This window comes from Bombina bombina, chromosome 6 (assembly GCF_027579735.1).
Source record: "Bombina bombina isolate aBomBom1 chromosome 6, aBomBom1.pri, whole genome shotgun sequence".
Classification (NCBI taxonomy): Eukaryota; Metazoa; Chordata; class Amphibia; order Anura; family Bombinatoridae; genus Bombina; species Bombina bombina.
Window position 1 is genome coordinate 40,635,295 of NC_069504.1, and position 288,358 is coordinate 40,923,652.

The window sequence follows — 288,358 nt, forward strand, 5'->3', positions numbered from 1 at the left end:
GTGCTTTTTACATTTTTTATATATAGTCTTTTATTACTGATGCTTTTTAACATGGTTCATTAAATAATCTTCTTTTATCTCTATGAAAATATCTCCAGTGGCCTATAAAATAAGGATCCCCAAAAATGAAAGTTCCATAGATAAATGGGTCCATATCAATCAATTGCGGGCATGTCATCCCAGATCCCAACTACAAGTCATAGAGGGAGAATGAAGTATCATATCCCCAAATGAACTAAAGACATACTGTAGTTTAAAGATGCCTAACTGATAAACATGAAGGCTCAAAATAACAAACTTCCTACATAAGAGACTGTCTATGAGATATACGGTTGATCCTCATCAAATACCATTGACTTTAGACCAATTTAAATACATGTGTCCTACATCTATTTAAAATTGGAAGGGGGTTATGTCATGGTATATGTGAGGTTAATAAATATATATATATTTTAATCATATATCTCAAGATTAATAAATCTGTATTTTTGATCAGATATTTCACTGATCAGAAAAAAAGTGATTCATTCCTCTCAGACAAACTGACTTCACTCATGTTCAGCTCTTCCCCCATTTAGTATGCAGACAGGATGTCTCCAAATGCTTGAGCATAACCTTTGAAGCCCCCTCCTGCTGTGTAAAAGGCAGCACTTTGATACATGGAACAGGACACAGGCATATATATATATATATGAATTTCCTCCAAGAGAAATGCCGATCCGTCTGAAGAAATGTGAGAAATGAAAACATTTTTCAAGGGGAACTGGTAATTAGCACAGATTTATTTGAGCAGTTCATGTGGTGATTAAGATAATAAAGGCCTTGGGAAACAAAAGACAGATGCTAAGGTGTTACTCTGAACATACAGCACACAGTAAAGACACATGGCTTACATTATGATTTGAAAACAACTGTAGTTACATTTCAGCATTATAAGGAAATATATATATTTTTAATGGATATGTGACAGTCTTTTATATGATAATAAATATAAACACATTGTATTAAATAGATAATTGCTGCAGGGGATATTTATATAGGAAATAAATTCAGATATACATAGAAATGATATATATGTTTTGAAAACACAAAAGATCTTACTTAGCCTCTGTGTTTTTAAGAATATAAATAAATACTTATGGACCATAGACATATGAATGCTTGGATCATCTCTAATAATTATTTCTATTTTTATTGCAGACAACCATTGATCATGAGCATCAATCTATGCACTTAGAAAGAGATGGAATGCCTGAATGAAATGAAATGTCATATCATATAAATGTGAAACAAATGTTTATAAAGTGTTAAATACATCTTTTAAAATATAGTGAGATGAAGATATGGAAGTTACTTTGATGTGATATGACTATGAGATATAAATTTTCTGTTAGGCTAAATGAAATATAAATTATTTTAATATAATGCTAGATGTATTTGATGTTTCATATCAAAACGATCAGGAAATTAATCTGACGCTGCTCCATCTATGATTGATGTTGAGAGAGATTAATACAAGAAATTATGGCAGCTATTACATAGTTTAAATAAATATTTCACTGTCTAAAAATGTTTTAGAAATGTTAAGGATGAATTTGTTTTATGCTATCTGCTACCACCGAAGGGCCGATACCGGTATAGCAGTTGAGATTTAACTGCTTAAAGGATGCGTTTCCATGGTGACCAAGGGCCAATCCAAATAGACATCCCACCTAACCAATGGGATGGTCAGATCTCGTAGGGCCACTCCCATGGTTTCATCAATGAATGAAAAAGTTATTTAAGTGAATGCATGAAGAAGAAATGGGACAGATTTTGCTGACTTGAATGATACACTGCTGGGCGTCCAAAATACATTCATTCTAAACAAGCTAATCTACCTTTTTCTCAGTGATTGCAAAAATTTACTTATATATTTTCTGAGATGAAACAAGGAATCCTTGGTAACTGAACTATCTATTTTGGTAACGTATATATATACCCACCCTTAAGTTACTTTAATATTTAAATACTCTAACATGTATTGAGGACAAAAAGCCCGTATTCACTTAATTTGAATTAGTGACAGTAGAATACAGTTACCGCTATAATAAGCTGTTAATAAGTATGACCTCAAGTAAAATTTGGCATACATTTAGCATATAATGCGATCAGCTTAGAAGCAAGCAGTTGGTAACTTAAATATTCAATCAGCTGAAACGTTACTACTTTTTTTCTTTTTCTTTTCAGTTGTCAACTAATGAGACCTTATGTCCATTGGTGAATAGGGCACTAACATGATTACTAACATAAGAATTGAGTAATAAAAATATAAAAAACATGCTTCAGGGAATTATACTCTGACAGCAGTAAAGATATAAACATATACATGATTTAATACAATAAATAAACAATCACCTAGAGTATCATATTCTTATATCACAAGGTATTCAGCCACATACAGGTAGTTTTCCTTAATAGGTATACACCCACAAGTAACACAGGTGGGTTAGGCCATCCAATAGCAAGATAGCATAGTCTATATTATTTTGAATAGGGCATTAGGGCAGTATTCTGTCTATGATTAAGGCTCTAAAGGAGCTGAAACGCGTCAGACGCCCACCCCAGCCCCTTTCTTGCTGTTTATTATAGCCATTGTCTGATACACATATCTTAGAAGCTTTTATATAGTGCTAATAAATTTTCAATTTTGCTTTGAGCTCCCTGTCCGGACTTTTTCTTTGCCTTACCATAGTTCCATAGTGATGGAGATCGCTACTACGGACATAGCTTGGCAGTGAACCAAAAAGTTTTCCTTTGGCATTTACTTCTTTGGAAGGAGAGCGTTGCTCGGAACACACACGCTGCTGAAACCAAGGAGTGACGTCATCAGCAGCGGACGGAGGACACGCGGTGCAAGCACACGCTGTGGACACACGCTGCAAGGCACACGCTGAGGGCTCACAGAGCCGAGAGCGGTACAGCGCACCAGCAGACAGATCTGGGAGAAGGGAGAGAAGTGGAGTACACAACGGATTAACAGGTACCGCATAATACGGACTGTCATTTAATACCTTTTATGTTTCACAAAGCTGACTATCGATAAAAGGCTACTGATTTTGAATTCCGTATTTTTACCGGGTACTACATCCATACAAGTACTTTTGCCACTAAAAATCTCTCTACAACCTCATCAACTTTTGCTTAACCTCATATACCACTAAGATCACGCTCACCCAAATAGCAACAAAATAACCTCTACCCGTATGAGACTGAACTCACAATTCCTCATTCTTATTATAAGTAATCACTTACAGCAGTCTCCGGGTAGATCTCGCTAATCTAATTTAAAGCCTTAGAAATTCATAGGAAAATCTTTAAACACTGTCACATGGACTTTTATTGTTGTTTATCTGTGACAGTGAAAAGCACATATAACCATATAAAAGCTTCCATAATAGATCAACAGACATGGCTCAACAATATTATTCAATGCAGACGATTGCTAACTTTGAGGGCAATAGACCTTCCCTAGAGGAGACTTTTGAGAACAAATTGGATATGATTGATATCAGTGATGCCTTCATGTCTATGGAGAGGGCCCTGTTAAGTGAATACAAATTATGGTGGGATAAACGCTCACTAGAGAAATATATGTCCCTAACCATGGTTCCTAGGGGCTTACGACTGAGAAAATACCCCACCTTTTTGATTCCTGACGACAAGTTCATCCAAGAATGGAATACAATTTTATCAGAATGCTCTCTCCGACTGATGGCACTCATTGTACAACATAAAGAGAAAAAACTAGCCGAAGCAAGAGAATATATAGAAGAAGTACAGAGGGACCTCAATACATTCATGAACCATCCTGACTACCCGAAACTTGACGGAATCTTACAATCCACGGTGGATAAAGCTAAGAAGGAAATGGATAACATTAAATTTAAGAAATACTCCAGAGATTTGGAGGACTACAAAGGTCACAAAGTATACAACTGGAAAACAAGAAAATTCCCAAAGAGAAAATCGGGAAACAAAAAGATGCTCCAGGGAAAGGGAGAAAACAAGCCCCAGAAACGGGTTTCATTCTCTGACACTGATCCTGAATCAAATGAGGATGACGATCTGCAGGACTTTGTCAATTTTATGACTAGTGAACAGTCCTCAGAAGATGATGGCAGAGTACCAGACCAGATGCCAATGGCCACAACCAATATAGTCCCCCCTGCTCCCCAATTGACCCATGTCAATATACCACCCCCTGACACTATACCTTCCACACAAATATATGAGCCAATGGGTGCACTGGTTGTTAATAATAGTCAGTTAGAACCCCCTAAGCCACCTAGGGGTAACAAATACAAAAAAAGCACAGGTTACCCCTAAAACAGATTCTAAGGCTAATCAGCAGGTTTTTCAGGTGGCAATAGGCCAAGAGGAAGGAGGAGGAAGAGGAATTCTCAGACAGGCCCAAAAGAGGGAGCAATACCCACTAAGGAGAGCCAGGCAGGGCAACAGATACAGAGATCAAATGTGATTAATTTATCTAGTGTCCCATTAACTAAACCAGAGGAAGAAGCACTTAGTTTAGGCCTTAATTTTGTACCATCCACTAAATTCAATGTCTTCAACACACTGTTAGATTTAAACAGGTTTATCCGCAGTCTCACACTCAACAAGTTCTATAAACTCAACCCCACTGAGGATATAGACACCAGAGCTCCAGACACCACACCGCAACATGATTACTTTAACATAACAGAAGCTACTGATTTTTTAAACCTCTACACATTAGAGAGGGAGGGTTTGACTGAGGAGGCAACTATTGACTCCCATAAGGGCTATAAGCCCAAGTCTATTTTTTACCCTACCCAATGCAGGGGCACCGCCCTAGAGTCGTTCCAACGACGCATGGAGGAAGATCTGGTAGCACTAGATCGGGAGCAAAAAGCCACGATAAGTAACCTGACAAGAAGTCAAAGATTGGCTCTGCACAAACTGCGGAAGAGAGAAGACATTATAGTGAAACAGTCGGATAAAGGGGGGTCTGTTGTTGTGTTGGATCGAAACTATTACATTTCCGAGGCACACAGACAACACCAGGACCAAGAGGTCTATGAAAAGTTACCAGGGGACCCCACACGACTTTTCGGAGCCTTATTATTAGATCTATTAGATGATGGTAGGCACCAAGGCCTACTCGATGATGACACCTTTGACTTCCTGAACACCAAACATCCAGTGGTGCCGATATTCCATCACCTCCCCAAGGTACACAAGTCCTTGGAGGAGGTGAAAGGACGGCCCATAGTTTCAGGAATAGGGTCACTCCTTGAGAATTTGGGCAATTGGCTCGAATCATTACTACAACCACTGGTTTACAAATTACCGTCTTTTCTAAGAGACACCAAACACCTACTAAACATATTGAGCACCTGCCAATGGGATGACCATATGTCATGGTTGGCTGTTGATGTGGTAGGGCTGTACTCGGCCATCCCACATGAACAAGGTCTAATAGCTACGTGCTATATGCTCGACAGTTTTAGTGACTACTCTGTTAACTTGAAGAATTACATCCTCCAGGTATTGAAATTCTCATTGACACACAACTACTTTGAGTTCTTGGGAGATCACTACCTACAGAAGAGAGGCACGGCCATGGGGGCCAAATTTGCCCCCGCCTATGCCAACATCTTCATGGGCTATTGGGAGCACCGTTACATCTACAGTGACCAAAACCCATTCCTCAAATCCATCATTGGATATAAAAGGTATATTGATGACCTCCTAATCGTGTGGTCTGGCACACAGTCAGACAGTAAATTGTTCGTTGATTATTTAAACAACAATGAAATGGGATTACACTTTACCTATACTTTTGAGAAAAATGAACTTCCCTTTTTGGATTTAGTTCTAACTGGAGTCCCAGGGGAAAACAGAGTAGTCACTTCACTGTACGTTAAACCGATTTCATCCAATACTTACTTACATGCCAAAAGCAATCATCCGCCGCATACCAGCTATGGAATAGCCAAAGGACAATTCTTGCGAATCCGGCGTAACTGCTCAGAGGATGATGGCTTTTTGGCAGAAAGTGAAAAACTAATTCAGAGATTGTCAGAGCGAGGTTACGACATCAAAGTGGTGCACAAAGCACTCGAGGATGTCAAACATCTCGACAGGAATTCCTTACTTGAGACCAAAAAACTAACAAAGGAAGCTAGAAAAAAGCCTACCTTTGTGACTACCTATAGTCCGCAGTATTATTCAATTTGCAAAATACTGCGTAAAAATTTGCCAATTCTGTTGGGAGATGATTTCCTTAAGGATGACATCAAAGACGGCTGCTTTTGTGTAGCAAGACGAAATATAACTATTGGCAATCAAATTTCGCCATCAATGCTCAAAAAACCGAAACCACAAAGTACCTGGCTTTCACAGAAGGGACACTATAAATGTGGCAACAGTACCTGCAAGGCCTGCGGCTTTGTCATCACGGGGAAAAATTTTCAATCCTTGGCCACACAAAAAGTGTACTCACTATCACAATGCACTAACTGTAGATCGACCTTTGTGATCTATATGATTACATGCAGTGCTTGCAAGAAGCAATATATAGGATGCACCTCCCGGGAAGCCAGGGAGAGGATCCGTGCCCACCTCAATGATATTGAAAGGGGGATAACACCCACTGGAGCCTCTAAACACTTTGTGGATGAGCACAATAAGGATATAAGCACATTCACCTGGACTGTGATCGACCAGATAAAAAGGAAGCCAAGAGGTGGAGATAGATTGAAGGACCTCCTTGCTAAAGAAGTGTTCTGGATCTTCACCCTAGGTAGTCGGCAACCAACTGGCCTAAATATTGAGACGGACCTAATCAATCATTGGTAATTGATTGCCCCTCATCCACTTCCAAATAAATTAAAGTGCAGTATCGAAATAAGTTTATGAGATAAAAAGTTTCGTTCTGTACATAAGTATTACAACATACTAATGTAAATACTTATTTTTCTTGCAAGTAAACAAATATTGTTTCTCTCTTCTTCAATTTGTTCTTATATTTGCTATACTAAGCAAACAAAGTCGATCAACACGAGGGCATTGTCCAATTGCTATACAACAACATTTGGTTTTGTAAAGATACACAGTTAATATAGATATAAGGATTAATCCAATATTAAGAGTGTTGTTGTCAATGGTTACATGCCCTCTTGCTGACCAACATAACTCCATTTTTGAGGCCACCATAAACCCACCCTTAAGTTACTTTAATATTTAAATACTCTAACATGTATTGAGGACAAAAAGCCCGTATTCACTTAATTTGAATTAGTGACAGTAGAATACAGTTACCGCTATAATAAGCTGTTAATAAGTATGACCTCAAGTAAAATTTGGCATACATTTAGCATATAATGCGATCAGCTTAGAAGCAAGCAGTTGGTAACTTAAATATTCAATCAGCTGAAACGTTACTACTTTTTTTCTTTTTCTTTTCAGTTGTCAACTAATGAGACCTTATGTCCATTGGTGAATAGGGCACTAACATGATTACTAACATAAGAATTGAGTAATAAAAATATAAAAAACATGCTTCAGGGAATTATACTCTGACAGCAGTAAAGATATAAACATATACATGATTTAATACAATAAATAAACAATCACCTAGAGTATCATATTCTTATATCACAAGGTATTCAGCCACATACAGGTAGTTTTCCTTAATAGGTATACACCCACAAGTAACACAGGTGGGTTAGGCCATCCAATAGCAAGATAGCATAGTCTATATTATTTTGAATAGGGCATTAGGGCAGTATTCTGTCTATGATTAAGGCTCTAAAGGAGCTGAAACGCGTCAGACGCCCACCCCAGCCCCTTTCTTGCTGTTTATTATAGCCATTGTCTGATACACATATCTTAGAAGCTTTTATATAGTGCTAATAAATTTTCAATTTTGCTTTGAGCTCCCTGTCCGGACTTTTTCTTTGCCTTACATATATATATATATATATATATATATATATATATATATATATATATATATATATATATATATAAAAGAAAGAGGGTTGCAATTAATATTTTAACACAGATATATGCATAATAGCTGTAGTTTATATTCAGTCTGTATATTGTTAAATACATATCCTTGATGCTAAATTGTTTTATCTATACAACTGTAGAGTTATAACTCAGAATTGGGTCTTTACATAATAATGCATACAATTTCTGATGTTTTTAATAGAAGTGTATATTGTACTATTGCTTAAATTAACACTGTAAATCATATTGCTGAATGTTTTGTAACTGCTATTTTAGATCTCATTGTAATATTTTAAATGCAGCTCTGAATGAAAGATTGGTTTTAAAGTAAATTGGCATGAGCTTTGCATAGCATATTTTAAATAGTTTTTGTTTTAACGCATATAATATTGACTCATATTCTAATCATTACAAATATTTACGTATCAACATGTTCATAGTTATTTACTAATAATAAAGAATTCAGATATTTAGATTAATTTTATTGGCTTAGCAAATGTATGTTTGATTGCAGGTTTAGTTTAAAGGAAGATTGTTAAATATATTCCCTGCCATATACTTACACATTGTTTAGAGAATACTGCTAAGATTTTCATAAATATACTGACACAAGCTACATCACATCAGCAGAAGAAGCTGTCTAATGACATATAGAAGGGAGCAGGGAGCGTGTGACAAGCTACATCACATCAGCAGAAGAAGCTGTCTAATGACATATAGAAGGGAGCAGGGGGCGTGTGACAAGCTACATTACATCAGCAGAAGAAGCTGTCTAATGAAATATAGAAGGGAGCAGGGAGCGTGTGACAAGCTGCATTACATAAGCAGAAGAAGCTGTCTAATGACATATAGAAGGGAGCAGGGAGCGTGTGACAAGCTACATTACATAAGCAGAAGAAGCTGTGTAATGAAATATAGAAGGGAGCAGGGAGCGTGTGACAAGCTGCATTACATAAGCAGAAGAAGCTGTCTAATGAAATATAGAAGGGAGCAGGGAGCATGTGACAAGCTGCATTACATAAGCAGAAGAAGCTGTCTAATGAAATATAGAAGGGAGCAGGGAGCGTGTGACAAGCTACATTACATAAGCAGAAGAAGCTGTCTAATGAAATATAGAAGGGAGCAGGGAGGGTGTGACAAGCTGCATTACATCAGCAGAAGAAGCTGTCTAATGACATATAGAAGGGAGCAGGGAGCGTGTGACAAGCTGCATTACAAAAACAGAAGAAGCTGTCTAATGACATATAGAAGGGAGCAGGGAGCGTATGACAAGCTACATCACATCAGCAGAAGAAGCTGTCTAATGACATATAGAAGGGAGCAGGGAGCGTGTGACAAGCTGCATTACATAAACAGAAGAAGCTGTCTAATGACATATAGAAGGGAGCAGGGAGCGTATGACAAGCTACATCACATCAGCAGAAGAAGCTGTCTAATGACATATAGAAGGGAGCAGGGAGCGTGTGACAAGCTACATTACATCAGCAGAAGAAGCTGTCTAATGAAATATAGAAGGGAGCAGGGAGCGTATGACAAGCTACATCACATCAGCAGAAGAAGCTGTCTAATGACATATAGAAGGGAGCAGGGAGCGTGTGACAAGCTGCATTACATCAGCAGAAGAAGCTGTCTAATGACATATAGAAGGGAGCAGGGAGCGTGTGACAAGCTGCATTACATAAGCAGAAGAAGCTGTCTAATGACATATAGAAGGGAGCAGGGAGCGTGTGACAAGCTGCATTACATAAACAGAAGAAGCTGTCCAATGAAATATAGAAGGGAGCAGGGAGCGTATGACAAGCTACATCACATCAGCAGAAGAAGCTGTCTAATGACATATAGAAGGGAGCAGGGAGCGTGTGACAAGCTACATTACATCAGCAGAAGAAGCTGTCTAATGAAATATAGATAGGAGCAGGGAGTGTGTGACAAGCTACATCACATCAGCAGAAGAAGCTGTCTAATGACATATAGAAGGGAGCAGGGAGCGTGTGACAAGCTACATCACATCAGCAGAAGAAGCTGTCTAATGACATATAGAAGGGAGCAGGGAGCGTGTGACAAGCTACATCACATCAGCAGAAGAAGCTGTCTAATGAAATATAGAAGGGAGCAGGGAGCGTGTGACAAGCTACATTACATCAGCAGAAGAAGCTGTCTAATGACATATAGAAGGGAGCAGGGAGCGTGTGACAAGCTACATTACATCAGCAGAAGAAGCTGTCTAATGACATATAGAAGGGAGCAGGGAGCGTGTGACAAGCTGCATTACATAGGCAGAAGAAGCTGTCTAATGAAATATAGAAGGGAGCAGGGAGCGTGTGACAAGCTGCATTACATAAACAGAAGAAGCTGTCTAATGAAATATAGAAGGGAGCAGGGAGCGTGTGACAAGCTGCATTACATAAACAGAAGAAGCTGTCTAATGAAATATAGAAGGGAGCAGGGAGCGTATGACAAGCTACATCACATCAGCAGAAGAAGCTGTCTAATGACATATAGAAGGGAGCAGGGAGCGTGTGACAAGCTGCATTACATCAGCAGAAGAAGCTGTCTAATGACATATAGAAGGGAGCAGGGAGAGTGTGACAAGCTGCATTACATAAGCAGAAGAAGCTGTCTAATGACATATAGAAGGGAGCAGGGAGCGTGTGACAAGCTGCATTACATAAACAGAAGAAGCTGTCCAATGAAATATAGAAGGGAGCAGGGAGCGTATGACAAGCTACATCACATCAGCAGAAGAAGCTGTCTAATGACATATAGAAGGGAGCAGGGAGCGTGTGACAAGCTACATTACATCAGCAGAAGAAGCTGTCTAATGAAATATAGATAGGAGCAGGGAGCGTGTGACAAGCTACATCACATCAGCAGAAGAAGCTGTCTAATGACATATAGAAGGGAGCAGGGAGCGTGTGACAAGCTACATCACATCAGCAGAAGAAGCTGTCTAATGAAATATAGAAGGGAGCAGGGAGCGTGTGACAAGCTACATTACATCAGCAGAAGAAGCTGTCTAATGACATATAGAAGGGAGCAGGGAGCGTGTGACAAGCTACATTACATCAGCAGAAGAAGCTGTCTAATGACATATAGAAGGGAGCAGGGAGCGTGTGACAAGCTGCATTACATAGGCAGAAGAAGCTGTCTAATGAAATATAGAAGGGAGCAGGGAGCGTGTGACAAGCTGCATTACATAAACAGAAGAAGCTGTCTAATGAAATATAGAAGGGAGCAGGGAGCGTGTGACAAGCTACATCACATAAGCAGAAGAAGCTGTCTAATGACATATAGAAGGGAGCAGGGAGCGTGTGACAAGCTGCATTACATAAACAGAAGAAGCTGTCTAATGAAATATAGAAAGACAGCCCCAGGACACGAAGGAACGTAGGGGGAGGGGGCCCATGACCCCTGGGAGGAGTTAGTCCCATATTTGGTGGAGTAGGATGGGTCTCAGGGGAAGGCTACATAAGGCAAGTGTGTGGGCGGCCATTTTCAGAAAATTAATTCTTAGGCAGTAAAATGTTTTTTGTTCGTCTGTGTCTGTCATTCCTGAGATGCTGAACCTGCCCTGCATCTGGGCTCCTAAGGTAATTGCTTATTCCTTCTAAGTTAGAAGGTCCAAGCTTTAGGGGTTAACCCCCCCCCCCCCTCCTTTGGAGCTCTTAGCATAAGTATATTTACTCTGGGATTTAGTGTGTGCAGTGGATGTGGGGCATGGTCGTGTTTATGCAGGGGAATTGTGTAATTCTTCTACATAGGTGTGAGTGGTATAACGGGCTGTTTTTCCCCTCGCTGGCATGAGAGGGTTAATATACTTTCTGTGTTTATCACCTTCCTGTTAATGGGATATTTTATACTGTTTTTCTTCTTTTCCCTGCAACTCTGTATTGGTGTGAGAGGTACGTTCTCTCTAGCATGTTTTTCTGCAGCCGTTATACTATTATCCCAGATTGTGATGCCTTTATTCACGGTATCCCTCAGACACAAGGGGTTTATTGTTAGCCCTCCCCCTTATATATATTGTACCCTGGTTTGCTACTGTTTCCTATACTTACGTATGTGGATGCGCATAGTATGTGGATTTTCGTTACACTGCACCTTATTAAAGTTCAAAGTTATGTTTATTATAATTGATTCTAAGGGGGAACTTTATGTTAGATCCTGCGTTGGCGGGGTTAACTTTCCCGCCGCTGGTATTTTTGGCGCAATCTAGCTCTTTGCCCGATCAGTGGCGAGTCTAGGGCCTAATATTTGCAGAGTCTTATCTGATAGTGGCATACAATTATTATATCTTTGCTGAATAAGGGAATATAGAGGATACTTCTTGATCGCTAAGCTATGTGGAAATTTTCTATTTTCAGAGGGGGGTTGGTGTTTTCTCCGCGTGTCACAGTTTGGTCACATAGGGGATGTTTATATTATGTATGTTAATTTTCGCATTTCTAAGTACTAATTATCTGGTGTTACGGTTTACTCTCTCTGCTCTGACTGAGGAGCTTAGAGCACTGCAGGTTTTTTGCTCTTATTTCCTGGGATCCCTTTGTTTTGTCTGCCATCTAGTGGCAGTTAACTGTATTTTGCATCTAATTTTCTTTAGAGGGACAATATAATCAAAATTAAACTCTCATGATTCAGATAGGACCTGCAATTTTGGACCACTTAACAATTGACTTTTATCATTTAATTTGCTTTGTTCCCTTGGGGGTAGTTTTGAAAAGCCAAACCTAGGTAGGATCAAACTGAATTTTAAACCGTTAAAAACCGCCTCTTGGCTCAGTGCATTTTGAGAGTTTTCACAGACAGTGCTGGTTCATGGGTGTAATGTGGATAGCCTTGTCCCTTTCAGGGACAGTCTAGTCAATAAAAAAAATTCATGATTCGTGGGGTATGAAGTTTTGGACAACTTTCTGCTTGACTTTGGTCGTTAGATTTGCTTTGTTCCCTTGGTGGTAATGAAGAAATGGGGGTACAATAATTAAGTGTCTATAATTTTTAAATAAAAATAAAATAAAAATCAGTGGTAGTATGTCCCTTTAAGTCTGTTTCTTGTTTTGTTTCCTATGGAGGATATATATTTTGTGCGTATGTGATGTCATACAAATGTTTCTATAATTTATAGTACAGGTGGCCCTCGTTTTACAATGGTTCAATTTACACCGTTTCAGAATAACAACCTTTTTTTTTTTTTTTCCAGTCATGTGATTGCTATTGAAAAGCATTGAGAAGCAGTGCATTTATTAAAATAGACAGTAGGTGGAGCTGTCCACTTGTGTTGCAGCAAAGCCAAGCAAGCTGAAATTAATCAGTTTAACCAGACCTGAGCTATAGAGCAGATTTTAAAGGAACAAGATCTTCCTGTCTAAAAATCAGTCCAGATTGGAATACATAGAAGGAACTGTTTGCAGAAAAATGCAAGTAAAGTGTGTGTTGTGTGATTATTTTATTAGGTTTATAATGCTGTGTAGCAAATGTTTTTGTTCATTTAACTTAGTTTAATTAGATATTCTGTGTTGTGTGATTATTTTATTAGGTTTATAATGCTGTTTAGCATTTAAAGTCTTCATTTCAAAGCTTTAAAAATAATGTATTAGGTGTTAATTATGACAATTTTGAGAGGGGCCTGGAACCTATCTCCCTCACTTCCCATTGACTTACATTGTAAACTGGGTTTCAATTTACAACGGTTTCGATTTACAACCATTCCTTCTGGAACCTAACCCTGGCGTAAACTGAGGGCTACCTGTATTTAATATAGGCATTTCTGTCTATAAACAAAATTCATGGATATGATTGCTAGTATTAAATGGGTCACCTTTTAGTGGGATTATTTAAGCTTAACTGGAGCTTTTGGTATATATTTTAGATTTGTATAGGTTGAACTCGATGGACTTCGGTCTTTTTCAACCTCATCTACTATGTATGTGTGGTCCATACATTTCTTTGTTGGAAAATTATCCTTCTCTAAGGTTTTCCACTTTTATTCCTCTGAAGGATATATATCATAATATGGAGGATATTCTTTAGTCTATATTGTAGTATGGGAGGGCGACTATTACAGTCTGTCATAACAATGGGTCACAGCTCCGTCGGCGGCGCCATCCCTTCTGTTATGTAGTTTCTGGTGACACTAATAGGGTACGGTTCTATCCTATGAGCCTAGCGGTTTGGAGATCGCCTTTCTAAGAGCCGACTGCAGCAGTAAAACTTTGGATGGGCCCTCTACCCGGTTGATCTCTATAAATGTTACCTTGTGTACCGCTTAGAATAATAATAATAATGTGGTATTCTGTATATGTATGATGGCTGTTGCAGCTTCAATGATTTTACTGTGGTAGGATAACTTATGATTTTTGTCTGTAAGGTCAATATTGTATTCTCTCTGATGGGGAGAAGTTCGGGCCTGTGTCAGATCATATTGGTAGTATTTTCAATACTTTACATCTTGATGGGACAGTTAATTTAAAGGGTTTTCCCACCCTTAATTTGACCACAATGATCCATTTAGCTTGCTGGCGTTTAATACATGGTTTGCAGGTATTTTCATTACCCGGATGCTGGCGTATGTAATATTGTATTTCGCCTGTGGTGTTCCCACCCATCCTTCGCCTCAAGGTCAAGATATGTTAACACAGCTGGGAGACAACAATTACACTCCCAGTGGGGTATTGAAGGGATAGGGAATACATTTTATTTTCCATGTTCTCTCCAAGTATTGGTGATTGGTTTAAGGACAAAAATAAGATAATGTAGCAGGTATATGTACACAATGTGATACAGTAATGTGATCTGGTTCTGCCTACATGCTCCACTCATTTTAAGGGCCATTGCGGCCTAGTGGTTGGCAAGCCTGGCTTGAAAACTCATGGTTTTAGAGTTCAAACCCAGTCATGGGCGCTTGTGTCTGTTCAATACCTTAACCAAGATGCATATCTTTAAATGGTGGATTTAAATCAAAATATCAGATTATGCATACACAAATGAGTCCTTAAAGAGCAAATCTCATAATTGTTACACTGTATGGCTGTCTGTTTAGCCTGACAGTGCCCTTGCCTGTTTACACTTCAGGGATAATTTTATAGGATGGTATAGGAATTGTGGTACATATTGCACTTCATAAGTCAGAAGGCCCATCGTCAGTTTTCATTTTGTTGGCATTCCCAGTGGGGATGGGATGCCTTGGTCCGGAGTGTTATCACTCTTTATGGGATCTTTCTTTGCGCTGAGAAAGTGGTCTGCCTATGCAAAAGTTGGAAGGGTTGTGGAAGATGGGGTGCCTGCGGGTTGTCCCTGTCCTTGGCGGACAAATAGTTGTTGTTGAATGTCACTGTTTAGACAAGTTATTTTGTGTACGTTGGCCATAAGTGAATGGGTTAGCCTCCCCACGGGTGGGAGAGCAGGTTAAGTAGCTTCTTGGACAGGGGGTTCCTTGGAGCTTGGGGTTTTAAAGAAATAACGGACTTATTTAAGTCCAGGTGAATTTATATACGGCCTGGTCAACAAGTAAATGGAGATTAGTGAATTAAGTTTGGGAGCTAGCATCTTCATAGTTAACTGAGTTTACATGGTTAAAGAGTTATGTATTTGGTGTTCTTAAACTTGTTATTTAATAAACAGGCTGTGGCCAGTATTTTTACCAAACATCAGGTGTCTGTGTATTCTTTAAGTGTTGAATGCTTTAGGGTAATTAAAGTTCAGGGGAACGTTAATCGACGACTCATGGGGTCAGGGAGCAGGGAGCGTGTGACAATCTGCATTACATAAGCAGAAGAAGCTGTCTAATGAAATATAGAAGGGAGCAGGGAGCGTGTGACAAGCTGCATTACATCAGCAGAAGAAGCTAATGAAATATAGAAGGGAGCAGGGAGCGTGTGACAAGCTGCATTACATCAGCAGAAGAAGCTAATGAAATATAGAAGGGAGCAGGGAGCGTGTGACAAGCTGCATTACATCAGCAGAAGAAGCTAATGAAATATAGAAGGGAGCAGGGAGCGTGTGACAAGCTGCATTACATAAGCAGAAGAAGCTGTCTAATGACATATAGAAGGGAGCAGGGAGCGTGTGACAAGCTACATTACATCAGCAGAAGAAGCTGTCTAATGACATATAGAAGGGAGCAGGGAGCGTGTGACAAGCTACATTACATCAGCAGAAGAAGCTGTCTAATGAAATATAGAAGGGAGCAGGGAGCGTGTGACAAGCTACATTACATCAGCAGAAGAAGCTGTCTAATGAAATATAGAAGGGAGCAGGGAGCGTGTGACAAGCTACATTACATCAGCAGAAGAAGCTGTCTAATGAAATATAGAAGGGAGCAGGGAGCGTGTGACAAGCTACATCACATCAGCAGAAGAAGCTGTCTAATGGCATATAGAAGGGAGCAGGGAGCGTGTGACAAGCTACATTACATCAGCAGAAGAAGCTGTCTAATGACATATAGAAGGGAGCAGGGAGCGTATGACAAGCTACATCACATCAGCAGAAGAAGCTGTCTAATGAAATATAGAAGGGAGCAGGGAGCGTGTGACAAGCTGCATTACATCAGCAGAAGAAGCTGTCTAATGACATATAGAAGGGAGCGTATGACAAGCTACATCACATCAGCAGAAGAAGCTGTCTAATGAAATATAGAAGGGAGCAGGGAGCGTGTGACAAGCTACATCACATCAGCAGAAGAAGCTGTCTAATGACATATAGAAGGGAGCAGGGAGCGTGTGACAAGCTGCATTACATAAGCAGAAGAAGCTGTCTAATGAAATATAGAAGGGAGCAGGGAGCGTGTGACAAGCTGCATTATATAAGCAGAAGAAGCTGTCTAATGAAATATAGAAGGGAGCAGGGAGCGTGTGACAAGCTGCATTACATCAGCAGAAGAAGCTGTCTAATGACATATAGAAGGGAGCAGGGAGCGTGTGACAAGCTACATAACATCAGCAGAAGAAGCTGTCTAATGACATATAGAAGGGAGCAGGGAGCGTGTGACAAGCTATATTATATAAACAGAAGAAGCTGTCTAATGAAATATAGAAGGGAGCAGGGAGCGTGTGACAAGCTACATTACATCAGCAGAAGAAGCTGTCTAATGACATATAGAAGGGAGCAGGGAGCGTGTGACAAGCTGCATTACATAAGCAGAAGAAGCTGTCTAATGAAATATAGAAGGGAGCAGGGAGCGTGTGACAAGCTGCATTATATAAACAGAAGAAGCTGTCTAATGAAATATAGAAGGGAGCAGGGAGCGTGTGACAAGCTACATTACATCAGCAGAAGAAGCTGTCTAATGACATATAGAAGGGAGCAGGGAGCGTGTGACAAGCTGCATTACATAAGCAGAAGAAGCTGTCTAATGAAATATAGAAGGGAGCAGGGAGCGTGTGACAAGCTACATTACATCAGCAGAAGAAGCTGTCTAATGACATATAGAAGGGAGCAGGGAGCGTGTGACAAGCTGCATTACATAAGCAGAAGAAGCTGTCTAATGAAATATAGAAGGGAGCAGGGAGCGTGTGACAAGCTGCATTATATAAACAGAAGAAGCTGTCTAATGAAATATAGAAGGGAGCAGGGAGCGTGTGACAAGCTACATTACATCAGCAGAAGAAGCTGTCTAATGACATATAGAAGGGAGCAGGGAGCGTGTGACAAGCTGCATTACATAAGCAGAAGAAGCTGTCTAATGAAATATAGAAGGGAGCAGGGAGCGTGTGACAAGCTGCATTACATCAGCAGAAGAAGCTGTCTAATAAAATATAGAAGGGAGCAGGGAGCGTGTGACAAGCTACATTACATCAGCAGAAGAAGCTGTCTAATGAAATATAGAAGGGAGCGTGTGACAAGCTGCAATTACATAAGCAGAAGAAGCTGTGGCGATAGCAGAGTGGCGGGGGAGGGGATGTTTCTCATGCACGAGCATGGAGACTGAGCTTTCAAGACGGGGTATGGAAATGTAGGAGGTGGGAGGAGAATGGGAGTGGCTGCGGTGGGGGGCGGAGTTCCGATTTTTGCCGAGGAGCCGAAGTCCCGGATTTCTAGTGGGGATTGGGGAACCATTTATGATACAAGACCGGTGCTGAGGACGCGCTCACAGCTGTCAGGAGAATATTTTCATGCACGCGCGTTTGTGAAGCTGTGTGATATGGGCACGTGACGGCAGGTAATCGTGGGCAGCTGGGCTCAGGGAGTCATGGGGAGATAAGATAGGGTAACATACATAGCACAATGGGCTGAGAGTGCACAACATGGGTACGGGACCGCTGTGTGTGTGTGCTCAGGAGTTGTAGTGAGTGCACGGGGTGAAGATTGTAACCGGGCACATCATGGGTAGGGTACAGGAACTGTCTGTAGTGCACCAGTGAGGAGTCTGATGAGTGCCAGGGCGTTGTACTTACTGCACAATACTACATATAATACAGGTACTGGGAACTGGTTGGCACAGTTAGGGTTACACCTTTATTGGACCTATGTCCCTTGGGCAGTCCTGCCAATGTCATGATTTAGGCTGTGTATGCAATGCCGGAAAAGAGACTTATATGCACAACATCATTCACATAGTGAGGTTTGGTGTCACTGACCAGTATCTGTACCTGTATGCTAAGGCACAGTGACCCTGATATGTCTATAAGAGGATAAAGTGAGGTATGGTGCTACTGACCAGTATCTGTACCTGTATGCTAAGGCACAGTGACCCTGATATGTCTATAAGAGGGTAAAGTGAGGTATGGTGCTACTGACCAGTATCTGTACCTGTATGCTAAGGCACAGTGACCCTGATATGTCTATAAGAGGATAAAGTGAGGTTTGGTGTCACTGACCAGTATCTGTACCTGTATGCTAAGGCACAGTGACCCTGATATGTCTATAAGAGGATAAAGTGAGGTTTGGTGTCACTGACCAGTATCTGTACCTGTATGCTAAGGCACAGTGACCCTGATATGTCTATAAGAGGATAAAGTGAGGTATGGTGCTACTGACCAGTATCTGTACCTGTATGCTAAGGCACAGTGACCCTGGATATGTCTATAAGAGGATAAAGTGAGGTATGGTGCTACTGACCAGTATCTGTACCTGTATGCTAAGGCACAGTGACCCTGATATGTCTATAAGAGGATAAAGTGAGGTTTGGTGTCACTGACCAGTATCTGTACCTGTATGCTAAGGCACAGTGACCCTGATATGTCTATAAGAGGATAAAGTGAGGTTTGGTGTCACTGACCAGTATCTGTACCTGTATGCTAAGGCACAGTGACCCTGATATGTCTATAAGAGGATAAAGTGAGGTATGGTGCTACTGACCAGTATCTGTACCTGTATGCTAAGGCACAGTGACCCTGATATGTCTATAAGAGGGTAAAGTGAGGTATGGTGCTACTGACCAGTATCTGTACCTGTATGCTAAGGCACAGTGACCCTGGATATGTCTATAAGAGGATAGAGTGATGTATGGTGCTACTGACCAGTATCTGTACCTGTATGCTAAGGCACAGTGACCCTGATATGTCTATAAGAGGATAGAGTGAGGTATGGTGCTACTGACCAGTACCTGTACCTGTATGCTATAGCACAGTGACCCTGATATGTCTATAAGAGGATAAAGTGAGGTATGGTGCTACTGACCAGTATCTGTACCTGTATGCTAAGGCACAGTGACCCTGATATGTCTATAAGAGGATAAAGTGAGGTATAGTGCTACTGACCAGTATCTGTACCTGTATGCTAAGGCACAGTGACCCTGATATGTCTATAAGAGGATAAAGTGAGGTATGGTGCTACTGACCAGTATCTGTACCTGTATGCTAAGGCACAGTGACCCTGATATGTCTATAAGAGGATAAAGTGAGGTATGATGCTACTGACCAGTATCTGTACCTGTATGCTAAGGCACAGTGACCCTGATATGTCTATAAGAGGGTAAAGTGAGGTATGGTGCTACTGACCAGTATCTGTACCTGTATGCTAAGGCACAGTGACCCTGATATGTCTATAAGAGGATAAAGTGAGGTATGGTGCTACTGACCAGTATCTGTACCTGTATGCTAAGTCACAGTGACCCTGATATGTCTATAAGAGGATAAAGTGAGGTATGGTGCTACTGACCAGTATCTGTACCTGTATGCTAAGTCACAGTGACCCTGATATGTCTATAAGAGGATAAAGTGAGGTATGGTGCTACTGACCAGTATCTGTACCTGTATGCTAAGGCACAGTGACCCTGATATGTCTATAAGAGGATATAGTGAGGTATGGTGCTACTGACCAGTATCTGTACCTGTATGCTATAGCACAGTGACCTGGATATGTCTATAAGAGGATAAAGTGAGGTATGGTGCTACTGACCAGTATCTGTACCTGTATGCTAAGGCACAGTGACCCTGATATGTCTATAAGAGGATAAAGTGAGGTATGGTGCTACTGACCAGAATCTGTACCTGTATGCTAAGGCACAGTGACCCTGGATATGTCTATAAGAGGATAAAGTGAGGTATGGTGCTACTGACCAGTATCTGTACCTGTATGCTAAGGCACAGTGACCCTGATATGTCTATAAGAGGATAAAGTGAGGTATGGTGCTACTGACCAGTATCTGTACCTGTATGCTAAGGCACAGTGACCCTGATATGTCTATAAGAGGATAAAGTGAGGTATGGTGCTACTGACCAGTATCTGTACCTGTATGCTAAGGCACAGTGACCCTGGATATGTCTATAAGAGGATAGAGTGAGGTATGGTGCTACTGACCAGTGCTACTGACCAGTATCTGTACCTGTATGCTAAGGCACAGTGACCCTGATATGTCTATAAGAGGATAAAGTGAGGTATGGTGCTACTGACCAGTATCTGTACCTGTATGCTAAGGCACAGTGACCTGGATATGTCTATAAGAGGATAAAGTGAGATATGGTGCTACTGACCAGTATCTGTACCTGTATGCTAAGTCACAGTGACCCTGATATGTCTATAAGAGGGTAAAGTGAGGTATGGTGCTACTGACCAGTATCTGTACCTGTATGTTAAGTCACAGTGACCCTGATATGTCTATAAGAGGGTAAAGTGAGGTATGGTGCTACTGACCAGTATCTGTACCTGTATGCTAAGGCACAGTGACCCTGGATATGTCTATAAGAGGATAGAGTGATGTATGGTGCTACTGACCAGTATCTGTACCTGTATGCTATAGCACAGTTACCCTGATATGTCTTTAAGAGGATAAAGTGAGGTATGATGCTACTGACCAGTATCTGTACCTGTATGCTATAGCACAGTGACCCTGATATGTCTATAAGAGGATAAAGTGAGGTATGGTGCTACTGACCAGAATCTGTACCTGTATGCTAAGGCACAGTGACCCTGATATGTCTATAAGAGGATAAAGTGAGGTATGATGCTACTGACCAGTATCTGTACCTGTATGCCATAGCACAGTGACCCTAATATGTCTATAAGAGGATAAAGTGAGGTATGGTGCTACTGACCAGAATCTGTACCTGTATGCTAAGGCACAGTGACCCTGATATGTCTATAAGAGGATAAAGTGAGGTATGGTGCTACTGACCAGTATCTGTACCTGTATGCTAAGGCACAGTGACCCTGATATGTCTATAAGAGGATAAAGTGAGGTATGATGCTACTGACCAGTATCTGTACCTGTATGCTATAGCACAGTGACCCTAATATGTCTATAAGAGGATAAAGTGAGGTATGGTGCTACTGACCAGAATCTGTACCTGTATGCTAAGGCACAGTGACCCTGATATGTCTATAAGAGGATAAAGTGAGGTATGATGCTACTGACCAGTATCTGTACCTGTATGCTAAGGCACAGTGACCCTGATATGTCTATAAGAGGATAAAGTGAGGTTTGGTGCTACTGACCAGTATCTGTACCTGTATGCTAAGGCACAGTGACCCTGATATGTCTATAAGAGGATAAAGTGAGGTATGGTGCTACTGACCAGTATCTGTACCTGTATGCTAAGTCACAGTGACCCTGATATGTCTATAAGAGGGTAAAGTGAGGTATGGTGCTACTGACCAGTATCTGTACCTGTATGCTAAGGCACAGTGACCCTGGATATGTCTATAAGAGGATAGAGTGATGCATGGTGCTACTGACCAGTATCTGTACCTGTATGCTATAGCACAGTTACCCTGATATGTCTATAAGAGGATAAAGTGAGGTATGATGCTACTGACCAGTATCTGTACCTGTATGCTAAGGTACAGTGACCCTGATATGTCTATAAGAGGATAAAGTGAGGTATGGTGCTACTGACCAGTATCTGTACCTGTATGCTAAGGCACAGTGACCCTGATATGTCTATAAGAGGATAAAGTGAGGTATGGTGCTACTGACCAGTATCTGTACCTGTATGCTAAGGCACAGTGACCCTGATATGTCTATAAGAGGATAAAGTGAGGTATGGTGCTACTGACCAGTATCTGTACCTGTATGCTAAGTCACAGTGACCCTGATATGTCTATAAGAGGATAAAGTGAGGTATGGTGCTACTGACCAGTATCTGTACCTGTATGCTAAGTCACAGTGACCCTGATATGTCTATAAGAGGATAAAGTGAGGTATGGTGCTACTGACCAGTATCTGTACCTGTATGCTAAGGCACAGTGACCCTGATATGTCTATAAGAGGATATAGTGAGGTATGGTGCTACTGACCAGTATCTGTACCTGTATGCTATAGCACAGTGACCTGGATATGTCTATAAGAGGATAAAGTGAGGTATGGTGCTACTGACCAGTATCTGTACCTGTATGCTAAGGCACAGTGACCCTGATATGTCTATAAGAGGATAAAGTGAGGTATGGTGCTACTGACCAGAATCTGTACCTGTATGCTAAGGCACAGTGACCCTGGATATGTCTATAAGAGGATAAAGTGAGGTATGGTGCTACTGACCAGTATCTGTACCTGTATGCTAAGGCACAGTGACCCTGATATGTCTATAAGAGGATAAAGTGAGGTATGGTGCTACTGACCAGTATCTGTACCTGTATGCTAAGGCACAGTGACCCTGATATGTCTATAAGAGGATAAAGTGAGGTATGGTGCTACTGACCAGTATCTGTACCTGTATGCTAAGGCACAGTGACCCTGGATATGTCTATAAGAGGATAGAGTGAGGTATGGTGCTACTGACCAGTGCTACTGACCAGTATCTGTACCTGTATGCTAAGGCACAGTGACCCTGATATGTCTATAAGAGGATAAAGTGAGGTATGGTGCTACTGACCAGTATCTGTACCTGTATGCTAAGGCACAGTGACCTGGATATGTCTATAAGAGGATAAAGTGAGATATGGTGCTACTGACCAGTATCTGTACCTGTATGCTAAGTCACAGTGACCCTGATATGTCTATAAGAGGGTAAAGTGAGGTATGGTGCTACTGACCAGTATCTGTACCTGTATGTTAAGTCACAGTGACCCTGATATGTCTATAAGAGGGTAAAGTGAGGTATGGTGCTACTGACCAGTATCTGTACCTGTATGCTAAGGCACAGTGACCCTGGATATGTCTATAAGAGGATAGAGTGATGTATGGTGCTACTGACCAGTATCTGTACCTGTATGCTATAGCACAGTTACCCTGATATGTCTTTAAGAGGATAAAGTGAGGTATGATGCTACTGACCAGTATCTGTACCTGTATGCTATAGCACAGTGACCCTAATATGTCTATAAGAGGATAAAGTGAGGTATGGTGCTACTGACCAGAATCTGTACCTGTATGCTAAGGCACAGTGACCCTGATATGTCTATAAGAGGATAAAGTGAGGTATGATGCTACTGACCAGTATCTGTACCTGTATGCCATAGCACAGTGACCCTAATATGTCTATAAGAGGATAAAGTGAGGTATGGTGCTACTGACCAGAATCTGTACCTGTATGCTAAGGCACAGTGACCCTGATATGTCTATAAGAGGATAAAGTGAGGTATGGTGCTACTGACCAGTATCTGTACCTGTATGCTAAGGCACAGTGACCCTGATATGTCTATAAGAGGATAAAGTGAGGTATGATGCTACTGACCAGTATCTGTACCTGTATGCTATAGCACAGTGACCCTAATATGTCTATAAGAGGATAAAGTGAGGTATGGTGCTACTGACCAGTATCTGTACCTGTATGCTAAGGCACAGTGACCCTGATATGTCTATAAGAGGATAAAGTGAGGTATGATGCTACTGACCAGTATCTGTACCTGTATGCTAAGGCACAGTGACCCTGATATGTCTATAAGAGGATAAAGTGAGGTATGGTGCTACTGACCAGTATCTGTACCTGTATGCTAAGGCACAGTGACCCTGATATGTCTATAAGAGGATAAAGTGAGGTATGGTGCTACTGACCAGTATCTGTACCTGTATGCTAAGTCACAGTGACCCTGATATGTCTATAAGAGGGTAAAGTGAGGTATGGTGCTACTGACCAGTATCTGTACCTGTATGCTAAGGCACAGTGACCCTGGATATGTCTATAAGAGGATAGAGTGATGCATGGTGCTACTGACCAGTATCTGTACCTGTATGCTATAGCACAGTTACCCTGATATGTCTATAAGAGGATAAAGTGAGGTATGATGCTACTGACCAGTATCTGTACCTGTATGCTAAGGTACAGTGACCCTGATATGTCTATAAGAGGATAAAGTGAGGTATGGTGCTACTGACCAGTATCTGTACCTGTATGCTAAGGCACAGTGACCCTGATATGTCTATAAGAGGATAAAGTGAGGTATGGTGCTACTGACCAGTATCTGTACCTGTATGCTAAGGCACAGTGACCCTGATATGTCTATAAGAGGATAAAGTGAGGTATGGTGCTACTGACCAGTATCTGTACCTGTATGCTAAGGCACAGTGACCCTGGATATGTCTATAAGAGGATAAAGTGAGGTATGATGCTACTGACCAGTATCTGTACCTGTATGCCATAGCACAGTGACCCTAATATGTCTATAAGAGGATAAAGTGAGGTATAGTGCTACTGACCAGTATCTGTACCTGTATGCTAAGGCACAGTGACCCTGATATGTCTATAAGAGGATAAAGTGAGGTATGATGCTACTGACCAGTATCTGTACCTGTATGCTATAGCACAGTGACCCTGATATGTCTATAAGAGGATAGAGTGAGGTATGGTGCTACTGACCAGTACCTGTACCTGTATGCTATAGCACAGTGACCCTGATATGTCTATAAGAGGATAAAGTGAGGTATGGTGCTACTGACCAGTATCTGTACCTGTATGCTAAGGCACAGTGACCCTGATATGTCTATAAGAGGATAAAGTGAGGTATAGTGCTACTGACCAGTATCTGTACCTGTATGCTAAGGCACAGTGACCCTGATATGTCTATAAGAGGATAAAGTGAGGTATGGTGCTACTGACCAGTATCTGTACCTGTATGCTAAGGCACAGTGACCCTGATATGTCTATAAGAGGATAAAGTGAGGTATGATGCTACTGACCAGTATCTGTACCTGTATGCTAAGGCACAGTGACCCTGATATGTCTATAAGAGGATAAAGTGAGGTATGGTGCTACTGACCAGTATCTGTACCTGTATGCTAAGGCACAGTGACCCTGATATGTCTATAAGAGGATAAAGTGAGGTATGGTGCTACTGACCAGTATCTGTACCTGTATGCTAAGTCACAGTGACCCTGATATGTCTATAAGAGGATAAAGTGAGGTATGGTGCTACTGACCAGTATCTGTACCTGTATGCTAAGTCACAGTGACCCTGATATGTCTATAAGAGGATAAAGTGAGGTATGGTGCTACTGACCAGTATCTGTACCTGTATGCTAAGGCACAGTGACCCTGATATGTCTATAAGAGGATATAGTGAGGTATGGTGCTACTGACCAGTATCTGTACCTGTATGCTATAGCACAGTGACCTGGATATGTCTATAAGAGGATAAAGTGAGGTATGGTGCTACTGACCAGTATCTGTACCTGTATGCTAAGGCACAGTGACCCTGATATGTCTATAAGAGGATAAAGTGAGGTATGGTGCTACTGACCAGAATCTGTACCTGTATGCTAAGGCACAGTGACCCTGGATATGTCTATAAGAGGATAAAGTGAGGTATGGTGCTACTGACCAGTATCTGTACCTGTATGCTAAGGCACAGTGACCCTGATATGTCTATAAGAGGATAAAGTGAGGTATGGTGCTACTGACCAGTATCTGTACCTGTATGCTAAGGCACAGTGACCCTGATATGTCTATAAGAGGATAAAGTGAGGTATGGTGCTACTGACCAGTATCTGTACCTGTATGCTAAGGCACAGTGACCCTGGATATGTCTATAAGAGGATAAAGTGAGGTATGGTGCTACTGACCAGTGCTACTGACCAGTATCTGTACCTGTATGCTAAGGCACAGTGACCCTGATATGTCTATAAGAGGATAAAGTGAGGTATGGTGCTACTGACCAGTATCTGTACCTGTATGCTAAGGCACAGTGACCTGGATATGTCTATAAGAGGATAAAGTGAGATATGGTGCTACTGACCAGTATCTGTACCTGTATGCTAAGTCACAGTGACCCTGATATGTCTATAAGAGGGTAAAGTGAGGTATGGTGCTACTGACCAGTATCTGTACCTGTATGCTAAGTCACAGTGACCCTGATATGTCTATAAGAGGATAAAGTGAGGTATGGTGCTACTGACCAGTATCTGTACCTGTATGCTAAGTCACAGTGACCCTGATATGTCTATAAGAGGGTAAAGTGAGGTATGGTGCTACTGACCAGTATCTGTACCTGTATGCTAAGGCACAGTGACCCTGGATATGTCTATAAGAGGATAGAGTGATGTATGGTGCTACTGACCAGTATCTGTACCTGTATGCTATAGCACAGTTACCCTGATATGTCTTTAAGAGGATAAAGTGAGGTATGATGCTACTGACCAGTATCTGTACCTGTATGCTATAGCACAGTGACCCTAATATGTCTATAAGAGGATAAAGTGAGGTATGGTGCTACTGACCAGAATCTGTACCTGTATGCTAAGGCACAGTGACCCTGATATGTCTATAAGAGGATAAAGTGAGGTATGATGCTACTGACCAGTATCTGTACCTGTATGCCATAGCACAGTGACCCTAATATGTCTATAAGAGGATAAAGTGAGGTATGGTGCTACTGACCAGAATCTGTACCTGTATGCTAAGGCACAGTGACCCTGATATGTCTATAAGAGGATAAAGTGAGGTATGGTGCTACTGACCAGTATCTGTACCTGTATGCTAAGGCACAGTGACCCTGATATGTCTATAAGAGGATAAAGTGAGGTATGATGCTACTGACCAGTATCTGTACCTGTATGCTATAGCACAGTGACCCTAATATGTCTATAAGAGGATAAAGTGAGGTATGGTGCTACTGACCAGAATCTGTACCTGTATGCTAAGGCACAGTGACCCTGATATGTCTATAAGAGGATAAAGTGAGGTATGGTGCTACTGACCAGTATCTGTACCTGTATGCTAAGGCACAGTGACCCTGATATGTCTATAAGAGGATAAAGTGAGGTTTGGTGCTACTGACCAGTATCTGTACCTGTATGCTAAGGCACAGTGACCCTGATATGTCTATAAGAGGATAAAGTGAGGTATGGTGCTACTGACCAGTATCTGTACCTGTATGCTAAGTCACAGTGACCCTGATATGTCTATAAGAGGGTAAAGTGAGGTATGGTGCTACTGACCAGTATCTGTACCTGTATGCTAAGGCACAGTGACCCTGGATATGTCTATAAGAGGATAGAGTGATGTATGGTGCTACTGACCAGTATCTGTACCTGTATGCTATAGCACAGTTACCCTGATATGTCTATAAGAGGATAAAGTGAGGTATGATGCTACTGACCAGTATCTGTACCTGTATGCTAAGGTACAGTGACCCTGATATGTCTATAAGAGGATAAAGTGAGGTATGGTGCTACTGACCAGTATCTGTACCTGTATGCTAAGGCACAGTGACCCTGATATGTCTATAAGAGGATAAAGTGAGGTATGGTGCTACTGACCAGTATCTGTACCTGTATGCTAAGGCACAGTGACCCTGATATGTCTATAAGAGGATAAAGTGAGGTATGGTGCTACTGACCAGTATCTGTACCTGTATGCTAAGGCACAGTGACCCTGGATATGTCTATAAGAGGATAAAGTGAGGTATGATGCTACTGACCAGTATCTGTACCTGTATGCCATAGCACAGTGACCCTAATATGTCTATAAGAGGATAAAGTGAGGTATGGTGCTACTGACCAGAATCTGTACCTGTATGCTAAGGCACAGTGACCCTGATATGTCTATAAGAGGATAAAGTGAGGTATAGTGCTACTGACCAGTATCTGTACCTGTATGCTAAGGCACAGTGACCCTGATATGTCTATAAGAGGATAAAGTGAGGTATGATGCTACTGACCAGTATCTGTACCTGTATGCTATAGCACAGTGACCCTGATATGTCTATAAGAGGATAAAGTGAGGTATGGTGCTACTGACCAGTATCTGTACCTGTATGCTAAGGTACAGTGACCTGGATATGTCTATAAGAGGATAAAGTGAGATATGGTGCTACTGACCAGTATCTGTACCTGTATGCTAAGTCACAGTGACCCTGATATGTCTATAAGAGGGTAAAGTGAGGTATGGTGCTACTGACCAGTATCTGTACCTGTATGCTAAGGCACAGTGACCCTGGATATGTCTATAAGAGGATAGAGTGATGCATGGTGCTACTGACCAGTATCTGTACCTGTATGCTATAGCACAGTTACCCTGATATGTCTATAAGAGGATAAAGTGAGGTATGATGCTACTGACCAGTATCTGTACCTGTATGCTAAGGTACAGTGACCCTGATATGTCTATAAGAGGATAAAGTGAGGTATGGTGCTACTGACCAGTATCTGTACCTGTATGCTAAGGCACAGTGACCCTGATATGTCTATAAGAGGATAAAGTGAGGTATGGTGCTACTGACCAGTATCTGTACCTGTATGCTAAGGCACAGTGACCCTGATATGTCTATAAGAGGATAAAGTGAGGTATGGTGCTACTGACCAGTATCTGTACCTGTATGCTAAGGCACAGTGACCCTGGATATGACTATAAGAGGATAGAGTGATGCATAGTGCTACTGACCAGTATCTGTACCTGTATGCTATAGCACAGTTACCCTGATATGTCTATAAGAGGATAAAGTGAGGTATGATGCTACTGACCAGTATCTGTACCTGTATGCTAAGGTACAGTGACCCTGATATGTCTATAAGAGGATAAAGTGAGGTATGGTGCTACTGACCAGTATCTGTACCTGTATGCCATAGCACAGTGACCCTAATATGTCTATAAGAGGATAAAGTGAGGTATGGTGCTACTGACCAGTATCTGTACCTGTATGCTAAGGCACAGTGACCCTGATATGTCTATAAGAGGGTAAAGTGAGGTATGGTGCTACTGACCAGTATCTGTACCTGTATGCTAAGGCACAGTGACCCTGATATGTCTATAAGAGGATAAAGTGAGGTATGGTGCTACTGACCAGTATCTGTACCTGTATGCTAAGGCACAGTGACCCTGGATATGACTATAAGAGGATAAAGTGAGGTATGGTGCTACTGACCAGTATCTGTACCTGTATGCTAAGTCACAGTGACCCTGATATGTCTATAAGAGGATAGAGTGAGGTATGGTGTCACTGACCAGTATCTGTACCTGTATGCTATAGCACAGTGACCCTGATATGTCTATAAGAGGATAAAGTGAGGTATGGTGCTACTGACCAGTATCTGTACCTGTATGCTAAGGCACAGTGACCCTGGATATGACTATAAGAGGATAGAGTGATGCATAGTGCTACTGACCAGTATCTGTACCTGTATGCTATAGCACAGTTACCCTGATATGTCTATAAGAGGATAAAGTGAGGTATGATGCTACTGACCAGTATCTGTACCTGTATGCTAAGGTACAGTGACCCTGATATGTCTATAAGAGGATAAAGTGAGGTATGGTGCTACTGACCAGTATCTGTACCTGTATGCTAAGGCACAGTGACCCTGATATGTCTATAAGAGGGTAAAGTGAGGTATGGTGCTACTGACCAGTATCTGTACCTGTATGCTAAGGCACAGTGACCCTGATATGTCTATAAGAGGATAAAGTGAGGTATGGTGCTACTGACCAGTATCTGTACCTGTATGCTAAGGCACAGTGACCCTGGATATGACTATAAGAGGATAAAGTGAGGTATGGTGCTACTGACCAGTATCTGTACCTGTATGCTAAGTCACAGTGACCCTGATATGTCTATAAGAGGATAGAGTGAGGTATGGTGTCACTGACCAGTATCTGTACCTGTATGCTATAGCACAGTGACCCTGATATGTCTATAAGAGGATAAAGTGAGGTATGGTGCTACTGACCAGTATCTGTACCTGTATGCTAAGGCACAGTGACCCTGATATGTCTTTAAGAGGATAAAGTGAGGTATGGTGCTACTGACCAGTATCTGTACCTGTATGCTAAGGCACAGTGACCCTGATGTGTCTATAAGAGGATAGAGTGAGGTATGGTGCTACTGACCAGTATCTGTACCTGTATGCTAAGGCACAGTGACCCTGATATGTCTATAAGAGGGTAAAGTGAGGTATGATGCTACTGACCAGTATCTGTACCTGTATGCTATAGCACAGTGACCCTGATATGTCTATAAGAGGATAAAGTGAGGTTTGGTGCTACTGACCAGTATCTGTACCTGTATGCTAAGTCACAGTGACCCTGATATGGCTATAAGAGGATAAAGTGAGGTATAGTGCTACTGACCAGTATCTGTACCTGTATGCTATAGCACAGTGACCCTAATATGTCTATAAGAGGATAAAGTGAGGTATGGTGCTACTGACCAGTATCTGTACCTCTATGCTATAGCAAAGTGACCCTGATATGTCTATAAGAGGATAGAGTGAGGTATGGTGCTACTGACCAGTATCTGTACCTGTATGCTATAGCACAGTGACCCTGATATGTCTATAAGAGGATAAAGTGAGGTATGGTGTCACTGACCAGTATCTGTACCTGTATGCTATAGCACAGTGACCCTGATATGTCTATAAGAGGATAAAGTGAGGTATGGTGCTACTGACCAGTATCTGTACCTGTATGCTATAGCACAGTGACCCTGATATGTCTATAAGAGGGTAAAGTGAGGTATGGTGCTACTGACCAGTATCTGTACCTGTATGCTAAGGCACAGTGACCCTGATATGTCTATAAGAGGATAGAGTGAGGTATGGTGTCACTGACCAGTATCTGTACCTGTATGCTATAGCACAGTGACCCTGATATGTCTATAAGAGGATAAAGTGAGGTATGGTGCTACTGACCAGTATCTGTACCTGTATGCTAAGGCACAGTGACCCTGATATGTCTTTAAGAGGATAAAGTGAGGTATGGTGCTACTGACCAGTATCTGTACCTGTATGCTAAGGCACAGTGACCCTGATGTGTCTATAAGAGGATAGAGTGAGGTATGGTGCTACTGACCAGTATCTGTACCTGTATGCTAAGGCACAGTGACCCTGATATGTCTATAAGAGGGTAAAGTGAGGTATGATGCTACTGACCAGTATCTGTACCTGTATGCTATAGCACAGTGACCCTGATATGTCTATAAGAGGATAAAGTGAGGTTTGGTGCTACTGACCAGTATCTGTACCTGTATGCTAAGTCACAGTGACCCTGATATGGCTATAAGAGGATAAAGTGAGGTATAGTGCTACTGACCAGTATCTGTACCTCTATGCTATAGCACAGTGACCCTGATATGTCTATAAGAGGATAGAGTGAGGTATGGTGCTACTGACCAGTATCTGTACCTGTATGCTATAGCACAGTGACCCTGATATGTCTATAAGAGGATAAAGTGAGGTATGGTGTCACTGACCAGTATCTGTACCTGTATGCTATAGCACAGTGACCCTGATATGTCTATAAGAGGATAAAGTGAGGTATGGTGCTACTGACCAGTATCTGTACCTGTATGCTATAGCACAGTGACCCTGATATGTCTATAAGAGGATAAAGTGAGGTATGGTGCTACTGACCAGTATCTGTACCTGTATGCTAAGTCACAGTGACCCTGATATGTCTATAAGAGGATATAGTGAGGTATGGTGCTACTGACCAGTATCTGTACCTGTATGCTATAGCACAGTGACCTGGATATGTCTATAAGAGGATAAAGTGAGGTATGGTGCTACTGACCAGTATCTGTACCTGTATGCTAAGGCACAGTGACCCTGATATGTCTATAAGAGGATAAAGTGAGGTATGGTGCTACTGACCAGTATCTGTACCTGTATGCTAAGGCACAGTGACCCTGATATGTCTATAAGAGGATAAAGTGAGGTATGGTGCTACTGACCAGTATCTGTACCTGTATGCTAAGGCACAGTGACCCTGATATGTCTATAAGAGGATAAAGTGAGGTATGGTGCTACTGACCAGTATCTGTACCTGTATGCTAAGGCACAGTGACCCTGGATATGTCTATAAGAGGATAGAGTGAGGTATGGTGCTACTGACCAGTGCTACTGACCAGTATCTGTACCTGTATGCTAAGGCACAGTGACCCTGATATGTCTATAAGAGGATAAAGTGAGGTATGGTGCTACTGACCAGTATCTGTACCTGTATGCTAAGGCACAGTGACCTGGATATGTCTATAAGAGGATAAAGTGAGATATGGTGCTACTGACCAGTATCTGTACCTGTATGCTAAGTCACAGTGACCCTGATATGTCTATAAGAGGGTAAAGTGAGGTATGGTGCTACTGACCAGTATCTGTACCTGTATGCTAAGTCACAGTGACCCTGATATGTCTATAAGAGGATAAAGTGAGGTATGGTGCTACTGACCAGTATCTGTACCTGTATGCTAAGTCACAGTGACCCTGATATGTCTATAAGAGGGTAAAGTGATGTATGGTGCTACTGACCAGTATCTGTACCTGTATGCTATAGCACAGTTACCCTGATATGTCTTTAAGAGGATAAAGTGAGGTATGATGCTACTGACCAGTATCTGTACCTGTATGCTATAGCACAGTGACCCTAATATGTCTATAAGAGGATAAAGTGAGGTATGGTGCTACTGACCAGAATCTGTACCTGTATGCTAAGGCACAGTGACCCTGATATGTCTATAAGAGGATAAAGTGAGGTATGATGCTACTGACCAGTATCTGTACCTGTATGCCATAGCACAGTGACCCTAATATGTCTATAAGAGGATAAAGTGAGGTATGGTGCTACTGACCAGAATCTGTACCTGTATGCTAAGGCACAGTGACCCTGATATGTCTATAAGAGGATAAAGTGAGGTATAGTGCTACTGACCAGTATCTGTACCTGTATGCTAAGGCACAGTGACCCTGATATGTCTATAAGAGGATAAAGTGAGGTATGATGCTACTGACCAGTATCTGTACCTGTATGCTATAGCACAGTGACCCTAATATGTCTATAAGAGGATAAAGTGAGGTATGGTGCTACTGACCAGAATCTGTACCTGTATGCTAAGGCACAGTGACCCTGATATGTCTATAAGAGGATAAAGTGAGGTATGATGCTACTGACCAGTATCTGTACCTGTATGCTAAGGCACAGTGACCCTGATATGTCTATAAGAGGATAAAGTGAGGTTTGGTGCTACTGACCAGTATCTGTACCTGTATGCTAAGGCACAGTGACCCTGATATGTCTATAAGAGGATAAAGTGAGGTATGGTGCTACTGACCAGTATCTGTACCTGTATGCTAAGGCACAGTGACCCTGATATGTCTATAAGAGGATAAAGTGAGGTATAGTGCTACTGACCAGTATCTGTACCTGTATGCTAAGGTACAGTGACCTGGATATGTCTATAAGAGGATAAAGTGAGATATGGTGCTACTGACCAGTATATGTACCTGTATGCTAAGTCACAGTGACCCTGATATGTCTATAAGAGGGTAAAGTGAGGTATGGTGCTACTGACCAGTATCTGTACCTGTATGCTAAGGCACAGTGACCCTGGATATGTCTATAAGAGGATAGAGTGATGCATGGTGCTACTGACCAGTATCTGTACCTGTATGCTATAGCACAGTTACCCTGATATGTCTATAAGAGGATAAAGTGAGGTATGATGCTACTGACCAGTATCTGTACCTGTATGCTAAGGTACAGTGACCCTGATATGTCTATAAGAGGATAAAGTGAGGTATGGTGCTACTGACCAGTATCTGTACCTGTATGCTAAGGCACAGTGACCCTGATATGTCTATAAGAGGATAAAGTGAGGTATGGTGCTACTGACCAGTATCTGTACCTGTATGCTAAGGCACAGTGACCCTGGATATGTCTATAAGAGGATAAAGTGAGGTATGATGCTACTGACCAGTATCTGTACCTGTATGCCATAGCACAGTGACCCTAATATGTCTATAAGAGGATAAAGTGAGGTATGGTGCTACTGACCAGTATCTGTACCTGTATGCTAAGGCACAGTGACCCTGATATGTCTATAAGAGGATAAAGTGAGGTATGGTGCTACTGACCAGTATCTGTACCTGTATGCTAAGGCACAGTGACCCTGATATGTCTATAAGAGGATAAAGTGAGGTATGATGCTACTGACCAGTATCTGTACCTGTATGCTATAGCACAGTGACCCTAATATGTCTATAAGAGAATAAAGTGAGGTATGGTGCTACTGACCAGAATCTGTACCTGTATGCTAAGGCACAGTGACCCTGATATGTCTATAAGAGGATAAAGTGAGGTTTGGTGCTACTGACCAGTATCTGTACCTGTATGCTAAGGCACAGTGACCCTGATATGTCTATAAGAGGATAAAGTGAGGTATGGTGCTACTGACCAGTATCTGTACCTGTATGCTAAGGCACAGTGACCCTGATATGTCTATAAGAGGATAAAGTGAGGTATGGTGCTACTGACCAGTATCTGTACCTGTATGCTAAGGTACAGTGACCTGGATATGTCTATAAGAGGATAAAGTGAGATATGGTGCTACTGACCAGTATCTGTACCTGTATGCTAAGTCACAGTGACCCTGATATGTCTATAAGAGGGTAAAGTGAGGTATGGTGCTACTGACCAGTATCTGTACCTGTATGCTAAGGCACAGTGACCCTGGATATGTCTATAAGAGGATAGAGTGATGCATGGTGCTACTGACCAGTATCTGTACCTGTATGCTATAGCACAGTTACCCTGATATGTCTATAAGAGGATAAAGTGAGGTATGATGCTACTGACCAGTATCTGTACCTGTATGCTAAGGTACAGTGACCCTGATATGTCTATAAGAGGATAAAGTGAGGTATGGTGCTACTGACCAGTATCTGTACCTGTATGCTAAGGCACAGTGACCCTGATATGTCTATAAGAGGATAAAGTGAGGTATGGTGCTACTGACCAGTATCTGTACCTGTATGCTAAGGCACAGTGACCCTGATATGTCTATAAGAGGATAAAGTGAGGTATGGTGCTACTGACCAGTATCTGTACCTGTATGCTAAGGCACAGTGACCCTGGATATGACTATAAGAGGATAGAGTGATGCATAGTGCTACTGACCAGTATCTGTACCTGTATGCTATAGCACAGTTACCCTGATATGTCTATAAGAGGATAAAGTGAGGTATGATGCTACTGACCAGTATCTGTACCTGTATGCTAAGGTACAGTGACCCTGATATGTCTATAAGAGGATAAAGTGAGGTATGGTGCTACTGACCAGTATCTGTACCTGTATGCTAAGGCACAGTGACCCTGATATGTCTATAAGAGGATAAAGTGAGGTATGGTGCTACTGACCAGTATCTGTACCTGTATGCTAAGGCACAGTGGCCCTGGATATGACTATAAGAGGATAAAGTGAGGTATGGTGCTACTGACCAGTATCTGTACCTGTATGCTAAGTCACAGTGACCCTGATATGTCTATAAGAGGATAGAGTGAGGTATGGTGTCACTGACCAGTATCTGTACCTGTATGCTATAGCACAGTGACCCTGATATGTCTATAAGAGGATAAAGTGAGGTATGGTGCTACTGACCAGTATCTGTACCTGTATGCTAAGGCACAGTGACCCTGATGTGTCTATAAGAGGATAGAGTGAGGTATGGTGCTACTGACCAGTATCTGTACCTGTATGCTAAGGCACAGTGACCCTGATATGTCTATAAGAGGGTAAAGTGAGGTATGATGCTACTGACCAGTATCTGTACCTGTATGCTATAGCACAGTGACCCTGATATGTCTATAAGAGGATAAAGTGAGGTTTGGTGCTACTGACCAGTATCTGTACCTGTATGCTAAGTCACAGTGACCCTGATATGGCTATAAGAGGATAAAGTGAGGTATAGTGCTACTGACCAGTATCTGTACCTGTATGCTATAGCACAGTGACCCTAATATGTCTATAAGAGGATAAAGTGAGGTATGGTGCTACTGACCAGTATCTGTACCTCTATGCTATAGCACAGTGACCCTGATATGTCTATAAGAGGATAGAGTGAGGTATGGTGCTACTGACCAGTATCTGTACCTGTATGCTATAGCACAGTGACCCTGATATGTCTATAAGAGGATAAAGTGAGGTATGGTGTCACTGACCAGTATCTGTACCTGTATGCTATAGCACAGTGATCCTGATATGTCTATAAGAGGATAAAGTGAGGTATGGTGCTACTGACCAGTATCTGTACCTGTATGCTATAGCACAGTGACCCTGATATGTCTATAAGAGGGTAAAGTGAGGTATGGTGCTACTGACCAGTATCTGTACCTGTATGCTAAGGCACAGTGACCCTGATATGTCTATAAGAGGATAAAGTGAGGTATGGTGCTACTGACCAGTATCTGTACCTGTATGCTAAGTCACAGTGACCCTGATATGTCTATAAGAGGATAAAGTGAGGTATGGTGCTACTGACCTGTATCTGTACCTGTATGCTAAGGCACAGTGACCCTGATATGTCTATAAGAGGATAGAGTGATGTATAGTGCTACTGACCAGTATCTGTACCTGTATGCTAAGGCACAGTGACCCTGGATATGTCTATAAGAGGATAGAGTGAGGTATGGTGCTACTGACCAGTATCTGTACCTGTATGCTAAGGCACAGTGACCCTGATATGTCTATAAGAGGATAGAGTGAGGTATGGTGCTACTGACCAGTATCTGTACCTGTATGCTAAGGCACATTAACCCTGGATATAGTAATGTGCTCCATCTTGTTTATCACTGAAGTGAGCACCCCACTTCGTTAAAAAATCCTAGAGGCTTAATTTTGTTTATATGCCTTCTCGGTAGCCAGGAGTTGGAATGTCCTGATCCTGGAAGTTTCAATGGCACAATTATTGCCAAGGGAGGTCTGAATGACTTAAGATTCGGCCACAACTCTTTTATAAATAGAAGTCAGACACGGAGCTGAGTGATGAAGTGGCCATCTTGGTGAGCCGCCCACCGGAAGTCGCCAATAATTTTTTTAAATTGTTATACATTTATAATTATTTCGCTCTATGTTTTGGGAGGGTGTAAATCTGTGGAGGATTTTCCCTTGTGCATCTGGGGCTTAAAGGGACATAAAATATATAATTACATGGTGTATGTTTATTGTTACAATAAATTCATATGCAGGCCTAATGTGAGAGATTTCTGGATACGTTACCACCGTGTTTGCTTTTGATGCAGTTTTTTTCCTGCACCACAATATTTGTAGTCAATCCAGGTTTCCTAATGGAGTAGATGAAGCTTTGTCACTGTCAGTTTGGTAGCAAAAAGTTACATTGTTTTGCAGTATTCTGTCTAATTCCCCCTGTTGAGGCTAAATAGGGATAGATATGTAGCAGGGTTAGACTTTTTTGTGTATGTGTGTTGTTGTTTTTTAGATAATCAATTGTGTCATAAAATCTTATATTTTTTCTTGATATGTCCACAACTTAGTAAATTGGAACAGTAGGTTAACCCCTTGTGTCACGTAGTATATAAGTCCAATAGGCACATTACTTTGCTCAGCTTACTGAGTTGATGTAGAACCTACGTCACTGCTGTGAGCTTTGACAGGGGGAACACGCAGCCGGGGGCAGAAGGCAAGGGGGCATTATCATGCTGTCTTACCATATGAAGCCAGATTGCCATATTGACATAGACAGTCTCTCACTGTGTGTATCAGTGTTGCAGTAAAGCCGGTGGGAGGGAAGGAAGGAGGCATGTGGGTGGCCCATTGTGGGAGGGAGAGGCGGGTCCCTACACTACAGAAAATTCATAACTACAGAAAAAGTAAATAAGTAAATATTTTTTCAAAAATTTCCGAAACTTGTTACTGGTAGAATGTCTGCCAGTAACAAAGAGCTATTTGTGAGGGATCAGGGAAGTGGGAGGGTGAAGAGGGATCTCTACACTACAGAAAAACAAAAACAAAACATACATAAATAATTAAAGCTCCATAAACAGCATACTTACAAACTGGCTGCCAGTACCTAAGATACCTGTGGCCAGTGGGGTGGGGGAGGGTCATTCTCTACACTACAGCAAATACTGATTAGCCCTATTGCTGTCTGGAATTTCAGAAGTGTGGTGCGCAGCCACAGTTAGCGTCCTTCTTATTACCAAAAACCAATGGCAAAGCCATATGCCTGCCTTTTCTGAATAAAGGGGATTTTAGAGAAGCTTTTACAACAATTTGTCTTATGACTGCAGTAGTTGTGTGTAAATAAAATAATTTCAGTGAGAAACCCAAACTTTGTGAACAAGTATTTTTTTATATATATATATATATATATAAAATCACATTTGGTGGCAAATGGTAGCATGCAATATACTAAAATGGGCCTAGATTAATACCTTGGGTTGTCCACTTTTAAAATATAATATATATAGTTTTGGGGGTCAATTTGAGACTTTGGACAGTTCTGCTATACTCGGTGAGTTACCACATTGCATCATTTTAGAACACAATGTACATAGCTGCAGATAAATACCTTAAAATGATAAAAAATAATACAAAATACAAACATGTTTGGTCTTAGCTGAATCAGAGGATGTTCTACAGTTAGAAAGCTACAGATGTGGAATGTGATAATCCTTTTTATATATATATTTTGTTTTACTTTGTAATTTTACTTTTTCTTAACTCTGTGATTAAATAGCTGAAACTGTCATCCACTGAAAGCCCTTTTTATGCCAAAAAATATTCCCCCAGCTAGCTTTGTTCTCTTGGCATCTGTTGTTGAAAAGCATACATAGGTATGCTCAGGAGCAGCAATGCACTACTGAGAGATAGCCGCTGATTGCTGGCTGCACATATATGCCTCATATCATTGGCTCACCAGATGTGTTTTGCTGCTCTTTCAACAAACGATACCAAGAGAATAAAGCATATTTAATAATTTGATCCATCTAGATAGTAAGTTCCCATGGGAATGGGGCCCTCAATTTCCCCTGTATTTGTCTTATATTGTATTGTTTCACCGTTGTACTTATATATTCGTACCCATGGAAAACGCTGCGGAATCTGTTAGCGCTTTATAAATAATAATAATAATAATATTAGAAGTAAATTGGTAAGTTGTTTAAATTGTTCTGTCTGAGTCATGAAAGGAGGGAAAAAAAGGTTTCATGTCCCATTAAGATTTTGGTTAAACCATTAGTCATTCTCCTGCTAATGTATTTGTATATTTGCACAAACTATATGAAAGTTTCATACAGAGTTGAACTTTACTTTAATAAACTGATAAACAGGTGCATACACAGGTATGTTATCTATGCAGTTACAGTGTTGAACCCTGACTAGTTTTATAGGGTGGGTAAGTGTGCTGTAATGCAAAGGGCAGAACACCAATAAATTCCTCTGTTATCTGAGTGAACTCTAGCGCAGCAGACGTAAATAACTTATTACAGAGATTGTGTTGCAGTTACTGCGAGCTATAAAGTCTCACAAGCAGGAGGGACCTCATTGCTTTATAGTTGCTGTATATAGATATGGCCTAGAGGGTGCTCAGCTTTCTAACATAAAAAGGACACATTACTGTTGGTTACAGAGAGATTTTGCTAGTAGATATTGGAGGTTTATCCAACCTAAGGTCAGGGGACACAGTCTATATCTGGCCCTCTGCTTCTCCAAAATAAATACTGTGCAACCACGTGGGAATTTCTGCATTGCAGCCCCTGAGCAGGACGTGACTGGTCAGCCAATCAGAGGTGTGATGTCCCAGTGTTAGGAGATTAAATGTGCTACTCAAGAGCTCTATTTGTAGGTGTTACTTTAACATTCTACTCTGGTATGTGGAAACTGGGGGCACGATTCTCTAAAGTCTTGTGATATTCTATAAATTTCCACTCAGGGATTGCTTGTTTGTTTTAAAGGCAATTTTTACCCAGGGAACTGTTTATCTCATTAAAGAAATTTAGTAATTATGCTTGATAAAAGTATAAAGTAGACAATCAAACTCACATGTTAGAAATCACTGATATAATGCTAACAGGGCATACCCAATCCTCAGAGCCGTCCGGTGGGATCACCTTCTGTCACAAGCTGGAGCACGATATCAACCGACTGAAGGCGGACCTGAATGCTTCATATCACCAGCCAGCGGCTGCATCCAGGAACAGACTGTGTGTTTCTGGATCCAGCTGTTCGCTGGTGATTTGAAGAATCCAGGTCTGTCTGCAGTCGGTTGATACTGTGCTCCAGCTTCTGTCCTGTGACGGCAGGTGAGCCCACTGGACGTCTCTAAGGGTCCTGTATGTTGTTCCTTATTTCTCTCTATGCCGGCAAGTTTCTGAGAAACGGGCCTGAGGTGAGTCTCCCAGGTCAGGTGTGTTAGAGACTAGGTTTTGCCTCTCAGGTGCCTTGGAAACTAGATGTGCCTCCTAGATATGTTGTAGACTAGATGTGTTGGAGACTAGGTGTGCCTCCCAGGTGCTTTGGAGACTAGGTGTGCCTCCCAGGTGCCTTGGAAATCTAGGTGTGCCTCCCAGGTGCCTTGGAAATCTAGGTGTGCCTCCCAGGTGCCTTGGAAATCTAGGTGTGCCTCCCAGGTGCTTTGGAAATCTAGGTGTGCCTCCCAGGTGCCTTGGAAATCTAGGTGTGCCTCCCAGGTGCTTTGGAATCTAGGTGTGCCTCCCAGATGCCATGGAAATCTAGGTGTGCCTTTTGGAATCTAGGTGTGCGTCCCAGGTGCCATGGAAATCTAGGTGTGCCTTTTGGAATCTAGGTGTGCGTCCCAGGTGCCATGGAAATCTAGGTGTGCCTCTGTGGTACATTTAGGCTAGACAAGGAGATTAGATGTGGCCTACTAATGTTTTATGCTAACTTGTGGAGAGTGGACATGGCGAAATAGAATGTGCATGGAGAATAGAATGCTAGACATAAAAGTACACTTAGACTGTGTGTTGAACAGGTGTTTGCAGAATTTGCCTCAGTGAAAATACTGCAACTCACGCCCCTAAAACAACTTACTGACATAATATAACTATTTACAAGAAGCCTAAACGGCCATCTAAAAAGATGTGCAGCTCAGTCCTCATTCGTCTGGATCTTATGTTTGATACATATTTGTCAAGTGCTGCTGTATTTGCCTTGCTCACTCTTTGTGTCACGTTGCTCTGTAGGATGAAGGAATGGTGGTTTCAGGTAGGGCTGCTGACTGTGCCTCTCCTTGCTGTGTACTTGCATATCCCTCCTCCGGACCTCTCCTCAGCTCTTTACACATGGAAGTCAACAGGGGAGTTCTTCACCTTCCGAGGACAACGCATCTTTTACAAGGGTGAGACTACACTATCATCAGATTTGTTTCAGGATTTGCTAAACTTGCTACTCCCTTGTCCTCAGACAACTTTATAAGATTGATTACAAATATTGTTAGCAATAAACATGACTAAAGTGTTGTTCTTTCTGTACACTAGATTCTTGGGGGGCAGTCGGCAGCTCAGATGTGGTCGTACTGTTGCACGGCTTTCCTACCTCAAGTTATGACTGGTACAAGGTGAGGATGCAGTTTCTTCTCTATAAATAAAGTTCGTACTGTTAATCTGCTAAATTTGCTTATGTTAAAGTCTCTATTAAAGGGACAGTCTACACCAAAATGTTTGTTTAAAAAGATAGTTATTCCCGTTATTATCCATTCCCCAGTTTTGCATAACCAATATAGTTATATTAATATACTTATTACCTCTGTGATTACCTTATATCTAAGCCTCTGCAGACTGCCCCCTTATCTCAGTTCTTTTGACAGACATGCATTTTAGCCAATTAGTGGTGACTCATGAATAACTCCACGGGAGTCGGCACAATATTATCTATATGGCACACACAAACTAGTACTGTCTAGCTGTGAAAACTGTCAAAATGCAGTGAAATATGCGGCCTTCGAGTGCTTAGAAATTAGCTTTCAACAAAGAATACCAAGAGAACAAAGCACATTTGCTGATAAAAATAAATTTGAAATCATGAAAGTTTAATTTTGACTTGACTGTCCCTTTAATGCCAAACTCTCTCTATATTACAGATCTGGGAAGGGCTGACTCAGAGATTTCATCGTGTTATCGCTCTGGATTTCATTGGCTTTGGGTTCAGCGACAAACCAGTAAGTGGATGATGTAAGCTTGTGCTATAAAATAAGCTAAAATAATAAGGGAAAAAAACTTTATACTGAGCCTTATTTGAAAGTGTCTCCCATGTTGAAGAGTTTGTCCGTTTTTGCTTTTATTTTCCCAAGAATTTTTCAGGTAAGTCGAGAGATGTCCGTTTCTTATGAGTAATAAATCAAATAGGAACAGTGAAATAAAATGTAATCACTTTGAATAAATCAGATTAGTCAGTTCATAGTACTGACAGTGCAGGAAAAAATGTTATTGCCCTTGATAATGTGCAGATATTTGGGAACAATAAACTACGCACATTCTATAATTTTATTTCACTTTTTTACAAATGTTCAAATCTATTCTTGTTGGTTCTTTGGTTAAATTCAGCTGAAAAACAGTAGTGTGCAGCTATGGTCAGAATATGACTGCTACAATGATACAGCGGACATTGCTCTCTCTGGCATCCAAGGGTCTCACACTAAACCAAACCCATGACCCCATTTCCAAATCATAACCTTATATGTCAGTGAGGGCGAACCTTGGCACTCCAGATGTTTAAAAACTACATTTCCCATGATGCTTGACTGGACTGTAGAGGAAATGTAGAGGAAAACATCAGGGTGCCAAGGTTGTACTTTTCTGGACTCTATATTGAGACAATTTTTGTTTGCGAGTGCTCCATAAAATAGACATGACTAATTATGCAAGAGAATGACATTTTATTTATTTTTTTAAATTGTTTTCCCTTTGCCAACAGTAACAGCTATAATATACCCTCCACCTCCACTAAAACATGTAAACCGTGTTTATCTCCGAGTAAGATACTGTCCTATGTGTATGAAAAACATGCACCTTCAGCAAGCGTACACCTTTTAGGATTTAAATTTATTTTATTACTTACAGGGCTTTTAGAAATTCTGTTACTCAATACAAAGATGCATTAGCTGTTTATATTTAAAGTTAACCTTTTAAAGCCGTTATGCCGTTCTATTCCGTCATAATTAGACTGGGCTTTAAAGCCGTTATGACGGAATAGAACGTCATAACTAACGGCTGTCCTGAACCCTTCTGTGCAGTCAGGACTTAATCGCGGTCTTGGGGGCGTTCCTAGGGTTGTAGGGACGCCCCCCCCAGACGCGATCCAATAATTGAAATCTCGCGATCGTGTGTACGATCGCCTGGTTTCAATTTGTCTACATCGGAACAGTTGTTCCGATGTAGGCACTTTAGCCCAGACTCGAAAGGGTTAAACGGACATGAACTGTTTGTGTACAACTGATACCCAGGTATTTATTACCCAGGTTCTTTATTCAGCACAGGATCATCCATTAAAAAGCAATGCATTCTAAAATATTCTCTTTTAGATGAAACGGAAACATTTGAATACTATTCCCCTTTAATTTAGAAAATACGAGAATTATGTGGGTTGCAGATTTGGATTGGTAGAGATGAGGTTACCAAATAAAACGCATCTGAGGCCATACTGTGGCCCCTGGGCTGTTAGTTTAGTTCAAGCTTGTTGTAAAAAAAACCATTACAGCGATGTTTAATCCCGTTCCTGTGTGCAGACAGACACTGTTACTAATTGCCACACTACATTCCGTTCATTTTATGTACAGTGGGGCAAAAAAGTATTTAGTCAGCCACCAATTGTGCAAGTTCTCCCACTTAAGAAGATGAGAGAGGCCTGTAATTTTCATCATAGGTATACCTCAACTATTAGAGACAAAATGTGGAAACAAATCCAGACAATCACATTGTCTGATTTGGAAAGAATTTATTTGCATATTATGGTGGAAAATAAGTATTTGGTCACTGACAAACAAGCAAGATTTCTGGCTCTCACAGACCTGTATCTTCTTCTTTAAGAGGCTCCTCTGTCCTCCACTCATTACCTGTATTAATGGCACCTGTTTGAACTTATCAGTATAAAAGACACCTGTCCACAACCTCAAACGGTCACACTCCAAACTCCACTATGGTGAAGACCAAAGAGCTGTCGAAGGACACCAGAAACAAAATTGTAGACCTGCACCAGGCTGGGAAGACTGAATCTGCAATAGGCAAGCAGCTTGGTGTGAAGAAATCAACTGTGGGAGCAATAATTAGAAAATGGAAGACATACAAGACCACTGATAATCTCCCTCGATCTGGGGCTCCACGCAAGATCTCACCCCGTGGGGTCAAAATGATGACAAGAACAGTGAGCAAACATCTCATAACCCCACAGGGGGACCTAGTGAATGACCTGCATAGAGCTGGGACCAACATAACAAAGGCTACCATCAGTAACACACTACGCCGCCAGGGACTCAGATCCTGCAGTGCCAGACGTTTCCAACTGCTTAAGCCAGTACATGTCCAGGCCCATCTGAAGTATGCTAGAGAGCATTTGGATGATCCAGAAGACGATTGGGAGAATGTCATATGGTCAGATGAAACCAAAGTAGAACTGTTTGGTAGAAACACAACTCGTCGTGTTTGGAGGAGAGAGAATGCTGAGTTGCAACCAAAGAACACCATACCTACTGTGAAGCATGGGGGTGGCAACATCATGCTTTGGGGCTGTTTCTCTGCAAAGGGAACAGGACGACTGATCCGTGTACATGAAAGAATGAATGGGGCCATGTTTCGTGAGATTTTGAGTGCAAACCTCCTTCCATCAGCAAGGGCATTGAAGATGAAACGTGGCTGGGTCTTTCAGCCTGACAATGATCCCAAACACACCGCCCGGGCAACGAAGGAGTGGCTTCGTAAGAAGCATTTCAAGGTCCTGGAGTGGCCTAGTCAGTCTCCAGATCTCAACCCCATAGAAAACCTTTGGAGGGAGTTGAAAGTCTGTTTTGCCCAGGGACAGCCCCAAAACATCACTGCTCTAGAGGAGACCTGCATGCAGGAATTGGCCAACATACCAGCAACAGTGTATGACAACCTTGTGAAGATTTACAGAAAACGTTTGACCTCTGTCATTGCCAACAAAGGATATATAAAAAAGTATTGAGATGAACTTTTGATATTGACCAAATACTTATTTGCCCCCATAATTTGCAAATAAATTATTTCCAAATCAGACAATGTGATTGTCTGGATTTGTTTCCACATTTTGTCTCTCATAGTTGAGGTATACCTATGATGAAAATTACAGACCTCTCTCATCTTCTTAAGTGGGAGAACTTGCACAATTGGTGGCTGACTAAATACTTTTTTGCCCCACTGTATATCAGCAATTAGATACACATAATGTCTGTTTCCTATTTATATTATACCTCTGTACATCACTGTGCTTTATGAATAATGATAATTATAAGGCATTTCAAAAGGTCTGCATACAAATGGCTGCTGTTCTGTTAGCACATGGTTCAGGGTTGTGCAAATAAAGGGCAGTTCAGGATACACGGTTTGAAAACCCTCTTGAACATGTTTATGTCCCTGCCGTAGCCAATTAGTGACAGATATAAATAAGCTCCTGCACAGATCCACCAATCACTGTGTAGAATGTTGCCTGGTTAGTGTGCTGGATGGCACAAGATGCACTGCAGCACTATACATTCTGTGGGCAGTGGTATAATCACCGTTTTCAGGAGAATCTGGCAAATAATGAAAGTGGGGTGCTAACTTTTTGCTGCACATATTTAAATCTTTTGTGATTCAGACAGAGCATACCATTTTTAAAAAATGTTTTAAATTTACTTCTATTATCAAATGGAATTCTTTGTTGAGGGGACTTCTAGATAGTTAGCGTGTACATTTCTGGAGTGGTACTGCTGCCACCTACTGTTCTTGCAAAGAATAACGTCATTATAAAACTGCTGCCATAGATTGCTCTAGTCACGTGCACACTCTTACACATTCCTACCTGCTTTTTAAAAACATACAAAGAGAACAAAGCAAATTTGATAGAACTAAATTGGAATATTTTTATTTATTTTAATTTTTTTATTTTACACTCGGTCTGAATCATGAAATACATTTTTGGGGTTTTATTTCCCTTTAAATATTTTGAGCCAGATTACGAGAGGAGCGGTATTTAACGCTCCCGCGCTAACTCCTCTAGATGTAAGCTTTTTGCGTGCGCCAGGTAGCGCTTCTATTACAAATTGAAAGTTAAACGCTTCTGTGTAAAAAGCCGGTTACAATAGCAGGGACGCCATCTTGGATGACGTCCCTTAAAGGAACCTTCATTCGTCGGGAGTTCGTCGTGGAGGAAGGAGGTTCCGCGTCGGCGGGATGAAGATGGAGCCGGAAGAAAGAAGATTGAAGATGCCGCTTGATAGAAGACTTCAGCCGGATGGAAGACCTCTTCAGCCCCCGCTTGGATGAAGAATTCGGCTCGGCTGAGTGAAGACGACTCAAGGTAGGAAGATCTTCAGGGGGGTAGTGTTAGGTTTTTTTAAGGGGGGTTTATGTGGGTGATGGGTTTTAATGTTGGGGGGGTTGTATTTTTATTTTACAGGCAAAAGAGCAGAATTCTTTGGGGCATGCCCCGCAAAAGGCCCTTTTAAGGGCTGGTAAGGTAATAGAGCTGGTGTCTTTTAAATGTAGAATAGGGTAGGGAATTTTTTTATTTTGGGGGGCTTTGTTATTTTATTAGGGGGCTTAGAGTAGATGTAATTAGCTTAAAATTGTTGTAATCTTTTTATAATGTTTGTAAATTATTTTTTTATTTTTTGTTACTTAGTTCTTTTTTTATTTTTTGTACTTTAGTTAGTTTATTTAATTGTATTTAATTGTATGTATTTGTATTTAATTTATTTGATTAATTTATTGATAGTGTAGTGTTAGGTTTAATTGTAACTTAGGTTAGGATTTATTTTACAGGTAATTTTGTAATTATTTTAACTAGGTAGCTATTAAATAGTTATTAACTATTTAATAGCTATTGTACCTGGTTAAAATAAATACAAAGTTGCTTGTAAAATAAATATTAATCCTAAAATAGCTACAATATAATTATTATTTATATTGTAGCTATATTAGGATTTATTTTACAGGTAAGTATTTAGCTTTAAATAGGAATAATTTATTTAATAAGATTTAATTTATTTAGTTAGAATAAAATTATATTTAACTTAGGGGGGTGTTAGTGTTAGGGTTAGACTTAGCTTTAGGGGTTAATACATTTATTATAGTAGCGGTGAGGTCCGGTCGGCAGATTAGGGGTTAATAAGTGTAGTTAGGTAGCGGCGACGTTGGGGCGGCAGATTAGGGGTTAATAAATATAATATAGGGGTCGGCGATGTTAGGGGCAGCAGATTAGGGGTACATAGCTATAATGTAGGTTGCGGCGGTGTATGGAGCGGCAGATTATGTGTTAAAAATAATATGCAGGGGTCAGCGATAGCGGGGGCGGCAGATTAGGGGTTAATAAGTGTAAGGTTAGGGGTGTTTAGACTCGGGGTACATGTTGGGGTGTTAGGTGCAGACTAAGGAAGTGTTTCCCCATAGGAAACAATGGGGCTGCGTTACGAGCTGAACGCTGCTTTTTTGCAGGTGTTAGGTTTTTTTTCAGCTCAAACTGCCCCATTGTTTCCTATGGGGGAATCGTGCACGAGCACGTTTTTGAAGCTGGCCGCGTCCGTAAGCACCGCTGGTATTTAGAGTTGCAGTGGCGGTAAATTATGCTCTACGCTCCCTTTTTGGAGCTTAACGCTGTCCTTCTGGGAACTCTAAATACCAGCGGTATTTAAAAGGTGCGGGGGAAAAAATACACGCGTAGCTAACGCACCCCTTTGGCCGCAGAACTCTAAATCTAGCCGTATGTGAATAGTTCTAGTCACAATAGAGATATTGATCTATTGATAATCACACAGACCATCAAAAAGTCTATAAAATAAAGATAAATCCGTGTAGATGTTGAATATATCCACAAAAAAACAACAATGTTCAAAGTGAGAGAACACACAAAATACCGGTGGGTGTGCACTTACTAGAAATTACCCCAATCATATGAGGTAAGTTGCCGCATCTATCAGTGCTAATCATCCGGTGATGTCTTGCATCTGTGTCAGAATAATGTATAACTTCTCGTCTCCTTGGAGTATGGTGTGCGGAGAGAAGGCTGGATTCTGTAGTGACTCCTCCGTGAGTTTAGGAGCATTAACCCAAGTGTAAAACAAAAAGAGGGTACATTGGAAGAACCCTGGTTCCTATACCAGGACAACCAAAGACTATCACATATACATTGCAGTGCCCCCAGCCTTACCCTGTAAATCAGTACATAATGCAGAACTCCACCCAAACCCCCATTAAACTGAATTTCCCCCCCTTCCCCTCTTCTCCAAAATGCAACCCCTCCCCCCCCCCCCCCCTCTTGAGGTTGCTTGCCCCGCCTGGAGACGGCCTCTGAACTCTGAGCTTCTACCAATAGAGGTTTACCCATTCACTGTTAATAACTACATTGTTGTTTTTGTGTGGATATATTCAACATCTACACGGATTTATCTTTATTTTGTTGAGTTTTTGATGGTCTGTGTGATTATCAATAGATCAATATCTCTATTGTGACTGGAACTATTCACATAGGGAATGTATTATTTCATTCAGGCATATGACAAGTGTTTATAATTTTACATATATTTGTCTGGGTTTTTATTTTTGAATAGGCGCTTTCTCAACCTTTCTCTCCATTTATTTATTTTTTCATAGGCCTCTATACTTCTTAAGTATTTTAAGCTTGTGATATAATATCTGAGACTATAGCAGCATATTCAAAACCCATCATCTCAAGTGAGCCTTGGTAGCGCAGACACTAGGGCAGCTTATCCCCCCCCCCTGGTAACAGAGTGGGTGTGATATTCTAAAACTTTGTATGTGTGTGTATGTGTATATATAAACTGTAACCCAAATTTGATCAAAATATATTTAACAAGTAAAACAACTTACAAGTTCTTCTCCGGCTGTTTTGAAATGGCCGCCTCACCCTTCCTTCCCTGATGTCACCGACCGGTTCCACTGACTTCAGCTAGTCGATCCTCCGCATTCCCTGCTTTCACGCATGCGCAATGCATCGGTTTTGTTATTAAAAAACAGTAACGGGCAATCCGAGGCACTAGTTGGCCCTGACTCTCAGCACTTTCCTTTCCCTACACTGAAGACAGCATCTGTCACGCTTCAATCCGTGCACCAATAGCGTATCAGCGTATAGCAACACTGAGAGGTGGCGATAAATATTGCAGACAAGTCACTCACGGATCACTTGTTTCAGTTAGTCTGTCCCTAGACTTTTAATTACAATCTCAACGTGTTTTAAATCCTATGAGACTTTTTGTTGTGAACAAAAAAAGATGCTGTCTTCATACTAACCGGCTATCCCAGGCGCTAGCTGGCCGTGACTCTCAGAACTTTCCTTTCCCTACACTGAAGACAGCATCTATATACACAGCTAACCTACTCAGAGATAATAATGTAAAATTCTCCCCCCGTCTGTGGCTGCCGCTGCTTGATGATAGCTCCAGAAATCTCAAACTGATGTTTTAGTGCGTTGGAATAAAGCTCATGTCTTTAAGAAGTCCTTGGAGTATGGCCCTTTTTATGTGTGTGTTAAATGTACAACTGATCACTGATTGATGGGGTTAATTCTCACGGGTATGCTGGTGGAGAAGGCGCACATGACTCCAGAACAATTACAACAAAAAGTCTCATAGGATTTAAAACACGTTGAGATTGTAATAAAAAGTCTAGGGACAGACTAACAAACAAGTGATCCGTGAGTGACTTGTCTGCAATATTTATCGCCACCTCTCAGTGTTGCTATACGCTAATACGCTATTGGTGCACGGATTGAAGCGTGACAGATGCTGTCTTCAGTGTAGGGAAAGGAAAGTGCTGAGAGTCAGGGCCAGCTAGCGCCTGGGATAGCCTGTTACTGTGATAGCCTGTTACTGTTTTTTAATGACAAAACTTGCGCATGTGCGAAAGCAGGGAATGCGGAGGATCGACTAGCTGAAGTCAGTGGAAGCGGTCAGTGACGTCGGGGAAGGAGGGATGAGATGGCCATTTCAAAGCCGGAGAAGAACTTGTAAGTTGTTTTACTTGTTAAATATTTTTCAATCAAATTTGGGCTACGGTTTGCTGTTAACAACATTAAATACATTATGTGAATAACTAATAATATTTTTTAGGTTGACTGTCCCTTTAACTACTCAAACTAATTACAAGATGGTGTGAGAAGATCAGGTGCTCTCATGACCTTGTCTTTTTGCAGCGGTTCCATCGGTACTCGATCCTTGAGCAGGCCAGCATTGTTGAGGCGCTACTCACTCACCTGGGTCTGGGAGATCACAAAGTCAACCTCCTTTCTCACAATTATGGAGACACAGTCGCTCAGGAGCTGCTGCACAGGTCAGTGTTTATCCAGAGCTTCATTCATGATAGGGGTTGTCGGTGTGAATTCTCAACTCCCTGACAGACCAGATATTCTGAATGCCAGCCGGAATGGGTCAGTTAGTAGGACAAACAATATTACACACATTTTATACATTGTAGATGTACTTGTTAGTAATTCTTTTTTGCAATTAGATAAGGACTTATATAGATATTCTGTATTTCTATATCACTAACTCTGCCAGTAACAGCTCCCTTACTCCAACTGTCTTAGTATAGGTGGAGCCAGGATTGTGTAGATCGCATAAAGTAGAAATACTATAACATTTTAGACAGTTGTGAAAATATGCAGTAAAGTAAGAATGCTTTCAAAAATAGAAATTTTTTTTTTTTTTTTTTTTTTTTTTTTATCAATTAAAGGGACATTTAAAAACGTTGAGATGGTAATATAAAATTATAAATGGTATATATAAAAACAACTCTATAATATACTTTATTTATTTTGTCCCCGTTTCCTGCAATTTCATTCTGAAATTGTGAGATTTTCAGTTAGAAATGGAAGTGCAGAACACTGTTATATTCCACACAGCCATTGACTGCACACTCTATTTATAACTGTTCTTAATTGGCCACAGCAGAGAAGGTAACCTAGGTTACAACATGGCAGCTCCCATTGTTTTATAGACATTAAAACTTTACACTTATTTTGTTACTATTTAAACAGCTAATGAAACTTTAAAATATCTATATACATGTTATTCTCATAATAATATTTTGTTTTTACTGCATTATTCTATCTAGCATTTATTTAGTATTTAATGTCCCTTTAACAAAATGTTAAGTGAGTGAACAGAAGAAAAATCTAAATCAAATCGGTATTTGGAGTGATCACCTTTTGCCTTCAAAACAGCACCAGTTCTTCTGGGTACACTTGCGGAACTTCTTCTGTGAATTCACCCTTCGGTGAACAAACTGCCTTCTGCTACAGCCAAATATTTAAAAATTTGACTCAGTCCAGAACACTTGTTGAGATTTTTCTTCACCCAAGTTCCTGTTTTTTTGTGTGTGCATAATTGAGTCACTTGGCCTTGTTTCCTTGTCAGAAGTATGGATTTTTGTCTACAAGTATTCCATGAAGACCACTTCTGATCTGACTCCTCCGGACAGTAGAGGGGTGTACCAGGGTCCCAAATGGTTTCTGCCAATTCTGAACTGATGACACTGCTGGTCATCTTCTGATTGAGAAGGGAAGTAAACATGATGTTTTATCTATGGCACTGTTTCCTTGGCCGACCACTGCGTTTACGGAGTTCAACGTTGCCCATTTCTTTGTGCCTCTTCAGAAGAGCTTGGACAGCACATCTAAAAAACCAACTGTCTGCCTGTGAAAGACCTTGCTGATGCAGTATAACTACCTTGTGTCTTGTTGCTGTGCTCAGTCTTGCCATGGTGTATGACTTGACATGACACTGTTTGGAACAGCCAATAGGATTTTTTTCTACCTTAAAATTCTGATTGGCTGATAGAATTCTATCAGCCAATCGGAATTGAAGGGACGCCATCTTGGATGACGTCATTTAAAGGACCCGTCATTGTTCTAGTCGCCGTCGAACGAAGAGGATGCTCCGCGTCGGATGTCTTGAAGATGGACCCGCTCCGGATGGAGGAAGATAGAAGATGCCGCCTGTATGAAGACTTCTGGCCGTCTGGAGGACCTCTTCTGCCCGGATAGGATGAAGACTTCGGACCGTCTGGAGGACCACTTCTGCCCGGTTGGGTGAAGACGTCTCAAGGTAGGGTGATCTTTAAGGGGGTAGTGTTAGGTTTTATTAAGGGGGGATTGGGTGGGTTTTAGAGTAGGGTTGGGTGTGTGGGTGGTGTGTTGTAATGTTGGGGGGGGTATTGTATTTTTTTTACAGGTAAAAGAGCTGATTACTTTGGGGCAATGCCCCGCAAAAAGCCCTTTTAAGGGATATTTGTAATTTACTGTAGGGTAGGGCTTTTTTTTATTTTGGGGGGCTTTTTTATTTTATTAGGGGGATTAGATTAGGTATAATTAGTTTAAAAAAATTGTAATTATTTTATTATTTTCTGTAATTTAGTGTGTTTTTTTCCCCGTAATTTAGTTTATTTAATTTAATTGTAGTTAACTTAGGTAATTTTTTTAATTATAGTGTAGGTGTAATTGTAACTTAGGTTAGGTTTTATTTTACAGGTATATTTAGGTTAATAACTATTTAATAACTATTGTACCTAGTTAAAATAAATACAAACTTGCCTTTTAAATAAAAATAAACCCTAAGCTAGCTACAATGTAACTATTAGTTATATTGTAGCTAGCTTAGGGTTTATTTTATAGGTAAGTATTTATTTTTAAACAGGAATAATTTATTTAATGATAGGAATATTTATTTAGATGTATTTAAATTATATTTAAGTTAGGGGGGTGTTAGGGTTAGACTTAGATTTAGGGGTTTATAACTTTATTATAGTGGTGGCGACGTTGGGGGCGGCAGATTAGGAGTTAATAATTGTAGGTAGGTTGCGACGACATTGGGGGCGGCAGAATAGGGGTTCATAACTGTAATGTAGGTGTCGGGGATGTTGGGGGCGACAGATTAGGGGTACAGAAGTATAATGTAGGTGGCGGTGGTGTCCGGAGCAGCAGATTAGGGGTTAATAATATTATGCAGGTGGCGACGATGTCAGGGACGGCAGATTAGGGGTTAATAAGTGTAAGATTAGGGGTGTTTAGACTCAGGGTTCATGTAAGGGTGTTAGGTGTAGACATAAAATGTGTTTCCCCATAGGAATCAATGGGGCTGCGTTAAGAGCTGAACGCTGCTTTTTTGCGGGTGTTTTTTTTTCCAGCCGAATCTGTCCCATTGATTCCTATGGGGAAATCGTGCACAAGCACGTTTTGCCAGCTCACCGCTACCGTAAGCAGCGCTGGTATTGAGGTGAGATGTGGAGCTAAATTTTGCTCTCCACTCACTTTTTTGCGGCTAACGCCGGGTTTAGGAATACCTGTAATACCAGCGTTGTCTTAAGTGAGCGGTGAAAAAAAAATGCTCGTTAACACCGCACACCATTACCGACAAAAACTCGTGATCTAGCCGAATGTGTGGGAAAATACAGGGAGTGCAGAATTATTAGGCAAATGAGTATTTTGACCACATCATCCTCTTTATGCATGTTGTCTTACTCCAAGCTGTATAGGCTCGAAAGCCTACTACCAATTAAGCATATTAGGTGATGTGCATCTCTGTAATGAGAAGGGGTGTGGTCTAATGACATCAACACCCTATATCAGGTGTGCATAATTATTAGGCAACTTCCTTTCCTTTGGCAAAATGGGTCAAAAGAAGGACTTGACAGGCTCAGAAAAGTCAAAAATAGTGAAATATCTTGCAGAGGGATGCAGCACTCTTAAAATTGCAAAGCTTCTGAAGCGTGACCATCGAACAATCAAGCGTTTCATTCAAAATAGTCAACAGGGTCGCAAGAAGCGTGTGGAAAAACCAAGGCGCAAAATAACTGCCCATGAACTGAGAAAAGTCAAGCGTGCAGCTGCCAAGATGCCACTTGCCACCAGTTTGGCCATATTTCAGAGCTGCAACATCACTGGAGTGCCCAAAAGCACAAGGTGTGCAATACTCAGAGACATGGCCAAGGTAAGAAAGGCTGAAAGACGACCACCACTGAACAAGACACACAAGCTGAAACGTCAAGACTGGGCCAAGAAATATCTCAAGACTGATTTTTCTAAGGTTTTATGGACTGATGAAATGAGAGTGAGTCTTGATGGGCCAGATGGATGGGCCCGTGGCTGGATTGGTAAAGGGCAGAGAGCTCCAGTCCGACTCAGACGCCAGCAAGGTGGAGGTGGAGTACTGGTTTGGGCTGGTATCATCAGAGATGAGCTTGTGGGGCCTTTTCGGGTTGAGGATGGAGTGAAGCTCAACTCCCAGTCCTACTGCCAGTTTCTGGAAGACACCTTCTTCAAGCAGTGGTACAGGAAGAAGTCTGCATCCTTCAAGAAAAACATGATTTTCATGCAGGACAATGCTCCATCACACGCGTCCAAGTACTCCACAGCGTGGCTGGCAAGAAAGGGTATAAAAGAAGAAAATCTAATGACATGGCCTCCTTGTTCACCTGATCTGAACCCCATTGAGAACCTGTGGTCCATCATCAAATGTGAGATTTACAAGGAGGGAAAACAGTACACCTCTCTGAACAGTGTCTGGGAGGCTGTGGTTGCTGCTGCACGCAATGTTGATGGTGAACAGATCAAAACACTGACAGAATCCATGGATGGCAGGCTTTTGAGTGTCCTTGCAAAGAAAGGTGGCTATATTGTCACTGATTTGTTTTTGTTTTGTTTTTGAATGTCAGAAATGTATATTTGTGAATGTTGAGATGTTATATTGGTTTCACTGGTAAAAATAAATAATTGAAATGGGTATATATTTGTTTTTTGTTAAGTTGCCTAATAATTATGCACAGTAATAGTCACCTGCACACACAGATAGCCCCCTAAAATAGCTATAACTAAAAACAAACTAAAAACTACTTCCAAAACTATTCAGCTTTGATATTAATGAGTTTTTTGGGTTCATTGAGAACATGGTTGTTGTTCAATAATAAAATTAATCCTCAAAAATACAACTTGCCTAATAATTCTGCACTCCCTGTATAACACAACAAAATGACTACCAAAAAGTTTGACAAAGACTGGTGGTTGAATAAGTGCATGGAAAGTGTTAATATACAAGCATTTCAAATAGCCTAGGGTGTCTACTTTTCAAAAATATTATGGTTTGATGGAGGTAAATTACATTGGCCGGCTTCAGAAATGTCCCAAATAGGACATGGGTGCATGATGACCAGATATGAAAATTCCATGTTGGAAAACTGGAATGCGTCCCCTAAAAATAAGGCCTTTTAGCCCCCTGAAAATCTGACACACCTATACATGGGTAGTATCACTGTACTAAGGAGATGTTGCTGAACACATATTGGGGTGTTCTTTGGCAGTAACACATAACAGGAACTATGAATCCATGCCTAAAGTATGTGTGTGAAAAATAACCAAAAAATGACTACTAAAAAGTTTGACAAAGATTTGTGGTTGAATTAATGCATGAAAAGTGTTAAAATACCAGCATTTCAAATAGTCTAGGATGTCTACTTTTAAAAAAAAAGTAGACATCCTAGAAACTATTTAGCATGGGTGTTTTCTTTGGTGGTTGTAGATGTGTAACAGATTTTGTAACAAATTAGAAAAATAATTTTTTCATCATATTTTATATATTTTTTTTTATAGTAATTGATATGATTATAATAAAATATTGGTATCTTTAGAAAGTCCATTTAATGGCGAGAAAAAAAAATTACAACTAAACACAAACACCGCAGAAATGTAAAAACAGCAATGGTCCTTAACGGTAAGAAAATTGAAAAATGGTCTGGTCACTAAAGGGTTAAACAACGTTTTCCAATTTACTTTCATCATTAAATTTAGCTTTCTTGTCTTGGTATTCTTTGTTGAAAGCTAAACCTAGTTAGACTCATGCTAATTTCTAAACTCTTGAAGGCTGCATCTTATCTCAAAGCATTTTGACAGGTTTTTACAGCTAGACAGTGCTAGTTCATGTGTGTCATGATATAGATACCATTGTGATTACTCCCATGGAGTTATTTATGAGTCAGCACTGATTGGCTAAAATGCAAGTCTGTCAAAATAACTGAAATAAGGGGGCAGTCTGCAGAGGCTTAGATACAAGGTAATCACTGAGGTAAAAAGTATACAGTATTAATATAACTGTTGGTTGTGCAAAACTGGGAATGGGTAATAAAGGGATTATCTATATTTTTTAACAATAATAAATTTGGAGTACACTGTCCCTTTAATATGGATGAAAACAAGTATGTCTGATTTTGGGGAATATGTTGATAGAATATGGACTTGAAACATTAAATGACTTGAGGTCAGACTTCAGTGCTTAGTTTGTAGTTCACATCACGTTTGCACTCTCTTTATGTATACAGGATACAGATGGGAACAAGACCATAATCCTATTTGGGGGTGCTGGTTGCATTGCTGACGTGAGTTTTCTGGTCTGTTTTCTGTAGGTTCGGGCACAGAAGAACAGGACATATAAATATAAACAGCTTGTGTCTTTCTAATGGAGGTAAGTCATGTGATTTGTTGTGATTAGGGATCTAGTAGAAATAAAAATCTCTATAAAGAGATAAAGATATTGCAATAGGCTGACTGCTGGGAGAACAGATGATAGAAGCGTGCGTGCATGTGTGTGGTGATGCGTTTTTGAGAGAAGATGGGATTGGGAAAGAGAGAGAGAATTAATAGGGAGAGGGTGACAGAAAAAGAGACAGAAGGAAAGAAAATGAGAAAGATAAGGAGATCGGTAGAAAAACAGGAGATGTGAGAGTTGTGAGACAAAGGGAGAGAAGAGAGAGGGTCACAGAGAGAGACATAGAAGAGTTAACAGGAGATAGAATGCAGATCAGACAATAGAGAGGACAACATATGTATAGCTCTGTTATGTCAGCTGCAGACATTGCACATCACACCAGGCACATGGTACTGTGTCTTTATTAGAGATATGAACACAAATACCGTAACAAACCGTGCCTCTGTAGGTTATATGCACAACCCAGATCAGATTAGAGCCTTGCAACCAATGTACACAAATCTCACCTCAGTGTCTCCGGAATGGGCATTGATGCCAGCAACAAACCTGCACAACATTAATTTAACCCAGAAAAACACAAGAATCGCACTACTTGATATTATTTTTAAATGTATAGCTGTTGTAAACCATATCTTCAACCTCCTCCAAATTTTACTGTCTGTTTACTTAAAGGGACACTGTACCCAAATTTTTTCTTTCGTGATTCAGATAGAACATAACATTTTAAGAAACTTTCTAATTTACTTCTATTATCAAATGTTCTTTATTCTCTTGGTATCTTTATTTGAAATGCAAAAATGTAAGTTTAGATGCCGGCCCATTTTTGGTGAACAACTTGAGTTGTCTTTGCTGATTGGTGGATAAATTCATCCACCAATTAAAAAGTGCTGTCCAGAGTTCTGAACCAAGAAAAAAAACTTAGATGCCTTCTTTTTCAAATAAAGATAGCAAGAGAACGAAGAAAAATTGATAATAGGAGTACATTAGAAAGTTGCTTAAAACTGCATGCTCTATCTGAATCACAAAAGAAAATATTTGGGTTCAGTGTCCCTTTAACTTATGTCACCTTGACCTGACCAGAATCTAACTTTCCAATTGGCCATTTAAATTGTCTTTGACTTAGCAGTCACCTAATTTTGTAGACCCAGCTGACTGCCCTGCCTAAGGGGTTGATTTATCAAAGGCTAGGCGAACTCCGTATGTGCTTCGCTTGTAACTGCGCCCCAGCTCGCCTCCGGAGAAGCGCATATGTGAAGTTATAAAAAAAATAGACGTAAATTTGCGCAGGTGAGCTGGGGCGTAATAATGATAAGTTTTGCCTGTCGGAAAAAGCATTTACTCGCTATTTATCACAGTACATCCCTATAAATATTTATGCCGCCATGTCTTGATAATGAAAAAAGCGTTTTTTAGGTATCTTTTGCGCATATTTATATTATATAATGTTTCTATGCTGTTTTTGCTATATGTTGGTAATTTAAGATCGAAAAAATCAATATATCTATATATATATATATATATATATATATAACTCTTGGTACCCGTATGCGCCTGTGGAAGTGCAAATTTCTGGCAATAACAGTCTCTTCTTGGTGCTGAGCCTTTGAAAAATGAGTTAAAAAAAAGTACTGCATCACAAGATGTAAAAGAATGTATGATAAAGGTGTTCGCCTCAGTCTGTATGGCGAAATATAGAACACGCAATTTAAGGAGAGATTTCTGTTCCCTATTGGCGCATAGCAATGATAAATAAGAAACTGGGCGTGTTTGTAGGTCAGGCTGTGAAATTACGCCTATTACTAATGTTTATTGGTGCACTCGGGAGCGCGTCTAGGCGAATGCAAGCGGAGTGCGAAAAAGTTTCTTTCAGATTTGCGCAATTATAGGCGATTGATGCATATGCGTTATTTTGCCCGCAATTACAGGCGACTTGCTTTAATAAATCTACCCCTATATATTAACACTAGCTTGGGCTGTGCATTGCACTGGGGGTGCATTGCCTGGGCAGTGTGAATTGTCACAATAGCATATGTTCACATTTTTTAAGTGAGGCATTAAGATGAGAATTATACAAGGATTGGACAAGGGGCAAGACACAAGGCAGGTACTTTTGTAATATTGTGTTTTATGTATCTCATTGTTTCCTTATGCAAGTGCTGCTGCAATTCTGCATTGTATGGGTTTAATTGTTTCCCATTCTTGTAGAAATGCTCAATATATTAAAATTCCTTTTTGCTACCTCTTGTCTCTATAACAAACTACTTTATTCAATTACTCCTTCCCCCTCACCACCTGCACTGTTCCTTAGCCCATCTCTCTTAAACTCACCGTACTTTTGTACTCATGAACTTTACACATTTCTTAACACCCTCTCTTCCCACTGCAGCTCATCTCTAAAACAGTCTCTTTACTGCAAGTCTGCATCTCATGTCACTCTCCCTCTTGCTTATTCTAGCTGCTGGTGACATCTCCCCTAATTCTGGTCCCCAACAACTTCCTAGTCATGCACATCCATGTGTACCTTTCCATAGACTCAGAAAACAAAACTCTGCTAACCTTACTCACTTTCCTGTTGTATCTAAAGCCACTACCCCCTTTACTTGGAACTCTCGCTTCTATCCATGACCTCTTTATCTCCCACTCCCTCAACCTTCTGGCTCTAACAGAAACCTGGCTCTCTCCCTTAGAAACAGCATCCACTGCTGCTCTGTCACATGGGGGTCTCCACTTCAGCCACACTCCTAGGTCTGGTAATAGACAAGAAGATGGTGTAGGTATTTTACTTTCCTCTCATTGCCCCTTTCAACAAATACAACCCATCTCTTCCCTCACATTTTCCTCATTGGAAACCCTCATGATTTGTTTATTCTCTTTCTTCTCTATACATGTTGCAGTCATATACCGCCCCCCTGGCTCCTCAACTCAATTTCTAGATCACTTTGCTGCCTGGCTACCTAATATCCTTTCCTCAGACACCCCTGCCCTCATTCTTGGCGACTTCAACATCCCTCTTGACAATCCCACTGCCTCCTGTGCAAAACAACTCACTTCCTCTTTCGGTCTGTCACAATGGACTGACTCTCCCACTCACAAAGATGGTCACTCCCTCGATCTGATATTGATTTGATATTTATCTATCGATGCACTATTTCAGACTTCACTAACTCCCCTTTTCCTCTTTCTGACCATCATCTCCTCACTTGCAACATCTCATTCCTCCCTACAACTCTCCCTCATTCTACCCCTCACACCAAACTTCATAGAAGCATTATGTCATTAGATCAACAACAACAACTCGCTAGTTCTCTCAAACCTCTCCTCTCATCCATGTCCTCCTCCTGCCCTGACCAATCTATCTGCCACTTTAATTCCACCCTTACATCGGTCCTTGACAATCTGGCCCCTCCTACCATAGCTCGGAAATCGCACACTCACCCTCAGCCCTGGCACACTCCTCTGACACGGTACCTACGCAGATGTTTCAGTAATGCTGACCGGCACTGGAGAAAATGTCGGAGTTCAGCTGACTTCACTACAAGTTCACCTTGAAATCCTACTACTCTGCCCTTAATCTTTATAAGCAACATTACTTCTCTACTCTTATCTCTACACCACCTCCTAATACAACTTCTCTGTCAGCTCAAGATTTTGCCAGCCACTTAAATAACAAAATCGATTCCATCAGAAATTAAATTAGCTCCCAACATACTTTCAGTCTCTCACCCCCTCAAAAGCTTGCAATCAATCAAAACCCACTTAGCCATATATTTAGCTCTTTCGCCCCTTTTACTGAGGAAGTAGTTTCTGCACTGTGCTCTCACCTCACTTCCTGTCTCCTCAACCACATCCCATCACAGCTACTCCCCTCCATCTCTTCTACACTTACCCCTAAACTCACACACTTTTTCAACCTCTCCCTTAGCACTGGTATATTCCCCTTATCTCTAAAACATGCACTGGTCACACCTATCCTCAAAAAAAACTTCTCTTGATCCAACCTACACATCCAACTATCGCCCTATTTCCCTACTCCCTCTTGCCTCAAAGCTTCTTGAAAAGCTGGTATATTCACGCCTATCCAAGTTCCTTACATTAAACTCCCTCCTTGACCCACTTCAATCTGGATTTTGCCCCTATCACTCCGCAGAGACGGCAATAGTTTAGATTTTGCTGCAAGTAGGTCATTGGTAACCCTAAGGCCACTTCTCTCTGCTCTGTTTCAATATAATTTGTATGCCGACAACACCCAAATCTACCTCTCTGCACCAGACCTATCTCCTTCCTTGCTAACCTGTGTCACTAACTGTCTTTCTCACATCTCCTCTTGGATGTCCTCTCACTACCTTAAGCTAAATCTCTCCAAAACTGAGCTCCTTATTTTCCCTCCTTCCTCTAAAATCTCCACCCCCATCTCTCTATAACTATCGACAACTCCATCATTACCCCTACCCCGTATGCCCGATATCTTGGTTTCACATTTTACTCAGATCTTTCTTTCACTCCTCACATTCAGTCCTTGGTTAAAGCCTGCCGCTTCCTTACACAAGACACAACTAAGATTTTAATACACTCTCTCATCCTTTACCGCCTCGACTACTGCAACTCTGTCCTCTCTGGTCTTCCTAGCTGCCGTCTAGCACCTTTACAATCTATAATGAATGCCTCTGCCAGACTCATCTTCCTTACACGTCGCTCTTCATCTGCTGCTCCTCTCTGCCAATTCCTTCACTGGCTTCCTCTTGCCTCCAGGATTAAACACAAAATTCTCACTCTGACATACAAGGCCCTCAACTGCACTGCTCCTACCTATATCTCAGACCTTGTCTCCAGATACTCTCCCTCCCATCCCTTTTGTTCTGCTCATGACCTCCTAATCTCCTCCTCTCTTGTTACTTCCTCACATTCCCGTTTACAGGACTTCTCCAGACTGGCTCCCATCTTGTGGAACTTTCTGCCTCCCTTTTACAAGACTCTCTTTTTGTTTTGAAAGCTTCAAGCGCTCCCTAAAGACTCTACTGTTCAGGGATGCATACAACCTACAGTAACCTCTCCTAGTACCAGTTCCTCTCCTCCATTACTATCCGCCATGAACCCCCTTAGAATGTAAGCCTAAGAGCCCAACTGTTTGCAGATCACCTTCATAAGAGCTGACTGCAACAGTGCAACTCTCGGCAGGGCCCTCTACCCATTTGATCCCTATAAATGGTACCTTGTATAACGCCTATGTTTATAGCCCAGCAGAATCTGTTGGCACTCTACAAATAACCGATAATAAGTAGTGTACAAAAGGATAAGAGAGTAGTCACAGCTAAAAAGTGCATGCTGTGAAAAAGAATGACAAGGCAGCACTCAAATTGCGTAAATAACAAGTGGTTTATTTGGTAAACCTACATATGTCAAAAACAATTCACAAAACCCTTAATTATACTAAAAAGGAGTAACTAGTAAACCCAGGCCTGGTTTGTACTTAATCTAACACACTACCGTAAAACTACGGTTATAACAAATGATTGTTCGAAGTATATGACATGTTTAAACTATGCACTGTTACAAACAAACAAACAATGTGTAAAAGATGTGTGAAAGATAAACTGTTGCAACAAAATTCAAAAGAGACACAGATTAACAAATGTCCGTTTACCAGAGCACTTAGTGTGAATCACACGCTCTGCAATTGAGAAATGTTACAAAGAAGCAGTTCCAGTGTTACTGATTGGAAGGCCAACTGTTATAGATTACTGAGCAAACAGTCTCACCACATTCGCGGTATGAAGTTCCAGTATTCGCTTCAACACTAGCTTTTATAATTACCACTTGATCACTCCAAACTATGCATATTTCTCATGCCGGATCCTGGTAATTCTCCAAACAAAGCGATGTGTGTTAAAAGCTCCATAACGGTTTCAGTACCTCCTTGTATTCAAAAACCGGAACTTCTATTCAAGACTGCTGCGTGCTTTTCAGTTGTCAGAACCACATCAAGGTAACTCGGTATGCTTTAGACCAGCTGCCAGGGACTTAGCACTCCACTTCAAACAGTTGCCGCTTCACAAAACGTCAGACATGACGCGTTTCGCCCCTCCCCTTAGTGGGCTGACTTTAGGGCCTCATCGGATGCTTGTTTGTGGTGAAAACACCCCTTTTATAGCACAATAGCTAATTTAAATATTTAATTGATGACAGTTTAAGCACCATATTGCAACCTCATTTTCAAAGATAAACAAAAACTTTATTGCATAAACATCATATTTGTTAAATAGTTACATGTTATGCAACATATACTTGGGTTTTAAAACCCAAGTATATGTTGCATAACATGTAACTATTTACATGTTATGCAACATTTTTGCACATGAGCAGCATCACCTTTACCTGGAGGCGGCCATCTTGTATAGGCCACTGCCATATTTATTATACTAAAACAATGCTACCCCTATTAAAAATAATCTGGGGGTCATTCCCTCGTCCCCCTACTTCCTATCTGTGTATGCATTGTGTAATGGGTGAACTGAGCAGTTATTTGTTATTTTGTGGAAAGTTCCAAAACCTTTTTATAATATATTTACAACTTATAATTGTAGGAAAGACACTAGTGTGAATCAAAAGGCAATCTGTAACATATCACACATATAGAATACACATCAACCTGTTGTTTATATATAATGGGCTGTCAATCTCCTCGGTCGGAAAAGTCCAGGGGGATTGAGATGCGCCACATAACAGGTGACAAAGTGGGTTACGAAGCGGTGGTCTGATGACCGCTGATTCTTAACTCGGCTACAAGTTCACTAATGCGAGCCTGAAGCCGGATCTTTATAAATCTGACCCAGTGAGTCAATCAACTTTTATTAGAAACAAAGTAGGGCAAGAAGAGGAATTAAAGAGTCAGGAAGTGTATGAAGAAGGGAACTTCATGAGAAAAATATGCTGATGTCCTCTGTGATCATTCTGTGCAGTAGCAGTTTTTCTTTTATTTGTTTTTTTCTTTATCTCTAAACAACAACAAATAAATAGTATGGTAGACATGCCACATGCTTGTACCTTCCCTATAAAAATGAGCTACCAAGTGTTTAAAACATTAAGGGCAAGAGTACGAGTGGAGCGCAAATGTTTGCGTGCAATCAATATCAGGTTTTTGTGTTCGCTTGTGTGCAGGTTAAATTGCGCTGGTATTACAAGTTGCTTGAGCGCAATTCAAGTTGACGCTCGTCGGGTTACCGCATTCTTAGAGCTCTTTTTAACTGTTTTGTGAAACAAAAAAGTCTCACAAAACACATCAAAAATACATTAAAAATTACAGTTACACCAACTAATAGAAATTATTTCTAAAAAATATTGCACAAAAAAGTTATAACGGTCAAAGATATGAGATCTCAGGTGTTACAAAAAAAAAGGCAGGCAAAGGGCTTTAACTTTGAGATGCATACATATACATGTCTAAAGAAGGGTTTATATATTTATGTGTGTGTATACAGGTATATTTATGTGTATATATGTGTATAAATGTATTTACAGACACATATATATATATATATATATCATTGGAGCCCTTTGCAGTTAAGTAGATGAAAACATGTATAACCATATTTATGCAATATTAATTTTTAATAAAGTGTTATACTATGTATTTATAGTAAATATTTCACATTCCAATGTTCTGGACATAGCAGATTATGTTCTAAGTATTTGCAAATAGATATGTGTGTGTATATGTGTGTGTATGTATATATGTATGTGTGTGTGTGTGTGTGTGTGTGTATGTATGTATGTATATATATAATTAGATTGAGAAATAGAAGTAAGCCTTTTCCAGCACTGCACATAAAGTCACAGAATTAAATTCACACAATGAATCTGTAAATCACTTAAAGCTCAACTCAAACACGGTTGTCAAGATGCAACAATTAAATTTATTAAAGGAAAAAAATCAAAAAGAAAGTATATGTGCAAATGTTACAATAAATTTGATGCAATTCATCAACTGAATAATAAATTATAATAATATATATATATATATATATATATATATATACACACACACAGTGTATATGTATGTATATATATATATATATATATATATATATATATATATATATATATATATATATATATATATATATATATATCTATATATATATATATATATCCAAAGAAGGGCAGCACAATCTCACAAAATGTATAGAGTGCCACGGTGCACTGCAGAGCATATACTAGAACAGTCCAAAGCACAGGCACTCAATGGTCTTTGTATAAAAAATCCAGTTTTATTAAGTCACAGTTTAAAATGACATAATGTTTTGGCACATAACTGTGCCTTTGTCAAATGTAAAAAAATACAGCAGAATAAAACCTAAAAACAATGACAAACATGTATAAAGCCAAACCTTTTATACCCATCTTGCAGCCTCTTACTGCATAAGCGTTCTGCCATTCAACACATGCGTGTGACGTCATCTGAGTATGCCGACGTGCGGGGCAATGTTGCCATAGCAACGTATGTATACACAACAAATGTAATCATGCTAGCGATTAGAAGGATAAAGGGTAGGATAGTATATACCTACAGTATGTCAATTTATATTGCACACTATTGTTGTAAAAAAGAATATAGGGGCAAACATTACCAAAGTGCCTAATTCATAGCACTATATAATGTGCATGTCACAGTGATATAGCTTGTTAATGCTACAAATAGAGCCCCACTATTACAACAGCAAATAGTGTGTAATAAAAAATATATATGGACTATGCACACTTAAAACACAAGATGTGAAGTAACACATTATATGGTATTAGGCATAATATGAAATAAAAAAATGCAATATCAGATAACAAATGAGGCTAAGATTAAAAAGCCAATGTTAACATGCACACCCAGATGTGACAAACTGGCAAAGGCTGTGCGACGACACTGGCCAGTAGTGGAGATGGACACTACACTTCCATTTCAGAGGACTGCTGCCCCCAGGATAGTGTACTGCTGGGCGAGCAACTTGAGAGACCTGTTGGTCAGAACGGATCCTAACAAGCTATATCGCTGTAACATGCACATTATATAGTGCTATGATTTAGGCACTTTGGTAATGTTTGCCCCTATATTCTTTTTCACAACAATAGTGCAATATAAATTGGTATAGGTATATACTATCCTACCCTTTATCCTTCTAATCACTAGCATGATTACATTTGTTGTGTATACATACGTTGCTATGACAACATTGCCACGCACGTCATGACATCATGGACGTCGGCGTACTCAGATGACGTCACACGCATGTGTTGAATGGCAGAACGCTTATGCAGTAAGAGGCTGCAAGATGGGTATAAAAGGTTTGGCTTTATACATGTTTGTGATTGTTTTTAGTTTTTTTCTGCTGTATTTTTTGACATTTGACAAAGGCACAGTTATGCGCCAAAACATTATGTCATTTTAAACTGTGACTTAATAAAACTGGATTTTTTTATACAAAGACCATTGAGTGCCTGTGCTTTGGACTGTTCTTATATATATTCATGTCGGGTTAGCACACATGAGATCGGTTGCAAGTTGGTTGTTAGTGGAGGAATAGGTTATCACGTATGCGCTATTCTAAGTTTGGCTTTTTGCGCACATAGCGTTAGTGCGAGACTGATAACTTTTTACTTTTAACCCGTAATACCAGCGCAACCCGACCCGCACAAAAAGTGAATAATTGTAAAAATGTGTTGATCAGTTAAAAGTGAAGATCAAATTACAGAAGTGATCCACGGCTATACAAATAAATGGAAAAATAAGTTATACAAGAGTAGATTCTTAAAATAAAAGATCAAAGTATAGAAAAAGTGCAGACAACATTCTTAATAAAGGAAATTACTAGTCAATACTTTGGTAATAAAAAAGGCAAATGTTTAACTCCCGTTTCATCATGGTAGCGCTCATGTTTGGCACAAGCTCAGGGTCTGGAGAGCTGGTCATTTTGCCACATGAGGTTAAACTATTTCCAGTTTATTTTTTTTTTATTTTTTTTTTTACAGGTATCTTCCCAGAGACTCATCACCCCAGGTTTGTTCAGAAGGTCAGTGCAGTGACTGAACATTCAGCTATTAAATAATCAATAAAGTGGTTTGTTGTTTTTCTCTGTTTATAAAATGTAATGTTTTTCACAAAATATAACAAAGAATCGGCTAGATTACGAGTCTTGCGTTAGGCTTAAAAAGCAGCATTGGCCGGTCCCAACGCTGTTTTTTAACGCCCGCTGGTATTACGAGTCTTGAAGGTACAGGTGTACCGCTCACTTTTTTGGCCAGACTTGGAAATACCGCAAATCCACTTACGTCAATTGCGTATCCTCTTTTTTTCAATGGGACTTGCATAGCGCCGGTATTATGAGTCCCCCAAAAAGTGAGCGGTAGACCCTCTCCTGTCAAGACTGGTACCGCATTTTAAAGTCAGTAGTTAAGAGTTTTACACTACAACGCCGTAGCATAAAACTCTTAACTAAAGTGCTAAAAAGTACGCTAACACCCATAAACTACCTATTAAACCCTAAACCGAGGCCCCCCCACATCGCAAACACTAAAATTAAATTTCTTCTGTTAAGTGTGATCAGTCCACGGGTCATCATTACTTGTGGGATATTAACTGCTCCCCTACAGGAAGTGCAAGAGGATTCACCCAGCAGAGTTGCTATATAGCTCCTCCCCTCTACGTCACCTCCAGTCATTCTCTTGCACCCAACGACTAGATAGGATGTGTGAGAGGACTATGGTGATATATTTAGTTTTTATATCTTCAATCAAAAGTTTGTTATTTTATAATAGCACCGGAGTGTGTTATTCCTTCTCTGGTAGAATTTGAAGAAGAATCTACCTGAGTTTTTCTATGATTTTAGCCGGAGTAGTTAAGATCATATTGCTGTTTCTCGGCCATCTGAGGAGAGGTAAACTTCAGATCAGGGGACAGCAGGCAGATTAATCTGCAAAGAGGTATGTAGCAGTTTATTATTTTCTGACATGGAATTGATGAGAAAATCCTGCCATACCGTTATAATGTAAACTCAGCCTTGAATGCAGTAGATGTAGCTGATATCAGGCTGTCATGTATGTATATTTTACACTTCAGTTTTCTGGGAAATGGTACTTCTCTGGCTTTTAAACTGTATACATAGACTTAACCTATTTTGCAGGGACTTGCAATAGGTTTTAAATGACAATTAATTATTGAGGTAAAACGTTTTTTTGCTGGCATGTAAAAACGTTTTTTTCTCTGAGGTACTGGGTGAAAAAATGTTTTGGGCACTTTTTTTCCACTTGGCAATAGTTTTGATTTAAATTAGAGCAGTTCACTGATCCCTCTCACTGTTATGTGTGTGGGGGAGGGGCCATTTTGGTGCTTTCACTATGCATCAGAAAAACTCAGTCAGAGGTTCATTTTCTTCCTGCATGATCCGGTTCATCTCTACAGAGTTCAGGGATCTCAAGAGTCTTTTTTGAGGGAAGTAATCATTCACAGCAGAGCTGTGCTGATTGTATTGACTGTGATATAAAAAACGTTTATTTGTGTATTTTTTTTCTGCTGCCTGGGTTAGTTATCATTTGCTGAGGGGAACAATCCTTTGCTAAAACTGTATATTCTGACAAAGATTGATGCTATAACTTAATTATTTTATCTGTTATAATATTTTCTGTGCTTCTTAAAGGCACAGTTCGTTTTCATATTATTTGTAAATTACTTTGAAAAGTATTTCCAAGTTGCTGTTTATTTGCTAGTGTGTTAAACATGTCTGATTCAGAGGAATATCTCTGTGCTATATGTGTTAATGCCAAAGTGGAGCCCAATAGAAATTTATGTACTAAATGTATTGATGCTACTTTAAAAAATAGTCAATCTGTACAAATTGAACATATTTCACCAAACAACGAGGGGAGAGTTATGCCGACTAACTCGCCTCACGTGTCAGTACCTGCATCTCCCGCTCAGGAGGTGCGTGATATTGTAGCGCCGAGTGCATCTGGGCGGCCATTACAAATCACATTACAAGATATGGCTACTGTTATGACTGAAGTTTTGGCTAAACTACCAGAACTAAGAGGTAAACGTGATCACTCTGGGATGAGAACAGAGTGCGCTGATAATGCAAGGGCCATGTCTGATACTGCGTCACAGTTTGCAGAACGTGAAGACGGAGAGCTTCATTCTGTGGGTGACGGTTCTGATCCAAATAAACTGGACTCAGACATTTCAAATTTTAAATTTAAGCTTGAGAACCTCCGTGTGTTACTAGGGGAGGTATTAGCGGCTCTGAATGATTGTAACACAGTTGCAATCCCAGAAAAAATGTGTAGGTTGGATAAATATTTTGCGGTACCGACGAGTACTGACGTTTTTCCTATACCTAAGAGACTTACTGACATTGTTACTAAGGAGTGGGATAGACCCGGTGTGCCTTTCTCACCCCCTCCTATATTCAGAAAAATGTTTCCAATAGACGCCGCCACACGGGACTTATGGCAAATGGTCCCTAAGGTGGAGGGAGCAGTTTCTACTTTAGCTAAGCGTACCACTATCCCAGTGGAGGATAGCTGTGCTTTTTCAGATCCAATGGATAAAAAATTAGAGGGTTACCTTAAGAAAATGTTTGTTCAACAAGGGTTTATATTGCAACCTCTTGCATGTATTGCGCCTGTCACGGCTGCAGCAGCATTTTGGTTTGAGTCTCTGGAAGAGACACTTCAATCATCCACACTAGATGACATCACACACAAACTTAAATTCCTTAAGTTAGCTAATTCATTTATTTCAGATGCCGTAGTACATTTAACTAAACTTGCGGCTAAAAATTCAGGATTCGCCATTCAGGCACGCAGAGCTCTGTGGCTAAAATCCTGGTCAGCTGATGTTACGTCTAAATCTAAATTGCTTAATATTCCTTTCAAAGGGCAGACCTTATTCGGGCCCGGCTTGAAAGAGATTATTGATGACATTACAGGAGGTAAAGGTCATGCCCTGCCTCAGGACAAGGCCAAAGCCAAGGCTAGACAGTCCAATTTTCGTTCCTTTCGTAATTTCAAAGCAGGAGCAGCATCAACTTCCTCTGCACCAAAACAGGAAGGAGCTGTTGCTCGCTACAGACAAGGCTGGAAACCTAACCAGTCCTGGAACAGGGGCAAACAGGCCAGAAAACCTGCTGCTGCCCCTAAGACAGCATGAATTGAGGGCCCCCGATCCGGGACCGGATCTAGTGGGGGGCAGACTTTCCCTCTTCGCCCAGGCTTGGGCAAGAGATGTTCAGGATCCCTGGGCGTTAGAGATCATATCTCAGGGATACCTTCTGGACTTCAAATCCTCTCCCCCAAGAGGGAGATTTCATCTGTCAAGGTTGTCAACAAACCTAACAAAGAAGGAAGCGTTTCTACGCTGCGTACAAGATCTTTTATTAATGGGAGTGATCCATCCAGTTCCGCGGTTGGAACAAGGACAAGGGTTTTACTCAAATCTGTTTGTAGTTCCCAAAAAGAGGGAACCTTCAGGCCAATCTTGGATTTAAAGATCCTAAACAAATTCCTAAGAGTTCCATCGTTCAAGATGGAAACTATTCGAACAATTTTGCCCATGATCCAAGAGGGTCAGTACTTGACCACAGTGGATTTAAAGGATGCTTACCTTCACATACCGATTCACAGAAGTCATTACCGGTATCTAAGGTTTGCCTTTTTAGACAGGCATTACCAGTTTGTAGCTCTTCCATTCGGACTGGCTACGGCTCCAAGAATCTTCACAAAGGTTCTGGGCACTCTTCTGGCGGTACTAAGACCGCAAGGAATTTCAGTAGCTCCGTACTTAGACGACATACTGATACAAGCTTCAAGCTTTCAAACTGCCAAATCTCATACAGAGATAGTACTGGCATTTCTAAGGTCGCATGGATGGAAAGTGAACGAAGAGAAAAGTTCTCTCTTTCCACTCACAAGAGTTCCCTTCCTGGGGACTCTGATAGATTCTGTAGAAATGAAGATTTACCTGACAGAGGACAGGTTAACAAAACTTCAAAATGCATGCCGTGTCCTTCATTCCATTCAAGAGACCAGAAATTCTCTTCTATGGTGGCTTTATCGGCCACATCTGTCCAGGGGAATGCCATTCAGCAGGCCAGACTGGTCAATTGTAACAACAGACGCCAGCCTACTAGGTTGGGGCGCTGTCTGGAATTCTCTGAAGGCTCAGGGACTATGGAATCAGGAGGAGAGTCTTCTTCCAATAAACATTCTGGAATTGAGAGCAGTCCTCAATGCTCTTCTGGCTTGGCCCCAGTTAGCAACTCGGGGGTTCATCAGGTTCCAGTCGGACAACATCACGACTGTAGCTTATATCAACCATCAGGGAGGGACAAGAAGCTCCCTAGCAATGATGGAAGTATCGAAGATAATTCGCTGGGCAGAGTCTCACTCTTGCCACCTGTCTGCAATCCACATCCCGGGAGTGGAGAACTGGGAGGCGGATTTCTTAAGTCGTCAGACTTTTCATCCGGGGGAGTGGGAACTTCATCCAGAGGTCTTTGCCCAAATACTTCCACGTTGGGGCAAACCAGAGATAGATCTCATGGCGTCTCGACAGAACGCCAAGCTTCCGCGCTACGGGTCCAGATCCAGGGATCCGGGAGCGGTCCTGATAGATGCCTTGACAGCACCATGGACCTTCAGGATGGCTTATGTGTTTCCACCTTTCCCGATGCTTCCTCGATTGATTGCCAGAATCAAACAGGAGAAAGCATCAGTGATTCTAATAGCGCCTGCATGGCCACGCAGGACTTGGTATACAGATCTGGTGGACATGTCATTCTGTCCACCTTGGTCGTTACCTCTGAAACAGGACCTTCTGATTCAGGGTCCTTTCAAACATCAAAATCTAACTTCTCTGAAGCTGACTGCTTGGAAATTGAACGCTTGATCTTATCAAAGCGTGGTTTTTCTGAGTCAGTTATTGATACCTTAATACAGGCTAGGAAGCCTGTCACCAGAAAGATTTACCATAAAATATGGCGTAAATACCTATATTGGTGCGAATCCAAAGGTTACTCTTGGAGTAAGGTTAGGATTCCTAGGATATTGTCTTTTCTACAAGAAGGTTTAGAAAAGGGGTTATCCGCTAGTTCCTTAAAGGGACAGATCTCAGCTCTGTCCATTCTGTTACACAAGCGTCTGTCAGAAGTTCCAGACGTTCAGGCTTTTTGTCAGGCTTTGGCCAGGATTAAACCTGTGTTTAAAGCTGTGGCTCCACCATGGAGTTTAAACCTTGTTCTTAACGTTTTACAGGGTGTTCCGTTTGAACCCCTTCATTCCATTGATATAAAGTTGTTATCTTGGAAAGTTCTATTTTTAATGGCTATTTCCTCGGCTCGAAGAGTCTCTGAGTTATCAGCCTTACATTGTGATTCTCCTTATTTGATTTTTCACTCGGATAAGGTAGTTCTGCGTACTAAGCCTGGGTTCTTACCTAAGGTAGTCACTAACAGGAATATCAATCAGGAGATTGTTGTTCCATCCTTGTGCCCAAATCCTTCTTCGAGGAAGGAACGTCTTTTACACAATCTGGATGTAGTTCGTGCCCTTAAATTTTATTTACAGGCAACTAAAGATTTTCGACAAACGTCTTCCCTGTTTGTCGTTTACTCTGGTCAGAGGAGAGGTCAAAAAGCTTCTGCTACCTCTCTCTCTTTTTGGCTTCGTAGCATAATTCGTTTAGCTTATGAGACTGCTGGACAGCAGCCTCCTGAAAGAATTACAGCTCATTCCACTAGAGCTGTGGCTTCCACTTGGGCCTTTAAGAATGAGGCCTCTGTTGAACAGATTTGCAAGGCTGCAACTTGGTCTTCGCTTCATACTTTTTCCAAATTTTACAAATTTGACACTTTTGCTTCCTCGGAGGCTATTTTTGGGAGAAAGGTTCTTCAGGCAGTGGTTCCTTCTGTATAAAGAGCCTGCCTATCCCTCCCGTCATCCGTGTACTTTTGCTTTGGTATTGGTATCCCACAAGTAATGATGACCCGTGGACTGATCACACTTAACAGAAGAAAACATAATTTATGCTTACCTGATAAATTCCTTTCTTCTGTAGTGTGATCAGTCCACGGCCCGCCCTGTTTTTTAAGGCAGGTAAATATTTTTTAAATTATACTCCAGTCACCACTACACCCTTGGCTTCTCCTTTCTCGTTGGTCCTTGGTCGAATGACTGGAGGTGACGTAGAGGGGAGGAGCTATATAGCAACTCTGCTGGGTGAATCCTCTTGCACTTCCTGTAGGGGAGCAGTTAATATCCCACAAGTAATGATGACCCGTGGACTGATCACACTACAGAAGAAAGGAATTTATCAGGTAAGCATAAATTATGTTTTTTTAACCCCTAATCTGCTGAACCGGACATCGCCGCCACTATAATAAATATATTAACCCCTAAACCGCCGCACTCCCGCATCGCAAACATTAAATATTATTAACCCCTTATCTGCCGTCCCTAAAATCGCAGACACCTACCTACATTTATTAACCCCTAATCTGCCACCCAAACGTCGCCGCCACTATACTAAATACTACTTATTAACCCCTAAATCTAAGTCTAACCCTAACCCCCCCTAACTTGAATATAATTTAAATACATCTAAATAAAATTCCTATCATTAAATAAATAATTCCTATTTAAAACGAAATACCTATAAAATAAACCCTAAGCTACCTACAATATAACTAATAGTTACATTATAGCTAGCTTAGGGTTTATTTTTATTTTACAGGCAAGTTTGTATTTATTTTAACTAGGTAGAATAGTTATTAAATAGTTATTAACTATTTAATAACTACCTAGCTAAAATAAATACAAAGTTACCTGTAAAATAAAACCTAACCTAAATTACAATTACACCTAACACTACACTATAATTAAATTAATTCCCTAAATTAAATACAATTATATAAAATTATCTAAAGTACAAAAAAAACCAAACACTAAATTACAGAAAATAATAAACAAATTACAAGATTTTTAAACTAATTACACCTAATCTAATCCACCTAACAAAATAAAAAAAGCCCTACCCTATACTAAATTACAAATAGCCCTTAAAAGGGCCTTTTGCGGGGCATTGCCCCAAAGTAATCCGCTCTCTTACCTGTAAAAAAAATTACAAATCCCCCCCCAACATTAAAACCCACCACCCACACAACCAACCCTACTCTAAAACCCACCCAATACCCCCTTAAAAAATCCTAACACTAACCCCTTGAAGATCACCTTACCGGGAGACATCTTCATCCAACCGGGCCGAAGTCCTCAACGAAGCCGGGAGAAGTCTTCATCCAAGCCGGGCAAAGTGGTCCTCCAGACGGGCAGAAGTCTTCATCCAGACGGCATCTTCTATCTTCATCCATCCGGCGCGGAGCGGGTCCATCTTCAAGACATCTGACGCGGAGCATCCTCTTCAATCGACGGCTAACACAGAATGAAGGTACCTTTTAAGTGACGTCATCCAAGATGGCGTCCCTTCAATTCCGATTGGCTGATAGAATTCTATCAGCCAATCGGAATTAAGGTAGAAAAAATCCTTTTGGCTGATGCTATCAGCCAATAGGATTGAAGTTCAATCCTATTGGCTGATCTAATCAGTCAATAGAATGCAAGCTCATTCTATTGGCTGCCACCTTCCAAGTCTTCCAGGACCTCCTGTTTCCTTCCTGCGCGTGTAACTTGCTGATGTGATTTGTGATATCTTCTCACTGTGTGGAACTTAAGATCTCTAAATCTGAGCCTTTAATAAGGGGAATGGAGAATTTAAAGGGCAAGTCAACCCAAAAATTATTATTACTTATTTTGATGTTGTAATTAACACTTTTTACATCAAACTGTTGCCCATTTGTGTTGTACATATACTTTACTGGTAAAAACACTTACTTGTCCCCCTCCTTTCCCTGACGTCACCCAAACTGAATTTTCATCTCAAATTAAGTGATCTGTGTTGATCCTGCGCATGCACGTATTTCTTTCTTATGGCATGAAGAGTCCACAGCGTCATTCCAATTACTAGTGGGATATTAAACTCCTGGCCAGCAGGAGGAGGCAAAGAGCATCGCAGCAAAGCGGTTAAGTTTAACTTCCCTTACCCATAATCCCCATTCATTCTCTTTGCCTCTGTCAATGGAGGATGTGCGAAGTTGGTGTCTGAAGATATTTAATCCTTTTATGGGTACTTTTCCGTGCAAGCAAGGATTGGGGTCTAGCTGTGTCCACATCAATCTCTTTAGTAAGAGTAGTGGTTTCTTTTAGCAGTTAGGACACCTTTGCTACCCCTTTGCAGAAAGCCAGAGTTAGTTACTCTGTTCTTTCTTTTACTACAGGTCCATGACAGGGAGTGGAGTACCTGTCACACCTTAGTAGCTGTTATCTGCTCTGCAGCTGGATCCACAGGTAAGTGCCTTTGCCTTCTAGGTACTGAAGGACAACACTTTAGAGGTTAACCCTTATATGGATCGATTTTTGGACATAGTTATCCTTATTTAGTTAAGGGTACATTTTATGGGCAGCTTTATTGGCACTTTATGAGATTAATAATGCCTCTTGTCATTGATTTTTAATTCACTCACAGTGAGAGACTTAAGGGTTAATGGAGAGTTCACTTGGCTGAAGGGATTTTAAGGGATTTTAATTTTTCCCTTATTTATAGAGCAGATGGGCTATGGCAGACAGGTTAATGAGGAAGGAAAGAGATCTAATGGATTTACTTTCTAGAGCCGTTTGTAATTAACGCACACTTTTATTGTAGCGCAGTTCATTTTTCTAGCCGCTCACGTGACGTCCGCACTTCCGTTGTATCGAAACGGAGCTTAGTGAGTCTATCAGTGTCGGCTTTGCGACTTGTTCTCATCGATCGGATCGTCTGCCAAAAGAGAAGAATTCTTTAGGAGAGTTTCGCTTCCTCTTGCTAGTGGGGTATCAATCCTGTCACGGTAGGAGCCTCAGGCAGTCTGAGGTTGCTTCTTAGGGTTCCAAATTTATTTTGCGCTCTGTAATTTTAGTGTTGTTTATGTGATAAAGTCTACTAAAATTTGGGCGTTATCGTTTTTTTGGATCAATTTATTATAATTTTAATTCATTCTAATTTTGTCATATTTAGGGGGATATTTTTGCTGTACCTATGGACTCAGAACAGGACCAGTCAATTTCTATGAATAAATGCTTGCTATGTTTAGAGGCATAAGAAACAAAAATAGAATACACTGCGATCCTTAAAAGAAACAGAAAATGTATTAATCCAAAAAATAGCAAAGTGTTGAAAAAGGCAACAGGGTTAAAAGCAAAAAAATGAGACAGTACATTTTCAGGAACCAGTCTGTCCTACATGTTTCAGTTAATTCCTTAATCATGGACATGACTGGCTACCCCTACTTCCTGTCTTAATTCCTGAAAACATCTCCCTATTGGTTCCTCAGCTTTACACGATAAACCCTATTTGGTCCTCCCTCTTGTTGCTTTATCATATACTCTAATATTATGGAATAATCCCAATAATAGTTTAAGATGTGTAAATGTGTTGACGCTCCATATATCATATAGCCCAGCATATTAAAATAACATATAGATTAAAGATGGCATTAATGACTAGTTATATTTAAACACATCTAAAGAAAAGTAATCACCCATACATATAGGTTATAAATGTGTTCTCAAATCTCATCCTATTTAGGTGTCATTAAATTCACTATTGCTTTCTTGTTTCAAGCTGTATACGGATGTGTATTAAGTGTGTATTGTACTAAATCTATCCATACACTGCAACACAAATTACTTGGAGGATCTAAAAAGTTAATTGCAAATATTGCACTAGTATCTTTTCCAAAAGTTTATAACATCCCCCTCAATATTGAAGCCATATCGTCTTCTTCATTTTGAAGATCCAAAAGGCTTCACGCAGCATTAGCCGTGCTGTTCTATCCCCCCCTCTTGGGGGGGTTTCGAACACATTCTATAACCTGCCATGAGAGCGATGTGACATCGCCCCCATGCACAGATACAAAATGTTAGGCACGAGCTATCCTTGTCATGGGAGATGTCATTCAGATGCTCTCTTATCCTGGAGCGAACCTCCCTAGTCGTGCACCCTATATACTGTCCATTGCATAGAGAGCATTCTACCAAATACACAACTAAGGGGGTTCTACAATTTGTGCAATTTGCCAAATTGAATACCCGATTTGTTGTTGCGGATTGGAAAGTGGATGTAACTCTGCTGTATTGGCATGCTATGCACTTTGAGAATTGGCATTTAAAGTGCCCTTTGACACTAAGCCAACTACTGTTGGCCCTCTCTTTATCTCTTAATACACTAGGTGCCACCAAATTGCCTATTGTGCATGCTCTTTTAGACACAAAGTTACAACCCTTGGACACGTAGTCCATCAAGCTATCCTCCGCTGACAGTATTGGTAAATGTTTGTTAACAATATTGGTAATGTCCTTAAACTGGGGGCTGTAAGTAGTGACCAATGTTGGTCTACTTGGGTCAAAGCCACTTCTTAGTCTGTTATTACCCATCATCAACATCTCATCTCTATTCATCCTACTGACCTCCAAATGGGCTCTATTAATTGTTTTACGCGAATAGCCTCTTTCAGCCAGGAGACACGTCAATACTTCACTCTCCTTTGTAAAGTCTTCTTCCAAGGAGCAGTTCCTTTTTATTCTCATGAACTGCCCCTTGGCCACCCCAAACCCCGTATGACGGGGATGATTACTCCTAGCATGAAGCAAGGAGTTAGATGTTATGGGTTTGCGATACAAAGTGGTGGTAATTTTTCCACTTAATGTGTCCCCCTTAAGTTCCACATCCAAATATGGTATGGCATTGGCTTCTGTTTGGGCAGTGAATTCTAAGCCCACCCTATTTGAGTTAAGGTAGGTTAGAAAGGCCCAAATTGTCCTGCCTATGCAATTTTGTTTCTCATGCTTAGCTAAAACTTTAAAATTTAAAGACGAGTGTCTCTCAGGATAATGATGTGTGCGACATGCCTCAACTTTCTCCACAAACATCCCAAGCCTTAGTTGTTTCTCATACTGTGCCTTCTGTTTCCTCTCAACCTCCTGGGGGTGTTTATTTCAGGGGATTTTTCCGCTCAGATAACTTCTGCAGTATCTGCGGCTTTGTCAGCTTTCCCTTCTTTGGGTAAACGTAAGAGGAAATCTAAACATTTGTCTGCTTGTAAGGTTTCTGACCCTTCTTAATCTGCATCGGTCAACCTTTCCCAAATGTCTGATGTGGAGTATACTTCAGTAGCTTCTGAAGGTGAGATCTCAGACTCTGACACAATGGGGGAAAAATCTTCTGAATCTGAAGACGTTAATTTCAGATTTAAGCTTGAACACCTCCGGTTGCTGCTGAAGGAGGTTCTAGCTACTTTGGATGACTCTGAACCTTCGGTTGCTGTCAACCCTAATAAGTCTACTAAACTTAATAGAGTTTATGATTCTCCCTCTTCTGTGGATGTTTTTCCTGTTCCAGACAAGATGTCGGAAATTATAGCTCAGGAATGGGATAAGCCAGGGGTGCCTTTTTCCCCTTCGTCTGTTTTTAAAAAAAATGTTTCCTGTTGCTGACTCCATTGGTGACTCATGGCGCTCTGTGCCTAAAGTAGAAGGAGCTATCTCTACTCTAGCTAAAAGAACCACCATTCCTATAGAGGATAGTTGTTCCTTTAAGGATCCCATGGATAAGAAGCTAGATTCTTACTTAAAGATGTACATCCATCAAGGTTTACAATGGCAACCTGCGGCAAGTATTGCTACGGTTGCGGGAGCAGCATCTTATTGGTGCGATGCCCTAGCTGATCTGATATCAGAAGAGACTAAGATAGAGGAGATCCAAGATAGGATCAGAGCTCTTAAACTGGCCAATACCTTTTATCTGCGATGCCAACATGCAGGTAATTAGACTGGGAGCTAAGATGTCTAACTTCACTGCTCTGTGGTTAAAATCTTGGTCGGCTGATGTATCTTCAAAGACCAAGCTTTTGGATTTACCCTATAAGGGTAAAACTCTATTTGGGCCTGGTCTGGTGGAAATCATTTCTGAAACTATGGATGGAAAGGGATCTTTCCTACCTCAGAAAAAGAAAAATAGACCTAAAGGTTGACAAAATGCTATCTTTTGCAACTTTAAAGGACAGAAGTCTTCCTCTTCTGCCAAGCCAGAGAAATCCAGGAACTCTTGGAAGTCCAGTCAGCCTTGGAATAAGGGGAAGCAAAACAAGAAACCTTCCACTAAATCTAAATCGGAATGAAGGGTCTGCCCCCCCATCCAATTTTGTATCAAGTGGGGGTCAGGCTTTCTCTTTGTCAGTAGGCTTGGATACGAGATGTCCCAGATCCGTGGGCTGTGGATATAGTATTCCAGGGTTACAAAATAGGATTCAAGTCTTGCCCTCCAAGGGGCAGATTTCTCCTGTCAAGACTATCCTCAAACCAAGTAAAGAGGGAGGCCTTCTTAAACTGCGTAGAGGACCTATCCTCCCTGGAGTAATTGTTCAGGTTCTGGTAAAAGAACAGGGGCTAGGATTCTATTCAAATCTCTTTGTGGTTCCCAAAAAGGAGGGATCTTTCCGTCCCATCTTATACCTAAAGTACCTCAACAAATTCCTCAGGGTCCCATCCTTCAAGATGCAATTCATTCCATTCTTCCATTGGTTCAGGAAGCTCAGTTCATGGCGACCATAGACCTGAAGGACGCGTATTTACATGTTCCCATTCACAGGGATCATCACCAGTTTCTAAGGTTTGCTTTCTGGACAAGCATTTCCAGTTTGTTGCACTTCCATTTGGTCTTGCCACGGCTCCCAGAGTATTCACAAAGGTTCTGGGGGCTCTACTGGCAGTGATCAGATCCCAGGGAATTGCTGTGGCTCCTTATCTAGACAACATCTTGGTTCAGGCGTCATCTTTTAAACTAGCAAAATTTCACCCAGAGATGTTGTTATCTTTTCTATGTTCCCACTGGTGGAAAGTGAATCTGGAAAAGAGTTCTCTAGTTCCAACTACAAGAGTGTGTTTCCTAGGGACAATCATAGATTCCCTGTCCATGAAGATTTTCCTGACGGATGTCAGAAAATCCAAACTTCTTGCCTTTCTCTTCAGTCTGCTATTCATCCATCAGTGGCTCAATGCATGGAGGTGATTGGTCTGATGGTGGCTTGAACAGAGACCATTCAGATCTATCGCAGAGGATAAATCTGGATCCCCTAACAAACTCTCGTGATGGGTTTCACAGGACCATCTGTCTCGGGGGAACTTGCTTCCTGAGACCTTCCTGGGTGATTGTGACTATGAACGCCAGCCTGTTAGGCTGAGCTGTTTGGGGTTCTCTAAAAGCTCAGGGCCTGTGGTTTCGGGAAGAATCTTCTCTTCCCATAAACATCTTTTAGTTGAGAGCAATCTTCAATGCCTTGACAGCTTGGCCTCAATTATCTTTAGTTCGGTTTATCAGATTCCAGTTGGACAACATCACCTCAGTGGCTTACATCAACGACCAGGGAGGAACTCAGAGTTCCTTGGCCATGAAGGAGGTAACAGATTGCAACGCGTTTCTCAGCTCAGCTAGCTGTTTCCTCAGGCATCTAATGATGCCTGAGGAAACGGCTAGCTGAGCTGAGAAACGCGTTGCAATCTGTTATAAAATATGTGTTTTTATATACCTTGGGTAACACAAACACCCACAGGTTTTTATATTATCTTTTTAAATAAAATATAATTTGTATTGTATGGAAGCCTGAGCTTGAATCATCATTCCTAGCACTTGGAAACCTGTGCCCTGGGATCAGTTTTGCTGGGACACTGTGAGTTCCCAGCTTGCGTCAATTAGCACACTGGGTGCTGCTCTATTTGTGAGTATAACCACAATACAAGACCTGTCTTCTATAACAACCATCACAGTATCACACTAGGAGGCGACTTCTTTTTTGTGATATTGTTTTCACAGATTCCTGGTATATATTTTTAGACATGAGTGCGCACTAATACTACATATATAAAGCATACAGTACCATCCTGTGTGTACAGTACATTTGTGTTTATCACTATAGGATGTGTATATATTTATATGCATGAGTGCGCACTAATACTACATATATAAAGCATACAGTACCATCTTGTGTGTACAGTACATTTGTGTGTATCGCTATAGGATGTGTATATATTTATATGCATGAGTGTGCACTAATACTACATATATAAATCGTACAGTACCATCTTGTGTGTACAGTACATTTGTGTTTATCGCTATAGGATGTGTATATATTTATATGCATGAGTGCGCACTAATACTACATATATAAAGCATACAGTACCATCTTGTGTGTACAGTACATTTGTGTGTATCGCTATAGGATGTGTATATATTTATATGCATGAGTGTGCACTAATACTACATATATAAATCGTACAGTACCATCTTGTGTGTACAGTACATTTGTGTGTATCGCTATAGGATGTGTATATATTTATATGCATGAGTGTGCACTAATACTACATATATAAATCGTACAGTATCATCTTGTGTGTACAGTACATTTGTGTGTATCGCTATAGGATGTGTATATATTTATATGCATGAGTGCGCACTAATACTACATATATAAATTGTACAGTACCATCTTGTGTGTACAGTACATTTGTGTGTAACGCTATAGAATGTGTATATATTTATATGCGCACTAATACTACATATATAAAGCATACAGTACCATCCTGTGTGTACAGTACATTTGTGTGTAACGCTATAGGATGTATATATATATTTATATGCATGAGTGCGCACTAATACTACATATATAATTCGTACAGTACCATCTTGTGTGTACAGTACATTTGTGTGTATCGCTATAGGATGTGTATATATTTATATGCGCACTAATACTACATATATAAAGCATACAATACCATCTTGTGTGTACAGTACATTTGTGTGTATCGCTATAGGATGTGTATATATTTATATGCATGAGTGCGCACTAATACTACATATATAAAGCATACAGTACCATCCTGTGTGTACAGTACAATTGTGTGTAACGCTATTGGATGTGTATATATTTATATGCATGAGTGCGCACTAATACTACATATATAAATCATACAATACCATCTTGTGTGTACAGTACATTTGTGTGTAACGCTATAGGATGTGTATATATTTATATGCATGAGTGCGCACTAATACTACATATATAAAGCATACAGTACAATTGTGTGTATCGCTATAGGATGTGTATATATTTATATGCATGAGTGCGCACTAATACTACATATATAAATCATACAATACCATCTTGTGTGTACAGTACATTTGTGTGTAACGCTATAGGATGTGTATATATTTATATGCATGAGTGCGCACTAATACTACATATATAAATCATACAATATCATCTTGTGTGTACAGTACATTTGTGTGTAACGCTATAGGATGTGTATATATTTATATGCATGAGTGCGCACTAATACTACATATATAAAGCATATAGTACCATCCTGTGTGTACAGTACAATTGTGTGTAACGCTATTGGATGTGTATATATTTATATGCATGAGTGCGCACTAATACTACATATATAAAGCATACAGTACAATTGTGTGTATCGCTATAGGATGTGTATATATTTATATGCGCACTAATACTACATATATAAAGCATACAATACCATCTTGTGTGTACAGTACATTTTGTGTGTACAGTACATTTTGTGTGTATCGCTATAGGATGTGTATATATTTATATGCATGAGTGCGCACTAATACTACATATATAAATCGTACAGTACCATCTTGTGTGTACAGTACATTTGTGTGTATCGCTATAGGATGTGTATATATTTATATGCATGAGTGCGCACTAATACTACATATATAAAGCATACAGTACCATCCTGTGTGTACAGTACAATTGTGTGTAACGCTATTGGATGTGTATATATTTATATGCATGAGTGTGCACTAATACTACATATATAAAGCATACAGTACAATTGTGTGTATCGCTATAGGATGTGTATATATTTATATGCATGAGTGCGCACTAATACTACATATATAAATCATACAATACCATCTTGTGTGTACAGTACATTTGTGTGTAACGCTATAGGATGTGTATATATTTATATGCATGAGTGCGCACTAATACTACATATATAAAGCATACAGTACCATCTTGTGTGTACAGTACATTTGTGTGTAACGCTATAGGATGTGTATATATTTATATGCATGAGTGCGCACTAATACTACATATATAAATCATACAATACCATCTTGTGTGTACAGTACATTTGTGTGTAACGCTATAGGATGTGTATATATTTATATGCATGAGTGCGCACTAATACTACATATATAAATCATACAGTACCATCTTGTGTGTACAGTACATTTGTGTGTAACGCTATAGGATGTGTATATATTTATATGCATGAGTGCGCACTAATACTACATATATAAATCATACAGTACCATCTTGTGTGTACAGTACATTTGTGTGTAACGCTATAGGATGTGTATATATTTATATGCATGAGTGCGCACTAATACTACATATATAAAGCATACAGTACCATCTTGTGTGTACAGTACATTTGTGTGTATCGCTATAGGATGTGTATATATTTATATGCATGAGTGCGCACTAATACTACATATATAAATCGTACAGTACCATCTTGTGTGTACAGTACATTTGTGTGTATCGCTATAGGATGTGTATATATTTATATGCATGAGTGCGCACTTATACTACATATATAAAGCATACAGTACCATTTTGTGTGTACAGTACATTTGTGTGTATCGCTATAGGATGTGTATATATTTATATGCATGAGTGCGCACTAATACTACATATATAAAGCATACAGTACCATCCTGTGTGTACAGTACAATTGTGTGTAACGCTATTGGATGTGTATATATTTATATGCATGAGTGCGCACTAATACTACATATATAAAGCATACAGTACCATCCTGTGTGTACAGTACAATTGTGTGTAACGCTATTGGATGTGTATATATTTATATGCATGAGTGCGCACTAATACTACATATATAAAGCATACAGTACAATTGTGTGTATCGCTATAGGATGTGTATATATTTATATGCATGAGTGCGCACTAATACTACATATATAAATCATACAATACCATCTTGTGTGTACAGTACATTTGTGTGTAACGCTATAGGATGTGTATATATTTATATGCATGAGTGCGCACTAATACTACATATATAAAGCATACAGTACCATCTTGTGTGTACAGTACATTTGTGTGTAACGCTATAGGATGTGTATATATTTATATGCATGAGTGCGCACTAATACTACATATATAAAGCATACAGTACCATCTTGTGTGTACAGTACATTTGTGTGTAACGCTATAGGATGTGTATATATTTATATGCATGAGTGCGCACTAATACTACATATATAAAGCATATAGTACCATCCTGTGTGTACAGTACAATTGTGTGTAACGCTATTGGATGTGTATATATTTATATGCATGAGTGCGCACTAATACTACATATATAAAGCATACAGTACAATTGTGTGTATCGCTATAGGATGTGTATATATTTATATGCGCACTAATACTACATATATAAAGCATACAATACCATCTTGTGTGTACAGTACATTTTGTGTGTACAGTACATTTTGTGTGTATCGCTATAGGATGTGTATATATTTATATGCATGAGTGCGCACTAATACTACATATATAAATCGTACAGTACCATCTTGTGTGTACAGTACATTTGTGTGTATCGCTATAGGATGTGTATATATTTATATGCATGAGTGCGCACTAATACTACATATATAAAGCATACAGTACCATCCTGTGTGTACAGTACAATTGTGTGTAACGCTATTGGATGTGTATATATTTATATGCATGAGTGTGCACTAATACTACATATATAAAGCATACAGTACAATTGTGTGTATCGCTATAGGATGTGTATATATTTATATGTATGAGTGCGCACTAATACTACATATATAAATCATACAATACCATCTTGTGTGTACAGTACATTTGTGTGTAACGCTATAGGATGTGTATATATTTATATGCATGAGTGCGCACTAATACTACATATATAAATCATACAGTACCATCTTGTGTGTACAGTACATTTGTGTGTAACGCTATAGGATGTGTATATATTTATATGCATGAGTGCGCACTAATACTACATATATAAATCATACAATACCATCTTGTGTGTACAGTACATTTGTGTGTAACGCTATAGGATGTGTATATATTTATATGCATGAGTGCGCACTAATACTACATATATAAAGCATACAGTACCATCTTGTGTGTACAGTACATTTGTGTTTATCACTATAGGATGTGTATATATTTATATGCATGAGTGCGCACTAATACTACATATATAAATCATACAGTACCATCTTGTGTGTACAGTACATTTGTGTGTATCGCTATAGGATGTGTATATATTTATATGCATGAGTGTGCACTAATACTACATATATAAATCGTACAGTACCATCTTGTGTGTACAGTACATTTGTGTGTAACGCTATAGGATGTGTATATATTTATATGCATGAGTGCGCACTAATACTACATATATAAAGCATACAGTACCATCTTGTGTGTACAGTACATTTGTGTGTATCGCTATAGGATGTGTATATATTTATATGCATGAGTGCGCACTAATACTACATATATAAATCGTACAGTACCATCTTGTGTGTACAGTACATTTGTGTGTATCGCTATAGGATGTGTATATATTTATATGCATGAGTGCGCACTTATACTACATATATAAAGCATACAGTACCATTTTGTGTGTACAGTACATTTGTGTGTATCGCTATAGGATGTGTATATATTTATATGCATGAGTGCGCACTAATACTACATATATAAAGCATACAGTACAATTGTGTGTATCGCTATAGGATGTGTATATATTTATATGCATGAGTGCGCACTACTACTACATATATAAATCATACAATACCATCTTGTGTGTACAGTACATTTGTGTGTAACGCTATAGGATGTGTATATATTTATATACATGAGTGCTCACTAATACTACATATATAAATCATACAATACCATCTTGTGTGTACAGTACATTTGTGTGTATCACTATAGGATGTGTATATATTTATATGCATGAGTGCGCACTAATACTACATATATAAATCATACAATACCATCTTGTGTGTACAGTACATTTGTGTGTAACGCTATAGGATGTGTATATATTTATATGCATGAGTGCGCACTAATACTACATATATAAAGCATACAGTACCATCTTGTGTGTACAGTACATTTGTGTGTAACGCTATAGGATGTGTATATATTTATATGCATGAGTGCGCACTAATACTACATATATAAAGCATACAGTACCATCTTGTGTGTACAGTACATTTGTACTGTATGCTTTAAATATGTAGTATTAGTGCGCACTCATGCATATAAATATATACACATCCTATAGCGTTACACACAAATGTACAATGAGCATGGAAGGGGGGAGTATGAGTATGAAGGAGGTATGAATATGAAGGAGGAGTATGGGAGGGGCAGTATGAGCATGGAAGGGGGCAGTAGGAGTATGATTTATTATCTGTAAATGTGTTATTTGTATACCTATTTTATATACCCGGGGTCACGTAAAAATTTCTCGCGGGAAAAAGGGTGGCAAGTGGAAAAAGTTTAAGAAGCCCTGCTATAGACATGTGCACACTCCTGACCTCGTATGAGCCTACCTAGTTTTACTCTTCAATAAACAATACCAAAAGAACAAAGCAAATTTGACAACAGAAGTAAATTGGAAAGTTTTTTTTTTTTAAATTCCATGCTCTGTCTGAATTGTGAAAGTTTAATTTTGACTTTACTGTCCCTTTAAATGTTGTAATAGTGCTACACAAAGATCTGGATTTGCATAGATGTTTGTGTGTTGCAGTATGCTATTTGTGTGTTGCGGTATGCTATTTGTGTGTTGCAGTATGATGCAGTCCAGTGCTACAAATTGCTGAAGGCTGAACATTTGCACACGACTAACAAATTCCCTGTACACACATTTTACATCTTCTACGTGAGCCTGCAGTGCAGTACAGATGTGTAATCACCAGGTGACAATGCACTAAACTGTTGTACTTTTCTATCTTCCAGCTGTTAAAAGACAGTGGTCTGTTCTCACCCATCCTCACAAGACTAATGAATTTCTATTTCTTCAGCAAAGGGTGAGCAAATGTGTTTGGTTATGGGGTGTTCCTTGTTCAGCCTGTGACAGACTAATGTTTATAAAGATGTTTGTTTTCTGCAGTACTAAAATGTACCAGTAAATGTATATTTTACAACATAACTCATTTTTTTTTTAGGATTATTAGTTTTGTACCTGAAATTAACATCTTTACTTGCTTGTTATTATTATCATCGGTTATTTGTAGAGCGCCAACACATTCCGCAGCGCTATAAGCTTGTTAATGCAAAGCTGTGATACACTTGGATACAGTGCATGAGACTATTGTATAAAACTAAGGGACTGGCAATAACTGATATAAACACCTAGATAAATAAATGGTTGAAAGAACTATGTGCATTATTATGTAACATTATCCTAGCAACACCTTAAAAAAACAAGAGATTGAGAGATTTACCCCACAAAGGTATACTTACTTTACTCGCCAGCTTCTCTTGATTTTTGCTGTGTAATCTTGGCTTGCCCGATCACGGCATAGAATTAAATGTAGCAAACTCCCGGCTTTACCTAGTATGGGAGCACACTACATTCAGTTCAATGGTACGATAGGGCTCGCTGTGATTAGACAGTTCCGTTGTGATGCGCTTTTGAGGGAGAACAAAAATCAGTAGAGTCTGACAAGGAACAGAAGATAATTATACTGTGTGGTGGGGGGTAAATCTCTTTTGTTTAAGGTGTTGCTAGGATAATGCTACATAATTCTGCACATGGGGAAGAATTATTTAACATTTATCTTTCTTCTACAAGATACGACGAGTCCACGGATTCATCCTTTACTTGTGGGATATTATCCTCCTGCTAACAGGAAGTGGCAAAGAGCACCACAGCAGAGCTGTCTATATAGCTCCTCCCTTGACTCCACCCCCAGTCATTCTCTTTGCCTACTCTAAGTAAAAGGAAGGGTAAAGTGATAGAGGTGATAAAATGATAGTTTTTATTTTCTTCAAGCAAGACTTTTTTCTTTTAAATGGTACCGGTGAGTGCTATTTTTCCCAGGCAGCAGATGGATGAAGATTTCTGCCTGGAGATTGATGATCTTAGCAGTTGTCACTAAGATCCAGAGAAGTTCCCACAGAATGGCTGCGGAGTACTTGAGAAGCTTCAGTGTGAGGAACGTTTTTCATGCTACAAGCATTGAGGTATGTTCAGTCATTTTTTTCTGGAGAGACTGTGTTATTTCAGAATTGGCTGACAGTATTCCCATAAGGGAAGGGGTAAGCAGTAATCCTAATGTGAAAGAGTAGGGTATTACTGGGACCTGTATGTTGGGCTGAAAAAATGGTTGACACTGATGGCATAATGTTTGTTGGGCAAACGATTTTATGTTTGGAGGACAATTAACGTTTTTCTCTTGTAAAGGTGTATCCAGTCCACGGATTCATCCATTACTTGTGGGATATTCTCCTTCCCAACAGGAAGCTGCAAGAGGACACCCACAGCAGAGCTGTCTATATAGCTCCTCCCCTAACTGCCACCCCCAGTCATTCTCTTGCAGCTCTCGACAAGAAAGGAAGTATCAAGAGAGATGTGGTGACTTAGTGTAGTTTTTACCTTCAATCAAAAGTTTGTTATTTTTAAACGGTACCGGCGTTGTACTGTTTTTACTCTCAGGCAGAAATTGGAAGAAGACTTCTGCCTGGAGTTTTGATGATCTTAGCGGTTTGTAACTAAGGTCCATTGCTGTTCTCACACATAACTGAAGAGTATGGAAAAAAAACTTCGGTTGGGGGGACGGTCTGCAGATGCATGCTTTGAGGTATGTTCAGTATATTTATTTCTAGAGAGATGATAAGGTCTAGAAAATGCTGACAGTGCCTGGTATATTTAAGGTAAGCCTGATACAGTGATTTAACAACAACTGGGATCATGCTTGCAAAAAGAGATAATATTCATGTTAATACCTATATTACTTAGTGTAAAAACATTTGCATGATTTATAAATAAAAACGTTTTTTCTCTGAGGGTGATAAATCTTTATTTGGGTCCTAGTTTCCACATGGCTTGTTAGAGTACTTTTTTAAGGCCCTGTGACTTTGAGTGCATGGTGGGAGGGGCCTATTTTCGTTTTCAGTCTGAGACATCCAGCTTCCCTGAAGGAGTCCTCTGGCTTATAGGACCTCTATAGAGGGTTTTGTTCCTGCAAAAATCGTATTTAAGGGCAGGTAGGAGCCACAGTAGAGCTGTGGCAGTGTGTTTGACTGTTTGTTAACAGGTTTAATGTTTTTCTAATTCATTTTTGGGCCTGAGGCGTAAATCATCCATTTGCAAGTGGGTGCAATGCTGTTTTAGTCCCTTATACACACTGTAAAAATTTCGTAGAGTTTACTACTTTTTAACACTGTTTTGCAGTTTATGTGCTAGTTTATTTCTCTTAAAGGCACAGTACCGTTTTTATATTATTGCTTTTTTCACATTTATTAAAGTGTTTTCCAAGCTTGCTGGTCTCATTATTAGTCTGTTAAACATGTCTGACATAGAGGAAACTCCTTGTTCATTATGTTTAGAAGCCATTGTGGAACCCCCTCTTAGAATGTGTACCAAATGCACTAACCTTTCTATAAGTTATAAAGACCATATTATGGCTTTTAAAGATATCACCTGAGGTTTCTGAGACTGACAAAAGGGAGGTTATGCCATCTAGCTCTCCCCACGTGTCAGAACCTATAACTCCCACTCAAGGGACACCAAGTACATCTAGCGCGTCCAATGCGTTTACCTTACAAGACATGGCGGCAGTTATGAATCATACCCTCACAGAGGTATTGTCCAGGGTTACAAGGAAAGCGAGACAGCTCTGGGGCTAGAACAAATACAGAGCTCTCTGACGCTTTAGTAGCTATGTCTGATATACCCTCAAAATGTGCAGAAGTTGAAGCAGGAGAGCTTCTATCTGTGGGTGACTTCTCTGATTCAGGGAAGGCGTTACTTCAGTCTGACTCTGAAATGACAGCATTTAAATTTAAGCTTCAACACCTCCGCGTGTTGCTCAGGGAGGTTTTAGCGACTCTGGATGACTGTGACACCATTGTAGTCCCAGAGAAATTGTGTAAAATGGACAAATACTTTGCAGTGCCTGTTTACACTGACGTTTTTCCAATCCCTAAGAGGTTTTCAGAAATTATTACTAAGGAATGGGATAGACCAGGTGTACCGTTCTCTCCCCCTCCTGCTTTTAAAAAGATGTTTCTCCAACATAGGTGTGTCCGGTCCACGGCGTCATCCTTACTTGTGGGATATTCTCTTCCCCAACAGGAAATGGCAAAGAGCCCAGCAAAGCTGGTCACATGATCCCTCCTAGGCTCCGCCTTCCCCAGTCATTCTCTTTGCCGTTGCACAGGCAACATCTCCACGGAGATGGCTCAGAGTTTTTTGGTGTTAAAAAGGTAAGCAGGCCAAGAAGCCCGCTACCGCTACCAAGACAGCATGAGATGCTGGCCCCCGATCCGGGACCGGATCTGGTGGGGGGCAGACTCTCTCTCTTCGCTCAGGCTTGGGCAAGAGATGTTCAGGATCCTTGGGCGCTAGAAATAGTTTCTCAAGGTTATCTCCTGGAATTCAAGGAACTACCCCCAAGGGGAAGGTTCCACAGGTCTCAATTGTCTTCAGACCAAATAAAAAGACAGGCATTCTTACATTGTGTAGAAGACCTGTTAAAAATGGGAGTGATTCATCCTGTTCCATTAGGAGAACAAGGGATGGGGTTTTACTCCAATCTGTTCATAGTTCCCAAAAAAGAGGGAACATTCAGGCCAATTTTGGATCTCAAGATCCTAAACAAATTTCTCAAGGTCCCATCGTTCAAGATGGAAACCATTCGGACAATTCTTCCTACCATCCAGGAAGGTCAATTCATGACCACGGTGGATTTAAAGGATGCGTATCTACATATTCCTATCCACAAGGAACATCATCGGTTCCTAAGATTCGCCTTTCTGGACAAGCATTACCAGTTTGTGGCACTTCCATTCGGACTAGCCACTGCTCCAAGAATTTTCACAAAGGTACTAGGGTCCCTTCTAGCGGTGCTAAGGCCAAGGGGCATTGCAGTAGTACCCTACTTGGACGACATACTGATTCAAGCGTCGTCTCTACCTCAAGCAAAGGCTCATACGGACATTGTCCTAGCCTTTCTCAGATCTCACGGGTGGAAAGTGAACGTAGAAAAAAGTTCTCTATTCCCGTCAACAAGAGTTCCCTTCTTGGGAACAATAATAGACTCCTTGGAAATGAAGATTTTTCTGACAGAAGCCAGAAAATCAAAACTTCTAAGCTCTTGTCAAGTACTTCATTCTGTTCTTCTTCCTTCCATAGCGCAGTGCATGGAAGTAATAGGTTTGATGGTTGCGGCAATGGACATAGTTCCTTTTGCGCGAATTCATCTAAGACCATTACAACTGTGCATGCTCAGACAGTGGAATGGGGATTATACAGATTTGTCCCCGACGATCCAAGTAGATCAGAGGACCAGAGATTCACTCCGTTGGTGGCTGACCCTGGACAACCTGTCCCAAGGGATGAGCTTCAGAAGACCAGAGTGGGTCATTGTAACGACCGACGCCAGCCTGGTGGGCTGGGGCGTGGTCTGGAAACACCTGAAAGCTCAGGGTCTATGGTCTCGGGAAGAATCTCTTCTCCCGATAAACATTCTGGAACTGAGAGCGATATTCAATGCTCTCAAGGCTTGGCCTCAACTAGCAAAGGCCAAATTCATAAGGTTTCAATCAGACAACATGACGACTGTTGCATATATCAACCATCAGGGGGGAACAAGGAGATCCCTGGCGATGGAAGAAGTGACCAAAGTAATTCAATGGGCGGAGCTCCACTCCTGCCACTTGTCTGCAATCCACATCCCAGGAGTGGAAAATTGGGAAGCGGATTTTCTGAGTCGTCAGACATTTCATCCGGGGGAGTGGGAACTCCATCCGGAAATCTTTGCCCAAATAGCTCAATTATGGGGCTTTCCAGACATGGATCTGATGGCGTCTCGTCAGAACTTCAAGGTTCCTTGCTACGGGTCCAGATCCAGGGATCCCAAGGCGACTCTAGTAGATGCACTAGTAGCGCCCTGGACCTTCAACCTAGCTTATGTGTTCCCACCGTTTCCTCTCATTCCCAGGCTGGTAGCCAGGATCAATCAGGAGAGGGCTTCGGTGATCTTGATAGCTCCTGCGTGGCCACGCAGAACTTGGTATGCAGACCTGGTGAATATGTCATCGGCTCCACCATGGAAGCTACCAATGAGACGGGACCTTCTTGTTCAAGGTCCGTTCGAACATCCGAATCTGGCATCACTCCAACTGACTGCTTGGAGATTGAACGCTTGATTTTATCAAAGCGTGGGTTCTCAGATTCTGTCATTGATACTCTTATTCAGGCTAGAAAGCCTGTAACTAGAAAAATTTACCATAAAATATGGAAAAAATATATCTGTTGGTGCGAATCAAAAGGATTCCCATGGAACAGGGTACAAATTCCTAAGATTCTATCCTTTCTACAAGAGGGTTTGGAGAAAGGATTATCTGCAAGTTCTTTGAAGGGACAGATTTCTGCTTTATCTGTTTTACTTCACAAGAAGCTGGCGGCTGTGCCAGATGTTCAGGCTTTTGTTCAGGCTCTGGTTAGAATCAAGCCTGTCTACAAACCTTTGACTCCTCCTTGGAGTCTCAATTTAGTTCTTTCAGTTCTTCAAGGGGTTCCGTTTGAACCCTTACATTCCATAGATATCAAGTTATTATCTTGGAAAGTTTTGTTTTTGGTTGCAATTTCTTCTGCTAGAAGAGTTTCAGAGTTATCTGCTCTGCAGTGTTCTCCTCCTTATCTGGTGTTTCATGCAGATAAGGTGGTTTTGCGTACTAAACCTGGTTTTCTTCCAAAAGTTGTTTCTAACAAAAATATTAACCAGGAGATAGTTGTGCCTTCTTTGTGTCCGAATCCAGTTTCAAAGAAGGAACGTTTGTTGCACAATTTGGATGTAGTTCGTGCTCTAAAGTTCTATTTAGAGGCTACAAAGGATTTCAGACAAACATCTTCCTTGTTTGTTGTTTATTCTGGTAAAAGGAGAGGTCAAAAAGCAACTTCTACCTCTCTCTCTTTTTGGCTTAAAAGCATCATCAGATTGGCTTATGAGACTGCCGGACGGCAGCCTCCTGAAAGAATCACAGCTCATTCCACTAGGGCTGTGGCTTCCACATGGGCCTTCAAGAACGAGGCTTTTGTTGATCAGATATGTAAGGCAGCGACTTGGTCTTCACTGCACACTTTTACCAAATTTTACAAATTTGATACTTTTGCTTCTTCTGAGGCTATTTTTGGGAGAAAGGTTTTGCAAGCCGTGGTGCCTTCCATCTAGGTGACCTGATTTGCTCCCTCCCATCATCCGTGTCCTAAAGCTTTGGTATTGGTTCCCACAAGTAAGTATGACTCCGTGGACCGGACACACCTATGTTGGAGAAAACAGAATTTATGTTTACCTGATAAATTACTTTCTCCAACGGTGTGTCCGGTCCACGGCCTGCCCTGGTTTTTTAATCAGGTCTGATGATTTATTTTCTCTAACTACAGTCACCACGGTATCATATGATTTCTCCTATGCAAATATTCCTCCTTTACGTCGGTCGAATGACTGGGGAAGGCGGAGCCTAGGAGGGATCATGTGACCAGCTTTGCTGGGCTCTTTGCCATTTCCTGTTGGGGAAGAGAATATCCCACAAGTAAGGATGACGCCGTGGACCGGACACACCGTTGGAGAAAGTAATTTATCAGGTAAACATAAATTCTGTTTTCCTATAGATGCCGCTACACGGGACTTGTGGCAGACGGTCCTAAGGTGGAGGGAGCAGTCTCTACCCTAGCTAAGCGTACAACTATTCCTGTCGAGGACAGTTGTGCTTTTCTAGATCCTATGGATAAACAATTAGAGGGTTTCCTTAAGAAAATCTTTATACAACAAGGTTTTATTCTCCAGCCTCTTGCATGCATTGCCCCAGTCACTGCTGCAGCGGCTTTCTGGTTCGAGTCTCTGGAGGAGGCTCTACAGGTAGAGACCCTGTTGGATGATATCCTTGACAGGCTTAAAGCTCTTAAGTTAGCCAATTCATTTTTTTCTGACGCCGTTTTTCATTTAACCAAGCTAACGGCTAAAAATTCAGGTTTTGCCATTCAGGCGCGTAGGGCACTATGGCTTAAATCCTGGTCAGCTGATATTACTGGAGGAAAAGGCCACGCCCTTCCCCAGGATAGGTCCAACAAGTTAAGGACCAAACAGAATAATTTTCGTTTCTTTCGAAACTTCAAGAGTGGCGCAGCTTCATCTTCCTCTTCTACAAAACAAGAGGGAAATTTTGCCCAGTCCAAGCCAGTCTGGAGACCTAACCAGGCTTGGAACAAGGGGAAACAGGCCAAAAAGCCTGCTGCTGCCTCTAAGACAGCATGAAGGAGAAACCCCCGATCCGGGACCGGATCTAGTGGGGGGCAGACTTTCTCTCTTCGCCCAGGCTTGGGCAAGAGACGTCCAGGATCCCTGGGCTCTGGAGATTGTTTCCCAGGGATATCTTCTGGATTTCAAAGCTTCATCTCCAAAGGGGAGATTTCATCTCTCACAATTATCTGCAAACCAGATAAAGAGAGAGGCATTCTTACATTGCGTTCAAGACTTGCTAGTTATGGGAGTGATCCACCCAGTTCCAAAGGAGGAACAGGGGCAGGGCTTCTATTCAAATCTGTTTATAGTTCTCAAGAAAGAGGGAACTTTCAGACCTATCTTGGATCTCAAGATCCTAAACAAATTTTTCAGGGTCCCATCCTTCAAGATGGAGACTATTCGAACCATCCTACCTATGATCCAGGAGGGTCAATATATGACTACCGTGGATTTAAAGGATGCTTATCTACATATTCCGATACACAGGGATCATCATCAGTTCCTCAGGTTTGCCTTCCTAGACAGGCATTACCAGTTTGTGGCTCTTCCCTTCTGGTTAGCCATGGCACCAAGAATCTTTACGAAGGTTCTAGGGTCCCTTCTGGCGGTTCTAAGACCGCGGGGTATAGCAGTGGCCCCTTACCTAGACAACATCCTGATACAGGCGTCGACTTTTCAAATCGCCAGGTCCCATACGGACATTGTTCTGGCATTCCTGAGGTCTCACGGGTGGAAGGTGAACGAAGGAAAGAGTTCGCTCTCCCCTCTCACAAGAGTTTCCTTCCTTGGAACTCTGATAGATTCAGTAGAAATGAAGATTTATCTGACAGAGGTCAGGTTGTCAAAACTTCTAACTTCCTGCCGTGCTCTTTATTCCACTTCTCATCCGTCAGTGGCTCAGTGTATGGAGGTAATCGGATTAATGGTAGCGGCAATGGACATAGTTCCGTTTGCCTGCCTACATCTCAGACCACTGCAACTTTGCATGCTCAATCAGTGGAATGGGGATTACACAGATTTGTCCCCTCTACTAAATCTGGATCAAGAGACCAGGGATTCTCTTCTCTGGTGGCTATCTCGGGTCCATCTGTCCAAGGGAATGAGTTTCCGCAGGCCAGAATGGACTATAGTAACGACAGATGCCAGCCTTCTGGGCTGGGGTGCAGTCTGGAACTCCCTGAAGGCTCAGGGTTCGTGGACTCAGGAGGAGGCCCTCCTTCCGATAAACATTCTGGAACTAAGAGCGATATGCAATGCTCTTCAGGCTTGGCCTCAGCTAGCTGCGGTCAGGTTCATCAGATTTCAGTCGGACAACATCACGACTGTAGCCTATATCAACCATCAGGGGGGAACAATGTTGGAGGTTTCAAAGATAATTCTATGGGCAGAGGTTCACTCTTGCCATCTCTCAGCTATCCATATCCCAGGAGTAGAGAACTGGGAGGCGGATTTTCTAAGTCGGCAGACTTTTCATCCGGGGGAGTGGGAGCTCCATCCGGAGGTATTTGCTCAGTTGATCCAACTATGGGACAAACCAGAACTGGATCTCATGGCGTCTCGTCAGAACGCCAAGCTTCCTTGTTACGGGTCCAGGTCCAGGGATCCCAAGGCAGCGCTGATAGATGCTCTAGCAGCGCCCTGGTCCTTCAGCCTGGCTTATGTGTTTCCACCGTTTCCTCTGCTCCCTCGTCTGATTGCCAAGATCAAGCAGGAGAGAGCTTCGGTGATCTTGATAGCCCCTGCGTGGCCACGCAGGACTTGGTATGCAGATCTAGTGGACATGTCATCCTTTCCACCATGAGCTCTGCCGCTAAGGCAGGACCTTCTACTTCAAGGTCCCTTCAAACATCCAAATCTAATTTCTCTACGTCTGACTGCTTGGAGATTGAACGCTTGATTCTATCAAAGCGTGTTTTTTCCGAATCGGTCATTGATACCTTAATTCAGGCTCGAAAGCCTGTCACCAGGAAAATCTATCATAAAATATGGTGTAAATATCTTCATTGGTGTGAATCCAAGGGTTTCTCATGGAGTAAGGTCAGGATTCCTAGGATATTATCTTTTCTCCAAGAAGGATTGGAGAAGGGATTGTCAGCTAGTTCCTTAAAGGGACAGATTTCTGCTCTGTCTATTCTTTTGCACAAACGTCTGGCTGAGGTTCCAGACGTTCAAGCGTTTTGTCAGGCTTTAGTTAGAATCAAGCCTGTGTTTAAACCTGTTGCTCCGCCATGGAGTTTAAATTTAGTTCTTAAAGTTCTTCAAGGGGTTCCGTTTGAACCTTTACATTCCATAGATATTAAGCTTTTATCTTGGAAAGTTCTGTTTTTAGTAGCTATCTCCTCGGCTCGAAGAGTTTCGGAGTTATCTGCTTTACAGTGTAATTCCCCTTATTTGATTTTCCATGCAGATAAGGTAGTGTTACGTACCAAACCTGGGTTTCTTCCTAAGGTGGTATCTAATAAGAATATCAATCAGGAGATTGTTGTTCCTTCACTATGTCCTAATCCTTCTTCAAAGAAGGAACGTCTATTACACAATCTTGATGTGGTTCGTGTTTTAAAGTTTTATTTACAAGCTACGAAGGATTTTCGTCAAACATCTGCTTTGTTTGTTGTCTACTCTGGACAGAGGAGAGGCCAAAAGGCTTCGGCAACTTCTCTTTCTTTTTGGCTGAGAAGTATAATACGCTTAGCTTATGAGACTGCTGGCCAGCAGCCTCCTGAAAGAATTACAGCTCATTCTACTAGAGCAGTAGCTTCCACGTGGGCTTTTAAACATGAGGCCTCTGTTGAACAGATTTGTAAGGCGGCGACTTGGTCTTCGCTTCATACCTTTTCTAAATTCTATTAATTTGATACTTTTGCTTCTTCGGAGGCTATTTTTGGGAGAAAGGTCTTACAGGCAGTGGTGCCTTCTGTTTAAGTTTCCTGCATTGTCCCTCCCTTCATCCGTGTCCTAAAGATTTGGTATTGGTATCCCACAAGTAATGGATGAATCAGTGGACTGGATACACCTTTACAAGAGAAAAAAAATTTATGCTTACCTGATAAATTTATTTCTCTTGTGGTGTATCCAGTCCACGGCCCGCCCTCTCATTTTAAGGCAGGTGTTTTTTATTTTTAAACTACAGTCACCACTGCACCCTATAGTTTCTCCTTTTTTCTTGCTTGCCTTCGGTCGAATGACTGGGGGTGGCAGTTAGGGGAGGAGCTATATAGACAGCTCTGCTGTGGGTGTCCTCTTGCAGCTTCCTGTTGGGAAGGAGAATATCTCACAAGTAATGGATGAATCCGTGGACTGGATACACCACAAGAGAAATAAATTTATCAGGTAAGCATAAATTTTGTTTTTGTGTGAAGCAAACGTTTTTATTATAATGGCTGGAGGGTGCACACGGCTTATTTTAGACCTGGGTAAATTGAAACCCACATGGCTAGGTTTTAGACCCCTTTGTAGCGTTTTTTTTGCTAGGCTGTGAGACATCGATGTAGATGGGCGGGGCCTATTGTTGCGACTCAGTTGCGCAGTTGAATTCCCCATGCAACCAGCAAGCTCCAGCTCCGGTGGGCCTCAAAGGAAGATTGGGCCTAATCGAAGTGTTAAACTGGTTTTACAGACCCCTGAGGGCAGGTTTTTTTTTTTGGTTAATCATAACGTTTTTTTTTAATAACCTTTTTGTCATTAAGGGTTAAGTATTCCTTTTCTTGTGGTGCAATCTTAGCTGGCAAGATAGGACACATATATCCTAAAATTGGGGTAATTTTATCATTTTAAAGCAGTTTTGGAAAATTTGTACGCTTTTTTTCTCTTAAAGGCGCAGTATCGTTTTTCAGATTATTTTTTTCACTAAATAAAGTGTTTTCAAGCCTGTTTGTGGTCATTACTAGTCTGTGTTAACATGTCTGACATTGAGAAAAGCCAATGTTCCATGTGTTTAGAAGCCATTGTGGAACCCCCACTTCAAATGTGTCCCTCATGTGCTGAAAGGGCCTTACATTGCAAAGCACATATTTTAGCTGATAAAAGTATGACTCAGGATGATTCTCAGTCTGAAGAGAATCAGGTTATGCCATCTAATTCTCCCCAAGTGTCACAACCTTTAACGCCCGCTCAAGCGACGCCAAGTACTTCAAGTGCGTCTAATTCTTTACCCTGCAGGATATGGCTGCAGTAATGTGTACTACCCTTACAGAGGTATTGTCTAAACTGCCAGGTTTACAGGGTAAGCGCAGTAGGTCAGGTGTTAGAGTAAATGCTGAGCCCTCTGACGCTTTATTGGCCATCTCCGATGTACCCTCACAGTGTTCTGAATTGGGGTGGGGGATTTACTGTCTGAGGGAGAGCTTTCAGACTCAGGAAAGATGTTCCCTCTAACAGACTCTGATGTGATGGCCTTTAAATTTAAGCTTGAACACCTCCGCTTGTTACTCCGGGAGGTTTTAGCGACTCTGGATGATTGTGACCCTATTGTAATTCCACCAGAGAAATTGTGTAAAATGGATAAATATCTAGAGGTTCCTTCTTACACTAATGTTTTTCCAGTCCCTAGAAGGATTTCTGACATTGTTACTAAGGAATGGGATAGACCAGGCATTCCGTTTTCTCCCCCTCCTACTTTTAAGAAAATGTTTCCCATATCTGACACCATTTGGGATTCCTGGCAGACGGTCCCTTAGGTGGAGGGAGCTATTTCTACCCTGGCTAAGCGTACAACTATACCTATTGAGGACAGTTGTCCTCAAAGATCCTATGGATAAAAAATTAGAGGGTCTGTTAAAGAAATTGTTTATTCATCAGGGTTTTCTTCTACAACCTATAGCGTGCATTGTTCCAGTAACTACTGCAGCAGCTTTTTGGTTTTAGGCTCTAGAGGAGTCTCTTAAGGTTGAGACCCCATTAGATAATATTTTGGATAGAATTAAGGCTCTCAAGCTAGCTAATTCTTTTATTACAGATGCCGCTTTTCAAATGGCTAAATTAGTGGCAAAGAATGCAGGCTTTGCAATTTTAGCGCATAGAGCGTTATGGCTTAAGTCTTGGTCTGCTGATGTGTCATCAAAGTCTAAGCTGTTAGCTATTTCTTTCAAAGGTAAGACCCTATTCGGGTCTGAACTAAAGGAGATCATTTCCGACATTACTGGGGGTAAAGGTCATGCCCTTCCTCAGGATAAGACGCTTAAAATGAGGGCCAAACAGAATAATTTTCGTTCCTTTCGAAAATTTAAAGGGGGACCCTCTACTCTACACAAAGCAGGAGGGGAATTTTGCACAATCCAAGTCAGTCTGGAGACCTAACCAGACCTGGAATAAAGGTAAACAGGCCAAGAAGCCCGCTGCTGCTACCAAGACAGCATGAAGGGGCAGCCCCCTATCCGGGACCGGATCTAGTCTTCGCTCAGGCTTGGGCAAGAGACGTTCAGGATCCCTGGGCATTAGAAATCGTGACCCAGGGGGGTATCGACTAGAATTCAAGGATTTTCTCCCAAGAGGGAGACCAGACAAAAAGAGAGGCGTTCTTACGCTGTGTAAAAGACCTATATACCATGGGTGTAATCTGTCCAGTTCCAAAACTAGAACAGGGGCAGGGATTTTACTCAAATCTGTTTGTGGTTCCCAATAAAGAGGGAACCTGCAGACCGATTTTAGATCTCAAATACCTAAACAAATTTCTCAGAGTCCCATCATTCAAGATGGAGACCATTCAAACTATTTTACCAATTATCAAGGAGGGTCAATATATGACTACCGTGGACTTAAAGGATGCGTATCTTCACATTCCTATCCACAGAGATCACCAGTTTCTCAGGTTCGCCTTCCTGGACAAACACTACCAGTTTGTGGCCCTTCCTTTCGGGTTGGCCACAGCTCCCAGAATCTTCACAAAGGTGCTAGGGTCCCTTCTGGCGGTTCTAAGGCCGCGGGACATAGCAGTGGCGCCCTATCTGGACGATATTTTGATTCAGGCTTCAAATTACCATCTAGCCAAATCTCACACGGACATCATGTTGGCTTTTCTAAGAACTCACGGGTGGAAGGTGAACATAAAAAAGAGTTCACTAGTTCCTCTGACAAGAGTTCCATACCTAGGAACTCTGATAGACTCGGTAGACATGAAAATTTTTCTGACGGAGGTCAGAAAATCAAAGATCCTAACTACTTGCCGAGCACTTCATTCCATTCCTCGGCCATCAGTGGCACAGTGTATGGAGGTTATTGGGTTAATGGTAGCGGCAATGGACATAGTTCAGTTTGCTCGCTTACATTTCAGACCACTGCAGTTGTGTATGCTCAGACAGTGGATCGGGGATTATGCGGATTTATCTCCGCGGATAAATCTGGATCTAGAGACCAGAGACTCTCTTCATTGGTGGTTGTCACAGGATCATCTGTCCCAGGGAATGTGCTTCCGCAGGCCAGCATGGGTCATAGTGACGACGGACGCCAGCTTCTTGGGCTGGGGTGCAGTCTGGAATTCCCTGAAGGCTCAGGGTGTGTGGACTCAGGAGGAGTCCCTACTACCAATAAATATTCTGGAACTGAGAGCGATATTCAACGCGCTTCAAGCGTTGCCTCAGCTGGCTTCGGCCAAATTCATAAGATTCCAGTCGGGCAATATCACGACTGTAGCATATATCAATCATCAAGGGGGAACAAAGAGTTCTCTAGCGATGATAGAGGTTTCCAAGATAATTCGATGGGCAGAGACTCACTCTTGCCATCTATCAGCAATCTATATCCCAGGAGTGGAGAACTGGGAAGCGGATTTTCTAAGTCGTCAGACTTTTCATCCGGGGGAGTGGGAGCTCCATCTAGAGGTGTTTGCGGCATTGATTAATCAATGGGGCACACCGGAATTGGATCTGATGGCATCTCGTCAGAATTCCAAACTTCCTTGTTACGGGTCCAGATCAAGGGATCCTCAAGCAGTACTGATAGATGCCCTAGCAGTACCTTGGTCGTTCAACCTGGCTTATGTGTTTCCTCCTTTTCCTCTCCTACCTCGTCTGATTGCAAGAATCAAACAGGAGAGGGCTTCGGTAATCTTGATAGCGCCTTCGTGGCCACTCAGGACTTGGTATGCAGATCTGGTGGAAATGTCATCTCTGCCACCGTGGAAACTGCCACTGAGACAGGACCTGACTGCCTGGAGATTGAACGCTTGATTTTATCTAAGTGGGGATTCTCTGAGCCGGTCATTGATACCTTGATTCAGACTCGAAAGCCTGTCACTAGGAAAATTTACCATAAGATATGGCATAAATATCTTTATTGGTGCGAATCCAAAGGCTACTCATGGAGTAAGATCAGGATTCCTAGGTTTTTGTCCTTTCTCCAAGAAGGATTGGAGAAGGGGTTATCAGCTAGTTCCTTAAAGGGACAGATCTCTGCTTTGTCTATCTTACTACACAAGCGTCTGGCAGATGTCCCAGACGTTCAGTCGTTTTGTCAGGCTTTGGTTAGAATCAAGCCTGTGTTTAAACCTGTTGCTCCGCCATGGGGTTTGAATTTAGTTCTTAAAGGGCCATAATACACTCTTTTTTTTCTTTGCATAAATGTTTTGTAGATTATCTATTTATAAAGCCCATAAAGTTTTTTTTTTGTTTTTTTTTTAAATGTATCATTTTGCTTATTTTTAAATAACATTGCTCTGATTTTCAGACTCCTAACCAAGCCCCAAAGTTTTATTTGAATACCGTCAGCTACCTTCTCCAGCTTGCTCCTGTTTGTGTAAAGGGTCTTTTCATATGCAAAAGAAGGGGGAGGGGGGGGAGTGTCTTATTTCCCACTTGCAGTGGGCTTTCCAGCTACCTTTTCAAAAGAGCTAAACTGAAAGCTTCTAAGTACGTTTTTAAACCATTTTATACTGGATTTTTATATCATTATCTGTGCATCTTATTCTTAATAGTAGTGTCTATTACATGCAGTTATATGAAAATGAGTGTATACTGTCCCTTTAATGTTCTTCAAGGGGTTCCGTTTGAACCCATGCATTCCATAGATATTAAACTTCTATCTTGGAAAGTTCTGTTGTTAGTTGCTATCTCTTCTGCTCGAAGAGTTTCTGAGCTTTCTGCATTACAATGCGACTCGCCTTATCTTATATTCCATTCTGATAAGGTGGTTTTGCGCACTAAACCTGGATTCCTTCCTAAGGTTGTTTCAAATAAGAATATTAATCAGGAAATTGTTGTTCCTTCTCTGTGTCCTAGCCCTTCTTCTAAGAAGGAGCATCTGTTACATAACTTGGACGTGGTTCGTGCCTTGAAGTTTTACTTGCAAGCTACCAAGGATTTCCGTCAAACATCTTCTCTATTTGTTGTCTATTCTGGAAAGCGTAGGGGTCAAAAAGCTATGGCTACCTCTTTCTTTTTGGCTGAAAAGCATCATCCGTTTGGCATACGAGACTGCTGGACAGCAGCCTCCTGAAAAAATTACAGCTCATTCTTCTAGAGCGGTGGCTTCCACATTTCCACAGTTTTTAAAAACAATGCTTCTGTTGAACAGATTTGTAAGGCTGCGACTTGGTCTTCCCTTCATACCTTTTCCAAATTTTCCAAATTTGATACTTTTGATTCTTCTGAGGCTATTTTTGGGAGAAAAGTTCTTCAAGCAGTGGTGCCTTTTGTTTAGGTATCTGTCTTGTCCCTCCCGTTCATCCGTGTCCTGTAGCTTTGGTATTGTATCCCACAAGTAAAGGATGAATCTGTGGACTCGTCGTATCTTGTAGAAGAAAAGGAAATTTATGCTTACCTGATAAATTGATTTCTTCTACGATACGACGAGTCCACGGCCCTCCCTGTCAATTTAAGACAGATTATATTATTTTTTGTTTAAAACTTCAGTCACCTCTGCACCTTTTAGTTTCTCCTTTTTCTTCCTATACCTTCGGTCGAATGACTGGGGGGTGGAGTCAAGGGAGAAGCTATATAGACAGCTCTGCTGTGGTGCTCTTTGCCACTTCCTGTTAGCAGGAGGATAATATCCCACAAGTAAAAGGATGAATCCGTGGACTCGTCGTATCGTAGAAGAAATCAATTTATCAGGTAAGCATAAATTTCCTTATTTTTTTCTTTTAGATTGCGCCCTCACTGGACTTATAAACAAAGAGTTCTTTATTCAAGTGACATTTCGGAGCTCACTATCCCCTTTCTCAGACCAACCTATATATATATAAAATCAATCAACTGTTAAATGGATAGTGTAATGTAAAATTGTATCCACTTTAATTCACAATTACCCATTATATCTGATGGATTGTATGAAATAGTTTACAAATAACTTGTTTACTTTTATTTTGGTATTTGAAATAGCTGACTTTGACTGAGGTATCCCTGCCTATACTGAATATTTTTCAATACTTAAGTATTGGCTGTAGAAAAGCTATGTAAACATAGCCAGCAGAATAAATTATATTGCGAGGAGTAGGAGAGATAAGAAAATTAACTTATTTTTGGTTGTTCGCTCTAATTATTGGGCTTTGGTATACAGACAGAGATAAGGTAAGGAATCATTTGTGTGTATAGAAAGTGATAAGATAAAGAGGATATATTTTTTCTGCATATTTCATATAAAAAAACAAACATAAAAGAGCAATTACTCACACACACTGGCCTTTAGAGATTTATTACTGATATATAGGATAGATTAGTATAGACAACAATGTTGATGTTTTTAATAGTCTACAAGAAGTAATCAGTGTCCTCTATACATTTATCCCCCTCCTTATTGTTGGCTTTAGTTTTGTTTCAGACGTTTGGAGCTGTGAGTCGCAGGTTGCAGCTAAAGAGTTGTTTGTTTTGCCGACTTCAGAAAAGGATCCAGTCATTTCCTGACCTCTTTAGGGATAGGCTATATGATGTTTTCTTTGAAGATAAGGCTGTGTTTAATACTTTTGCCCTTTTCCAATATAGTTCTTAGGATTTCGGTTCCATTCTAATTGTGCCTTTAATCTGAGCCAGGACAATCAAGTACTATCTATCTAGACTATTTGTATTTATTCTGGTAACATTTCTTTGGTTGTTGGATTCTCTCTACTTTGGTTTGTAAAGTTTATATTGCAAACTTTTGTTCACATCACTACCTGAATATAAATCATGTTCTCCCACTTTATCAAGCCCTTCGCCTGCCTACGACTGCAGATTCTCACAAGAGAACCTGCAGTCCGTATAGATCAAGCAGCGGTCATCAGACACAAGAGAACCTGCAGTCCGTATAGATCAAGCAGCGGTCATCAGACACAAGAGAACCTGCAGTCTGTATAGATCAAGCAGCGGTCATCAGACACAAGAGAACCTGCAGTCTGTATAGATCAAGCAGCGGTCATCAGACACAAGAGAACCTGCAGTCTGTATAGATCAAGCAGCGGTCATCAGACACAAGAGAACCTGCAGTCTGTATAGATCAAGCAGCGGTCATCAGACACAAGAGAACCTGCAGTCCGTATAGATCAAGCAGCGGTCATCAGACTGATGCTTCCCTAACCTCGTCTCCACCTCTTAGGGGGAGAATTTTAATTTTCCCGGTCTCGTATGACCAAGTAGTGATATATATAATGGCCTATCTTAAAATGGGTTTTGTGCCCCCTTATTTTTTTATTTTTTTTTTTGTTTGTTTTTAATTTCACTTTCTAGAGGTTGAAATTCTTTATTCTCTCTTTACACCCTCCAAATAAGTGTTTTTGGCTATAAGTGAACTGAAGCTGATAGGATAAAGAGCAGTGCATGATTCAGCATGATTCAGTTAGAGCAGGTCATTTTAAGACACTTTTAATTTCACTTCTATTTAAAAATGTGCTTCCTTCTATTGGTATCCTTTGTTGAATACACACATCCTACACTTGTGGGAGCTGCTGCTTATTGGTGCCTGCACACATCTGTCTCTTGTGATTGGCTAACTAGATGTGTTCAGCTATCTGCCAGTATTGCAATGATGTTCCATCAGAAAAGGATAACAGGAGAATGAAGCACATTTGATAATAGAAGAAAATTGGAAAGTTTTCTAAATTTGTAGGTTCTATCCAAATCATGAAAGAAAATTTGTAGGTTTCAAGTCCCTTTAAAAATTCAAGTAGTGTTTATACTAACTCCAGAAAGGCAGGGGCGGTAACCCTACTAGTACATCAATATGCTGTCAGTATTTTTTAAATGTGAAGAAATTAACTTCTAGCTAAGTATAAAATTGTTTTTGTGATAATTAATAAACCAGCAGGTGATTTGTTTCCACTGCCATTTCTAATGGTTATTTGATGCCTTCTGTTCCCAGAATCAGTGAGGTATTTGGTCCGTACACGCAGCCTTCAGATGCAGAATACTGGGATATGTGGACAGGTCTGAGACACAACGATGGGAACCTGGTGGTAGACAGGTGCAGTAACACATCTTGCCTCCTTTATAGGTCATGTACTGCTGTAGAGCTAGAACCTTATTGGCAGTGAGTTGTTTCGCCATTGTAGCGATGCCTAAAGGGACACCTAGAGATTGCAATATAAAATGCAGGATTATGCATAGTAAAACCCGTTTGCAATATTCTTTCATTGTGTATTTCCACTTCTTCACAAACTTAACCCTTTTTACATATCTGCCCTAATAAGTCTCAGCAGAGATTATCACGTAACAAACTGCACAGCAAAGTAACTAATGCTAACAAAATGACAGTGGCTAGCTGAGTCTACTTCTGTAACAGGTCCTGATTGGTTCCTCCAAATATAACTGCTGGGTGGAATTAGGCTATTGAAAAACAATTGCAGCAAGCAAGGTGTTAATGTATTCAGTTGTTTTCACACTTGCCTAGTACGTTAATTGATTAAAGAACAGCAGAAAATATTGTAATTATAAAGTGTTTACTGCCCCTTTTTAATAACTTAAAAATGTATGTACTGTATAATTTAATAGCCATTGTTTTACTGTATTATGAGAGAGAAAATAACTCGGATGGGCAGGAGACCCCAGACATCTGTCCTTGAAATTCAATCACCCCAATGACCACAACACCTCTAGCATAAAGTTCATCAGACCACAGAGTTTACAAGGTTTTTGTTATATGATAGAAATGAACTTGCATAACTATTAGCACCCAAAATATTCCATTTTCAAACTGTGAGAATGAACACATGATTTTCTATCAAATTATTACTTGGCACTGCTTATTTCTATAAGTGGGCTGTACTCTTGGGATGCCAAGGCAAGAGAAACACAGAATGCTGAAGTTTTAACCACACCCTGGTGATAGTTATATTATATGTTGCATAGCACACTGGATTACAAAACAGCAGCATGTCAGTTTAAAGGGACAGTCTAGTCAAAATGTAAAATTCATGATTCAGATAGGACATGCAATTTTAAACAACTTTCCAATTTTAGTTTTATCAGCAAATGTGCTTTGTTCTCTTGGTATTCTTAGTTGAAAGCTAAACCTAAGTATGCTCGTATGCTAATGTCTAAGCCCTTGAAGAGCACCTCTTATCTCATTGCATTTTGACAGTTTTTCACAGTTAGACAGTGCTAGTTCATGTGTGTCATATAGATAACTTTTGTGCTTACTCCTGTGGAGTTATTTATAAGTCAGCACTGATTGGCTAAAATGCAAGTCTGTCAAAAGAACTGAAATAAGGGGGCAGTCTGCAGAGACTTAGACACAAGGTAATCACATAGGTAAAAAGTATATTAATATAACCGTGCTGGTTATGCATAACTGAGGAATTGGTAATAAAGGGGTTATCTATCTTTTTAACAATACTATTTTTCAAGTAGACTGTCCCTTTAAACTTGCGCCTTACAATCTAACTATGCAGATGAGTTTATCTGCTACTAACAAGATCTTGTTTAGTATTTCTCATAAGCTCTTGTGAGGGCTACATATTTTGTGGTGTTCTTTCATCATTACAGTAATTAGTATCGGTATTGTTTCTTCTCCGTCTTGTTTTCCCCACTGGTTATCGCTGTACTATTTGTGCTAGCAATCATCTTACTGATCAGTATATCGTTTACAGAAGATGGTGACTGTCAACCTACAAAATCCTTTCTTTTATATCTTTATTTTATATATCGCTGAAAACTTTACCAAACCCATACAGGATTTCCGCATAAACAAAAGTAACCATGTTCTGCCATAAAAGGGCTTTGACGTTATACCGGTTGTAAGTGTGTTCTGGTATTTCAGTATTTTGCAGTATATAAACCAGCGCAGGAAGCACAGAGACCGATGGGTGGGAGCACTGACGAATGCGACTGTCCCTTGTGAGTATCAGATCATTTTCTTTATTTCAAATAGTGTAAATTTAATTTTATATATATATATATATATTCAGCCACACCCATTGCTAACATAGACAAAGAGCTCAGTGACTTTAAACGTGACAATATCATAAAATTTACAAGAACAGTTCAAGGATCAACTCCTTGATAAACCTAATGGAATTTATATTCTATATCTCCTTTGCATAAACTCAGAAAACATCTTTAATCACTTGATACACAATTTCTGTATAATGTTATTAATTAATAAATGGGTATGACAGGTGTCAACGTTCTTGGCACAGTTGGTGTGTACCCACCCCAAGTTATAAACTGCTTAGCTATCTTCTGAAATGTTTCATAAAATAATATCAAAAGGAAAACATTAATATGTGTATATACACATATTAACACATAAATAAATATATATGTATTCATATATTTTCTTCATAAATGGAAAGAGTCCACAGCTGCATTCATTACTTTTGGGAAATAAGAACCTGGCCACAAGGAGGAGGCAAAGACACCCCAGCCAAATGCGTAAATACTCCTCCCACTTCCCTCATCCCCCAGTCATTCTTTGCCTTTCATCCCAGGAGGTTGGCAGAGAAGTGTCAGAAGTTTATTTTAGTCTCTTATGGAGGGTAGTGCTCTTCGACATGGGACGGGAGTTTTAAGTAATCCTGTCAGTCTCTCAGTGAGGGCTTGGATGAAAGTTAGAGTCCGGAGATGCAGGAAGAGTCTTTCTGCGAAACCATCCCGACTCATTTTAACAACTCCCCAAGTAATCGGCGTTGTCGAACTTCACTTCGCTGCCTGCTTTCTTCTCTCGAGTCCATGGAGGAGGCGAAGCTACTATCCGTCACACTTGAAGGGCCGTGTTCCTGTTCCATGGCATAGATTCCGGTAAGATCGTTTAATTTTACTTCTTTATGATTGGACTGTAACTCATTTGTTCCTGTGAACTCGCATTAAAAATACAGGGTCTTAGTGGGACTCCTTTAGTATCTTGGAATCAAGGATTAATATCTCCTGAGGGGGATTATTGAACAGGGTTTTTTTTAATCATGTTTGTTATGTGATTCAATCTGCTTATGTGTACTGTTATATGGGCTCGTGGCTTTTTGGAACATAACAGCCTTTCGAAATGACGCAACCTTACGGTTGGGCATGCTTTTTTTGGACTGTACGGTTCACCTTGTGACCGGGCGTGTCTACATTCTGGTCTCCCATTTCCGCATTCCTGACTGTGTGGTGACGGAGAATTGTAGTCCGCTGGTGTCTGGTTCATAGGAGGTGGTGAGTGCCCCAGCCATTGTGGGTGTCAGGTGCCGTTTAAATTGTTTTATATATAGTCCATTTTTTGTTGAGGTTGTTCAACTTTCTGATTCAGATTCTTCGTCCTGTGACGAATGTGAATTGGCCCCATTGACTCAGGTCAGTCAGTTATGTTCTTTAGGCCGTCCTAGAGCGCCTTGTTCCTTGGGCTCGGGGATTCAAGGGACTGCTGAGCCATCCACCTCGGGGGGCCCTGTCCTCCAGGAGGCGAGTTCCCTACCGTTTCCTACTGCTACTACACATGCGGGTAACCCAGGTTATGTTTTTTCCTCCTCGGAGGGTGTATTGTTCCCCCAGGAGGTTGTGGCATGTTTTCGCTTTTACATACTTTTGGCGTTTGCTCGTCTACAAAGTCCAGATGTTTATTTGCGATTGTGCTTGTGCCCGATTGCCCCAGGTCTCTCGGCCACGGGAGGGCATGTGCAGTTCCCTGCGGGTGTAACTGTTCCTGAGTGTTGTGCCTTTCGTTACAGGCTGGCTCGCCTTCGTGTCTTACTCAGACACGTTTTTGAGCTGTTTGGGGACCCTATCCTTCTCGGCTATGGGACTCATCAGTCTTCTCCTTCGAATGGCTCACCTCATTAGACATGGGGGGATGACGTAATCTCTTTTAAGTCTTGTTATCGAGATCCTTCTTAGTTTTGTTGGAGGAACAGGATTTCTGTTAGGCTGGTCCTGCGGTTCTTTCTGTTCTTCTTGGGCGTTAACCCTCAGGTTGCCTGTTATTTTATTTTATCCGCTTAGGATGAATTTTCTTTTTCATACTATGTATCCTGCAGGAACTTTCTCTGGGATCGATACTCGCTGTTTGCTTCTATGGAAGTTGTTCGTGACACATTAGTCCCATGTTTGTCTGTTTTTTCCTACTCCCTCTCTAAGGGCAGATTTAACCAGCTAGGCAGTTAGGACCCTGGTTGCAGGCTGGTCCTGCTTGGGTTCAGATCTTCTGTCTCGCGGCTTATTCAGACACGTGGCGCCTATTATAGCTTGCTGGTCAGGTTGGGGTGCCGAGTGCTCTCAATAGTATTTGTTTCTTGTTATTTGTTTTACAAGTTTTAGCTAAGCATTCTCAAGAGGACTTGCAGGTCCGTGCGGCTCTCGGAATTGTTTCAGTCCTTAAATAGCTGTCTCTCTGGTGACTGGGTCAGTGAATTTTGCTGCGTCACTCTCTGTTGCTTCTGATACCCTCGTGGTGAAAAGGTTAGAGGATTTAGCGCCTCTTTTCCACCGGTCGGGGTGGTGTTGCCTTAGGAGGCCTTGGGAATTGTCCTTTTTGGACTTGTTACTTTAGTGGTTCTCTTCTTTATTGAGACCTTCTTATACTTTATCCGTTTCTCCTTGTGGATTGTTCCTTTTTCGGGATATTAGACTGTGAGGTCTTTTTGGGCTCCGGTTAGGGGTCCTTCCCCAGTGTTGGGAATGCTCTGCATCTCCTTCTTGAGATAGAAGAGGTCCTAGTGGTTTTCCACTCATATGGTCCAGGTATTGCCATCCAGGTGGCATCCAAACCCATGTTTTACTGTCCTCTGACTTCGAATATGAGGTGATGTGGAGGCTTGCTGTTGCTCTGTTCGTGTGACTTGTCCTCACTGTTCCCCTTGTGTCTGGAGCTCGTGGCTACTCTGTACTGTAGCTAACCGAGGGTTGCTAGTTCGATCCCTGGCGAGGTCTACTCAGCCTTTCCTCCTTTTGAGGTTGATAAAATGAGCAGCGCCTTGTGTCCCTTATTGGGGATTAGCTGCGATTTTCAAGCACAATCATGTTAATGTTGCTTGGACGCCTGTTAGCTCTAGTGTCCTTTTATGGCCTTGGGAGGCCTTGGCTCTTTGGAGTGTTGGGCTCCTGCAAGGGTGGTCTCTTACCTTTGGGTCAGGACTTGCAAGGGCTTCTTGCTCTTGTTATCCGGGTTATTCTGGATTTTTCCCTGGGAGGACTGTTTTTTTGATATCAGACAAGGGATTTATGTTCCTGGGAGATTGTTTGTTTGTTTGTTTGATCTCAACATTTGTGGGGCCCGGGCTTCCTGTCCTGATCTTCTGGTTGTCGAGGGTTTTACTCAGCGTTTTCTATCTGTGGATCCCGCTGTGGGATGTTACCAAACCTTATGATCCTAGGACTGGGCGGGGGGTTCTAGTTTCCGGGGTACTTGGGCTTAGCCCTCGTTCTGGCTGTTCGGTTTTACAACTTGGCCAGATTTACTGAGAGCCAGGGCTCCTTGGGGCTTGTCTTGTGCCGGACGATACGGTTCCCTTGGGACAGCCAACTAATGTGACCTGATGGTGGGCTTTCCTGCCTAGCAAGCAGAAGGTTTGCGGTTGCGCTCTCTAGTTAGGCTTTCGGACTATCTGTGGGTCAGTGTCCTTGGGGCCTTTTCCTTCTATTTTTTTTTCCCGGCTCTGACGAAGCGGGGTTTGGTTGGGTTGTGGTTTTTTCAGGCCTGGTGCCCTCAGAATGAACCGCCTATTGTACCCTCCCGTTTTTGCATTCAGTGTCCTCTATAGCTTAGGTATTGTTTTCCCAAAAGTAATGAATGCAGCTGTGGACTCTTTCCATTTTTATGAAGAAAAACTTAAATTATGCTTACCCACCCGTATATTTTTGTGGGGCGTCTCTTATTTTTTTTATTATTCTGGCACCTTTTCACCCTGGTATTTCTTCTACTGTTCCTTGTTCCCTTGGCAGAATGACTGGGGGGTGAGGGCAGTGGGAGGAGTATTTAAGCCTTTGGCTGGGGTGTCTTTGCCTCCTCCTGGTGGCCAGGTTCTTAATTCCCAAAAGTAATGAATGCAGCTGTGGACTCTTTCCATCTGAAGAAAAGAAAATTATCAGGTAAGCATAATTTGTTATTTAAATTTGCTGCCCATCACTGCAGTACTTACCCCCTTCTTTGCGCTTAGGTTCTGTGCCGTGTATGACGGCATCAGAACGAGGCTCCCATTGGAGCCTATGGAAGCGTGCTTTCATGAGCGCAATGCTTCGCGAGGTCGTGTTCACATTGCACCTAATTTGTAATACTAGCGCACATTAGCGTGTGCTTGTATTACTCAGTTAAGCGCAAATGTCCCTTTAGAGTAAGCAATATTTTGCGCTCAACTTGTAATCTGACCCATTATGTTTTATATATCATTTACGGAAGGGATGTGGATTCGTCAGTTTAGTTAACATCTGAATGCGTAAGAAGGCGGCTGCTTGCTACTTTTCGGAGATCTTAGTGTGTTGCACTTTCACAACAAGAAAGAGAGTCAATGCCACTAGCGACTGCCTTCTTTCGCAATCGGAAGCTAATGAAACTGCCGAATGCACATAGCTAATTTAGATCAATGTAAAAAGGTGTAATTAACTAAAGTCATATGATGATTATATTAGAATAATTTCCACCCCAGCAGACGCACATATGGCCGAAGTTTTCTGACACTGGGATTGTAAACTAATCCCCTGTATGATCGGTTTAACTACCTGTCTAGTCTGCTACTTACAAGGGCACAGCCATTAAGACTGTATTATATAAAGGTATAAATAGAAAAGTAGATTACTGGGGAAATAAATAGTTACATAATTGTTGTTCCTGTTAGAATCTCAGCATCAAAAATGTATCTGTATTTTGGCAGCCTTAAGATACAGTTAGAGGGACATTAAACCCAATATTTTTCTTTCATGATTCAGATAGAGAATACAATTTTAAACCACATTCCAATTAACTTCTATTATCTAATTTGCTTCATTCTTCAGATATCCTTTGTTTAAGAAATGTGCAATGCACATGGGTGAGCCAGTCACACGAGGCATCTATGTGCAGGCATCAGTCAGCAGCTACTGAGCCTATCTAGATATGTTTTTCAGCAAAGGAAGAGAATGAAGCAAATTAGATAATAGACATAAACTAGAAAGTTGTTCAAAAATTGCATGCTCTTTCTAAATCAGGAAAGAAAAAAACATGTTTCATGTCCCTTTAAGTTAATGTTACTATAACATTTTCTCCTGTTTAATGTGTTCCCCATGATTCATTTTACCTGCTGGATTGTATTTATTTGCAAACTGCTTATTTACCTTTATTTTCTTATTTGAAATAGCTGATTTTGTTTGACAAACTGCCACCTATAATGAAAAGATGAATACAGATGTATTATTTGTAGAAGAGCTATGTAAACAGGAGACCATAGCACTAAACTCCCAATAGGGAGTACTAGGGAGATTTTTATATCTGAAATAGATGGTTGTGCTCACTGAGCCATACAGCTATAATTTAGCTTTTCAATACCTATTAGGCTGTTTGTTTAGACCGAGATGAAAAAACAGTTCTGCTTTACCTACATGCTTAGCCCATTTATATGGGCATGTCCTTGAGAACAATTGGTGATAATTTTAATTATCAAAAATAGCTATTTAAAATATAAAAATAAATATAAATGAACAATTTCTAATACATTTAATACTCTGCATTAGGTATAACAAGTAATTTGGATCCAATTGAAGGGAAACACATTTTAGAGTATATTGTCCATTTATTCTCACCTAATATAACTAATACAATAAATTGTGTGTTTAATGGGATTGTATTATCCCATTAAACACTTTTCTAAAAGGGACAGTACACATTATAAAGAAGAAACCCCTTGTACTGCACTTACTGCTGATTTGTACTTTGCTTAATACTATGCATGTAAATTAAAGGGACCTGAAACCTAAACATTTTCTTTTGTGATTCAGACAGAGCATACAGCTTTTTTTAAAAAAAGGTTCAAATTTACCTCTATTGTCAAATTTGCTTTGTTCTCATGGTATTCTTTGTTAAAAAAAGATACCTAGGTAGGCGTCTGGGGCACTACATGGCAGGAAAAGTGCTGCCATCTAGTGCTCTTGCAAATGAATAACATTCCTGCAAAACTGCTGCCATATAGTGCTCCAGACACGTGCACACTCCTGATAATAGAATATGGAGTGAGGTAGAAAGTTCTACAAAATTGGGGCCAGTCTAGAGAATCCTTTAGATGGGAATGTGAGGTGGTAAAGAGAGGAGGAGAGAATGAGGTCATGAGTAGAGAGAAGGGGATGGGAGGGAGAGTATCTGGAGATGAGGAGGTCATGAGTAGAGAGAAGTGGATGGGAGGGAGAGTATCTGGAGATGAGGAGGTAACGAGAGGAAGAGAGGAGGTCATGAGTAGAGAGAAGGAGATGGGAGGGAGAGTATCTGGAGATGAGGAGGTAACGAGAGGAAGAGAGGAGGTCATGAGTAGAGAGAAGTGGATGGGAGGGAGAGTATCTGGAGATGAGGAGGTAACGAGAGGAAAAGAGGAGGTCATGAGTAGAGAGAAGGAGATGGGAGGGAGAGTATCTGGAGATGAGGAGGTAACAAGAGGAAGAGAGGAGGACATGAGTAGAGAGAAGGGAATGGGAGGGAGAGTATCTGGAGATGAGGAGGTAACGAGAGGAAGAGAGGAGGTCATGAGTAGAGAGAAGGGGATGGGAGGGAGAGTATCTGGAGATGAGGAGGTAACGAGAGGAAGAGAGGAGGTCATGAGTAGAGAGAAGGGGATGGGAGGGAGAGTATCTGGAGATGAGGAGGTAACGAGAGGAAGAGAGGAGGTCATGAGTAGAGAGAAGTTGATAAGAGGGCGAGTATCTGGAGATGAGGACTGAAATATGGGGGGGCAGTATTATTGAAGGGCCTTGTATGTTAGAGTCAGAATTTTGTGTTTAATTAATATCTTAGTTGTCTCTTGTGTTGGAGGTGGCAAATGTTGGAGATGTTTTTAAGGTGGAAATGGCAGGAGTTGGCACAAGACTGGATGAGTGAAAGAGAGATCTGAGTCAAGTGTGACCCAAAGACATCAGACATATGTATTAATTATTAATTGTACCTGCTTTTGCTATTTCTGAAAATTGTTTGTTTCACTCCCTTAAAGTGAAAGTCAATCCTAGCGTTTCTGAAATGCTAGGATTGACTATTGAAACGAATAAAAGGGGACTTTCATTCATGAAGTATAAGATACTTCATGTAGAAAGCTCCTTTATTTGTTTCAATCAATCGCCGTTCTGAGCTGCTAAGGAAGCCCACGGCAGATCACTGTTTTTCTTGAGAGGTGACATTTTCACCTCTTTGCCAATAGCCATGCGGTAAATCCAGCTTGGCGCCCTTAGGAGCCGGATTTACCGCATGGCTATTTGCTAAGAGGTGAAAACGTCACATCTTAGCAAAAAAAAATGTCTGCCGTGGGCTGCCTGAGCAGCTAAGAACAGCGATTGGTTGAAACAAATAAAGGCGCTTTTTACATGAAGTATCTTATACTTCATGCGGTCCCCTTTATTTGTTTCAATAGTCAATCCTAGCGTTTCAGAAACGCTAAGATTGACTTTCACTTTAAGTGAGACTGGAGCACCTCCATCATACCTAGATACCTACGTATGTTTATATACCTGACCGTACTTTGTAATTATCTCACTGGTGAGTATTACCAGGGAGAGCCAAGATAATTAGAAATTATTAGCCAAATTTAAGCAACTTCTATATCTTGGGTTATATCCCTGGGTAATACGTACCAGGCTCCCTGTCTTTTCTAATAGTTTTGGATGGATATTAGTAGGAAGGGGGTGATAGTGCTACCGTTTTAGCATAAAATAGAAAAGTAGTCAAGTTTGTCCATATCCCTTTAGAGGGTTTCACACTAGTAAGTATAACCCAGGCATGTGAGCCACAATATAGGAACTGCTTATATTTTGTTGATAAATTATGTTTCTTTCCAGATTGCTCAGTAGCTGACAGGAACACTCAGTACTATTGGTAGAAAGGTGCACACCTCCACAAGCATGGAAACAAAGCTTATTTATATTCAGGACAAAAACATCAGTTTTTCAAACTATAAAAATAACACAATTTTGCAGGTAACCAAGATATAATGGCTTAAATACAAACAGGTAACAGAAGTGCAGCAAGGAGTCTTCCTTAAATAGGCAATGGCAGTCATATATAACCTTCCTATAACTAATGTGTACACTGACATATAATTGCACTACTCTCTGGGAATAAACTAAAATGACTGTATATGCTACTTTCCCTTCAGTGCATCTGATTTATGGACCCCTGGATCCAGTTAACCCTCACCCCGAGTTCCTGGAACTATACAAGTAAGTAAAAGTCCCATCTGTGTAATATTGTTGGGTTACTGCGCTCACTTTCTAGGGCAAGATCCTTCTATGACAACATGAATAAACGGGCAAATGTGGGAAGAAGGTCTTTAAATAAAGGTACCGCTAGCCGGGACTAGAGCCAGATACGTAGCCTCTCCTGTGTGACTGCACTTGCTGCTGTGATTGGCTCATTTGCCTTGATGGGTTTGCTAGCAGCGTTTAGCCGTAAGCTGGCAGTTCCACATTTACTGATATTGTTCATATTTTACAGAGAGGAAGTTTAATGTCCACATACGCAAATCATTTTATAGTGCAGAAATCTTCTAAAACATTCTCAAGTGCAAATGAAACCTATATTTCTCCAACATAGGTGTGTCCGGTCCACGGCGTCATCCTTACTTGTGGGATATTCTCTTCCCCAACAGGAAATGGCAAAGAGCCCAGCAAAGCTGGTCACATGATCCCTCCTAGGCTCCGCCTTCCCCAGTCATTCTCTTTGCCGTTGCACAGGCAACATCTCCACGGAGATGGCTCAGAGTTTTTTGGTGTTTAAATGTAGTTTTTATTCTTCTATCAAGAGTTTGTTATTTTAAAATAGTGCTGGTATGTACTATTTACTCTGAAACAGAAAAGAGATGAAGATTTCTGTTTGTAAGAGGAAAATGATTTTAGCAACCGTTACTAAAATCGATGGCTGTTTCCACACAGGACTGTTGAGAGGAATTAACTTCAGTTGGGGGAAACAGTGAGCAGACTTTGGCTGCTTGAGGTATGACACATTTCTAACAAGACTTGGTAATGCTGGAAGCTGTCATTTTCCCTATGGGATCCGGTAAGCCATTTTCTTAATTTTCAATATAAGAATAAAAGGGCTTCACAAGGGCTTTAAAGACTGGTAGACATTTTTCTGGGCCAAAACGATTACTTTATAAGCATATTTAATGGTTTATAACTTTGGAGAGTTATTTTAATCTTGGGAATTTTGTTAAAAAAACGGCAGGCACTGTATTGGACACCTTTTTCACTGGGGGCCTTTTCTAGTCATAGGCAGAGCCTCATTTTCGCGCCACTAATGCGCAGTTGTTTTTGAGAAGCAAGGCATGCAGATGCATGTGTGAGGAGCTCAGGTCCACTGAAAAAGCTTATTGAAGGCGTCATTTGGTATCGTATTCCCCTCTGGGCTTGGTTGGGTCTCAGCAAAGCAGATACCAGGGACTGTATAGGGGTTAAATATAAAAACGGCTCCGGTTCCGTTATTTTAAGAGTTAAAGCTTTAAAATTTGGTGTGCAATACTTTTAAGGCTTTATGACACTGTGGTGAAATTTTGGTGAATTTTGAACATTTCCTTCATACTTTTGCGTATATTCAGTAAAAAAGTGTGTTCAGTTTAAAATTTAAAGAGACAGTAACGGTTTTATTTTAAAACGTTTTTTGTGCTTTGTTATCAAGTTTATGCCTATTAACATGTCTGAACTATCAGATAGACGATGTTCTGTATGTTCGGAAGCCAAGGTTCCTCTCCATTTAAATATATGTGATAAATGTGACAAACAAAGTAGGGACAATGATACCACTGATAGTAATGTTGCCCAAAATGATTCCTTAAGTGAGGGGAGTAAGCATGGTACTGCATCATCTCCTTCTATGTCTACACCAGTCTTGCCCACTCAGGAGGTCCCTAGTGCATCTAGTGCGCCAATCCTCCTTACTATGCAACAATTAACGGCTGTAATGGATAATTCTATTAAAAACATTTTAGCCAAAATGCCCACTTATCAGCGAAAGCGCGACTGCTCTGTTTTAGATACTGAAGAGCATGAGGACGCTGATGATAATGGTTCTGTCATGCCCTTACACCAGTCTGAAGGGGCTAGGGAGGTTTTGTCTGAGGGAGAAATTTCAGATTCAGGAAAAATTTCTCAACAAGCTGAACCTGACGTTATTACATTTAAATTTAAATTGGAACATCTCCGCGCTCTGCTTAAGGAGGTGTTATCTACTCTGGATGATTGTGACAATTTGGTCATTCCAGAGAAATTATGTAAGATGGACAGGTTCCTAGAGGTCCCGGTGCCCCCCGAAGCTTTTCCTATACCCAAGCGGGTGGCGGACATTGTAAATAAACAATGGGAAAGGCCCGGCATACCTTTTGTCCCTTCCCCTATATTTAAGAAATTATTTCCTATGGTCGACCCCAGGAAGGACTTATGGCAGACAGTCCCCAAGGTCGAGGGGGCGGTTTCTACTCTAAACAAACGCACCACTATCCCTATAGAAGATAGTTGTGCTTTCAAAGATCCTATGGATAAAAAATTAGAGGGTTTGCTTAAAAAGATGTTTGTTCAGCAAGGTTACCTTCTACAACCAATTTCATGCATTGTTCCTGTCACTACAGCAGCGTGTTTCTGGTTCGAGGAACTAGAAAAGTCGCTCAATCAGGCATCCTCTTATGAGGAGGTTATGGACAGAGTTCAAGCACTTAAGTTGGCTAACTCTTTTACCCTAGACGCCACTTTGCAATTAGCTAGATTAGCGGCGAAAAATTCAGGCTTTGCTATTGTGGCGTGCAGAGCGCTTTGGCTGAAGTCTTGGTCAGCGGATGTGTCCTCCAAGAACAGATTGCTTAACATCCCTTTCAAGGGGAAAACGCTGTTTGGCCCTGACTTGAAAGAGATTATTTCAGACATCACTGGGGGAAAGGGCCACGCCCTTCCTCAGGATAGGTCTTTTAAGGCTAAAAATAAAACAAATTTTCGTCCCTTTCGCAGAAACGGACCGGCCTCAAATTCTACATCCTCTAAGCAAGAGGGTAATTCTTCTCAAACCAAGCCAGCCTGGAGACCGATGCAAGGCTGGAACAAAGGTAAGCAGGCCAAGAAGCCCGCTACCGCTACCAAGACAGCATGAGATGCTGGCCCCCGATCCGGGACCGGATCTGGTGGGGGGCAGACTCTCTCTCTTCGCTCAGGCTTGGGCAAGAGATGTTCAGGATCCTTGGGCGCTAGAAATAGTTTCTCAAGGTTATCTCCTGGAATTCAAGGAACTACCCCCAAGGGGAAGGTTCCACAGGTCTCAATTGTCTTCAGACCAAATAAAAAGACAGGCATTCTTACATTGTGTAGAAGACCTGTTGAAAATGGGAGTGATTCATCCTGTTCCATTAGGAGAACAAGGGATGGGGTTTTACTCCAATCTGTTCATAGTTCCCAAAAAAGAGGGAACTTTCAGGCCAATTTTGGATCTCAAGATCCTAAACAAATTTCTCAAGGTCCCATCGTTCAAGATGGAAACCATTCGGACAATTCTTCCTACCATCCAGGAAGGTCAATTCATGACCACGGTGGATTTAAAGGATGCGTATCTACATATTCCTATCCACAAGGAACATCATCGGTTCCTAAGATTCGCCTTTCTGGACAAGCATTACCAGTTTGTGGCACTTCCATTCGGACTAGCCACTGCTCCAAGAATTTTCACAAAGGTACTAGGGTCCCTTCTAGCGGTGCTAAGGCCAAGGGGCATTGCAGTAGTACCCTACTTGGACGACATACTGATTCAAGCGTCGTCTCTACCACAAGCAAAGGCTCATACGGACATTGTCCTAGCCTTTCTCAGATCTCACGGGTGGAAAGTGAACATAGAAAAAAGTTCTCTATTTCCGTCAACAAGAGTTCCCTTCTTGGGAACAATAATAGACTCCTTGGAAATGAAGATTTTTCTGACAGAAGCCAGAAAATCAAAACTTCTAAGCTCTTGTCAAGTACTTCATTCTGTTCTTCTTCCTTCCATAGCGCAGTGCATGGAAGTAATAGGTTTGATGGTTGCGGCAATGGACATAGTTCCTTTTGCGCGAATTCATCTAAGACCATTACAACTGTGCATGCTCAGACAGTGGAATGGGGATTATACAGATTTGTCCCCGACGATCCAAGTAGATCAGAGGACCAGAGATTCACTCGGTTGGTGGCTCACCCTGGACAACCAGTCCCAAGGGATGAGCTTCAGAAGACCAGAGTGGGTCATTGTAACGACCGACGCCAGCCTGGTGGGCTGGGGCGCGGTCTGGAATCACCTGAAGGCTCAGGGTCTATGGTCTCGGGAAGAATCTCTTCTCCCGATAAACATTCTGGAACTGAGAGCGATATTCAATGCTCTCAAGGCTTGGCCTCAACTAGCAAAGGCCAAATTCATAAGGTTTCAATCAGACAACATGACGACTGTTGCATATATCAACCATCAGGGGGGAACAAGGAGTTCCCTGGCGATGGAAGAAGTGACCAAAGTAATTCAATGGGCGGAGCTTCACTCCTGCCACTTGTCTGCAATCCACATCCCAGGAGTGGAAAATTGGGAAGCGGATTTTCTGAGTCGTCAGACATTTCATCCGGGGGAGTGGGAACTCCATCCGGAAATCTTTGCCCAAATAACTCAATTATGGGGCATTCCAGACATGGATCTGATGGCGTCTCGTCAGAACTTCAAGGTTCCTTGCTACGGGTCCAGATCCAGGGATCCCAAGGCGACTCTAGTAGATGCACTAGTAGCGCCCTGGACCTTCAACCTAGCTTATGTGTTCCCACCGTTTCCTCTCATTCCCAGGCTGGTAGCCAGGATCAATCAAGAGAGGGCTTCGGTGATCTTGATAGCTCCTGCGTGGCCACGCAGAACTTGGTATGCAGACCTGGTGAATATGTCATCGGCTCCACCATGGAAGCTACCTTTGAGACGGGACCTTCTTGTTCAAGGTCCGTTCGAACATCCGAATCTGGCATCACTCCAACTGACTGCTTGGAGATTGAACGCTTGATTTTATCAAAGCGTGGGTTCTCAGATTCTGTCATTGATACTCTTATTCAGGCTAGAAAGCCTGTAACTAGAAAAATTTACCATAAAGTATGGAAGAAATATATCTGTTGGTGCGAATCGAAAGGATTCCCATGGAACAGGGTAAAAATTCCTAAAATTCTATCCTTTCTACAAGAGGGTTTGGAGAAAGGATTATCTGCAAGTTCTTTGAAGGGACAGATTTCTGCTTTATCTGTTTTACTTCACAAAAAGCTGGCGGCTGTGCCAGATGTTCAAGCTTTTGTTCAGGCTCTGGTTAGAATCAAGCCTGTTTACAAACCTTTGACTCCTCCTTGGAGTCTCAATTTAGTTCTTTCAGTTCTTCAAGGGGTTCCGTTTGAACCCTTACATTCCGTAGATATTAAATTATTATCTTGGAAAGTTTTGTTTTTGATTGCAATTTCTTCTGCTAGAAGAGTTTCAGAGTTATCTGCTCTGCAGTGTTCTCCTCCTTATCTGGTGTTCCATGCAGATAAGGTGGTTTTGCGTACTAAACCTGGTTTTCTTCCGAAAGTTGTTTCTAACAAAAATATTAACCAGGAGATAGTTGTGCCTTCTTTGTGTCCGAATCCAGTTTCAAAGAAGGAACGTTTGTTGCACAATTTGGATGTAGTTCGTGCTCTAAAATTCTATTTAGAGGCTACAAAGGATTTCAGACAAACTTCTTCCTTGTTTGTTGTTTATTCTGGTAAAAGGAGAGGTCAAAAAGCAACTTCTACCTCTCTCTCTTCTTGGCTTAAAAGCATCATCAGATTGGCTTATGAGACTGCCAGACGGCAGCCTCCTGAAAGAATCACAGCTCATTCCACTAGGGCTGTGGCTTCCACATGGGCCTTCAAGAACGAGGCTTCTGTTGATCAGATATGTAAGGCAGCGACTTGGTCTTCACTGCACACTTTTACCAAATTTTACAAATTTGATACTTTTGCTTCTTCTGAGGCTATTTTTGGGAGAAAGGTTTTGCAAACCGTGGTGCCTTCCATCTAGGTGACCTGATTTGCTCCCTCCCATCATCCGTGTCCTAAAGCTTTGGTATTGGTTCCCACAAGTAAGGATGACGCCGTGGACCGGACACACCTATGTTGGAGAAAACAGAATTTATGTTTACCTGATAAATTACTTTCTCCAACGGTGTGTCCGGTCCACGGCCCGCCCTGGTTTTTTAATCAGGTCTGATGATTTAATTTCTCTAACTACAGTCACCACGGTATCATATGATTTCTCCTATGCAAATATTCCTCCTTTACGTCGGTCGAATGACTGGGGAAGGCGGAGCCTAGGAGGGATCATGTGACCAGCTTTGCTGGGCTCTTTGCCATTTCCTGTTGGGGAAGAGAATATCCCACAAGTAAGGATGACGCCGTGGACCGGACACACCGTTGGAGAAAGTAATTTATCAGGTAAACATAAATTCTGTTTTTCTCTTGTAAAGGTGTATCCAGTCCACGGGTTCATCCATTACTTGTGGGATATTCTCCTTCCCAATAGGAAGTTGCAAGGGGACACCCACAGCAGAGCTGTCTATATAGGCCACCCCCAGTCATTCTCTTGCAACTCTCGACAAGAAAGGAAGTATCAAGAGATATGTGGTGACTTAGTGTAGTTTTTACCTTCAATCAAGAGTTTATTTTTAAACGGTACCAGCGTTGTATTGTTTTACTCTCCGGCAGAAATTGGAAGAAGAATCTGCCTGGAGGTTGATGATCTTAGCGGCTTGTAACTAAGGTCCATTGCTGTTCTCACACATAACTGAAGAGTATGGAAAGAAAACTTCAGTTGGGGGGACGGTTTGCAGATCACCTGCTTTGAGATATGTTCAGTATATTTTTTTCGAGAGAGATGATAAGGTCTAGAAAATGCTGACAGTACCTGGTATATTTGAGGTAAGCCTGATACAGTCATTTTACAACGACTGGGATCATGCTTACAAGATAAGGGTAATCATGTTAACTCTCATATTACTTAGTGTAAAAAGTTTGCATATCTTACAGAAAAAACGTTTTTTCTCTGAGGATGATAAATCTTTATTTGGGGCCTAGTTTTCCACATGGCTTGTTAGATTACTCCTAGGAGTACTTTCTCCAACATAGGTGTGTCCGGTCCACGGCGTCATCCTTACTTGTGGGATATTCTCTTCCCCAACAGGAAATGGCAAAGAGCCCAGCAAAGCTGGTCACATGATCCCTCCTAGGCTCCGCCTACCCCAGTCATTCTCTTTGCCGTTGTACAGGCAACATCTCCACGGAGATGGCTTAGAGTTTTTTAGTGTTTAACTGTAGTTTTTATTATTCAATCTAGAGTTTGTTATTTTGAAATAGTGCTGGCATGTACTATTTACTCAGAAACAGAAAAGAGATGAAGATTTCTGTTTGTATGAGGAAAATGATTTTAGCAACCGTCACTAAAATCCATGGCTGTTCCACACAGGACTGTTGAGAGCAATTAACTTCAGTTGGGGGAACAGTGAGCAGTCTCTTGCTGCTTGAGGTATGACACATTCTAACAAGACGATGTAATGCTGGAAGCTGTCATTTTCCCTATGGGATCCGGTAAGCCATGTTTATTACGATCGTAAATAAGGGCTTCACAAGGGCTTATTAAGACTGTAGACTTTTTCTGGGCTAAATCGATTCATTATTAACACATATTTAGCCTTGAGGAATCATTTTATCTGGGTATTTTGATATAATAATATCGGCAGGCACTGTTTTAGACATCTTATTCTTAGGGGCTTTCCCAAAGCATAGGCAGAGCCTCATTTTCGCGCCGGTGTGGCGCACTTGTTTTTGAGAGGCATGGCATGCAGTCGCATGTGAGAGGAGCTCTGATACTTAGAAAAGGCTTTCTGAAGGCGTCATTTGGTATCGTATTCCCCTTTGGGCTTGGTTGGGTCTCAGCAAAGCAGATACCAGGGACTGTAAAGGGGTTAAAGTTCAAAACGGCTCCGGTTCCGTTATTTTAAGGGTTAAAGCTTCCAAATTTGGTGTGCAATACTTTTAAGGCTTTAAGACACTGTGGTGAAAATTTGGTGAATTTTGAACAATTCCTTCATGTTTTTTCGCAATTGCAGTAATAAAGTGTGTTCAGTTTAAAATTTAAAGTGACAGTAACGGTTTTATTTTAAAACGTTTTTTGTACTTTGTTATCAAGTTTATGCCTGTTTAACATGTCTGAACTACCAGATAGACTGTGTTCTGAATGTGGGGAAGCCAGAATTCCTATTCATTTAAATAAATGTGATTTATGTGACAATGACAATGATGCCCAAGATGATTCCTCAAGTGAGGGGAGTAAGCATGGTACTGCATCATTCCCTCCTTCGTCTACACGAGTCTTGCCCACTCAGGAGGCCCCTAGTACATCTAGCGCGCCAATACTCCTTACTATGCAACAATTAACGGCTGTAATGGATAATTCTGTCAAAAACATTTTAGCCAAAATGAACACTTATCAGCGTAAGCGCGATTGCTCTGTTTTAGATACTGAAGAGCATGACGACGCTGATAATAATATTTCTGAAGGGCCCCTAACCCAGTCTGATGGGGCCAGGGAGGTTTTGTCTGAGGGAGAAATTACTGATTCAGGGAACATTTCTCAACAAGCTGAACCTGATGTGATTGCATTTAAATTTAAGTTGGAACATCTCCGCATTCTGCTTAAGGAGGTATTATCCACTCTGGATGATTGTGACAAGTTGGTCATCCCAGAGAAACTATGTAAAATGGACAAGTTCCTAGAGGTGCCGGGGCTCCCAGAAGCTTTTCCTATACCCAAGCGGGTGGCGGACATTGTTAATAAAGAATGGGAAAGGCCCGGTATTCCTTTCGTCCCTCCCCCCATATTTAAAAAATTGTTTCCTATGGTCGACCCCAGAAAGGACTTATGGCAGACAGTCCCCAAGGTCGAGGGAGCGGTTTCCACTTTAAACAAACGCACCACTATACCCATAGAGGATAGTTGTGCTTTCAAAGATCCTATGGATAAAAAATTAGAAGGTTTGCTTAAGAAAATGTTTGTTCAGCAGGGTTACCTTCTACAACCAATTTCATGCATTGTCCCTGTCGCTACAGCCGCATGTTTCTGGTTCGATGAGCTGATAAAGGCGGTCGATAGTGATTCTCCTCCTTATGAGGAGATTATGGACAGAATCAATGCTCTCAAATTGGCTAATTCTTTCACCCTAGACGCCACTTTGCAATTGGCTAGGTTAGCGGCTAAGAATTCAGGGTTTGCTATTGTGGCGCGCAGAGCGCTTTGGTTGAAATCTTGGTCGGCTGATGCGTCTTCCAAGAACAAACTACTTAACATTCCTTTCAAGGGGAAAACGCTGTTTGGCCCTGACTTGAAAGAGATTATCTCTGATATCACTGGGGGTAAGGGCCACGCCCTTCCTCAGGATCGGCCTTTCAAGGCAAAAAATAAACCTAATTTTCGTCCCTTTCGTAGAAACGGACCAACCCAAAGTGCTACGTCCTCTAAGCAAGAGGGTAATACTTCTCAAGCCAAGCCAGCTTGGAGACCAATGCAAGGCTGGAACAAGGGAAAGCAGGCCAAGAAACCTGCCACTGCTACCAAGACAGCATGAAATGTTGGCCCCCGATCCGGGACCGGATCTGGTGGGGGGCAGACTCTCTCTCTTCGCTCAGGCTTGGGCAAGAGATGTTCTGGATCCTTGGGCGCTAGAAATAGTCTCCCAAGGTTATCTTCTGGAATTCAAGGGACTTCCCCCAAGGGGGAGGTTCCACAGGTCTCAGTTGTCTTCAGACCACATAAAAAGACAGGCATTCTTACATTGTGTAGAAGACCTGTTAAAAATGGGAGTGATTCATCCTGTTCCATTAAGAGAACAAGGGATGGGGTTCTACTCCAATCTGTTCATAGTTCCCAAAAAAGAGGGAACGTTCAGACCAATCTTAGATCTCAAGATCTTAAACAAGTTTCTCAAGGTTCCATCGTTCAAGATGGAAACCATTCGAACTATTCTTCCTTCCATCCAGGAAGGTCAATTCATGACCACGGTGGATTTAAAGGATGCATATCTACATATTCCTATCCACAAGGAACATCATCGGTTCCTAAGGTTCGCATTCCTGGACAAACATTACCAGTTCGTGGCGCTTCCTTTCGGATTAGCCACTGCTCCAAGGATTTTCACAAAGGTACTAGGGTCCCTTCTAGCTGTGCTAAGACCAAGGGGCATTGCTGTAGTACCTTACTTGGACGACATTCTGATTCAAGCGTCGTCCCTTCCTCAAGCAAAGGCTCACACGGACATTGTCCTGGCCTTTCTCAGATCTCACGGATGGAAAGTGAACGTGGAAAAGAGTTCTCTATCTCCGTCAACAAGGGTTCCCTTCTTGGGAACAATAATAGACTCCTTAGAAATGAGGATTTTCCTGACAGAGGCCAGAAAAACAAAACTTCTAGACTCTTGTCGGATACTTCATTCCGTTCCTCTTCCTTCCATAGCTCAGTGCATGGAAGTGATCGGGTTGATGGTAGCGGCAGTGGACATAGTTCCTTTTGCGCGCATTCATCTAAGACCATTACAACTGTGCATGCTCAGTCAGTGGAATGGGGACTATACAGACTTGTCTCCGAAGATACAAGTAAATCAGAGGACCAGAGACTCACTCCGTTGGTGGCTGTCCCTGGACAACCTGTCACAAGGGATGACATTCCGCAGACCAGAGTGGGTCATTGTCACGACCGACGCCAGTCTGATGGGCTGGGGCGCGGTCTGGGGATCCCTGAAAGCTCAGGGTCTTTGGTCTCGGGAAGAATCTCTTCTACCGATAAATATTCTGGAACTGAGAGCGATATTCAATGCTCTCAAGGCTTGGCCTCAGCTAGCGAGGGCCAAGTTCATACGGTTTCAATCAGACAACATGACAACTGTTGCTTACATCAACCATCAGGGGGGAACAAGGAGTTCCCTAGCGATGGAAGAAGTGACCAAAATCATTCTATGGGCGGAGTCTCACTCCTGCCACCTGTCTGCTATCCACATCCCAGGAGTGGAAAATTGGGAAGCGGATTTTCTGAGTCGTCAGACATTGCATCCGGGGGAGTGGGAACTCCATCCGGAAATCTTTGCCCAAGTCACTCAGCTGTGGGGCATTCCAGACATGGATCTGATGGCCTCTCGTCAGAACTTCAAAGTTCCTTGCTACGGGTCCAGATCCAGGGATCCCAAGGCGGCTCTAGTGGATGCACTAGTAGCACCTTGGACCTTCAAACTAGCTTATGTGTTCCCGCCGTTTCCTCTCATCCCCAGGCTGGTAGCCAGGATCAATCAGGAGAGGGCGTCGGTGATCTTGATAGCTCCTGCGTGGCCACGCAGGACTTGGTATGCAGATCTGGTGAATATGTCATCGGCTCCACCTTGGAAGCTACCTTTGAGACGAGACCTTCTTGTTCAGGGTCCGTTCGAACATCAGAATCTGGTTTCACTCCAGCTGACTGCTTGGAGATTGAACGCTTGATCTTATCGAAGCGAGGGTTCTCAGATTCTGTTATCGATACTCTTGTTCAGGCCAGAAAGCCTGTAACTAGAAAGATTTACCACAAAATTTGGAAAAAATATATCTGTTGGTGTGAATCTAAAGGATTCCCTTGGGACAAGGTTAAGATTCCTAGGATTCTATCCTTCCTTCAAGAAGGATTGGAAAAAGGATTATCTGCAAGTTCCCTGAAGGGACAGATTTCTGCCTTGTCTGTGTTACTTCACAAAAAGCTGGCAGCTGTGCCAGATGTTCAGGCCTTTGTTCAGGCTCTGGTTAGAATTAAGCCTGTTTACAAACCTTTGACTCCTCCTTGGAGTCTCAATTTGGTTCTTTCAGTTCTTCAGGGGGTTCCGTTTGAACCCTTACATTCCGTTGATATTAAGTTATTATCTTGGAAAGTTTTGTTTTTAGTTGCAATTTCTTCTGCTAGAAGAGTTTCAGAATTATCTGCTCTGCAGTGTTCTCCTCCTTATCTGGTGTTCCATGCAGATAAGGTGGTTTTACGTACTAAACCTGGTTTTCTTCCAAAAGTTGTTTCTAACAAAAACATTAACCAGGAGATTATCGTACCTTCTCTGTGTCCGAAACCAGTTTCGAAGAAGGAACGATTGTTGCACAATTTGGATGTTGTTCGCGCTCTAAAATTCTATTTAGATGCTACAAAGGATTTTAGACAAACATCTTCCTTGTTTGTTGTTTATTCCGGTAAAAGGAGAGGTCAAAAAGCAACTTCTACCTCTCTTTCTTTTTGGATTAAAAGCATCATCAGATTGGCTTACGAGACTGCCGGACGGCAGCCTCCCGAAAGAATCACAGCTCATTCCACTAGGGCTGTGGCTTCCACATGGGCCTTCAAGAACGAGGCTTCTGTTGATCAGATATGTAGGGCAGCGACTTGGTCTTCACTGCACACTTTTACCAAATTTTACAAGTTTGATACTTTTGCTTCTTCTGAGGCTATTTTTGGGAGAAAGGTTTTGCAAGCCGTGGTGCCTTCCATTTAGGTGACCTGATTTGCTCCCTCCCTTCATCCGTGTCCTAAAGCTTTGGTATTGGTTCCCACAAGTAAGGATGACGCCGTGGACCGGACACACCTATGTTGGAGAAAACAGAATTTATGTTTAACTGATAAATTACTTTCTCCAACGGTGTGTCCGGTCCACGGCCCGCCCTGGTTTTTTTAATCAGGTCTGATAATTTATTTTCTTTAACTACAGTCACCACGGTACCATATGGTTTCTCCTATGCAAATATTCCTCCTTAACGTCGGTCGAATGACTGGGGTAGGCGGAGCCTAGGAGGGATCATGTGACCAGCTTTGCTGGGCTCTTTGCCATTTCCTGTTGGGGAAGAGAATATCCCACAAGTAAGGATGACGCCGTGGACCGGACACACCGTTGGAGAAAGTCATTTATCAGGTAAACATAAATTCTGTTTTTTTAAGGCCTTCTGACATTGAGTGCATGGTGGGAGGGGCCTATTTTCACGCACTTTATGCGCAGTTGATATTCAGACTGAGACATCCAGCTTCCCTAAAGGAGTCCTCTGGCATCTAGGACCACTATAGAGGGTTTTTTTCCTGCAAAGATCGTGTTTAAGGGCAGGTAGGAGCCACAGCAGAGCTGTGGCAGTGTGTTTGACTGTTTTTTAACAGTTTTACCGTTTTTCTAATCCGGTTTGGGGCCTAAGGGGTTAATCATCCATTTGTAAGTGGGTGCAATGCTGCTTTAGTCTCTTATACACACTGTAAAAATTTTGTAGAGTTTACTACTTTTTAACACTGTTTTGCAGTTTATGTGGTAGTTTTTTTCTCTTAAAGGCACAGCACCGTTTTTGTTTAATTGCTTTTTCACATTTATTAAGTATTTTCCAAGCTTGCTGGTCTCATTACTAGTCTGTTAAACATGTCTGACATAGAAGAAACTCCTTGTTCATTATGTTTAGAAGCCATTGTGGAACCCCCTCTTTGAATGTGTACCAAATGCACTGACCTTTCTATAAGTTATAAAGACCATATTATGGGTTTTAAAGATTTATCACCAGAGGTTTCTCAGACTGACAAAAAGGAGGTTAAACCACCTAGCTCTACCAATGTGTCAGAACCTATATTTCCCGCGCAAGTGACGCCAAGTACATCTGGCGCGTCCAATGCGTTTACCTTACAAGACATGGCGGCAGTTATGAATCATACCCTCACAGAGGTTTTGTCCAAACTGCCAGGGTTACAAGGAAAGCGAGACAGCTCTGGGGCTAGAACAAATACAGAGCTTTCTGACGCTTTAGTTGCTATGTCTGATATACCCTCACAATGTACAGAAGCCGAAGCAGGAGAGCTTCTATCTGTGGGTGACATTTCTGATTCAGGGAAGGATTTACTTCAGTCTGACTCTGAAATGACAGCATTTAAATTTAAGCTTGAACACCTCCGCTTGTTGCTCAGGGAGGTTTTAGCGACTCTGGATGACTGTGACACCATTGTAGTCCCAGAGAAATTGTGTAAAATGGACAAATACTTTGCAGTGCCTGTTTACACTGATGTTTTTCCAATCCCTAAGAGGTTTTCAGAAATTATTACAAAGGAATGGGATAGACCAGGTGTACCGTTCTCTCCCCCTCCTGCTTTTAAAAAGATGTTTCCCATAGATGCCGCTACACGGGACTCGTAGCAGACGGTCCCTAAGGTGGAGGGAGCAGTCTCTACCCTAGCTAAGCGTACAACTATCCCCGTCGAGGACAGTTGTGCTTTCCTAGATCCAATGGATAAAAAATTAGAGGGTTTCCTTAAGAAAATCTTTATACAACAAGGTTTTATTCTCCAGCCTCTTGCATGCATTGCCCCAGTCACTGCTGCAGCGGCTTTCTGGTTCGAGTCTCTTGAAGAGGCTCTACAGGTGGAGACCCCGTTGGATGATATCCTAGACAGGCTTAAAGCTCTTAAGTTAGCCAATTCATTTATTTCTGACGCGGTTTTTCATTTAACAAAGCTAACGGCTAAGAATTCAGGTTTTGCCATTCAGGCTCGTAGGGCGATATGGCTTAAATCCTGGTCAGCTGACGTTACTTCAAAGTCTAAGCTTTTCAACATCTCCTTTAAAGGGCAGACCCTATTCGGGCCTGGACTGAAGGAGATCATTTCTGATATTACTGGAGGAAAAGGCCACGCCCTTCCCCAGGATAGGTCTAACAAATTAAGGACCAAACAGACTAATTTTCGTTCCTTTCGAAACTTCAAGAGTGGCGCAGCTTCAACTTCCTCTACTGCAAAACAAGAAGGAAATTTTGCCCAGTCCAAACCAGTCTGTAGACCTAACCAGGCTTGGAACAAGGGAAAGCAGGCCAAAAAACCTGCTGCTGCCTCTAAGACAGCATGAAGGAGTAGCCCCCGATCCGGGACCAGATCTAGTTAGGGGCAGACTTTCTCTCTTCGCCCAGGCTTGGGCAAGAGACGTCCAGGATCCCTGGGCTCTGGAGATTGTTTCCCAGGGATATCTTCTGGATTTCAAAGCCTCATCTCCAAAGGGGAGATTTCATCTCTCACAATTATCTGCAAACCAGATAAAGAGAGAGGCATTCTTACGTTGCGTTCAAGACCTTCTGGTTAGGGGAGTGATCCACCCAGTTCCAAGGGAGGAACAGGGGCAAGGATTCTATTCAAATCTGTTTATAGTTCCCAAGAAAGAGGGAACTTTCAGACCAATCTTGGATCTCAAGATCGTAAACAAATTTCTCAGGGTCCCATCCTTCAAGATGGAGACTATTCAAACCATCCTACCTATGATCCAGGAGGGTCAATATATGACTACCGTGGACTTAAAGGATGCTTATCTCCACATTCCGATACACAGAGATCATCATCGGTTTCTCAGGTTTGCCTTGCTAGACAGGCATTACCAGTTTGTGGCTCTTCCCTTCGGGTTAGCCACGGCACCAAGAATCTTTACGAAGATTCTAGGGTCCCTACTGGCGGTTCTAAGGCCACGAGGCATTGCGGTGGCTCCTTACCTAGACGACATTCTGATACATTTTGGAACTAAAAGCGATATTCAATGCTCTTCAGGCTTGGCCTCAGCTAGCTGCGGTCAGGTTCATCAGATTTCAGTTGGACAACATCACGACTGTAGCCTATATCAACCATCAGGGGGGTACAAGGAGCCCCCTGGCGATGTTGGAGGTTTCAAAGATAATTCTATGGGCAGAGGTTCACTCTTGCCATCTCTCAGCTATCCATATCCCAGGAGTAGAGAACTGGGAGGCGGATTTCCTAAGTCGGCAGACTTTTCATCCAGGGGAGTGGGAGCTCCATCCGGAGGTATTTGCCCAGTTGATTCAACAATGGGGCAAACCAGAACTGGATCTCATGGCGTCTCATCAGAACGCCAAGCTTCCTCGTTACAGGTCCAGGTCCAGGGATCCCAAGGCAGCGCTGATAGATGCTCTAGCAGAGCCCTGGTCCTTCAGCCTGGCTTATGTGTTTACACCGTTTCCTCTGCTCCCTCGTCTGATTGCCAAGATCAAGCAGGAGATAGCTTCGGTGATTTTGATAGCTCCTGCGTGGCCACGCAGGACTTGGTATGCAGATCTGGTGGACATGTCATCCTTTCCACCATGGACTCTGCCGCTGAGGCAGGACCTTCTACTTCAAGGTCCTTTCAAACATCCAAATCTAATTTCTCTGCGTCTGACTGCTTGGAGATTGAACGCTTGATTCTATTAAAGCGTGATTTTTCCGAGTCGGTCATTGATACCTTAATTCAGACTCGAAAGCCTGTCACCAGGAAAATCTATCATAAGATATGGTGTAAATATCTTCATTGGTGTGAATCCAAGAGTTACTCCATGGAGTAAAGTCAGGATTCCTAGAATCTTATCCTTTTTCCAAGAGGGATTGGAGAAAGGATTGTCTGCTAGTTCCTTAAAGGGACTGATTTCTGCTCTGTCTATTCTTTTGCAGACGTTCCAGACGTTCAGGCGTTTTGTCAGGCTTTAGTTAGAATTAAGCCTGTGTTTAAACCTGTTGCTCCGCCATGGAGTTTAAATTTAGTTCTTAAAGTTCTTCAAGGGGTTCCGTTTGAACCTTTGCATTCCATAGATATTAAACTTTTATCTTGGAAAGTTCTGTTTCTGGTAGCTATCTCCTCGGCTCGAAGAGTTTCGGAGTTGTCTGCTTTACAGTGTGATTCCCCTTATCTGATTTTCCATGCAGATAAGGTAGTTTTGCGTACCAAACCTGGGTTTCTTCCTAAGGTAGTATCTAATAAGAACATCAATCAGGAGATTGTTGTTCCTTCATTATGTCCTAATCCTTCCTCAAAGAAGGAACGTCTTTTACACAATCTTGATGTGGTTCGTGCTTTAAAGTTTTATTTACAAGCTACGAAGGATTTTCGTCAAACATCTGCTTTGTTTGTTGTCTACTCTGGACAGAGGAGAGGCCAAAAGGCTTCGTCAACTTCTCTTTCTTTTTGGCTGAGAAGCATAATCCGCTTAGCTTATGAGACTGCTGGCCAGCAGCCTCCTGAAAGAATTACAGCTCATTCCACTAGAGCGGTGGCTTCCACATGGGCTTTTAAAAATGAGGCCTCTGTTGAACAGATTTGTAAGGCGGCGACTTGGTCTTCGCTTCACACTTTTTCTAAATTCTACAAATTCGATACTTTTGCTTCTTCGGAGGCTATTTTTGGGAGAAAGGTCTTACAGGCAGTGGTGCCTTCCGTTTAAGTTCCTGCCTTGTCCCTCCCTTCATCTGTATCCTAAAGGTTTGGTATTGGTATCCCACAAGTAATGGATGAACCCGTGGACTGGATACACCTTTACAAGAGAAAACAGAATTTATGCTTACCTGATCAATTTATTTCTCTTGTGGTGTATCCAGTCCACGGCCCGCCCTGTCATTTTAAGGCATGTGTTTTTTTATTTTTAAACTACAGTCACCACTGCACCCTATAGTTTATCCTTTTTTTTTCTTGCTTGTCTTTGGTCGAATGACTGGTAGTGGCAGTTAGGGGAGGAGCTATATAGACAGCTCTACTGTGGGTGTCCTCTTGCAACTTCCTGTTGGGAAGGAGAATATTCCACAAGTAATGGATGAACCCGTGGACTGGATACACCACAAGAGAAATAAATTTATCAGGTAAGCATAAATTTTGTTTTTGTAAAAAATAAATAGAAATAAAGGGCCATTAAAAACATCTTTTTTTAAATATATTGGGCTAGATTACAAGTGGATCACTAAATTATTGCACGCCCGTTTGCGGGAGTGCAATAAATAACCAGTCATTACAAGTGGCGCCAAGAAAATTAACCAGAGATTAAATCTATATGGTTAATTTTCTAAAAGAGCCCCAAATGCCCTCAAAATAGAGGGCATTGTAGTTTTTCATTTAAAAAAAAAAATTAGCATTTTTTTAAATAAAAAAGAACTGCACTAGGCCGTTTTGGGGCTTTAAAGTGGGCAGGTGCGGGGTGTTAGAAAAAAGAAAAAAAAAAGGGCACTGAAAAGTGCGTTTATATTGCTGTCTATGAGAACTGTATGTTCCCAGTAAATAAATAAATAAAAATATATATATATATGTGTGTGTTTATATGTGTATATACACAAATTAACACATAAATATAAATGTATATCAGCATATACATATATATTTACAAATTCTGCAATCCTTCACTACTTACCCCTTTCGCTGTGCTTAAGTTCTGATGCCATTTTTGACGGCATCAGAACGAGGCTCCCATTAGAGCTTATGGAAATGCGCTCTTGTGAGCGCAATTCTTCCCTGCAATGCGAACTCGAGCTTGCATTCGAATTGCTGTTAACTTGTAATACCAGCACACGTTAGTGTGTGCTGGTATTACACAGGGGATCGCAAATATCACTTTAATGAAAGCAATATTTAGAGCTCCACTTGTAATCTGGCCCATAATATTTATAAAAAAATAAAGCTTTTTTGCTGATACAGTTTTGCTCATAAGTTTACATACCCTGGCAGAATTTATGATTTCTTGACCATTTTTCAGAGAATATGAATGATAACACAAAAACTTTTCTTTCACTCATGGTTAGTGTTTATTTATTATCAATCAACTCTGTTTACTCTTTTTAAATCATAATGACAACAGAAACTACCCAAATGACCCTGATCAAAAGTTTACATACCCTGGTGATTTTGGCCTGATAACATGCACACAAGTTGACACAAAGGGGTTTGAATGGTTATTAAAGGTAACCATCCTCACTTGTGATATGTTTGCTTGTAATTAGTGTGTGTGTATAAAAGGTCAATGAGTTTCTGGACTCCTGACAGACCCTTGCATCTTTCATATAGTGCTGCACTGACGTTTCTGGATTCTGAGTCATGGGGAAAGCAAAAGAATTGTCAAAGGATCTGTGGGAAAAGGTAGTTGAACTGTATAAAACAGGAAAGGGCTATCAAAAGATATCCAAGGAATTGAGAATGCAAATCAGCAGTGTTCAAACTCTAATCAAGAAGTGGAAAATGAGGCGTTCTGTTTGATAACATACTGCATTCATCTTGCCATCAATTCTGACCAAATTTCCTTTGCCTTTGTAGCTCACACATCCCCAAAACATCAGCGATCCACCTCAGTGTTTCACAGTAGGAATGGTATACCTTTCATCATAGGCCTTGTTGACTCCTCTCCAAATGTAGCATTTATGGTTGTGGCCAAAAAGCTCAACTTTGGTCTCATCATTCCAAATGACTGTGCCAGAAGGTTTAAGGCTTGTCTCTGTGCTGTTTGGCATATTGTAAGCGGGATACTTTGTGGCATTTGCATAGTAATGGCTTTTTTCTGGCGACTCGACCATGCAGCCAATCTTTCTTCAAGTGCCTCCTTATTACCTGAAGTTATTTGTGGGTTTGTCTTTGCATCCCAAACAATTTTCCAATTTTCATGTGGGTAGTTTCTGTTATGTCATTATGATTTAAAAAGAGTAAACACAGTTGATTGATAATAAATGGCTCCAGCCAAACACTAACCATGAGTGAAAGAAAAGGTTTTGTGTTATCATTCATAGTCTCTGAAAAATGGCCAAGAAATCATAAATTCTGCCAAGGTATGTAAACTTATGAGCACAACTGTATATAAAACCTATTTTTATAAGACAGCACTACAATGGCAAGAAGAGGTAGGGTGCCATCATGAACACTCGTTCTATAGGTTTAACCAACCCGCCCTACGTCAAACTTATCGAAGTGCACCTGATAAGCTGCAACTTTTTTTTAATGTGGTTTATAACTCCCTGAAATACATTTTGAGTGCAACATTAGAGCAACACCTCACCCTAAATTCCAAATTAGATCTTTCTAAAACTAGGTTGGCTCTTAGGACCATTATTTGTAAAAGGCCTCTTGCAGTGATATTTACTACTGGATTGTACAAAATCTTACTAGACTTGGCTCATCCTATTCACTTATATGCAATGTGCAAATCTGTAATGTATGATCCTTATTGTTCTGCAGCACAAACTGCCGCAATTAAACGTTTAATAACCAATAAATTGTATAATTGTGTCTAGTAAAACAACTATGCAGTTGTTTTTTATTTATTTTGCCTGCTTTTCTTGCAATTTAAAGTGAAGGTCAACTTTGCGCAATGCCCCACGGCATCGGATAAGCTTTGCAAAATGAGGGTGGGTTTAATTCCTCAAATTTTTTATATTTCATTATCTTTTTAAATCTTTCCTTTTGAGCGTTCCGACGATAAGCGCATCTCTCCCGCCTGGCATTTTGTCAAATTGATTGACAGATGAAGATTCTTAAAAGAACGAATCCTTGTTTTCCCTGCGGGCCGTGATGTTTATGCAAAGGGGCTGAAGGCCCCGGGGGGGGGGGGGGAACAAGAATTCGTTCTTTTAAGAATCGTCGTCTCTCAATCAATTTGACAAAATGCTGGGCGGGAGAGATTTGCTTATCGTCGGAGCGCTCAAAAGGTAAAAATTTAAAAAAAAATTATGAAATATAAAAAATTTTATGAATTAAACCCACCCTCATTTTGCAGTGTTTATCCAAGGCCACGAGGCAGTTGCGTGAAGTTGACCTTCACTTTAAATCTAAAAATTTTAGTTTTTACTCTCCCCCCAGAGATACTGCAGTGCATTCTCGGTAGTTCAAAACCCTGAATCTTCTACATACTGCAGTGATTGCTGGGATATATGCAGGAGCACATTTTATATTCATAGCAAAGGAGATAAGGTGAACAACACTTGAGGCTTTTTAAAGGTTGTGTCCCTGGACTGCAATAGAAATCTTGATAACAAAACAACAACTTTGTAAGCAGATCTGTAGTGATGTAACAATTCCTTTCTGATGCATATATGAACAATTGCTTAAAGGGAAAGTCTACAATAGAATTTTTATTATTTTAAAAGATAGATAATCCCTTTAATACCCATTCCCCAGTTTTGCATAACCACCACAATTATATTAATATACTTTTTACCTCTGTGATTACCTTGTATCTAAGCCTCTGCAGACAGCCCCCTGATCACATGGCTGTGACTATTTAAAATCTATTGATTTGCATTTAGTATTGTGTTAACTCCTAAATAACTTCCCGTGCGTGAGCACAATGTTATCTATATGGCCCAAATGAACGATCAGTCTCCTGTAGTGAAAAGCAAATACAAAAGCATGTGATTAAGATGCTGTCAATAGAGCCTTTGAAACAGGCAGAAATTTAGAGGTTTTAATGTTATAAAGTATATTAATCTAACAATGTTTTTTTGTGCAAAGCTGGGGAATGGGTATTAAAGGCATTAGCTATCTTTTTAAACAATAACAATTTTTGTGTAGACTGTCCCTTTAATGTTCCTTTTAAATAATGGAAAATAATAGCTAAACAATGGCCTAAATAAGTATTTAATTCATGTTGTGTAACAGAAAATGTAGGATTTGAGTATCCCATAGAGATACATCGATTGTCTGATCTATTCAGGGACACACCTTAACTTGCTTGTATGTTGTGTTCTTAAGGGACCGCTTTATGTAAACAGTTTAATACGCTTGCTGCAGTCACGTGATGGCAACCGCTGATTGGATTCAGGTTACTCATCGATAACAGGACACCGAAGAACTTAGGACGTTCCATGCCATCCTAAGGGAGTTAACGCCCAGCGCTTTTAGGACAGCATGGAACGTCCTAAGGGTGTGAAGGGGTTAAATTTGATTTTTATTTTTTAAATTGCCTGTTGTATCTGAGTCATAAAAGTTTACGTGGGACTTTCATGTTTTAAGAGCACAGCTGCTTTTGTCTTTAATTATTATAGAATTTAATGCTAACATTGTTATTTTCCTGCAGGAAACTGATCCCCAAATCCACATACTTTGTTTTGGATGATCACATTAGTCATTACCCCCAGCTGGAGGACCCCACGGGTTTCCTGAATGCCTATCTGAACTTCATCAATTCCTTTTGAGCCATGACACCATTTAACCAGCCTGATTGCCACCCCTTAACGTTCACTGGGGTTAAATGTGAAACCGAGCAATAAGGCACTCAGTGAGCGGCTACAGAACGCTACTTACAGCCGTGTTCTATCTCAGGGATGACTCTACCTGCTCTAATGCTGTCTGTTCCTGAGTATTATTTCTCCATGTTATGGGCTTGTTGGTTGTGTACTGATGTGTGAGCACAATGTCTTCCAAATGCTACAACTGCATGATCCTCCTTGCAGACCAGAGACTCTAAAAATCATTTAGCACATCAGCGAGGTGTGGAGCTGAGCATCGCAAAGTAAAAGCTGCCCTCTGCAATAACAACAACATATACAAAGTGTATGTGGACCTAAGAGTAGTTCTCACAATCGTAGAACAAATAACAATATTACCGTCTAACAGTGGTTCCGTTTGCAAATCATCTCTATAACAGGCTCTGCTCTGTACATTGAGTCTGAACGTGCACCTTCATTCTAAAAGCCATGTTTTTAAATACGTTTTGCTACAATTTTGTGACAATACATAAGACCTTCAACACTCGCCTCTTACAGTATTTTATATATGCAATTTTTTTTTTAAATAAACAGATAATCTAAATGAATCTTTAAACAATGTTTAACTGGTTAAGGCCAAATAGAACTACAGCAATATGTTGCACTTTTGGGGTAAGAACCCCAAGAATACAGGGCTATAGCACGTTAATAACATGATAAACAGTCCGAGTGTCAGTGTTAGCAGATTTGCAGAATATTGGATTCGGCATTCCTGAAAACTGATGTGATACAAGGTCTTATGCCAGCTTGATTTGATATAAAGGCTGTTTTTGGAGGTCTATAAATGACTTTTTTGGACATCAACTGGCAAATTATATACATCTGTTTTTTAGAAACACTAATCTCACATTGTCGTTGTGTAGTTATTCACTTCAGTCGGTGGTCTGAAGATTAATCAGCAATTAGTAATTATGTATCAAATGATTTACTAATTATTATACACAATCTCACCACACCATGTGGTTTATTTGTAAAATGGGTTGTAATTTCCTTGTGTTCAGTGTTAGTGCCTGATACAAACTGACTGGGGCATATGTGTAATGGGGTAAAAGAGGGAATATTACCAGGCTGTGAAATAAAGGGCAGAAGAACAGCTTTAGTAACACTATTCTGGACTCTGGATAAAGCTTTGGAACTAAGAATCAGCAACAAACTATGAGCACTCCTCTGGATAAACTAAAATCACAAACAAGCACCAAACTACGCAAGTTTGTCATAAAAAGCCACCAACACGAACAAGAGACTCAATCACAAAACTGTTGAACATGACACTCCAGCTTCAAAGCAAAAAACAAAACCTGAGATGTGACACAACTGAGAACGATGAATATAGAATGGATGCAGCGTTATGTAGAACCTAGCATGTGGCGCAGATGGGCGCATGGAGTCAGGCAGAGGGCATAGCTGACCATGGGAGCAGTGGGGCGAGGGTTAAGATTAGGGAGTTGCTGGATGTGACCAATCTCAAACACTCAGCAGTTCTGTTTGGTGCTCCAGTGCCTGCAGCCATGGGGGATATAAGATCACTTTATTTGAGTGAGCAGCAAAAGGTTAAGCACTCGCCTTCTGCAGCTTTGTTTTTCTACTGCACACCAGGCAAGGAAGAAGAGGAGTCTGGGAAGGAAACTGGTAGGGAAATAGCAATACCCTTTAAATCCGATACCACTGTGCACCTGTTAGCTAGCAATACAAATCATCACCATGTAACTTCATTGTAACGTGTTGTAGTTTGGAACAATGTCACTATGCTGGAAAAAGAAGAATATAAAGAGTTTACACAGGACCCCATCATATAGAGACGATATGGGCTGTACCTAATGCTGTTGTAATGAAACACAACTTCACTTTTTACATTTAAAGAAATCATTTACTTGGCCAGTATTGGAGTGGTGGCTAATGCCAGGCAGAGAGTTCTTTGTATAAAATGCCAAGTGCAGTGCCCACAGAGCACTGATCCCAAACCAAGCTACCATCTGCAGTACCCCATGACGTGTGTGTGCAGCATGCTTATTTCATGATTCAGTTAGAGTATATTATTTTAAACAAATCATTACTTCTAGTATCTAATTGTCTTTGTTCTCTTGCTATCCTTTGTTGAAAAGAATACCTAGGTAGGCTCAGGAGCAACAATACTGGGTGCTAGCTGCTCATTGGTGGCTGCACATATATACCTCTTCTCATTGGTTCAGCTGATGTGTTCAGCTAGCTACATGTAGTGCAGTACTGCTCCTTCAACAAAGGATACAATGAGAACAAATCAATAATAGAAGTAAATTGGGAAGTTTTTTTTACAATTGTATGTTCTATCTGAATCCCGAAATACATTTTGTTTTGGTTTTATATCCCTTTAAAGGGACAGTACATTATATAACATTCTATCATGGATATGAAAGAGTATTATTTTAACATGTTAAAAAAGGGTTAAGTTAAAGTTGTTTTGATTTTAAAGCTAACAGAGGGCATATTTGTGTACAGCTAATCCTTAAGGACTGATTGCCTATTGGCTTAAACCAGAACTCCCACCTCTATTTGTTGGACAGCCACAAGCGTAACAATATAAAATGTTTCTCAGTATTGGAGCATCAATTTACAGAAAAAAATGAATAAAAACCCTATTTTAGATTCAATAAATACTAAAAAAATTACTTTTTAATAAGAATCATCAGGCACTGGTTTTCAAACCTGTTCTCAGGCCTCCCTAACAGGACAGGTTTTCAGGATTACTTTGGGTGAGAGGCGGTAAAATAACCTTGTTTACTAATCAGCTGATTATTTCAACTGTGCTCTAGTTTAGATATCCTCAAAACCTGGCCTGTTAGGGAGGTCTGAGCAGAGGTTTGTAAACCAGTGGGCTCGGGCATTTAATTCTGCAATAAAGGAGTAATTACAACGGCAACGAGTATAAATCTTCATTCTATTCAAACTGACGATTAGATTCTCCTGAATCAGTGCATTGTCAGGGTCATATGGTCATTCTAGTAAATCACTGAAGAATGAGCAAATCTATTTACTCTGTCCAAATAAATCTCACCAGTTTTATTTGTTATCTTTAGATCAGCTAAAATTCAGATTAACACAAACGTAAAATGGTTCAATAAAACATATTTTGAAAAACAACAAAATGTTGTGCTTTAGGGGTTTCTTCTTGATTTGACAGTTAAAGGGACATTCTGGTCAAAATGTAAATGCACATGAATTACATCTTTGAATATAAACTTATTTGCAATATAAATGTCTGGCAAATGCTTATAGTAAAAGTCATCACTGTTTTAGTGTTAGCATTTTTCTTTGCACATGCATGTGAAGCATAGCTAGATATTCTCAGTGCACCAGCATTTTAAGTACTGCAGATGCTCAGAGAACCAGTGGGGCTTTTATCATGTCAGCAATTAAGTCATTGCCAAATCGTGCAAGCACCTTAGGCTCTCTCAGCAAGTGCTGTGTTTAAAATGCTGGTGCACGGTGCATACTTAAATACACTTTTGAAACGGCTATAGCTTTTATTAGAAGCATTTTAGCTAATACATTTATATTACAAAAGGGCTTCTATTCAAAACTGAAATGCATACATGCGGATTCTAATTCTGGCTGGAATGTCCCTTTAATTCACAACCCACAGTGATTGATTGAAATACTATTTCTGTATTGTTGGCCTTATTGAAGTGTTGTTCTTACAGGAATTAAAGGATTTGTGACGTGGCATGATGTGAAAGTCTTTTTGTTTGAATGTTTTAAGACCCACTAAAGTCAAAATGAAACGTTCATGATTCATATAGCGCACACAATTTTTAACAACTTTCCAATTCACTTCCATTACAAAAATATGCACAATCTTTTTATATGCACACTTTCTGATGCACCCGCTCCTACTGAGCATGTGCAAGAAATCACTGTATATGCCTTTTGTGATTGGCTGATGGAAAATAGTAACTTGTTTCATTTGTTGATTATCCAATTCTACGGTATTTAATGATGCATTAAACGCTACCAGACACACAAAGATTTACCTTTTTTAAGATGCATGATATAAAAAGTGAGGTTCATTTAAAAAGACATTTAGCACAATTTCTCTAAATGCAGGAATGTATACTAACGAGCAGTTACTGATTTGTACCTATAGGCCGAAAAATACAGTAGATTTGCATAAGCAACAAATACATGATGACAACACAATGCAAATGAGTAGTAGATTTTTTTTCTGACAAATTTCAGTTATGTCTATCTCCAGTCCCCCTGTTTCATGTGACAGCCATCAGCCAATCACAAATGCATATATGTATAGTCTGAATTCTTGCACATGCTCAGTAGGAGCTGGTGACTCAAAACGTGTAAATATAAAAGAATGTGCACATTTTCTTAATGAAAGTGAATTGGAAAGTTGTTTAAAATTACTGCTCTATCTGATTCATGAAAGTTTCATTTTTAACATATAAAAAATAAGTACATTATTTTCTATGTGGAGAGCATAGGAATATAAAATATGCGTGCGCAGTTAAATGCAGTACAGCTCGCTCATGCACATCCAAGATAATCTCTTCCCTTGGAGGATTGCCAAGGCCTGCAATGGGTAGGGTGACGCAAGAAACAATTGAGCTAGGATAAATACAGGTGGCAGATGCTGCCGTGGTGGCCCTGAGTGCTGTCCACCCACAAAATGTTAAAGTGAAGGTCAAGTCCGGGGGACTCGTTCACGCCGTTCTGCAGTTGATTTGAAATGAGTTAGACGTTCATCATTTAGCTTACATTTTAATCATACCATCTATTTTTTAGCTTCTATTTATGCTCCGTTTCTCTTTTTTCTTCCGCCCGCCTGCCATCTTCAATACATTAATTAACAGCAATGTGATATTCAATTCTCCAATGTCCGTTTCCCCCCCCCCCCCGGGGTGTTCAGCCCCTTTTCTCGCAATGTCATTAATAACTTATGCGCATGCGTTACTCCCTCAATAGCGTCGTATAGCTATCAGGTTTGTTCATGAGACGCATGCATATTCCGCTTCCTACTTCTTTATTGGATACATATCGTAACTGTGAACGATCACAATACAAGTAATACGCGATTCCGTTGCAAATATGCATGCGCAGTTTCTTGTAAATCTTGTGCGCAAGCTTTTGACGGTGATAGCGATCGTGTGGGACCACTCGCTACGTCACTAATGCTGAATAAGGAAGTGGTGGAGGGGAGGAGTCGCAATCGAAACGGATTTTTTTTATAAAAAGTAAAATGTTTTGTGGAAAATAAAGTTAGCGACTAGAATGTGGGTATGTTATTGAATACATTTCAGCAGTTCATTGGCCTGAAATTGACCTTCCCTTTAAGTGGGCCCCACATTTTTCACAGGATTTTTTTTACTTTTCTAATTCCCACTACTCGTTGCCTGTTTTGTGCAGGATTTCTTGTCTGCTCTCACAACTCCTTTATACAGTAATTTGTGCTTGCTCAACTCAAGGTATTCAAATTCTGTTTCTTGGTTTAATAAATAAGTATAGCTGAAATCACTTTTAAACTATGAAACTTCTACTTGACTAAAACCTGTGCAAAAGTAGGTTTATTTTATTTTTTGGCATAAAAAGGTTAAATAAGGGTCTGTTTAAATTTAAAGCAAAACTTACAGGAATTGCATGATTGTGCAGAGCTAAGGGACTCTCGCTCATTGGGTGATAGAGACAACTTCCAGATTAAAAAAAAAATATTGGTGTATTCAGCACAAGAATATTAATTTTCAAAAAAACGAAGTACTGTAGTACATTCTAAAACTATTTTTATTTAGCAGACCTTTTTATTCATTACGTGTAAAACTTGTATGTTCTGATTTCTCCACTGATCGAAAGGAGAAAGTTCCACATGAAGTTCATCTCTATATTAGACTCATGGAGAAACAGAGAGGGATATAGTGGTGAGAGGACAAAACAATGTCTCCTCTGGAAACCAACTATTATTCAGTAACAAACTGTTCGAGCCGGTGATCAGCAATGCTATCTGCTCCAGTAGGTATAAACCTGTGCATTTTCTCACACTGAAAGATGGATCAGCGAACCCAGTTGGCCGGTAGAGTCATGTTCCTTGTCCCTAAATATAAAAAAAAAAACACCAGTAGGGGCCATGAAGAGAATCGGTGAACATTTACCTGCACATTGGTCACTTGGATTAGAACTCCCCATTCCTTCTAGGGTTGACAGAACTGTGTTCCTTATCACCCAATAAGTGTTAATGGGGCGTCAGCTTTTACTGAACCACTTTGGCGGCTAACACTGACCTTTAATGCTGTTTCCTGCCAGTGTTCAGGAGGCATAACATGACATTTCTTGGGGTGAGGATGATTTGGTGGTTGCTCCTGATTTTGAGGGGAATCCGTCTGGGTTCCACCGTTTTGCGCAGTATGAAGTTATTTGACCCAAGGTAAATTTCAGCCGAAGTAAAAACATCAAACTTGTAAAAATTTTAAAAAGTATGTAAGGAGGACCAGGTAGCCGCTTTACAAATCTGATCCATAGAAACCTCGTTCTTAAAGGCCCAAGAGGAAGCCACTGCTCTAGTGGAATGAGCCGTTATCCTCTCAGGAGGACGATGTCACGCTGTATCGTAAGCTAAGTGGAATCACACTCCTTAACCAAAAAGATAGGGAAGTCGAAGAAGCCTTCCGACACTTACGCTTCTCCGAATAGACAACAAACAAAGAGGAAGATTGTCTAAACTCCTTAGTAGCCTGAAGATAGAACTTCAAGGCGCGAACCACATCTAAATTGTGAAGTACTCATTCCTTCGATGAAGAAGGATTAGGACACAAGGAAGGAACCACAATCTCCTGATTGATGTTGCGATCTGACACAATATTAGGAAGAAAACTTAATTTAGTATATAAAACTGCCTTATCTGCATGAAAAATCAGATAAGAGGGCTCACATTGCAAAGCAATAGCCAAAAAAGGACACCTTCCAAGATAACAATTTAATGTCAATGGAATACAGAGGCTCAAACGGAACCTGTTGTAAAACTCGAAGAACAAGATTTAGGCTCCAAGAAGGAGCCCCAGGTCTAAACACAGGTCTGATCCTAGTCAGAGCCTTAGCAAAGGACTGCTTGTCTGGAAGCTCAGCCAGTCTCTTGTGCAATAAAACCGACAGGGCCGAAATCTGTCCCCTCAGGGAACTAGCAGAAAGGCCCTTCTCTAGCTCATCCTGGAGAAAAGATAAGATCCTGGCAGCCTTAACTATGTGCCAGGAAAAACTACGCTCTTCACACCAGAATAAGTAGGTCCTCCACACCTTGTGGTAGATACACCGAATAACTGGTTGATGAGCTTGAATAAAAGTATCAATGACACTTTCAGAGAAACTTCTCTTGGCTTAGACTATGCGTTCAATCTCCACGCAGTCAGCCTTAGAGAATCTAGATTTTGATGAACGAAAGGAACTTGTATCAGCAGATCTCTACAACAAGGTAACTTCTACGAAGGAGATGAGGACATCCCCACTAGATCTGCGACCCACTCCTGCTTGATGCGGCCCACCACTCGAGGAAGAAGCGGTAATGGAGGGAAAAGATAGGAGTTTGAACCTCCAGGGCACTGCTAGTATATCTATTAGATCCGCTTGGGGATCCCTCAACCCGTACCTAGGTAGCTTGGTATTGAGACGGGACGTCATGAGATCTGTCTGCAGCGTCCCCCACTTGCTGCATATCTCTGCAAACACCTCGGGATGGAGAGACCATTCTCCTGGATGGAAGGATTGCCTGCTGAGAAAAGCCGCCTCCTAGTTGTCCACACCCGGAATGTGGATCGCTGACAGCAAACAGCTGTGGGCCTCTGCCCACTCCAGAATCTGAGATACTTCCTTCATCACCAAGGAACTTCTCGTTCCCCCCTGATGGTTGATGTAAGCCACTGAGGTTATATTGTCTGATTGGAATCTGATAAACTGGGACGAACCCAGAAGCGGCCAAACCTTCAAGGCCTTGAAAAGTGCCCGTAGTTCAAAATTATTGATCAGGAGGGAACACTCCTCCTGAGTCCACAACCCCTGTACCTTCCTGGCACCCCAAACAGCTCCCCATCCGGACAGGCTTGCGTGCATAGTCAAAATCTCCCAGGATGGTGACAGATAATCTGGACAGAGCCACCATGAGAGCGATTGTCTCGACCGGCTGTCTAATACAATCTGTTGAGATAGATCTGAATGATCGCCATACCACTGCCTCAATATGCACAGTTGTAAAGGTCTGAGAAAAAAACCTGGCAAAAGGAATGATGTCCATGCAGGACACCATGAGACCAATCACCTCCATACACTGAGCCACAGAGGGACTCAAGGAGGTCCGGAGGGAAAGACATGCCGAAGTTAGCTTGCAACGTCTCTGGTCTGTTAGACTCCATATCCATATTTCTATTATAGTACCCAGGAATTCCACCCTGGTACTTGGGATAAGACAACTCTTTTCCAAGTTTATCTTCCATCCATGTGATCGAATAAGACTGAGAAAGGACTCCGAGGATTCTTCCGCAAGACGAAAGGATGGTGCTTGCACCAGAATGTCGTCCAAGTATGGGGCTACTGCATTATCCTGAGTTTTGGCAACGGCTAGAAGAGCCTCCAGAACCTTTGTAAAGATTCTTGGAGCAGTAGCTAGGCTAAACGGAAGGGCAATGAACTGGAAGTGCTGGTCCAGGAATGTAAACCTCAGGAACTGAAAGTGTTCCCTGTGGATTGGAATATGAAGGTAAGCATCCTTCAGATCTATAGTGGTCATAAACTGGCCTTCCTGAATTAAAGGAAGGATGGACCTTATAGTTTCCATCTTGAAGGAAGGGACACTGAAAAATGTGTTTAAGCACTTAAGGTCCAGAATTGGGCGGAAAGTTCCCTCCTCCTTTAGGACCATGAAAAGGTTTGAATAAAACCCCAAACCTCTTTCTTCGATAGGCACCGGGACAGCAACTCCTAAGGAGGATAGATCCCAAACGCACCCTAGAAAAACATCCCTCTTTTCTGGTCTAGACAGATTCGAGAGAAGGAATCTGCCCCTTGGCGGATGAGATTTAAAGCCTATCTTGTATCCCTGAGATACCATCTTCAGGACCTACGGATCCTGTACATCCTTGAACCAGGCGTCTGAAAAAAGAGACAGTCTGCCCCCCACACATTCAGATCCTGGATCGGGGGCCGCCCCTTCATGCCGATTTGTTTTCAGCAGGCTTCTTATTCTGCTTGGATTTATTCCAGGACTGAGCCGGCTTCCAAGTACTCTTGGTTTGCTCGGGCTTGGAGCAGGATTGTTGTCATTGGGATTTGTCAGAACGAAAGGAACAAAAATTTGAAGATTGTCGTCCCTTAGACCTGTTCTTATCTTGCAATAGGAAGGCACCCTTACCTCTGGTAACCGTAGAAATAATGGAGTCCAGGCCTGGACAAAATAAAATCTTTCCCTTGAAGGGAAGAGAAAGGAGTCTGGATTTAGAAGTCATATCCGCAGACCAAGACTTCAACCAGAGCGCCTGGCGTGCTAGGACCGCAAACCAAGAGGCCTTTGCATTTAGGCGAATAATTTGCATGTTCGCATCACAGGTAGAATTAAAGCTCTGAGAATTGCAAATTCTTTTATCTTGAATATCCTCGAGGGGAGACCCCACCTCAATGAGTTCCGACAATGAGTCGCACCAGTAGGTAGCCACTCCGGTAACTGCAGCCACCGGTTGAAACAAAAATCCCTTATGTTAAAACATCTTTCTCGGAAAGGTTTCCATTTTCTTAACCATCGGCTCTCTGAACGAAGAACTAGCCTCAAGAGGTATAGTAGTACATTTAGCAAGCGTAGAGATAGCACAACCCACCTTAGGAATGGAGTCCCACAAATCCAGTTGAGAATCTGGGACCGGTAATAACCTTTTAAAAGTAGACGAGGGGGAAAAGGAAGAACCAATTCTTTCCCATTCGTTCTTAATAATGTTTGCCATCTTAACTGGCACAGGAAAAGTCAAAGGAACTTGTGTCTTCGTAAACTCTAATTTAGGTATCATAGGTTCTTCAGGCAGCACGGCCTCTGGAACCTCTAACATAGACAGAACCTCCTTTAATAAAAAACACAAGTGCTAAAGGACGGTTCCTCTGCAGCAGGAGGCTTAGGCGCTAAGGGCTCTGACCCAGAAAGTTCACCCTCTGAAGCCACAGTAGTTACCTCATCATCGGATAACTGGGACATAATAGCTAAATCCGATAATTATTTAGATGACTCCGGGTCAGGAGAGCTATTTTTAACCTTTCTTTTGAGTTTGTTAGAGCGAGGTAATGCACTGAGGGCCGCAGACACTGCTGTTTGTAACTGCGCAGCAAAGTCCGCAGGAAGAAGGCCACCTCCGGATGGAGGATTAGATGTGCTACAGGGAAATGCATGTGGAGTGGATAATGTAGCAAGGGTAGAAATCACACGGGACGCTGAGTCCTGAGAGGTAGACGGCTCAGAGGGACTAAGAGCCTTAGCAGGCTTGTCTCCCTTCTCAGACTTTATAACAGTGTTAAGGCATGTGGAACATAATTGAGTCGGCGGGAAAACCACAGCCTCCTCACAATATAAATAGGTATGATTTAGTATAGAATGAGTTCCTTCTAACATGTCAGAGTCCTCTATAGCTCAGATTATACCCACAGAAGGAAACAAAAACATTTTATATTATAGAAAACTGCACCTTTATACTCCCAATGGCTGGGGCACTCACCACCTCCTAGACCCAGACAGTTAACAGAGAAAACGCTCTACTCAGGTTCAAGTCTCAGCCAGAATATTAACCCTGGATCCTATCAAAGTATAAAGGAAGGCACACTTTGACCCTGTTATAGCGTTTTATGTGTACAAATTAAAACAATCTTACCTCCAGGATCCATGCTGTGGAACAGAACACAGCCTCTCAAGTATGCCAGTCTTATAGCAGTGCTCCTGACATGGACTTGAGTGAGAGAAAGCAGGCAGTGAAACTCGTCAACACTGATTGCTTAGGACTTGTTAGCAGTAGTCTGGATGGTTTCGCAGATGAACTTTCCCTGCATCTCCAGACTCTAACTTGTATCAATACTCTCACTGAGAGGTTGACAAGACTACTTAAAACTCCAGACCTATCTCGAAGGGCAGATACCCTTTTTCAGGACTCTCCGAATCTTCTGACACTTCTCTGCCACCTCCTAACGTGACGAAAGGCAAAGAATGACTGGGGTAATGAGGAAGTGGGAGGGATATTTAAGCCTTTGGCTGTGGTGTCTTTGCCTCCTCTTGGTGGCCAGGTTTTGTATTTTCCAACAGTAAGGAATGAAGCCGTGGACTCTTCCTATCTTAGGAAGAAAATGCATAATAACAATATACTTATTCCCAAATTGTTTCAGTGAGGAGAGAGAGATCAATCAAGTAAGTACCTTCACTCACACAGCCCACAAGCTATCAGTAGGTACATTTACATATGTTTATCATATGAAGACATTTAACAGGTAAGCACAGATTTGAGTGAATGTGAGGTTGTATGCTTATACTGTAAATATATTGAGCTAGATTAAGAGTGAAGCGGAATTTATCGCTACAGCTTGTGTGTTAACTTCGTTAGACGGAGGCTTTTTACGCATGTCAGGAAGCGCGTACGTGTTAAAAGTAAAAAGTTTTCGTACACGAGCTAACCCGACGAGCGCAAAAATTCCAAAGTCCGAATATCACAACCGTGTTAACATATTTCCCCTTAGACTTCAATAGACCGCGAAAAATAGAAGAAAAATCTAACACCCTAAATCACACTTTCTGAAGTGTGCTAACCCGACATGAAATATGAATATTTCACATGCCAATGTTCTTTACATAGCAGAATGTTATAATTATTCATAAATATATTTCTATATAAATCTGATGTTTTTTTGGTAAAATATATATCTATACAGATATAGATGATTCTAACACCCGAAACCTCAAATCTTTGAGCCCTTATAACTTTTTAATGCAATAATTTTTTTAAAATAATTTTTATCAGTGTTATGATTTTAACTGCACTTTCCAAATTATTTTTGAAGCTTTTCCCCCACTTTTTAGTCCTCTGTAACAGTCAACCACAGCTCTGAAGATGCTATGTCACGACGAGTGTTAAATTTAATCACGCTCAAGTGAAAGCATTCAACTCTTAATATGCTCGCTATTTCTGATGTGTGCAGAGAGCTGCAATATACCCCTTTTTGCTCGCGCACAACAGTTAGAGCACCACTCTTAAACTAGCCCATTATGGGGTATTTCTCTTTAAGACACTTAAAGTGATGGTAAAGCCGAACATTTAAAATATCACTAAATATAAAGTGGACTTTCAATGATGAGTTAGTAAAAAAAGAAGCTAAATTTACCGTTTGTGCCGATGCACCTTTCTAAAGTCAGCCCCTCTGACTGGCAACGGCACAGCGCTCTTTATGAGGTGACGTTTCCACCTCTAAACCAATAGCCGTGCTAGCATACAGAACACTGACTTGCATGGCTATTGCTTTCGAGGTGGAAACGTCACCTCATTGAGAGTGAGAAGACGCGGCACAGAAAGGGTGAGTTTAGCAGCTTTTTTTTTCTTCTTATAAGTGATCACTGAAAGTCTACTTTTTTTTAGTGATAGTAAATCTAGCGTTTTTTTAAACACTTGGATTCACGATTACTTTAAAGGAGATATAAGTTAAGCTGTGTATTATTATGTGGACATGTTACATAATATTGGGGAGTTTTTATTGAAACTTCCAGACAGCACGGGCGTTAAGAAATTCTCCTGCTATGCTGCAGAGTCGCAATCTCAACTTCTCGCATCCCTTTGGCTGCTGGCCACCATTTTACACATCAGATCTGCATTTTCTCTCTGCTCCAGTAGTGTGGGTTAGGAGGGGGAGAGTGCACATCAGACCAACAGCCGGGTGTTTAAAATCAACTTTTATTCAGCAATATGACTGCTTGGTTTTTGTGAACTGTTTAGTGCTTTCACAGTACATAGCTTCATTTGTTACTCTGCTCATTACTGGGCATTTTGTTTTTAGGGGTAACAACTCCTTGTTTTCTCATTTCTGTCATTGTCCGTTATATATTTGATGCAACTCTGGTTTAACGGTCTGCTGTATAACATCGTATTTGCCTGTGTCACATAATGGAGCAGACTGCAATGCCTTCTAGCGGTCCAGACCCTTTAGAAAGAAGACACAACAGATTATTTAACCCCTTAGTGACCAGACCATTTTTCAATTTTCTTACCATTAAAGGGACACGAAACCCAAATTTTTTTCTTTCATGAATTAGAAAGAGCATGCAATTTTAAACAACTTTCTAAGTTACTTCTATTGTCTCATTTCCCTAAAAAAATTAGCGATAGTTACATTGTAACACTGATATCCATCAGGAATCCCTGAATATCCCTTGACATGTACGTCTATATATATTTTTTTAGTAGACAACCCAAAGTATTGATCTAGACCCATTTTGGTATATTTCATGCCACCATTTCACCGCCAAATGCGATCAAATAAAAAAAATCGTTAACTTTTTCACAAACTTTAGGTTTCTCACTGAAATTATTTACAAACAGCTTGTGCAATTATGGCTCAAATGGTTGCTATTTCTGAACAAAGGGGATCATAGAGAAGCATTTACAGACTTATATGGCTTTGGCGTTGCTTTAGGGTAATTAGAAGGCAGCTAAATGCTGCTGCCCACCACACTTTTATTATGTCCAGCAGTGAAGGGGTTAATTAGGTAGCTTGTAGGGTTAATTTTAGCTTTGGTATAGAGATCAGCCTCCCACCTGACACATCCCACCCCCAATCCCTCCCTGTCCTCTCTCAAACAGCTCTCTTCCCTCCCCCAAAGGTCACCCCCATCTTAAAGGGACAGTCAACACCAGCTTTTTTGTTGTTTTAAAATATAGATAATCCCTTAATTACCCATTCCCCAGTTTTGCATAACAAACACAGTTATAATTATACACGTTTTACCTCTGCAATTACCTTGCATCTAAGCCTCTGCAGATTCCCCCCTTATTTCAGTTTGTTTGACAGACTTGCAGTTTAGCCAATCAGTGCTCACTCTTCGATAAATTCATGTGCATGAGCTCAATGTTATCTATATGAAACACATGAACTAATGCCCTCTAGTGGTGAAAAACTATCAAAATGCATTTAGTTGAGAGGTGGCCTTCAAGGTCTAAGAAATGAGCATATGAACCTCCTAGGTTTAGCTTTCAACTAAGAATACCAAGAGAACAAAGCAAAATGGGTGATAAAAATAAATGCCCTATTTGAATCATGAAAGTTTTTTTTGGACCTGACTGCCCCTTTAAGTACTGGCAGAAAGTCTGCCAGTATAAAAATGTTTTTTTTGTTTTAATTTTTTTTTATTATATATTTTCTGCAGTATAGGATCCCCCCTTACCACCCAACCTCCATGAGCCCCCCAAACAGCTCTCTAGCCCTCCCCCCTCTACCTATTTGCCGCCATCTTAGGTACTGGCAGCTGTCTGCCAGTACCCAGTTTGCTCTAAATTATTGTAATTTTTCTAAAAAAAACAACAACCCAAAAACCACTTTTTTCCGTAGGTGTAGCTGCCCCTCTCATTAGAATACCCCCTCCCAGACATGGATCCCCCTCTCCTCCTTCCCACTCACTGCAGTGATATAGCATGGCGTAGCGGTCCCACCCATACCCACAACCCTTCCCGCCCCCTCCCACGATAGGCCACCCACCCACTCACCTCCCTCCAAGTCCTCCCACGCCACCAACTATCAGCACCATTGCTGGCTGATGCAGAGAAGGCCACAGAGTGGCCCTCTCTGCATCGGTTGCTTAACAAAGGGTATTGCACGATGCCTCAATATCGAGGCATCGCTGCAATACCCTGAAAGCGCCTGAAACCGATCACGATCACTTCCAGTGTTTGAAACCCCTGTTGACGTACCAGGCACGTCCTTGGTCGTTAACAATCATTTTTTGTAGGACGTACCTGGTATGTCCTTGGTCGTTAAGGGGTTAATTCCCTTTAATAATTGTATGCTTTGCAAGCGGACTACTGTATGTCCTCCAGCTCAGCTTTGTAACTTTTCTTTAATCTCTGTGTTACTCTTATGAGTACAACTGCTATGCCACCTAAAGTGGTTGGTCCTCCTTCAGTTGATTCCTCTCATGGGGTAACTATAGATTTTCCCTCAAGTTTTAAGGATTTTGTAAGAGTTACTGGGCTAGATATTTCTTTTTTGCAATCCTGTAAACTCCGCTAGAGTTAAGGTTTTTGCACTAGTCGGGTTGCATTCATATTACAAGTTAAAAACTAAGTTTAAATTCCATGGAGGAGAAATTGGTTTTATAATATGCCTGATTCTGATTAAGGCCTGAAGAAACGCTTGAATGTCTGGTAAATTAGCGATCTTTCTATGGAATAAAACAGAAGAAGAAATTTGGCCTTTCAGAGAACTTGCTGACAAACCCTTATCTAAGCTGTCGTGTAGAAATTTAAGAATTTTAGTAATTCTAAGCAAATGCCAACAAAAAACTTTTTTCAACACACCATGAAAGATAAATCTTTCATACTTTATGATATATCTTTCTAGTAACAGATTTACGAGCTGGAAGAAGAATATCAACCACATAATTTGGAAAACCCCTATGAAAAAGAATTAACCGTTTAATTTTCAAGCAGTGAGATTAGAGATTTTGATGAAAGAAGGGTCGTTGAGACAACAGATCTTGATGTAGTCACCATGGTGGAACACTGGACATCTGAACTAGGTTTACATACCAAGCTTTGCAAGGCCATGCAGGAGTTTTCAGAATAGCTGATATGTGCTACTGTTTGTGACGAGCTATTATGCTCAGAAGGGGGACAATTGGAGAAAATAAACAGGTAAAAAGGCCAAGGAACAGATAGAGCAGCTATGCGTTTTGCTTGTGGGCCTCTGGAGCAGAGCTCTGGTACTTCTAAATAGTAGTTCAGCCACCAGAGAGATTGTTGCTAAGACCGGGGTCAAGCCAATAGCTATATTTCCCACAGCTGGGCTAATCTCATCTCAGGGGCTTCTAGGGAGGTATCTATCCCCTCTGCCTACGCCACTCCTTCCAGGTAGTTGCTGAGACTGGGGTCTAGCCAATGGCTATATCTCCACCAACTGGGCTGGTCTCAGTATGCTCCCAGGCAGGTAAAATCCCTCTGCCTTACTCCTTTTACCAGGCAGGTATCACTCCCTCTGCCCTGCTCCTTCCAGGCAGGTATTGATCTTTCTGCCATGGTCTTTCTAGCCATAGACTGACTCATATGCCTGCACTGTCTTTAAAAATACACTTGGGGCTCACAGGACAAGCTCTTTGCTTACAGGTCCAAAGACTCTGTAGCAGGTCTCCCCTACAGGGAAAAGTGTAGCTAGAAAATAATCCCTAAACCTCTGCCTCTGGAATCCCTGAAAGATCCAGACAAGACCAACTGTTCCAAAAGAAACTACTACCAATACTTTATCTCACTCCGGACCAGACTCTAACAACACATAATTTGATTTAGGGTTACCCGATGCACATAAAACTTAAACATACAGAAAACATATAGATAGTAACATAATAACAAAATATAGCTCTAAAAAAGGGGGGAATAAACAATAAAACTTACAACCATATGTTTGCATCGTCGTTCTATGCAAAATATATGCAAATTAGTCCTTTTTACCCAGTACACATGTTGGTGAGAGTTGAAGCTGCATGCTCCCTTCCTTTGCTAGAGAGGCATAAAACTTGCATATCAAAGAAATTTACATTAATATTGCTTGACCATAGCATTCAATGTGGAATCCACTTGATATTCAAGTCCTTTGCTTCTCTAGTAGAGGATGGGAGCGGGAAGCTACAATCTTCAATGGGACAGACGGCACAGCTTCTTATTGGCTATACCACTCTCCTTAAGACTTTTAGAAAAAAGCTGTCACAGAACATGAAATCTGAGGTAAAATCAATTGTTTTTAAATAACATTTCTGCTTCCGCTTTGCAGTTTATTCAATTTACAGATCCTGGCCTGTACCTTTACCATCACTTTAACTACAGAAATGTTTCAGCAATGTGACTTTAGTATTTCAGCAAAGCCTATCTACAGCCACACTCAAGGTAAAGGTTTCAGAAATATCAACCGTCTAGGGCAGGGGTCGCCAACCTTTCGGACCTGAGGGACCACTAACTAACATGATTTTTTTTAAAAAAAGTTACAAACCTCTATAATGTGTGCATATATATTTATTATATATATATATATATATATATATATATATATACACACCCACATACTGTATATAACTAATATAACCATAGCTAAGTTTACATTATGTATATATTTACGCATTTTAAAGAATTATTTTTTGGCATTAACTATATGAATGACAGAACTGAGAGAATCCTTACGAATGACAGATGAAGGGTGAGTGCCAACTTTTGAGCTGGAAACAGAGAGGCAGAAAGTGGGGGAGGTTACCTCCCCAGTTAGGAATTATTCAAAACTACTGATGATCATGGACAGACATTGGAGTCATAAATTAAGTTTATATCAGAAAGCTCTCAATATGGATGTGAGCTAACCACGACTGATGTTACTGGCAATTACTATAATACTGGTGGGATATGGCTGATCTGCTGGATGGCAATTTCTGGAATTCAGGTGGAATGGCTTTGTGTGCGGGGAAATTATTAGAATAAAAAATAATGACTATTTAATAAAATAAAAATAAAAAAGATGGAGGGGAGGAAGACAAACAGTGATGTAAGTCCATCTGAAGGAAAACTACTACAAAGAGACAGGTAAAGGGAAGAAAATAAATAAAATATAAGAATTTTTTTTTTTAAGACTTTCTTTTTTTTTAATATACTTTAATTCCACTATTTCAAGCCAAGACTATACCAACCTTTGCTGGCTTTAGAATGGAAGCATTTTCCTCTGAGCAGCACGCCGGGCGGGAGGAGTTAAAAATACAATCTAGCTACGCAAGTTGAGCAGTGCAGTACTACGCACGTGCATAGGGAGATTGTAATTTAACTCCTCCTCCTCCGTCGATTTTCACTGAAGTCCAGCCAGGCACTGTAGGGAGTTGCAGCGTGATGGGGGTGACACAATCAGAGGAGATTAATTCCTGCTTTATGGTGTCAAGGACCACCAACATCTTCTTGTGGACCACCAGTGGTCCATGGATCACTAGTTGGAAACCGCTGGTCTAGGGAATCAGATGCACTCAGAATCCAATAATCATACAGTTCTTTTAAGCATTGTCCCACATCCTGCCAACCAGAAGATGCATTGTTCTATTGTGGATCTACCTTTGGTAACTAACATCCTCATGCAACTACAGTTTGAGCTTTTAAAGTCAGTTTCTGTATGGTTTTTAACGCTCAAAACAGTATTTCTGGTTGAAATAATTTTTACAAGGCATGCTTCTTAACTACAAGCTGTGCAAGTGGATGAACCTTTTCTTATCTTTTATAACGATAAGGAAGCTCTGACTGGTCTGCGGAATCTGTTGGTGCTCTACAAATAAACGATAATAATAACTGATCTGTAGTTTTTACTAAAAATCATGAAAGACTTTCACTCATCAAAAGTTAGTGTTGCTCTCTTGGTCATTGTGCAAACTCATTGAACTGTGAAAATTATGCAAATAAGAGCCAACTGTTCAACAGAGGCTTCTTAAAGGGACACTGAACCCAAATTTTTTCTTTTGTGATTTAGATAGAGCATGAAATTTTAAGCAACTTTCTAAGTTGCTCCTATTATCAAATTATCTTCATTCTCTTGGTATGCCGTCCCATTTTTGATGAACAACCTGGGTTGTCCTTGCTGATTGGTGGATAAATTCATCCACCAATAAAAAAGTGCTGTCCAGAGTTCTGAACCAAAAAAAAAAAAAAAAAAAAAAAAAAAGCTTAGATGCCTTCTTTTTCAAATAAAGATAGCAAGAGAACAAAGAAAAAATTGATAATAGGAGTAAATTAGAAAGTTGCTTAAAATTGCATGCTCTATCTCAATCACAAAAGAAAAAAATTGGGTTCAGTGTCCCTTTAAGTCAATGAGCTGCAATAGTCCAGACATTAACCCCTTAATGACCGGACCATTTTTCAATTTTCTTACCCTTAATGACAATGGCTATTTTTACATTTCTGCAGTGTTTGCGTTTAGCTGTAATTTTCCTCTTACTCGTTTACTGTACCCACACATATTATATACCGTTTTTCTCGTCATTAAATGGACTTTCTAAAGATACCATTATTTTCATCATATCTTATAATTTACTAAAAAAAAATGATAAAATATGAGGAAAAAATGAAAAAAACACACTTTTTCTAACTTTGACCCCCAAAATCTGTTACACATCTACAATCACCAAAAAACACCCATGCTAAATAGTTTATAAATTTTGTCCTGAGTTTAGAAATACCCAATGTTTACATGTTCTTTACTTTTTTTGCAAGTTATAGGGCCATAAATACAAGTAGCACTTTGCTATTTCCAAACCACTTTTTTTCAAAATTAGCGCTAGTTACTTTGGAACCCTGATATCTGCCAGGAATACCTGAATATCCCTTGACATGTATATATTTTGTTTTAGAAGACATCCCAAAGTATTGATCTAGGCCCATTTTGGTATATTTCATGCCACCATTTCACCGCCAAATGCGATAAAAAAAAAAAGTTCACTTTTCACAAATTTTGTCACAAACTTTAGGTTTCTCACTGAAATTATTTACAAACAGCTTCTGCAATTATGGCACAAATGGTTGTAAATGCTTCTCTGGGATCCCCTTTTTCAGAAATAACATTGGTAATTAGAAGGCCGCTAAATGCCGCTGCGCACCACACATGTTTTATGCTCAGGAGTGAAGCGGTTAATTAGGGAGCTTGTAGGTTTAATTTTATCTTTAGTGTAGTGTAGTAGACAACCCCAAGTATTGATCTAGGCCCATTTTGGTATATTTTATGCCACCATTTCACCGCCAAATGCGAGCAAATAAAAAAAAAAAACTTTACATTTTTCACAATTTTAGGTTTCTCACTGAAATTATTTTCAAACAGCTTGTGCTATTATGGCAGAAATTGTTGTAAAAGCTTCTCTGGGATCCCTTTTGTTCAGAAATAGCAGACTTATATGGCTTTGGCGTTGCTTTTTGGTAATTAGAAGGCCGCTAAATGCTGCTGCGCACCACACGTGAATTGTGCCCAGCAGTGAAGGGGTTAAATTAGGTAGCTTGTAGGGAGCTTGCAGGGTTAATTTTAGAGATCAGCCTCCCACCTGACACATCCCACCCCCTGATCCCTCCCAAACAGCTCTCTTCCCTCCCCCACCCCACAATTGTTACCGCCATCTTAAGTACTGGCAGAAAGTCTGCCAGTACTAAATAAAAGTTTTTTTGTTTTTTTTTAAATAAAAATAATAAAATATTTTAGTTGTGATGGACCCCTGCCTTAGCACCAACCTCCCTGATCCCCACCTCCAGCTCTCTAACCCTCTCCCCTACCTAATTACCGTCATCTTGGGTACTGGCAGCTGTCTGCCAGTACCCAGTTTGGCCCCACAAACCAAACTATTTTAATTTTATTTATAACTTTTATTTGTATTTTTAATTATTTCTGTAGTGTAGCAGCCCCTCCACAATACCCCCACCCCCTCCCCCTCCCAGATCCTTTTATATGTAAAAAAAAAAAATTAACTTTTTTTCCCCCTTCCTTCCTTCATTGGTGTCAGTGTGGCTAATGCGCCCACGTGCACACGCGCACCCGTGCATGTGCGCGCGCATCGTGCACACGCGCGCACACGCTCCCTCCTCCCACCGGACAAAGGCACCATCGGCACCATCACTACCGGTGCAGAGAGGGCCACAGAGTGGCTCTCTCTGCATCGGAGGCTTGTAAAGGGGTATTGCAGGATGCCTCCATATCGAGGCATCACTGCAATACCCTCAGAGCTGCTGGAAGCGATTGTGATCACTTCCAGCACTCTGTTAGACAACTGACGTACCAGGTACGTCTATTGTCATTAACAGTTAGTTTTTGCATGACGTACCTGGTACGTCAGTTGTCATTAAGGGGTTAAATAGAACCATTATCTTCCTAAGCTATAACGTATCACAGAGCAAATACAACTGGGTAATACAAATCTTTCTGACCATTTCTGAAGACAGAATGGAGATAAAATAAGACTGCCAGAATACTTTGGTAAGTTATTTGAGGTCTTGGACCACATTATGGCAATTGTGTAGTGCCTCTTGACAATCCCCTGTATTGGACAGAATGAAATAAAACACAATTTCCTAATTAACTTTACACTAACTTCAGCAGAACTGCATGTATTATTGTGAAAAAAAATCAGATGGAGAGAACCATAAAGAAGAAAACAACCAATGCTCTTGTAAGGGATATAAAACCTTTATGAACCCAACAACAAACCATTAATCAAGCAGATGAGTTCATGTTAAAACGTTTTTTTTCTTGTTTTCAGTAAAATGAAAATGTTTATTGCAGGCTAGATATGTCCTTGGACACTTAACAGAAAGTGTTTACTTTCTGCTCTGAGCACTTGGCCTTGATACTTTGTACACCATAGCTTTGAATTAGTTTATAACTCTTTGTCTTTAGCATTATAACAAAATCTATGCTTACCTGATAAATTATTTTCTTTCAGGGTGGTGAGAGTCCACGAGCTTTAGCCTTATGTGTGTGATTGAATAGAAGGCAAAGAACCTCAAACCACAAGAGATTTTAGCCCCTCTCAACTCCCTGTATTACTTGTTTAATGTATAGCCGAGTAGAGGAAAGGAAAAGACAGGTAGGAAAGACAAAGCAGTATAAATAGTACAAATAAACTGCCACCAAAAATAATTAGGCGGGGTCTCATAGACTCTCACCATCCTGAAAGAAAATAATTTATCAGATAAGCATACATTTTGTTTTCTTACATATGATGGCGAGAGTCCACAAGCCTTGACTTGTGGGATTTTAATACCCAAGCTGTGGAGCACATGACAAGGAAAGGGTGGGACAAGAGAAAAGGCAGTTCCTATTTTCCAGACACTGCAGCCTGAAGGACTTTCCCGCCAAAAACATCAAAATGGTAAAATAAAAAGGTATGTAGGGAAGACCATGTTGCAGCTTTGCAAATTTGTTCCATAGATGATTCTTTCTTGAAAGCCCACAAAGTGGCAACTGATCTAGTGGAATGAGCTGTGATATGTTTAAGGGGCGACTTTCCCACCACCAAATAAGCTTTGTAAATAACTTGCTTTACCAAGAAGCCAGAGCAACTACAGTAACTTTTTGACCCTTATGAGGACGAGAATGATGTACATAAAAGCTAGTACTCTGTCTGAAATCTTTAGTTGCTTAAATATAAAACTTTAAAGCTATTACTAGATTATGAAGAAGCCTCTCTTTGGAATTTGAAGGTTTGAAGAAGCCTCTCTTTGGAATTTGAAGCTTTGAAGAAGCCTCTATTTGGAATTTGAAGGATTGAGACAGAAAGAAGGAACAACAATTCTGTGGTTTATGTTTTCGGAAGAAATTACTTTTGGTAAAAGATCATATTTGGTACGAAGCAAAGTCTTGTCCTTATGGAAATAAAGAAAAGCGGATTCACAAGACAGTGCCGATATCTCAGAAACTCTCCTAGCAGAAGATATTGCTAAAAGAAAAAGCCTTCCATGATAGAAGTTTAATACATTACATACCCCCTAATGTGAGCTCCTACCCCGCCGCCAGCTATATTAAACTAACCCCTAATGTGAGCCCCTTACACTGCCGCCAGCTATATTAAATGTATTAACCCCTAATTTAATCCCCCTACACCGTCGCCAGCTATATTAAATGTATTAACCACTAATTTAATCCCCCTACACCGTCGCCAGCTATATTAAATGTATTAACCCCTAATCTAATCCCCCTACACCGCCACCAGCTATATTAAATGTATTAACCCCTAATTTAATCCCCCTACACCGCTGCCAGCTATATTAAATGTATTAATGCATGGGTTCAAAAGGGGGACCCTGAAAAACCGAAAGAACTAAATTTAAATTTCATGGTGGAGAAATGAGCTTTACAACAGGTCTTATCCTAACCAAGGCCTGTACAAATGTTTGTACATCAGGAAGCTTGGCTATGTTTCTCCAACATTGGTGTGTCCGGTCCACGGCATCATCCTTACTTGTGGGATATTCTCTTCCCCAACAGGAAATGGCAAAGAGTCCCAGCAAAGCTGGTCACATGATCCCTCCTAGGCTCCACCCACCCCAGTCATTCTCTTTGCCGTTGCACAGGCAACATCTCCACGGAGATGGTTAAGAGTTTTTTGGTGTTTAAATGTAATTTTTATTCTTCTATCAAGTGTTTGTTATTTTAAAATAGTGCTGGTATGTACTATTTACTCTGAAACAGAAAAGGATGAAGATTTCTGTTTGTAAGAGGAAGATGATTTTAGCAGACAGTAACTAAAATCGATTGCTGTTTCCACACAGGACTGTTGAGATGAAGTAACTTCAGTTGGGGGAAACAGTTAGCAGACCTTTCTGCTTAAGGTATGACTAGCCATATTTCTAACAAGACCATGTAATGCTGGAAGGCTGTCATTTCCCCTCATGGGGACCGGCAAGCCATTTTCTTAGTCAAATATAAAAGAATAAAGGGCTTAAAAAAGGGCTTAAAAACTGGTAGACATTTTTATGGGCTAAAACGATTGCTTTATTGGGGCATATTATGCAGATTCTAGCTAATAATTGGCATTATAATCTTGGGGAACGTTTAAAAAACGGCAGGCACTGTGTTGGACACCTTTTTTAGTCTGGGGGCCTTTCTAGTTATAGACTGAGCCTCATTTTCGCGCCATTACTGCGCAGTTGTTTTTGGAGAGCAAGGCATGCAGATGCATGTGTGAGGATCTAAGAATCACTAAAAAAGCTTCTAGAAGGCGTCATTTAGTATCGTATTCCCCTCTGGGCTTGGTTGGGTCTCAGCAAAGCATATAGCTGGGACTGTATAGGGGTTAAATTTGAAAACGGCTCCGGTTCCGTTAATTTAAGGGTTAAAGCTCTGAAATTTGGTGTGGAATACTTTTAATGCTTTAAGACACTGTGGTGAAATTTTGGTAATTTTTGAACAATTCCTTCATACTTTTTCACATATTCAGTAATAAAGTGTTTTCAGTTTGAAATTTAAAGTGACAGTAACGGTTTTATTTTAAAACGTTTTTTGTGCTTTGTTGACAAGTTTAAGCCTGTTTAACATGTCTGTACCATCAGATAAGCTATGTTCTATATGTATGAAAGCCAAGGTGTCTCCCCATTTAAATTTATGTGATAATTGTGCCATAGTGTCCAAACAAAGTAGGGACAGCAATGCCACAGATAATGATATTGCCCAAGATGATTCCTCAAATGAGGGGAGTAAACATGATACTACATCATCCCCTTCTGTGTCTACACCAGTTTTGCCCACACAAGAGGCCCCTAGTACATCTAGTGCACCAATTCTTATTACCATGCAACAATTAACGGCTGTAATGGATAACTCTATAGCAAACATTTTATCCAAAATGCCTACTTATCAGAGAAAGCGCGATTGCTCTGTTTTAAACACTGAAGAGCAAGAGGACGCTGATGATAACTGTTCTGACATACCCTCACACCAATCTGAAGGGGCCATGAGGGAGGTTTTGTCTGAGGGAGAAATTTCAGATTCAGGAAAAAATTCTCAACAAGCTGAACCTGATGTTGTGACATTTAAATTTAAATTAGAACATCTCCGCGCACTGCTTAAGGAGGTATTATCTACTCTGGATGATTGTGACAATTTGGTCATTCCAGAGAAATTATGTAAGATGGACAAGTTCCTAGAGGTTCCGGTGCCCCCCGACGCTTTTCCTATACCCAAGCGGGTGGCGGACATAGTAAATAAGGAGTGGGAAAGGCCCGGCATACCTTTTGTTCCCCCCCCCTATATTTAAGAAATTATTTCCTATAGTCGACCCCAGAAAGGACTTATGGCAGACAGTCCCCAAGGTCGAGGGGGCGGTTTCTACTCTAAATAAACGCACTACTATTCCTATCGAAGATAGTTGTGCTTTCAAAGATCCTATGGATAAAAAATTAGAAGGTTTGCTTAAAAAGATTTTTGTTCAGCAGGGTTACCTTCTACAACCAATTTCATGCATTGTTCCTGTCACTACGGCAGCGTGTTTCTGGTTCGAGGAACTAGAAAAGTTGCTCAATAAAGAATCTTCGTATGAGGAGGTTATGGACAGAGTTCAAGCACTTAAATTGGCTAAGCCTGTTTAACATGTCTGTACCATCAGATAAGCTATGTTCTATATGTATGAAAGCCAATGTGTCTCCCCATTTAAATTTATGTGATAATTGTGCCATAGTGTCCAAACAAAGTAAGGACAGTAATGCCACAGATAATGATATTGCCCAAGATGATTCCTCAAATGAGGGGAGTAAACATGATACTACATCATCCCCTACTGTGTCTACACCAGTTATGCCCACACAGGAGGCCCCTAGTACATCTAGTGCGCCAATACTTATTACCATGCAACAATTAACGGCTGTAATGGATAACTCCATAGCAAATCTTTTATCCAAAATGCCTACTTATCAGAGAAAGCGCGATTGCTCTGTTTTAAACACTGAAGAGCAAGAGGACGCTGATGATAACTGTTCTGACATACCCTCACACCAATCTCAAGGGGCCATGAGGGAGGTTTTGTCTGATGGAGAAATCTCAGATTCAGGAAAAATTTCTCATCAAGCTGAACCTGATGTTGTTTCATGCATTGTTCCTGTCACTACGGCAGCGTGTTTCTGGTTCGAGGAACTAGAAAAGTCGCTCAGTAAAGAATCTTCGTATGAGGAGGTTATGGACAGAGTTCAAGCACTTAAATTGGCTAACTCTTTTGTTTTAGATGCCGCTTTGCAATTAGCTAGATTAGCGGCGAAAAATTCAGGGTTTGCTATCGTGGCGCGCAGAGCGCTTTGGCTAAAGTCTTGGTCAGCGGATGTGTCTTCCAAGACAAAATTGCTTAACATTCCTTTCAAAGGTAAAACATTATTTGGACCTGATTTGAAAGAGATTATTTCAGACATCACTGGGGGAAAGGGCCACGCCCTCCCACAGGATAGGTCTTTTAAGGCTAAAAATAAGCCTAATTTTCGTCCCTTTCGCAGAAACGGACCAGCCTCTAATTCTGTATCCTCTAAGCAAGAGGGTAATACTTCACAACCCAAACCAGCCTGGAAACCAATGCAAGGCTGGAACAAGGGTAAGCAGGCCAAGAAGCCTACCACTGCTACCAAAACAGCATGAAGGGATAGCCCCCGATCCGGGACCGGATCTAGTGGGGGGCAGACTTTCTCTCTTTGCTCAGGCTTGGGCAAGAGATGTTCAGGATCCTTGGGCGCTAGAAATAGTTTCTCAAGGTTATCTCCTGGAATTCAAGGAACTACCCCCAAGGGGAAGGTTCCACAGGTCTCAATTATCTTCAAACCAAATAAAGAGACAGGCATTCTTACATTGTGTAAAAGACCTGTTAAAGATGGGAGTGATACATCCAGTTCCAATAAGAGAACAAGGAATGGGATTTTATTCCAATCTGTTCATAGTTCCCAAAAAAGAGGGAACATTCAGACCAATTTTGGATCTAAAGATCCTAAACAAATTTCTCAGGGTACCATCGTTCAAAATGGAAACTATTCGAACGATCCTACCTACTATCCAGGAAAATCAATTTATGACTACCGTGGATTTAAAGGATGCGTACCTACATATTCCTATCCACAAGGAACATCATCAGTTCCTAAGGTTCGCTTTTCTGGACAAGCATTACCAGTTTGTGGCACTTCCATTCGGATTAGCCACTGCTCCAAGGATTTTCACAAAGGTACTAGGGTCCCTTCTAGCGGTTCTAAGACCAAGGGGCATTGCAGTAGTACCTTACTTGGACGACATCCTGATTCAAGCATCGTCCCTGTCAAAAGCAAAGGCTCATACGGACATCGTCCTAGCCTTTCTCAGATCTCACGGATGGAAGGTGAACAAAGAAAAAAGTTCTCTGTCCCCGTCAACAAGAGTTCCCTTCTTGGGAACAATAATAGATTCCTTAGAAATGAGGATTTTTCTGACAGAGGTCAGAAAATCAAAACTTCTAAGCTCTTGTCAAGTACTTCATTCTGTTCCTCGTCCTTCCATAGCGCAGTGCATGGAAGTAATAGGATTGATGGTTGCAACAATGGACATAGTTCTTTTACACGAATTCATCTAAGACCATTACAACTGTGCATGCTCAGACAGTGGAATGGGGATTATACAGACTTGTCTCCGACGATTCAAGTAGATCAAAAGACCAGAGATTCACTCCGTTGGTGGCTGACCCTGGACAATCTGTCACAGGGAATGAGCTTCCGCAGACCAGAGTGGGTCATTGTCACGACCGACGCCAGCCTAGTGGGCTGGGGCGCGGTCTGGGAATCCCTGAAAGCTCAGGGTCTATGGTCTCAGGAAGAGTCTCTTCTCCCGATAAACATTCTGGAACTGAGAGCGATATTCAATGCTCTCAGAGCTTGGCCTCAACTAGCAAAGGCCAAATTCATAAGGTTTCAGTCAGACAACATGACGACCGTTGCATATATCAATCATCAGGGGGGAACAAGGAGTTCCCTGGCGATGAAAGAAGTGACCAAGATAATTCAATGGGCAGAGGATCACTCCTGCCACTTGTCTGCGATCCACATCCCAGGAGTGGAAAATTGGGAAGCGGATTTTCTGAGTCGTCAGACATTCCATCCGGGGGAGTGGGAACTCCATCCGGAAATCTTTGCCCAAATAACTCAATTATGGGGCATTCCAGACATGGATCTGATGGCGTCTCGTCAGAACTTCAAGGTTTCTTGCTACGGGTCCAGATCCAGGGATCCCAAGGCGACTCTAGTAGATGCACTAGTAGCACCTTGGACCTTCAACCTAGCTTATGTATTCCCTCCGTTTCCTCTCATCCCCAGGCTGGTAGCCAGGATCAATCAGGAGAGGGCCTCAGTGATCTTGATAGCTCCTGCGTGGCCACGCAGGACTTGGTATGCAGACCTGGTGAATATGTCATCGGCTCCACCATGGAAGCTACCTTTGAGACAGGACCTTCTTGTTCAGGGTCCATTCGAACATCCGAATCTGGTTTCCCTCCAACTGACGGCTTGGAGATTGAACGCTTGATTTTATCAAAGCGTGGGTTTTCAGATTCTGTAATAGATACTCTGATTCAGGCTAGAAAGCCTGTAACTAGAAAAATTTACCATAAAATATGTAAAAAATATATCTGTTGGTGTGAATCTAAAGGATTTCCATGGAACAAGATAAAAATTCCTAAGATTCTATCCTTTCTACAAGAAGGTTTGGAGAAAGGATTATCTGCAAGCTCTCTAAAGGGAAAGATCTCTGCTTTATCTGTTTTACTTCACAAAAGACTGGCAGCCGTGCCAGATGTTCAAGCATTTGTTCAGGCTCTGGTTAGGATCAAGCCTGTTTACAGACCTTTGACTCCTCCCTGGAGTCTAAATCTAGTTCTTTCAGTTCTTCAAGGGGTTCCGTTTGAACCCTTACATTCCGTAGATATTAAGTTACTATCTTGGAAAGTTTTGTTTTTGGTTGCAATTTCTTCTACTAGAAGAGTTTCAGAGTTATCTGCTCTGCAGTGTTCTCCGCCCTATCTGGTGTTCCATGCAGATAAGGTGGTTTTGCGTACTAAGCCTGGTTTTCTTCCGAAAGTTGTTTCCAACAAAAATATTAACCAGGAGATAGTTGTACCTTCTTTGTGTCCCAATCCAGTTTCAAAGAAAGAACGTTTGTTACACAATTTGGACGTAGTCCGTGCTGTAAAATTCTATTTAGAGGCTACTAAAGATTTCAGACAAACATCTTCATTGTTTGTTGTTTATTCTGGTAAAAGGAGAGGTCAAAAAGCGACTTCTACCTCTCTTTCCTTTTGGCTTAAAAGCATTATCCGATTGGCTTATGAGACTGCCGGACGGCAGCCTCCTGAAAGAATCACAGCTCACTCCACTAGGGCTGTGGCTTCCACATGGGCCTTCAAGAACGAGGCTTCTGTTGACCAGATATGTAAGGCAGCGACTTGGTCTTCACTGCACACTTTTGCCAAATTTTACAAATTTGATACTTTTGCTTCTTCGGAGGCTATTTTTGGGAGAGGTTTTGCAAGCCGTGGTGCCTTCCATTTAGGTGACCTGATTTGCTCCCTCCCTTCATCCGTGTCCTAAAGCTTTGGTATTGGTTCCCACAAGTAAGGATGATGCCGTGGACCGGACACACCAATGTTGGAGAAAACAGAATTTATGCTTACCTGATAAATTACTTTCTCCAACGGTGTGTCCGGTCCACGGCCCGCCCTGGTTTTTTAATCAGGTCTGATGAATTATTTTCTCTAACTACAGTCACCACGGTATCATATGGTTTCTCCTATATATATTTCCTCCTGTCCGTCGGTCGAATGACTGGGGTGGGCGGAGCCTAGGAGGGATCATGTGACCAGCTTTGCTGGGACTCTTTGCCATTTCCTGTTGGGGAAGAGAATATCCCACAAGTAAGGATGACGCCGTGGACCGGACACACCGTTGGAGAAAGTAATTTATCAGGTAAGCATAAATTCTGTTTTTTGTGATATTTGACCCTTCAAAGAAAGATCTGGCCGATAAGCACTTATCCAATCCATCTTAAAGGAATTGAAGAAATCTAGGAATTCTAAAAGGAAGGTCAACTGAAAACACTAGACCAACTCCATGCAAAATATACTTTCCAAATTTTGTGGTAAATCTTCCTAGTTATTGGCTTTCTAGCCTGTTTCAAAATTAGGCATTTAACCTCCAAGCCATCAAATTTAGAGATTTGGGCCTCGATCCGATATGCAGCGTCGCCCACAGAAGCTGGCGACGCCAAAATTTGCGCGGGTTTGGTATCCTATATATGGCGTAACCTAGAAGTTACGCTCGTATATTTCTGCCTTCGCCCGTAGTTTTTTGGGCCATAGACAGGTATACCAAACCCGCGCAGTTTGGTATCCAATATACAGCGTAAGGACTTACGTGGCGAAAATGGAGAAATCTTACTCCATTTTCACCTCGCCACAAAATGCAGCCGTAGTAAGCCTTACGCTGTCTATTGGAGCCCCGTAACTCGCTAAACTAGCTGCTAAATATAACACCTAACGCATGTGCAATGTCTATCTACCTGTCAACCGTGATCCCCCGCCGCAATCCCTAATAAAGTATTTAACCCCTAAACCGCCGCTCCCGGACCCCGCCGCCACCTACATTAAAAGTATAACCCCCTAATGTGATCCCCCTACACCGTCGCCAGCTACATTACATACCCCCTAATGTGAGCTCCTACCCCGCCGCCAGCTATATTAAACTACCCCCTAATGTGAGCCCCTTACACCGCTGCCAGCTATATTAAATGTATTAACCCTTAATTTAATCCCCCTACACCGCCGCCAGCTATATTAAATGTATTAACCCCTAAATTAATCCCCCTACACCGCCAGCTATATTAAATGTATTAACCCCTAATCTAATCCCCCTACACCGCCGCCAGCTATATTAACTATATTAACCCTAATTATATTATGGTTAATATAGTTAATATAGTTATTATATTATATATATATATATATATATATATATATATATATATATATATATATATTAAGTATAATAACCCTATCTAACTCTAACATCCCTAACTAAATTCTTATTAAAATAAATCTAATATTAATATTATTAATTAAAATATTCCTATTTAAATCTAAATAATTAATAATTACATTGTAGCTATTTTAGGGTTTATATTTATTTTACAGGTAACTTGGTATTTATTTTAACTAGGTACAATAGCTATTAAATAGTTAATAACTATTTAATAGCTACCTAGTTAAAATAATTACCAATTTACCTGTAAAATAAATCCTAACCTAAGTTACAAATACACCTACACTATCAATAAATTAAATAAACTACAAATATCTAAACTAAAATACAATTAAATAAACTAAACTAAATTACAAAAAAACAAACACTAAATTACAAAAAATAAAAAAAGATTACAAGATTTTTAAGCTAATTACACCTATTCTAAACCCCCTAATAAAATAATAAAGCCCCCCCAAAGTAAAAAATGTTCCCTACCCTATTCTAAATTAAAAAAGTTAATAGCTCTATTACCTTACCAGCCCTTGAAAGGGCCTTTTGCGGGGCATGCCCCAAAGAAATCAGCTCTTTTGCCTGTAAAAAAACACACAATACCACCCCCCAACATTACAACCCACCACCCACATACCCCTACTCTAAACCCACCCAAACCCCCCTTAACACTAAGCCCCAGAAGATCTCCCTACCTTGTCTTCACCCAGCTGGGCAGAACTCTTCATCCGATCCGGGCAATGTCTTCAATCAAGCGGCAGAGAAGAAGTCTTCCATCCGGCGATGTCTTCATCCAAGCGGCAAAGAAGAAGTCTTCCATCCGGCGATGTCTTCAATCAAGCGGCAGAGAAGAAGTCTTCCATCCGGGCGATGTCTTCAATCAAGCGGCAAAGAAGAGGTCCTCCATCGGGGCGAAGCTTTCTTCCAAGCGGCATCTTCAATACTCTTTCTTCGCTCCTCTGACGCGGAACATCCATTCGGCACGACGACTTCCCGATGAATGAGGTTCCTTTAAATGACGTCATCCAAGATGGCGTCCGTCAAATTCCGATTGGCTGATAGGATTCTATCAGCCAATCGGAATTAAGGTTGAAAAATCTGATTGGCTGATTGAATCAGCCAATCAGATTCAAGTTCAATCCGATTGGCTGAACCAATCAGCCAATCGGATTGAACTTGAATCTGATTGGCTGATTCAATCAGCCAATCAGATTTTTCTACCTTAATTCCGATTGGCTGATAGAATCCTATCAGGGTTGTAATGTTGGGGGGTGGTATTGTGTTTTTTTTACAGGCAAAAGAGCTGATTTCTTTGGGGCATGCCCCGCAAAAGGCCCTTTTAAGGGTAGGGAATTTTTTTTTGGGGGGGGGGGCTTTATTATGTTATTAGGGGGCTTAGAATAGGTGTAATTAGCTTAAAAATCTTGTAATCTTTTTTTATTTTTTGTAATTTAGTGTTTGTTTGTTTTTTTGTAATTTAGTTTAGTTTATTTAATTGTATTTTAGTTTAGATATTTGTAGTTTATTTAATTTATTGATAGTGTAGGTGTATTTGTAACTTAGGTTAGGATTTATTTTACAGGTAAATTGGTAATTATTTTAACTAGGTAGCTATTAAATAGTTATTAACTATTTAATAGCTATTGTACCTAGTTAAAATAAATACCAAGTTACCTGTAAAATAAATATAAACCCTAAAATAGCTACAATGTAATTATTAATTACATTGTAGCTATCTTAGGGTTTATTTTATAGGTAAGTATTTAGATTTAAATAGGAATATTTTAATTAATAATATTAATATTAATTAGATTTATTTTAATACGAATTTAGTTAGGGATGTTAGAGTTAGATAGGGTTATTATACTTAATATATATATAATAACGATATTAACCCTAATATAATTAGGGTTAATATAGTTAATATAGCTGGCGGCGGTGTAGGGGGAATAGATTAGGGGTTAATGTATTTAATATAGCTGGCGGCGGTATAGGGGGATTAGATTAGGGGTTAATTAATTTAATATAGCTGGCGGTGGGGTAGGGGGATTAGATTAGGGGTTAATAATTTTAATATAGCTGGCAGTGGTGTAAGGGGCTCACATTAGGGGGTAGTTAATGTAGGTGGCGGCGGGGTAGGATCTCACATTAGGGGGTAATATAGATAATGTAGGTGGCGGCGGGGTTCGGGAGCGGCGGTTTAGGGGTTAATAACTTTATTAGGTGGCGGCGGGGTTCGGGAGCGGCGGTTTAGGGGTTAATAACTTTATTAGGTGGCGGCGGGGTCCGGGAGTGGCGGTATAGGGGTTAATACATTTTTTTATTGTTAGGATAGTGAAGGGGGATAGCGGATAGAGGGTTAGACGTGTCGGGCTATGTTTGGGAGGCGTGTTAGACAGTACGGTTGATTTTATAACTTAGTCAGGTTTTGTAGGCGCCGGCAGTTTCTAAAGTGCCGTAAGTCACTGGCGACTCCAGAAATTTGTACTTAAGCAGATTTCTGGACATCGCTGGTTTATCCGACTGACGGCATTTTAGCCTCTGATGGCGCCGTATATGTGATAGCTCAAGTTGCGGGCTGAAACTACGGGCGGCGGGGGTTCCATCGCTTGCGCCGCAAACTACGATCTATATCGGATCGCGCCCTTGAGATCTGGCTAAAGAAAAAGGACCTTGAGACAATAGGTCTTGGCTCTGAGAAAGTAGCCAAGGAGGAAACCTGGACATCTGATTGTGCTCTGCCCAAATTCAAATCAGAGAAACCTCCTTCATGACCAAATAACTCTGGGTTCCTCCCTGATGATAAATATATGACACAGCCGTGACATTGTCTATTTCTTTAGAAAAGGCCATAACTGAAGAGCTCGAGAAATCACCTGACGTTCAAAAATATTTATAGGTTAAATTAATTTCAGTTGATGCACAGAAATTTATTAGGAATCTGACAGTCAATCGTTACTTTGCTAACAAAGATACCTTATGTTACAAACCAGCTAAATCTTATATTTAAAAAGAGGAAATTCATAGATCACAATTTAAAAATAGATCCAATTTTTACCCCAGCCATTTCAAGGGGTTCAATATAGAAATCTTTGGTAAAATAATTCTACAAGATATAGAGAACATGCAACATAAACCTAAACATTTTAATTTAAACAAACAGGCATTCGAGATAAATCGATATTTTCTTCTCTTCCTTTTTTTTTTAAATTTCTTTATTAAACAAACAAAACATACATTACATACACATACATCATTGTTTACAATCAATTAACTTATAGTATCCATATGCTTTTAATCAGACCTTTGATAGATACTCCATCTATTTTACAATCTACTTACTTCCAAATGATATATGTTTTTCCCATAAATATCTGATCATCTGGGGAACCTTGCTACAAATAATAATATTTCTAAATATTCCTTATCTAGATAGTACCCATAAATCAACCATTCTATTGTAAAATTCTATATTTCCTTTCTTCATATAATGAAATTCTTCTAATATCAGATTATTATTTACCTCACTAATCCACATATTGATATTTGGGGGATCAGTTTTTTCCAGGATTTTAGAATCATCTTTTTAGTGCAATTTTATAGGAGAATAATTAGACTACTTGTTGGGTTTTTCTTTCTCTTTATAGATTTGTTCAATAACACATTATGAAAATTATATATATATATTTTTTAATTATCTTGACTATAGTGCCGGGCACGACCACCATATATGTTTCATATTTCCCATTTCTCCACATCCTCGCCAGCATAAGCCTTTGGTGTGGGAGTATATTTTTTTTAATCTTATGTGGTGTCATGTAACATCTTGTGAGGATCTTTAGATTCATTTTAGTTATACTCATTGAAACTGAAGATCTGTCAATGCCATCAAATATATTCAACCAGTCGTTTGCATCCATATTTTTTTATTAATCTCTTTTCCCCAGCTTTTAGTATATTAAGGCAAATCATTTTTATAAATAACTAAAATATTATAAACTTTTGATAGATTGACTTTTATTTTGACAACATAACTCTTCAAACTTTGTCAATTTTCTTGTCAAATATTTCCTATGCTGATTTGTCAAAATATAGTGGTTAAATCCAAATGCGTATATAAAAACCAATCTGAAAATATTTCATAATATTTATCTTTTAACATTTCTCTTGTCTTTAATCTCCCCTCTTTGAATAATAAAGAGTCTTACATTCCCCAACATTTGCGTGTTTAATTGACCCCCCAAATACTCTATTATCAGTTATTGATATTAATGGGGAGGTTATAGTAGATATCCCCTTATAGATTTAAAGGGTCTTATCCCATATATATATATATATATATATATATATATATATATATATATAGTTTCTTTTTTTATCAGGAAATTGGAGATCTTTTTCTCTCCCTCACCCGAAGGTTACTAACATTGGTTACTCAAAAGATTTTTCCCACTTATCATTTGATTTTCAATATTGATCCACAGTTTAGATTTTCCAACCTTGGTCCAGTCTATTATTCTTTGCAGAAATAATGCTTGGTGATATTTCACTACATTTGGCAATCCAAGTCTCCCTCTATTCCTAGATCGGCACATCACATTCCTACTCACTCTCGGGTGTATCTTTCCCCAAATGTAATGTAGAATAATCCTCTGTAAATCTGGTATGAACTCTTTAGGTAATGGTATGGGTAGTGTTTGCATTAAATTTAAAATTCTAGGCAGAACATTAATTTGGATTATTTTAATTCTGTCCAACCAAGATCTTTTTTTATTAAACCAAGTCAAAAGGTCTCTGAATATTTTTTTAAAGTTGAATTTAATTAGTTTTACACATCATATCTTGATTTGGGGAGAGATACACCCATAAATGTTACTCTTTTCAAGGGGCAGTTCTCTAGTATCTTAGACATTTCCTTCTCTTGTATATCAATATTAAGATTTCAGTTTTATTCGTATTTATTAGATCATTAAAAATATTCCTGTGTAACGCAAATTTCTTCAATATATTTTCCATTGATACAACAGGGTTAGATATAGTAAATACATCTTGGTTTACACTTATCCTGCTTATCTGTTTAGTATGGTGAATATGAGCTGCTAAAATCTCAATACCTAACACAAATAAGATTAGAGACAAGGGGCAGCCTTGTCTCAACCCACTAGTGATATTGAACGTCTTTGAAAATAATCCATTTACTTTCACTTTTGCTGTTAAATTATTATATAATGCCATCACCCTAGATATCATAGTTGTTCCTATACCAAAACATTTTAAGGATTTTTCTAGGAATAGCCAGTTAACACAGTTAAGGGCTTTCTCTGCGTGAGCCAATAACATTAGACACCTTCCCACTATATTCAGCAAATCTCATTAACTGAATGGCTTTGACCGTGTAATCTCTGGCCTCTCTATTTGTAACAAAACACACTTGATCCAGATTAATAATAGTTGGTAATATATGTTTCAGCCTATTTGCTAATATCTTGGCATATGATTTTAAATCCATATTTAATAATGATATGGGTCCATAATTGGCAACTGATTCATTGGACCTACCGGGTTTTGGTATGACCACGTCTTTTAATTAATTCCTATATGTTTTATAATATTTGCTTGTTAAACCATCTGGTCCTGACGATGTTCCATTTTTGAGTTCCAATATTGCTCTCTCTATCTCTTCCTTCTGTATTGGCATATCTAGCTCCCAGTTTTCATCCCCTTTTATCTTCATTTTAGGTATTGAGGAAAGATAATAATTAATATTTACTTCTCTTTTCTGTTTAAGTTGTTCATGTTCTTCTTTATGTATATTATATAATTTATCGTAATATTTTGGAAATTGTTCTGCAATCTCGTCGCTTGCTTTATACTCCTGTTTCATCTTATCTGTTATTGTATACATATTTTTAATATTTTTTTTTCCATTGCCCTTCCTAAGAGTTTACCTGTTTTATCTCCCTCTGTATAATATTTTTGGTTCAGGTATAATTGCTTGTCTTATTTTTTTGTGTGAAAGCATTCTCTATTTTTATGCATTTCTTCCATTAACTGTAATTCTTTAAGAAGTTCATCCATTTTTTAGCTTCTTATTTTCTTTAGATATACTTTCTGTTTAATAAATTCACCTCATTACAGTTTTATGTGCGTCCCCATATGGTCTGCATTTTAATATCCAGGGTATCATTTATTTCAAAATATTCTTTACTTAGTATTCTAAGCTGTTCATTTATTTCAGTATTATCTAACAAGAAATTATCCAGTCTCCAGCTAAATGCATTTACCCTTACATCTATCCACCTCATCTCAATAGATACAGGTGCGTGATCTGACCATGTAATAAGGTAAAGCTTTATGTCTTCAACCATATCTAATCCTTTAGAATCTGTGCAGAAATAATCTATTCTAGAATATACCATATGTGGTTTAGAAACAAAAAGTATAACCTCTAATATTTGGATTTTAAAGTCTAAATATGTCATGAACAGCGAGGTTCTTCAGGGAATTATTAACCTGTTTGATAGTATTTTTTGGTATTATGATTTTTTTTGGCTGAGCAGTCCACCAGAGGATTTATGGGTACAATGAAATCCCCTCATATTATTGTTTTGCCTTTGCGTATATACCATATTTTATTCACAGCTTTTTGGAAAAAGGAACCCTGTAGCTTGTTAGAGGCATAAATATTAAAAAGCATTACTGGTTTCCCATATAATAGTCTGGTAAGTCAAATGTATCTGCCCTTTGGTTCCACAATTTTTTCCAATAATTTCAATTTCTTTCTAATGACACGATGAGTCCACAGATCATCTAATTACTATTGGGATATTCACCTCCTGGCCAGCAGGAGGTGGCAAAGATCACCACAGCAAAGCTGTTAAATATCACCTCCCTTCTATCCAACCCCAGTCATTCTCTTTGCCTACGTTAGTGTAAGGAAGTGGTAAAGTTGGTGTCTGAAAAGATTCTTCAATCAAGAGTTTATTATTTTATTTGCAGTACTAGTATGTGCTGTTTTTACTCCAGGGTGTAGCTGTAGTCCATTTCAGTCTCTTCAGTAGAGCATTGGTGGCTTTTAAGCAAAGGGAACTTGTGGGACATAATTCTCACTGCGCCTCCCTGATATTTAAATAAAAGTTGCTGCCCTTATTATTATTTTCCACAGGTCAAAGTGAGGGAAAGGACCTCTCCAAACCTAGTGAGCTGCCTTGCTGCCAGGCAGATTATTGAGGTAAGTGCTAATTTATTTTCTTAAGCAGCTTTAAGGAAAAAACATGGCACTTTACTATCTCCCTAACAGGGATTTTTAATACATTACTCCTATTGTTGTAAGGGGGATTATGTATGGCAGTATTACAGACACTGGGGCTCATTTTGGTGGTTTTATTAACGTTTTTGCATTAAGATGTCTTGCTGAGATGTTATTTTTGACACGCCTACGATGGGCGGGACTTGTGTGAGGTAAAAATGTATCTATTGCGCATTTGTTATTCTCTCACTTCCTGTGTATGGAGGAGAGATATCTGCATCTTATCGTTTTTCAAGTTTAACTGTCAATTGTTAGCCTGTCATTACTGAAACAGCTCCAGTTTAGATTCAGGTTTTAAAAAATAAAGCAGTTTCTTTTTAATTAGGCACCTCAGCAAACCTATTGCTGAGGTATAGAGGCTGTTTGAGGTGTTAAGACGTTTTTATTACTCAATATCTTGTAAAATAAAGCACCGAATGCTAATATTGAACCATCAATTCCTCTTTGTTCATCATGTGTTGAGAGAACATGAAATCTTACGGATAGATTTTTTTGAGCCTATATTGTCTAAGACGGATGCTGTCCAGGAGTCTTCTGACAATGTGCAAGATATGCCGCATTTTTCTCCTCAGTTGTCCCAAATTTAAGTACCCATTAATTCAGTGCCCTGCACTCTCTCTCAAGCTCTGGCTGGGGTCTTCTTGCAAGACATTGCTTCCCTCATGTCTTCTGCAGTTTCTGATGCGTTGTCTTCAGGGAATTATGAACCTGTTTCATAGTATTTTTTGGTATTATGATTTTTTTGGCTGAGCAGTCCACCAGAGGATTTATGGGTACAATGAAATCCCCTCATATTATTGTTTTGCCTTTGCGTATATACCATATTTTATTCACAGCTTTTTGGAAAAAGGAACCCTGTAGCTTGTTAGAGGCATAAATATTAAAAAGCATTACTGGTTTCCCATATAATAGTCTGGTAAGTCAAATGTATCTGCCCTCTGGGTCCACAATTTTTTCCAATAATTTAAATTTCTTTCTAATGACACGATGAGTCCACAGATAATCTAATTACTATTGGGATATTCATCTCCTGGCCAGCAGGAGGGGGCAAAGATCACCACAGCAAAGCTGTTAAATATCACCTCCCTTCTATCCAACCCCAGTCATTCTCTTTGCCTACGTTAGTGTAAGGAAGTGGTAAAGTTGGTGTCTGAAAAGATTCTTCAATCAAGAGTTTATTATTTTATTTGCAGTACTAGTATGTGCTGTTTTTACTCTATTTGCTTGTCAAACCATCTGGTCCTGACGATGTTCCATTTTTGAGTTCCAATATTGCTCTCTCTATCTCTTCCTTCTGTATTGGCATATCTAGCTCCCAGTTTTCATCCCCTTTTATCTTCATTTTAGGTATTGAGGAAAGATAATAATTAATATTTACTTCTCTTTTCTGTTTAAGTTGTTCATGTTCTTCTTTATGTATATTATATAATTTATCGTAATATTTTGGAAATTGTTCTGCAATCTCGTCGCTTGCTTTATACTCCTGTTTCATCTTATCTGTTATTGTATACATATTTTTAATATTTTTTTTTCCATTTCCCTTCCTAAGAGTTTACCTGTTTTATCTCCCTCTGTATAATATTTTTGGTTCAGGTATAATTGCTTGTCTTATTTTTTTGTGTGAAAGCATTCTCTATTTTTATGCATTTCTTCCATTAACTGTAATTCTTTAAGAAGTTCATCCATTTTTTAGTTTCTTATTTTCTTTAGATATACTTTCTGTTTAATAAATTCACCTCATTACAGTTTTATGTGCGTCCCCATATGGTCTGCATTTTAATATCCAGGGTATCATTTATTTCAAAATATTCTTTACTTAGTATTCTAAGCTGTTCATTTATTTCAGTATTATCTAACAAGAAATTATCCAGTCTCCAGCTAAATGCATTTACCCTTACATCTATCCACCTCATCTCAATAGATACAGGTGCGTGATCTGACCATGTAATAAGGTAAAGCTTTATGTCTTCAACCATATCTAATCCTTTAGAATCTGTGCAGAAATAATCTATTCTAGAATATACCATATGTGGTTTAGAAACAAAAAGTATAACCTCTAATATTTGGATTTTAAAGTCTAAATATGTCATGAACAGCGAGGTTCTTCAGGGAATTATTAACCTGTTTGATAGTATTTTTTGGTATTATGATTTTTTTTGGCTGAGCAGTCCACCAGAGGATTTATGGGTACAATGAAATCCCCTCATATTATTGTTTTGCCTTTGCGTATATACCATATTTTATTCACAGCTTTTTGGAAAAAGGAACCCTGTAGCTTGTTAGAGGCATAAATATTAAAAAGCATTACTGGTTTCCCATATAATAGTCTGGTAAGTCAAATGTATCTGCCCTCTGGTTCCACAATTTTTTCCAATAATTTCAATTTCTTTCTAATGGCACGATGAGTCCACAGATCATCTAATTACTATTGGGATATTCACCTCCTGGCCAGCAGGAGGTGGCAAAGATCACCACAGCAAAGCTGTTAAATATCACCTCCCTTCTATCCAACCCCAGTCATTCTCTTTGCCTACGTTAGTGTAAGGAAGTGGTAAAGTTGGTGTCTGAAAAGATTCTTCAATCAAGAGTTTATTATTTTATTTGCAGTACTAGTATGTGCTGTTTTTACTCCAGGGTGTAGCTGTAGTCCATTTCAGTCTCTTCAGTAGAGCATTGGTGGCTTTTAAGCAAAGGGAACTTGTGGGACATAATTCTCACTGCGCCTCCCTGATATTTAAATAAAAGTTGCTGCCCTTATTATTATTTTCCACAGGTCAAAGTGAGGGAAAGGACCTCTCCAAACCTAGTGAGCTGCCTTGCTGCCAGGCAGATTATTGAGGTAAGTGCTAATTTATTTTCTTAAGCAGCTTTAAGGAAAAAACATGGCACTTTACTATCTCCCTAACAGGGATTTTTAATACATTACTCCTATTGTTGTAAGGGGGATTATGTATGGCAGTATTACAGACACTGGGGCTCATTTTGGTGGTTTTATTAACGTTTTTGCATTAAGATGTCTTGCTGAGATGTTATTTTTGACACGCCTACGATGGGCGGGACTTGTGTGAGGTAAAAATTTATCTATTGCGCATTTTTTATTCTCTCACTTCCTGTGTATGGAGGAGAGATATCTGCATCTTATCGTTTTTCAAGTTTAACTGTCAATTGTTAGCCTGTCATTACTGAAACAGCTCCAGTTTAGATTCAGGTTTTAAAAAATAAAGCAGTTTCTTTTTAATTAGGCACCTCAGCAAAGCTATTGCTGAGGTATAGAGGCTGTTTGAGGTGTTAAGACGTTTTTATTACTCAATATCTTGTAAAATAAAGCACCGAATGCTAATATTGAACCATCAATTCCTCTTTGTTCATCATGTGTTGAGAGAACATGAAATCTTACGGATAGATTTTTTTGAGCCTATATTGTCTAAGACGGATGCTGTCCAGGAGTCTTCTGACAATGTGCAAGATATGCCGCATTTTTCTCCTCAGTTGTCCCAAATTTAAGTACCCATTAATTCAGTGCCCTGCACTCTCTCTCAAGCTCTGGATGGGGTCTCCTTGCAAGACATTGCTTCCCTCATGTCTTCTGCAGTTTCTGATGCGTTGTCTTCAGGGAATTATTAACCTGTTTCATAGTATTTTTTGGTATTATGATTTTTTTTGGCTGAGCAGTCCACCAGAGGATTTATGGGTACAATGAAATCCCCTCATATTATTGTTTTGCCTTTGCGTATATACCATATTTTATTCACAGCTTTTTGGAAAAAGGAACCCTGTAGCTTGTTAGAGGCATAAATATTAAAAAGCATTACTGGTTTCCCATATAATAGTCTGGTAAGTCAAATGTATCTGCCCTCTGGGTCCACAATTTTTTCCAATAATTTAAATTTCTTTCTAATGACACGATGAGTCCACAGATAATCTAATTACTATTGGGATATTCATCTCCTGGCCAGCAGGAGGGGGCAAAGATCACCACAGCAAAGCTGTTAAATATCACCTCCCTTCTATCCAACCCCAGTCATTCTCTTTGCCTACGTTAGTGTAAGGAAGTGGTAAAGTTGGTGTCTGAAAAGATTCTTCAATCAAGAGTTTATTATTTTATTTGCAGTACTAGTATGTGCTGTTTTTACTCCAGGGTGTAGCTGTAGTCCATTTCAGTCTCTTCAGTAGAGCATTGGTGGCTTTTAAGCAAAGGGAACTTGTGGGATATAATTCTCACTGCGCCTCCCTGATATTTAAATAAAATTTGCTGCCCTTATTATTATTTTCCACAGATCAAAATGAGGGAAAGGACCTCTCCAAACCTAGTGAGCTGCCTTGCTGCCAGGCAGATTATTGAGGTAAGTGCTAATTTATTTTCCTAAGCAGCTTTAAGGAAAAAACATGGCACTTTACTATCTCCCTAACAGGGATTTTTAATACATTACTCCTATTGTTGTAAGGGGGGTTATGTATGGCAGTATTACAGACACTGGGGCTCATTTTGGTGGTTTTATTAATGTTTTTGCATTAAGATGTCTTGCTGAGATGTTATTTTTGACACGCCTACGATGGGCGGGACTTGTGTGAGGTAAAAATGTATCTATTGCGCATTTGTTATTCTCTCACTTCCTGTGTATGGAGGAGAGATATCTGCATCTTATCGTTTTTCAAGTTTAACTGTCAATTGTTAGCCTGTCATTACTGAAACAGCTCCAGTTTAGATTCAGGTTTTAAAAAATAAAGCAGTTTCTTTTTAAATAGGCACCTCAGCAAAGCTATTGCTGAGGTGTAGAGGCTGTATGAGGTGTTAAGACGTTTTTATTACTCAATATCTTGTAAAATAAAGCACCGAATGCTAATATTGAACCATCAATTCCTCTTTGTTCATCATGTGTTGAGAGAACATTAAATCTTACGGATAGATTTTTTTGAGCCTATATTGTCTAAGACGGATGCTGTCCAGGAGTCTTCTGACAATGTGCAAGATATGCTGCATTTTTCTCCTCAGTTGTCCCAAATTTAAGTACCCATTAATTCAGTGCCCTGCACTCTCTCTCAAGCTCTGGCTGGGTTCTCCTTGCAAGACATTGCTTCCCTCATGTCTTCTGCAGTTTCTGATGCGTTGTCTGCTTTTCCCATGCTACAGGGAAAGCGCAAGAGGAAGTCTAAAGACTCAGTGCGTAAGGTATCTGACTCAGTCGTGACTATTCCGAATGTTTCCTCTCATAAATCTGATGAGGAGGATTTTTTGGTAGCATCTGAAGGAGAAATCTCAGATTCTGACAGTGTAATTCCTTCCTCTGATGCTGAAGTTGTATCCTTCAGGTTTAAGCTGGAACACCTTTCCCTCCACAAAACCCAACCAATCTTGGAATAAGGGAAAACAATCCAAGAAGCCTGCTAATGATTCAAAGTCAGCATGAAGGGTCTGCCCCCGATCCGGGACCGGCTCTTGTGGGGGGGCAGACTTTCCTTTTTCGCTCAGGCTTGGGTTCGGGATGTTCAGGATCCTTGGGCGATAGACATTGTGTCCCAGGGATACAAACTAGAATTCAAGATCTTTCCCCCCCAGGGGTAGATTTCTTCTCTCAAGATTACCTGTAGACCAGATAAAAGTAGTAAATGAGTACAGCACCTGTTGGTTCCTTAAAGTAGGTTTTAATTCTGTATGATGCCCGTGGAGAAAGGGTTACTGCCACCCTTACAGCAACATAGACAAATGGTATCCACAGCACCAATTAGGTAAAAGAAAATACCTTTATTTTCACATTACATGCAACGTTTTGGCCTTCACAGCCTTAATCATGCATACCATTGTATGATTAAGGCTGTGACGGTCGAAACGTCGCATGTAATGTGAAAATAAAGGTATTTTCTTTTACCTAATTGGTGCTGTGGATACCATTTGTCTATGTAGACCAGATAAAGAGAGGCGTTCTTACGTTGTGTTCGGGAGCTATCCGAAATGGGAGTGATAGTTCCTGTTCCAGTACAGGAGCAGGGTCTGGGATTTTACTCCAATCTGTTTGTGTTTCCCAAGAAAGAGGGAACCTTCAGACCAATCTTGGATCTCAAGAGTCTAAACAAATTCCTCAGAGTACCGTCCTTCAAAATGGAAACTATTTGTTCCATTCTTCCCTTAGTCCAAGAGGGTTACAGTAGATTTAAAGGATGCATACCTTCATGTTCCCATCCACAGGGATCATCACAAGTTTCTGAGGTTTGCTTTTCTCCACAAACACTTCCAGTTTGTGGCTCTTCCTTTCGGACTAGCTACAGCTCCCAGAATTTTTTCTAAGGTTCTGGGATCTCTGTTGACAGTGCTCCGGTTACAGGGTATTGCAGTGGCACCTTATCTGGACGAAATTCTGGTTCAGGCCCAGTCTTTTCATCTAGCAAGCTGCCACACGGAGATGCTTGTATCCTTCCTGCACTCTCACGGTTGGAAGGTGAATCTGGAAAAGAGTTCCTTAATTCCATCTACAAGGGTAGTCTTTTTGGGAACCATAATAGATTCTGGTTTTGATGAAAATATTTCTGATGGAGGTCAGAAAATCCAAGATTTTCAAATCTTGTCTGTCTCTTCAGTCTTCTCTTCAGCCATCAGTGGCTTAATGTATGGAGGTAATCGGTCTCATGGTAGCTGCCATGGATATTATTCCTTTTGCTCGTTTAAATCTCAGACCTCTGTGTTATGCATGCTCAGACAGTGGAACGGGGATTATGCAGATCTGTCTCCGTGAATTCATTTGGATCAGATGACGAGATTCTCTTCCTTGGTGGTTGTCTCAAGATCATCTCTCCCAGGTAACCTGTTTTCGAAGACCTATCTTGGTGATAGTGACTACGGACGCCAGCCTGACAGGTTGGGGAGCAGTCTGGGGCCTTCTAAGGGCTCAGGGGACATGGACTCAGGAAGAATCTGTTCTCCCCATAAACATTCTAGAGCTAAGTGCAATCTTCAATGCTCTTCTGGCCTGGCCTCAGTTAGCTTCTGCCCAGTTTATCAGATTTCAGTTGGACAACATAACCTCAGTGGCTTACATCAACCATCAGGGTGGAACTCGGAGTTCTTTGGCCATGAAAGAGGTGTCCAAGATTATTCAGTGGGCGGAGACCCACAACTGTTCTCTATCTGCGATCCACATTGCAGGAGTGGACATTTGCGAAGTGGATTTTCTGAGCAGACCAGGGACCAACAGGCGGTTCAGATAGATGCTCTGACAGTTCCTTGCACTTTCAATCTTGCATACCTATTTCCTCCGTTCGCTCTCCTTCCTCGGGTCATTGCTCGGATCAAGCAAGAGAGGGCGTTTGTTGATTCTCAATGCTCTGCGTGGCCTCGCAGAATTTGATATGCAGACCTAGTGGAGAGGTCATCTCTCCCTCCTTGGAAACTTCCTCTAAGAAAGAACCTTCTACTTCAAGGGCCCTTCCTTCATCCAAATCTAGTTTCTCTGAAGCTGACTGCTTGGAGATTGAACGCTTAATTTTATCTACGCGTGGTTTTTCAGATCAGGTCATTGAGACTATGATTCAGGCTCGCAAGCCTGTTACCAGGAAAATTTACCATAAGATTTGGCGTAATTATCTGTATTGGTGCGAATCCAAAGGCTACTCTTGGAGTAGAGTTCGGATTCCTAGGATTTTATCTTTTCTCCAAGAGGTTTTGGAGAAGGGGTTATCGGCAAGCTCCTTGAAAGGTCAAATTTCTGCCTTATCTATTTTGTTACATAAACGTCTTGCAGAGGTACCAGATGTTCAATCGTTCTGTCAGGCCTTGGTCAGAATCAGGCCTGTGTTCAAACCTGTTACTCCTCCCTGGAGTCTTAATCTTGTTCTTAAGGTTCTTCAGCAGGCTCCTTTTGAACCTATGCATTCCTTAGATATTAAGTTGTTATCTTGGAAGGTTTTTTATTTTTCCTTGTTGCTATTTCTTCAGCTTGTAGAGTCTCTGAACTCTTTGCTTTACACCATGAGTCTCCCTATCTTATCTTTCACTTGGATAAGGTTGTTTTACGTACTAAATTGGGTTTTCTTCCTAAAGTAGTTTCAGATTGGAACATTAATCAGGAGATTGTTGTTCCTTCTTTATGTCCTAATCCTCCTCATAAGGAACGTCTTCTGCACAACATAGATGTGGTTCGTGCTCTGAAATTCTATTTACAGGCGACTAAGGATTTTCGTCAATATTCTGCTCTGTTTGTAGTTCTCTCGGCAGAAAGCTACAGCTACTTCTCTTTCTTTGTGGCTGAAGCGTATAATTCGCTTGGCCTATGAAACTGCTGGACAGCAGCCTCCTGAGAAGGTTACGGCTCATTCTACGAGGGCTGTTTCCTCTTCCTGGGCATTCAAAAATGAAGCTTCTGTAGAACAGATTTGCAAGGCTGCAACATGGTCCGCTCTACATACTTTTTCAAAATTCTGTAAGTTTAATACTTTTGCCTCGGCTGAGACTTCCTTTGGGAGAAAGGAAAGATCATGCAGAGGTTTATAACATAACAAAAAATATCCTGTCATCAAAAACAGGGCGGGTCTTGGACTCATCGTGTCAAGAAAGAAATTTTTCAGGTAAGCATAAATTTAGTTTTCTTTCTAATGACACGATGAGTCCATGGCCTGCCCTGTTTTTGATGACAGGATGTTTTTTGTTATGTTATAAACCTCAGGCACCTCTACACCTTGTTGCTTCCTTTCTCTCCTTTACTTCGGTCGAATGACTGGGGTTGGATAGAAGGGAGGTGATATTTAACAGCTTTGCTGTGGTGCTCTTTGCCGCCTCCTGCTGGCCAGGAGGTGAATATCCCAATAGTAATTAGATGATCTGTGGACTCATTGTGTCAAGAAATAAATAAATTTATCAGGTAAGCATAAATTTTGTTACTGTAGTTTTTTTTAAATAGAATTTCTACTCCATTAATCTTTTTCTTATTATTAGATGCAAAAAACATTGTATCATTTTTATGGTTTCCAAATTTAGGTTCTAATCCTTTCTTAACCCCTTCAGTGCTAACAACAGCTCAGAGCCGTCGCTAGCACTCAACCACCTTTATGCATTCTGGGGGCTCTTACTGACTCCCACCCCGGCGATCAGGCCTGTATAGTGACAGGCATCGCCGGGGCTTCCTGTGACGTGCGGTCACGTCACGTGCAATGACGTGATGACATCACCGCACAACTTTATTTAAAATTGACAATACAAAGTATAGGGGAAGGGGTATGCTGCTTAGAAGCCTTTATCTCAGGCATCTAAGCAGCTACAGACCCCCAAGACCCACCGTTGAAAAGGTAATCGCCAGTATTAGTCTTGGGGATCTGAGGGGGAAGTCAATTTTTTTTTTTTTAAATAGTAAACAGAAAAAAATAAAATCCAGCTTAGCACTCAAAGGTTTATAGTGGGTTTCTTGAACAAATATTATATCCCCTTTTATTCTCTCAAAATCTCTCAGTGCAGTCATTCTTTTACATGGATTGTTTAATCCTTTAACATGTATTGATAGAATTTTTATATCTCTAGACATTGTATCAACTTATAATATATATATATAAATATAACTTATTTACTTGAGCAGGTGCCCCAGTTATTTCTATAGTACGGTCTAAATAAAACAATTTTATTTTTAAGGATACTAAATATTATTTTATAATAAAAACAAAACATCAAATATTAAAATCTAAGGGTATATATCAAGGGAAAAAAAAATAAAGAGAAAAAAAAAAAAAAAAAGTACTGAGAGGCTCTATAAAACCAAGGCCTCATGTGACCTGTGTACCAAAAAAGTGTGTTCAAGTGATCTAAGAGGCTCTATACAACCAAGGCCTTAGGTGAAAAAAAAACCACAACAAAAAAACAACAACCTCTAATTCTATCTGGCCATTCAGTCTGAAATCCAAATACAGCTATAATCATATAAGATTATCAGGAAAGTCTCTTCCGGTGTCTAGTAATCGTACCCCAATGTTCTTGTTTATCTTTCGCACTTGGAGCCAATCTTCTTGGTTCAATGGCATTTGGTATATCCAAATTTTATATCTCTTTAGATTTAGCAAAATCTTCTTTATTTCTGTATACTACTGTTTTCCATTTTAATATAACTATTAAACTAAATGGGTAACTCCCATCTATATCTTATATTTTCTGTTTGGAGAAAGACAGTTATATGTCTTATTTCCCTTCTTTTTTTAAAGAGTAGCAAAACTCAAATCTGGGAAGATCTGTAGCTTGTCATTTCTGAAATGTATCTCTTGTTAAGATCATGCACCTTTTAGTACTATTTCTTTATCGTCTTAAGAAATTGGATAATTACATCTCATGTGTTATTTTTATTGCTTGCTATTCTGTGGGTCTTCTCAATTGCTAGTTCAGTTATATTTGTATCTTTAAAATTATATTGAAAAAGACCTTGGAGAAAAGCCTTTAATTCCTCTGCTTGTATAAGCTTAGATATACCTCTGATCTTTAGATTTTTCCTTTTGGCTCTGTCCTCCATATAATTTATCTTATGTATCTGATATTTCTTTCTGATCAGTGATTTGTTTTTGGAGAAATTCTACTTCAGTTCTTAACTCCTCATTCCTGTCCTCTAAAGAGTTCACTCTGCTACCAATTTCCAAATTATCTTTTTAAATAGTAGCTGTTTCATTGATAATACATTCTCTTATTGAGTTTAATTCCTCTTTAGTGGATAAGGACTCTAAATCAGCTCTTGTAATATATATGGACGCATCTCTGTGTCAGGTCCTGCTGGCCCTTTAACAATCTTTTCACCTACCTCTACTTAAGCCGCCGCCTCCTACCAGTCATTGTTGGTATATTGAAGCATTGAGAAGGCTCTTCCTACTCACTAGCCGTCTGGGATATTTTCCTTGAAACCCTATTCCTGTAACTGCACACTGCACTAGAGTTAGTACCACCGTCTAACCTTCATCACTGTCGCATCCAGTGCATCAGTCTTCCACACGTAAAGTGGGTGACGTCATCAGATACAGCCGCAGCACTTCTCCCTCTCTGTGTTGCGAAGCACTATGGGTCTCTCACCTCAAGTCATCCCTGACAAGCTGCAGAATTGTTACCCTCACTACCATCTCTGGGGTAAACCGGTACCGTCTAGGTTTTCAGGGAAGATCCACTTGCACACTCATATTATTAGCAGAATTCCATATTGATTCTGTGATTACCAGAGGGGCTAGATTAAGACAAGGAGGTTTCCCTTTCCGCATACTGGGATACCTTCTTATCACAAAACTACAACAAATTATATCTTAGGTTAACATATTGATGACCTTGCAGCAAATGCCTGAATGTTACTTATTAAACCTATTTAACAGATAATTGTGACGATATATACTGAGCAGCATTTGCTAACAAGTTGTGGAGTGTTACTACTTCTAACACATCCTTATGCCATTTTACTAAACTCTCTTGCTGACCCTGGTACATAGTGTTTGATGCTGCTCATTTCCTGCACACCCTTTTATGGCTAGACTGGTGTACATCATCTGTGTGAGACAGGTTGCAGTCTCAGAATTGCAATGTCATCACTTATTATTTAAAGGTCCTCTATTCAGTATGCTTTGCCCTTGCATTGTCTCAGACCTGTTTGTGAGTTCCAGTGTATTACCTGGCTGTCTGATGTCCCTCCTGGTTCCTGATCCCTGGCTTGTTCCTGACTCTGCTGTTCTCCTTGTTCCTGACTCCGGCTCGTCTGACTACCAGCTCTGGTTTTGATTCCTGGCTTGTTATTTGACTTGTGGACTTTTTATTATTTTTTGCTATTAATAAAGGTGTGATTATTTTTGCACTTCTCATCTCAGTCTGATTCCTGGCACCCTGACACTTATATTTCCTTGGCTTTCCGTCTCCGAAAGATCTTTAGCTTGAAATAAGGTGTTTAATTTAGTATTAGGTGGCTGTATTCTAATTGCTTCCCCCCCATTTTTTGTATTTTCTTAGTGGTCATTTTAGTTCTTTCCCACTGGGCAAAACTTAAATATGTACTTGTATTAAGACCGAGGTTTGACCTCTATTTACCCCTTATTGTTTCTACTTTCTTTATCAGTCCATAGCTTTGAGCCCAGACTTTTAATTCATCTACTCGGCTAATTTAAAACCAATATTTTTTAATTTATACCTTTATGAACTTACTTTATACAGCCACTGTTTATATCTGGTAATCTTAGGATTAAGATGCTTATATTTCCTTGACTTTACGTCTCCGAAAGATCTTTAGCTTGAAATAACAGAATTTATGCTTAGGAGAGAAGTTCGGCGTGCGGCTGCACTACTCCGGAACCGGAACTGCGGGTGGACCACAAGGTCACGTGGTCCTCCAATAATGAATCAGCTAGTCCGGAGTGCCGTAGCCAGGGAGATCAGGCCCAAGGTATGTAATCCAAAGAGAAAAAATGGCAGGCACTACTCAGGGGTGAAATTCAAAAAGCGGTTTATTAATTTAAGCCACACATAAACAAGAACAGGCTTAAAATAAATCCAGCAACATACAGACAGAAGGGTAGACACAGAGGGACTGACTGCCTGACGCGTTTCGCGCCCCCTAGTGGCGCTTAATCATAGGCACTATGATTAAGCGCCACTAGGGGGCGCGAAACGCGTCAGGCAGTCAGTCCCTCTGTGTCTACCCTTCTGTCTGTATGTTGCTGGATTTATTTTAAGCCTGTTCTTGTTTATGTGTGGCTTAAATTAATAAACCGCTTTTTGAATTTCACCCCTGAGTAGTGCCTGCCATTTTTTCTCTCACAGAATTTATGCTTACCTGATAAATTACTTTCTCCAACGGTGTGTCCGGTCCACGGCGTCATCCTTACTTGTGGGATATTCTCTTCCCCAACAGGAAATGGCAAAGAGCCCAGCAAAGCTGGTCACATGATCCCTCCTAGGCTCCGCCTTCCCCAGTCATTCGACCGACGTAAAGGAGGAATATGCATAGGAGAAATCATATGATACCGTGGTGACTGTAGTTAGAGAAAATAATTCATCAGACCTGATTAAAAAACCAGGGCGGGCCGTGGACCGGACACACCGTTGGAGAAAGTAATTTATCAGGTAAGTATAAATTCTGTTTTCTCCAACATAGGTGTGTCCGGTCCACGGCGTCATCCTTACTTGTGGGAACCAATACCAAAGCTTTAGGACACGGATGATGGGAGGGAGCAAATCAGGTCACCTAGATGGAAGGCACCACGGCTTGCAAAACCTTTCTCCCAAAAATAGCCTCCGAAGAAGCAAAAGTATCAAATTTGTAAAATTTGGTAAAAGTGTGCAGTGAAGACCAAGTCGCTGCCTTACATATCCGATCAACAGAAGCCTCGTTCTTGAAGGCCCATGTGGAAGCCACAGCCCTAGTGGAGTGAGCTGTGATTCTTTCAGGAGGCTGCCGTCCGGCAGTCTCATAAGCCAATCGGATGATGCTTTTAAGCCAAAAAGAGAGAGAGAGGTAGAAGTTGCTTTTTGACCTCTCCTTTTACCAGAATAAACAACAAACAAGGAAGATGTTTGTCTGAAATCCTTTGTAGCCTCTAAATAGAATTTTAGAGCACGAACTACATCCAAATTGTGCAACAAACGTTCCTTCTTTGAAACTGGATTCGGACACAAAGAAGGCACAACTATCTCCTGGTTAATATTTTTGTTAGAAACAACTTTCGGAAGAAAACCAGGTTTAGTACGCAAAACCACCTTATCTGCATGGAACACCAGATAAGGAGGAGAACACTGCAGAGCAGATAACTCTGAAACTCTTCTAGCAGAAGAAATTGCAACCAAAAACAAAACTTTCCAAGATAATAACTTAATATCTACGGAATGTAAGGGTTCAAACGGAACCCCTTGAAGAACTGAAAGAACTAAATTGAGACTCCAAGGAGGAGTCAAAGGTTTGTAAACAGGCTTGATTCTAACCAGAGCCTGAACAAAAGCTTGAACATCTGGCACAGCCGCCAGCTTTTTGTGAAGTAAAACAGATAAAGCAGAAATCTGTCCCTTCAAAGAACTTGCAGATAATCCTTTCTCCAAACCCTCTTGTAGAAAGGATAGAATCTTAGGAATTTTTATCTTGTTCCATGGGAATCCTTTAGATTCGCACCAACAGATATATTTTTTCCATATTTTATGGTAAATTTTTCTAGTTACAGGCTTTCTAGCCTGAATAAGAGTATCAATGACAGAATCTGAGAACCCACGCTTTGATAAAATCAAGCGTTCAATCTCCAAGCAGTCAGTTGGAGTGAGGCCAGATTCGGATGTTCGAACGGACCTTGAACAAGAAGGTCCCGTCTCAAAGGTAGCTTCCATGGTGGAGCCGATGACATATTCACCAGGTCTGCATACCAAGTTCTGCGTGGCCACGCAGGAGCTATCAAGATCACCGAAGCCCTCTCCTGATTGATCCTGGCTACCAGCCTGGGAATGAGAGGAAACGGTGGGAATACATAAGCTAGGTTGAAGGTCCAGGGCGCTACTAGTGCATCTACTAGAGTCGACTTGGGATCCCTGGATCTGGACCCGTAGCAAGGAACCTTGAAGTTCTGACGAGACGCCATCAGATCCATGTCTGGAATGCCCCATAACTGAGTTATTTGGGCAAAGATTTCCGGATGGAGTTCCCACTCCCCCGGATGAAATGTCTGACGACTCAGAAAATCCGCTTCCCAATTTTCCACTCCTGGGATGTGGATTGCAGACAAGTGGCAGGAGAGAATCTCCGCCCATTGAATTACTTTGGTCACTTCTTCCATCGCCAGGGAACTCCTTGTTCCCCCCTGATGGTTGATATATGCAACAGTCGCCATGTTGTCTGATTGAAACCTTATGAATTTGGCCTTTGCTAGTTGAGGCCAAGCCTTGAGAGCATTGAATATTGCTCTCAGTTCCAGAATGTTTATCGGGAGAAGAGATTCTTCCCGAGACCATAGACCCTGAGCTTTCAGGGGTTCCCAGACCGCGCCCCAGCCCACCAGACTGGCGTCGGTCGTGACAATGACCCACTCTGGTCTGCGGAAGCTCATCCCTTGTGACAGGTTGTCCAGGGTCAGCCACCAACGGAGTGAATCTCTGGTCCTCTGATCTACTTGGATCGTCGGAGACAAGTCTGTATAATCCCCATTCCACTGTCTGAGCATGCACAGTTGTAATGGTCTTAGATGAATTCGCGCAAAAGGAACTATGTCCATTGCCGCAACCATCAAACCTATTACTTCCATGCACTGCGCTATGGAAGGAAGAAGAACAGAATGAAGTACTTGACAAGAGCTTAGAAGTTTTGATTTTCTGGCCTCTGTCAGAAAAATCTTCATTTCTAAGAAGTCTATTATTGCTCCCAAGAAGGGAACTCTTGTTGACGGAAATAGAGAACTTTTTTCTACGTTCACTTTCCACCCGTGAGATCTGAGAAAGGCTAGGACAATGTCCGTATGAGCCTTTGCTTGTGGCAGAGACGACGCTTGAATCAGTATGTCGTCCAAGTAAGGTACTACTGCAATGCCCCTTGGCCTTAGCACCGCTAGAAGGGACCCTAGTACCTTTGTGAAAATTCTTGGAGCAGTGGCTAATCCGAATGGAAGTGCCACAAACTGGTAATGCTTGTCCAGAAAGGCGAACCTTAGGAACCGATGATGTTCCTTGTGGATAGGAACATGTAGATACGCATCCTTTAAATCCACCGTGGTCATGAATTGACCTTCCTGGATGGTAGGAAGAATTGTCCGAATGGTTTCCATTTTGAACGATGGAACCCTGAGAAATTTGTTTAGGATCTTGAGATCCAAAATTGGCCTGAATGTTCCCTCTTTTTTGGGGACTATGAACAGATTGGAGTAAAACCCCATCCCTTGTTCTCCTAATGGAACAGGATGAATCACTCCCATTTTTAACAGGTCTTCTACACAATGTAAGAATGCCTGTCTTTTTATTTGGTCTGAAGACAATTGAGACCTGTGGAACCTTCCCCTTGGGGGTAGTTCCTTGAATTCCAGGAGATAACCTTGAGAAACTATTTCTAGCGCCCAAGGATCCTGAACATCTCTTGCCCAAGCCTGAACGAAGAGAGAGAGTCTGCCCCCCACCAGATCCGGTCCCGGATCGGGGGCCAACATCTCATGCTGTCTTAGTAGCGGTAGCAGGCTTCTTGGCCTGCTTACCTTTGTTCCAGCCTTGCATCGGTCTCCAGGCTGGCTTGGTTTGAGAAGAATTACCCTCTTGCTTAGAGGATGTAGAATTTGAGGCTGGTCTGTTTCTGCGAAAGGGACGAAAATTTGGTTTATTTTTAGCCTTAAAAGACCTATCCTGAGGAAGGGCGTGGCCCTTTCCCCCAGTGATGTCTGAAATAATCTCTTTCAAGTCAGGGCCAAACAGCGTTTTCCCCTTGAAAGGGATGTTAAGCAATTTGTTCTTGGAGGACACATCCGCTGACCAAGACTTTAGCCAAAGCGCTCTGCGTGCCACAATAGCAAAACCTGAATTTTTCGCCGCTAATCTAGCTAATTGCAAAATGGCGTCTAAGGTAAAAGAGTTAGCCAATTTAAGTGCTTGAACTCTGTCCATAACCTCCTCATAAGAAGATTCTTTATTGAGCGACTTTTCTAGTTCTTCGAACCAGAAACACGCTGCTGTAGTGACAGGAACAATGCATGAAATTGGTTGTAGAAGGTAACCTTGCTGAACAAACATCTTTTTAAGCAAACCCTCTAATTTTTTATCCATAGGATCTTTGAAAGCACAACTATCTTCTATAGGGATAGTAGTGCGTTTGTTTAGAGTAGAAACCGCCCCCTCGACCTTGGGGACTGTCTGCCATAAGTCCTTCCTGGGGTCGACCATAGGAAATAATTTCTTAAATATAGGGGGAGGGACAAAAGGTATGCCGGGCCTATCCCATTCTTTATTTACAATGTCCGCCACCCGCTTGGGTATAGGAAAAGCTTCGGGGGGCACCGGGACCTCTAGGAACTTGTCCATCTTACATAATTTCTCTGGAATGACCAAATTGTCACAATCAACCAGAGTAGATAACACCTCCTTAAGCAGAGCGCGGAGATGTTCCAATTTAAATTTGAATGTAATAACGTCAGGTTCAGCTTGTTGAGAAATTTTTCCTGAATCTGAAATTTCTCCCTCAGACAAAACCTCCCTGGCCCCTTCAGACTGGTGTAAGGGCATGTCAGAACCATTATCATCAGCGTCCTCATGCTCTTCAGTATCTAAAACAGAGCAGTCGCGCTTTCGCTGATAAGTGGGCATTTTGGCTAAAATGTTTTTAATAGAATTATCCATTACAGCCGTTAATTGTTGCATAGTAAGGAGGATTGGCGCACTAGATGAACTAGGGACCTCCTGAGTGGGCAAGACTGGTGTAGACATAGAAGGAGATGATGCAGTACCATGCTTACTCCCCTCACTTAAGGAATCATTTTGGGCAACATTATTATCAGTGGCATCATTGTCCCTACTTTGTTTGTCACATTCATCACATATATTTAAATGGAGAGGAACCTTGGCTTCCGAACATACAGAACATCGTCTATCTGATGGTTCAGACATGTTAATAGGCATAAACTTGATAACAAAGCACAAAAAACGTTTTAAAATAAAACCGTTACTGTCACTTTAAATTTTAAACTGAACACACTTTATTACTGAATATGTGAAAAAGTATGAAGGAATTGTTCAAAATTCACCAAAATTTCACCACTGTGTCTTAAAGCCTTAAAAGTATTGCACACCAAATTTGAAAGCTTTAACTCTTAAAATAACGGAACCAGAGCCGTTTTTACATTTAACCCCTATACAGTCCCTGGTATCTGCTTTGCTGAGACCCAACCAAGCCCAGAGGGGAATACGATACCAAATGACGCCTTCAATAAGCTTTTTCAGTGGATCTGAGCTCCTCACACATGCATCTGCATGCCTTGCTTCTCAAAAACAACTGCGCATTAGTGGCGCGAAAATGAGGCTCTGCCTATGACTAGAAAAGGCCCCCAGTGAAAAAGGTGTCCAATACAGTGCCTGCCGTTTTTTTAACACAATTCCCAAGATTAAAATAACTCTTCAAAGTTATAAACCATTAAATATGCTTATAAAGTAATCGTTTTAGCCCAGAAAAATGTCTACCAGTCTTTAAAGCCCTTGTGAAGCCCTTTATTCTTATATTTAAAACTAAGAAAATGGCTTACCGGATCCCATAGGGAAAATTACAGCTTCCAGCATTACCAAGTCTTGTTAGAAATGTGTCATACCTCAAGCAGCAAAGTCTGCCCACTGTTTCCCCCAACTGAAGTTACTTCATCTCAACAGTCCTGTGTGGAAACAGCCATCGATTTTAGTAACGGTTGCTAAAATCATCTTCCTCTTACAAACAGAAATCTTCATCTCTTTTCTGTTTCAGAGTAAATAGTACATACCAGCACTATTTTAAAATAACAAACTCTTGATTGAAGAATAAAACTACATTTAAACACCAAAAAACTCTAAGCCATCTCCGTGGAGATGTTGCCTGTGCAACGGCAAAGAGAATGACTGGGGAAGGCGGAGCCTAGGAGGGATCATGTGACCAGCTTTGCTGGGCTCTTTGCCATTTCCTGTTGGGGAAGAGAATATCCCACAAGTAAGGATGACGCCGTGGACCGGACACACCTATGTTGGAGAAAAGGTGTTTAATTTAGTATTAGATGACCTTGTATTCTTATTGCTTTTTTTCTATTTTTTGTATTTTCTTAGTGGCTATTTTAGTTCTTTCCCACTGGGCAAAACTTAAATAAGCACTTGTAATCAGACCAAGGTTTGACCTCTATTTTCCCCTTATTGTTTCCCCTTTCTAATCAGTCCATAGCTTTGAGCCCAGACTTTTAATTCATCTACTCCGCTTTTTTAAAACCATATATTTATATGACCCTCTATGAGAAAGAAAAAACATATGGGAACTAGTACTCCTTCACCATTGAATAAGAAATACACGTGACAGCTTCAATGAGAATCTGACCTATTTGGGAATAAATCCAGAAAAGACTACTCGTTTGAGTTTACTTCTATTATCTAATTTCGTTAATTCTCTTGGTATCATTTGTTGAAGGAGTAGCAATGCACTACTGGTTTCTAATTAAACACATGGGTGAGCTAATGACAATCTATATATATATATATATATATATATATATATATGCAGCCACCAATCAGCAGCTAGAACCTAGGTTCTTTGATGCTCCTGGGCTTGCTTAGATGAACCTTTCAGCAAAGAATAACAAGAGAAGCAAACAAATTAAATAATAAAAGTAAATTGGAAAGCTGTTTAAAATTGTATGCTCTGTCTAAATCATGAAAGAAATGTTCTGGGTTACATGTCGCTCTTTAAATGCAGGAAAAAACAGTCTTTGTATAATACCAACAGGGGCTTTATAGCACTGTAAAGATTTCTTAGAAAGTATTGCAAGCCCAGATCTTTAGATAATCGAACCCTAATACATAATTAAAAAATAAAGTAGATACATTCTCTGGTTTGTATCAACGTCGTCAAAATGTCAAGGAAAATTCAACATTTTGATATTGCTTATTAATCACGTGTGTTATATTAAGTTGGCGTTAAACTGATTATGTTTGTTTACTTATATATTCAGGTACATATATCAGAATTAATATGTAGCTATTAACTAGTGTTGCTTGTCAATGAGTAATTGTTTACGGTAAATTTTTTTGTACTTTAACAAAGGAATTCATATTTAGTTGTTATGATATTCAAGGTCCCCAACATAGCTGCATTATTTCTATCATTATATTATTGGTATAAATATTCACAAATATCGCCATGTTATTTTGGCTGACGGTCAAATAGAGATACTGACTTGTTTTTAAGAACTTATTTGCAAAATACACATTTGTATATTATAACATAGCGACAAGTGCCATTTTCTGAAGGAAAAAATATTCTGACGGATAAATCTTAGCTAATTAACAAAAATGTTAATCTGTAATTAGTGTCAGACAATCAATTATGTGAACATTACTATCAGGGGGGTGGAGTTAAGAGTTTTCCACAAAATACACACCCATAAAAGGGGAAAAAAAAGAGAATCACAAGCAGGTGACACAAGAGGGGCCATAGAGCATGCTCGATGACCACACTCTGACAAGAGGAGATAGGAAGCTAAGATGACAAAACTGACAGGTCAGAATAATGGCGACAGTGACCAGGGGTAACCTAAGAGGGTCTATTTATTAGGTAATTCCTGTAAACCTGGTCCTTACCCATCGACAATAATGCTGGGTTGATCAGGAATCTGGTAATAATATAATGTTATTATGTTTTGCTGGGATTATTATTTTACCCGATTCTTGTCAGCTATGCTGAGCATTTCAATAACACGTTTCTGTTTTTCTCTATCAAACACACAGTTCTAACCTGATAATTATTACATCATTCAAATATTGCTTTTCATTTCCAATAATTCTTTAATAAAAACATAATTTATGCGTACCTGATAAATTTATTTCTCTTGTAGTGTATCCAGTCCACGGATCATCCATTACTTGTGGGATATTCTCCTTCCCAACAGGAAGTTGCAAGAGGATCACCCACAGCAGAGCTGCTATATAGCTCCTCCCCCAGCTGTCATATCCAGTCATTCGACCGAAAACAAACAGAGAAAGGAGAAACCATAGGGTGCAGTGGTGACTGTAGTTTAATTAAAATTTAGACCTGCCTTAAAAGGACAGGGCGGGCCGTGGACTGGATACACTACAAGAGAAATACATTTATCAGGTAAGCATAAATTATGTTTTCTCTTGTTAAGAGTATCCAGTCCACGGATCATCCATTACTTGTGGGATACTAATACCAAAGCTAAAGTACACGGATGATGGGAGGGACAAGGCAGGATTAAGCGGAAGGAACCACTGCCTGAAGAACCTTTCTCCCAAAAACAGCTTCCGAAGAAGCAAAAGTATCAAATTTGTAAAATTTGGAAAAGGTGTGAAGCGAAGACCAAGTCGCGGCCTTGCAAATCTGTTCAACAGAGGCCTCATTTTTAAAGGCCCAGGTTGAAGCCACAGCTCTAGTAGAATGAGCTGTAATCCTTTCAGGGGGCTGCTGTCCAGCAGTCTCATAGGCTAGGCGTATTACGCTCCGGAGCCAAAAGGAAAGAGAGGTTGCCGAAGCTTTTTGACCTCTCCTCTGTCCAGAGTAAACGACAAACAGGGAAGATGTTTGACGAAAATCCTTAGTAGCTTGTAAGTAAAACTTCAAGGCACGGACTACGTCCAGATTATGTAAAAGACGTTCCTTCTTTGAAGAAGGATTAGGACACAATGATGGAACAACAATCTCTTGATTGATATTCTTGTTAGAAACCACCTTAGGTAAAAACCCAGGTTTGGTACGCAGAACTACCTTATCTGCATGAAAAATCAGATAAGGAGAATCACATTGTAAGGCAGATAGCTCAGAGACTCTCCGAGCCAAGGAAATAGCCATCAAAAACAGAACTTTCCAAGATAAAAGTTTAATATCAATGGAATGAAGGGGTTCAAACGGAACTCCTTGAAGAACCTTAAGAACCCAGTTTAAGCTCCACGGGGGAGCAACAGGTTTAAACACAGGCTTAATTGTAACCAAAGCCTGGCAAAATGCCTGGACGTCTGGAACCTCTGCCAGACGCTTGTGCAAAGGAATAGACAGAGCAGAAATCTGTCCCTTTAAGGAACAAGCTGATAATCCTTTGTCCAAGCCCTCTTGGAGAAAGGACAATATTCTAGGAATCCTAACCTTACTCCATGAGTAATTCTTGGATTCACACCAATAAAGATATTTACTCCATATCTTGTGGTAGATTTTCCTGGTAACAGGCTTTCATGCCTGTATTAAAGTATCAATGACTGACTCGGAGAAGCCACGCTTTGATAGAATCAAGCGTTCAATCGCCATGCAGTCAGTCTCAGAGAAATTAGATTTGGATGATTGAAAGGACCTTGTATCAGAAGGTCCTGTCTTAGAGGCAGAGTCCATGGTGGAAAGGATGACATGTCCACTAGGTCTGCATACCAAGTCCTGCGTGGCCACGCAGGCGCTATCAGAATCACTGATGCTCTCTCCTGTTTGATTTTGGCAATCAGTCGAGGGAGCAGAGGAAACGGTGGAAACACATAAGCCAGGTTGAAGAACCAAGTCGCTGCTAGAGCATCTATCAGCGTCACTTCTGGGTCCCTGGACCTGGATCCGTAACAAGGAAGCTTGGCGTTCTTGCGAGACGCCATGAGATCCAACTCTGGTTTGCCCCAACGATGAATCAATTGAGCAAACACCTCCTGATGGAGTTCCCACTCCCCTGGATGGAAAGTCTGACGACTTAGAAAATCCGCCTCCCAGTTCTCCACGCCTGGGATATGGATTGCTGACAGGTGGCAAGAGTGGTACTCTGCCCAGTGAATTATTTTTGAGACTTCTAACATCGCTAGGGAACTCCTGGTTCCCCCTTGATGGTTTATGTAAGCCACAGTCGTGATGTTGTCCGACTGAAATCTGATGAACCTCAGTGTTGCTAACTGAGGCCAAGCCAGAAGAGCATTGAATATCGCTCTTAACTCCAGAATATTTATTGGAAGGAGTTTCTCCTCCTGAGTCCACGATCCCTGTGCCTTCAGGGAGTTCCAGACTGCACCGCAACCTAGAAGGCTGGCATCTGTTGTTACAATTGTCCAATCTGGCCTGCGAAAGGTCATACCCTTGGACAGGTGTACCCGAGACAACCACCAGAGAAGAGAATCTCTGGTCTCTTGATCCAGATTTAGCAGAGGGGACAAATCTGTGTAATCCCCATTCCACTGACTCAGCATGCATAATTGCAGCGGTCTGAGATGAAGGCGCGCAAATGGCACTATGTCCATTGCCGCTACCATTAAGCCGATTACCTCCATACACTGAGCTACCGAAGGGCGCGGAATGGAGTGAAGAACACGGCAAGCATTTAGAAGTTTTGATAACCTGGACTCCTTCAGGTAAATTTTCATTTCTACAGAATCTATAAGAGTCCCTAAGAAGGAGACTCTTGTGAGTGGGGATAGAGAACTCTTTTCCTCGTTCACTTTCCACCCGTGCGACCTCAGGAATGCCAGAACTATCTCTGTATGAGACTTGGCAACTTGAAAGCTTGACGTCTGTATCAGGATGTCGTCTAGATACGGAGCCACCGCTATGCCTCGCGGTCTTAGAACCGCCAGAAGTGAGCCCAGAACCTTTGTAAAGATTCTCGGGGCTGTAGCCAACCCGAAGGGAAGAGCTACAAATTGGTAATGCCTGTCTAGAAAGGCAAACCTTAGAAACCGATGATGATCTTTGTGAATCGGTATGTGAAGGTAGGCATCCTTTAAGTCCACTGTGGTCATGTACTGACCTTCTTGGATCATGGGTAGGATGGTCCGAATAGTTTCCATTTTGAAAGATGGAACTCTGAGGAATTTGTTTAAGATCTTTAGATCCAAAATTAGTCTGAAGGTTCCCTCTTTTTTGGGAACCACAAACAGATTTGAATAAAAACCCTGTCCTTGTTCCGTCCGCGGAACTGGATGGATCACTCCCATAACTAGGAGGTCTTGCACACAGCGTAGGAATGCCTCTTTCTTTATCTGATTTGCAGATAGCCTTGAAAGATGAAATCACCCTTGTGGAGGGGAAGCTTTGAAGTCCAGAAGATATCCCTGAGATATGATCTCCAACGCCCAGGGATCCTGAACATCTCTTGCCCATGCCTGGGCGAAGAGAGAAAGTCTGCCCCCTACTAGATCCGTCGCCGGATAGGGGGCCGTTCCTTCATGCTGTCTTGGAGGCCGCAGCAGGCTTTCTGGCCTGCTTGCCCTTGTTCCAGGACTGGTTAGATTTCCAGGCCTGCTTGGATTGAGCAAAAGTTCCCTCTTGTTTTGAAGCCGAGGAAGTTGATGCTGCACCTGCCTTGAAATTTCGAAAGGCACGAAAATTAGACTGTTTGGCCTTTGCTTTGGCCCTGTCCTGAGGAAGGGTATGACCCTTACCTCCAGTAATGTCAGCAATAATTTCTTTCAAACCAGGCCCGAATAAGGTCTGCCCTTTGAAAGGAATGTTGAGTAATTTAGACTTCGAAGTCACGTCAGCTGACCAGGATTTAAGCCATAGCGCCCTACGCGCTTGGATGGCGAATCCGGAATTCTTAGCCGTTAGTTTAGTCAAATGAACAATGGCATCAGAAACAAATGAGTTAGCTAGCTTAAGTGTTCTAAGCTTGTCAATAATTTCAGTCAATGGAGCTGTATGGATGGCCTCTTCCAGGGCCTCAAACCAGAATGCCGCCGCGGCCGTGACAGGCGCAATGCATGCAAGGGGCTGTAAAATAAAACCTTGTTGAATAAGCATTTTCTTAAGGTAACCCTCCAATTTTTTATCCATTGGATCTGAAAAAGCACAACTGTCCTCAACCGGGATAGTAGTACGCTTTGCTAAAGTAGAAACTGCTCCCTCCACCTTAGGGACCGTCTGCCATAAGTCCCGTGTAGTGGCGTCTATTGGAAACATTTTTCTAAATATAGGAGGTGGGGAAAAACACAATTTATGCTTACCTGATAAATTTATTTCTCTTGTGGTGTATCCAGTCCACGGATCATCCATTACTTGTGGGATATTCTCATTCCCAACAGGAAGTTGCAAGAGGACACCCACAGCAGAGCTGTAATATAGCTCCTCCCCTAACTGTCATAGCCAGTCATTCGACCGAAAACAAGCCGAGAAAGGAGGAACCATAGGGTGTAGTGGTTACTGTAGTTTAAATTTAAAAATTACCTGCCTTAAAATGACAGGGCGGGCCGTGGACTGGATACACCACAAGAGAAATAAATTTATCAGGTAAGCATAAATTGTGTTTTCTCTTGTAAGGTGTATCCAGTCCACGGATCATCCATTACTTGTAGGATACCAATACCAAAGCTAAAGTACACGGATGAAGGGAGGGACAAGGCAGGAACTTAAATGGAAGGAACCACTGCCTGTAAAACCCTTCTCCCAAATATAGCCTCCGAAGAAGCAAAAGTATCAAATTTGTAAAATTTTGAAAAAGTATGAAGCGAAGACCAAGTCGCCGCCTTGCAAATCTGTTCAACAGAAGCCTCATTCTTAAAGGCCCAAGTGGAAGCCACAGCTCTAGTGGAATGAGCTGTAATCCTTTCAGGAGGCTGCTGTCCAGCAGTCTCATAGGCTAAGCGGATTAAGCTTCTTAGCCAAAAAGAAAAAGAGGTTGCCAAAGCCTTTTGACCTCTCCTCTGTCCAGAGTAGACAACAAACAAAGCAGATGTTTGACGAAAATCTTTAGTAGCTTGTAAGTAAAACTTTAAAGCACAGACCACGTCCAGATTGTGTAACACAAGGATGGAACCACAATCTCTTGATTGATATTCTTGTTAGATACCACCTTAGGTAAGAACCCAGGTATGGTACGCAGGACTACCTTATCCGTATGAAAAATCAGATAAGGAGAATCACATTGTAAGGCAGATAGCTCAGAGACTCTACGAGCCGAGGAAATAGCTACCAAAAAAAAAAAAAAAAGAACTTTCCAAGATAAAAGTTTATCTATGGAATGAAGAGGTTCAAACGGAACTCCTTGAAGAACCTTAAGAACCAAGTCTAAGCTCCATGGTGGAGCAACAGGTTTAAACACAGGCTTGATTCAAACTAAAGCCTGACAAAATGCCTGAACGTCTGGAACATCTGCCAGACGCTAGTGCAAAAGAATAGACAGAGCAAAAATCTGTCCCTTTAAGAAACTAGCTGACAATCCTTTTTCCAAACCTTCTTGGAGAAAAGATAAAATCCTAGGAATCCTGACCTTACTCCATGAGTAACCCTTGGATTCACACCAATAAAGATATCTACGCCATACCTTATGGTAAATTTTCCTGGTGACAGGCTTTCGTGCCTGTATTAAGGTATCAATAACTGACTCGGAGAAGCCACGCTTTGATAAAATCAAGCATTCAATCTCCAGGCAGTCAGCCTCAGAGAAATTAGATTTGGATGGTTGAAAGGACCCTGAAGTAGAAGGTCCTGTCTCAGAGGCAGAGACCATGGTGGAAAGGATGACATGTCCACTAGATCTGCGTACCAGGTCCTGCGTGGCCACGCAGGTGCTATCAGAATCACTGATGCTCTCTCCTGCTTGATCTTGGCAATCAGTCGAGGGTGCAGAGGAAACGGTGGAAACATATAAGCCAGGTTGAAAGATCAGGGCGCTGCTAGAGTATCTATCAGTGTCGCCTTGGGATCCCTGGACCTGGATCCGTAACACGGAAGCTTGGCGTTCTGGCGAGACGCCATGAGATCCAGTTCTGGTTTGCCCCAACGGAGAATCAGTTGTGCAAATACCTCCGGATGGAGTTCCCACTCTCCCGGATGAAAAGTCTGACGACTTAGAAAATCCGCCTCCCAGTGCTCTACACCTGGGATATGGATAGGTGGCAAGAGTGAATCTCTGCCCAGTGAATTATTTTTGAAACTTCTAAGATCTCTAGGGAACTTCTTGTTCCCCCTCGATGGTTGATGTAAGCTACAGTCGTGATGTTGACCGACTGAAATCTGATGTACCTCAGAGTTGCTAACTGAGGCCAAACCTGAAGAGCCTTGAATATCGCTCTTAGTTCCAGAATATTTATTGGAAGGAGAGACTCCTCCTGAGTCCACGATCCCTGAGCCTTCAGGGAGTTCCAGACTGCACCCCAACCTAGAAGGCTGGCATTTGTTGTTACAATAGTCCAATCTGGCCTGCGAAGGTCATACCTTTGGACAGATGGACCCGCGATAGCCACCAGGGAAGAGGATCCCTGGTCTCTTGGTCCAGATTCAGTTGAGGGGCCAAATCTGTGTAATCCCCGCTCCACTGACTGAGCCTGGATAGTTGCAGCGGTCTGAGATGTAAGCGTGCAAACGGCACTATGTCCATTGCCGCTACCATTAAGCCGATTACTTCCATACACTGAGCCACCAAAGGGCGCGGAATGGAATGAAGAACCCGACAGGAATTTAGAAGCTTTGATAACCTGGACTCATTTCTACAGAATCTATCAGAGTCCCTAGAAAGGAAACTCTTGTGAGTGGGGATAGAGAACACTTTTCCTCGTTCACTTTCCACCCATGCGACCTCAGAAATGCCAATACTACGTGCGTATGAGACTTGGCAATTTGGAAGTTTGACGCCTGTATCAGGATGTCGTCTAAATAAGGGGCTACTGCTATGCCCCGCGGCCTTAGGACCGCCAAAAGCAACCCTAGAACCTTTGTAAAGATTCTTGGGGCTGTAGCTAATCCAAAGGGAAGAGCTACAACTGGTAATGCCTGTCTTGAAAGGCAAACCTGAGAAACCGATGATGATCTTTGTGTATCGGAAAGTGAAGATAAGCATCCTTTAGATCCACCGTAGTCATATATTGACCCTCCTGGATCAGTGGTAGGATGGTACGAATAGTTTCCATCTTGAACGACGGAACTTTGAGGAATTTGTTTAAGATCTTTAGATCCAAAATCGGTCTGAAGGTTCCCTCTTTTTTGGGAATCACAAACAGATTTGAGTAAAAACCCTGTTCCTGTTCCTCCTTTGGAACTGGATGGATCACTCCCATAACTAGGAGGTCTCGTACACAGTGTAAGAATGCCTCACTCTTTATCTGGTTTGCAGATAATTGTGAAAGGTGAAATCTCCCTTTTGGGGGGGAAGCTTTGAAGTCCAGAAGATATCCCTGGGATATAATTTCCAATGCCCAGGGATCCTGAACATCTCTTGCCCACGCCTGGGCGAAGAGTGAAAGTCTGCCCCCTACTAGATCCGTTACCGGATAGGGGGTCGTTCCTTCATGCTGTCTTAGAGGCAGCAGCAGGCTTTTTGAACTGCTTACCTTTTTTCCAGGTCTGGTTTGGTCTCCAGACAGTCTTGGATTGAGCAAAAGTTCCCTCTTCTTTATTATTAGAGGAAGTTGATGCCGCACCTGCCTTGTAGTTCCGAAAGGCACGAAAATTAGACTGTTTGGCCCTAGATTTGGACCTGTCCTGAGGAAGGGCACAACCTTTTCCTCCCGTGATATCAGCAATAATCTCCTTCAAACCAGGCCCGAATAGGGTCTGCCCCTTGAAGGGAATGTTAAGTAGCTTAGATTTTAAAGTCACGTCAGCTGACCATGATTTAAGCCATAGCGCTCTGCGCGCCTGTATAGCAAAACCAGAATTCATAGCCGTTAGTTTATTCAAATGAACAATGGCATCAGAAATAAAATAATTGGCTAGCTTAAGTGCTCTAAGTTTGCCAAGTATGTCATCCAATGGAGTCTCTACCTGTAAAGCCTCTTCCAGAGACTCAAACCAGTACGCCGCAGCAGCAGTGACAGGGGCAATGCATGCAATGGGCTGTAGGATAAAACCTTGTTGAATAAATATTTTCTTAAGGTAACCTTCTAATTTTTTATCCATTGGCTCTAAAAAAAGCACAACTGTCCTCGACAGGGATAGTAGTACGCTTTGCTAGAGTAGAAACTGCTCCCTCCACCTTAGGGACTGTCTGCCATAAGTCCCGTGTGGTGGCGTCTATTGGAAAACATTTTTCTAAAAATAGGAGGGGAAGAGAACGGCACACCTGGTCTATCCCATTCCTTATTAATAATTTCTGTAAACCTTTTAGGTATTGGAAAAACATCAGTACACACCGGCACTGCAAAGCATTTATCCAGTCTACAAAATTTCTCTGGCACTGCAATGGTATCACAGTCATTCAGAGCAGCTAAAACCTCCCTAAGTAACACGCGGAGGTGTTCAAGCTTAAATTTAAATGTAGAAATATTAGAATCAGGTATCTTTCCTGAGTCATTAACATCACCCACTGACTGAAGCTCTCCTTCCTCAGCTTCTGCATATTGTGAGGCAGTATCAGACATGGTTCTTAAAGCGTCAGTATGCTCTGCATTTTGTCTCACCCCAGAGCTATCTCGCTAACCTCTAAGTTCAGGTAGTCTGGCTAATACCGCTGACAGTGTATTATCCATGACTGCCGCCATGTCTTGTAAAGTAAACGCTATGGGTGCCCTAGATGTACTTGGCGCCATTTGAGCGTGAGTCCCTTGGGTGGGAGTCAAAGGGTCTGACACGTGGGGAGAGTTAGTCGACATAACTTTCCCCTCGTCAGATTCCTCTGGTGATAATTTTTTTTAAAAACAGAATATGATCTTTATTGCATAAAATGAAATCAGTACATTTGGTACACATTCTAAGAGGGGGTTCCACCATGACTTTTAAACATAATGAACAAGGAGTTTCTTCTATGTCAGACATGTTTATACAGACTAGCAATGAGACTAGCAAGCTTGGAAAACACTTTAAATCAAGTTAACAAGCAAATATAAAAAACGGTACTGTGCCTTTAAGAGAAACAAATTTTGTCAGAATTTGAAAAACAGTGAAAAAATGCAGTAAATCAAACGAAATTTTTACAGTGTATGTAATAGGCTAGCAGAGCATTGCATCCACTTGCAAATGGATGATTAACCCCTTAGTTCAAAAAACGGATCAAAAAAACGAAATAGACGTTTTTTTTATTTTTACCAGTCACAACCAACTGCCACAGCAAGCTGTGGTCCTACCTTCCCCAATAAACGACTTTGGAAAGCCTTTGAGCCCTTTAGAGATGTCCTATAGCATACAGGGGACTCCTGAGGGAAGCTGGATGTCACAGTTTGTAATTTTAACTGCACCAACTGTAACTTTTATACTATAACAGTGGAAAGCCTCAGTAAAACTGTTTCTAGTCAAAATTTAAGCCAGCCATGTGGAAAAAATTAGGCCCCAATAAAGTTTTATCACCAATGCATATATAAAAACGATTAAACATGCCAGCAAACGTTTATATTGCAATATCATAAGGGTATTACCCCTGGGAGTAAGCATGATACTAGTCGTTATTAAATCACTGTATTCAGGCTTAACTTACATTAATCCGGTATCAGCAGCATTTTCTAGTGTTTTCCATCTCTAGAAAAAATTATAACTGCACATACCTGATAGCAGAATAAACTGCACGCCATTCTCTCGCTGAAGTTACCTCATCTGTGTAATCCCCTCAGACATATGTGAGAATAGCAATGGATCTTAGTTACAACCTGCTAAGATCATAGAAACCTCAGGCAGATTCTTCTTCTATTTACTGCCTGAGATAAAATAGCACAACTCCGGTACTATTTAAAAATAACAAACTTTTGATTGAAGAAAATAAACTAACTATATTTAACCACTCTCTCCTACAACATCCTAGCTTGTTGAGAGTTGCAAGAGAATGACTGGCTATGATAGTTAGGGGAGGAGCTATATTACAGCTCTGCTGTGGGTGTCCTCTTGCAACTTCCTGTTGGGAATGAGAATATCCCACAAGTAATGGATGATCCGTGGACTGGATACACCTTACAAGAGAAAAGGCACACCCGGTCTATCCCACTCCTTGCTAATAATTTCTGTAAGCCTTTTAGGTATAGGAAAAACATCAGTACACACCGGCACCGCATAGTATTTATCCAGCCTACACAATTTCTCTGGTACTGCAACTGTGTTACAGTCATTCAGAGCAGCTAATACCTCCCCAAGCAACACACGGAGGTTCTCAAGCTTAAATTTAAAATTAGAAATCTCTGAATCAGGTTTCCCCGAATCAAAGATGTCACCCACAGACTGAAGCTCTCCGTCCTCATGATCTGCATATTGTGACGCAGTATCAGACATGGCCCTTACAGCATCTGCGCGCTCTGTATTTCTCCTAACCCCAGAGCAATCGCGCTTGCCTCTTAATTCAGGCAACCTGGATAATACCTCTGACAGGGTATTATTCATGATTGCAGCCATGTCCTGCAAGGTAATCGCTATGGGCATCCCTGATGTAATTGGCACCATATTAGCGTGCATTCCCTGAGCGGGAGGGGAAGGGTCTGACACGTGGGGAGAGTTAGTCGGCATAGCTCCCCCTCGTCAGAATCTTCTGGTGATATTTCTTTTACATTTTAAGACTGATCTTTACTGTTTAAGGTGAAATCAATACATTTAGTACACATTCTCCTATGGGGCTCCACCATGGCTTTCAAACATAATGAACAAGTAGTTTCCTCTGTGTCAGACATGTTTAAACAGACTAGCAATGAGACTAGCAAGCTTGGAAAACACTTTAAACAAGTTTACAAGCAATATAAAAAACGTTACTGCACCTTTAAGAAACACAAATTTTGTCAAAATTTGAAATAACAGTGAAAAAAGGCAGTTACACTAACGAAATTTTTACAGTGTATGTAACAAGTTAGCAGAGCATTGCACCCACTTGCAAATGGATGATTAACCCCTTAATACCCAAAACGGAATAATAAATGACAAAAACGTTTTTTCAAACGGTCACAACAACTGCCACAGCCCTACTGTGGCTTTTTACCTCCCTCAAAAATGACTTTGAAGCCTTTTGAGCACTCCAGAGATGTCCTGGATCATGCAGGAAGAAGCTGGATGTCTGTGTCTGTAATTTTTGCTGTGCAAAAAAACGGCAAAATAGGCCCCTCCCACTCATATTACAACAGTGGAAAGCCTAAGGAAATTGTTTCTAGGCAAAATTCAAGCCAGCCATGTGGAAAAAAAACTAGGCCCCAATAAGTTTTATCACCAAATACATATAAAAACGATTAAACATGCCAGCAAACGTTTTATATTACATTTTTATAAGAGTATGTATCTCTATTAATAAGCCTGATACCAGTCGCTCTCACTGCATTTAAGGCTTTACTTACATTAGTTCGGTATCAGCAGCATTTTCTAGCAAATTCCATCCCTAGAAAAATATTTTAACTGCACATACCTTATTGCAGGAAAACCTGCACGCCATTCCCTCTCTGAAGTTACCTCACTCCTCAGAATATGTGAGAACAGCCATGGATCTTAGTTACTTCTAAGATCATAGAAAACACAGGCAGATTCTTCTTCTAAATACTGCCTGAGATAAACAGTACACTCCGGCACCATTTAAAAATAAACTTTTGATTGAAGAATAAACTAAGTATAAAACACCACACTCCTCTTACGACCTCCATCTTGGTTGAGGCTTGCAAGAGAATGACTGGATATGACAGCTGGGGGAGGAGCTATATAGCAGCTCTGCTGTGGGTGATCCTCTTGCAACTTCCTGTTGGGAAGGAGAATATCCCACAAGTAATGGATGATCCGTGGACTGGATACACTTAACAAGAGAAACTTTGTTTATTGATCTGGTCTCGGTTTAATTGATAGACATATCAGAACTAAAAGGATCTAGGTTTTATATACCTTATCCTTTGCAAATGATATAGTTCAGAGTGTTATTAAATTACATGCATTGCCCCTGCAAAAGTTGGTAACCACTATTTTTTATATATTGAATTACATTAACAGAATTATATAGAGGTTCCATAATATTTACTGTTTTCTAACACATAACACACTTTGTGGTTACACTACTGAAATAGGAAAGGAAAATAGTCATAACAAAAATAATGATAGTGTGTCTACAGGAGTCGGACGTCACACACGCAGAAATATAGCCATTAAAATACTACTTAAAGGGACAGTCTACTCCAGACTGTTTATTGTTTAAAAAGATAGATAATCCCATTATTACCCATTCCCAAGTTTTGCATAACCAACACTGTTATATTAATAAACTTTTACCTCTGTGATTACCTTGTATCTAAGCATAGGCTGCCCCCTTATCGCAGTTCTTTTGACAGACTTGCATTTTAGTTAATCAGTGCTGGCTCATAAGTAACTCCACGGGAGTGAGCACAATGTTTATCTATATGGCACACATGAACTAGCACTGTCTAGCTGTTAAAAACTGTCAAAATGCACTGAGATAAGAGGCTTAGAAATTAGTATATGAGCCTACCTAGGTTTAGCTTTCAACAAATACCAAGAGAACAAGCAAATTTGATGATAAAAACTAAATTTATGCTTACCTGATAAATTGATTTCTTCTATGGTAAGACGAGTCCACGGATTCATCCTTTACTTGTGGGATATTATCCTTCCTAACAGGAAGTGGCAAAGAGCACCACAGCAGAGCTGTCTATATAGCTCCTCCCTTAGATCCACCCCCCAGTCATTCGACCGAAGGTACAAGAAAAATGAGAAACTACAAGGTGCAGAGGTGACTGAGTTTAAATAAAAAAAATATATAATCTGTCTTAAAATGACAGGGCAGGCCGTGGACTCGTCCTACCATAGAAGAAATCAATTTATCCGGTAAGCATAAATTTACTTTTCTTCTATAAAGGTAAGACGAGTCCACGGATTCATCCTTTACTTGTGGGATACAATACCAAAGCTTCAGGACACGGATGAACGGGAGGGACAAGACAGATGGTTAAACAGAAGGCACCACTGCTTGAAGAACTTTTCTCCCAAAAACAGCCTCTGAAGAAGCAAAGGTATCAGATTTGTAAAAGGTATGAAGCGAAGACCAAGTCGCAGCCTTACAAATCTGTTCAACAGAAGCATCATTTTTAAAAGCCCATGTAGAAGCCACCGCTCTAGTAGAGTGAGCTGTAATTCTTTCAGGAGGCTGCTGTCCAGCAGTCTCGTATGCCAAACGGATGATGCTTTTTAGCCAAAAGGCAAGAGAGGTAGCCGTAGCTTTTTGACCTCTACGTTTTCCAGAATAGACAACAAACAAAGAAGATGTTTGACGGAAATCTTTGGTCGCATGCAAGTAAAACTTTAAAGCACGAACCACGTCCAAATTGTGCAATAGACGCTCCTTCTTAGAGGAAGGATTAGGACACAGAGAAGGAACAACAATTTCCTGATTGATATTCTTATTAGTAACAACCTTAGGAAGGAATCCAGGTTTGGAACGCAGAACCACCTTATCAGCATGGAAAACAAGATAAGGCGAGTCGCATTGCAATGCAGATAGTTCAGAAACTCTTAGAGCTGAAGAGATAGCAACTAAAAGCAGAACTTTCCAAGATAGAAGCTTAATATCTATGGAATGCATAGGTTCAAACGGAACCCCTTGAAGAACTTGAAGAACTAAATTCAAACTCCATGGCGGAGCAACAGGTTTAAACACAGGCTTGATCCTAACTAAAGCCTGACAGAACGACTGAACGTCTGGAACATCTGCCAGACATTTGTGCAGTAGAATAGACAAAGCAGATATCTGTCCCTTTAAGGAACTAGCTGATAGCCCCTTCTCCAATCCTTCTTGGAGAAAGGACAAAATCCTAGGAATCCTGATCTTACTCCATGAGTAGCCTTTGGATTCGCACCAATAAAGATATTTATGTCATATCATATGATAAAATTTCCTGGTGACAGGCTTTCGAGCCTGAATCAAGGTATCTATGACAGAGTCAGAGAACCCCCGCTTGGATAAGATCAAGCGTTCAATCTCCAAGCAGTCAGTCGCAGTGAAACTAGATTTGGATGCTGGAACGGACCTTGAATCAGAAGGTCCTGTCTCAGTGGCAGAGTCCATGGTGGAAGAGATGACATGTCCACCAGGTCTGCATACCAAGTCCTGCGTGGCCACGCAGGTGCTATCAAAATCACTGAAGCTCTCTCCTGTTTGATTCTGGCAATCAAACGAGGAAGGAGAGGAAATGGTGGAAACACATAAGCCAGGTTGAACGACCAGGGTACTGCCAGAGCATCTATCAGTACTGCCTGAGGATCCCTTGACCTGGACGCGTAACAAGGAAGTTTGGCATTCTGACGAGACGCCATCAGATCCAATTCTGGTGTGCCCCATTGCTGAATCAATTGTGCAAACACCTCCGGATGGAGTTCCCACTCCCCCGGATGAAAAGTCTGGCGACTTAGAAAATCCGTTGCCCAGTTCTCCACTCCTGGGTAATAGATTGCTGATAGGTGGCAAGAGTGAGTCTCTGCCCATCGAATTATTTTGGTAACCTCTATCATCGCTAGAGAACTCTTTGTTCCCCCCTGATGATTGATATATGCTACAGTCGTGATATTGTCCGACTGAAATCTTAGGAATCTGGCCGACGCCAGCTGAGGCCAGAATATTTATTGGGAGGAGAGTCTCCTCCTGAGTCCACAAACCCTGTGCTTTCAGGGAATTCCAGACTGCACCCCAGCCCAATAGGCTGGCGTCCGTCGTCACTATGACCCACGCTGGCCTGCAGAAACACATTCCCTTGGACAGATGATCCTGTGACAACCACCAAAGAAGAGAGTTTCTGGTCTCTAGATCCAGATTTATCTGAGGAGATAAATCTGCATAATCCCCATTCCACTGTTTGAGCATGCAAAGTTGCAGTGGTCTGAGATGCAAGCGAGCCAACAAAATTATGTCCATTGCCGCTACCATTAAGCCGATTACCTCCATACACTGAGCCACTGACGGCCGAGGAATGGAATGAAGAACTCGGCAGATGGATAAAATCTTTGATTTCCTGACCTCCGTCAGAAAATTTTTCATGTCCACCGAATCTATCAGAGTTCCCAGCAATGGAACTCTTGTGAGAGGGATAAGTGAACTCTTTTTTACGTTCACCTTCCACCCGTGAGATTTTAGAAAAGCCAACACGATGTCCGTGTGAGACTTGGCTAGTTGGTAAATTGACGCCTGGATTAAGATATCGTCCAGATAAGGGGCCACAGCTATGCCCCGCAGGCTTAGAACCGCCAGAAGGGACCCTAGCACCTTTGTGAAAATTCTGGGAGCCGTGGCCAACCCGAAGGGAAGAGCCACAAACTGGTAATGCTTGTCCAGAAAGGCGAACCTGAGGAACTGGTGATGATCTTTGTGGATAGGAATGTGTAGATATGCATTCTTTAAGTCCACGGTGGTCATATATTGACCCTCCTGGATCATTGGCAAAATAGTCCGAATGGTCTCCATCTTGAAGGATGGGACTCTGAGGAATTTGTTTAGGATTTTGAGATCCAAAATTGGTCTGAAAGTTCCCTCTTTTTTGGGAACCACAAACAGATTGGAGTAGAACCCTTGCCCCTGTTCTGTTTCCGGAACTGGGCAGATCACTCCCAAGGAATATAGGTCTTCTACACAGCGTAAGAACGCCTCTCTTTTTGTCTGGTTTACAGACAATTGAGAAAGATGGAATCTCCCCCTTGGGGGAGAATCTTTGAAATCTAGAAGATACCCCTGGGTTACTATTTCTAAAGCCCAGGAGTCCTGAACGTCTCTTGCCCAAGCCTGAGCGAAGAGAGAAAGTCTGCCCCCTACTAGATCCAGTCCCGGATCGGGGGCTACCCCTTCATGCTGTCTTGGTGGAAGCAGCAGGCTTCTTGGCCTGTTTACCCTTGTTAGGTCTCCAGACTGACTTGGATTGAGCAAGATTCCCCTCTTGCTTTGTGGCAGGGGAAGAGGGACCACCTTTGAAGTTTCGAAAGGAACGAAAAACATAATTTATGTAAGAACTTACCTGATAAATTCATTTCTTTCATATTAGCAAGAGTCCATGAGCTAGTGACGTATGGGATATACATTCCTACCAGGAGGGGCAAAGTTTCCCAAACCCCAAAATGCCTACAAATACACCCCTCACCACACCCACAAATCAGTTTAACGAATAGCCAAGAAGTGGGGTGATAAGAAAAAAGTGTGAAAGCATAAAAAATAAGGAATTGGAATAATTGTGCTTTATACAAAAAAATCATAACCACCACAAAAAAGGGTGGGCCTCATGGACTCTTGCTAATATGAAAGAAATGAATTTATCAGGTAAGTTCTTACATAAATTATGTTTTCTTTCATGTAATTAGCAAGAGTCCATGAGCTAGTGACGTATGGGATAATGACTAACCAAGATGTGGATCTTTCCATGCAAGAGTCACTAGAGAGGGAGGGATACAATAAAGACAGCCAATTCCTGCTGAAAATAATCCACACCCAAAATAAAGTTTAAATCAAAATATAAGCAGAAGATTCAAACTGAAACAGCTGCCTGAAGTACTTTTCTACCAAAAACTGCTTCAGAAGAAGAAAACACATAAAAATGGTAGAATTTAGTAAAAGTATGCAAAGAAGACCAAGTTGCTGCTTTGCAAATCTGATCAACCGAAGCTTCATTCCTAAACGCCCAGGAAGTAGAAACTGACCTAGTAGAATGAGCTGTAATCCTCTGAGGCGGAGTTTTACCCGACTCAACATAGGCATGATGAATTAAAGATTTCAACCAAGATGCCAAAGAAATGGCAGAAGCTTTCTGGCCTTTTCTAGAACCGGAAAAGATGACAAATAGACTAGAAGTCTTTCGGAAAGTCTTAGTAGCTTCAACATAATATTTCAAAGCTCTAACAACATCCAAAGAATGCAATGATTTCTCCTTAGAATTCTTAGGATTAGGGCATAATGAAGGAACTACAATTTCTCTACTAATGTTGTTGGAATTCACAACCTTAGGTAAAAATTCAAAAGAAGTTCGCAACACTGCCTTATCCTGATGAAAAATCAGAAAAGGAGACTCACAAGAAAGAGCAGACAATTCAGAGACTCTTCTGACAGAAGAGATGGCCAAAAGGAACAAAAATTTCCAAGAAAGTAATTTAATGTCCAATGAATGCATAGGTTCAAACGGAGGAGCTTGAAGAGCCCCCAGAACCAAATTCAAACTCCAAGGAGGAGAAATTGACTTAATGACAGGTTTTATACGAACCAAAGCTTGTACAAAACAATGAATATCAGGAAGATTAGCAATCTTTCTGTGAAAAAGAACAGAAAGAGCAGAGATTTGACCTTTCAAGGAACTTGCGGACAAACCTTTATCTAAACCATCCTGAAGAAACTGTAAAATTCTCGGAATTCTAAAAGAATGCCAGGAAAAATGATGAGAAAGACACCAAGAAATATAAGTATTCCAGACTCTATAATATATCTCCCTAGATACAGATTTACGAGCCTGTAACATAGTATTAATCACAGAGTCAGAGAAACCTCTTTGACCAAGAATCAAGCGTTCAATCTCCATACCTTTAAATTTAAGGATTTGAGATCCTGATGGAAAAAAGGACCTTGTGACATAAGGTCTGGTCTTAACGGAAGAGTCCACGGTTGGCAAGAGGCCATCCGGACAAGATCCGCATACCAAAACCTGTGAGGCCATGCTGGAGCTACCAGCAGAACAAACGAGCATTCCTTCAGAATCTTGGAGATTACTCTTGGAAGAAGAACTAGAGGCGGAAAGATATAGGCAGGATGATACTTCCAAGGAAGTGATAATGCATCCACTGCCTCCGCCTGAGGATCCCGGGATCTGGACAGATACCTGGGAAGTTTCTTGTTTAGATGAGAAGCCATCAGATCTATTTCTGGAAGTTCCCACATTTGAACAATCTGAAGAAATACCTCTGGGTGAAGAGACCATTCGCCCGGATGCAACGTTTGGCGACTGAGATAATCCGCTTCCCAATTGTCTATTCCTGGAATATGAACCGCAGAGATTAGACAGGAGCTGGATTCCGCCCAAACCAGAATTTGAGATACTTCTTTCATAGCCAGAGGACTGTGAGTCCCTCCTTGATGATTGATGTATGTCACAGTTGTGACATTGTCTGTCTGAAAACAAATGAACGATTCTCTCTTCAGAAGAGGCCAAGACTGAAGAGCTCTGAAAATTGCACGGAGTTCCAAAATATTGATCGGTAATCTCACCTCCTGAGATTCCCAAACCCCTTGTGCTGTCAGAGACCCCCACACAGCTCCCCAACCTGTAAGACTTGCATCTGTTGAAATTACAGTCCAGGTCGGAAGAACAAAGGAAGCCCCCTGAACTAAACGATGGTGATCTGTCCACCACGTCAGAGAGTGTCGTACAATCTGTTTTAAAGATATTAATTGAGATATCTTTGTGTAATCCCTGCACCATTGGTTCAGCATACAGAGCTGAAGAGGTCGCATGTGAAAATGAGCAAAGGGGATTGCGTCCGATGCAGCAGTCATAAGACCTAGAATTTCCATGCATAAGGCTACCGAAGGGAATGATTGTGACTGAAGGTTTCGACAAGCTGAAATCAATTTTAGACGTCTCTTGTCTGTCAAAGACAGAGTCATGGACACTGCATCTATCTGGAAACCCAAAAAGGTTACCCTTGTCTGAGGAATCAATGAACTTTTTAGTGAATTGATCCTCCAACCATGATTTTGAAGAAACAACAAAAGTCGATTCGTATGAAATTCTGCTAAATGTGAAGACTGAGCAAGTACCAAGATATCGTCCAAATAAGGAAATACCACAATACCCTGTTCTCTGATTACAGATAGAAGGGCACCGAGAACCTTTGTAAAAATTCTTGGAGCTGTTGCTAGGCCAAACGGCAGAGCCACAAACTGGTAATGCTTGTCTAGGAAAGAGAATCTCAGAAACTGATAGTGAGCTGGATGAATCGGAATATGCAGATATGCATCCTGTAAATCTATTGTAGACATATAATGCCCTTGCTGAACAAAAGGCAGGATAGTCCTTACAGTTACCATTTTGAATGTTGGTATCCTTACATAACGATTCAATATTTTTAGATCCAGAACTGGTCTGAAGGAATTCTCCTTCTTTGGTACAATGAAGAGATTCGAATAAAACCCCAGCCCCTGTTCCAGAACTGGAACTGGCATAATTACTCCAGCCAACTCTAGATCTGAAACACATTTCAGAAATGCTTGAGCTTTCGCTGGGTTTACTGGGACACGGGAAAGAAAAAATCTCTTTGCAGGAGGCCTTATTTTGAAACCAATTCTGTACCCTTCTGAAATAATGTTCTGAATCCAAAGATTGTGAACAGAATTGAGCCAAATTTCTTTGAAAAAACGTAATCTGCCCCCTACCAGCTGAGCTGGAATGAGGGCCGCACCTTCATGTGGACTTAGAAGCTGGCTTTGCTTTTCTAGAAGGCTTGGATTTATTCCAGACTGGAGATGGTTTCCAAACTGAAACTGCTCCTGAGGATGAAGGATCAGGCTTTTGTTCTTTGTTGAAACGAAAGGAACGAAAACGATTATTAGCCCTGTTTTTAACCTTAGATTTTTTATCCTGTGGTAAAAAAGTTCCTTTCCCACCAGTAACAGTTGAGATAATAGAATCCAACTGAGAACCAAATAATGTATTACCCTGGAAAGAAAGGGAAAGTAGAGTCGATTTAGAAGACATATCAGCATTCCAAGTTTTAAGCCATAAAGCTCTTCTAGCTAAAATAGCTAGAGACATAAACCTGACATCAACTCTGATAATATCAAAAATGGCATCACAGATAAAATTATTAGCATGTTGAAGAATAATAATAATGTTATGAGAATCATGATCTGTTACTTGTTGCGCTAAAGTTTCCAACCAAAAAGTTGAAGCTGCAGCAACATCCGCCAAAGATATAGCAGGTCTAAGAAGATTACCTGAACATAAATAAGCTTTTCTTAGAAAGGATTCAATTTTCCTATCTAAAGGATCCTTAAAGGAAGTACCATCTGCCGTAGGAATAGTAGTACGTTTAGCAAGGGTAGAGATAGCCCCATCAACCTTAGGGATTTTGTCCCAAAACTCTAATCTGTCAGACGGCACAGGATATAATTGCTTAAAACGTTTAGGAGTAAATGAATTACCCAATTTATTCCATTCCCTGGAAATTACTTCAGAAATAGCACCAGGAACAGGAAAAACTTCTGGAATAACTACAGGAGATTTAAAGACCTTGTCTAAACATTTAGATTTAGTATCAAGAGGACCAGAATCCTCAATTTCTAATGCAATTAGGACTTCTTTAAGTAAAGAACGAATAAATTCCATTTTAAATAAATATGAAGATTTATCAGCATCAACCTCTGAAACAGAATCCTCTGAACCAGAAGAATCATTAGAATCAGAATGATGATGTTCATTTAAAAATTCATCTGGATAAAGAGAAGTTTTAAAAGACTTTTTATGTTTACTAGAAGGAGGAATAACAGACATAGCCTTCTTAATAGATTCAGAAACAAAATCTCTTATGTTATCAGGAACACTCTGAACATTAGATGTTGATGGAACTGCAACAGGTAATGGTATTTTACTAAAGGAAATATTTTCTGCATTAACAAGTTTGTCATGACATTTGATACAAACAACAGCTGGAGGAACAGCTACCAAAAGTTTACAGCAGATACGCTTTGGTAGTTCCAGCACCAGGCAGCGATTTTCCTGAAGTATCTTCTGACTCAGATGCAACATGAGACATCTTGCAATATGTAAGAGAAAAAACAACATATAAAGCAAAATTGATCAAATTCCTTAAATGACAGTTTCAGGAATGGGAAAAAATGCCAAAGAACAAGCTTCTAGCAACCAGAAGCAATGAAAAATGAGACTTAAATAATGTGGAGACAAAAGCGACGCCCATATTTTTTTAGCGCCAAATAAGACGCCCACATTATTTGGCGCCTAAATGCTTTTGGCGCCAAAAATGACGCCACATCCGGAACGCCGACATTTTTGGCGCAAAAGAACGTCAAAAAATGACGCAACTTCCAGCGACACGTATGACGCCGGAAACAGAAAAGATTTTTTGCGCCAAAAAAGTCTGCACCAAGAATGACGCAATAAAATGAAGCATTTTCAGCCCCCGCGAGCATAACAGCCCACAGGGAAAAAGTCAAATTTTTTAAGGTAAGAAAAAATGATTGATTCAAATGCATTATCCCAAATATGAAACTGACTGTCTGAAAATAAGGAATGTTGAACATCCTGAGTCAAGGCAAATAAATGTTTGAATACATATATTTAGAACTTTATAAAAAAAAAGCGCCCAACCATAGCTTAGAGTGTCACAGAAAATAAGACTTACTTACCCCAGGACACTCGTCTACATGTTGTAGAAAGCCAAACCAGTACTGAAACGAAAATCAGCAGAGGTAATGGTATATATATATATAAGAGTATATCGTCGATCTGAAAAGGGAGGTAAGAGATGAATCTCTACGACCGATAACAGAGAACCTATGAAATAGACCCCGTAGAAGGAGATCATTGCATTCAAATAGGCAATACTCTCCTCACATCCCTCTGACATTCACTGCACGCTGAGAGGAAAACCGGGCTCCAACCTGTTGCGGAGCGCATATCAACGTAGAATCTAGCACAAACTTACTTCACCACCTCCATAGGAGGCAAAGTTTGTAAAAACTGATTTGTGGGTGTGGTGAGGGGTGTATTTGTAGGCATTTTGGGGTTTGGGAAACTTTGCCCCTCCTGGTAGGAATGTATATCCCATACGTCACTAGCTCATGGACTCTTGCTAATTACATGAAATAAATGATTTTGTTTGGTCCTCATCTTATTCGTCTTATCCTGAGGAAGGGCATGGCCTTTCCCTCCAGTGATGTCTGAAATGATCTCTTTCAGTTCAGGCCCGAATAGGGTCTTACCCTTGAAAGGGATGGCTAAAAGCTTAGCTTTTGATGACACATCAGCAGACCAGGACTTAAGCCATAACGCTCTACGCGCTAAAATGGCAAAACCTAAATTCTTCGCCGCTAATTTAGCCAATTGAAAAGCGGCATCTGTAATGAAAGAATTAGCTAGCTTGAGAGCCCTAATTCTATCCAGAATATTCTCAAATGGAGTCTCAACCTGAAGAGCCTCTTCCAGAGCCTCAAACCAAAAGGACGCTGCAGTAGATACAGGAACAATGCACGCTATAGGTTGGAGAAGAAAACCTTGATGAACAAATATTTTCTTCAGGAGACCCTCTAATTTTTTATCCTTAGGATCTTTGAAAGCACAACTGTACTTAATAGGTATAGTTGTACGCTTAGCCAGGGTAGAAAACATAATTTATGCTTACCTGATAAATTTATTTCTCTTGTAGTGTATCCAGTCCACGGATCATCCATTACTTATGGGATATTAACTCCTCCCCAACAGGAAGTGCAAGAGGATTCACCCAGCAGAGCTGCTATATAGCTCCTCCCCTAACTGCCATTACCAGTCATTCGACCGAAAACATGCAGAGAATAGAAAACCATAGGGTGCAGTGGTGACTGTAGTTTAATGGAAAAATTACCTGCCTTAAAGTGACAGGGCGGGCCGTGGACTGGATACACTACAAGAGAAATAAATTTATCAGGTAAGCATAAATTATGTTTTCTCTTGTTAAGTGTATCCAGTCCACGGATCATCCATTACTTATGGGATACCAATACCAAAGCTAAAGTACACGGATGACGGGAGGGACAGGCAGGCTCTTTATACGGAAGGAACCACTGCCTGAAGAACCTTTCTCCCAAAAACAGCCTCCGAAGAAGCAAAAGTGTCAAATTTGTAAAATTTGTAAAAAGTATGAAGAGAAGACCAAGTTGCAGCCTTGCAAATCTGTTCAACAGAAGCCTCATTCTTAAAGGCCCAAGTGGAAGCCACAGCTCTAGTAGAATGTGCTGTAATTCTTTCAGGAGGCTGCTGTCCAGCAGTCTCATAGTCTAACCGTATTATGCTACGAAGCCAAAAGGAGAGAGAGGTAGCCGAAGCTTTTTGACCTCTCCTCTGACCAGAATAAACGACAAACAGGGAAGACGTTTGTCGAAAATCCTTAGTTGCCTGTAGATAAAATTTCAGGGCACGGACTACATCTAGATTGTGTAGCAGACGTCCCTTTTTCGAAGAAGGATTAGGACGCAAAGATGGAACCACAATCTCTTAATTGATATTCCTGTTAGTGACCACCTTAGGTAGGAACCCAGGTTTAGTACGCAGAACTACCTTGTCTGAATGAAAAATCAGATAAGGAGAATCACAATGTAAGGCAGATAACTCAGAGACTCTTCGAGCCGAGGAAATCGCCATTAAAAACAGAACTTTCCAAGATAACAACTTGATATCAATGGAATGAAGGGGTTCAAACGGAACCCCCTGTAAAACATTAAGAACTAAGTTCAAACTCCATAGTGGAGCAACAGTTTTAAACACAGGCTTGATCCTAGCTAAAGCCTGACAAAAAGCTTGAACGTCCGGAACTTCTGACAGACGTTTGTGTAAAAGAATGGACAGAGCTGAAATCTGTCCCTTTAAGGAACTAGCGGATAAACCCTTTTCTAAACCTTCTTGTAGAAAAGACAATATCCTCGGAATCCTAACCTTACTCCATGAGTAACTCTTGGATTCGCACCAATATAAGTATTTGCGCCATATCTTATGGTAAATCTTTCTGGTAACAGGCTTCCTAGCCTATATTAAGGTATCAATAACTGACTCAGAAAAACCACGTTTTGATAAAATCAAGCGTTCAATTTCCAAGCAGTCAGCTTCAGAGAAATTAGATTTTGATGTTTGAAGGGACCCTGGATCAGGTGGTCCTGTTTCAGAGGTAGCGACCAAGGTGGACAGGATGACATGTCCACTAGATCTGCATACCAAGTCCTGCGTGGTCATGCAGGCGCTATTAGAATCACTGATGCTCTCTCCTGTTTGATTCTGGCAATCAATCAAGGAAGCATCGGGAAGGGTGGAAACACATAAGCCATCCTGAAGGTCCAAGGTGCTGTCAAAGCATCTATCAGAACCGCTCCCGGATCCCTGGATCTGGACCCGTAACGAGGAAGCTTGGCGTTCTGTCGAGACGCCATGAGATCTATCTCTGGTTTGCCCCAACGTCGAAGTATTTGGGCAAAGACCTCCGGATGAAGTTCCCACTCCCCCGGATGAAAAGTCTGACGACTTAAGAAATCCGCCTCCCAGTTCTCCACTCCCAGGATGTGGATTGCTGACAGGTGGCAAGAGTGAGACTCTGCCCAGCGAATTATCTTTGATACTTCCATCATTGCTAGGGAGCTTCTTGTCCCTCCCTGATGGTTGATGTAAGCTACAGTCGTGATGTTGTCCGACTGAAACCTGATGAACCCCCGAGTTGTTAACTGGGGCCAAGCCAGAAGGGCATTGAGAACTGCACTCAATTCCAGAATGTTTATTGGTAGGAGACTCTCCTCCTGATTCCATTGTCCCTGAGCCTTCAGAGAATTCCAGACAGCGCCCCAACCTAGTAGGCTGGCGTCTGTTGTTACAATTGTCCAGTCCGGCCTGCTGAATGGCATCCCCCTGGACAGATGTGGCCGAGAAAGCCACCATAGAAGAGAATTTCTGGTCTCTTGATCCAGATTCAGAGTAGGGGACAAGTCTGAGTAATCCCCATTCCACTGACTTAGCATGCACAATTGCAGCGGTCTGAGATGTAGGCGTGCAAAGGGTACTATGTCCATTGCTGCTACCATTAAGCCGATCACCTCCATGCATTGAGCTACTGACGGGTGTTGAATGGAATGAAGGACACGGCATGCATTTTGAAGCTTTGTTAACCTGTCTTCTGTCAGGTAAATCTTCATTTCTACAGAATCTATAAGAGTCCCCAAGAAGGGAACTCTTGTGAGTGGAAAGAGAGAACTCTTCTTTTCGTTCACCTTCCATCCATGCGACCTTAGAAATGCCAGTACTAACTCTGTATGAGACTTGGCAGTTTGAAAGCTTGAAGCTTGTATCAGAATGTCATCTAGGTACGGAGCTACCGCAATTCCTCGCGGTCTTAGTACCGCCAGAAGAGCACCCAGAACCTTTGTGAAGATTCTCTGAGCCGTAGCCAATCCGAATGGAAGAGCTACAAACTGGTAATGCCTGTCTAGAAAGGCAAACCTTAGATACCGGTAATGATCTTTGTGAATCGGTATGTGAAGGTAAGCATCCTTTAAATCCACTGTGGTCATGTACTGACCCTTTTGGATCATGGGTAAAATTGTCCGACTAGTTTCCATTTTGAACGATGGAACTCTTAGGAATTTGTTTAGGATCTTTAAATCCAAGATTGGCCTGAAAGTTCCCTCTTTTTTGGGAACCACAAACAGATTTGAGTAAAACCCTTGTCCTTGTTCCGACCGCGGAACCGGATGGATCACTCCCATTAATAAAAGATGTTGTACGCAGCGTAGAAACGCCTCTTTCTTTATTTGGTTTGTTGACAACCTTGACAGATGAAATCTCCCTCTTGGGGGAGAGAATTTGAAGTCTAGAAGGTATCCCTGAGATATGATCTCTAACGCCCAGGGACCCTGGACATCTCTTGCCCAAGCCTGGGCGAAGAGAGAAAGTCTGCCCCCCACTAGATCCGTTCATGCTGTCTAAGGGGCAGCAGCAGGTTTCCTGGCCTGCTTGCCCTTGTTCCAGGACTGGTTAGGTCTCCAGCCTTGTCTGTAGCGAGCAACAGCTCCTTCCTGTTTTGGTGCAGAGGAAGTTGATGCTGCTCCTGCTTTGAAATTACGAAAGGAACGAAAATTAGACTGTCTAGCCTTAGGTTTGGCTCTGTCTTGAGGCAGGGCATGGCCTTTACCTCCTGTAATGTCAGCGATAATTTCTTTCAACCCGGGCCCGAATAAGGTCTGCCCTTTGAAAGGTATATTAAGCAATTTAGATTTAGAAGTAACGTCAGCTGACCAGGATTTTAGCCACAGTGCTCTGCGTGCCTGAATGGCGAATCCGGAATTCTTAGCCGTAAGTTTAGTTAAATGTACTACGGCATCTGAAATAAATGAGTTAGCTAACTTAAGGGCTTTAAGCTTGTGTGTAATCTCATCTAATGGAGCTGATTCAAGTGTCTCTTCCAGAGACTCAAACCAAAATGCTGCTGCAGCCGTGACAGGCGCAATGCATGCAAGAGGTTGCAATATAAAACCTTGTTGAACAAACATTTTCTTAAGGTAACCCTCTAACTTTTTATCCATTGGATCTGAAAAGGCACAGCTATCCTCCACCGGGATAGTGGTACGCTTAGCTAAAGTAGAAACTGCTCCCTCCACCTTAGGGACCGTTTGCCATAAGTCCCGTGTGGTGGCGTCTATTGGAAACATCTTTCTAAATATCGGAGGGGGTGAGAACGGCACACCGGGTCTATCCCACTTCTTAGTAACAATTTCAGTAAGTCTCTTAGGTATAGGAAAAACGTCAGTACTCGCCGGTACCGCAAAATATTTATCCAACCTACACATTTTCTCTAGTATTGCAACTGTGTTACAATCATTCAGAGCCGCTAACACCTCCCCTAGTAATACACGGAGGTTTTCCAGCTTAAATTTAAAATTTGAAATATCTGAATCCAATCTGTTTGGATCAGAACCGTCAGCCGCAGAATGAAGCTCTCCGTCCTCATGTTCTGCAAGTTGTGACGCAGTATCTGACATGGCCCAAACATTATCAGCGCACTCTGTTCTCACCCCAGAGTGATCACGCTTACCTCTTAGTTCTGGTAATTTAGCCAAAACTTCAGTCATAACAGTAGCCATATCCTGTAATGTGATTTGTAATGGCCGCCCAGATATACTTGGTGCCACAATATCACGCACCCCCCGAGCGGGAGATGCAGGTACTGACACGTGAGGCGAGTTAGTCGGCATAACTCTCCCCTCGTTGTTTGGTGAAATGTGTTCAATTTGTACAGATTGACTTTTATTTAAAGTAGCATCAATGCAGTTAGTACATAAATTTCTATTGGGCTCCACTTTGGCATTAGCACATATAGCACAGATGTCTTCCTCTGAATCAGACATGTTTAACACACTAGCAAATAAACTAGCAACTTGGAAATACTTTTCAAGTAATTTACTATAATATGAAAACGTACTGTGCCTATAAGAAGCACAGAAAGAGTTGTGACAGTTGAAAGTTAATAAACTGAAAGGTTATAGCATCAAATCTTTGTAAAAAACACAATTTTAGCAAAGGCTTGTTCCCATTAGCAAAGGATAACTAACCCTGATAGCAGAAAAAAAAGTTACAGAAATAAACGGTTTTTATCACAGTCAACTACAATCTCACAGCTCTGCTGTGAATGATTACCTCCCTCAAAACAAGTTTTGAAGACCCCTGAGTTCTGTAGAGATGAACCGGATCATGCAGGAAATACAATGAGCTTCTGACTGAATTTTTTGATGCGTAGCAAAAGCGCCAAAAAAGGCCCCTCGCCCTCACACACAACAGTGAGAGAGATCAGTAAACTGTCATAAATTAAATAAAACAACTGCCAAGTGGAAAAAATAGTGCCCAAAACATTTTATTCACCCAGTACCTCAGAAAATGAAACGATTTTACATGCCAGCAAAAAACGTTTAACATAAATTAAGTGTTATTAAAGAGCCTGTTGCCAGTCCCTGCAAATTAGGCTAAAGTCTTATGCACACAGTATAATTCCAGTGAAGTGCCATTCCCCAGAATACTGAAGTGTAAAATATACATACATGACAGCCTGATATCAGTTGCTGCTACTGCATTTAAGGCTGAGTTTACATTATATCGGTATGGCAGAATTTTCTCATCAATTCCATTGTCAGAAAATAATAAGCTGCTACATACCTCTTTGCAGATTAATCTGCCCGCTGTCCCCTGATCTGAAGTTTACCTCTCCTCAGATGGCCGAGAAACAGCAATATGATCTTAACTACTCCGGCTAAAATCATAGTAAAAACTCAAGTAGATTCTTCTTCAAATTCTACCAGAGAAGGAATAACACACTCCGGTGCTATTATAAAATAACAAACTTTTGATTGAAGGTATGAAACTAAGTATAATCACCACAGTCCTCTCACACATCCTATCTATTCGTTGGGTGCAAGAGAATGACTGGTAATGGCAGTTAGGGGAGGAGCTATATAGCAGCTCTGCTGGGTGAATCCTCTTGCACTTCCTGTTGGGGAGAAGTTAATATCCCATAAGTAATGGATGATCCGTGGACTGGATACACTTAACAAGAGAAATAGCTCCCTCCACCTTAGGGACCGTCTGCCACGAGTCCCGCACGGCGTCTGATATGGGAAACATTTTCTTAAAAGTAGGAGGGGGAGCGAACGGAATACCTGGTCTATTCCACTCCTTAGTAACAATTTCCGAAATCCTCTTAGGGACCGGAAAAACATCAGTGTAGGCAGGAACCTCTAGGAATCTGTCCATTTTACACAATTTCTCTGGAACTACAATAGGGTCACAATCATCCAGAGTCGCTAAAACCTCCCTGAGCAATAAGCGGAGGTGTTCTAGTTTAAATTTAAAAGCCGTCATATCTGAATCTGTCTGAGGGAACATATTTCCAAAATCAGAAATCTCTCCCTCAGCCAGCAAATCCCTCACTTCAGAACATTGTGAGGGTACATCGGATATGGCTAATAAAGCGTCAGAGGGCTCAGCGTTTGTTCTCACACCAGAGCTACTGCGCTTCCCCTGCAACCCAGGCAGCTTAGATAAAACCTCTGTGAGGGTAGTATTCATAACTGCGGCCATATCTTGCAGGGTGAAAGAATTAGACGCACTCGAAGTACTTGGCGTCGCTTGTGCGGGCGTTAATGGTTGTGACACTTGGGGAGAATTAGATGGTATAACCTGATTCTCTTCTGACTGAGAATCATCCTGCGACATACGTTTAGTAGCTAAAATATGTTCTTTACAATTTATTGACCTTTCAGTGCATGAGGGACACATTCTAAGTGGAGGCCCCACAATGGCTTCTAAACATATTGAACATTGACTTTCCTCAATGTCAGACATGTTGAACAGGCTAGTAATGACTACAAACAAGCATGAAAACACTTTATTTAGGGTACTGCGCCTTTAAGAGAAAAAAAAACATACACGTTCTGCAAAACAGCCTAAACATGCACCAAATTTTTAAAAATTTTGTATGTAGACACAATATAGGTAGTTAAAGGATTACTTTCTGTTATAATTTTTAAGCTAAACAACTAACATATTAAAGTTAATAAACATTAATTAAAACCTACTGACCTATATTTTATCCAAAACGAAGTTTCATAACGTTCTAAAAGTTATATCTTTTATTCGCCGATGATATCACGTTATCCTGCCCACTATTTTCAGCACTGAGTGTTCAAAATACTTAAACCAATAACTTTGTGTTTAAAGCGCCATTTTGAAACCTAGGTATTGTAAATGGATTGGTACAGAGCAAAGGATACCCAAAGAGTGGGTTTGGAAAACAATTAAATTTGCAGACAAGATTTCTGATATACGGTAGAGATATGTTAATGAAATGCTATTGATAAAAAGTGTATTTGGGGTAGTTAGTTAGTAACAGGCATAGAAAATATTTACTTACAGTGGCCCTTTAAGATTGCACCACAAATTAGGCCCAAATCCGGAAAAAAACACTCTCAGCACCTTGCCACAGCCCTGCTGTTGCCCTACCTGCCCTCAGGGATTGAAAGTGTGGGGTAAAAGCTTCGATTTGGCCCAAAACATACACCAGGGCCCTCAGGAGTTAGAGCTTGCTGCTTTGCTGGTAAAACTAACTGCGCATCTGAGGTGCGAAAATAGGCCCCGCCCATCTCACTCAATGTCTCCTCAGCCATAAAGAACCGCACCAGAGCGGTTATAACTAGCCATGTGGGTTCTAAGACCCTAAAGTTAAGCCATGTGTGTCCTGAATAAAGTCTGCCCAAAACGTTATTGCCCACAAAACGTTAAAGCACTCCCAAATCAAAAAACGTTTGCTCACAAACATTTGCCATTCAGTGTCAACCATATTTGTAACTGGCCCCATATGCAAGCTAAGTAATGCCCTTCTTTTAGCTCTAGGATTACTGCTTACCCTTACCCTCCTGGGTATAATGTCAGCCTTTCTGAAATACACAGTCTCTCCAGAAAAATATGACTGAACATACCTCATTGCTGCATAGCATGAAACCGTTCCTCACACTGAAGTTTCCTGTACTCCTCAGCCTCTGTGGGAACAGCAATGGACCTTAGTTACAAATGCTAAGATCATCATCCTCCAGGCAGCAGTCTTCATCCATCTGCTGCCTGAGAGTAAATAGTACACACCGGTACCATTTAAAATAACAAACTCTTGCTTGAAGAAATTAAAAACTAATATTTTATCACCTCTTTCACTTTACCCTTCCTAGTACTTAGAGTAGGCAAAGAGAATGATTGGGGGGTGGAGCTAAGGGAGGAGCTATATAGACAGCTCTGCTGTGGTGCTCTTTGCCACTTCCTGTTAGGAAGGATAATATCCCACAAGTAAAGGATGAATCCGTGGACTCGTCTTACCTTTTTAGAATAAAGTAAATTTGAAAATTGTTTAAAATTGCATGCCCTATCTGAATCATGAAAGCTTAATTTTGACTAGACTATTCCTTTAAAGGAATATGAAGCTGTGCTCCTTAAAACAATTAAAGTAAACATAAAAAGAAAGAGGTTGTGTTAAAAACAGCAAGCAACTTGTTTTCTTGTGAGGTGGGCACTTAGAAATTCTCAGCGTAGCCACCTGCCTTTAGTGCGATAAGAAAGCTGACTTGCAGAAATTACGTTCTAATGTATGCAGCAAAACTAATCTACTATGGATGGGCAAGACATTGACTGGAGCTAGTGCAGGTGTCTCCTAGCAACCACTTCAAAGGGAAGATTTATCACTTGCCTTCCTGTAGAGACCACAGTCCCATTTTGGGGCTGTCGCAGGAAGTAATGGACCCAGCACAAATTAAGTTAAAAAAATAAAAATATTAAAATGAAGAAAACTACGTATTGCAATGATTTCTGTATTATCCACTGCTTAGTGCTTCTCTTGATCTCTTTAAATAGTGCTTAGATGTATGTCGGCGCACAAATAAACTTGGAAAAAGGGCTTACATTTTCTGTATAAAAAAAAAAAATTGTTTCTGTTTTGGGAACTAAAAATCTTAAAGTGATGGTAAATTATCCCCTTTATTAAACAGATCCAGAATATTAGTGATATTTTAGATGGAATTTCATTCATCAGTTGTAATGAAGATGTGCTATAACGTACTATTTTTCTGTGAGCTAACGGTTAGAATTGTTGTCCAATCAGCGCTCTAGCTACAACAAAAAGTGCCTTAAGGGGATAGCACTGATTGGAGAACCGTTCAAATCTTTAGATCACAGAAACATTGATTTATGAAGTGGGGGTGGAGCGCAGGGTGTTTGAATTTCATATCTATATTAAAAAGTAAGATATATTGCATCTTCGTTACAACTTCATCTAAAATATCACTAACAGTCCTGATCTGTTTTTATAAAGAAGACATTTTAGCATCACTTTAAGGATCCTGAATGTGAAATTACCTATATCTTTAACCCATTTGCTGAGGTCAAAAACAGTTATTAGGGTCAGTAATGCATTAATCACATGCTCTTATAAACCAAGGCTGGATTAAAGGGATATGTTACCCATATGATAAATCACTTGGAACTGATACAGCATATTTGTAGCTCTGTGAGCAGTTATAAATCTGCTACTTTTGTACTATCATCTGCATGATGAAAAAAAACATCAGAATTGTCAGTGTGGAATGCACACTTTGCTTTATTCTGATCTCATTTGATTTCAGCATAATCTTGTGAGATTTCATAGTAAGCTGCCGTAAAAATAAAGTGCCTGTGACTGCAAATGCTAGATGCACACTAACTGGCAAATCCTGGGCCAAGCATTCTGATTGGCTACTTAAAGTCCCTTTACATTGTTGCTATTGGGGAAATTTAGAGGTAAAACATCTTCCTTGTTTAGAGAGATGTTCTTGTGATATTTTTAGTCAGATTTTTAACAGATATGCTGCATCACTTTTAAATAATTCAGCATTTGGGTAATGTTTATATTTATAACCTTATCAACCTCATATATAAGATACATTTCACACGTTCTGCAACTAATTGTTTTACTCATAACTGGCAGCAGAAAAAAAGACTTCTATTACCACAAAGTATGAAATATATTGCATTCACAAGAAGGTGTTAAAGGGCGTTATAGTATTTATTACAAATAAAATGTTTTTCAATAGCCACTTCAGACTTTATTTTAATTATTGAAAATTCATCAACTCAAGTTCAGGTTCAAAAACAACAAAAGGTCAAATCAGCTTTACATAAAACATTTTGACTTTGCAGACTATGTTAATTGGTTAGTCTGCAGGACAGATGGACATGGAGGAATGGTTCAGAAGGGTGTCAGCATCACAGTAAGGCTCTGTTCACTGACCCGATTGGTGAGCTGAGAAAGGACATGCAACTCAAACCAGTAACAAGATTAACCTACGTTGGGGTAAAACGTGTTGTTAGTAACAGATCTGTAGTATGAGCTGCACAGTCCTTAGCACATGGGAGATTTTTTTCTACCAAATATAACCTGGAGGGTTCAGACAATAAGCAAATCTTGTCATGGGCAGCCTCAGCAGGGACTCACTCTGGAATGGATAAGGATTATTTAACACCTTAACTGCCAAGAGTCCCCAAAGCCTGTATATTTATATGTGTGTTGCAGGCTTATTTGACAACCAAGCAGGTCACTATATATATATAAGGCTTAAAATGTGGGAGCTTATATGCCAGTTGCTGGCAGATATTGAGAGAAAGGCGTTCCTGAAATGTTGGATTTTGTGGTTGCAGAGAGATGTAGTGAGAGGTAGCACCCCCCTGCAGTTTAGCCTACAGATGCCAGGATAATATCTGATGGCGTTTCATCACTGCTCCTGACTGTGACTTGCATGGTGACCCCATCAGTCAGTGCGAGCCTTGACCTCACCAGCACATCATGGCCTCCTCTGAAGACCCCTAGAAAGGAGAAGAGACATCAGAAATCCTATTACTACAAGATCAGTATTCACTACATGCTGAAGGACTGAGCAGACCCTGCACTATTTGTGTAAACAGAATAGCAAGAGAAGCCTCTGGTTCACTGGTCTTCATGTACAGTTTATTAATGTACAAAATACACACAGAAAGGTCACAGCAGGTCCATATTTATATAAAAACAATGCTGCATGGACATAGCACTGTGACAGTCATATAATCTATTCTTTCTAAACAAGGGTTCAGGGGCAGCATCTGGTCCTCTGCATCAATGAGCAAAAAACAGAATTCAGTGATTTGCTCAGTTAATGTGTATTTGTACTAACGTTTGTACATTTAAAGCAGTGTTTCCCAACCGCGGTCCTCAAGTACCCCCAACAGTCCTGGCTTTCATTAAAGCTGAACCAGTGCACAGGTGAAGTAATCAGCTGATTAGTAACAAACCTGCTCTCATCCATCAGCTGATTATTTCACCTGTGCTCTAGTTCAGCTATAATGAAAACCAGGACTGATGGGGGTACTTGAGGACCGTGGTTGTGAAACACTGATTTAAAGGACCAGTGAATACAGTAGATTTGCATAATCGACAAATACACAATAACAAGACAATACAATAGCTTTGTCTGAATTACAAATGAGTAGTAGATTTTTTTCTGTCAAATTTCAAAGTTATGTTATGTCCATTTCCACTCCTCCTGTATCATGTGACAGCCATCAGCCAATCACAAGTGCATATATGTATATTCTGTGAATTCCTGCACATGCTCAGTAGGAGCTGGTGACTCAAAAAGACTGAGCACATTTTGTTAATAGAAGTAAATTGGAAAGTTGTTTAGAATTGCTGCTCTATCTGAATCATGAAAGATTCATTTTAAATTGAGTATCCCTTTATTATAGTATATAAAGTTAAATTAATTTCCTAAGTAATTAATAAAAATGTCATAATTCCAAGAAGTTCTCTGCAACATGATGTACAATGAAAAAAGAAAGAAAGGCGCTCCAATGGTGCAGAAAATCACAACAGATATTGAAATAAGCTCAAAATACCCCTCCACTGAATGTTACTCACAGAGGTAGCGCACTATATTGCAGTGCAAGTCAGGCAGGCTGGATAAATCAGAGACCACCAGCTGGCTCAGTCCGGATAACAGTTCCAACACCCTGTGTGTGCTGTATATAAAAAGAGATAGGGGAGGCTCCAATGGTGCAGAAAATCACAACAAATGATGATATTAAAAATTGCCCCTCCAATGAATAATACTCACAAAAATAGCGCACTATACTGCAGTGCAAGTCAGGCAGGCTGGATAAACCACCAGTTAGCTCACTCCGGCAAGCAAGTGACATATATAGAACAGTCTCCAAATAAAACTCACAAATCCCACCTATAGGTGAGGGGTAATTTATTGTGAACAATGTTAAAATCTAAAACAATCTGCAACGCGTTTCTCAGTGCTTATGGCTCTGTTTCCTCCGGCAGTGAATATAAGTAAATGAACAATACAACATATATAAAGCCTTTAGTTAACCAGACAAATATACAGGTGTCCAATGTCTGTGTGCAAATTTGCATACATAATCCTAATTAACAACAAGCTTCTGCTGTGTAAAAGTGAACCCCTTAGAAACATTCTTCCACCGTGGTTAAACATCCAAAATACAATATATCATTCTCATTTAGATCAGACATCTGATTCAAATATCTCCACAATCCCATATATTGGGAACAAATACCTTGTTATATCTTAGAGGCATTGTACCACCGTTATTATTGAACATCCATAATGGGATATATCATTCCTATTTGAATCAGGTATCTGTTTCAAACGCCTCCACAATAACATATATTGCATATAAATACAAAAACAAAGTTTATACCTTGTTACAGTATCTCCAATCCCAGCTTCTGCTGTGTAAAAGTGAACCCCTTAGAAACATTCTTCCACCGTGGTTAAATATCCAAAATACAATATATCATTCTCATTTAGATCAGACATCTGATTCAAATATCTCCACAATCATATTAGGAACAAATAAAAAAGTTAATACCTTGTTATATCACATAGAAGTTAGCCTCTAAGAGGCATTGTACCACCGTTATTATTGAACATCCATAATGGGATATATCATTCCTATTTGAATCAGGTATTTGTTTCAAACGCCTCCACAATAACATATATTGCATATAAATACAAAAACAAAGATGATACCTTGTTACAATATCGCCAATCCTAGCGTGTCTATACTATTTGGAGCACTTCCGCATTCTGATGATCCTGCTCTGTGTCATGAGTAACACGTGATGCGACGGTCCCAATCAAGATCCGAGAAGCCGATCCACCACGAGGTTTCTATAAAATGGAAAAGCTTTACGTCAGGCACAACCAGGTATCACAATGCAGAAGTGGTCTAGACACAGCCATGAAAGTGCGAGACTGGTTGGGGATGCAACTAAAATATTGCAGTGACATCCAAAAATTCGTTAAACATATGAGAGACTTAAAATAAAAAATAAAAACCTAAAACAACACATGAAAATCTATATTCAAATAAATCTAATAACTGACCTACAGAAAAGATAAGATAAAAAAAACTCAGCATAATACCATATTCTATATTATTTTAAAACTGGTCGGTCTATCCTAGAAAGTTATACTAAATGTATGGTCGATTGATAACACCAAAAGGAACCAATTACGATCTATGTGTATTCTACTCCAAAATAATGTGAATGGACCAAGATCAGGAATGCATATGAATATATATATATATATATATGTAAAGATAATATTCATCTTGGATCAAACCCTATTTGGCTGCATCAAAATAAACCTATTGGAAAGCTGCCAGGTCTATGTTTTCATTGAGACCTTCAGGCGATAGAGTTTTCAATTTCCAGATCCAATAGGTTTCCCTTTGGCACAGCCTACTGAACTTCTTATAATGTATGGATTTAGGGATATGCTGACTCTATGGATTTTTTGGATGTTACCTTGGGTTGGGATGAGGATGGGAGTATTTACTTCAAAACCTTCTTCAAGAAGGTAGATTGCAATAGCTATATTGATAAGAGAAGCAATCATCACCCAAGATGGCTAAACAATATTCCATATAGTCAGTTTTGCAGATTACGAAGAAACTGCAAAAGGGATAAAGATTTAAAGAAAGAAGTGAACCTTTTAGCTAATAAATTAATGGAGAAGGGGTATGATTACAAATAATCTCCCAGGGCCTCCTGAAAGCATCAGCTAAAGATAGGGATAAGCTACTACAGACTAAGGTACGCAAAGAAAATAGATTTGAGAATTCTCCAAAATTTATAACACATTTCAACAGTAACTATATAGAAATTACCCATGTTCTTGAGAAATATTGACCCATTTTACAAAACGATTCAATGTTAAAGGGAATAGTAGGAGATATGCCACAATGTGTATGTAAAAGGGCCCCAACTTTAAAGAATTCCCTAGCTCCAAGTAGGATAGTGACTACTAAAAAGAACTATAGGGATTCAATGAAGCAACCTAATTGTTCAGGTTTTTTAATCTCAAGAAGGGTATTTTCAAATGTGCTAAACGTAGATGCATGACTTGTAGTTTTATTAGCCACAAGAAAACTACTTTCAAGTCCAATACTACAGATGAGGTTTATCCAATTAGGACTAGGATGACATGTGGAAGCATGTATGTGGTTCATCTGATCACATGTGGTAAGCAATACTGTGAGCGTACCAGTAGATGTTTGAGAACACGCTAGGGGGAGCACCTCAGGAATATTAAGAGGAAGTATATCAAACAAAGTGTACCTGCCCATAGAACACAAACATGAGGGTAGGGAGGACACTTATCAAATTATTCCCATTGAGTATATCCCTAAATCCATACATTATAATAGGTTCAATAGGCTGAGCCAAAGGGAAACCTATTGGATATGGAAATTGAAATATGAATATTATCTTTACATATATATATATATATATATATATATACATATATATATATATATATATATATATATATATATATATATTTATATTTATATGCATTCCTGATCTTGGTCCATTCACATTATTATGGAGTAGAATACACATAGATCATAATTTACTCCTTTTGGTGTTATCAATCGACCATACATTTAGTGTAACTTATTAGGATAGACCGGGTATCAGGGCATCAGACTAAGCCAGTTTTAAAATAATAATATAGAATAAGGTATTATGCTATGTTTTTTATCTTATCTTTTCTGTAGGTCACTTATTAGATTTATTTGAATATAGATTTTTATGTATTGTTTTAGGCTTTTATTTATGTTATTTTAAGTCTCTTATATGTTTAATGTCACCACAATATTTTAGTTGCATCCCCAACCAGTCTCGCACTTTCAAGGCTGTGTCTAGACCACTTCCGCATTGTGATACCTGGTTGTGCCTGACGTAAAGCTTTTCAGTTGTTATGGAAACCTCGTGGTGGATCGGCTTCTCGGATTTTGATTGGGACCGTCGCATCATGTGTTACTCATGACACAGAGCCGGATCATCAGAATGCGGAATGGTTCCAAATAGTATAGACACGCTGGGATCGGAGATACTGTAACAAGGTATAAACTTTGTTTTTGTATTTATATGCAATATATGTTATTGTGGAGGCGTTTGAAACAGATACCTGATTCAAATAGGAATGATATATCCCATTATGGATGTTCAATAATAATGGTGGTACAATGCCTCTAAGAGGCTAACTTCTATATGACATAACAAGGTATTAACTTTTTTATTTGTTCCTAATATATGGGATTGTGGAGATATTTGAATCAGATGTCTGATCTAAATGAGAATGATATATTGTATTTTGGATGTTTAACCACGGTGGAAGAATGTTTCTAAGGGGTTCACTTTTACACAGCAGAAGCTTATTGTTAATTAGGATTATGTATGCAAATTTGCACAGACATTGGACACCTGTATATTTGTCTGGTTAACTAAAGGCTTTATATATGTTGTATTGTTCATTTACTTACATTCACTGCCGGAGGAAACAGTGCCATAAGAACTGAAAAACGCGTTGCAGATTGTTTTAGATATTAACGTTGTTCACAATAAATTACCCCTTACCTATAGGGGGGGATTGTTTTTACAAGGATTTGTGAGTTTTATTTGGAAACTGTTCTATATATGTCACTTGCTTGCCGGAGTGAGCCAGCTGGTGGGCTCTGATTTATCCAGCCTGCCTGACTTGCACTGCAATATAGTGCGTTATTTTTGTGAGTATTATTCACAGTAATATCATCATTTGTTGTGATTTTCTGCACCATTGGAGCCTCTTTCCCCCTCCCCTGTTTCTTTTTATATACAGCACACACAGAAACCTGTTATCCAGAGTGAGCCAGTTGGTGGGCTCTGATTTATCCAGCCTGCCTGACTTGCACTGTAATATAGTGCACTACCTCTGTGAGTAACATTCAGTGGAGGGGTATTTTGAGCTTATTTCAATATCTGTTGTGATTTTCTGCACCATTGGAGCGCCTTTCTTTCTTTTTTCATTGTACAGCATTTCCACTTGTCATAAGTAGAGCTGATCCTGGTGTTTATCTACCATCAACAGAAGCCTCTTGGGGGCGCCTTTGTCCTTTGGGACCATCTTTGATGGACACAATTTGGTTACTCTTTAACATGATATAATGTAATGTGCCCCTCCCCGCATAAAAAAGTAAATTTATGCTTACCTGATAAATTGATTTCTTCTATGGTAAGACGAGTCCACGGATTCATCCTTTACTTGTGGGATATTATCCTCCTGCTAACAGGAAGTGGCAAAGAGCACCACAGCAGAGCTGTCTATATAGCTCCTCCCTTAGCTCCACCCCCCAGTCATTTGACCGAAGGTACAGGAAGAAAAAGGAGAAACTATAAGGTGCAGAGGTGACTGAAGTTTAAATCAAAAAAATATAATCTGTCTTAAAATGACAGGGCGGGCCGTGGACTCGTCTTACCATAGAAGAAATCAATTTATCAGGTAAGCTTAAATTTACTTTTCTTCAATAAAGGTAAGACAAGTCCACGGATTCATCCTTTACTTGTGGGATACAATACCAAAGCTACAGGACACGGATGAACGGGAGGGACAAGACAGATGGTTAAACAGAAGGCACCACTGCTTGAAGAACTTTTCTCCCAAAAATACTCTCCGAAGAAGCAAAGGTATCACATTTTTAAAATTTGGAAAAGGTATGAAGCGAAGCCTTACAAATCTGTTCAACAGAAGCATCATTTTTAAAAGCCCATGTGGAAGCCACCGCTCTAGTAGAGTGAGCTGTAATTCTTTCAGGAGGCTGCTGTCCAGCAGTCTCGTATGCCAAACGGATGATGCTTTTCAGCCAAAAGGCAAGAGAGGTAGCCATAGCTTTTTGACCTCTACGTTTTCCAGAATAGACAACAAACAAAGAAGATGTTTGACGGAAATCTTTGGTCACTTGCAAGTAAAACTTTAAAGCACGAACCACGTCCAAGTTGTGCAATAGACGCTCCTTCTTAGAGGAAGGATTAGGACACAGAGAAGGAACAACAATTTCCTGATTAATATTCTTATTAGTAACAACCTTAGGAAGGAATCCAGGTTTGGTACGCAAAACCACCTTATCAGCATGGAAAACAAGATAAGGCGAGTCGCATTGCAATGCAGATAGTTCAGAAACTCTTCGAGCCGAAGAGATAGCAACTAAAAACAGAACTTTCCAAGATAGAAGCTTAATATCTATGGAATGCATAGGTTCAAACGGAACCCCTTGAAGAACTTTAAGAACTAAATTCAAACTCTATGGCGGAGCAACAGGTTTAAACACAGGCTTGATTCTAACTAAAGCCTGACAGAACGACTGAACGTCTGGAACATCTGCCAGACGTTTGTGCAGTAGAATTGATAAAGCAGATATCTGTCCCTTTAAGGAACTAGCTGATAGCCCCTTCTCCAATCCTTCTTGGAGAAAGGACAAAATCCTAGGAATCCTGATCTTACTCCATGAGTAGCCTTTGGATTTGCACCAATAAAGATATTTACGCCATATCTTATGATAAATTTTCCTGGTGACAGGCTTTCGAGCCTGAATCAAGGTATCTATGACGAGTCAGAGAACCCCGCATGGATAAGATCAAGCGTTCAATCTCCAAGCAGTCAGTCGCAGAGAAACTAGATTTGGATGCTGGAACAGACCTTGAATCAGAAGGTCCTGTCTCAGTGGCAGAGTCCATGGTGGAAGAGATGACATGTCCACAAGGTCTGCATACCAAGTCCTGCGTGGCCACGCAGGTGCTATCAAAATCACTGAAGCTCTCTCCTGTTTGATTCTGGCAATCAAACGAGGAAGGAGAGGAAATGGTGGAAACACATAAGCCAGGTTGAACGACCAGGGTACTGCTAGAGCATCTATCAGTACTGCCTGAGGATCCCTTGACCTGGACCCGTAACAAGGAAGTTTGGCATTCTGACGAGACGCCATCAGATCCAATTCTGGTGTGCCCCATTGCTGAATCAATTGTGCAAACACCTCCGAATGGAGTTCCCACTCCCCCGGATGAAAAGTCTGACGACTTAGAAAATCCGCTTTAGAACATTGTGAGGGTACATCGGATATGGCTAATAAAGCGTCAGAGGGCTCAGCGTTTGTTCTCACATCAGACCTACTGCGCTTCTCCTGCAACCCAGGCAGCTTAGATAAAACCTCTGTGAGGGTAGTATTGATAACTGCGGCCATATCTTGCAGGGTGAAAGAATTAGACGCACTAGAAGTACTTGGCGTCGCTTGTGCGGGCGTTAACGGTTGTGACACTTGGGGAGAATTAGATGGCATAACCTGATTCCCTTCTGACTGAGAATCATCCTGCAACATACTTTTAGTAGCTAAAATATGTTCTTTACAATTCAGTGGATGAGGGACACATTCTAAAGTGGAGGTTCCACAATGGCTTCTAAACATATTGAACATTGACTTTCCTCAATGTCAGACATGTTGAACAGGCTAGTAATGACTACAAACAAGCATGAAAACACTTTATTTAGTGAAAAAAATAATCTTAAAAAACGGTACTGCGCCTTTAAGAGAAAAAAAGCACACACGTTCTGCAAAACAGCCTAAACATGCACCAAATTTTTCAAAAGTGTGTATGCAGACACAATATAAGTAGTTAAGATTGCCCCACAAGGAATTTTAACATTTAACCCCTTAATTTGCAAACTGGATAGAAAATAGGCCCTGATCCGGAAAAAACACCCCCAGCACCTTGCCACAGCCCTGCTGTGGCCCTACCTGCCCTCAGGGATAGTAAATGTGGGGTAAAAGTTTCGATTTGGCCCAAAACATACACCAGGGCACTCAGGAGTTAGAGCTTGCTGCGAAAAACTAACTGCGCACCTGAGGCGCGAAAATAGGCCCCGCCCATCTCACTCGATGTCTCCACAGCCTCAAAGAACCGCAACAGAGCGGTTATAACTAGCCATGTGGGTTCTGAGACCCAAAAGTTAAGCCATGTGTGCCCTCAATAAAGTTGCCCAAAACGTTATTGCCCACAAAACGTTAAAGCACTACCAAATCATAAAAACGTTTGCTCACAAACATTTACAACTCAGTGTCAACCATATTTGTAATTGGCCCTATATGCAAGCTAAGTAATGACCTTCTTTTAGCTCTAGGATTACTGCTTACCCTTACCCTCCTGGGTATAATGTAACCCTTTCTGAAATACACAGTCTCTCCAGAAAAATATGACTGAACATACCTCATTGCTGCATAGCATGAAACCGTTCCTCACACTTAAGTTTCCTGTACTCCTCAGTCTCTGTGGGAACAGCAATGGACCTTAGTTACAAATGCTAAGATCATCATCCTCCAGGCAGCAGTCTTCATCCATCTGCTGCCTGAGAGTAAATAGTACACACCGGTACCATTTAAAATAACAAACTCTTGCTTGAAGAAATTAAAAACTAATATTTTATCACCTCTTTCACTTTACCCTTCCTAGTACTTAGAGTAGGCAAAGAGAATGACTGGGGGGTGGAGCTAAGGGAGGAGCTATATAGACCGCTCTGCTGTGGTGCTCTTTGCCACTTCCTGTTAGCAGGAGGATAATATCCCACAAGTAAAGGATGAATCCGTGGACTCGTCTTACCTTTATTGAAGAAAAACAAACAAACAGCGACTCCACTCACCTGATAGGTACAGCACATGAGAGCTTTTGTTGTCTGGCACCTTGTCAGACCTCTCACACGGCTGCAGTCCCAAAAATTTTATTATATTGTTAACAGCCTCTGCAATTATAAATAAACAAGAAAAAAAATAGTTAAATGACCTTTAAATACAAATGAAAGACAAAATCAGCAAGTGCATAATAAAAAGACAATGCAATAGCACTTACTGTGAATCTTAAAGGAGCAAACATTTTTTCTAACAAATGTCAAAATGTTCTTTAAATTTGCTGGGGATGTGATACTAAGGTGCTAGAAGACACCAGCAGATGGATTGGGGGGGGGGGGGGGGGGATATGATTTTACCTTCCAGTGTCTTTGTTGTACTGAGTGCAAACGTTTCCTCCTTCTCGTACTCATCACCTAACTCATCCCAAGCCACCCCAAAGTTTGGCTTTAGGACTTTCTGAATATGGTCTGCGAGAGTCACCTCCAAGTCTTCCACCTAGAAAGGGAACCAGAAATGAATGTTTTTATACCATAATCAGCCGTGTACCTGTGTATACTATACATCATCTGCTGTCTGAGACTGCCGGGCACCAGAATATACACAATTAAGTAGTACAACATGAATAGAATGTATATAGGTATTCACTTTGTTATAAATAATAATAATAATAATAAAGTAGTACAACATGAATAGAATATATATAGGTATTCACTTTGTTATAAATAATAATAAAGTAGTACAACATGAATAGAATATATATAGGTATTCACTTTGTTATAAATAATAATAATAAAGTAGTACAACATGAATAGAATATATATAGGTATTCACTTTGTTATAAATAATAATAAAGTAGTACAACATAAATAGAATATATATGGGTATTCACTATGATATTAATAATAATAATAAAGAAGTACAACATAAATAGAATATATATAGGTATTCACTGAGATATTAATAATAAAGTAGTACAACATGAATAGAATATATATAGGTATTCACTGAGATATTAATAATAAAGTAGTACAACATGAATAGAATATATATAGGTATTCACTGAGATTAATAATAAAGTAGTACAACATGAATAGAATATATATGGGTATTCACCAAGATATTAATAATAAAGTAGTACAACATGAATAGTATATATATATATATATATATATATATATATATATATATATATATATATATATATATAAATATATATATATATATATATATATTCACAGTCACCTAGATTACAGGTTTTGGGTTACTGTTTTAACGCTGAAAAAATGGCAATTTCAGCATAAAACCAGTAACACAGCCATTACGAGTTGTGTCGGTATAGCTATACCGCAAGCATTTTAGTCTATAATGCAACGTCAATCCCGCACTCCAAAAAATGCCATTTTTGTGTGGGATTTCCATAGCGTCGGTATTACAGGTTGTGCGGTGAGGCTAAAATGCTTGCATGACAGCCTATACCGACACAATCCATACTGTCATCTGAGACCAGTAGTCATGGATTTTGTGTAACAAAAATGTTACAAAGTACACTAACATCCATAAACTACCTATTAACCTCTAAACTGAGGCCCTCCCGCATTGCAAACACTGTATTAAACTTATTAACCCCTATTCAAATCAGCAAATAGGATGAGAGCTACTGAAATCCTATTGGCTGTTCAAAACAGCCAATAGGATAAGAGCTAATGAAATTCTATTGGCTATTCAAATCAGCCAATAGAATTTTAGTAGCTCTCATCCTATTGGCTGATTTGAACAGCCAATAGGATTTAAGAAGCTCTCATCCTATTAGCCGATTTGAATTTCAAGAATCAAATCAGCCAATAGGAATGCAAGGGACGCCATTTTGAAACGGCTCCCTTGCGTTGAAGATCCAGTGTACGGTGGTGACCGTATGAAGAGGATGCTCCGTGCCGGATGTCTTCAAGGATGGACCCGCTCCGCTCCGTTGGGATGAAGATAGAAGAAGTCGACTGGATAAAGACTTCTCGCCGCCTGGATGAGGATGGATGTCTGTACTTCAGAAACTGTAAATGGATCTTTGGGGGTTAGTGTTAGTTTTTTTAAAAACATTTTTGGGTGTTTTTTTAAAAAAAAATTAGGGTTTTAGGGTTTATGCAAAAGAGCTGAATGCCCTTTTAAAGGGTAATGTCCATACAAAATGCCCTTTTCAGGGCAATGGGTAGCTTAGGTTTTTGTTAGAGTTAGGTTTTTTATTTGGGTGGGTTGTTTGGGTGGTGGGTTTTACTGTTGGGGGGTCTTTGTATTTTTTTCCAGGTAAAAGAGCGGATTTCTTTAGGTCAATGCCCTACAAAGGGTCCTTTTAAGGGTTATTTGTAGTTTATTGTAAGCTAGGGTTTTTGATTTTATTTTTATAAGGCTATTAGATTAGGTGTAATTGTTTTTATTTTTGATCATTTCGTTTATTATTTTTCGTAATTTAGGGTTTGTTATTTTTCGTAATTTAGTATTTTTTTTTTTAATTTTAGACTTAATTTTTTTTAGTAGTGTTAGGTTTTTTTAATGTGTAATTTAGTTTTTTAATTGGTAGTTATTTGAATTTTAGTATAATAGTTTAATATAATAGTTATGTTAGGTTAATTTATAGTTTAAACTTAGTTTTTTTTAATTTCACAGGCAAGTTTTTATTCATTTTAAGATAGGGATATTGTAATTTTAATATAAAGTTAGGAGGTTGTTAGATTTAGCGGTTAATAGTTTAATTTAGTTTTTTGCAATGTGGGGGGGCTGGCGGTTTAGGGGTTAATAGGTTTATTTAGTGGTGGTGATGTGGGAGGTCACAGGAATAGGGGTAATAACTTTTATTAGTGGCGGCGATGTCGAGAGCGGCAGATTAGGGGTTATTAACTTTATTTCAGTGTCAGCAATGTCGGGGGCAGCAGATTAGGGGTTAAAGGGACACTCAAGTCAAAATTAAACTTCATGATTCAGATAGAGCATGCAATTTTAAACAACTTTCCAATTTACTTCCATTAACAAAATGTGCACAGTCTTTTTATATTTATACTTTTTGAGTCACCAACTCCTACTGAATTCACAGCATATACGTATATGCTTTTGTGATTGGCTGATGGCTGTCACATGGTACAGGGGGAGTGGAAATAGACATAACTTTGCAATTTATTTAACAAAAATCTACCACTCATCTGAAGTTCAGACTAAGTGCTTTTGCATTGTCTTCGTATCATGCATTTGTTAATTATGCAAATCTACAATGTTGACTGGTCCTTTAAAGGGACATTATACACTCATTTTTTCTTTGCATAAATGTTTTGTAGATGATCTATTTATATAGCCCATAAAGTTTTTTTTTTAAAATAAATGTATAGTTTTGCTTATTTTTAAATAACATTGCTCTGATTTTCAGACTCCTAACCAAGCCCCAAAGTTTTATGTGGATACGGTCAGCTACCTTCTCCAGCTTGCTCCTGTTTGTGTAAAGGGTCTTTTCATATGCAAAAGGAGGGGGGAGTGTCTTATTTGCCACTTGCAGTGGGCTTTCCAGCTGCCTTTTCAACAGAGCCAAACTGACAGCTTCTAAGTAAGTTTTTAAACAGTATTATACTGGATTTTTATATCAGTATCTGTGCATCTTATTCTTTATAGTAGTGTCTATTACATGCAGTTATATGAAAATGAGTGTATACTGTCCCTTTAATAACTTTATTTAGGTGTCGGCGATGTCGGGGGCAGCAGATTAGGGGTGTTTAGGCTTGGGGTTTATACGTAACTTTTTTTCCCCCATAGACATCAATGGGGTTGCGTTACGGATCTTTTCATTCCGCGCTTCAGGTGTTTTTTTTTTTTTTTTTTTAACATTCTCCTAATTGAAAGCTGGCACGAGCACGAATTCTCAGCCCTTGGATTTTGTGCAGTATGAGCTTATCGCCACCATATCGCACGCACAAGGAGGCTTTTCAGACACTCCAAATGGCAGCGCTATGGAGTGTGAAATAACTCAACTTTTGTTGCGTTCGTTTCGCACCCTCTATAGCGCAAAACTAGTAATCTAGGCGTAATATATTAATAATAATAATGAAGAAGTACACCATGAATAGAATATATATAGGTACTCACTGAGATATTAATAATAATAATAATAATAATAAAAAAGTACAACACGAATAGAATATATATGGGTATTCATTGAGATATTAATAATAAAGTAGTGCAACATGAATAGTATATATATAGGTATTCACTGAGATATCAATAAAGTGGCACAACATGAATACATATAGGTATTTACTAAGATATTAATAATAATAATAATGAAGAAGTACACCATGAATATATATAGGTACTCAATAAGATATTAATAATAATAAAAAAGTACAACACTAATAGAATATATATGGGTATTCACTAAGATATTAATAATAATAATAAAGAAGTACAAAACGAATAGTATATATATATATATATATATATATATATATATATATATATAGGTATTCACTGAGATATTAATAATAAAGAAGTACAACAAGAATAGAATATATATAGGTATTCACTGAGATATTAATAATAAAGAAGTACAACAAGAATCGAATATATATATATATATATATATATATATATATATATATATATATATATATATATATATATATATATATAGGTATTTACTAAGATAATAATAATAATAAAGAAGTACAACAAGAATAGAATATATATAGGTATTCACTATGATATTAATAATAATAATAATAATAAAGAAGGTATTCACTATGATATTAATAATAATAATAATAAAGTGGCACAACATGAATAGAATATATATAGGTATTCACTGAGATATCAATAATATCAATAAAGTGGCACAACATGAATACATATAGGTATTTACTAAGATATTAATAATAATAATAATAATAAAGAAGTACAACAAGAATAGAATATATATAGGTATTCACTAAGATATTAATAATAAAGTAGTACAATATATATATATATATATATATATATATATATATATATATATATATATATGTATTTACTAAGATAATAATAATAATAATAATAATAATAAAAAAGTACAACAAGAATAGAATATATATAGGTATTCACTAAGATATTAATAATAAAGTAGTACAACATGAATAGAATATATATAGGTATTCACTAAAATATTAATAATAAAGTAGTAAAACATGAATAGATTATATATATAGGTATTCACCGAGATATTAATAATAAAGTAGTACAACATGAATAGAATATATATAGGTATTCACTGAGATATTAATAATATCAATAAAGTAGCACAACATGAATAGAATATATATAGGTATTCACTGAGATATTAATAATAAAGTAGCACAACATGAATAGAATATATATAGGTATTCACTGAGATATTATTAATAAAGTAGCACAGCATGAATAGAATATATAGGTATTCACTGAGATATTATTAATAAAGTAGCACAGCATGAATAGAATATATAGGTATTCACTGAGATATTAATAATAAAGTAGTACAACATGAATAGAATATATATAGGTATTCACTAAAATATTAATAATAAAGTAGCACAACATGAATAGAATATAAATAGGTATTCACTGAGATATTAATAATAAAGTAGCACAACATGAATAGAATATAAATATATATTCACTGAGATATTAATAATAAAGTAGCACAACATGAATAGAATATAAATATATATTCACTGAGATATTAATAACTAATAACAACAACAATAATAAGGTTCTTTAGATATTTAATTAACAATGCCCATCGGATAGAACATACATTTTTAATTAACTTTTCAATCTACTTTTATTTGCAAATGTGCTTCATTCTCTTGGTAACTTTAGTTGAAGGAGCAGCAATGCCCAGCTGAGATGTAGCTGAACACATCTGGTGAGCCAATGACAAGAGGCATATATGTGGATCCATTAATAAGCACCTAGCTCCCACAATAGTGCATTGCTGCTCCTGAGCCTACATAGGTATGCTTTTCATCAAAGGAGACCAAGAAAACAATGCAAACTATATAATAAGAGTAAATTGGAAAGCTGTTTAAAAAATTGCATGCTGTATCAGAATCAAGAAACTTGACTTTACTGTCAGTTTAAGCACATAGAAATTAACATTCTTTATGATAAAATAATCTTTCTAGAAAGTAGAAACCTATTAAAAAAAAACAGAATTTATGTTTACCTGATAAATTACTTTCTCCAACGGTGTGTCCGGTCCACGGCGTCATCCTTACTTGTGGGATATTCTCTTCCCCAACAGGAAATGGCAAAGAGCCCAGCAAAGCTGGTCACATGATCCCTCCTAGGCTCCGCCTACCCCAGTCATTCGACCGACGTTAAGGAGGAATATTTGCATAGGAGAAACCATATGAAACCGTGGTGACTGTAGTTAAAGAAAATAAATTATCAGACCTGATTAAAAAACCAGGGCGGGCCGTGGACCGGACACACCGTTGGAGAAAGTAATTTATCAGGTAAACATAAATTCTGTTTTCTCCAACATAGGTGTGTCCGGTCCACGGCGTCATCCTTACTTGTGGGAACCAATACCAAAGCTTTAGGACACGGATGATGGGAGGGAGCAAATCAGGTCACCTAGATGGAAGGCACCACGGCTTGCAAAACCTTTCTCCCAAAAATAGCCTCAGAAGAAGCAAAAGTATCAAACTTGTAAAATTTGGTAAAAGTGTGCAGTGAAGACCAAGTCGCTGCCCTACATATCTGATCAACAGAAGCCTCGTTCTTGAAGGCCCATGTGGAAGCCACAGCCCTAGTGGAATGAGCTGTGATTCTTTTGGGAGGCTGCCGTCCGGCAGTCTCGTAAGCCAATCTGATGATGCTCTAAATAGAATTTTAGAGCGCGAACAACATCCAAATTGTGCAACAAACGTTCCTTCTTCGAAACTGGTTTCGGACACAGAGAAGGTACGATAATCTCCTGGTTAATGTTTTTGTTAGAAACAACTTTTGGAAGAAAACCAGGTTTAGTACGTAAAACCACCTTATCTGCATGGAACACCAGATAAGGAGGAGAACACTGCAGAGCAGATAATTCTGAAACTCTTCTAGCAGAAGAAATTGCAACCAAAAACAAAACTTTCCAAGATAATAACTTAATATCAACGGAATGTAAGGGTTCAAACGGAACCCCCTAAAGAACTGAAAGAACTAAGTTGAGACTCCAAGGAGGAGTCAAAGGTTTGTAAACAGGCTTGATTCTAACCAGAGCCTGAACAAAGGCTTGAACATCTGGCACAGCTGCCAGCTTTTTGTGAAGTAACACAGACAAGGCAGAAATCTGTCCCTTCAGGGAACTTGCAGATAATCCTTTTTCCAATCCTTCTTGAAGGAAGGATAGAATCTTAGGAATCTTAACCTTGTCCCAAGGGAATCCTTTAGATTCACACCAACAGATATATTTTTTCCAAATTTTGTGGTAAATCTTTCTAGTTACAGGCTTTCTGGCCTGAACAAGAGTATCGATAACAGAATCTGAGAACCCTCGCTTCGATAAGATCAAGCGTTCAATCTCCAAGCAGTCAGCTGGAGTGAGACCAGATTCGGATGTTCGAACGGACCTTGAACAAGAAGGTCTCGTCTCAAAGGTAGCTTCCATGGTGGAGCCGATGACATATTCACCAGATCTGCATACCAAGTCCTGCGTGGCCACGCAGGAGCTATCAAGATCACCGACGCCCTTTCCTGATTGATCCTGGCTACCAGCCTGGGGATGAGAGGAAACGGCGGGAATACATAAGCTAGTTTGAAGGTCCAAGGTGCTACTAGTGCATCCACTAGAGCCGCCTTGGGATCCCTGGATCTGGACCCGTAGCAAGGAACTTTGAAGTTCTGACGAGAGGCCATCAGATCCATGTCTGGAATGCCCCACAGTTGAGTGACTTGGGCAAAGATTTCCGGAAGGAGTTCCCACTCCCCCGGATGCAATGTCTGACGACTCAGAAAATCCGCTTCCCAATTTTCCACTCCTGGGATGTGGATAGCAGACAGGTGGCAGGAGTGAGACTCCGCCCATAGAATGATTTTGGTCACTTCTTCCATCGCCAGGGAACTCCTTGTTCCCCCCTGATGGTTGATGTACGCAACAGTTGTCATGTTGTCTGATTGAAACCGTATGAACTTGGCCCTCGCTAGCTGAGGCCAAGCCTTGAGAGCATTGAATATCGCTCTCAGTTCCAGAATATTTATCGGTAGAAGAGATTCTTCCCGAGACCAAAGACCCTGAGCTTTCAGGGATCCCCAGACCGCGCCCCAGCCCATCAGACTGGCGTCGGTCGTGACAATGACCCACTCTGGTCTGCGGAAGGTCATCCCTTGTGACAGGTTGTCCAGGGACAGCCACCAACGGAGTGAGTCTCTGGTCCTCTGATTTACTTGTATCCTCGGAGACAAGTTTGTATAGTCCCCATTCCACTGACTGAGCATGCACAGTTGTAATGGTCTTAGATGAATGCGCGCAAAAGGAACTATGTCCATTGCCGCTACCATCAAACCTATCACTTCCATGCACTGCGCTATGGAAGGAAGAGGAACGGAATGAAGTATCCGACAAGAGTCTAGAAGTTTTGTTTTTCTGGCCTCTGTCAGAAAAATCCTCATTTCTAAGGAGTCTATTATTGTCCCCAAGAAGGGAACCCTTGTTGACGGAGATAGAGAACTCTTTTCCACGTTCACTTTCCATCCGTGAGATCTGAGAAAGGCCAGGACAATGTCCGTGTGAGCCTTTGCTTGAGGAAGGGACGACGCTTGAATCAGAATGTCGTCCAAGTAAGGTACTACAGCAATGCCCCTTGGTCTTAGCACAGCTAGAAGGGACCCTAGTACCTTTGTGAAAATCCTTGGAGCAGTGGCTAATCCGAAAGGAAGCGCCACGAACTGGTAATGCTTGTCCAGGAATGCGAACCTTAGGAACCGATGATGTTCCTTGTGGATAGGAATATGTAGATACGCATCCTTTAAATCCACCGTGGTCATGAATTGACCTTCCTGGATGGAAGGAAGAATTGTTCGAATGGTTTCCATTTTGAACGATGGAACCTTGAGAAACTTGTTTAAGATCTTGAGATCTAAGATTGGTCTGAACGTTCCCTCTTTTTTGGGAACTATGAACAGATTGGAGTAGAACCCCATCCCTTGTTCTCCTAATGGAACAGGATGAATCACTCCCATTTTTAACAGGTCTTCTACACAACGTAAGAATGCCTGTCTTTTTATGTGGTCTGAAGACAACTGAGACCTGTGGAACCTCCCCCTTGGGGGAAGCCCCTTGAATTCCAGAAGATAACCTTGGGAGACTATTTCTAGCGCCCAAGGATCCAGAACATCTCTTGCCCAAGCCCGAGCGAAGAGAGAGAGTCTGCCCCCCACCAGATCCGGTCCCGGATCGGGGGCCAACATTTCATGCTGTCTTGGTAGCAGTGGCAGGTTTCTTGGCCTGCTTTCCCTTGTTCCAGCCTTGCATTGGTCTCCAAGCTGGCTTGGCTTGAGAAGTATTACCCTCTTGCTTAGAGGACGTAGCACTTTGGGCTGGTCCGTTTCTACGAAAGGGACGAAAATTAGGTTTATTTTTGGCCTTGAAAGGCCGATCCTGAGGAAGGGCATGGCCCTTACCCCCAGTGATATCAGAGATAATCTCTTTCAAGTCAGGGCCAAACAGCGTTTTCCCCTTGAAAGGAATGTTAAGTAGCTTGTTCTTGGAAGACGCATCAGCTGACCAAGATTTCAACCAAAGCGCTCTGCGCGCCACAATAGCAAACCCAGAATTCTTAGCCGCTAACCTAGCCAATTGCAAAGTGGCGTCTAGGGTGAAAGAATTAGCCAATTTGAGAGCATTGATTCTGTCCATAATCTCCTCATAAGGAGGAGAATCACTATCGACCGCCTTTACCAGCTCATCGAACCAGAAACACGCGGCTGTAGTGACAGGGACAATGCATGAAATTGGTTGTAGAAGGTAACCCTGCTGAACAAACATCTTTTTAAGTAAACCTTCTAATTTTTTATCCATAGGATCTTTGAAAGCACAACTATCTTCTATGGGTATAGTGGTGCGTTTGTTTAAAGTGGAAACCGCTCCCTCGACCTTGGGGACTGTCTGCCATAAGTCCTTTCTGGGGTCGACCATAGGAAACAATTTTTTAAATATGGGGGGAGGGACGAAAGGAATACCGGGCCTTTCCCATTCTTTATTTACAATGTCCGCCACCCGCTTGGGTATAGGAAAAGCTTCTGGGAGCCCCGGGACCTCTAGGAACTTGTCCATTTTACATAGTTTCTCTGGGATGACCAACTTGTCACAATCATCCAGAGTGGATAATACCTCCTTAAGCAGAATGCGGAGATGTTCCAACTTAAATTTAAACGTAATCACATCAGGTTCAGCTTGTTGAGAAATGTTCCCTGAATCAGTAATTTCTCCCTCAGACAAAACCTCCCTGGCCCCATCAGACTGGTTTAGGGGCCCTTCAGAACCATTATTATCAGCGTCGTCATGCTCTTCAGTATCTAAAACAGAGCAGTCGCGCTTACGCTGATAAGTGTGCATTTTGGCTAAAATGTTTTTGACAGAATTATCCATTACAGCCGTTAATTGTTGCATAGTAAGGAGTATTGGCGCGCTAGATGTACTAGGGGCCTCCTGAGTGGGCAAGACTCGTGTAGACGAAGGAGGGAATGATGCAGTACCATGCTTACTCCCCTCACTTGAGGAATCATCTTGGGCATCATTGTCATTGTCACATAAATCACATTTATTTAAATGAGAAGGAACTCTGGCTTCCCCACATTCAGAACACAGTCTATCTGGTAGTTCAGACATGTTAAACAGGCATAAACTTGATAACAAAGTACAAAAAACGTTTTAAAATTGCGAAAAAATATGAAGGAATTGCTCAAAATTCACCAAAATTTCACCACAGTGTCTTAAAGCCTTAAAAGTATTGCACCCCAAATTTGGAAGCTTTAACCCTTAAAATAACGGAACCGGAGCCCGTTATTTTAAGGGTCTTAACCCCTTTACAGTCCCTGGTGTCTGCTTTGCTGAGACCCAACCAAGCCCAAAGGGGAATACGATACCAAATGACGCCTTCAGAAAGTCTTTTCTATGTATCAGAGCTCCTCACACATGCGACTGCATGTCATGCCTCTCAAAAACAAGTGCGCAACACCGGCGCGAAAATGAGGCTCTGCCTATGATTTGTGAAAGCCCCTAAAGAGAAAGGTGTCTAAAAAAGTGCCTGCCGATATAAACTTATCAAAATACCCAGATTAAATGATTCCTCAAGGCTAAATATGTGTTAATAATGAATCGATTTAGCCCAGAAAAAGTCTACAGTCTTAATAAGCCCTTGTGAAGCCCTTATTTACAATCTTAATAAACATGGCTTACCGGATCCCATAGGGAAAATGACAGCTTCCAGCATTACATCGTCTTGTTAGAATGTGTCATACCTCAAGCAGCAAGAGACTGCTCACTGTTCCCCCAACTGAAGTTAATTCCTCTCAACAGTCCTGTGTGGAACAGCCATGGATTTTAGTAACGGTTGCTAAAATCATTTTCCTCATACAAACAGAAATCTTCATCTCTTTTCTGTTTCTGAGTAAATAGTACATACCAGCACTATTTTAAAATAACAAACTCTTGATTGAATAATAAAAACTACAGTTAAACACTAAAAAACTCTAAGCCATCTCCGTGGAGATGTTGCCTGTACAACGGCAAAGAGAATGACTGGGGTAGGCGGAGCCTAGGAGGGATCATGTGACCAGCTTTGCTGGGCTCTTTGCCATTTCCTGTTGGGGAAGAGAATATCCCACAAGTAAGGATGACGCCGTGGACCGGACACACCTATGTTGGAGAAATAAAAAGATCTCTCTCCTTAAACACTTTTGTTCCAAAATATTCCAAATTCAGTCATTGATGAAAAATGAAATATTTAGCTCATTGATGGTAATTTAGTATATAGTTTTATTGTGTGCTTAAAGGGACATTACACTAAAATTCTCATGATTCTGATAGAGAATACAATTTTTAAAAACTTTCCAATTTAGTACTGTTATCAACTTCCTTATTTTTTGTTGATAGGTAGTGTGCACATGCCTGCAGTACTACATGACATGAGTGCTGCCATCTTGTTCTCTCGGAAAGTTGTTTAAAATTGTATGTTCTATCTGAATCATGAAGGAAATTTTGGGGGTTTTAAGCCCCTTTAAAATGGATATTATAGCAGAAAAATGACACACTCAAATTCATTAGAGCACCTCATCTTTGATCTACTTACAGAAGAACTCTGTGTTTAACCCCTGCAAAGGAGTTAAACACATAAATAAGGTCATACTTAGGACCAGCGAGCACTGCAGTTGCCAAACTGAACACAGCCGGTTATTGGCAGGGTTGTGCGACTGCAGCTGCCAAACTGAGCACAGATGGTAATTGGCAGGGTTGTGCGACCCGAGCTGCCAAATGGCTCACTGACTGTTTTATGCTCAGAACCAGCAGTTCTCTGTGGCTCCTGCCTCCTGCAGAACTTTATGTTTCAACCCTTTTAGGAGGAAAGTGGAAGGAGTTTGAGGGTGGGTAGCGCACAAATTACACATTCTATAGAATTAGAACAGTTCATTTTGTACTATAACGAGAGGTACATACCACATACTCATCATCATAACCATCACTGTCAGGGATCCTGGTGTTGGGGTCACAGTCTCTGACCAGAAACTTCATTGTACAGTTGAAGATACACGACACTATGGAAAGTGAAGATATAGATTAATGCACATAGCAGAGTAACTGTCATTTGTAATAAAACATATATAGATTAATGCACATAGCAGAGTCACCGTTATTTGTAATGAAACGTATATATATTAAAGCACTGTCAGGGTATCTGTGAAGATTATTAAATAATATATATGTATGATTGTTAAGACCACAGGTTTAATTATACATGAAAATGGTAAAAGCAGTTATATTTACTCTGCCAAATGATTCTTGGCTGTGTAAACCAGCACCCCCTCTCTCATTCATCAATGGAATTGTTTGCATAGTTATTACAGAAAGAACAACGGCTTAGACTGTGGTATAAATAAAACCAGTGGGTTACTTCAAAGTGAATATTAGCATGATGGAGCATCAGAGGTATATGGGCTTCCTGCCCAAGATGGTTAATGAACTCACAGGCCCCCTGTGGGGAATAGACGGTCTGTCTGTGGGAATGATTGAATCTACAAACATGTTCAAGGAATTGTAGCTGCTACCATATACATGTTAAATTACCCCCTGTTGAGCTACATACACATCCTGCCCAGCCATGAGTTCCTTGGGAGCATAGAAGCCAAGAATTAAGATTTCAACATGTGACATTGCAGCTGTTAAATTCATTTTTAAAATACAGCCTGTAAATACTGTATAAAATGTGTATTGTGGACCTAAGAAGCAGTGACTAATAATAACATATTAGATAAATATTTGCTGAGCTTGATAAATACTGCAAATAGATGTATAAATGTTTGACATTTTTAACAACATTGTTTCTTTATTTTACAGACAGCAAGATGTCCTATGAATATTAGCCATAAACATGGATATCTTCTATTTTAACAAATAAATTGATAAATACTGGTGTTTGGTGTCAAATTGTACATTTTCTGTTATGTTAAATGAAATATAGATGCTGACAAGAGAGGTTTATTAATGCTAAAAGTTATAGTATGTTAAATAATGACTTTATAAGGATGTATTAAATTGTTAGCAATATTGATAATGAGATCTGCATTTGTGGTTGTTTGCTGCCCCCTAGGGGATTAAAACTGGTATTACAACGAATTGACTTTTTAAAACACATGCCAATCAATGCTCAGCTCCATTAGGGCCAATCCGGGACAAGCATCAAAAGGGCCTATCAAAATATTGTGGGAATGATTAAAGAAACGGGGGAGGAATTCTTTATTTTTGGAATAAAGGTCCAGACAACTCACTGCTAAAGGAGACAGACGAAAAGAAGCATTAACTTTTGGAGAGAAAATACATAGGCTTTGGTGCCAAGCATATTCTCTGCCATTTTTGGGGACACTTTCTTGAACAAAGAAAGATAAACAATTCTTGAAGTCTATACCTGTGCACATTGTGTGTAAACCCTCCATAGATGACCCACAAGAAACTCTGGAACATGAAACATTGATTTGCTTATTTGGGTAAAGTATATAATTTGATATTTTAAAGCAAATACATTAATTATCGCTACAGACTAACTGCAGTTACTAATTTTTAAAAGGGCACTTTGTATTGATGCTTTACCTCAGTGGTTTTCCAGGTTAAATATCTCTCTCTCACTCTTAGAGGTTGCAGAAGGTGGTAATTTAAGGTGGTTTTAATACAATAATACATCAACAAGCTTATTCTCCAATACAAGGTGGTATAAGTTATATCTCAATGATTTTTCAGTTCTTGTAACACCTTCTCTTTCCTCATTGGATGTTACAAAAGGTGGTATTAAACCAATACTACATCTACAGGATTATTCAAAGTTATAAAGGTGATATAGGTAGTAATAAGTTCAGGTGTAACTTGTGGAAGCACTTCTTCACAGAAAGGGTAGTGATCCATGGAATAAACTCAATAACAGGTGGTAATGGCAAACACTAGGAATGCCTGGGACAATCATAAGGTTATCCTACGAACTATGAATTAATAAACTTACATTCAATAGAAAAACATAATTTATGTAAGAACTTACCTAATAAATTAATTTCTTTCATATTGGTAAGAGTCCATGAGATAGTGACTTATGGGATATACAATCCTACCAGGAGGGGCAAAGTTTCCCAAACCTCAAAATGCCTATAAATACACCCCTCACCACATCCACAATTCAGTATAACAAATAGCCAAGTAGTGGGGTAGTAGAATAAGGAGTAAAAAAGCATACAATAAAGAGGAACTGGAAATATAATTGTGCTTTTATACAAAAAATCATAACCCCTAGAAAAAGGATGGATCTCATGGACTCTTGCCAATATGAAATAAATGAATTTATCAGGTAAGTTCTTAAATAAATTATGTTTTCTTTCAGGTAATTGGCAAGAGTCCATGAGTTAGTGACGTATGGGATAGAAATACCCAAGATGTAGAAGTCCACAGAATAGTCACTAGAAAGGGAGGGATAAAATAAAAACAACCATTTTCCGCTGAAAAAAATTAAATCCACAAAAAATAAGTTTTTCTCATAAATTTAAAGAAAAAAAAAAAACTTAAAACTTAAAAATTAGTAGAAGAATCAAACTGAAACAGCTGCCTGAAGAACTTTTCTCCCAAAGACTGCTTCAGAAGAAGCAAATACATCAAAATGGTAAAACTTAGTAAATGTATGCAAAGAAGACCAAGTTTCTGCTTTGCAAATCTGATCAACTGAAGCTTCAGTCTTAAAAGCCCAAGAAGTGGAGACTGATCTAGTAGAATGAGCTGTGATCCTCTGAGGCGGGGACTGTCCCATCTCCAAATAAGCTTTATGAATCAAAAGCTTTAACCAAGATGACAAAAATGGCAGAAGCTTTAAGACCTTTTCTAGAACAAGAGAAGACAACAAATAGACTAGAAGTCTTCCTGCAATCTTTAATAGCTTCAACATAATATTTTAAAGTTCTTACAACATCCAAAGAATGTAAAGATCTTTCAAGAGTATTCTTGGGATTAGGACACAAGGAAGGAACAACAATTTCCCTACTAATGTTGTTAGAATTCACAACCTTAGGAAGAAAATTAAAGACGAAGTCCGCAAAACAGCCTTATCCTGATGAAAAAATCAGAAAAGGAGACTCGCAAGAGAGAGCAGACAATTCAGAAACTATTCTAGCTTAAGAGATAGCCATCAGATCTATTTCTGGAAGACCCTACATCTGTACAATCTGACAAAATACATCTGGATGGAGAGACCACTCCCCCGGATGTAAGGTCTGACGGCTGAGATAATCCGCTCCCAATTGTCCACAATTATGCACCACAGAAATTAGACAAGAGCTGGATTCTGCCCAAGAAAGTATCCAAGATACTTCTTTCATAGCTAGGGGACTGCGAGTCCCACCCTGATGATTGACATATGCCACAGTTGTGATATTGTCCATCTGAAAACAAATTAATGATTCCCTATTTAACAGAGGCCAAACCTGAAGAGCCCTGAAAAACATAATTTATGTAAGAATTTACCTGATAAATTCATTTCTTTCATATTGGCAAGAGTCCATGAGCTAGTGACGTATGGGATATACAATCCTACCAGGAGAGGCAAAGTTTCCCAAACCTCAAAATGTCTATAAATACACTCCTCACCACACCCACAATTCAGTTTAACGAATAGCCAAGTAGTGGGGTGATAAAGAAAGGAGTAAAAAGCATCAACAAAGGAATTTGGAAATAATTGTGCTTTATAAAAAAAAATCATAACCACCATAAAAAGGGTGGGCCTCATGGACTCTTGCCAATATGAAAGAAATTAATTTATCATGTAAATTCTTACATAAATTATGTTTTCTTTCATGTAATTGGCAAGAGTCCATGAGCTAGTGACATATGGGATATCAATACCCAAGATGTGGAACTGCACGCAAGATTCACTAGAGAGGGAGGGATAAAAATAAAGAACAGCCGTTTTCCGCTGAAAAAATAATCCACAACCCAAATTATAAATTTATTCTTTAATGACAAGAAAAACTTAAAACATAGGCAGAAGAATCAAACTGAAACAGCTGCCTGAAGAACTTTTCTACCAAAAACTGCTTCTGAAGAAGCAAATACATCAAAACGGTAGAACTTAGTAAATGTATGCAAAGAGGACCAAGTCGCCGCTTAGCAAATCAGATCAACTGAAGCATCATTCTTAAAAGCCCATGAAGTGAAGACTGATCTAGTAGAATGAGCTGTAATTCTCTGAGGCGGGGCCTGACCCGACTCCAAATAAGCTTGATGAATCAAAAGCTTTAACCAAGAAGCCAAGGAAATAGCAGAAGCCTTCTGACCTTTCCTAGAACCAGAAAATATAACAAATAGACTAGAAGTCTTCCTGAAATCTTTAGTAGCTTCAATATAACATTTCAAAGCTCTCACCACATCCAAAGAATGTAAGGATCTTTCCAAAGAATTCTTAGGATTAGGACACAAGGAAGGGACAACAATTTCTCTACTAATGTTAGAATTCACAACCTTAGGTAAAAATTTAAATGAAGTCTGCAAAACCGCCTTATCCCGATGAAAAATCAGAAAAGGAGATTAACAAGAAAGAGCAGATAGCTCAGAAACTCTTCTAGCAGAAGAGATGGCCAAAAGGAACAACACTTTCCAAGAAAGTAGTTTAATGTCCAAACAATGCATAGGCTCAAATGGAGGAGCCTGTAAAGGCATCAAAACCAAATTAAGACTCCAAGGAGGAGAGATTGATTTTATGACAGGCTTAATACGAACCAAAGCCTGTACAAAACAGTGAATATCAGGAAGTTTGGCAATCTTTCTGTGAAATAAAACAGAAAGAGCAGAGATTTGTCCCTTCAAGGAACTTGCAGACAAAACCTTATCCAAACCATCCTGAAGAAACTGTAAAATTCTAGGAATTCTAAAACAATGGCAAGAAAATTTATGAGAGGAACACCATAAAATATAAGTCTTCCAAACTCGATAATAAATCTTTCTAGAGATGGATTTACGAGCTTGTAACATAGTATTAATCACTTAGTCAGAGAAATCTTAATGACCTAGCACTAGGCGTTCAATTTCCACACCTTAACGGACGTGGCCAAGGTTGGCAACTGGACATCCGAACAAGATTCGCAAACCAAAATCTGTGAGGCCATGCTGGAGCCACCAGCAACACAGACGATTGTTCCATGATAATTTTGGAGATCACTCTTGGAAGAGACGGGAAAATATAAGCAGGTTGATAACACCAAGGAAGTGTCAATGCATCCACTGCTTCCGCCTGAAAATCCCTGGACCTGGACAGGTATCTGGGAAGTTTCTTGTTTAGATGAGAGGCCATCAGATCTATCTCTGGAAGACCCCACATCTGAACAATCTGAGAAAACACATCTGGATGGAGAGACCACTCCCCTGGAAGAAAAGTCTGACGGCTGAGATAATCCACCTCCCAACTGTCTACACCTGGGATATGCACCGCAGAAATTAGACAGGAGCTGGAATCTGCCCAAACAAGTATCCGATATACTTCTTTCATAGCTTGGGGACTGTGAGTCCCACCCTGATGATTGACATTGCCACTGTTGTGATATTGTCTGTCTGAAAACAAATGAACGGTTCTCTCTTTAACAGAGGCCAAAACTGAAGAGCTCTGAGAATTGCACAGAGTTCTAAAATATTGATTGGTAATCTCGCCTCTTGAGATTTCCAAACCCCTTGTGCTGTCAGAGATCCCCAAACAGCTCCCCAAACTGAAAGACTCGCATCTGTTGTGATCACAGTCCAGGTTGGCTGAACAAAAGAAGACCCTTGGAACTAAACGCTGGTGATTTAACCACCACGTCAGAGAGTGTCGAACATTGGGATTTAAGGATATTAATTGTGATATCTTTGAATAATCCCTGCACCATTGATTCAGCATACAAAGCTGGAGAGGTCTCATGTGAAAACGAGCAAAGGGGATCGCGTCCGATGCTGCAGTCATGAGACTTAAAACTTCCATGCACATAGCCACTGAAGGGAATGACTGAGACTGAAGGTGCCGACAGGATGCAACCAATTTTAAACGTCTCTTGTCTGTTAGAGACAGAGTCATGGACACTGAATCTATCTGGAAGCCTAAAAAGGTGACCCTTGTCTGAGGAATCAAGAAACTCTTTGGTAAAGTGATCCTCCAAACATGTTTCCAAAGAAACAACACTAGTTGATTTGTGTGAGATTCAGCAGAACGTAAAAACTGAGCTAGTACCAAGATATCGTCCAAATAAGGAAACACCGCAATACCCTGCTCTCTGGTTACAGAGAGCAGGGCACCGAGAACCTTTGAAAAGATTCTTGGAGCTGTTGCTAGGCCAATCGGAAGAGCAACAAATTGGTAATGCTGGTCTAGAAAAGAGAATCTCAGGAACTGATAATGATCTGGATGAATCGGAATATGAAGGTATGCATCCTGCAAGTCTATTGGGGACAAATAATGTCCTTGCTGAACAAAAGGCAGAATAGTCCTTATAGTTACCATTTTGAAAGTTGGTACTCTTACATAACGATTCAAAATTTTCAGATCCAGAACTGGTCTGAATGAATTTTCCTTCTTTGGGACAATGAATAGATTTGAATAAAACCCCAGACCCTGTTCCTGAAAAGGAACTGGCATGATTACCCCTGATAACTCTAGGTCTGAAACACACTTCAGGAAAGCCTGAGCTTTTACTGGATTTACTGGGATGCGTGAGAGAAAAAAATCTTCTCACAGGAGGTCTTACTCTGAATCCTATTCAATACCCCTGAGAGACAATGCTCTGAATCCAATGATTTTGGACATGATTTATCCAAACATCCTTGAAAAACCTTAATCTGCCCCCTACCAGCTGAGCTGGAATGAGGACCTTCATGCGGACTTAGGGGCTGACTTTGGTTTCTTAAATGGCTTGGATTTATTCCAATTTGAGGAAGGCTTCCAATTGCAAACAGATTCCTTGGGGGAAGGATTAGGTTTTTGTTCCTTATTTTGACGAAAGGAACGAAAACGGTTAGAAGCCTTAGATTTACCCTTAGGTTTTTTATCCTGAGGCAAAAAAAACATAATTTATGCTTACCTGATAAATTCCTTTCTTCTGTTGTGCGATCAGTCCACGGGTCATCATTACTTCTGGGATATAACTCCTCCCCAACAGGAAATGCAAGAGGATTCACCCAGCAGAGCTGATATAGCTCCTCCCCTCTACGTCAGTCCCAGTCATTCGACCAAGAATCAACGAGAAAGGAGTAACCAAGGGTGAAGTGGTGACTGGAGTATAATTTAAAAGATATTTACCTGCCTTAAAAAACAGGGCGGGCCGTGGACTGATCGCACAACAGAAGAAAGGAATTTATCAGGTAAGCATAAATTATGTTTTCTTCTGTTATGTGCGATCAGTCCACGGGTCATCATTACTTCTGGGATACCAATACCAAAGCAAAAGTACACGGATGACGGGAGGGATAGGCAGGCTCATTATACAGAAGGAACCACTGCCTGAAGAACCTTTCTCCCAAAAATAGCCTCCGAAGAAGCAAAAGTGTCAAATTTGTAAAATTTGGAAAAAGTATGAAGCGAAGACCAAGTTGCAGCCTTGCAAATCTGTTCAACAGAGGCCTCATTCTTAAAGGCCCAAGTGGAAGCCACAGCTCTAGTGGAATGAGCTGTAATTCTTTCAGGAGGCTGCTGTCCAGCAGTCTCATAGGCTAAACGTATTATGCTACGAAGCCAAAAAGAGAGAGAGGTAGCAGAAGCTTTTTGACCTCTCCTCTGTCCAGAATAAACGACAAACAGGGAAGAAGTTTGGCGAAAATTTTTAGTTGCCTGCAAGTAGAACTTGAGGGCACGAACTACATCCAGATTGTGTAGAAGACGTTCCTTCTTTGAAGAAGGATTTGGACACAAGGATGGAACAACAATCTCTTGATTGATATTCCTGTTAGTAACTACCTTAGGTAAGAACCCAGGTTTAGTACGCAGAACTACCTTATCTGTGTGAAAAATCAGATAAGGAGAATCACAATGTAATGCTGATAACTCAGAGACTCTTCGAGCCGAGGAAATAGCCATTAAAAACAGAACTTTCCAAGATAAAAATTTTATATCAATGGAATGAAGGGGTTCAAATGGAACACCTTGTAAAACGTTAAGAACTAAGTTTAAACTCCATGGCGGAGCAACGGCTTTAAACACAGGCTTGATCCTAGCTAAAGCTTGACAAAAAGCCTGGACGTCTGGATTTTCTGACAGACGCCTGTGTAACAAGATGGACAGAGCTGAAATCTGTCCCTTTAATGAACTAGCCGATAAACCCTTTTCTAAACCTTCTTGTAGAAAAGACAATATCCTAGGGATCCTAACCTTACTCCAGGAGTAACGTTTGGATTCGCACCAGTATAGGTATTTGCGCCATATTTTATGGTAAATCTTTCTGGTAACAGGCTTCCTAGCCTGAATCAGGGTATCAATAACCGACTCAGAAAAACCACGCTTTGATAAAATCAAGCGTTCAATTTCCAAGCAGTCAGTTTCAGAGAAGTTAGATTTTGATGTTTGAATGGACCCTGTATCAGAAGGTCCTGTCTTAGAGGTAGAGACCAAGGTGGACAGGATGACATGTCCACTAGATCTGCATACCAAGTCCTGCGTGGCCATGCAGGCGCTATTAGAATCACAGATGCTCTCTCTTGTTTGATTTTCGCAATCAATCGAGGAAGCAGCGGGAAGGGTGGAAACACATAAGCCATCCCGAAGTTCCAAGGTGCTGTCAAAGCATCTATCAGAACCGCTCCCGGATCCCTGGATCTGGACCCGTAGTGAGGAAGTTTGGCGTTCTGGCGAGACGCCATGAGATCTATCTCTGGTTTGCCCCAACGTCGAAGTATTTGGGCAAAAATTTCCGGATGAAGTTCCCACTCTCCCGGATGAAAAGTCTGGCGACTCAAGAAATCCGCCTCCCAGTTCTCCACTCCCGGGATGTGGATTGCTGACAGATGGCAAGAGTGAGACTCTGCCCAGCGAATTATCTTTGATACTTCCATCATTGCTAGGGAGCTTCTTGTCCCTCCCTGATGGTTGATGTAAGCTACAGTCGTGATATTGTCCGACTGAAACCTGATGAACCCCTGAGTTGTTAATTGGGGCCAAGCTAGAAGGGCATTGAGAACTGCCCTCAATTCCAGAATGTTTATTGGAAGGAGACTCTCCTCCTGATTCCATAATCCCTGAGTCTTCAGAGAATTCCAGACAGCGCCCCAACCTAGCAGGCTGGCGTCTGTTGTTACGATTGTCCAGTCTGGCCTGCTGAATGGCATCCCCCTGGACAGGTGTGGTCGATAAAGCCACCATAGAAGAGAATTTCTGGTCTCTTGATTCAGATTCAGGGTAGGGGACAAATCTGAGTAATCCCCATTCCACTGACTTAGCATGCACAATTGCAGCGGTCTGAGGTGTAGGCGTGCAAAAGGTACTATGTCCATTGCCGCTACCATTAAGCCGATCACCTCCATGCATTGAGCCACTGACGGGTGTTGAATGGAATGAAGGACACGGCATGCATCCTGAAGCCTTGTTAACCTGTCTTCTGTCAGGTAAATCTTCATTTCTACAGAATCTATAAGAGTCCCCAAGAATGGAACTCTTGTGAGAGGAAAAAGAGAACTTTTCTTTTCGTTCACTTTCCATCCATGCGACCTTAGAAATGCCAGAACTAACTCTGTATGAGACTTGGCAGTTTGAAAGCTTGAAGCTTGTATTAGAATGTCGTCTAGGTACGGAGCTACCGAAATCCCTCGCGGTCTTAGTACCGCCAGAAGGGCACCCAGAACCTTTGTGAAGATTCTTGGGGCCGTAGCCAATCCGAATGGAAGAGCTACAAACTGGTAGTGCCTGTCTAGGAAGGCAAACCGTAGATACCGTTGATGATCTTTGTGAATCGGTATGTGAAGGTAAGCATCTTTTAAATCCACTGTGGTCATGTACTGACCCTTTTGGATCATAGGTAAGATTGTCCGAATAGTTTCCATTTTGAACGATGGAACTCTTAGGAATTTGTTTAGAATCTTTAAATCTAAGATTGGCCTGAAAGTTCCCTCTTTTTTGGGAACCACAAACAGGTTTGAGTAGAACCCTTGTCCTTGTTCCGACCGCGGAACTGGATGGATCACTCCCATTAATAACAGATCTTGTACACAGCGTAGAAACGCTTCTTTCTTTATCTGGTTTGTTGACAACCTTGACAGATGAAATCTCCCTTTTGGGGGAGATAATTTGAAGTCTAGAAGGTATCCCTGAGATATGATCTCCAGCGCCCAGGGATCCTGAACATCTCTTGCCCAGGCTTGAGCGAAGAGAGAAAGTCTGCCCCCCACTAGATCCGGTCCCGGATCGGGGGCTCTCGGTTCATGCTGTTTTTGGGGCAGCAGCAGGTTTCCTGGCCTGTTTGCCCTTATTCCAGGACTGGTTAGGTTTCCAGCCTTGCCTGTAACGAGCAACAGCTCCTTCCTGTTTTGGTGCAGTGGAGGTTGACGCTGCTCCAGTTTTGAAATTCCGAAAGGGACGAAAATTAGACTGTCTAGCCTTAGCTTTGGCTTTGTCTTGAGGTAGGGCGTGGCCCTTACCTCCTGTAATGTCAGCGATAATTTCTTTCAACCCGGGCCCAAATAAAGACTGCCCCTTGAAAGGTATATTAAGTAATTTGGACTTAGAAGTAACATCAGCTGACCAGGATTTTAGCCACAGTGCTCTACGTGCCTGTATGGCGAATCCAGAGTTCTTAGCCGTAAGTTTGGTTAAATGTACTACGGCCTCCGAAATGAATGAATTGGCTAGTTTAAGGACTCTAAGCCTGTCCATAATATCGTCTAGCGTAGATGAACTAAGGTTCTCTTCCAGAGACTCAATCCAAAATGCTGCCGCAGCCGTAATCGGCGCGATACATGCAAGGGGTTGTAATATAAAACCTTGTTGAACAAACATTTTCTTAAGGTAACCCTCTAATTTTTTATCCATTGGATCTGAAAAAGCACAGCTATCCTCCACCGGGATAGTGGTACGCTTAGCTAAAGTAGAAACTGCTCCCTCCACCTTAGGGACCGTTTGCCATAAGTCCCGAGTAGTGGCGTCTATTGGAAACATCTTTCTAAATATTGGAGGGGGTGAGAACGGCACACCGGGTCTATCCCACTCCTTAGTAACAATTTCAGTTAATCTCTTAGGTATAGGAAAAACGTCAGTACTCGCCGGTACCGCAAAGTATTTATCCAACCTACACAGTTTCTCTGGTATTGCAATGGTGTTACAATCATTGAGAGCTGCTAAGACCTCCCCTAGTAATGCACGGAGGTTCTCCAATTTAAATTTTAAATTTGAAATATCTGAATCCAATCTGTTTGGATCAGAACCGTCACCCACAGAATGAAGCTCTCCGTCCTCATGCTCTGCAAGCTGTGACGCAGTATCAGACATGGCCCTAGTATTGTCAGCGCACTCTGTTCTCACCCCAGAGTGATCACGCTTGCCTCTTAGTTCTGGTAATTTAGACAAAACTTCAGTCATAACAGTAGCCATATCATGTAATGTTATCTGTAATGGCCGCCCAGATGTATTAGGCGCCATAATATCACGCACCTCCCGGGCGGGAGATGCAGGTACTGCCGCGTGAGGCGAGTTAGTCGGCATAACTCTCCCCTCGCAGTTTGGTGAAATTTGTTCACATTGTACAGATTGACTTTTATTTAAAGTAGCATCAATACAGTTAGTACATAAATTTCTATTGGGCTCCACCTTGGCATAGGAACAAATGACACAGATATTTTCCTCTGAGTCAGACATGTTTAACACACTAGCAATAACTTGCAACCTGGTTATAATCTTTTTTAGCAAAAACGTACTGTGCCTCAAAGAGGTACTTAAACGATTAAATGACAGTTGAGATAATGAACTGAAAAAACAGTTAAAGCATCAAGTTTAAAATAACACAACTTTTAGCAAAGGTTTGTTCCCATTAGTAAATAACTAAATTTGACATAAAAAATTACAGAGTAACGTTTTTATTCACAGTCAATAAAAATTCTCACAGCTCTGCTGAGAGAATGTACCTCCCTTCAAAGAAGTTTGAAGACCCCTGAGATCTGTCAGTGAACCGGATCATGCAGGAAATATAATAGTAGCTGACTGGAATTTTTTTGATGCGTAGCAAAAGAGCGCCAAAAACGGCCCCTCCCTCTCACACACAACAGTGAGGAGAAACGAAACTGTCACAATTTAAAGCAGACAATTGCCAAGTGGAAAATAATGCCCAAACATTTATTTACTCAGTACCTCAGCAATGTAAACGATTCTACATTCCAGCAAAAACGTTTAACATGACAATATTTATTAAAAGGATTAGTAACCTTTAACAGAGTAGTTCCGGTGAAAAACCATTCCCAGAATACTGAAGTGTATACATACATGTCATTATAATGGTATAGCAGGATTTTTTCATCAATTCCATTCAGAAAATAAAAACTGCTACATACCTCAATGCAGATTCATCTGCCCGCTGTCCCCTGATCTGAAGTCTTTACCTCCCTCAGATGGCCGAGAACAGCAATATGATCTTAACTACTCCGGTTAAAATCATAGTAGAAAACTCTGGTAGATTCTTCTTCAAACTCTGCCAGAGAAGTAATAACACGCTCCGGTGCTATTGTAAAATAACAAACTTTTGATTGAAGTCATAAAAACTAAGTATAATCACCATAGTCCTCTCACACATCCTATCTAGTCGTTGGGTGCAAGAGAATGACTGGGACTGACGTAGAGGGGAGGAGCTATATCAGCTCTGCTGGGTGAATCCTCTTGCATTTCCTGTTGGGGAGGAGTTATATCCCAGAAGTAATGATGACCCGTGGACTGATCGCACATAACAGAAGAAAACTCCCTTCTCCCCAGTAACAGTTGAAATAATAGAATCCAACTGAGAACCAAATAAATTATTACCTTGGAAAGAAAGAGATAGCAATCTAGACTTAGATGTCATATCAGCATTCCAAGATCTAAGCCACAAAGCTCTTCTAGCTAAAATAGCTAAAGACATGGATCTAACATCAATTTTGATAATACCAAAAATGGCATCACAAATAAAATGATTAGCATGTTGCAGTAAGCAAACAATGCTAGATAGGTCAGAATCCAATTCTTGTTGCGCTAAATTCTCCAACCAAAAAGTTGATGCAGCTGCAACATCAGCCAAAGAAATTGCAGGCTTGAGAAGATGACCTGAATATAAATAGGCTTTCCTTAGATAAGATTCAAGTTTCCTATCTAAAGGATCCTTAAAAGAAGTACTATCTTCCATAGGAATAGTGGTACGTTTAGCAAGAGTAGAAATAGCCCCATCAACTTTGGGGATCTTTTCCCAAAACTCTATTGAAACTGCTGGTAAAGGATACAATTTTTTAAACCTTGAAGAAGGAAAAAAAAAGAAGTACCCGGCTTATTCCATTCCTTAGAAATCATATCAGAAATAGCATCAGCAATAGGAAAAACCTCTGGAGTAACCACAGGAGATTTAAAAACAGAATTTAAACGTTTACTAGATTTAATGTCAAGAGGACTAGTTTCCACAATATCCAAAGTAATTAACACTTCTTTTAACAAAGAACGAATATACTCCATCTTGAATAAATAAGTAGATTTGTCAGTGTCAATATCTGAGGACAGATCCTCATCAGAGGAGGATAATTCATTATGTTGTTGGTCATTTGAAATTTCATCAACCTTATGAGAAGTTTTAAAAGACCTTTTATTATTATTAGAAGGCGGAAAAGCAGACAGAGCCCTCTGAATAGAATCAGTAACAAATTCTTTAAAATTCATAGGTATAACATGTACATTAGAAGTTGAAGGAACTGCAATGGGCAATGTACTATTACTGATGGACACATTATCTGAATGTAGAAGTTTATCATGACAACTATTACAAATGACATTCGGAGATATAATCTCCACAAGTTTACAACAAATGCACTTAGCATTGGTAGAACCGATATCAGGCAGCAAATTTCCAACAGATACTTCTGAGACTGGATCAGATTGAGACATCTTGCAAAATGTAAGAGAAAAAACAACATATAAAGCAAAATTATCAATTTCCTTATATGACAGTTTCAGGAATGGGAAAAAAAATGCAAATAGCATAGCCCTCTGACATAGAAAAAGGCAAGAGGCAAATAGCAATGGGGTGAAAAAAATAATGAAAACATTTGGCGCCAAGTATGACGCACAACGTAACAAACATTTTTTTGGCGCCAACAACGTCCGGACACTTGCGTCACTAACGACGCAACCTTGTGAAAGGAACTCGCCGTCAACTATGACGCCAGAAATGACGAACTTGCGTCAACGGACGTACACTCACGCCAAAAAAATTCTCGCACCAAGAATGACGCAATAAAGTCTAGCATTTGGCGCACCCGCGGGCCTAATCCTGCCCGCAATTTGCAAAGAAAAAAGGAAATTTATGCTTACCTAATAAATTGATTTCTTCTAAGATACGACGAGTCCACGGATTCATCCTTTACTTGTGGGATATTATCCTCCTGCTAACAGGAAGTGGCAAAGAGCACCACAGCAGAGATGTCTATATAGCTCCTCCCTTGACTCCACCCCCCAGTCATTCGACCGAAGGTATAGGAAGAAAAAGGAGAAACTAAAAGGTGCAGAGGTGACTGAAGTTTTAAACAAAAAAATATAATCTGTCTTAAATTGACAGGGAGGGCCGTGGACTCATCGTATCGTAGAAGAAATCAATTTATCAGGTAAGCATAAATTTCCTTTTCTTCTACAAGATACGACAAGTCCACGGATTCATCCTTTACTTCTGGGATACAATACCAAAGCTACAGGACACGGATGAACGGGAGGGACAAGACAGATACCTAAACAGAAGGCACCACTGCTTGAAGAACTTTTCTCCCAAAAATAGCCTCAGAAAAAGCAAAGGTATCAAATTTGGAAAAGGTATGAAGGGAAGACCAAGTCGCAGCCTTACAAATCTGTTCAACAGAAGCATCGTTTTTAAAAGCCCATGTGGAAGCCACCACTCTAGTAGAATGAGCTGTAATTTTTTCAGGAGGCTGCTGTCCAGCAGTCTCGTATGCCAAACGGATGATGCTTTTCAGCCAAAAAGAAAGAGGTAGCTGTAGCTTTTTGACACCTACGCTTTCCAGAATAGACAACAAATAGAGAAGATGTTTGACGGAAATCCTTGGTCGCTTGCAAGTAAAACTTCAAGGCACGAACCACGTCCAAGTTATGTAACAGACGCTCCTTCTTAGAAGAAGGGCTAGGACATAGAGAAGGAACAACAATTTCCTGATTAATATTCTTATTTGAAACAACCTTAGGAAAGAATCCAGGTTTAGTGCGCAAAACCACCTTATCAGAATGGAATATAAGATAAGGCGAGTCACATTGTAACGCAGATAGCTCATAAACTCTTCGAGCAGAAGAGATAGCAACTAAAAACAGAACTTTCCAAGATAGAAGTTTAATATCTATGGAATGCATTGGTTCAAACGGAACCCCTTGAAGAACATTAAGAACTAAATTCAAACTCCATGGCGGAGCAACAGGTTTAAACACAGGCTTGATTTTAACCAAAGCCTGACAAAACGACTGAACGTCTGGGACATCTGCCAGACACTTGTGTAGTAAGATTGACAAAGCAGAAATCTGTCCCTTTAAAGAACTAGCTGATAACCCCTTTTACAATCCTTCTTGGAGAAAGGACAAAATCCTAGGAATCCTGATCTTACTCCATGAGTAGCCTTTGGATTCGCACCAATAAAGATATTTACACCATATCTTATGGTAAATTTTCCTAGTGACAGGCTTTTGTGCCTGAATCAAGGTATCAATGACCGACTCAGAGAATCCCCGCTTAGATAAAATCAAGCGTTCAATCTCCAGGCAGTCAGCTGCAGAGAAATTAGATTTGGATGTTGGAACGGACCCTGAATGAGAAGGTCCTGTCTCAGTGGCAGTTTCCACGGTGGCAGAGATGACATTTCCACCAGATCTGCATACCAAGTTCTGCGTGGCCGCGCAGGCGCTATCAAGATTACCGAAGCCCTCTCCTGTTTGATTCTTGCAATCAGACGAGGTAGGAGAGGAAAAGGAGGAAAAACATAAGCCAGGTTGAATGACCAAGGTACTGCTAGAGCATCTATCAGTACTGCTTGAGGGTCCCTTGATCTGGACCCGTAACAAGGAAGTTTGGCATTCTGACGAGATGCCATCAGATCCAATTCCGGTGTGCCCCATTGATGAATCAATGTCGCAAACACCTCCGGATGGAGCTCCCACTCCCCCGGATGAAAAGTCTGACGACTTAGAAAATTCGCTTCCCAGTTCTCCACTCCTGGGATATATATTGCTGATAGATGGCAAGAGTGAGTCTCTGTCCATCGAATTATTTTGGAAACCTCTATCATCGCTAGAGAACTCTTTGTTCCCCCTTGATGATTGATATAAGCTACAGTCGTGATATTGTCCGACTGGAATCTTATGAATTTGGCCAAAGCCAGCTGAGGTCACGCTTGAAGCGTGTTGAATATCGCTCTCAGTTCCAGAATATTTATTGGTAGTGGGGACTCCTCCTGAGTCCACACACCCTGAGCCCTCAGGGAATTCCAGACTGCACCCCAGCCCAAGAGGCTGGCGTCCGTCGTCACTATGACCCATGCTGGCCTGCGGAAGCACATTCCCTGTGACAGATGATCCTGTGACAACCACCAATGAAGAGAGTCTCTGGTCTCTAGGTCCAGATTTATCCACGGAGATAAATCCGCATAATCCCCATTCAACTGTTTGAGCATGCACAGCTGCAGTGGTCTGAGATGTAAGCAAGCAAACGGAACTATGTCCATTGCCGCTACCATTAACCCAATGACCTCCATACACTGCGCCACTGATGGCCGAGGAACGGAATGAAGTGCTCGACAAGTAGTTAGGATCTTTGATTTTCTGACCTCCGTCAGAAAATTTTTTATGTCTACCGAGTCTATCAGAGTTCCTAGGAATGGAACTCTTGTCAGAGGAACTAGTGAACTCTTTTTTATGTTCACCTTCCACCCGTGAGATCTTAGAAAAGCCAACACTATATCCGTGTGAGATTTGGCTAGATGGTAAGTTGACACCTGAATCAAAATATCGTCCAGATAGGGCGCCACTGCTATGCCCCGTGGCCTTAGAACCGCCAGAAGGGACCCTAGCACCTTTGTGAAGATTCTGGGAGCTGTGGCCAAACCGAAAGGAAGGGCCACAAACTGGTAATGTTTGTCCAGGAAGGCGAACCTGAGGAACTGGTGATGATCTTTGTGGATAGGAATGTGAAGATACGCATCCTTCAAATCCACGGTGGTCATATATTGACCCTCCTGGATCATTGGTAAAATTGTTTGTATGGTCTCCATCTTGAACAATGGGACTCTGAGAAATTTGTTTAGACTTTTGAGATCTAAAATCAGTCTGAAGGTTCCCTCTTTTTTTGGGAACCACGAACAGATTGGAGTAAAACCCCTGCCCTTGTTCTAATTTTGGAACTGGGCAGATTACACCCATGGTATATAGGTCTTCTACACAGAATAAACAATTTCTTTAGAAGCCCCTCTAATTTTTTATCCATAGGATCTTTGAAAGCACAACTGTCCTCAATAGGTATAGTTGTACGCTTAGCCAGGCTAGAAATAGCTCCCTCCACCTTAGGGACCGTCTGCCACGAATCCCGAATGGTGTCAGATATGGGAAACATTTTCTTAAAAGTAGGAGGGGGAGAGAACGGAATGCCTGGTCTATCCCATTCCTTAGTGACAATGTCCGAAATTCTTCTAGGTACTGGAAAAACATTAGTGTAAGTAGGGACCTCTAGATATGTATCCATTTTACACAGTTTCTCTGGTGGGATGACAATAGGGTCACAATCATCCAGAGTCACTAAGACCTCCCTGAGTAACAAGCGGAGGTGTTCAAGCTTAAACTTAAAGGCCGTCACATCCGAGTCTGTTTGAGGGAACATCTTTCCTGAATCAGAAAGCTCTCCCTCAGACAGCAATTCCCCCACCCCCAAATCAGAACACTGTGAGGGTACATCAGAGATGGCCAATAAAGCATCAGAGGGCTCAGCATTTACTCTAATACCTGACCTGCTGCACTTACCCTGTAAACCTGGCAGTTTAGATAATACCTCTGTAAGGGTAGTAGACATAACTGCAGCCATATCTTGCAGGGTGAAAGTATTAGACGCACTAGAAGTACTTGGCGTCGCTTGGGCAGGCGTTAAAGGTTGTGACACCTGGGGAGAAGCAGATGGCATAACCTGATTCTCTTCTGACTGAGAATCATCCTGAGACCTACTTTTATCATCTAAAATATGTTCTTTACAATGTAAGGCCCTTTCAGTACATGAGGGACACATTTGAAGTGGGGGTTCCACGGCTTCTAAACACATGGAACATTGGCTTTCCTCAATGTCAGACATGTTAAAACAGGCTAGTAATGACCACAAACAGGCTTGAAAACACTTTATTTAGTGAAAAAAATTATCTGAAAAACGGTACTGCGCCTTTAAGAGAAAAAAGCATACAATTTTTTCCAAAACTGCTTTAAAATGATAAAATTATCCCAATTTTAGTATATATGTATCCTATCTTGCCAGCTAAGATTGCACCACAAGAAAAGGAATACTTAACCCTTATGGACAAAAACGTTATACAAAAAAACTTTTCGATTAACCAAAAAAAAACAAAAACCTGCACTTCGCCACAGCCCTGCCGTGGCGCCTACCTGCCCTCAAAGGTCTGCAAAATCAGTTTAACACTTCGATTAGGCCCAATCTTTCCTTCGAGGCCCACCGGAGCTGGAGCTTGCTGCTTGCATGGGGAATTCAACTGCGCAACTGAAGCGCGAAAATAGGCCACGCCCATCTACATCGATGTCTCACAGCCTTGCAAAAACAACAACGCTACAAAGCGGTCTAAAACCTAGCCATTTGGATTCATATACCCAGGTCTAAAAGAAGCCATGTGCTCCCTCCATACCATTATAAATAAAAACGTTTGCCACATAAAAAACGTTAATTGTCCTCCAAACATAAAATCGTTTGCCCACAAACATTATGTCATCAGTGTCAACCATTTTTTCAGCCCAACATACAGGTCCCAGTAATACCCTTCTCTTTCACATTAGGATTACTGCTTACCCCTTCCCTTATGGGAATACTGTCAGCCAATTCTGAAATAACACAGTCTCTCCAGAAAAAAAATGACTAAACATACCTCAATGCTTGTAGCATGAAAAACGTTCCTCACACTGAAGTTTCTTAAGTACTCCTCAGCCATTCTGTGGGAACTACTCTGGATCTTAGTGACAACTGCTAAGATCATCAGTCTCCAGGTAGAAATCTTCATCCATCTGCTGCCTGGGAAAAAATAGCACTCACCGGTACCATTTAAAATAAAAAAGTCTTGCTTGAAGAAAATAAAAACTATAATTTTATCACCTCTTTCACTTTACCTTTCCTATTACTTAGTATAGGCAAAGAGAATGACTGGGGGGTGGAGTCAAGGGAGGAGCTATATAGACAGCTCTGCTGTGGTGCTCTTTGCCACTTCCTGTTAGCAGGAGGATAATATCCCACAAGTAAAGGATGAATCCGTGGACTCGTCTTACCATAGAAGAAATCAATTTATCAGGTAAGCATAAATTTACTTTTTTATGCGGGGAGGGGCACATTACATTATATCATGTTAAAGAGTAACCAAATTGTGTCCATCAAAGATGGTCCCAAAGGACAAAGGCAGGAGGATAATATCCCACAAGTAAAGGATGAATCCGTGGACTCGTCGTATCTTGTAGAAGAAATTTCTTAATATGTTTATTTTCCCCAAATATGAAACTGACAGTCTGCAAAAAGGAAATACATGAACCTGACTCATGGCAAATATAAGTACAGGTGGCCCTCGGTTTACAACGGTTCAGTTAGCACCATTTCAGAATAACAACCTTTTTTTCCAGTCATGTGACTGCTATTGAAAAGCATTGAGAAGTAGTGATTTGATTAAAATAGCCAGTGGAGCTGTCCGCTTGTGTTGCAGCAAAGATATGCAAGCCAAGCAAGCTGAAATTTCAGTTTAACCAGACCTGAGCTATCGAGCAGATTTCAAAGGAACAAGATCTTCCTGTCTATAAATCAGTCCAGATTGGAATGCATAGAAAGAACTGTTTGCAGAAAAATGCAAGTAAAGTCTGTGTTGTGTGATTATTTTATTAGGTTTATAATGCTGTTTAGCATTTAAAGTCTTCATTTCAAAGCTTTAAAAATAATGTATTGGGTCTTACTTATGACAATTTTGAGAGGGGTCTGGAACCTAACTCCCTCACTTCCCATTGACTTACATTATAAACTGGATTTCAATTTACAACAGTTTCGATATACAACCATTCCTTCTGGAACCTAACCCCGGTGTAAACTGAGGGCTACCTGTACAATACATATATTTAGAACTTTATATTAATGCATAAAGTGCCAAACCATAGCTGAGGTGTCTTAAGTAATTAAAACATACTTACCGAAAGACACCCATCCACATATAGCAGATAGCCAAACCAGTACTGAAACAGTTATCAGTAGAGGTAATGGTATATGAGAGTATATCGTCGATCTGAAAAGGGAGTTAGGAGATGAATCTCTACGACCGATAATAGAGAACCTATGAAATAGATCTCCCGTGAGGAAAACCATTGCATTCAATAGGTGATACTCCCTTCACATCCCTCTGACATTCGCTGTACTCTGAGAGGAATCAGGCTTCAAAATGCTGAGAAGCGCATGTCAACGTACAAATCTTAGTAAAAACTTACTTCACCACCTCCATAGGAGGCAAAGTTTGTAAAAACTGAATTGTGGGTGTGGTGAGGGGTGTATTTATAGACATTTTGAGGTTTGGGAAACTTTGCCCCTCCTGGTAGGATTGTATATCCCATATGTCACTAGCTCATGGACTCTTGCCAATTACATGAAAGAAATAGCACAGAGTTCTAAAATATTGATTGGTAACCTCGCCTCTTGAGGTTTCCAACCCCCTTGTGCTGTCAGAGATCCCCAAACAGCTCCCCAACCTGAAAGACTTGCATCTGTTGTGATTACAGTCCAGGTAGGACGAACAAAAGAAGCCCCTTGAACTATACGATGATGGTCTAACCACCAAGTCAGAGAGAGTTGAATGTTGGGATTTAAGTATATCAATTGTGATATCAGAGTATAATCCCTGCACCATTGATGCAGCATACAGAGCTGTAGAGGTCTCATATCAAAACGAGCAAAGGAGATCGCGTCTGATGCTGCAGTCATGAGACCTAAAACTTTCATGCACATAGTCACTGAAGGGAATGATTAAGACTGAAGGTTTCGACAAGCTGAAACCAAATTCATTCGTCTCTTGTCTGTAAAAGACAGTCATGGACACTGGATGTATCTGAAAACCTAAAAAGGTGACCCTTGATTGATCCTCCAACCATGTCTTTGAAGAAACAACACTAGTTGATTTGTGTGAGATTTGGCTAAATGTAAAGACTGAGCTAGTACCAAGATATCGTCCAAATAAGGAAACACCGCAACACCCTGTTCTCTGATTACAGATAGAAGGGCACCGAGAATCTTCGAAAAGATCCTTCGAGATGTTGCTAGGCCAAATGGAAGAGCTACAAATTAGTAATGCTTGTCTAGAAAAGAGAATATCAGAAACAGATGGTGGTCTGGATGAATCAGAATGTGAAGATATGCATCCTGTAAGTCTATCGTGGACATATAATGACCTTGCAGAACAAAAAGCAAAAATAGTCCTCATAGTCACCATCTTGAAAGTTGGGACCCTTACAAAACGATTCAAAAACTTCAGATCCAGAACTGGCCTGAATTAATTTTCTTTCTTTGGGACAATGAATAGATTTGAATACAACACCAGACCCTGTTCCTGAAACGGAACTGGTATTATTACCCATGGAAGCTCTAGATATGAAACACACTTCAGAAAAGCCTGATCCTTCATCGGATTTGCTGGAACGTGAGAGAGAAAAAATCTTCTCACAGGAGGTCTTATTCTGAATCCTATTCGATACCCTTGAGAGACAATACTCTGAATCCACTGATTTTGAGCAGAATCTGCCCAAATGTCTTGGAATAATTTCAATCTGCCCCCCACCAGCTAAACTGGATCGAGGGCCGCACCTTCATGTAAGACTTGGGGGCTGGCTTTGGTTTCTTAAAAGGCTTGGATTTATTCCAACTTGAAGAAGGTTTGCAATTGAAACCAGAGTCTTTAGGGGAAGGATTGGTTTTCTGTTCCTTATTCTGTCGAAAAGAACAAAAACGATTAGAAGCTTTAGATTTACCCTTAGATCTTTTATCCTGAGGCAAAAAAACTCCCTTCCCTCCAGTGATAGTTGAAATAATTGAATCCAACTGAGAACCAAATAAATTGTTACCTTGGAAAGAAATAGATAGTAATCTAGACTTAGATACCATGTCAGCATTCCAAGATTTGAGCTATAAAGCTCTTCTAGCTAAAATAGCTAAAGACATAGATTTAACATCAATTTTGATGATATCAAAAATAGCATCACAGATAAAATGATTAGCATATTGAAGCAAACGAACAATGCTAGACAAATCAAGATCTGTTTCCTGTTGCGCTAAGCTATCCAACCAAAAGGTTGATGCAGCCGCAACATCAGCCATATAAATAGCAGGTCTGAGAATATAGCCAGAATATAAATAAGCTTTCCTTAGATAAGATTCAAGTTTCCTATCTATAGGATCTTTAAAAGAAGTACTGTCTTCCATAGGAATAGTAGTACGTTTGGCAAGAGTAGAAATAGCCCCATCAACTTTGGGGACTTTTCCCCAAAACTCTAATCTAGCCGCTGGCAAAGGGTACAACCTTTTACACCTAGAAGAAGGAATGAAAGAAGTACCAGGCTTAATCCATTCCTTAGCAATCACATCAGAAATTAGCATCAGGAACTGGAAAAACCTCAGGAGTAACTACAGTAGGTTTATAAACAGAATTTAAAAGTTTTGCTAGTTTTGATATCAAGAGGACTAGACTCCTCAATATCCAAAGTAACCAACACTTCTTTGAACAAGGAACGAATATACTCAATCTTAAAAAGATATGTAGTCAGTGTCAATGTATGAGGTAGGATCCTCTGAGATAGAGAGATCCTCATCAGAGGAGGATATTTCAGTATGTTGTCGGTCATTAGAAATGTCATCAATTTTATGAGAAGTTTTAAAAGACCTTTTACGTTTATTAGAAGGCGGAATAGCACAAAAAGCCTTCTGTATCGCATCAGCAATATAATTTTTCATATCAACAGGGATATCATGTACATTAGATGTTGAAGGAACAACAGAAACTGTACTAGTACTGATGGAAAAATTTTCTGCGTGCAAAAGCTTATCATGACAAAATACTAAAGCTGGAAGTATATAATCTCAGCTAGTTTACAACAGATACACTTAGCTTTGGTAGAACTGTGATCAGGCAGCAGGGTTCCAACAGTTGCTTCTGAGACAGGATCAGATTGAGACATCTTGCAAAATGTAAAAGAAAAAACAACATTAAAGCAAAATTTACAATTTCCTTATATGGCAGTTTCAGGAATGGGAAAAAATGTAAACAGCATAGCCCTCTGAGCATATAGGAAGTGGGGTGAAAAAAACTAAACTAAATTTTTTTGGCGCCAAGTATGACGCACACTGCAAAAGGAAGCTGAAAAATGTTTTGACGCCAACACCCAAAAATGACGCAACTTCGTGCAAGGAAATCTGTAGTAGTAGACGCCGGAAATGACGAACTTGCGTCATCAAAGACGTACCTTCGCGCCAAAAAAGTCTTGCGCCAAGAATGACGCAATAAATTTTGCATTTTACGGCCTCGCAAGCCTAATTTTGCCCGCAAAATTAAAAGAAAAAACAGTCAATTTGAAGAAAAAATAAATAAAATTTTTATGCTTACCTGATAAATTTATTTATTTCTTGACATGATGAGTCCACGGATCACCTAATTACTAATGGGAATATCAGGAGGCGGCAAAGAGCACCACAGCAAAGCTGTTAAATATCACCTACCTTCCCTCCCACCCCAGTCATTTGACCGAAGTAAAGGAGAGAAAGAAGTAACAAGGTGCAGAGGTGTCTGAAGTTTATAACATACTAACACCCTGTCTAAAAAACAGGGCGGGCCGTTGACTCATTGTGTCAATAAATAAATACATTTATCAGGTAAGCATAAATTTTGTTTTCTTTCTAATGACACGATGAGTCCACGGATCATCTAATTACTAATGGGAATCAATACCCAAGCTAGAGTACACAGATAAGGGAGGGACAAGACAGGGAACCTAAACGGAAGGCACCACTGCTTGATGAACCTTTCTCCCAAAAGCGGCCACAGCCGAGGCAAAAGTGTCAAATTTATAGAACTTTTATAGAACTTTGAAAAAGTGTGAAGAGAGGACGAAGTTGCAGCCTTGCAAATCTGTTCCACAGAAGCTTCATTTTTGAATGCCCATGAGGAAGCAACAGCCCTCGTGGAATGAGCCGTGACTCTCTCTGGAGGCTGCTGACGAAAATCCTTAGTCGCCTGTAAATAAAATTTTAGTGCACGTACCACGTCCAGATTGTGCAGAAGTCGTTCCTTCTGAGAAGAAGGATTAGGACACAAAGAAGGAACAACAATCTCCTGATTAATGTTCCGGTCAGAAACTACTTTAGGGAGAAACCCTAATTTGGTACTACCTTATCCGAATGAAAAATAAGGTAAGGAGACTCATACTGTAATGCCGAGAGCTCTGACACTCTATGAGCAGATGAAATAGCAACAAGAAACAAAACTTTCCAAGATAACAACTTAATATCTAAGGAATGCATAGGCTCAAACGGAGCCCCTTGAAGAATCTTAAGAACTAAATTAAGACTCCAGGGAGGAGTAACTGGTTTGAACACAGGCCTGATCGTGACCAAAGCCTGACAAAACGATTGCACGTCTGGTACGTCTGCCAGACGTTTATGTAACAAAATAGATAAGGCAGATATTTGACCATTTAGGGAACTTGGCGATAATCCCTTCTCCAAACCTTCCTGAAGGAAGGACAGAATTCTAGGAATCCTAACTCTACTCCAAGAGTAGCCCTTGGATTCACACCATTATAGATATTTACGCCATATCTTGTGGTAAATCTTTCTAGTCACAGGTTTACGAGCCTGAATCATGGTCTCTATGACCGATTCTGAAAATACCAGCTTGGATAAAATTAAGCGTTCAATCTCCAAGCAGTCAGCTTCAGAGAAACTAGATTTGGATGAACTAAGTGTCCTTGAAGTAGAAGGTCCTTCCTCAACGGAAGTCTCCAAGGTGGAAGAGATGACATATCCACCAGATCTGCATACCAAATCCTGTGAGGCCAAGCCAGTGCAATGAAGATCACAGATGCCCTCTCCTGCTTGATTCGAGCAATGACCCAAGGAAGAAGAGTGAACGGAGGAAATAGGTATGCAAGATTGAAATTCCAAGGTACCGCCAGGGCGTCTATCAGTACAGCCTGAGGGTCCCTTGACCTCGATCCGTACTTCGGAAGCTTGGCATTCTGCAGAGATGCCATGAGATCCAATTCCGGCTGACCCCATTTGAGAATCAGGCTGGAAAACACTTCCGAATGGAGTTCCCACTCCCCCGGGTGAAAGGTCTGTCTGCTCAGGAAGTCCGCCTCCCTGTTGTCCACTCCTGGGATGTGGATCGCTGACAGGCAGCAATTGTGGGTCTCCGCCCACTGCATTATCTTGGCTACCTCTGTCATGGCCAAGGAAATCTGCGTTCCTCCCTGATGGTTGATGTAAGCCACTGACGTTATGTTGTCCGACTGGAACCTGATGAACCGGGCGAAGGCTAACTGGGGCCAGGCCAAAAGAGCATTGAAGGTTGCTCTCAGCTCCAGAATGTTTATAGGCAGAACAGACTCCGACCGAGTCCAGGTTCCCTGAGCCTTTAGAGAGCCCAAGACTGCTCCCAATCCCAGAAGGCTGGCGTCTGTTGTCACAATTACCCAAGAGGGTCTGCGAAAGCAGGTTCCCTGGGAGAGATGATCCTGAGACAACCACCAAAGAAGAGAATCCCTTGTATCCTGCTCCAGCTGTATTCGTGGAGACAGATCAGCATAATTTCCGTTCCACTGACTGAGCATGTCTAACTGCAGAGGTCTGAGGTGGAAACAGGCGAACGGGGTGATGTCCATTTCCACTACCATCAGACCGATTACCTCCATGCACTGAGTCACTGATGGCCGAGGAGAGGACTGAAGCGCTAAGCAAGAATCGAAAATCTTTGATTTCCTGACTTCTGTCAGAAAAATATTCATTGATAAGGAATCTATTATGGTTCCCAAGAAAACTACTCTCTTATTTGGAACTAAGGAACTCTTTTCCAAATGTACCTTCCATTCGTGAGATCGCAGGAAAGATAACACCATTTCCGTGTGGGATCTTGCTTGTTGAAGGAACGGTGCCTGGACCAGAATGTCGTCCAGATAAGGCACCACTGCAATGCCACACAATCGGAGCACTGCCAACAGGGATCCCAGAACCATTGAGAAAATTCTGGGAGCTGTGGCAAGGCCGAATGGAAGAGCCACAAACTTGAAGTGTTTGTCTAGAAATGCAAACCTTAGAAACTTGTGATGGTCCCTGTGGATGGAAACATGCAGGTACGCGTCCTTTAAATCCACGGTAGTCATAAATTGACCCTCTTGGATCAAAGGAAGAATGAAAGGTTCCCTCCTTTTTGGGAACCACGAACAGATTGGAATAGAACCCCAGACCCCTTTCCTGCATTGGGACAAGAACTATCACTCCCAGGTCTGAGAGGTCCTGTACACATTGTAAGAATGCCTCTCTTTGTGTCGGGTCTACAGATAATCTTGAAAGCAGAAACCTGCCCCTGGGATGAAAGTCCTTGAACTCTAGTTTGTATCCCTGGGACATGATGTCCACCGCCCAGGGATCCTGAACATCTCGAACCCAAGCCTGAGTGAAGAAGGAAAGTCTGCCCTCCACAAGCTCCGGTCCCGGATCGGGGGCAGGCCCTTCATGCTGTCTTTGATTCAACAGCAGGCTTTTTGGATTGTTTTCCCTTGTTCCAAGACTGATTGGGTCTCCAGGAAGGTTTGGACTGTTCCAGCTTGGAAGAGGAAGTGGAAGGATTTCCCTTGAAATTTTAAAAGGAACGAAAATTAATCTGACGTCCCTTTTGTTTGTGTCTCTTATCCTGAGGGGGGAAATGGCCCTTTCCTCCCGTAATGTCAGAAATAATTTCCATTAAACCCGGTCCAAACAAGGTCTTTCCCTTGTAAGGAATCGCCAAAAACTTTTTAGCCATAAAGCTCTGCAGGCTAGCACAGCAAAACCTGAAATCTTTGCTCCCAGTTTAATAACCTGTAGGGAAGCATCCGTAATAAAGGAATTGGCCAACTTAAGGGCCTTTATCCTCTCCTCTTCAAGGGGAGTGTCTGTCCTAATAGAATCAGACAACGCATCAAACCAGTGTGCCGCCCCACTAGTGACGGTAGCAATGCACACTGCAGGTTGCCATTGTAAATCCTGGTGTACATACATCTTCTTAAGTAACCTCTCTAATTTTTTGTTCATAGGATCCTTAAAAGCACAACTATACTCTATGGGAATAGTAGTTCTCTTGGCCAGAGAGGAAATTGCTCCTTCCACCATGGGTACTGTTTGCCAAGACTCCTTGATAGAGTCCGCTATGGGAAACATCTTCTTAAATATAGAGGATGGAGAAAAAGGAATACCCAGTCTCTTACATTCCTAGCAATGATCTCAGTAGCTCGATCTGGTACAGGAAAAACCTCCACAGAGGAAGGTACATCAAAATATTTGTTTAGCTTACTGGATTTCTTGGGATTAACTACGACCATAGTGTCACTGTCGTCCAATGTAGCTAAAACCTCCTTGAGTAACAGACGGAGGTGTTCTAGCATAAACCAGAAAGATACAACTTCAGTATCAGCAGGAGGAATTACACTGTCAGAATCTGCAATTTCACCCTCAGATGCTTCTGGGAGGGGGCGTTCGAAATAGCGACAATTGCATCAGTAACCTCGCTAACTGAATGTTTATTTTTTCTCTTCCGTTTTCCCTGCAACATGGGAAACTGCAGAAGACATGAGGGAAGCAATGTCTTGCAACGTAACTCCAGGAGGAGTTAGAGGGGAAGCGCAGGGCACTGCATGTATGGGCGGTTAAAATTTGGGACACTTGAGGAGAAAGCTGCATATATTTAACATTGTCATTAGACTCCTGAACAGCATCCGCCTTAGAAAATGATGGCTCAGAAAAAAGTTTATCCCTATAATTTAAAGTTCTCTCAATACATTAGGAACAGAAAGGGATTGGTGGTTCCACATTGGCATCAAAACATAAAGAACAATTGACATTTTGCAAAGCCTCTTGGTCCATTCTGACTCAATGGATCAAACTATCAGATAAAAAGATAAAAAATTTTAATAAAAATTAAAAACAGAAAAACGTTACTGTCACTTTAAATTTTAAACCGTAACTTTTTTATTTTTTATATGCAAAGGGGCCTAAATAACTAAACAATACTGCAGAACACCTCAGCTTCCTTTGCTGAGGTGCCTACGTGCCCTGCTGACACCGGCTCTTCCTGTGCAGAAGCCGTTCCCTCTAGCAAAAGATCCGGACTCGGCAGCAGCTATAGAAAACCGGTCTCCGGTCCTAGAAACGCATGCTTTTAGAAAAACATGCGTAATCGAAATTTAGACTGTACTCTCTTTCCCTCCGGTCACTAGGAAGTGAGGGAAAAGTGGCGCACAACACAAATTGCCGCCCCTCATAGCTCTGCCCATTGTGGGCGTCTCCGAAAAAAATCTTCCGGTTGGCATCTTGTTTCTAAAGTAAAACCGCCAGGAGCAGTGAAAACCACCTAAAACCCAGAGCCTATATTACTCCTCAGCCCCAGTTACTGTCTCCAAGCTGTCTACATAATGTCTCCTTATCCATAGGAAAATGTATGTTTTTTGCAATAAAATGCCCAAACGTTTATATGTGTCCCATCTCTTGTAAATAAAGTGCCCAAAATTTTTCGGAGTCCTTTCTTTATTATCCCAGAAAAATTAAAGTCAGCACTTACCTCAAAAATCTGCCAGATAGCAAGGCAGCTCACCAGTTTTGAGAGGTCCTCTCCCTCACATGGACCTGTGGAAAAAGAGATACAGGCTGAGTAATTTTGCTCAGGCTTTCAGAGTTAGGGCAGCATCAGTATATGGGAGGCGCAGTGAGAATTATGTCCCACAAGTTCCCATTGGTCTAAAGCCACCACTGCTCTACTTAAACGACTGATATGGACTACGGCTACACCCTAGGACAAAGCAGCACAATCTTACACTACTTAAAAAATAATAAAATCTTGCTTAAAGAATCTTTTTTAACACCTAACTTTACCACGTCCTTGCTCTAACATAGGCAAAGAGAATGACTGGGGTGGGAGGGAAGGGAGGTGATATTTAAAAGCTTTGCTGTGGTGCTCTTTGCCGCCTCCTGCTGGGCAGGAGTGATATTCCCATTAGTAATTAGATGATCCGTGGACTCATTGTGTCATTAGAAAGAAAAAGGACTATACCCCAGGTAAGACAAATAACTTCCTAAACTGAAACTAACAGTCTGCAAAAGGAAATATACATAGACCTGACTCATGGCAAATATAAGTAAAATACATATATTTAAAACTTTATATTAATACATAAAGCGCCAAACCATAACTGAGAGTGTCTTAAATAAAGATACATACTTACCGAATGACACCCATCCACATATAGCAGATAGCCAAACCAGTACTGAAAAAGTATCAGCAGAGGTAATGGTATAAAAGAGTATATCGTCGATCTGAAAAGGGAGGTAGGAGATGAATACCTACGACCGATAACAGAGAACCTTTGAAAAGATTTCCCGTGACTCTCTTCACATCCCTCTGACAAACACTGTACTCTAAGCGGAATTGGGCTTCAAAATGTTTAGAAGCGCTTATCATAGAAGAAATCAAGCACACACTTACGTCACCACCTCCATAGGATGCAAAGTTTGTTAAACTTAATTGTGGGTGTGGTGAGGGGTGTATTTATAGGCATTTTGAGTTAGGGAAACTTTGCCCCTCCTGGTAGGATTGTATATCCCATACGTCACTAGCTCATAGACTCTTGCCAATTACATGAAAGAAATATGGTCTGAATTGATGAGAGAAGAATTTTTTTTTAACTGCCATCAATATCTCTTTCTATAATGCAAAAAATGAACGTTGTATTCATTTAAGCAAGTTTTTGCAATAGTGTCCCCCCCTTGTGTCAGGATTCCACCTTTACCTGTGACAGGATTCCACCTTTACCTGTCTCCTCCCACTTCACCTATAAAGCCAGTCAATCAACAGCAGACAGGTGCTTAGTATTTTGTTTCAACAGGCATACTACAAGCAGCACAACTGAACTACTGAGAGACTTCACTGTTACTACAGCTCTAATCTCAGCTTTCCTTTTCCAAGGACAATTCCTCCCAAAGGATTATATTGCACCAGCCTGCTCATTTGACTTCCTCTTTGGAAGTACCTGTTGTTACTCATAGCAGCCTAACCCTCTCACTTGCTACAACTAAAACAACCACTTCCTACTTCGGATTAGAAGTCACATACAGGATCCTCTTACCAACAGAGACCGTCTCTTCCTCTAAAGTTTATGCACAAAAGACTTTCGGCTTGAGAGGTAACTTTGGTTTGCAAGCCGCATCTACAGCAGCTGATTACAGACAATAGGCCCCGCCCCCTGTGACGTAACAGGTATCGGGCCTCGTTGTCTCACAGCTGAAGCAGCAACCCTCTGCCGTAAGAGTCAGTGAGTACATAGGAGGGAGTCACAAGAGTGTACCGGCTTTAACACTCACCATAAGGGCAACCTTTGGCCACAGCTTAGCTCATCTGGTTACGGCGTGTAGTGCCACGCCCCCTGTGACGTAACAGGGTTCCGGACTCCTTTCAGTAAGCTTGTAACCACTGAATAGCAACAATTATCTCCCACAGAGGGACACTTTAGTTTGACATAGTAACTTCAGTCATATTACCATTAAGTGCCTAACAACATAGTTAGGTTTCTGTACTAACAGTCAGTACAACCTCTTCATTTCAGAATAACTCACATTTCTACCACTGGTGTTACATTACACTTAGTAGCAGCTTGGTGAATTGTGATACATTCCCATATATATATTTATTAGTAGGTTGTCAAACATTAGTTCTGCAGCTGAGAATCCACTAATAAAAGTAACCTACTGGAAAACATCCAAACCCCTAACACCTTGCTTACCATGTGTTCAACCCCTGCAAAGTCCTACTCAGAGCTGCAATACATTAAATTGTTATGCACTAGTTATATTTTCATGCAAAAATAATTGCAAATTCTAAATGGCGACTCTGGATAAATATTCCTTCTGATATGAAACCCAAACATTTTCTTTTGTGATTCAGACGGATCATACAATTTTAAACAAAAGTTCCAATTTACTTCTATTATCAAATTTTCTACATTCCCATAGTATTGTAGGTTGAAGAAATGAATAGGTAGGCATCTGGAGCATTACATGACAGGAAATAGTGCTGCCATCTAGTGCTCTTGCAAATGGAAAACTTTCTTGCAACACTGCTTCCATATAGTGCACCAAGCACGTGCACGCTCCTGAGCTTTTTTCATTAAAAGATGCCAAGAAACTAAAGAAAATTTAATAATAGAAGTAAAGTAGAAAGTGGTTTAAAATTGCATGAAAATGTTTTGGTTTCATGTCCCTTTAAGTTATACAGTTACCTGCAGTGGGATCATCCTCAGGTAACCGGACAAGAGTGTAGCATATTCCGGGCTGGTTATATGAAAGACTTGGCGCTGGGACATATTGAACCACTTCATATGCCTCCGATGGTTCCATCTGCACAGTCACTTTCTCCAGGAGCTGATCGTTCAATGTGTTGGTGCAGTCAAACTGGGAATGCAAACAAAGTCACACCTGAAAATACACTGGAGCAAAGAGATTCCTGCCCAGGAGGCACATTTTATTTCATAAGTCATTACTGGCATTTGTGATGCTGAAATTCATTTTGAGAAAATTTGCCAATAAAGCTAATACTATTGCAGAGCTTTAGCCAACTGGAGGGTTACAAATCATACCATGGCACTGTGTTGTAAACATTCATTGCTGTCAGTGGGTTAAAACCCTAACCCTAAAGAGGAAAAAAGAGGATTTATTTTGTAGCTGACCTAAAATGATGAAGCTAATCAAAATTGATGAGTATGTTTCCGATGAGAGGAAGCAGCAAGTGTAACATTGATCTTTGAAAGTGAACAGATAATTAAGATCAAAATAATTTAAATCAGAAAGTGAAATGAAGTACTATCCATCTAACAAGCCACCATCAGAACTAGATAATTAGCGCTTAAATACTGAAGTGTAAACATTTTTGTTTTCTTTTACTTTACTTTGTTTTCTTTACTAGCCAAAGATCAGGTTTAAAAATCACTGAGTATAAACGTTGTCATATAAAACAAGATCTGCAGGTTTAATAGCGTTTTAAAGAATTGTTTTTCCATTATTATTGCCGAGTATCTCAAGGACGTGTGTGAGAGATGGTGGGTGAGTATTACTGAGTATCATAAGGATGTGTGTGTGTGATAGAGGGTGAGTATTAGTGGCGATCACAAGGATGTGTGTGTGTGATAGAGGGTGAGTATTAGTGGCGATCACAAGGATATGTGTGTGTGATAGAGGGTGAGTATTAGTGAGTATCATAAGGATATGTGTGTGTGATAGAGGGTGAGTATTAGTGGCGATCACAAGGATGTGTGTGTGTGTGATAGAGGGTGAGTATTAGTGGCGATCACAAGGATATGTGTGTGTGATAGAGGGTGAGTATTAGTGAGTATCATAAGGATATGTGTGTGTGATAGAGGGTGAGTATTAGTGGGGATCACAAGGATATGTGAGTGTGATAGAGGGTGAGTATTAGTGGCGATCACAAGGATGTGTGTGTGTGTGATAGAGGGTGAGTATTAGTGGCGATCACAAGGATATGTGTGTGTGATAGAGGGTGAGTATTAGTGAGTATCATAAGGATGTGTGTGTGTGATAGAGGGTGAGTATTAGTGGGGTTCACAAGGATGTGTGTGTGTGTGATAGAGGGTGAGTATTAGTGGCGATCACAAGGATATGTGTGTGTGATAGAGGGTGAGTATTAGTGGGGTTCACAAGGATGTGTGTGTGTGTGTGATAGAGGGTGAGTATTAGTGGTGATCACAAGGATATGTGTGTGTGAAAGAGGGTGAGTATTAGTGGTGACCACAAGGATATGTGAGTGTGATAGAGGGTGAGTATTAATGGTGATCACAAGGATGTGTGTGTGTGTGATAGAGGGTGAGTATTAGTGGTGATCACAAGGATATGTGTGTGTGAAAGAGGGTGAATATTAGTGGTGACCACAAGGATATTGTGTGTGAAAGAGGGTGAGTATTAGTTGTGACCACAAGGATATGTGCGTGTGATAGAGGGTGAGTATTAGTGGTGATCACAAGGATATGCAAGTGTGATAGAGGGTGAGTATTAGTGGTGATCACAAGGATGTGTGTGTGATAGAGGGTGAGTATTAGTGGATAAGATTATTAGCGAGGATCACAAGAATATGTGTGAAGGATGGTGGGTGAGTATGAGTGGGGATCACAAGGATATGTATGTGTGTGAAAAAAGGGTCAGTATTAGTGGATAAGATTATTAGTGAGGATCACAAGGATATGTGTCAGAGATGGTGGGTGAGTATTAGTGGTGATCACAAGGATATGTGAGTGTGATAGAGGGTGAGTATTAGTGGTGATCACAAGGATATGTGAGTGTGATAGAGGGTGAGTATTAGTGGATTATTATTATTATCGGTTATTTGTAGAGCGCCAACAGATTCCGCAACGCTAATAAGATTATTAGTGAGTATCACAAGGATATGTGTGAGAGATGGTGGGTGAGTATTAGTGGTGATCACAAAGATATGTGTGTGTGATAGAGGGTGAGTATTAGTGGTGATCACAAAGATATGTGTGTGTGATAGAGGGTGAGTATTAGTGGTGATCACAAGGATATGTGTGTGTGATAGAGGGTGAGTATTAGTGGTGATCACAAGGATATGTGTGTGTGATAGAGGGTGAGTATTAGTGGTGATCACAAGGATATGTGTGTGTGATAGAGGGTGAGTATTAGTGGTGATCACAAGGATATGTGTGTGTGATAGAGGGTGAGTATTAGTGGTGATCACAAGGATATGTGTGTGTGATAGAGGGTGAGTATTAGTGGTGATCACAAAGATATGTGTGTGTGATAGAGGGTGAGTATTAGTGGTGATCACAAGGATATGTGTGTGTGATAGAGGGTGAGTATTAGTGGTGATCACAAGGATATGTGTGTGTGATAGAGGGTGAGTATTAGTGGTGATCACAAGGATATGTGTGTGTGATAGAGGGTGAGTATTAGTGGATAAGATTATTAGTGAGTATCACAAGGATATGTGTGAGAGATTGTGGTGAGTATTACTGGGGATCACAAGGATATGTGAATATGATAGAGGGTGAGTATTAGTGATTAGGAATATTTTGTGAGAATCACAACGGTTTTGTGTGAAAGGGAGAGAGAGAGATGGTGGTTGACTATTGGAGGATAATATTATTGGTAAAAATCAAAAGGATCTGATCGTGTTTTTAAATTATGCACATTATCACTTCTTCATATTACCTTTCAAAAACCATTCTTGCCCTGTAACAAACCACACACCGCAAGCACCTACAGGTTATGTCTGAAGAAGAATCACAAGCAACTTACCTGGAATACAATGTAATCTGTGAATATGTGTTTGATGCAGCTCACGATATACTCTGTTTCGGGTTCTGTAAGTTGCACTGGTTCAGATGACTTAAACAAAGGCCCCAAGTTCTTAAACTCTGGAATGGCGGAAAGTTGATCTGTAGACAATAAAGAAAGAAGGAAATGGGCACAAAAATGATCAGCTGCTGGGGCCTTAAAAAACCGGACATGAAGGAGTAAGACGTCTTTCATAGCAGAACACAAAACACCTCAGAGAGAAGCCTCAGTGATTCTAAACCAATGAGGGAGCCTACCCTCTTCCATTACACTTATGATGGGAGAAAAAATGCATTCTGCAAAACAGATGTTACAGCTGACCCCTCCCCACCACATAATACTGCATATACAGTTACTGCTCGGGCATCCCACAAAATATGAGCCTATGAGAATTGTCTTAAAGAGAAACTCTAGCAGCTGTTTATAAGTACTAAGGCTTTACCGGTGGGTTAATTGGTCAGTTTTGCATAGCTGAAACTAGACAAGACCTTTTCTTCCTCATGTAAAGACTTACGCCTAGATTTTGAGTTTTGCGGCCAAGGGGGTGCGTTAGCTACGCGTGCTTTTTTTCCCCTGCACCTTTTAAATACCGCTGGTATTTAGAGTTAACAGAATGGCAGGGTTTTCAGTGCGTTAGGCTCCAAAAAGGGAGCGTAGAGCATAATTTAACGCCACTGCAACTCTAGATACCAGCGGTGCTTACGGATGCGGCCAGCCTCAAAAACGTGCTCGTGCACGATTCCCCCATAGGAAACAATGGGGCTGTTTGAGCTGAAAAAAAACCTAACACCTGCAAAAAAGCCGCGTTCAGCTCCTAACACAGCCCCATTGTTTCCTATGGGGAAACACTTCCTACGTCTGCACCTAACACCCTAACATGAACCCTGAGTCTAAACACCCCTAACCTTACACTTATTAACCCCTATTCTGCCGCCCCCGCTATCGCTGACACCTGCATATTTTTTTTAACCCCTAATCTGCCGCTCCGTAAACCGCCGCTACTTACATTATCCCTATGTACCCCTAATCTGCTGCCCCTAACACCGCCGACCCCTATATTATATTTATTAACCCCTAATCTGCCGCCCCCAACGTCGCCTCCACCTAACTA

General features: G+C 40.7%; 2 protein-coding genes across 3 annotated transcripts in view; one reads left to right on the top strand and one right to left on the bottom strand.

Annotated features, from left to right (window-relative positions):
• The first annotated feature begins 11,549 nt into the window (after nucleotides 1–11,549).
• Nucleotides 11,550–142,308, top strand: MEST (mesoderm specific transcript). Of its 2 annotated transcripts, none has more exons than XM_053716385.1 (12): nucleotides 11,550–11,630; nucleotides 41,772–41,926; nucleotides 42,066–42,145; nucleotides 42,668–42,745; nucleotides 50,947–51,083; nucleotides 57,204–57,262; nucleotides 67,301–67,341; nucleotides 87,541–87,611; nucleotides 106,317–106,418; nucleotides 108,213–108,289; nucleotides 116,683–116,746; nucleotides 138,419–142,308. In XM_053716385.1, the coding sequence occupies exons 2-12, from the start codon at nucleotides 41,773–41,775 to the stop codon at nucleotides 138,534–138,536; spliced, it is 981 nt and encodes a 326-aa protein (XP_053572360.1). In that variant the 5' UTR covers nucleotides 11,550–11,630; nucleotide 41,772; the 3' UTR covers nucleotides 138,537–142,308. The 2 variants fall into 2 exon arrangements, with proteins under 2 accessions (XP_053572360.1, XP_053572359.1); XM_053716384.1 differs by lacking the exon at nucleotides 11,550–11,630 and adding an exon at nucleotides 18,038–18,193.
• Nucleotides 142,309–229,428: 87,120 nt separating this feature from the next.
• The window catches only part of COPG2 (COPI coat complex subunit gamma 2), a 205,231-nt gene continuing 146,301 nt past the window's right edge, over nucleotides 229,429–288,358 (bottom strand). Inside the window, exons 19-24 of the mRNA XM_053716386.1 lie at nucleotides 287,209–287,348; nucleotides 284,166–284,337; nucleotides 252,137–252,234; nucleotides 239,802–239,940; nucleotides 239,460–239,558; nucleotides 229,429–230,244 (exon numbers count right to left, since the gene is read on the bottom strand). Coding sequence (XP_053572361.1) covers nucleotides 230,114–230,244; nucleotides 239,460–239,558; nucleotides 239,802–239,940; nucleotides 252,137–252,234; nucleotides 284,166–284,337; nucleotides 287,209–287,348 — 779 coding nt within the window. The 3' untranslated portion in view covers nucleotides 229,429–230,113. The remainder of the gene's footprint in view (nucleotides 230,245–239,459; nucleotides 239,559–239,801; nucleotides 239,941–252,136; nucleotides 252,235–284,165; nucleotides 284,338–287,208; nucleotides 287,349–288,358) is intronic.

Coding starts and splice junctions, on each gene's coding strand:
- MEST (XM_053716385.1), top strand. CDS start 41,773: ATGAAGGAATGGTGGTTTCAGGTAGGGCTGCTGACTGTGCCTCTCCTT. Junction 51,084..57,203: donor GCTCAGGAGCTGCTGCACAG/GTCAGTGTTTAT, acceptor TGTTTTCTGTAG/GTTCGGGCACAGAAGAACAG. Junction 87,612..106,316: donor TTCTATTTCTTCAGCAAAGG/GTGAGCAAATGT, acceptor TTCTGTTCCCAG/AATCAGTGAGGTATTTGGTC.